Source organism: Amphiprion ocellaris, chromosome 2 (genome assembly GCF_022539595.1).
Source record: "Amphiprion ocellaris isolate individual 3 ecotype Okinawa chromosome 2, ASM2253959v1, whole genome shotgun sequence".
NCBI classification, from domain to species: domain Eukaryota; kingdom Metazoa; phylum Chordata; class Actinopteri; family Pomacentridae; genus Amphiprion; species Amphiprion ocellaris.
In genome coordinates, this window is record NC_072767.1 from 40,456,361 (window position 1) to 40,726,377 (window position 270,017).

Consider the following 270,017-nt stretch of genomic DNA (forward strand, 5'->3'; position numbering starts at 1 on the left):
AGCTGAGAAGGATGCTAATGTGCATCCTGTTTGGGCCCAACATTGCTTAAGAGTGCAGAACATTCGGGTTCCTCAAAGCTTGGAAAAGCTTTTTGGTATATATAACACAAATCCACTTTAATTCTAATGATAGAAGCATCTCAGATCCAACTCTGAGAGAACTGCTTGCAGTCGTGTTGCATTATGGGCAATGTAGTTGTCATGTTTTGACAAGGAAGAAGAATATGTGTGGGGAAAATACAAAAACTGATTGCGATCCTTCTTTTAACAATCCATTGTGAGTCTGACAGTTTCACAGCAGTGCAATAATGAATTTTGAATAATAATTCGTGTACGGTATGTAAATTATCCACAAGATGTTTGTCACACCGTGGAGCTCGGATGCGTGTTTTGAGTGTGGGAAGATCATCCTCCTCGCTGCTGCCTATCTGACATCCTGGCTGATGTGTCGCTCCATCCTACAGCACTGTTTCCGCCTATTGTTTGGACGGTTAAGGAGACTGGAGGTTAGATTGCAGACGCTCTCACTCAGGTTACAGCAGCTGCCAGGAGCTCATCCTTGTGACTGTTTTTTGTTACTGTGATTGCCCCCAGAGTTGGAAAAGAGGCCAATAAAGATTTTTATATACACAACCGAATACTTTCCATAAAGTTATGTAAGAGCCAACAAAACCATTAGTTTCATAATAACCACACATAAAGTGCTGATGCTCGAGTACCGTTTGCTCCCTCATGTTGTGACAAATCTAGCAATCTTGTGTTAAAAAAACTGAACAAAGTCTAAATTTGTTGTTTTATAAGTCCATCAGCCAGCATGTGCTGTGCTCAGAGGACATGAACTTTGCCTTCACTGTTCTTGGGTGTTTCTCACTCACCTTTCAGCCGATTTACATGAGGTTATGAAATTCTGCCAGCCATAAAGGTGGAGACCGGACTGATTATTTCTCTATTATCGGCCTGCTGTGCAGTCATTGACAGCTGCAAGGTCCACAGTTCAGGTCAAAGACGAGCAAGCAGCGCTGAGGTGTCAGTGATCATCAGCTCACACAGGAACATACATGATCATTCATACAAGTGAAGGGATGGACTGAAAATAATAATATTAAATGACAAAGAAATAGCTTTACAATGAAATGCATGTTTTAAATGCAAGAATTCAGACGGTGAAGGAGGTTTTGCATGAAGGATTAAAGGACATGACTTGGTATTTAGTCCTTGCTGCCCAGAACTGCATCTCAACGTCTCCACACATCCCAGTGAGTTGTCAAAGTACATTTTACTGCTTCAGCTTCATTTTAAAGTCTGCAGTTTTCCTCCTCTTCCTGTCTGCGATAGAGCACTGTCATTAAGCATCGGCTCCATGGATATAAGCTCCAGCTGAGGGAATATGACCACCTGCTGTCTTACAGTAACCAGCAGGGCAGTTCAATAACCTCAGCTGGTCGTTCACTGGAAAACACAGAAGTGACTCTATACAGGGGAAAACAGGGACAAAAGAGGAGGGGACGGAGAGTTTCGATGATGCCGTGTTTTCCATTGAAAAAACTAAGACAGCTGAGCCAGCACTCCTTCTTCCTCTTTCTTGTCTTTTTGAACAGAGAAGTGCACGTTTAGTGCTGATGCTCTGTGACGTCTCAGTATTTCCATCCCGAAAGCTTGGACTCAGGCTTGTCATGTGTTTTGATGACTTGACAACGATTTCGACAGTTTAGTTATTCATCCGGATGGGACCAGTTTTTGTAGCTTTTGACCTGTTTTCTCTCTGAATTTAAGCTGACACACAACTGGAGGAACACCAGCAAGGACTGATAGTACCAAAACACAAGTAGAGGAACATTAGGGAACTTGAGTCCATTATTATCTGTCCTTTTTTTCTCACATTGCTGCCAAAGCTGCTAGATTTCTATTTCCCCCGAAAATCCAGGCCTCTGTCGTCTTTTTTTTTTTTTTTTATTCAGACAACCACTCAAGATGGTGTTTACGTGCTCGGCTGACCTCCTGTGTGTGAAGTTGTCTGGCTGCCCGAGGCTCTGTTGAGGGTCATATTGTTATCTTGGGCTTAATTAGGTCACATAATAGGACTGGTGTGAAAAATCAATACTGCAGGCATTGTCCCTGTCACCCGAATGAGTATCCCAGGAGCAGGTCGCACAACTGGGGCAGAAACTCATCACAACATATGGTGGTGGGAGTGACTGTGGTTGATGTGTGTGTTTAGAAGTGGGCTGGTATGAAGGCCAGTATGTGTGGTTTTCATGGTTTTGCAGAAGTGTGTGTGTGTGTGTGTGTGTGTGTGTGTGTGTGTGTGTGTGTGTGTGTGTGTGTGTGTGTGTGTGTGTGTGTGTGTGTGTGTGTGTGTGTGTGTGTGTGTGTGTGTGTGTGTGGGAAGGTGCCTCCATCAAACACACTAAATACTTACTCTATTCCTTTTCCCGCTCAGGCAGCATTAGCCAGGACGCATGACTGGGATCAAGCTGGCATTGTGATGTGTGTGTGTGAGAGGAGGATTGTGAGTGTGTGTGGCATTAGAGTGTAAAGCTGGGGGGCTGCTGGTGTTCAGTTATTAATATGAGCAGTCAGCACTCACACAATCTTTAGGTCAGCAGATTACTAACAATAATAACTCCGCTGAGGTCACAAACTATGACAAACAAAGCGGTCCACTAACTTTAGAACAGGACATACATCCTGTATTTGTTTAAGTTAAACAGCAGGATATATTTTATGTGTATTCTAACTTGATGTGCCCTCAATATCGGTGTTATGGCAACAGTGTGGCTCATGCATGTTTTTGTGCCACAATAGCTACAGCAACTGTCTCTTTTGTTCCTGCAGTGTGTGTTGCTGCGTGCATCGCGTATGCAGTTTCATTTCCTACAGTGCTTCACACTTCAATTTGACACTAGCAGCGCTGCAGATGGCATCACTATATCACTTAAAAATAAACGCCAGAAATGCAGTGGAAGGAATGCATCTCTTTGCTACAGCGCAGTCACAACAGACAACCACATGAAGTAAAAAGCCAGCGCTGAAAGCAAGTGTGACTTTGCACATTCAGATGTGATGAATTTACGGGCTGTTGTGTAGTTTTATAGTCTTCTAGTTAGTTTCGGTGAGGCAGCAGTTGTCACCGGTGTGCTACTGCTTTGACTGCGTTGTTTTTGTTGCATATGTGACAACTTCAGGGCTGCTTGTATCTGCTGGGCAACAGATGGTCCTGCTCTCATTAGCAGGGAAGGGAGGCAGAGTGGGGGGGGAGACAGACAGACAACTAAACCAGTCCAGACCGATTGATTCAAGGCTTAGCACGGCTTAGATGGGGTGGGGGGTTCGAGTTTGGGGCCACGTCGGGGGAGGTCATGCAGGGATTTCTCTCATTTACTCTTCTAAATGCATGGACACCTGAAATCACCTTAACAAGCAGCATCTGAGTCATCGTCGAGTTGAGTGGATTATCCCTGCTTTAGTGCAACGGTCCAGCCGACCCCATATGGAGGCTGCAGCAGCTGTAAGAAAACAAGCTTGTCTTTAGAGTTCGTGCAGCCTAAATACCTATAAAAGATGGGTGATAATGAAGCACCTGGGTTGAAAAAAAACACTCTTTCCTGAGGGCTGCATTAGTTTGAGAGTGCAGTGCAGAGGAGGAGGAGGGGTCTCTCATCTGCAGCTCTGGACCTTTTACTGGAAACTAATGATGTCACCCATCCAGAGAAAGAGAAAGAGAGGGAGAAAGAGCTCAACAACAAGCCGGGACAATAGATCTGAGGGGAGCAGAGGCATGACATAAGAGAAGAAGAGGGAGAGTGGGGAGTGTCTGAACAAAGGGGGCAGTTGAGCGAAGACGAGACAGAAACAGAGAAAGGAGAATGCAGCTGTGTGTTTTTATGAGATGACCTGACATGTCCACTTTGATTGTGGTTACCAACAGAATCCCCTCATCTGCTGATCTGTCACCTCGGGAAACCATAGAAACCCTCGCTGTTAAGCTACACTGATTGTCGTATTTGTAGAGTTTTATTGAGTTATAACAGATTATCCTGCAACATAAATCCAAACCTCTTGTGTGTGTGTGTGTGTGTGTGTGTGTGTGTTTTTTGGGCCTGGTCTGACTAAAAGCTCTGCTGACTCTGGATAAACACAGCGGTTTATGAACTGTGCCCTCTACTGGGAAGCATGCTTTGGAAACACAAACCCACCAACTGCACACAAACACACAGCGAAAGGCAAGTGTGATAAGCTCATACATCCCTGTGCACACATGAGAAACATGCATAATACAAGAAGAATGTTCAAGCAAGAAAAAGAGAACGTCTTGACACGTTTTGGCCCAGATATGACACTGGGAAAGATCCTCTCAATTTTTAATTTCACCCAATCCCTCTCCGCTGAAGGGTTCGTCTGAGCTCACAGCTGGTACTCGTCGTCTGCTGGATGAAACGAAGAGTCTCCTCTTCTCTGTTTACTTGTTTCCAGCAGAGAGGAAGAGCAGGATGTCTATTTCCGGTATGAAATGACGAAACGGCTTTTTGCTTTGGACGCCAAGTGCAAGATGGTGCGGTTGCATCACGCTTGTCTTTCCGCCAGTGTGGATCTTCTCAGTTTCTGGCTGTGCTGTGAACTCTCCCCCGTCTGTCTCACAGCACAGATAATGTCCTTTCAAGTTAATCTTGACAGCACATTACACTTTCTCTGAGGCATGACCTTCTTATCTATTATGCAAACACAGGAGACATCGCACATGCAACCCAAGATCCTCCCAATTATTGTCGCCTGTGAGTCTGTGGTTTGGTTCTGTTGTTTTTGGTACTGTGAAACTGTGTTGGTTTGTCCTGCTCTATCTGTTTGTGTTAGATCTCCTCTCCTCATTGGTCTGTTTTTACGACCAGTGCTCCAGGCCAGAGAGGCTTCGCAGCCAGTCAGGTATGAGGACAGCAGCCTCGGTGGAGTCAGGAGGCTGGAGGCAGGAAGTGGGAGATTTCCTGGAATGTGCGTTTTTCCCCACTGTGGTGCAACAACAGAGCGAGCAGCGCTCCTCCTGCTTTTGTCCACTTTTTGTCGGTTGGTACTGTAGCTCAGTGTTCTGACCGAGGAACAGAGAGAAGAGAGCACTCAGGAAGCTCAATAATGAAAGGAATCCATTCTAAAAAAACTTGTCTGCCCTTGTCGAGGGCTTTCCTAAGTGTAATTACGTCATTAGTCCTCCATTAGAAAGGAAAATTTGAAATGAGGAATTGCCTGTGCTGCTGATGGGCTTTTCAAACACAGGAACCTTCTGAACTTTTACATTTAGATTACAGAACATCTCCTGCTCAGATAGAGACATACAGTTCAGTTACATTTACTAGAACTCCATACTTTGACTTAATTCACAAATATAAGGATGTTAATTTTGAGATCTTTGTGCTTTCCCTCATACTTTTGCTTCATTGCTTTTTTGATGGCTACTGTAGTTACTTTAAAGACCCCCTACACTGAATATCAACATTCTTTACCATGTGAACATATCTTTAAGTTGGTCTTTATATACTAGGCATCATATTTTGAGCAGAATAAACAGTCAACATTTCCATCTTGAAATTCCAGCATATCAATGACAGTCTCAAAAACATGGATTCAAACTTCCGGGGTTTTCTACAGAACAAACTTAAAGAACCAATCCTGCCAACTTGCAGGTGGGACTTTCTGTATCATTCTCCTTCTTCAGAATAACTTCATTACTCCAGTATTGCATTTTGTTGAGTTTTATGGTCATTGAACAGAGTTGGAGGTGAGCTGGTGTGCTTCAGTTGCAGTTAATTGGGAGCAGCGGGTGGAGCGAGATGCTTTTCACTTTTACCATATGGCCTTTTCTTAACTGCTGCTCTTATTTTTTACAATTTCTCTGTGTTTTTATGGGATCTTACTGGTTTTTAATTTGACTTGTTTTTATCTGATTTGTCTTTACTGGAATGCACTTTGTAACTATATGTTTTATGTAACCATTTTGAGGCAGGAAGAAATGATTTTATTGGAAAAGAATTTCCTACGATGTAACCTTAATACACAGAGATGACATTTTAACGGTTTAGTTAGTGACTGGAGTACAAGATTAAAGATTTTATATAGAAAACATCCTGAGAAAATGAAATGCATTGCATACAACCAGCAAGTAAAAATGGAACGGTATCTTCATCTCAACTAACTCTATTTTTTAAATGCTGATGTGTAAATTAATAGGTGATGACTTTCCATTATTATAATGTATAAAAATATAAGATTATGACAGTCAGACATGGTGAATTCTGCTTAAAGAGCAATAGTTTACACTTTGGACTCTCTGTCGGATTAAACAAAGAAGATTTTTGTGCTACTGAATGATAGTATGTACTGGTAGGTGGATTTTTTTTTTAATTTTTTACCTTTGGATTGAACCAGGATAGTGATTTCTCCCTGTTTCAGTCTTTATGCTAAGCTGACCTGCTAGCTTTAGCCTCATATTTACTATACAGATATGACAGTGCAATTAATCTTCTCTTGTAACTCTCGACAAGAAAGCAAATAAATGCATCTCCCAAAGTGTCAAACTGTTGCTTTAACTCGGATTTGCTTGAAAGGATTTGGATTGACTTGGACACTAAACAGCTCTGACATTTACAGATATCTGGCTTTTAAATTTTCTGATGAAGCTTAAACTACAGAACAGGCCGTTTATGATGCTAACAGTAGCATGCGGTACTTTAATGGGGCCCAATGGACCCAAGAATAAGAGCATGAAATTCTCATTTTGATCCCAGGTTGAAAGATGCTCATGTGCTCGTCCATCAGACCGGGCAGCAGATGTCACATTTGTCAGACGTCTTGTTTGCACTGAGGTATGACATCAGTCCCACTGTGAGACCAACACTCCGATCCCCTCGGGGCCGAGCTGGAGGTCGCTTGGGGTCGCAACCTTCCCACTGCCCCTCTGGGCTTCCCAAGGGTTCCGCAGACCCAAGTGGACACCGGGGCAGCTCGGCCTGGGAACTGGACACCGGCCAGATATGCAGCGTGATGGAGAGTCAGCAAGAAGACAAACTGATACTGTAGGGTTACCACACATGGAGAACCACGACTGAGACGTGCTTTAGGCTTCCCTGGCCTTTGGGTGCCCTTTAAGCTGAGCTGGGAGGGGCAGTGAGGCCAAAAAATGGGCATCTTGTGTAGTGTGTGATAGCCAGTGACGCTGAGTGTGACGTTTGGGATACGTGTTGGTGTTATGGGAGCCGGAGAAGTGGGCAAGAAGATCACGTCCTGTCACAACACTGAAAAGGGGGCCATAGTAGGTTTAACTCCCACTGAACCAGACGACGAGAAGCATCACAAGACTCGATCACTAGTTTGGCATTTCATCAGCGGAACGGATTGACTTGTAAATGTATGAACCGCTGCTTGCTCACATTCTGTATATGTTTACGGTACAAAAAGGCCCCCTTACAGAGCCGACGTTTGATTCATATCTTCCCGTTTATTCACACAAGTGGGCTGTTTGAGTACGTGTGCGGACACATTCACAGTGGAACAGTGTTGCCCATTCTCACACACAGCCTATTCTCCTCTGCTGTCACTGACAATACACAGTGCTGGTGACGGCATCTGCAGCCTTCCTTGTATTGTCCCACGCAGGCCTCAGCTGCTCTGCACACAAAGCTAGAGAAACCACAGTTCATCACTTTGTCCAGTTACACAACATCTGTACGTGAATGTATATCACTAAAATCTAGATGTCAACTGCCACTGATGTATACAAACTGGCTGGTAAACTATAGGCCTAAAACTAGGAGGTTATATTAATGAAAACCTATGCGATGGAGATTTAACCGGAATCTGCAGCCTCCTTTAACTTCACCTTTATAGTGAACTACCTGTGTGGCCATCAGCTTTAATTTTTTGGTTCATTTTCTCTGCTCTTATAGCAAACAGTTGTTTTGTTTGGTAAAAAAAATAAAACAAAACAAAAACAAAAACTCCACAAAACCTCACTTTGTTACTTCCTGAGGACAAAATGGTAAAGAGACACTGTTAATACTAGCTTGTCAACACAATGGCCACATCTGGAGTTGGTGATGACCAAAACAGAGCTAAAAGAAGAGTGAATATTGAACTTTAGCATTCATTACAACTCCAAATTAAGGATAATATGGAGTTTTTTTGTTTGCAACTTGTTTCCATTCCTCCCAAATGATCAAAAAATCTATTATTTTAAGATTACATAGTAATTAAACTAAGGAAAATAGAATAAAACAGCTATCGAAAGTATACAAAATTTCAATTTCAGGGAAACGAATAGCTATTTTATTCTATTTTTCTTAGTTAAATTACTATGTAAACTTGAAGTAATAGATTTTTTAAGTTTACATAGTAATTAAACTAAGGAAAATAGAACAAAACAGCTATATAAAGTATATAAATTGTCCATATTTGGGAAATGAATAGCTGTTTGTCTGTTTCACTGTGGCACAGTAAAATACAAAACATCCAAGACATTCATTGTTGCTTTCAAAAAGAGGCACATAATTTCATATTTTCCACCTAAATATCACTATTTATTAATAATTATGATTTGAAATGCATATTCTAAGTACAACTTTTATGATGGCATAAGGACAAAATCGATGAGAAAACAACAAAACAAAAACAGCAGCAACATCACAATGAAATAAAAGAGTAATAGTCCATTTATTATGACAAAAAGGCATATTTTTAAGTACAAATCATAAATACATCCCTATCAACAAATTTCAACCCCCCATGACCCAATTACAAAACCTGCATTTTGTGTGAATTAGGAAGGAAAGAGATTTATGCTTCCTCTGTATTAGAGAATTGCGCAAACAGAGATCACAGCCCTGCGTCTGAGTGCGCATGTTGTTGTCACTCTGATGAAAGTCGGACAAAAAAAAAACGGAGGAGGAGGAGTTTAAACGGGACTGTTGTGAGTGCAAGTAGGAGGAGTTGGGTCATTCAGTAGAAGAGAAGGGAGCCTGCTGACAGACTGAGGAGGCGGATTTGGAGTTTAGAAAGGAGCGAACCAAAGTGTGTGCAGTGAAGGAGAAGAAACATTTGTAGCAGCGAGGATCTGGGATTTTATTTTTATTCCAGTAAAGGAGCGCATATTCTTCTTTCCTTGTCGGATTATTCCCGAGCTCTGATGCTGTCCCCGGATCATGAAAGAAACGCTCACCATGAAGTTCGCCTGGAAAACTAAAATGGTAAAAACAAAACAAAAAACCACTCGTGGTTTACCCCCCCTCCTCTGTTTGTGGTTTTGAATAAGGGGGAAGAAGCGGGGGGAGGAAGGTTAAAGAGGGAAACGGGGGAGTGAGGGGAGGGAGGGGGGTGTTTGGAGGCTTGGGAAAGTAGCGGATAACGGGGGAAAGAGGAGGAGGAGGAGGAGGAGGAGAAGGAGGAGGAGGAGGAGGAGGAGGGGAGGAATAGCGGGTTGAACACTGATTTTCAATTGTTTTTTTAGGCTTTAAATCCAGTTTAACCCACATAGCCGGTGCGTAAAAATGACGCGTAAAGTTTGGAAACGTGTGGAACGGGGAGGAGAATATGAAACCTCACGCTAATCCAGACAGTGTATGAAGTTAATCCGTTCATGATCGTGATGGGTATGAAAACTTTTGTGTGTTAGTGTGGGCCAGAAACAGAAAAAAAGGGAACAATTGGGGGCCATCGCTGTTTCTCCAGGAGGCCCATCAAGCAACAGATCAGCGCCAAAGATTTACCTCAGTTGTTGTTGTCTTTGGGAGTGTTGTTTCACGTGCATCTGATAAGACTGATATGCAGATTAGTAGTATTTGAGCACCACTGTCCTCCTTGTGCGCTTTTTTTGGAGCATCTTTCGTAGAAGAATCCAAATTACTGGAGAGTAAACAGCTCACCTGTTTACACCTCACCCAGTGTCATTTGGTTTGCTGTGTCCTCTGTAAACTCATCCCATCCATATCCACTGGGACTGCTTTTGGTTTACATTTTCATACAAACTCATTGCACCCAATAAACCTCACACTTTAATGCACAAAGAACTTTTTCCCCCCTTTTAAAAAATCTGCTCTGACAAACATCTCCAGCTCACAAAAAGCAGGCTTGTGTGTGCAGACTGTGAACTCAGCAGCCCAGGCCGGCCAGCACAGAGACCTCCCGCTATTGTTTTGGGAGTGTGTGGACTGCATGACTCATGCACTGATGTATTTATCTGTCTCTGCGCCAGCCAGCCAGCAACAGCTGCAGCCAAAAGAGAGAAAAGGGAGTGAGAGACATGTTGTTGACCATAAGATGAGATGCAGCATGAGACGGGCATGTTGACATGTTTCAGGAACAGACATCTTGCTGGTTTGCCTGTTAAATTCCCCCTTTTACTCCTCCTCTCCGTCTCTTTCTGTCTCTGTCTTTGTTTTGGGGGCTTTTCTTTCTTTTCATTTCTGCATCACATGTTTCTGTTCAAACCCAAACACAACCCAGACATGGCCGAGTGCCACCGGCCCTCCAGGACCGACCATTGAGCCTGCTAACGGCGACTTTGACCCTTGATCTTGTTTTCTGGCAGCCCTTCTGTTTGGGGAGTAGCGTGGATTTTGCCATCACTGAGTTGTGTAAATGAAAGTGGGGACAAGTGAAAGTAATCTTGGCCGCCGTTGCCTTTTGTGTGCGTGAGGACTTGGCCATAATAATGCAGTCGTGGTGTTTATATTTGGCCGGTGTCTCTCCTTCACCGTCTCACTGCCTCTGTTTTTGTCTCCTTGTGTTGATGTCTCAGCAGATCTCAGCCTCTGTTTGCAGACTGTCTCTGAGCAGGAGTTTTGTATTTTCATTTCTCTCTGCTCCCTCAGTTTATGCGCTCTGCTGTTTGCAGGTGATTTACAACCAGACGCGGCACATATGAGTGCGTGGATCCATTTAGTCCTGTGAGCTGATTTAAATGTGGTTGTGCTCTTGTGGCACAGATTTGTAATCAAGCTTGTATGATTAGACAGACAGATATAATCAACAGAGAAGAAAAACGATGCAGATTCTATCCTGTAGGTGTTTGTTCAAGAGACTTGACCCACTGTGGTTCTTATCTGCAGCTTTTCGGAAAGCTGTCCAGCTCTGACTTCACCCTCAGAGAAACAGGGACACGGTGAATGAGATGGATAGGGAATAAAAGAGGGAGTAAAGACAGGGAGGGAGGAAGGGAGGCCTGGCTGGCTGGCTGCAGTGGTGGGGGTTGGGGAGTTGGTATTCTTGATGTTTTACTGCTCTTCAGTCCTCCTTTTCCTAGTTTGTTTGTGTTTTTTCCATATTCTTCCCTATGCTTTTCACATATAGGTTTGTAAAAGTCCAATCTGATTGTTAAACTGTTGAAATGACACTTGTGAAGCACTTGTTAGTTCTGCAGCCTGTTGCTTTTTACAGGAAGCTGTAATATATTTTTAATCTCTTCTTTTTTGCAGAGCTCGGTGCAGGACTGGGGGGAGGAAGTCGAGGAAGGAGCCATCTACAACGTGACACTGAAGAGGGTTCAGATTCAACAGGCAGCCAACAAGGGAGCAAGATGGCTGGGGGTGAGTCTGACATCAAAACACAGAATCACAGCTGATGGACCCACATGAAGCTCCAAACTCTCAGAAAAGCAGCAAATATATACAAAAACCCTGATGCTTTTCCCATTTTTGCTCTAAAAAATGTGAACCCCAGGATTTTACATGTGCAAATGGTTAATAAAGGCAGCCTAGTTTGCTGTGTTTGGAGCTTTAAAAGCCGAAAACCCTCATCTCTGTTGTCTGAAACAGCCATTTTTTTCACTCACAGCATTGTGCTCCACCGGGGCTGTTATTGTTTTAACATTTGAGCTGTAAATCTCCCAGCTTGGACAACACCTTTTTAGTCACCTGCTGAAAACCAACAGTTTTGCAAAGAACCTGGACTGTTTAGCCAAAGCATGTGATTTCCTGACTTTCCCAGCTGCCAACAAAACTGCTGGTTCTCCCTGTACAGTGTTTAATGAAATGCCAGTGTGACAAAAAAAAAAAAATAGAGGAGCATTAAAGGCTTTCCCTTGAGTTGTGCATTCTTTTTCACTGGATATGAGGCATTGCTGTTTCCTCCACTGGGCTGTTTATATCAACATAATAAGATGTTGTACAGTGTGTTATTATACCGCACAGAGGGGCCAATTAGGGGATTTATCCTTGTGAGTTTCTCAGGATTTTCCTTTGTTTATAAGAAAAGTGGGGATCTTGCTGCGTTGTTAGCCTCTTTGTGCCTTCGTTGTTGACATGGGCGATTGGATCTGGCACATAATGAAGAAACAGACAACAGCTCTGAGGCTAGAAGACTTGTATTGATGTATTGACAATGAATTAAGAGCTAATTAAAACAATCTGCGTACTTTATACAGAGCTGTCTATTGAGTGGAGCAGAATGGAGAGAATTCCCCCATTGAGATATCACTGTATTTACTGTAAACATGTCAATTGTGAGTGAACAAAAGCAGTTAGAATCGGTGCAGCTGTGCATTGTTCCAGTGTGTGCAGCAGGACTTGGCTGTGCATTTTCTTTCATTGTGAATGTGTGGATCACCTCACAGAGATAAATAACGTTGTGTTATTGGAGGGGAATGGTGGGAGAAGTCGGCCTTTGCTGCTGTCCTCCTCTCTGTCTGGAGGGACAGTGGAGGAGGGGCCTCGGCGTGATTAAAAGCAGATTGGAGCGTTTCCTGTTGTAGCGTGCTCACTTCACCAAAGCTCTCTCTCTGCTAAGTCTGTGCCACCTCTTCTGCTCTCTCCCTGCCTGTTTAATAACCACTTGCTTCTTTTTCCATGTGGACACAATAGTCGGACACATCTGGAGAAATCGGAATCAAATATAGGTCACGATTGTCTTTACGGTTTCCTCCTTCCCTCCGTCATTCTTACAAAGTTTTAAACCTACGTCTACTCAGCTGAAGTCTTAAAGTTCGTATTTTCTCACTGAATATCGAAGATGACAAGTTAAGCAATCTGAAGTGCCATAATTTAGATATGTAATGCTTGCTTTTGAAGCCAAAAAAAGCAAGCAAGACTGTAAAAACATGTTTGTGTTCAGGCGGAGGGCGATCGCCTGCCTCCCGGCCACACGGTGAGCCAGCTGGAAACCTGTAAAATCCGAAGCATCCGAGCCGGAACGTTGGAGCGTCTGGTGGAGACGTTACTGACGGCGTTCGGAGACAACGACCTCACCTACACCTCCATCTTTCTCTCCACCTACAGAGCCTTCGCCAGCACACAGACTGTGCTGCAGCTACTGCTAGACAGGTGGGCTGGAACAAGGTGTTTGGAGGTTAATTCTGATACGAATGAGCCGAAATAATGTCTTGACTGTAAGAAGTGGTGGTTTTAACTCCGTGTTCTGCTGATTTTCTGTGGCAGATATGGATGTGTGGAGGAAAACGAACATAATACTGAAAGATGCCGAAGCTCTGAAACCAGTGGAGCCATTAGAAAGTGAGTTTCATACGTGCATCACTATGGATCCAACGATTAATTCGTAGTATACATCCCTGTGGAGAACTTTTTAAAGATAACACTTGAATAAAGTCCATCTATTATTGCCAGCTCTCTTAAGCATCTCCCTGCTGTTTGTCTCCACAGTGCCTTGGCTTCTATCCTGCGTGCCTGGCTGGACCAGTGTCCCGAAGACTTCCAGGAGTCTCCAGACTACCCATGTCTCCACAGGCTGATGGACTACCTGCGCAAAGCTCTCCCAGGTTCAGAGGCTCTCAGACGGGCGGAGGGTCTCCTGGAGCAGCTGCAGGGTCAAGCCAGCGTGGACGACACCGACGGTACCTTTGTATTTGAAACTCTTTTTCATGCATCTTTCAAATTTGATGACTCTGATGGAGTTAAATCAGTTTTGTTCACGGGCCTGCAGCTGGTTTCCACGGCAACAGCTCTTTCTGCCTGGGGGAAGAGGAGGAAGTGGAGATTGAGGTGCAGGAGGACTTTTTGTCATTTGAAGCCGACCTTGTGGCTGAGCAGCTCACCTACATGGATGCGGTAAGTGAAGGAAAAGGAGCTAAAAACGCACCATTGTGACGTTTCTGCATCGTCCTAACACCATTTTTTCTATTCTTTGCTCCAGCTGCTGTTCAAAAAAGTCGTACCCCACCACTGCCTGGGCTCCATCTGGTCTCAGAGGGACAAGAAGCACAACAAGCACAGCGCTCCCACCATTCGCGCCACCATCACCCAGTTCAACGCCGTCGCCGCCTGCGTGGTCAGCACGGTGCTGAAACACCGACAGATCCGACCCCACGTCAGAGCGCGGGTCATCCAGCGCTGGATAGACATCGCTCAGGTTGGCGGAACATCCAGACTCGCACATAAATTCATAAGATCTTTAAAAAACTTGAGCCAACTCACGATTGCCCTGCATTTCCTTTCTCACAGGAGTGTCGAATACGCAAAAACTTCTCATCTCTGCGAGCCATTGTGTCGGCGCTGCAGTCCAATCCTCTGTACCGGCTGAAGAGAGTGTGGGCCTGCGTGCACAAGTAAGCCTCCAATCTCTCAGCTATGCACATAATCTCAGCTGGTTTCGATAGAAGAATCAGCCTTTTTTTTTTGGTGGAATTCAAGCAGATCTTGTTACTGTTTGTTTTGCACGTGTATTTTAGCTGCCATGTCCAATCCCATTAGCTGACGTGACTCTGTTGCCTGTTGCAGAGACAGTATGCAGACGTTTGAGGAACTCTCGGACATTTTCTCCGACCACAACAACTACCTGACCAGCAGAGAGCTACTCATGAGGGTGAGTCCAAACTCTGCTGTATGTGAGCAAATTTAGATTTACCGTCACAGTTGAAAGTGAGAAGCTGGTGGATATCCTGAAAACATTTGTTCATTGGCTGGTTAGAATCTCGAGGACCGAAGCTATTTTTTGCATTTGCCCTACAGGAAGGCACTTCAAAGTTTGCCAGTCTGGAGAGCTGTGCCAAGGAGCACCAGAAACGAACCCACAAGAGGCTACAGCTGCAGAAGGAAATGGTGAGCCAAACACTGAGAGCTTTAATGCCAAACAAATGGATTTCTTTCAAAATAAGGAGCTAAAGCAGAGCTTTATAATTTTAAACAACACATTCCTCCCATGCAATGTACTGTAAAGCAAATCCCAGCCTCTCCAGGATGATGAAGCCACATGCTTAGCTTTGTTTACTCAGTGTGCCGTGCACTGTATTTCACAAACCCGCCTTGCCATCTGCGAGGACCACAGTGTAAATAAATATCTGACTTTTACCATCACATCTCAGTGGATTCACTTAGTTGTTTCTACACAGGGAGCAATGCAAGGAACGATACCCTACTTGGGGACTTTCCTCACTGACCTGACCATGCTGGACACGGCGCTGCCCGACTTGATCGAGGTAAAGAAAAAAAAGCACCTGCTGGTTTGTGTGTTTGCACTTGTGTGTTTCGATATTGGAGGGCTGTGCATTTGCACAGCTCCAGAGATCAGAGTTTTGTGTGTGTTACCGCTGTCAGAAAAACCGGGGCGTAAGTTTCCATGAGTGCATGAGGAATTTTTGTCGGAGTGGTCCACCTAATGCTGTTTGTCTAAGCGGCCGCTGGTATGTGATGTCCTGAGTCTGACAGCCTGCTCTTTGTGTCCTACACAGGGTGGTCTGATCAACTTTGAGAAGAGACGCAGGGTGAGTGCAGCTTCAGTCCACCTCCTGTGACATGATTACACCATTACAATCACGGTGCTTGAAGGGTTAAACTCTGCTAACTTTTGTCTCTGCAGGAGTTTGAGGTGATCGCTCAGATCAAGCTGCTCCAGTCGGCCTGTAACAGCTACTGTCTGACTGCCGATCCGGCTTTCCTGCGCTGGTTTAAGAGTCAGACTCAGCTCAGTGAGGAGGAAAGGTACGTCACTCAGAATACCTTCTTTCTTGATTGCATCCGTTAGATAACGAGCAAATCAGAGCACGGTCTGCTGGATCTATTGTTCGCACACAAACACACAAGAGATGCTTCTTTGGCTGCTTTTCTCATCGCCTCTCCCTGCTGATCTTGTCATGTCTTTACTCCCTACTAATCCATTGTATTTGTTGTTTTTTCTCAGTTTCTCCCTCCTTCTCTTCACCTCGCTGACTTTCTCCCTCACCGAGCTCTTAAAACCACATGCACGTGATCCAGTGATGTTTTATGATGCTCAAGGTTTACCATTGATGCTTTTTCTGCAGCTACGCCTTGTCCTGTGAGATTGAAGGTCTCGGCGACGGCAGCCCAACTTTACAAAAACCAAGGAAAAGCATGGTGAAGAGGCTCAGCCTGTGAGTACATCCGGAAAACAGGCACCTAATAAAAGAGAGTTTCATTTGTAGGGTGCAGTTTCTTGCCTTTTTGCATCGATGATTCCAGGCACCAGAGTTGTGGAGCCTCTTTCTTTCACTATCTAATAACTCGCTTCCTCTACTTTCCAGGCTGTTTCTTGGAACAGACAGTAATTCAGCCAGTTCTCCAGTCAGAGAGACGCCACGTTCGCCTCCTACTGGCAGCTCAGGGGAGAGCATGGACTCGGTCAGCGTGTCCTCCAGCGACTCCAGCAGCCCTTCAGACAGCGAAGGACTCCCAACCCCGACTCACAACTCCGACTCCCAGCAAAACAAGGTGGGTTACAGCCCAAAAAAAAAAAAAAAAAAAAAAAATGTTTGTGTGGCAGCATGAGGTAAAAATCTAATCCTTTAAACTAAGCTATACCTTACTATAATAGCTATATAATGTATAATAAATGCGATGTTTGATATTAAAAAATAAGTCTACCATGAATTTAAGACGGTGCACAACTTAAATTTGTGTATGTGTTTATGTTTTAAGATTTTTGCACAATTACATTACAAATTAAATTCATTATTGTAATGATTTAATATTTTTTGAGTTTTAAAAATTTGTATTTTAAGATTTTAGTGTAAGGCAAGAAATTAAACGGGCTTCTGAAAAGTACAATTTTAACAAAAAGCTATTACAAAGACTTCAAATAAGCGCAGAAATATTGAGGGACAACTTGAATGAATAAAAGCACACCAATGGAAAATATAAACATTCTTAAATAGAAATCCCGACTTGAATGATCCAAAAGATTGGGGTGTTTCTTCCTGATGCTCATATCAGTTTACCGAATGAACAGAAAATTCACATTAAACAAATGATGGATGAATAGTAATGATTTATTACTGATGTTTTACTGTTGTTTTAGCTGTGCTTAATATAATCCACTTAGGTAGTCTATTTTTTTTAAGATTTCGTCATTGCAATCGCAAGTTAATCTCTCTCTCTCTCTCTCTCTCTCTCTCTCTCTCTCTCTCTCTCTCTATACATATATATATATATATATATATATATATATATATATATATATATATATATATATTTGGCCATTAATAGGCTTTAAGCCTCCAAAACCTATGGTTTTACCCGTGCTCTGTAAATCATTTCCATCAGATATGTTTATAGTTCTAAGAGTTTCCATTAAGTGCAGTGCTCTGTAATGGCATGTGGGGTATGTTGATTGGTTGCAGACTTACAGCCGCTCCCTATTTAAGTTGGCTTCTCTTTCTACAAAACCATTTGACTGAAGTTCTAAAATCACTACATTGCTTAGAAGTGTGTTTTTGCAGCTTACACAGTGTGAGGGAGTCTTTTTGAAACTTTTGGAAACACTCATCTCTCTCCTGCACACCTGCCTCATGAAATAGATGCGCGAAGAGTTCCTTTGTCATAAAATACAGTTAAATTACAACAGTGGAATTAGCAAGTGTCCAAATATATGAACAACATAACTAAATTGCACATATTTACTCTAGTCATCGATCCTGAAAATCTAATTTCATGTATTGCCTCTACCTAATTTAAACCTTGTAGCTGCAAAATAGATCAGATTATCAGAGATTCAGTGCATTTCTGCATGAAAATGATTACATAATAGTGTATTTTTCTGATTGTTTTTGTCTGTGTGTTTCCTCAGCTATCAGAATCCTCCTCCTGTACTTCACTGCACTCCATGGACACCAGCTCATCGACAGCCAGCGTCTCCATGACTCCCGCCTCACCCTCCCTCCCTGGACCTCTCTGCTCCCACAGACGCTCCGTCTCCCTCACTCCTCTGTCTCCCAGCTCGCCCAGTCAAACCCCGGCGTACAACATGCAGGCCCAGGACGCCTGCATCATAAGAGTGAGCCTGGAGCAGGGCAACGGGAACCTGTACAAGAGCATACTGGTGACTAAACACGTTGTATTCCTCAGTGAGGCGCTGCACATTTTAGCAGAATTCATGTTGAACTCTGTCTGACTTGATGTCTGTTTCCTTAAACAGCTGACCAATCAAGACAAGACGCCGGCTGTTATTTCTAGAGCCATGGCGAAGCATAACCTGGAGGTGGAGCCTGAGGAAGGCTACGAGTTGGTGCAGGTCATCTCGGAGGAAAGAGGTGAAAAATACTCTTTCAGACTGATTTTTTTTCTATGTAGACTTCATGAATCATCTGAGATGATCATTTTCTATGCATGCAGACCTTTCTTGTTATATTTCACACAGTGGCTTGTAGCTAAATGTAGACTCTGACTCCAGTTCTGATGTTTTATCACAGTAGAATTCCAGTCAGATTTACAGTAACAACAGTGAGCAGATGTTGGTGCAGCAGTTACTTTAAAAAAATCTATAAAACACAATGTATGTATGTATTTAACTAACCTTGACTAGACTTGTTTAGGCATAAAAGTACTATGGAAGTCTTGCCATAAAAGCCATAAAATCCCAAAAAACAAAGAGCCTGAAATAAATCAGCTCAAATACAAGAAGTGTTAAAAGCACTCATTTATGAAGGAAAAATATGGATAACTTTACAAATACACATTTTTAAAGTCCAAATTAGCTTTAAATGATCAAATTTATAACAAAAACAATCACAAATAAATATCCCACTGGACTGAGTTGGATAGTAGACCCAGTGTTAGAACCAACTTACAGCACCAGGACCAACATAACTAGCAACTAATGCACTAAAGCACGGCTCGTAAAAAGAATATACGTGAGAAAATACTGTTAGTAATGAAAAAATATATGTATAAAAGATAAAAAGCAAGCATTAAGATGTATAAATCCTTCATAAAAATGATATAAAACCTTCAACGGGGCTTTTTTCCCTTTAGGCTGAAAGAGAAATTGAGGAGGATGATACTAACGGATTCTGAGGAAAAAAATATACACACAAAAACTCAGAAATATACACTATTATTTAATCATTTTCATGCACAATTGCATTGAATCACTGATAATCTGATCTGTTTTGCAGCTACAAGGTGTGAATTAGGTAGAAGGGATGGAATTGTATTTTATAGAGAAATTTGTATCAAAAAACAGCAAATTTGCTCAAGTTAAATAGGTCCTAAATGGTAAATATGGTGTTTACAGTGACTCGGTTAAAAAATGGTCAATGGCTGGAATAAATATGCAAGAATCTTATTGAAGCTCTGAGAATCTACACAGACATGTATCTAATTCTGTTACTTTTACATCTTCTTTTCAGACTTAAACTACAGTGATCTTTGTATTTCTGTGTACAAGCACATCGCTGACAACCAGCTTTTTCTTCTTTTCTTTCAGAACTGGTGATTCCAGACAACGCTAACGTCTTCTACGCCATGAACACCTCGGCTAACTTCGACTTCCTGCTGCGGGTGCGAGGCTCGGCGGGTCGGCCGGTCCAGCTCCGTAGCCGGTGTAGCTCCACGCTCCCTCGAACCCAGCACCGCTCCAGCCTGTCGCTCAGACTCAGCAAAGTCACACTGTGACCCCAGACTGCAGTGAAGCAGCAGTCTGCCCTCACACCACTAACAGGTTCAACACAGGCCTGGATGGTGGACGGATGGATAGAAGAAAACAGCTCCAGATGATTCCAGACGGATCAGAACGAGCTCTCAGACTCTGTTTGACTCTGAACTGTGCCATCCCTTCGCCCAGCCTTAACATGGAACATTAATGTGTAGTGCGACTGCTGTGATTGACTCGTGATGCCTGTGACGGAGTGAAACAGCGACCCCAAGTGGCCTTCACTCTTTACAACAACAGATTTTATTTGCACATGTGGGAGCAGCCAAACTCCTGACCTCTGACAGTATTCTGAACTTTTTGTCCTGTGATGTCTGTGTAGCTGAAGCTTTACTTTTCGCGGCTAGTGGATTAGAAGGAGAAGTCGCCTTTATTTGCCTTTATTAACGAACGAATGGATCTCCTAACAGTATTCTAAATGATATTAACAGATTGACAGGAGCTGTGATGTCATTGTTTCCCCCCGTCAGACATCTTTTACCAGTTATGTCTGGCTTGTGCACAGTGTGCACAGTGTGTGTGTCCTCAGCCCCCTCTCATATTGTGAGCTGTGTGATGAATGCAGCGTTAACGTGCATTCTGATTGGTTCCAGCACTTGGTTTTATCAAGTCCTCGGCAAATATAGAAATGGCCTTACCTGCCCTGTCTTTAGGGTGTAGAGATGCAATGTGTTCTGCTTTCTGCTCCAGGAAGACGCTCCTTTAAACCTGGAAAAAAAAGAAAATAAAGTTGTACTAGAAAAGAGAAGATGAGTGTATCTTACTGGAATGGAAAGCATCGTGTTTCTCAGACTGATGCATATTTGTACCTCTTTACCCTTCATTATATGAACTATAGAGTTGCACTTGTCAGTTGGTAGCAGATGCCAATGGGATTTGAATATGGAAGAGGTTTCCCCCCTCTTCACTAAATGCTATTTTTGTTTGTAATTGTTGCTTTTTATGTTTTTTTTTTTTTGTAACACAATTCAGGCCAGAAATGACTGGATAGTGCAAGAGGAATTTTTAACATCAATGTTAATTAATTCACAGTGTCATAGAGAGAGAGAGAGAAAAGCCAGTGCCAGATTTTACTGTGATACATTTCATTATACGCTCAAAAGCCAAGACACCTCTTCACACTGTAAACTCCCATCTGTTTGTCTCATCCTGTTTCCAAAAACCATCATAGCTTCACAGCAACGAACGTTTTTACCAACAAACATTCCCATTTTCAATATTTTCTTTCCGTTTCAGGTCCTGCAGTTGTGCCATGTTAGTAAAACCAGTTGATGCTCCTTGTTAATATTGCAGGACTGGGAGCACTGGTTCACTTTAGCACTAATGCTAATGTCCCTCTGGGCCCAATCATGTTTCTCCATGCAGCACTTCACTTTAAACTGTTCTCATTAAATCACTTCCTGTTCTCCACTGCCAAAGACTCTTACTCTACCAGAATGAATAAATTATTATCATTATTATTATTGCATTTGCCTTCTGTGTTCTGATTTTCTGCAAACTTTTAGATTCTTAAAGAGTATCTATATGAACACGCTGAACAAAGGAAAGCAGTTTTACGTACGCTCGTCTTTTTACCCTTGATGGACAACAAGCTCGGCCCTGTTAGGACTGACATTGTCAATAAAAGGACTCAAGGCTGTTCTGGATGGAGCCCAAGTTATTTTGCTGAGTGGAAGACATTTGTGCTGACTTGAATAGTGCAGTCATGACCTTCCATTCCTGAAACTGGATTTGCTGTGCTGGTCAAACGTTTTTTTCCGTGAATTCAAAGGCAAAACATGTCTTTGACATTCAGAGGATTTAATTTAGAAACTCAAAAAAAAAAAAAAAAAAATTATTTTTACGAGCTTGTCGAACACAGGAGAATGCAAATGAGGTTCACTGTCACTTTGAGAGGCAAAAGACATTCTAAAGCCTGTTTTATGCTTTCCGCATCCGCGAGGTCCGTGGATTTCTTAGTTTCATGTGCTTCATTACTTCGAACACTCACACAACCAACAGGCAGAGAAACTAAACTAAATACAAGTAAAAGAAACTAAAGGCCTTGTAGTTTCAATAAGACTCAAACAAGAAATCAAAGAGCCTACTTGGGATTGTTTGAAGCAATTATTGTAAGAGAGGCAACACTAAATGAAACAAAAAGACCAATCAAATTACATTTGTGCTTAGCGTAGTTGTATGTCTACCTTAGTGCGGACTGATCTGACTCTTAGATTTTGGAAGTAAAGACATTTTGGTGAATTGTCACTTTGGGACGGAGATTCAAAAGGACTATTTAAGAGTTGAGGTTTGGTTTTAGGATTCAGATTAGATTTAGATTAGAGTAACGGCCGAGGTTAGGATGGCTAATCTTATGGTGCAGGGCAAAGGAAGGTATTATTTTACTGAAGTTGTTAGAGAGACTGTTGTTTGGGTTGGACATGTACTGATTCTAACTGAACGATATGATTCCTAGCTTGGTGGTCAGAACTCATTAAATGGCCTCAGGATAAATCCCGTAAGATTAAAAGGTTAAGGAGAGAAAATATTTTATAAAAGTTAGCTTCTCTCAAATTGTTGCTGTTTTCTTGTAAAATGCTAGAAAATTTTCACTTCTTTGTGCTCGCCATCAGTTTTACTTGGATCAGTTATTACAGTGACAACATTAGAGCATATCTCCAGTATGTGTTGGATTTTTTCTTCATTTGAATTCCGAGTATTTTAAAGGTTCTTAGTGCAACATTCAGGACCACTGGATGTCGCCAGAGCACCAACAACTCAAAACAAACGAGGCAGAAAGGTTGTGTACACGCCAGCCAACAAACAGTAATCCAGCCTCAACCATTAGCCCATGCTAGCATTGTAAAACATATTGAATGGTCATAACAAGTTCTTCTCAACTCAGGTAACATTACTTTCACTTCACCTGTCTCTCTCTGTCTGGTTTCCATTGACTGGAGTGGACCAATGTGTGGAAACAGACACACAAGCAAAGAAGCAGAACAGATTGAGGTGGAGACGGCAGTAGAGACTCACACTGACCTGAAATGGAAAAAAATGTATATAAATTAGGTAAATCACACAAATAAAAGACCTCCTTTTAATATTTCTTGATATTTTTGAGCACTGTCTGAACGTTGTAATGCACCTTTATTTTTCCAGTGCAGTGTTGGAAAAGCGAAGCCTTTCATCCGTTGATAAGCGAGTTCCAACAGTTTCAAAGGGAGGCATTCACATGCACATGACCGGCTGCCTAAACATAGAACAGAGAAGTTCAGATTGGACTGTCATTTTATGCTAAGGACACCATACATTCTGTAACACTTTTGGCTTGTTTTTTGCAGTTAACAAGTAAGTTCACACTTTTTTTCTGTGATTTTACTAGATATTGTCTGACATTTGATAAAACAGGGAAAATTTTTTGTTCAGTTGTTTGTTGATTTGTTTAAACAGGTGAAATACCAGTTTAAAAATAATTTACAATTTTTCAGTCCTTACTATTCATATTTTTTCCTTCAAATAATGTCAAATATCTGTAAAATGGGAATATTTTTGCTGATTTATACTGTAAATTTACAGTCAGATGTAAAAGAGCAAATTATCATTATAAAAATACAGATCTTTGATGTGGATATTATTTACAATTTAGGCATGGTTTTTGCAGTAAACATGTTAACTAATACTTTTTTTCTGTGGTTTTACTAGCAACCACTAGTAAATCTGTAAATTAACAGTAAACTATTTAAAATGTTACAGTTAAAAACATATTTTTCTTTTACAGTGCAGCTTGATATAGCAGATATTTGTTTGCCGCCATATAATGCCGTATTTTTATCCAAAATCTTGCATATTTCACCTTAAATAACTGGTGTTTTCCTCTGTAGGCTGATTTCTTGCTGCTCCTCTCAATCTGTACTCATCACAAAGCTCTTTCACAAGTTATAAACGTCACTTGTAACTTTTGTACTGATTTCTAATCTAAATGCTGCATTATTTATCTTCAACACTCATGAGTCTGCAGCTGCACCGACAGACCGCCAAGACGGCAATAATCAAAGAGCTCCAACCAGACAGAGCGACAGTGAAAACAGCGAAACAGGTGGCTGCTCTGCATGATGTGCTTCTTACGTCAACAGCCAAGAAAGGCTTTTACTCCTGAGTAAGTGTGAAAGCTTGTTCGTCAGACAGAGCAAGCTGCTTCTGCACAGCCTGAAGGCCACGTACAGACAAACGGCCTCCCACCTCAGGAGATGAACACACAAGCTCAACAAAAAGAAAACCAGTTCTCTATCGGATATAACAAAAAGTCAAATTAAAGCAGAAATAAACACATTTAAGTCGACCACAGAGTGCAACAAATACACCTTCAGTGAGGAAATAATGCACAGGACAAAGGATGATATAGCAAGAGTGGTAATGAGAAACTCAGCGGGGCAAAAATACAGCACAACAGCACAGAAAATCTCTGTTTGCCTTACAGACACGGTGAAGGTCTGTGCAGGCTAATGAAGCAGCAGGTTGTAAGGTATGAAATAAATGAGCTTGAAAGAAACTTTTGCACTCTGGTAAATGTCACATCAGTGCATGTTATTGCTTATCCCAAAGACTTATAAATTGTTTGCGAGTGCTATTATAGATATTGAATGTGCAGGCTTGTGTCACCGTCAGGTCATGGAAATATGGAGGTTGATCAGCAGCATTTTTCTTTTTTTCTTCCCTCATTGTGTGGTTGAACAAGGCCTCCTCCATATCTGATTTAAATGTACATGTCTGGTCTCTGAGCTGATAAACATACAGTAAATGTTCTTCATTCTACACTTTTTAAGTCGAGGAGATTCATGGGCAACTCTGATTCACAGGCCTTGTTTTGACTCCTCTGTTGTCGAGCACATACACAATCCTTTGATACACGTCGGCATGAAAGGCTTTTTTCTGTGCTCAGGGCTGTGTGAAAGTGTGGAGGGGCTGGCTCTGGCGTTTGATGCAGTAGGTCAGGCTGCACTAACTTCGCCTTACGCAGAGGGGGGATGTACCGCCGCAGCTGCTTTTAATCCGTAAGAGCATTTGAGTGAGACACCAGATTGTTTATGTAGTCCATTGAAAAAGAGCTGGCCCGAGTGTGTGTGTGTTCAGGGAGGAGGAGGAGGAGGAGGAGGAGGAGGGCGAATGCAGCTTACGATCCATCTGTCTCTGTTTCCCCGCAACTCGACATGGTGGCAGACAGTGAGGGGAGGCTGGGACAGACCTGAGTCCTTGTACTGGTTTAATTAAAACACATCACTTAAACTGTTGTTGGCACTGACGCTAACAAGCTCATTCAACACATAACTCTACAGATGAGGGGGAAAAAAATGGAGAAAACACCAGGCAATTAAACACTCATTTACTCATCAGCCAATTATTCACCAGAGCCATTCTTGGATCTTCCTGTTGCAGCCCTGCGAGGCCTTTTTACTACAGACAGGTCTTTATTCACCGAGTGCCAGGACTGCCATGAGTGGAAAATCAGGGACTGAAAGAGACACGCGTAAGTTAGATTCCTGCAGAAAATGCACTTCTGTTGCAATTTAATAGCTACTTTGAGGTAATACAATTAAAAACACAATAATTATCAACTTCTGATTATGTTTTATTAACTTATTCTTGGAAAAAAGACAATATCTTTTAAAAACTAAACATTTGTCAGTATAATAAACAATGGATAAGAATGTGTGATGCTGAAAATGATACCTCCTCAACAGAAACCCACACGCTTGAATAAGACAGTTATTTTAAAAACAAAGCTTTTCATGTCTTTGCTCGAAGCTCCTGTCAATATTCTTCTTTCATCACTTTTCCTCTGAGCGTATCTAAACACACATGACTTTGCTGCATTGCTTAGTTGAACTCCTGCACAAACCATAAATTATAAACAGCTCGAAAAACACACACACAGTTTGGTTAATTTCTAGTATTGGTATTCTGCTCCTGCGTATCGGAAAGTAGACGTGATATGATAAAATAGAATTATTTAGCAAGCTGAGAAATTTACAATGAATTTGTATCCAAACATGTGGTGGAAAAATATCAAGATAGATAAATAAAAAGTTGATAAAAGAATTTTCAATATTGCTTATGAAGATACAAAAAACAGCAGGTACACTGGGTAAAGCACTAAAAATTCTTGACTTTGGTTCATACATCGGCACAAAAGCCTAAAAATCCTGACTTCTCTTCAAAAATAATCAAACAAATAGAACAGGAGTCTAACAATGCGACGCTCAGTGCCTAAGATTCAAAAACAACAACTCAGTTTGATAGAAACACTTGTTTCTCTTACATTTTAGCTACAAATACATGAATTTTGGTTATGGTTTCAAACTTTGGTGGCAAACTGAATACAACATTAACAGAAACATTTCAGACTGCGCTTGTAATTATCAGGATTCTGTCATGGTGAGCAAAAGTGAGCCTGAAAATGATTTTCAGGAGTTAACCTACAATGATTTGCACTGATATTATCATGTACCAATTCTCTTCAATTGCAATACTTTACAGAAAAAAAAAGTTTGTGAAGCAGAGTGGGCCAATTAGCTGTGTAAGTGACATTTCTTCAAATAATCAGCGCAAAAAAAGATCAATTAGCCACAAGGGAAAAACAACACACTTAAGTTTTAAGCTGTTACACAAACCTCATTTTCAGCTACAGCATCACTTGTACTGTGAAACAAAATCAATAAGTTAAATATTTAAGTACTATGCTGGACCTGTATGCATAGACAAACAAATATAATAGGCAGTTGTTAGAAAGACTGTAAACCAGAGAGGACAGAGGTCTGAAGAGATGATCTAGTTACACAAAGCTTACTGAGTTTTTTGTGACACTACAGCACAGAATGGCAGTGGACAGTAACGTCACTGTGTTTGACAGAGAAGCAGTGCCAACACTGCTCACCTGCTGAATTTCTAAAGTGTCTCAGAAGAGCTTCTTAGTGACCTCTACTGCTGCCAAAGCTGTAAAATAACTAATGAACTATGTTACTGTTGTGATAATAACATGTCTGTGCTTATCTGAATAACGGAGGGAATGCTTGTTATTATCAGAATGTGAAAATCACCAATCATTAAAATTAGAAACCTGACCGGTAATTCACTACCTACACTGATAAAAACGTCCCTTTAGATGGAGTGCAAATAAGGGTGTCAAAAAGATTTGAGGATATAAACACAGAAGAGGATAAAAACAGGCTGGAGGGAAACGACCAAGGCCTGTTTAACTTTAGTGTTGCTTCTCTTGTTCCAGACACTGAGAGAAACAGTGTTGACAGCTGTGACCTACTGGTGTGAGACAAAAACTAGACTAAAACAAAACGGACAGGACTAACAGACTCTCAGACATTCCATTAAATGACAGACCGGGAGGTATTTTCCTTTTGAGGCTCTTGAACTTTTGTCCCCCTTTAACACAGCTGATCCCAGTCCAGTACTGGGATACAGATGTGTTGGGGTGTACCTCAGTTTTAGTGACAGAGTCTGGTTCTTTACTTAGTTAAAACTGAAAGCTATTAGAAATTTTTGCTCAAAAGATGCGAGGAGATTTAGCCGACCACATACAAAACAAAGAAGTGTGGAAGACACTGACCCTAATGTCTAAAAGAGGGTTACCTGAGCAAAAAGTTCAGTACAATAAAAACAAAATTGAAGACTCAAAATCCAAACTTATATCCATGGATGTATTATTTTTTCCCAGGAATATATACGAATCACCAGTTTTGTCCACCCTTAAAAGGACATATATGAGGGAGGCAGAATATTAGAAACACCTTCCAATATAATGCAGTCCAATGCTACACCAAACAGAAACTAAAAAACTGACAAGACAGCACCTTAAATCAACACTTCTGGATTGCGTTTGACTTTACAGGTGCAACTAATAGAAAGTGGTAATTCAATGTAAAGAGCATCTTTACAAACTTGTGTGCCATTTTAAGAATTATTAGAAAATATTCCCCAACCCATCTCAGAACACGGAGAGTCCTCTAATGAAGGTGCCTTCCATGCTTCTCTATTAATCTGCTAACTTGGGTTAACAGCAGAAATTAAAGCTAAACAAACTATAGGCTGGAAAATTGCAAGAGTCTGTCCATGTGGACCATGATGTAGTTGACCTCCGTGATTACTTCTCAGTTTGTTCTTTTAACTCTTTTTCATCTAATATCAACAAAAGCCTTTTTCTTTTGGACACCGTCCATGTTATTGCACAGTATAAGAATACATCTGCTACCACATAACACATAGCAGCTGTAGTGTTAAAGTCCTTGCTATAAAACAAGTCTTTCGCAGTCACACACTGCTCCATTCCTCTGCGGCTCACAGATCCACGGTCCTTTACAGGCAAACTACGCCCCGAAAACGAAGCACTAAAATACGTTGAACATGACACTCCTGGAAGCATCGGTAAGCTGAGGGACGGTTTAGATGACTCTTGGACAGATTTCCATCTTGGACACAGAGAGGTGAGGCTTTAAGTGGACCAGGAAAAAAAGATGACGAGGCTGATTGCAGTGGTGATGGTTAGGCGTGTTGTACCGCCAACTCCTGTCCTATGAAGCGGCGCAGGCGCTCCAGATACTGACTGTACAGTTCAATGTCGTTGTGTCCCGCTCCTTCCACCCAGAGAGGCTCCACAGCCTTGGGGCAGCGCTCGAACAGGGCCAAGCCGTGGGAGAAGTCGATCACCTCGTCCTCTGTCCCATGGATGATGAGCACTGGAGAAGTTATTTTGGACACTTTCTCAATGCTAAAATGGAAAATAAGGGCAGCAGAGATGTTAGAAATAGAAAAAAAGTCTACACGGGTCAGTTAAATAGCACTCGCCCACAAAGCACTGGCCTTGTGGATCGGGTTATAAAAAGAACACCCTAGTGGATCGTTGTGCTTGGTCGGAAAAAAGTCAATATAATATGTTGTTACGGTTACAAGGGTTTGTGGAAGCCTGATGCAATAGTAATTTGTTTTGGGTTATAAAACATATTTACTGCTTTGAAAGTAACCTAACAAGTTAGTGTTGTCATTTTTATTTAGAAAACAGAAACACCGTGAAGAAGAAGAACTGTGTCAAGCAGGTCAGTGACTAAGAAATTAGAGTTTCATAGCATGAGTGCAGAAAAATGATAATGCGTGCTTTGATTTGGTAAAATCAGAGCTGACCCACTCAAATCAGCAGCATACATTTTACACTTATGAATTCTCCGGAGAAAAAACAGGAGTTTTGGGATTTGTTTATAGTTTAAATGAACAGAATTTAACATATTTATTACCAAAGGAGCCTTGTGCAAAAAATAATCACATGCATACAAATGAAGCGCATCTTTCAAGTCATGCCATTGAATAGAGACACATTTTACATAGAAACTAGCAGAGAAAGGACAGACAGACACGCATGGAGGGAGGCCAGCTGCCCACTCTGAATGTGAACAATACTGGAGGCTTTCTCAGCTCACTACGCACACAGCGAGGCATTCCCTGGTTTCCTACCACCTCTGCTCCTCACCCACTGGTACCATCTGAGGCTAGAGTCGACGTAAAGGCTGGGATTGACCTTCACTACACACTCAGCCACTACAGCTAAACTGACAACAGGAACAGAAGGGATAGAGCCTCACTAATGATAGCAGTACTTTGCGTCCTTATTGTCTGGCCATGGGAATTGTTTTGTGGCCATGGTTTAAAAATAAAAACCCTGTAACAACACTTAACAATGAACACCCACACCACAATTGCACACAAATGTGTGGGAGGAGTAGGAGGTCTCTTCTAATGTTCAGTGAAGAAGCATGAGAACAATCTTTGATAAGTTCAGTACTAAAAAGTATGTGTATATCAAGGCAATAGATGATTAAGGCATTTTTAACTGAGTGGTATCGGTTCAAACATACATCTGATGCTTTGTTTGTGTCCGCTGTCACACAAGTATCATCAAGTGAGAGCACAATTTGTGGCAAGATGCAAATTTTTAAATGATTTTCTTTATATATACACCAAAACTGATGAAATGATAACACAAATTGAGCACAGTGGATGTTTGTCTCTGCTGGTGTTGTTTTAGTGAAAAGACACATGATTTGGGCAACAAAGGTAGCTTTGTTATATATTCCACTGGATGTACGAACGCTGCCCTCATGAATTTCAAACACGAGTTCTGTCCGGAGGGCATTACGCACCACAGAAGACTTTGTCATGCAGCCTGTTGCCAGTTAATACCACCTCTTTCAACTGCTTTACAATTGTTTTTTTTTTTTTTTTTTTTTTTTTACAAAGTACGCCAACTACTTTAAATTCAAACTCTTGGATAAAAACTATTTTGCCTCAGTGCAGTATTTATCCGACTGCATGAGTGACTGATTCAATGTTCTTCTGTGAAAGGTAAGCAAACTAGTTTGAAAATACAGTGATGTACTATTAGTACAAAACTCAATGTAACACTTCACATTTCATCCATTTTTTCCCTCTAACATTGGCACCATAAATGCAACAAATGATATAAAAAAAAACAAAACTGTTCTCAACTTGCCTAGATATATTTACTGTTTTATCATGAACCTATGACTTTTTATATGTCTGTGCAATCACTGAAGTCTGGCTGAAGTCCTTAAAGCCAGCTCACAGTGACCAAATGTAAGCTAGATTACTATTTAATGCTTCTGAGATAGGCAGTTTTCTAATAATCTAAAACTACATTTGTGATGATTGAACTCCAATAACCAATATTAGAAAGACTTAAACAGGAAGCTCTCATTAACATAGATGTTATATGATGCTGATTGTCACATCTAACATTACATGTGTGAATGACACTTTAAGACTCTGCAGAAAGAGACAAATGTGAGCTGCAGTGGAAAATCGTTTTTTAAAAGGTGCCAGATGAGAATGACAACTGCACAGCGACATTGCTCACTGAAGACAAGACTGCTCTGGGAGTTTTTCCTTTGAAATATGACAGTACTTAGGTGGTCTGCTCATATCTGAAAAAAAGAAGCTATCAACATGCTAAACAAGAGAAAGATACTGAAGCAGAAATCAGTCAAACTGCAACCCAAAAGAAGAGGAGCAGCTCTATCAGCGCAGATGTTCATGTTGGACAAAAAACACTTTCATAAGTGCAAGTATGCTTTTCTGTTAACAGATTTGTAATTATGTGAAAATGGCAACAGAAAGCCAAACAGTCTGTGAACACCGTCTGTGTAGTCTTTGTGGGAGTATCATGTTTAAAGGAACACCTTATTAAGGGATTTTATAAGACAGTGAAAGACGAGGAGCAGACAGAAGACAGCATAAGGATTTCATTGCTGTACACAGAACTAATTCTTTAAGGAAAATGTGGTTCTTGTAGCTAATGATGTATTTAAAGCAAAACAAACCAATTTCATCAAGCAATGCACTGAAACACAATTTCAATATGGAAACTGACAAACATTTTATATGCGAAACTTACAGTGAAGTGTATAAAGAAGCAGAGATAAAAAACTGAACAGTTTGCAGAGACTTACTTGGGAAAAGCGTCGAAGCAATAGGTCTTCTTTGTTTCAGGAAAGGCCACTCTCATACCAGATGTTAAAGGTGAGTGAAGAACCACGGCGGCACACTCATACCGCGACGCCAAGTCGACAGTGGGAACTGTACCAATGCTCTGTCCATACAGGATGATGTTCTCTGGGCTTATGCCATACCTGGTTAAAAAAATGAAAGTGTTGTCATTACTTATCCAATTTTAACTTCGTAAGTTTGTTTTGGAAATGTGGTACACAAAAAAAGTTATTATTCGAAAGCCAAGAGGAGGGGGAAAACCTTATCACACAGGCTAAACAGAATCCATACAACATCGAAATCTAAACATATATAACTTCAGCTAATGATTAATTTCATTACTGAAAAACAATTTGACTATTTTTATCAAGCCAGTCTTAAATTATCATGAGGTCCACACTAGGTAAAGTGGCCTGATATGATTTATGTTATGATTTGGCACAACATAACTGTGTAACAAAACCTGAATTGATCTGAAATAAAATTTCAAATCAGTTATCAAAACTGTAATATATTTTCTTTCATCTCAGTTAATCATTTCAGCATTACTTTTCTGTGTGTTTAATTGAAAACCTTTTTCATCTAACCTTGAAAATATCGAACTTGTTTGTTTTAAGTCACTTTAAGTGATGTATCTTGTGGATAGCTATCATATTTGAAACAGTTCACAGTAAATATACTGAAGTTATGGAGGTAAGGTAACCTCAACCAACCCTTAGTCAAGGCTCTGTATTGTAATGTCTCCCAGAGGCTACAGATGCATTAAGATAGTAATGCTTCCACTAATGAGACACTTTATCACACCACAATGTCCTTGAGATGCATCATCCCGCAGCCTCCCCTTGTCCATCCATCTCACTCTTTTTAATTCCCGCAGTATCTGTCCCCACTCTGTTCGACTCTCTTCATCGCAGCTCTGTCCTGATCACAACCTCTGCCAACGTGATTCATCCCTTCTTTGCTCTGAACCAAATCTAAACACAGCACGTCTCGCCAGAACAATCATCCTTTAAAAGACACATATGGGCCAGTTATATTATGACGTACCGTGTGCGCAGGGCATGCCAGGCAGCATCTATGTCTGCATAGAGATTCTTCTCAGAGGGCTTGCCAGTGCTGACGCCGTAGCCTGAGTAGTCGTAGGAGAAGATGTTGCAGTTGATGCGTGTTCCAAGGCCGATGTAGAAGCTGCTCATCTGGCCGAGGTCGACTGCATTGCCATGGGAGAACAGCACTGTAAATCTGGGATATAAGTTGAACAGAAAAGTGAGCGGTCGGGCCAACAGATAATAAGACAGGCAAAAATCCATTCTGTACTTAACGTATGAAATATAGTAGCCTGTAAGCAATAATCAACTACACCATTATTCTTGCTGTTGAATGAACAAATTATATATTTTATAGTGTAGCTAAACATCTTACATTTGTAAAAATTGTTTTACAGTCCCTAGAATGACCAGAAAACACAACTGATAAATGTAACATTGCAGCTGCTGAAATCTATTTTTACTTCCTGTGCACCTCAAACCTAAAATAACAAGCATAACAATCTTATTTCACATTTAGTTGTTCTTGTTTTAGTTAATTAATCTAGTCTTAAATCTTAACTTCTCTAATTATTCTTAATGGTTATCTTAGTTTACTTGCATTGGTAAGCCTATATATTCTGTTCTCTGAGTTTAAGTAAAGGCTGATTGAATGATTAAAATGTAACAAGTGAAAATGAACATCTTTAGCTAAGGCTCTGTCGCATGCGTACACACTAGAAATTCTACTAGCTTCATTTGAAGCAGAAAAACGTGTCGCATGCAGGAATAATACAACAACATTAAAACACACAAAAAAACAGTTTAGTACATTTTAACATCCATGAATCTGAACTTGTAACTCTAAACTAAAACAAGCCATAAGAAACGTGTTGTTCAGATAAACACACAGAGGTCACTCTGATTCTCATCCAGTATGTCTTTGTTCTAAAACAGCTGCTTGTTGAAGGATTGGTTTACCGCGATGGCTTCAAGTCAAATGACTCTTACTTCTAGACATTTTGCACAACCTGAGAAGCAGGGTGTCCTCTATAAACGCTGGGTAATCTAGCCCTTGCCTGTTATTCATGAATGCATGTTGTGCTCTCCAAAGAAATCTGATACTTTTTCTACTCACTGTCTATTTTGAAATTCTCCCTCAGCGGTTTTGTTTATGAGCTCCTACAGCCCACGGCCTTGCTCTTGGCTTTATGGCATAGAATGTGGCAAAACAATGATTCTGCCATATCAGGTCAAGACTGGATTTATTCTTTGTAATGCTAGACAGACATTAACACAAGGCCAATGGACTGTAACACAAGCTTGTCCATTTCTATTTAATTGATTTGGTAAGTCAATCAGCAGCAGCACAGTGCAGCCAGATGGGTGTCAAACTGAAGTTAAATACTTTTAAATCTTAAAAGATAGAGCTTTTTTTTTAGGTCTAATGATGGATCACCTCTCATAAAGCTATCTACTAATCACTGCCACTAAATTAACTGACACAAAGCTGTAGGAAAGAAAACCACATAGCTGTAAATGTTTTGCCTCTGACTCATTGGAAACTGGTATCTTGTCACTGAGCGTGACACATTTTTATTATGATCATTATCATGAATTACCAAACACAGGGGAAACTCAACTTTCATGTACTGGCAAATATGCAGGAAAAAAATTCTAAGAAAAAGAAAAAAACACCAAATTTTGAAGACTAAAAGCATGTTTTGGATGACAGTGATCCTTGGAAAAAGCAGGAGGAGAAAAATCTTTGAGTCAGCTGAGTAAACAGGGAGCCAAGTAAAGGAAGTAGAGCTGGATGTGCATAGAAGAAGATAGACAAGATAGAAGGGTGTTTTACCGCTTCTGAGGAAATGTGACACACTGTCGTAAAATTAACAAGACAGGTCAAGCAACCGAAGTTTGTATCACACAACAATGAGTCACTTAAAAGTTCTAATACAAAAGGAAATCTTTCAAGCTACTCACCTGGCATTAGGAGCGCAACGAATGTACATGCAGCCGACTCTGTTTCCTCGGGTGGATCGAGCGAGGAACACCTCTGTTGTGTCCAGCTCCCTCTGAGAATACTGGAACTCTGCTCGCTCTGTCAGGTGAAGCTTCCATCTTCCCTCCACAGCCCCTGCACCTCCGCTTCCAGCAACTGATGCTCCGCTCCGTGCCCGCAGGCTCGACGTCCCTGTTCCCCCTGGTGCCGCGAGGCCTGCCTCCGGGTCTGGCAGAAAGGCGTACGTGGGCTCCGGGGGCAGGAAGGCGAGCTTGGCTGCAATGCGGCTCGGGCAAGGCGGGCAGCAGAACAGGCAGCAGAGCTCACTGAGAGAGAGGCCATTCATCTTTCACTGTGCAGGAGGAGAGACAAGAGGATCACTGTGCTAATGAATCCACAACATCCCAATGTTGACACAATGAGACACTTATTAAAATGTAATGTACAAGGCACTTAGCCTGGGGGTGCCAACAGTGGTGATGGACATTTTCCTACAACACTAATCTTGTAGCAGAAACGGATTTTACATGATCAGATACATGTCATGAACACTGGCAATTCATTAGTGATGTTAGGGCTCAATCAGGTAAATATTAAATCAGAGATTAATCACTTTGTCAACAGAAAGTTAATTAACAACAACACTGGTTATTAATTCACATAATTGAGTGAATGCTTGAGTCGTTCCCAGCAAAAACTGTAAAAATGTCCGGCTTTCAGCCTCTTTTTTTCCCCTAGAAAGTGAGTATTATCTGGTTTACCAATTCTTCTACTACAGTAAGCTTAATGTCTCTGGGTTTTGGAATGGTAACCATACAAAATAAGACATTTAAAGATGACGACCTGCACTTCAGAAACTTTGAAAATCAAACAATTTATTATTATTATTATTATTATTATTATTATTATTATTATTGTTATAATTATTATAATGACAATAAGCCACTTAGATCCTCAGAACAATCTCCGTTTACAAAGAGCGATTGTGTCTTTGTGGTAGTAGCTTCAAAGCTTTGGAATAGCCTTCCTCTTTCAGTTCAAAATGTTCCTCCTTCACTTACACGTTTAAGAAAAATCTCCAAACAAATGCCTCAATGGCTTTCGGTTGCTCTTAACTCATTAATATTGTAGCATTTTATGTGCATTTAATAAAAAATAGTCATACAAGTTCCTGCTAGTTCCTGTCTTCCCTTTTTGTTAGTGCTCTACATTTATTTGGTTTTGTTTAACAAATAGATTTTATGAGTCTTGCCCTGTTTTGCTTGTTGCCCATTTTGTTGTTGACTGTCTAGAAACACAGCACTTTGCTTTAAAATCAAAATATACTTCATTTGATTTGACTTAACTTGATGTGACACTGTTTTTGAAATGAATCAACAGATTGATCAGAACTAAATACAGTCCTTGGCTAAAACTTTGTGATATTTTACACCAAATACCAGTTTTGCATTTCTCAAAATAAGGCAAGTAAAAAGTCACGCGTATTTCTAGTAAATCTTGGGTGATAAGCAAATTCTAAATATGTAGGTCAGAAATGCAAAAATACAAAACGAAAAACAAACACATCCCTACATGATACAACCCCAAACCCAATACAGACCTACCTGTTGAGCTGAAGATTTTAGTATAAGCAAAAAAATAAGTCGCACTGAAGCAAACAAAAATAAATAACACACTAAAAAGAAAAAAAGGAAGCTTTCCTTCACTTCAGCGAAATCCAAACACAGGATGCAGTTTATGCGCCCTGTCAGCAGAACGGGGGAAAAGTAGTGGAAGGAAGTGTTATTTACGGAGTGTCTGCTCTGTTGTCTTTGTGCTGACTGAAGTCCACATGACACCCATTTCGTTCCAGGCTACAAAAGCTGATTTCAGATTCCCGAAAGAGTCCTGGGCGATTCAAAACAACAAATGTTGTGATGTCGGTGAGAAGAACCAGCAACAGCGTCCGTACCCCAAAGAGACCAAAGCAAACTCTTCTTAGCTGTATTCAAACAGGCACCGCACTGTTTCCTGCTGTTATAGATCAAAAACCCGGCAGGTCACATTATCTCCTCAAGATAGACGCTGTTTGTCTGCTAAAGCTGCGCTGGCTTAAGCTAGCAGGTCGACATAAACACGGTGAAACTAGGCTCGTTAACGGACCGTCAGACGGTGAAACGCCGCTAACACGCAGCTTCCAGCGACAGCATTTGTCTCCGTGAAACCATGTTGTACGGTGCTGGTGTGTCCTCCGACTTTACGTGTCGCTTCTTGTCATTTTAATTAATCCATGTCCGCGCGGTGTTTTTCTGCTCCTCCGCTGTTTCACCGCATCCGGAAGCGACAGCTGACCGGATGTGACGTCTGAAGTTTCCATTGGACAATTAAGGAAACGTGTTATCGGAGTGGGTGACGTGTTGTAACAGATGACACTCGTAAACTTAATTGTTTTTTGCACCTTTGAAGGAAATAAAAAGTGAACCTCCCAGTATTCGTCATTAGATAAGTGCTCGTGAATCATTACAGTAACAGAATTAAGCTCAGCAAACCAGTGGCGTGCACAGACATTTTGGGGGGCAGGTGCTCAGTGAAAAAAAAAAGGTTACTAAAAGGTTACTGTTTGCTGACAAGACTGGAGAGATTAATTAAAGGTCCTATATGGTACAAATCCAGTTTTATCACGTTGTGCATGTCCGCATTGTGTTTTTCTGCTCCTCCACTGTTTCACCGCATCCGGAAATGACAGCTGACCAGATGTGACGTCTGAAGTTTCCATTGGACAATTAACGAAACGCGTTATCAGAGTGGCTGTTGTAACAGATGACGCTCATGAACTTCATTGTTTTTTTGCACCTTTAAGGGAAATGAAATATGAACTTCCCAGTATTCGTCTTGAGATATGTGCTGGTGAATCATTACAGTAACTTAGAATTAAGTGACCATCAAGAAACTTTCCCTAAAGGTCTCCTGAAGGTTACAGTTGGCCAAACCTTCAGCAACTTTCAGGAAACATTCAGGTAACGCTCCATGAAAATTCAGTAACCTGCAGGGAAAATTCCTTGGAAGTTACTCTGCTTGCTGGTTCCCTGCAGAAACAAACAGTAGCTTTTAGGAAACATTCACTGAAGGTTCTTTGAAGGTTCCTGTTTACTGAAGTGATTTATTAAATGTCACATATAGAGAAAGTTCAGTTTTATTGTGTTTTGTCACTGTTCAAGGAACCAGCAAACAGTAACTTTCAAGGAACATTATCTGAAGGTTCCCTAAAGTTTACAGTTTGCTGGGACAACTTGACTGATTAATTTAAGGTCAAATATAGTGAAAACTCATTTTTGTTGTATTTTGTGGTTGCTCAGGGAATCTGCAAAGTATAACCTTCAAGGAATGTTCCCTGAAGGTTCAGCAAACAGTAAGGTTCCTTAAAGGTTACTGTGTGCTGAAGTGATTTATTAAATGTCCTATATGGTGACAATGATTTTTTTTTTTTAAATTGTGTTTTGTGATTTGTGGAATGTTCTCTGAAAGTTTCCTGGAGGTTTCCTAAAGGTTACTGTTTGCTGGGTAGACTGGAGAGATTAATTTAAGGTCCCCTATCACAAAAATCCAGTTTTATTGTGTTGTGTGGTTGTTCAGGGAGCAAGTGAACAGGAACTTTTAAGGAACTTTCCTGAAGGTTGCTGTTTTCTAGGATGGCTGGAGTCACTAATTAAAGGGCCCACATGGTAAAAATATTTTTCAGCTTGTTTTGCGGTTATCCAGGTAAACAGCAAATTGTAACCTTCAAAGAACATTCCCTAAGGGTTTGGCAAACAGTAACCCTCACGGAACCTTCAGGGAACAATTCTTGAAGGTTACTATTACATTCAGGTAATGTTCCATGAAGGTTTGGCAAACAGTTACCTTTAGGGCATGTTGCTTGAAAGTCACTGTTTGCTGGTTTCCTGAACAAACAAGCAGTAACCTTTAGGGAATGATCCCCGAAGGTTCCTTAAGAATAACATTTGTTAGGAAGACTGATGGAATTAATTAAAGTTCCTATATGATAAAAACACTTTTTGTGTGTGTTTTGTGGTTGCTGAAGGAACCAGGAAACAGTAACTTTAAAGGTATGTTCTCAGAAGGTTCCCTGAAGATCACTGCATGTTGGGAAACTGGAGTGATTAATTAAAGATCCCTCATGGGAAAAGTCCATTTTTATTGTGTTTTGTGGTTGTTTAGGGGACCAACAAAGAGGAACCATCAAGGAATGCTCCTTCATGTTTACTGTTGGTCAGACTTTCAGGGAACAGTACCTAAATGCTCCCTGATTTTCTGTAAACGTAGCTTTTCTGCACAGATACTGGTTAATAAAGTCAAGTAATATGGCAGCACATCAGAGAGTGGATGGTAAATTCTTTGCCATGTCATCATAACAGTGTTACAGGAACTCTAGTTAATCAACAGCCCAGGTTTAGCCTGATGTCTCACCTGTTCTAGACTGGGTTAGTTTGCCAGGATAAGTAGCCCAGTTTAAGTAGCCAGAGTAACTTTGAACTCTGTTGAATTTGCTCTAAGGAACCAAAATAACCAGACCAACTAAAATAAGCCTGGTTTATTCATTGAACTGTTTTTTATGCAATGGGCCCTAATGTGTGTCACTCTGTACAACTTACTGGTCATTAATAAAGAACAAGATGTAAAATCATATAAAACACCTAAACTTAAAGTCAGTATTATTAAAAGTTAGTGATTTTTTACTTGTATCCTTTAAAGGAAGGCAGTAGGGCTGAGAAATATGTTTTTTAAAAATCCTGTTGCTATTATTTTGCAAGATATTGCAATCATGATATGAGTCAATATCATACCAGAAATTATTTTTTAATTTCTTTTCCACCAGAAACAAATAATGATGTGGTGTCTGTTCTGTGGTCCGCACCCAACAAGTATATTTCCTTACATCTAGATAACATGATTTATAGTCAAAGCTTCATTTATACCTATATTTTGGACATATTTTAACTGAAAATTATACTTGGCTATATCCCAGTTTCGCTGTATTTCAATTAATTACTCAGCCCTAGAAAGCAGGTCCCCACGATGTAACAGCGCGAACAGATTTATGTCCCCACAGCATGAGTAATACAGTGCACTCACATTCACACAAACACAAAGCCACACAGTTTGCTGAGGATGTGTCGGCTCAGGATCTTCCTTTACTGCTTATTGCAGAGAACTGCAAATGTCAGCCTTATTTTTTGCTTGTCATTGCAGCCCACCTACCACCTCGACAATAACTTGTTATAGGCACTACACTCCCACATCTTAAAACAAACAACAAAAAAAAAAACTTTATTTGTCGTCTATTACCTCTGCTAGCATCCAGGTAGGCATTTACTTTTGATCTTATTTGAACAGGTTTTTTTCTGTGATATATACCTACAGCTAAAATATAATTTGTGGGAGTTAAAGCATTTAAAGACCAGTGAAAATCAGATTTTTAAAAAAAATTTCTACCTTGTAAACATGTCCGCAGCGTGATTTCAATATGCTAGAAGATATATCATGAGCAAAATAAGCAGTCAGTGCCATGGCTGAGCTGTTCCACTGTGAAACTGCAGTCTACCTATGGCAGTCTAGAAAACACAAAATCAGACATCCAGGGTTTATTCATTCATAAGAACCAATCCTGTTTACTGCCAGAGTTAGGCTTTTTGTATAATTATTCATCTTTGTAGTTGGTTTTCTTGCTTGATCATGAGTGGCTGACTTACTCCAATATTACAACTTGTCGTCGTGTATCATAGTTTTACAGTATTTGAGAAGAGCTGAAGGTAACCAGTGAGTTTGAGTTCACACGAGTGGGCAGGTACTTCACAAATCTGCTCATTCTAAATAATGCAATAGTATAGAATTAGATCTAAGAAAGGCGGAAAAGGGATTCATTTTTCATGGAAAATACCTTTTGAATATGTGACTTTGATGCATAGAGACCTGTCTTTTAAAGGTTAAATAAAGAACCAGAGAGGGACTTTAAAAGTAAAATTTACATCAAATCATCAGCAATTTTCCTTGTCTGAAGCATTTGATTAACTCTCAGAAACATCAACAGTTTTCAAAGGACCTATTTCCTCAAAATAAAACACTTCAAATATAAATTGCATCCAGTGATGAATGGAGAGTTTTCTGAGGTCGGAAAAGTCAAAATATATACTCCAGGAAATTTCAAAAGATAGCAAAAGGTCTGGTCTTTTTCTTTCAAAGACGATTTGACTGCAATAACAGAAATGCTCGCACTGCTCTTCTGTACAAAAGAACAATTCTACACAGTCTGTCTTTCAGCTGTGTGCATTACCCATCATGCCATATCTGTACATATCCATATATAACTTCACCATGTCATATCTGTAGAAATGCTTATGTAAATTCATTATATCTCATCTGTACTTGTAAAAGATGTACATTGTCTTTCTTGTTAGCCTTATTGTACTTTTGTAATTCTGTCCAGCTTCTTCCATGTCTCATCTACGGATTCTAGCTGCTGTAACATGTAAGTTTCCCCAGTGGGGAATCAATAAAGTTTATCTTTATCACTGTAGTAACAGCAGTACAACTAAGGTATATTTAATCACATCAATGATAGCTGTATTCCATCTCTGTCCAGGTATTCTGCGTACCAGCCCACGGGAATCACTGATTGGGAAACTCAGCTGAACCACTGGTAATGTTATTCCTTTCATCTGCGCTTCTGCTGCTGTAGTAAGTCTAAATGTGTGCCCTGTAAAAAGGTCTATCAGGCACCATCTGCGCAGGCCCACGGGATCCTGAGAGGAGGTCTAATCAGGCCAGTTAAGTGAAAATGTGCGTGGGTAGACTCGAGATGTCTAAGGGCTAATTACTGTACTTTGTGTCAAGAAATGAATCACAGTCACAGCTGATGCTAGTGGAATAAGGGCTTTTAAAGATCATTAATGGACGCAGATTTGTATTTTTTTTTAATTCAAGATCCCTACTTTACTTAAATACCACTTTAAATGTTTTATAATCTTTCTCAATTAAATGAGACAAAAAAACTGCTATATTTTGGGATAGGACATGTTATTGGGAAGATTTTATTCTGATGCATGAACAATAAAGAATAGCTGTACAGGGTTCAGTGCAGTTAAGTGGCCCTCATGTTGGCCACTCTTGCAGCATACACTGAAGCACTGTATGTGCTATTGTCAAGTACCAATGGTGCCTAGTGTTTTGCTGAGTCCGACAAAAATATACAAACACAAAAGGAGTGGGGCCACAGAACACATGTGCTGGTCCAGAGCAGCAAAGAAGCCATCAGTGTATGAAATTACATGTATGACTTCAAGATATGCACAAAACTATGTATTAAAACAAATAAATACAAAAGACAAATGTAATTTAAAATAAACTTTGTGATTTTATTGTTTTATACTTACTCTTACACATCATACAATCCTAACTCTTTAAAGAAAAAAAAACAAAATAAAAAGATATCTGGTGGTGTTTCTGGGGGACTGGAGTGCCAAGGGACAAGAACTACATCTCTGTGAACATTGTAGATTTCATTTGATGCCCCTAAAGCTCATCTTGAAAGACAGAAAGAAGAAAGTCATGTCTCCGTTTGTCTTTACTTCTGCAGTGAAGCAAAACTTTTAACAAGATTTGTCGTAACTTGCAGATTTATCATTATCATCAATCAAAACCTTTGCACGATTAAGACGCTGGTTATGAAAGGCTGTGCTAGAGACAAGACTGAAGACATCAAAACATTATCAATGCCACAGAAGTCAGAAAAACGTGTATGTATTGATAATATCTAAATCATTTAGGTACGGTAGCCCTAATTGCTGGTGGCAAGTCTCAAACAGTCAAAACTATTTTAGTGATCCAATTGCTCCGAATCACATGTAAGACAACTGGTCTTCCATTTTCTGCTCAAAGACAGTCTGTATCAGGGCCAGTAGTTTGATAAATGACATTACAACTTATTGTGTGAATTATGGTGGTTTACATTCAAACTGCTCATGGTTATTAAAAAAAAAAACAAGGTTGAAAGGGTTGGAACACTGATATGAGCAGTCAATAGAAAACAAGTATAAACCATGAAATCCCCATGATTTACACAGTCGAACAATCATCCTACGAAAAGACTTCTATGAAAGAATCTGTAAAGGACAACTGTTCTATATGCAATAATATTTTGTAATGGTCATCAAGTCAGCAAGTCTGAGAATTCTGTATGTATATGACGTACACCAAACTGCAGAGCAGCACCGACCGTAAGTCCCCCTAAATAGAACAAATATACTTCTTGTCACCACTCAAGATAAACTCCTTCTGAATTTCAATTTTCCACTAGAGGTGAGGTGGAGGAAGAAATTACATCACAGTCGCTATAGATGACCAACTTATCCCAGTTTAATAGTCTTAATGTTGGTATGCCAGCCATCACCAACACAAAGACTTAAACAGGAATTCTGATGAAGGCCAATTTTTCAATCAAAGGAGCCAGAACTAGAGTCACTCAGGTCCAACGTGATATTCTGTGTATAGACGGAAAGAGTCTCATTCACATCCAGCACATTCTGCATTGGTCTTATTTTGAAAATGCTCACTGCGCGAATTCCTTGCAACTTTTCTACAGCTCTTTCATAAATATTTAATGATCAAGATCAAGCAACATTTACAGGGAAATCTTTTAATAATGAAAACGTGAAATCTCAATTGCCCCTATATATCTCACAAGGGGCCATTTTAACTCTCAGTAATATCGCAATGCTATGAAAAGACTTCAGTAACAGGATAAAAGCATCAAGTGGGATACTGCGTGATTCAGCAACATTAATAAAGCTTAAAGGGGCTTGTTAACAATCCGACTACTATTGTAAAATAGAAGCCACATGGCCTGTGGGAGATACTCGTGGTAGAGCCAGTAATTGAAAATACTTTATATGTAATAACTTGTAAATAAAGGGGGAAAACAAGATGGGGAAGATATCAGTGCCAGTTGTGGCATTCTCTTTTTTGGATAATTATGAAAAGCACTTTAATACACATAGCACTATTCTTCACCTTAATCCCCCGCCTTTATTATCTGGCAAAAATCTACATTAAGATTATACTATATGAATAGGAGCCATATGGTATTTACATTTGGAAAAAAAAAAACAACTGTAGAGTCCTGTTAACTTGAACCTTAAGGTTCCAGCCATGCATTGTGCTACTGCTGTGTGGCTTTTTAAACATTCCAGCTTCATTTCAAACTGCGCAGTCACTTACAAAACAGTAACTCATATGCTCGACTGCACACATGCATGTAAGGTTGATCTTCCTAGAAGAAGCTAGCTAGAAGCGGTCTTCGCATTATGGACTCGTCTGAATCTGAGCACATTGTAAAAGCACAGCACGCAACTCTGCAGCATCGCGACAATCTTACTTTAGCTGAGCAGAACGTGTGTCGTCATACGTAGAGTAACTGCGACCCAGGTCAGTTTTCATTCAGCATGTGTCAGTGGTCTGCTGGTGGTTAGAGAAACATGGAGCTCCAGTCTGACTCCAAAGAACATAAAAGGGCATTCAAGAAGAGCACATCACCTCCCTAAACCATCATCATCAACCAGCTCATCAATCGAACAAGGCAATTTCCTCAGTGAGCCTGCAACACAGCTCAAATATAAACTGCAAACGACCCGGATGCTGAACAAAACTGAGTAGGTGTGGCACGTTAGTTTGTGCTCTGCAGTTGACACACTTTGTTGTGCTTCGTTTCCAAAGCCAAAAGTAATGGACATCTTACTGTACAATCTTATTTGTAACGGTTTAACTGGACTCTACTCCACCATGTCAGAGCTTGTGTGTTTTTCTTTAATGGTTATATAATCAAGATGGAATTACTTAAATATAATTGAAAAGGTTAAGTGCAAATCTTAATGATTTGCTGACACATGCTGCCAATCCTCCAGCACAGACCAACCAAACGATAAAAAATAAATAGAATGCAATCACACAATTCAAGCTAACTACAATATATTAATATAGATCTTCTGATGTCATACGCTCATTAAAACAGAAAGGAAAAAAAAAACACAGAAGTCAATCACTCAGTTAAGTCAAGGTTCTCGGTTTCCCGTTCCCCTGCCCCTCCCCTGCCTTCCCCTTCCCATAACTGTTCATGCACCCACTATCCATATAAGTCAATATATCAAAGAGAGACATATCTGGAAAATGCAGAGACTTTGGAGTTCAATGTGAGGTGACCCATAGAGCAAGGGAGCTGGGAAGAAAATAAAATGCCAATTTGACAAGAAGTTGACATCATTTTTCAGTCTGGGAGAGAATTTTATATTCCAAAGCCCTTAATAAGGTCTTGCTGATACATGAAATCACCCAGTCAGATTTTTTAAAACTCACTAGACCCTCTAAATATTCCTCTGTGTCATTATGCAGGTTGTGACACATTCCTTAACAGCTTATCCCTGTTTTAATTTCAACAACCTACAGGGACTGTATAAAAATAAACTCACACGATCCCCTCAAGTTGAGAAACAAAAAGGGGTTTAAAAAAAAAAAAAAAAAAAAAAGCCTTCCCTCCCCACGGCAACACAAATGTCCCCTACGGCTGTCTCCCCGACTCTCAAGCAAATGCGCACACACACACACACACACTTTCATACAAACACACACTCGCATACACAAACACTCAGGTTCGGCTGCAGTCACTAGCGGAGAGAGAGGGAGATGCTAGTAAGGGAAGTGTCTGGACTGTGGCTGCGACCAAACCACCCCACCCCACCCGCCTTAGTCTACCATGAACAAATGAAGCCATGATATCAGGTGTTTTCATCCAAGTCGCCATTGTTCAAATTCACAAAGTCAGAGAGACTTTTTCTGTTTTGCACTCAGTCCTCATAACTTCTGAATTTTCTCCGCCACCACGATGGGGTTCTCCTTGCGTATGCGGGCAGCAGCTGCACTCCGGTAATCATAGGGGCAGTCGTGTTTGTCAGAGTAACGGTGAATGGCACAGAACAGGTTGCCGCAGCGACAGTCAAAACCTTTGTTGGAGAGAAGCAAATAGGTCAGTCGGGCATGGAAGCGTTAGTATAACCACCATTTAGCAATTGCACACTAATTATTGTAGAGCTGTACTGTTGCACTGACCTCTACAGGATGAAAGATTCCTGTTTGTGGCACGTCTGAGAACGCCAGGATCATAGTCTGGGTGTGTGTTTTATATTATGAACTACTTTCAAATTGTTACTCTTAATTACTATTGGAACACTATCCAACAAAATGCCTTTTAAATGTTAACAAGGACACGGATAAAAATCTGCAACTCTGGACCCAATTTAAGTAGTACACTCAGGATTTGGTCAAGATTAGGCTATAATTATTACTTTAACTACCAAAAAATGTTTCCCTGGCCTCCTTTTTCTGTTCTGTTTGGCCAAAAAGTGGAAGCCAAGCAGTACACTGTGAAATGCACCACTAGCCTGCAGTATGTTGCTCTCTGTGCAAAGTATTTGGTTGTGAAAAGAAGACATTACACAAACCATGAGCTGGTACTGATACTTTGGATATGTAGATGACAAGCATTTGATCTAGTTAAGCCTTTGAAAAACAGCAATAGATTATCACTGATTTCTAATTTAAGCAATAAATCAGGAAGCTTGAATTTAGCATGTCAATGTTTTGGTAAAATTGTGACCACAAGTTTTGGCATTAGCTGCAGAAGGCGAGAGAGTCAAATAAACATGGAGGCATTGTAAGAAATACATGTGTAATGAAAGAAATGTATTAATTATGTCTTTTAAAATAGCAAAGATTTGGCAAGAACACATACATTTTATAGATTTTTATGCAGAGAAAACATTACTAACCATGTCTACATGGGAGTCATGGAAGCTTAGTGTGCATCAAGTGTACAACTGTCTTTGACTGTTTTTGCAAATTTCACTTTCGGAAGAAATGCAGATGGAAAACGAAGACATTTTTGAGATTGTACCATCAAATAAACACTTGCTGACATCCTCACAAGATAAGGGATCTTTAGAAACCACATTCTTTGCGTGTTATACAAATTTCCAACTCTGTTATAAGTGTCAAGTGAGGTGCGGAGAATCCCAACAAACCAGATTCATGACTCGTGAGCTCTCAGCAGCTAAGAAGAGCTCACTGTTCAGCGTGCGGAATTCTTTGCTCACTCACCAGTAAGGCCCACTTTCTTCCGGCAAGAAAAGCAGCGGTTCTTTTTTTTGTTTTTATCAGGAGTTTGGTCGCCATCAGATGAAGCCTGTGCTGCTTCCCCCACTGGCTCTGGTTAGAGAAAAAAAGCACCAAAAACCACTCATTATGTACGCTTATATATGAGCACACGTTAAAAAATAACAGGTCAAATACTAAAGCTAATCATAAGAAAACAGTCCAATGATGTAAAATACAAAGTCTTCTGATCATTAATTTAGTCATGGGATAACATATATTATTGCTACAGGTCAGTCTAAAGAGAAATTTCATGAATCACATGATAATAAGGCTACAAAATAGCTTGAGTTGCTGTGTTTTTGTGCTTAGTTTTTTATAAAATCTCTTTTTCAGAGCCCATTTCAGTCACTACAACACCCTTTTCATTTATATATGGAATATAAAAGTGGAATATATTATTAAGACATATATGAAACCAGTTTGACGGGGAAGCAGACAAAAATTAAACCCCTCATGCTAGAGGGTGGAGAAAGATCTCATGAACTGAAGTTTTATCATTAAATATTTTAATCATGTACAATTCCTCAGGCTGTTATTGAACAAAATGGTAAGACAGATTACAAAATAGAGAGGATTGATAAAGTAAAAAGGGGGAAAAGAAACAACAGGAAAACATCACCACTGAGAACATTTTTATTGTTTTAAGACTCACACTCTGGACCTCATTAAATTTTGCCCTCCACACCTTTGAGTATGACTCACTAAATGTGAATAGTGGGAAGGGACACATTTGGAGAAAGCAGTGCTCTCTATGTTGTTTACCTGAGCTGTTGGAAGTGCCCTCCTCTTCTCCCTCCTCAACCTCTGCTCGATCAGAGTCTACAGCTCCCGAATCCTGGGAGATGCTCATAGCTGTCATCTGTTGAGTTACTGGGCTGGGAGAGCTGGGACTAACAATATAACAACAGCAAATTAATACATTTTTAGATCATACAAGAATTATTGTACATTCTAAATAAAAAAAAACTAAAAATAATTTCATTAATTTGTTAGTAAATCTATGGAAAAAAGGTTTTGTACATTTTGTTGAATTGCAAATTAATGGTATCCCTGGCATCTAGATTGACAATCTAGATGCTCTTGCTGCAATTCAGAATGACCTATTGAGTATGTTTGTGATGAAATCCATCAACAAAAGCACAAATAGCACAATACATTTTGTCATTTGGATTTTTTTTATTGTATTTTGCTGCATACAGTGTAAAATCTTTTTTGTTGAGTGCCTAGCCACTAATTCTTTGCAACCTCTTTCAGCATGTTCTTTACTCAACGCTACTCCTACAGATGTCCTTGATGAGACAGAAATAACTACATGCAAACAGGGCCTACAAAAACGAAAAAAAAGAATATGAAAACATACAGAGCACAACCGTATTTCTTCATTACGCCATGATAAGCTAGAAATAGCAACTACAAAATGTCACAATAATGTGAACAAATGACTGCTTAGACATGCGGGGAGAAATAAAGCCATTACTGGAAGTACTTTTCTGACAATTGGTTGCATTATAATGTGAGTAATTTGCGTTTTCCAGGAAACTCAAGATATACAGGCAAAGGTCATATATTTCACTACAGCACAGTTACTGCTTAAACTTTAAATCCTCTAGACTTGTATTTAATTTTGTAAAATTTCCTGGTTACTATTTCCATAGTACTCATTTGTATGGTTTCTTTCCAGCAACTGACAGTCAGATCGATGACAAAATCCAGTATAAACTGCACACATTGTAATACAAAAATTCTTTTTAACAATTTAACAGCCCCATGGGACTCGTGGGCTGTCGCCATGTTCAAATGCTTTCCTCGCCCATCACACTGGAACATTTATTCTAAATTGTACTACGGTTTTTAAAAGCAGGCCCTCAGGCAAATTTTTAAACTACAATACTCTTCCGCTCATTCTCTCAGTGTCAAATACAACAGAGCTAAATAATAATGACTTAATTTTACTTTGATTAACAAATAGGCACTTGTACATCACCGCCCTCCGAACATAAACTGGCCTTTAAATGTAAAGGTGCAGTAAAATGTATGAGTATTTCAAAATTTAAAGTACACAGCTGTTAACATTGGTTGATAATGTGTAATAGCTGGGAGGGTCTTCTCACCAGAGAGCTCAGATTTATCAGGTGAAGCTAAAAATGTTTCAGTTGTGAAACATTAGTACAATAATCCCAGATGGTTGTGTTTTGAAAAGTAAAATTTTAATGTAAATGTAAACTAAGTGGATTACTATCTCTGACCTCTGGAGAGACAAGCTATTGTACTAGTTTGAATTGATGGGACTAATTAAAGAACCAACATTTTAACCAACACTGAAGAGGCCCAGATTACTCTGACCTGCTTCTTGAAAACATTCCACACTTAACAGAATGTTGTTTTTAAAATTTTACTGGATGACTAACATCAAAATTAACAATTCACCTTAATTTAGTGTTTTTATTTACTTTGGAACAACATGTGGCTAAGAAAACTCCCAAGCTGTCAGTCAGCATACCTAGGTGTTTGTTCCTCAGGTGGGGTTCCTGCCACCTCTGTACTGGGCTCTGAGGTTGTGCTCTCCACAGTCACACCAGCTGACCCCGGTGATCCTGCTGGTGACGTAGCAGCTGTGTGGGGACAAGACAGTCTGATACCACAAACCACACACACAGAGCCTGCTCTCTGACTTTCCACTCCTTTACAAGTAACTCATTATAAACAACTTGCTGGATGTGTTTGTCTACCTTGATCAAGTGTAGTCTGAATTCATGTGAAACAACAGATGGTGATGTCACTCTCTTGCTTTCTGATGCCACAGCGTAGGCAGCTACTGCTACCTCTGTTCTCCAACCCCTTTTAGCAAATTCAGGTGCCCCCCTATACCTGTACAGTTTTTGAGTGACCCCCTATCACAAGCTCCTATCTTTTCCACCTAACAGACCCACAGCCAGCTTTTTTGTAGGTCATGTCTCTCCCATCTTCCTACCTTTCTCTCCTGGGGGGCTGGAGCGTCCCCCTCCCTGTTGTCTCTGCAGGTGTTCCTTGTAGCAGACCGAGCACATGCCGTTGGTGCGGGGGTTACCATAGAAACCGCATCCCATAGTGCAAAGCATTGGCACCTGCGTCTGATTGGTCTCCTGAGCCATACTCTGACAGAGGGGGTAAGGGGGATGGGAGAGGATATTCCTGAAAATGGGGTTGCAGAAGTTAGTCAAAAATGATTAGCAGACCCTACTTTGGTTACAACATTCTCAATTTCTTAGCTAAAAGAGCTTGGAGACTGGCATTGTAGCATGAGAGTAGAGGTGGAGCAAAAACGTGAGTTTCTTTGTGAGCTAAGAGGTATGAGCTTATTATTTTGTAGCAGGAATTCATCAACTAAAATTAAGTCCAACTCCAACAATCGAGTGACAAAGTCCAGTCCTGCCCTAAAAGCAGGAATGGACTTTGACACACTAGACTGAAAACACAATCTAAATTCTGTTTTCAAAAAACGTAAAAGGCCAGAAAAACGTGTGACATTAATTGCAAAATAGAGAAGCGAATGAACACCAAATAAAACTATTTAGTTAATAATAAACCGCACTTCCTGTAACGTTAGGGCGATGCGCCAGGAGTTTTGGAAGTAGTAAGCCGTGTTTGTGACAAAAACTAGGCGGAGAGCTGTGCATGGGAACGAAAACAAAAGACACAAAGAGTCGTACACAATTGGACCGTAAAAGGCAAGTTACGGTCTCCGAAAACACAAGCTAGCCCTGCTGGGTTGAGCTTTCTTCCGCCGCGCAACGAGATGTTTTGGTCAGGACAAAGTTAACAAAAAACGAACAAAAGCTTAAGACGTGTCTGCACAAAACCAGCTCGAAAACGTTACCGAAACCCTCACATTAACCGATGGCTTGGCAAAGCTACGCTGCTTACAATCTGCCTGAACAACTTCCAGCTGACTGTCCCTCAGTCCGAGTTTGTCCGCAGAAGACAACAATTGGCGTCCTGTGCTCGCAAAGCTCACAGCAAACACTAACATTAGCAAACAGCCCCGCTGGACGTTTTGTCTGTCTGACACCGCATACCAATGCAAAAACAACGACAAAACTCGCCCGGCTGCGTTCCATCGTGACAAAAATCGAGAGAATTAAAAAAACCATAGCGTCCCTGGCGACAAACTATAAACAAATCTTTGGTTTTCAATCGAATAAACGCTAGCATTAGCAGGCTAACGTTAGCTGACTTGCTAGCATAATCAGCCAACCCAAACCAGAGCGCTTCCCGACAGCGTCCTGGCAACTTTTAAAATCGGTAACAGGCAGCGGGAGTCGCCGGTGTCAGTGCACGGCGAAGACAATACCTGGGATTCACGGTACCGGGGGCTGTCGACGGCCTCGGGCTTCAGATTTCTACAAGTTGTGTCCCCAGCAGAGCGCGCGGCCTCCTACCCAGCGCGAGCTCCCGACATTCGAAACAACGACCATGACGTCACCATCAGCATCGATTCAGCCTTCAGCGAGACGAGGCAACACAGCGAAGTCCAGCAGCAGCCAGGAGCGTTCCCACGACGTTTAATATAGGTTCTGTAAAGCTTTTCATAGACAACATTCTAATCTAATGCTAAAAGAATGTTTCAGGGATATGTAGCGTTTCAAATAAAGAACCTGTTAGGATAAAAATGAACTGAGATGTAACATTCAGAGGATGTTTGGAAGATGTTTTGAGATTATAATACATGATAAAAGAAGGATGCTGTCAAGATTTCAGATTTTTAAAAATATACATATTTAAGGGATATTTAGCTTTGTGAATAATGATATTGCGGTGTTAAAAGTGAACTAAGTTTTAACATTCAGACGATGTTTACAGGATGATGACATAAGAAGGAAATTCTCAAACCAACATTCAATCAAAGTTTTACCAAAAACGTTTCAATCTAATGCCCAAAGAACGTTTTCAATATATTTAGTATTTCAAATAATGCTCCTATGGGATTAAAAGTGAATTAAGTTTTAACATTCAGAGGATGTTTTCAGATTATGTTACATGAAAAAAGAATGATGTTGTCAAGATTTCTGATTCCTCAAGAATGTTTAAAGGATATTTAGCAATTTAAATAATGATTCTGTGGTGTTAAAAGTAAACAAAATTGTAATATTCAGAAGTGGTTTGGAGGATGATGGTACATGATGGCATAAGAAGGAGATCCTCAAACCAACATTCAACAAATGTTTTACGGAAAACGTTTCAAACTAACGCAGAAAGAACGTTTTAAGCATATTTAGTATTTTAAATAATGTTTCTATAGGATTAAAAGGGAACTAAGTTTTAAAATTCAGAAGATGTTTTTAGGTTGACACTATATAATGACAAAAGAAGGTTGTCAAACTACAATTCAAAAAATGTTTTTATTTTATTATTGAAGCCTCGGAAGACAAAATGTGGTTTTATAAAATGATCCTATAATGTGACATAAAAAAGAACATTTTGGGATGTTGTTGAGGCAACTCATTATAGAATATTCCTCTATAAAATGTTCCCACAATGTTTCATGATAACAAAGGACGGTTGCTCTAAATGCAACATTTGGCAAATGTTTTACAAACACTTTTGGAATGTCTAAAGAGAACTTTACCCTGCCTTCAACAGGCACATTCTAGGAACCAAAAGAAAAAAACACTAAAACTTTGGAGAACGTTTATAGAACAATTAAATTCACACATCACAAACACAAGACAGACGCATAAAATTCACTGAAAATGTGCTTTGTCTGAGATGTATTTATCTGACTGACAGTTCTTTAGCTGCTTCCATAATTATTTAATTTATAGGTCAAGAATTAACATATTGGCGTTAGAATTTAGAATAGCATTAACTCCACCACATTGAAAACATTATGAAGACAACATGATTACATGAATGTTAAGGGGCCTTACATTGAAGCAAATACAGTATTTTTAAAATTTGGGTCCATACAGAAAGCAGAATGTGTTTTAAAATAAAATAAATAAAAAGTTCCTGTAATGTGACGTAAGGTGAAACATTACAAGAACATTCTGAGGATGTTTTGAGGATGTTGTTGAGGCAACAATGTATAAAACATCCCCATCCACTTACATGATAACAAAGGAAGGACACTCTCCATGCAACATCTGGCAAGTGTTAAAAGAAAATTTTAGGGCTCCTTACAGAAAGTAGAATGTGTTTTAAAATAAAATGAATAAAATATTACTGTAATGTGAAACATTTTGCCTGCAATGCTATGAGGATGTTTTGGGGATGTTATTGAGGTAACACAATGTACAAAACATCCCCACAATGTTGCATGATAACAAAGGCAGGATAAACTCCATGCAGCATTTGGCAAATGTTTTCAGAACATTTTTGAAATGTTGTTCGATCCTGCCTTTAAGAGGAACATTCTAGGAACTAAAAGAAAATATTACAAAAACTGAACTGTCAGATCTGTCTCAGCACATTTTTAGAACAAATAAATTCCAGCTGTACAACACCTTCCACTCTGTGCTCTGCTGGAAATTTATTCAGCTCTTTGACAGTTCTTCAGCTATTTCCATAAGCCATCTAAGTCCAAACACAAAACACTAAAACTACCATCTTAAAACAATTTAAATGCTTTATGAAAGCTCTACAGCTCATTTAACGTACTCTCCTACTGTGTGTTTTCTATTCAGCTTTTCACATTAAAAGCATCATGAATACATGATTACATGAATGATAAGGCAGCTTTCATTCAAGCAAATAGTGTTTTAGAACTGGTTCCATGCTCTAAATACAACAGAAACTGTGCTTCGTATAAAATTTTATTCACATATCAGGTCACTGACAGTTCTGTAGATACTTAAACTACAAAGGTTCTGACAGAAAAAAAAAACACTGAAACAAATGAAATGCTCTGTGAACCTTGTGCATCTTTTCTATTCTGGTTTATCTGTTAGACCTCTTACATGTGGCTTGATGCTGGGAATGCTTTGATGTTTCACTTTAATGTTTTCCTACATAAATAATAAAGGACTCCAATGTACAAACTCTCTAAAGGGATCAAGGTAGGGGTTGACCAATTTACTTTTTCTATTAGTAATTAAAAAGACCAGTGACTGATACTTGCAGGAAAAGTTAAAATGTAGGTGTAAATTTTAAAATAACACACCTTAAAAACACAGTTACATTAATGTTAAGAAAGCTTTCATCAATGCAAATAGATTCATATTTTTAAATGGCTCCATACTTTAAACAAAAAAGTCTCAGAGACAGCTTTGTCTGAAATATATTCGCTTTATTGACATTTCTTTGGCCACTTCCATGAACCCATCCAGGTTCAGACACAAAAACACTGAAATTTAAATCTTAAAGCAAATGAAATGTTCTATGAACTCTCTACATCCTTTATGCATCCTCGTATGTCTTCTGTGTTCTGGTTTATATGTTCATGGACATCAGAAATTTGGCTTAGTTTTGGGAATACTTTGACATATTTACTTAGAAAAGTCAACCATTACATGGGTTCATTTTCAAGAGATGTAAAAACCCCTTTATGTTTTCCAGCATAAATAATAAAGTGCTCAAATGTACATTTCCTCCAAGAGTACAGGTTGGGGCTCGACTGTTTTTCAGGGCCATACCCAATTATTAGTAGTGAAATAGACCGATAAACAATATCTGGGCTGCATTTAAACTTTGACCGGCACAGTCTGTCGTGCAAAATGAGCTGTCATCTGTTTGTGCGCTGTCAGCTGTTCAAACTTTATACTCACATGAGACACTGCGACGTTTCTGTGCAGAAGATTGCAGGTCAGAACGGCCAGAAAAGCATGCTGGCTTGCATTCTGCAAAATCTGGATGTAGTAGGACATCCTGGTCTTTTTGGCAAACTACATTTGACAAACTATCTAACTAGACATACTAAAGCTATCCTGAAATGAATTTATTTTATACTAATACTAACACATTTTGGATGCAGTATTCAACCAGGCTGATATTTGGTCAACCCTGAGCACAGATTTTCAGTTAGAATTGAATATCTATGACTTCTACGTGATAAATGCAGTGTCAGTAAGTAAAAAGCTCAAGTTTAAAGCAGCATGAAGAAAACATTAAAACATCAATGATAAGGCACCTTGTGATAAAGTAAATAGAGTATCTGTGAAAATGGTTGTACCGACAGTAAAATATCTCAGAGAAACACAGCAGGTCATCAGATCTAGTTGTCTGGACCAGAGTGCTCCAATGCCGTGTCTCCTTCCACCTTCTCAGTTTTCTGAGGAGCAAAAGGTCCCACAAGCCAGTTGAGAGGTGTGTTGTTCAGGAGATAATCCACGACACCATCCAGAGACTCTTGAACCTGGGATCGATAGATAACAGCATCACTTGCATTACAATTATTTAACCAGAATCAAGACAAATACCTTAAAATAGTCTCAAAAGTATGCTAAGCCTTAGGGTAGTAAATAATAATAATATAATGATCACTACTTATAGGACCTTTGAAAAACAAAGTTTACAAAGTGCTTTACAGAGAGGGAAAAAGAAAGAAACTCGGGAAAACCAGTGAGCAGAAGGCCAGTCAGGGATGCAAAAGTGAAGAAACAGAGTTAAACATAGTAAAAGATTTATGAAATAAATCAATACAACAACACCAGATAAAATAATGAAAGCCCCAGAAATGCCATATCCAACTAAGGAAAAAGAACAAGTGGAAAAAAAGGAAATAAAGAAAAAAAAAACATTAAAACAAGGGTAATAAAATAAAAATAGTAAATTAAAAAATAAGTTAATTAATAAAGAGTGAAAGTGAGTAAAACAAGTAAACAAAAGAGACATAAAATTAAAGCAAATCTATAAAAATTAGCTTTAAGAAGTGAACTAGTGAAGTTATGTATTGTATGTGAGTACAGCATGAACTTGACTGTCAAAAAAAAAAAAACAAAACGTGAATGAGCAAATAACCCTGAGAATAATTAGGAAAATGTGTGAGTTTTCCATTTGAATCATCTTCGGTGAGAATGTGAGTATTATTACAGCTCCAGTAAAAAGCTAATTGAAGGACAAATTGTGTTAAGTGATGACATTGAACAAGAGAAAACAAAACTTCAAGCTCCGAGCTATATTTAGCTAAGCTGACGGGGCGAATTAAAACTCTGCAGCAAAGACTGTGTGGTGCAATTAGTACTTGTTTCAGGTGCTGACGGCTTCGCTCCAGAAGGAGGGGTGTGATGGTGGTAGTGTTCCCCAGAGAGGAGTGTAGCTCTTCAGCGGATCGCCGTGCGCTGGTCAGCTGCTCCTGGATCGTACCTGGCAGACCTTGAGCACTTGAAACCACATTGGAGCACGCTGACCGCAGCTGGTCGCTCAGACCACGCACCATGGAGAGTGCCCGCCATTCCAGCTGCTGTAAATAAATGGTGGACATTTTCAATTACAATAGCTAAACATTAACATATGCCTTCACCGACAACCCCCTTTGAGTCTAGAGGTCTATCAATCAATTAAACTTTATTTGTGTCGCACCTCTTGTATAGATTAGTGCAATTCAAACTGCTTTATAGCTGGTTGACAGGCTGATAAGTCAGTTCATATGCAATCTGTACAACAGTGAGAGACATGAGATATAAAAAGGTGAAAAAGCAATAATGAAGTCAATAAAAACATGCTAGAAGATACTTAATAAGAAATACTAATAAAGCTGATGAGAGAGGTCAGAACATTTAAAAAATATTAGCATGATGCATGAATAAATCAAACAAATGACAGCCATCAAAGATTGTAATCAAAAGTGTACAGTTAGTGTAAGGATCAGGACATTATTTTCAAGCCCCATGTCGATTATGAATAAACTATGAGATATGACTTATATGCTGCCTGTACTGTTCTGTTCTCTCCTCAGATAAATGTTCTCATGATTTTTTTGGTTTAAGTGGCATTCCAAGTCACTTTAGAGTGCAGTATATGTGAAATCTACAATATAAACTCTGTAAAATGCCAGAATAATCTGATTAGGAAGCACTTTACACTTACATTTCCAAACACTTCCGTCCCAACCTCAGATTCATCTTTCGTCCCATCCGGCTCCGACTCGGTCTGTCTGGTTCTTTCCTGCGTCTGATTCCACTCTGCCCATCGCTGCTGCAGCTGCTCTGAGGCTCCTCCTATCTGGTTGGTTGCTGTGTCCAGACCAGTTCGAGTCTTTTCTAGCAGGTCCAGAGTGCTGGTAATCTGAGCCACTGCAGCATAGGTGGCATCCCTGGCATGCCGTGCACGGACCAGGGACTGCTGTAGGGCTCGCTCCTGTACCTTGGCAGAGAGTTTCCCCAAACGGACAAAGTAGCTGGGGCTGGCCGAAAGGGTAGTCACCTCAGAGTTGGCCGGTTCAGCCAGAGCAGCTGGAAGAGAAAGGCATTAATTTCACTTTTACTCAAATCAGATGATCTATGTAGTGGTTGATGTTGAATTTTCAGTGTTTTTATTTAGGTTAATTGCAGGTAAGACTTTACAAAAAGACAGATTTTTACAAAGTACTTAGTAGAAACACCTTTAGCCACAGCTTTCAGCCTGTATGAATAGATCTCAAGCCGCTTTGCACATCTAGACACTGTAATTTTACCCCATTCTTCTTTGCAAAAATGCTCAAGGTCTGTTAGGTTGCTCGGGGATTGTGAGTGAACAGCTGTTTTTAAGTGTGGCCACTCCAGAGCCACTTTCCATCTAGCTTTGGCTGTATGCTTCAGGTCATTTTCTCTTCCCCCAAGTCACAGTTCTCTTGCAGACTCCATCAGGTTGTTCTCCAGAATGTCCCTATACCTTGCTACATTCATCTTACCCTCTACCTCTACAAACTTTCCAGGGCCTGCTGCCAAAAAGCATCCTCATATGATGCTGTCACCACCGTGCTTCAAGGTGGAGATTTTTTGCATTTGTTGCGATATGCAGTGTTTGGTGTCTGCCAAATACAGCATCTAATCTGATGGCCAACAAAACCCATCTTTTAGATTAAGGAATGTTCTTTAGTCTCCCTTATGCCTTGTGGGGAACTCTAGGCGAGAGTTAATATGAGCTCTTTCTGACAGCGGCTTTCTTTCTGCCATTCTCCTATAAAGCTGTTGAAGAACCCACACACTGGTTGCTGTTTGCAGTATTTCCCATCTCAGCTGCTGAAGCTTGTAACTTGTCTTGGTGGCCTTCCTCATTAGTCTCTTTCTTTTTTGTCAGTTTTTGTGGACGGCCCGCTCTAGGTAAGATTTACACGTGCCATATTCCTTCGATTTCTTCATGATAAACTTACCTCCAAGGAACTTTTACTAACTAGAATTTTTCTTGTATTCATCACTTGGCTAATGCACTTCACTAACTTTTCACAGAGTTGCTTTAATTGTTCTTTGGGCCTCATAGTGTAATTATATCCAGGAGTACTGATTCATCAGTGACTGGACCTTCCAAATACAGGTTTCTTTCTACTACAATCACTTCAGACACATTCACTGAACTCAGACAGCCTCCATTTAAATAACCGTATGCCTTCTAGCACCAATTGGCTACACCTGTACTGAATTAGGAGAGCCACTTCAAAGAGGGTGAATACTTATGCAATCACTTATTTTACATTTTATATTTAAAAATGATTTGACATTACTTTGTAGAGATTTGTTTTAACTTTGACATTTGTCTTTTTTACTGAAAATTCTTGTCAAAAAAGCCTAATTGTATTGACCATGATTCAAAATTGAAAAGCAGTCAAAGGTGAAACTTCAAAGAGCAATGAATAGTTTTTATAAGCACTGCATCAGTCATACCTCTGAATTTCTGTTATCTGAAGAAATACACTGAAAAAAATCACTACATGTGGCATCTTTACTGCATGAGTTCATGTGTATGTTATGATTCCCTCCCACTGGGCTAACTGATGCATCTCTTCCATGTTTGACAACTTGACTCAAACACTCTTAGAGCACATCTGCTCAGGAGAAACAAAAGGTCTTGAGGGCTACTTCACTCCCTCTGGTCATTAGTCTGTGGAAGCTAAGGGATGTAACACTTTACCAATTTTCCTCTGTTAAAAGCCACTTTGGTGATTATCACAGAACAAATCCAGACTTTGCTAAGTACTGCCATTATGGGCACTTTCCTGCTGGTGTCACAGTTGCAATTGTATATTTTTCATATCTATAATCAGAGGGCGGCCTCTTGAGCATTACTGGTATACTGGAGTACAGCAGGTTGTCATGATAACATGACATCACAGTAGCAGGTGTCAAAGCTGTGAGTGTTGGAAATTGTAAGTGCTTTATGGGCCAAGTTAACAGAAGGGAAGTTCATTGGAATGTCCTGCCCCTCTCTCTATGAATAGCATCAACCATTCATGTGTTCAACTTCAGTCACTGTGAAGAACTGCACAATTTTACCATCACTACTATCTTCCCAGATCACCTTGTTTTAACTTTAACATAATATTTTGGATAGTGTCATCAAAACCTGTTTAACTTTCATTTGATCCTGTCAAAGCCCACCTGTCTACACCTCAGAGGCAGACATATGGGGTTTTAAAGACTGATTATGTTTTTCATATTTAGTACAGTCACTGACCCAGCTCTCTCTCAGTGAGGGGTAGGTTCTGGTCAACCCAGTCCTCGGATCGACTGAGCGCCAGGCCCATCCCACTGCTGACCATCTGGCCCATCCTGGTGCCCATGACGGTGCCGATACCTCCGCTGACTGCTGCCCGGGTCAGCTCGACGCCACCCCTCACGGCCTCCACCACGGCATCTTTGGCCCCCGCCACCGACTGGTACACCATACCTACTGTGTCTGACACCACCTGGGGGAGTAAAGAGGAGATGATGTGACGTACTTGGAGAGGAGTGATGGTGCGATTCCGTTATTTTCTTATTTTCTGTGCAGCTCTTAATCCACTGACAGAAATGACATTTTAGACAAAGTTAAACAGGGTGTTCCAGTATGAAAAAATAGGGACAAGGTGGAAGCTAGGGAGTAGTTTTGTCCATCAAATCCACTGTTTACCGACACCCCAGAATGTATTATCTGATACCATGACCATGTTCAATATATGAGAGGGAGAAAAAGGAGAAGCTAAGGCTAATTTATTCCTATTTTTAACATTTCTTTGCAGTCAGTTTGAGCGATTGCTGGATTATTTCTTAAACAAGGGCCAGTGGTAACTGTGCGCATATTATGAAGTGTTAACACTGTTGCTGTGGTTACCTGGAGTGTAGCACAACTTACAGACTGATTTAGGAGGTTAGTTAATGATCAGAACTATGCTTGAGGGCTCTTGATGGGTGAAGTTATCACATTATCAACAAGGGAAAGAACTAGTGTGACAAAGGTCAGGGATGTAATTAAATACTTCAAAGATGCAAGAAAAAGGTCAAGAGAAAATGAGTCTCACTACTGACAAAACAAGTAAAAGAAGGTTTCAAATGTATTTTTGCATCACTACATTACTGTGGCATGGTGTTCTGTCTCACCTTGTCTGCAGGTTGGTGAAGAATAGGCAGCTTTTCTTCCATCTTATCCAGTCCCTTCAAGGCATACTCATTTACTGTAGCAACTGCAACAATGACATAACAGAAACTGACTCATGATGTAAGAAAAATGAGATTAAACATAATGAAAATAATCCGGTTAATTCGATGCATTGTGATACCACCTGACAAAAACATTTCATGTCATCCAACCAAGAGGTAACAAATGCACTGGACATCGGTTTCACACCTTTAATGTGTAACAAGCTTGCAATATTCTTTCATAATATATTTCAATGTTGTGCATTTGTGTGTTGTCATTGCACATGTATTACATCATGTTTTGCAGAGAGAAGAACCTACGCTTTGGTTCTATAATGTCCAAAAGAGGCTTGGACCCCGTGGTGGCAGCTGCTCCCAGGGTTCGGACCCCACTCTCAGCTGCATCCATCACACCCTTCAGCAAGGGCACACTGTCTTTGGTGCTGCTGTAGGCGCTGGAAACCACCTCGCAAGCTGAGCTGACCAAGGTCAAGTTGCTCACTCGTGAAACGACGGTCTAGGACAAAACAACAATCATTAATGTTACTGAAAAGGCCATCAGTGATGACGCACAATACAGTCCCATCAGTACAGTTCTCAATACTACGTATAGTTCAAATATTCAATTAGGGATGATGATCATTTCCCATAATAGCTTATCAAATGGGGAATTTCCAAATGTCAAATGGGTTCATAATATGCTCCGGTTTTGTATTAGGTGTCATTTCAGAGTCACAGTGCTCCTCACCTGCTGGTCTTCATTAGCTGGTTCTGCTGCTGCAGCTCCAGTCTCATTAGTCTTCCCGCTGTCTGCCATTGTGACTGCTGGATTCAATCTCTGACATGGGAAATAGTGTCAGAAATAGAGATTTGCCTCACTTTGCTTGATATGCATGATGAAATACAGCTTCCTCTCTGATATTCTTTGTTTAAACGGCTGATTTACTTGATCTTGCAGGAATCGCTGTCCTGCCAGATGGTTTAATGCACACAGAAAGGCACCTCAGCCATGTTAAATTCATTTGTCAACTCTATGATGCAACAAGGATGAAACTGCACTTAAAAAAATAACACAGTGCAACCAAGCAAACAATTCAAGCAAGTCTCTGCAGTATGTGAGAGTTTAAAGTCAAAAACTGTGAATTGATTTATTTGAATATTTCCCCTGTGGACTTCCCACAGCTACATTTGTGCATTTTTTAAACTATGCTGCTTATGAATGAGAGACCAGTGAGACTAGTGTTTGGAAACTAAAGGTGTAGGATAAACATGTGTGAGTAACACATTTGAAACACATTTCTATTTTGATTTCAAGATCTTTCTACTGTCTATTTTATGATACTGTGGTTGTCAAGAAATTTTTTAAGCCAGAGTGTTATTCTAGAGTATGACAAGCTAACATTTTAATAGCTTTTCATAGTGCTGAAGGTAAGCTTTAACATCAGCCTTGGCAGGAACTTCATAGGAAAACTCACAAGGCTGACTTCTGCTTTAAAGTTTATAAAAAAAAAAATAAAATAAAAAAAATAGAACTTACAAGTGTCTTAGCGCCACAGTTCAACTTCTACATGTGGGCACAGCATCCAGAAACAACACTGAATCATCGCAGCAACACTTTTCTTGCTCTGATATTAAAAACGGAGTAAATATGACCCCAACATAAAATGAAAATAGAGATGATAAATCTTGTAAAATAATTCTGTGGCTACACAAGTTGGTCTAATTTCAAATTATATACTGAAGTCTGAATAAAACCATGAATAATGGTTGGAACTATGGACCCACAGGGCACTAATGCTGGAGACAGATTGTTAACGAGCTCTCCTGCAGACATGCAGTCCTCTGGTATTAGTCATCTAAGGTGAAACACTGAGCAATACTGCTCTGCGACTGACGTAAAAATATTGCTTTAAATGAAAATTAGGACAAAATAATCATTCACGTGAAATACAGCTCTAGATGTTCATCATCACAATGAAATATTGGCTTAAATGAATATAAAATATAACGTTAAATTGGGCCACAGAAAGCTGTGTAATTCTCTTGAAATTTACTCAGTCAATAGTCCAACAATACATACAGTTTCTCATTTTCTTGAAATGAGGAGTAAAAACTTTATGCCATTTTTATGTCACCATAGAGTCAACTTTGCGCAAGATGGAAGACATGAAGCTGATCTGACTGTTCACCTCCTGCTCGTCTGTCATGTCACTTATGGGAATTCGTGCTATGGATAAAAGCCCCAGTCACGACAAGCTGCGTGTAATGTAAGACAGGAGATGGCTATTTTTAATATTGATTAATGATCTGCTGAGCGGCATGACATGCAGTAAAGCTTTCCTTTGTTGGGATGCACCTCAACCACTGGGGCAAACCGTCATTGATCCAAAACACACTTGTACATGAAATAATCAGAAGGGAATGTTGCTGTTTTCAACTACCACAGTGAAATATGTACTGCACAAATAAAGAAACTTCATCATATTGCTGCAAAATATATTATAGATGAATACTATTGCAATATCACTTATACTGGTGAATACAGCCACATGTATTTAAGGGATAGCTTTCCACAGTATGGTAAAATGTAGCGTATTTTACAATGAGCCCCAGTGGGACCCAGTGTACTTCATCATCAATCCAAAATGTATTTGTAGCTAAAATAATCACATGGGAATGTCTGTTTGTGGCTACCACACTTAATTATGTACCACACAAATAAAGACACTTCATCAAATTGCAGCAACATATATTATAAAATGACACTACTGCAACATTATTTGTACTGGTTGAATACAATCACATATATTAAAAGTGATAGCGACCACAGAATGTTAAATTAATCATATTTTACAGTGTATTTTGCAATGAATCCCACAGTGGGACCCGGTAGCACTTGGTTATTAATCCAAAATGTACTTGTAGATAAAATAATCAGATGGGAATGCCTGTTTTCGACTACCACAGTGAATTTTGTACCACACAAATAAAGAAGCTTAATCAAATTGCTGCAATTTTATACATTAATACTATTGCAACATTATTGGTACTGGTCAAATACAGCTACATATATCAAAAGGGATAGCTACCACACAATGGTCAAATTCATCATATTTTACAGTGTATTTTGCAATGAACTCCACTGTGGGACCCAGAAGCACTTCATCATTAATCCAAAAGTACCTGTAGACAAAATAATCAGATGAGAAAGTCTGATTTTGACTGTCACAATAAATTACATACTACACAAATAAAGAAACTTCATCAAATTGCTGAAAAAAATAATTCATATTTTACAATGTATTCTGCACTGATCCCCACAGCAGGACTCTTCTAAATCCTATTTATGAGTGAGGTTATTGTGTTTGGTAGTTCAGGGTCGTTTCTCATCTCGTCTCTGTCTTGCATCTGCCTTTTTTTTGTGTCGTAAACATGGAGTTAAGACACGACAGAGATGAAAGTCAAGAGAAAGAAAGAAGCATATTAGCCAGTTGGAAAGAACCCTCTACAGCAAGATCTTTCCTTTCTCCCTCTGGTGCTCACAACATGTGGACGGCATCTGTTTGTGTTCCACCAGATGGCACATAGAGACATTAATGGACTCCACCTGTCTTAACGGCAGCGTTGTTAACAAGTGTTTGACATGCTTTCCCTGATGTATGTGACGGATGAGTCAAAGAGGGATACGACCCCCGTGATCATACTGCCTGACAAGCATCCAGCGCTAGCACGAGGACCAGCTGTAACCTGTTGCCGACTTGCAGTAAAATGCTCAGGTAGATTAGGCTACATCCACCTGATTGTTGATGGAGCCTCACATCCAACAAACAAGCAGCTGCAACCGCAGATGACATTTATATAGAGCTGCTGCTTAATTATTTCACACATTTAAAGATGTCAGAGGGAATAAAACACCTCCTCTGACGTTTTCATGGTGTTGCAGTCGATCTCTCTGGGCTCTGTGATTGCAAATTGCATTTTATTGCAACAGCTTGGCTGAGCAACATGTTTTTTTCTTCTCTGAGTGGCAGTTGATGAGATCTTCACTACTTTTGTTACAAAGCAAAGTCTGACACTCTGCACTCTGATATCTAGTGTGAGATGGGCCCAAGATAATTTTCTTAGACGCAGTGCATGTTGTGAAGAAGGCAGTTACACAACACAAACTGGACTAGTTTTAAACTTTCTGAAGTAATCATCTCCCTGACAACTGATTCCAGTAAAGTGCTCATAAAAATGCTATCCAGCCTTTTGCTATTGCATGGTAAGCACTATGTGTCACATCCTCACAGTGATGTGCCACATCGTGCCCTCTGAGGAAAGCTACTACACTTCCTGTACAACTCAGCATGACCTTTGATATTACTGCTGGAATCTCTTGAGGAAACTATTGAGACACTTGCCATAGCGAACGACGCTGGAGCTGAAACAAAAGAGAAATCATCGCTAGTCAGTGACTCAAAGAGGTTACAGCTGTCTGTGATATGACATACAGAAGATAGAACGAAAGACTGATGTGGAAAAAAGCACAAGACAGGAAGTTAACCACAGAAGGTTAAGGCTTGATTCTTATTTCATACAGTTTATTTCAAGTAACTGTATTAATCCCATTTGGGTTTATTCATTTAAAGCAGCTCGTTCTAGGGTATACACACCAATACACAACATAATAATTAAAATTCAACGTTGAATTGCTGCTTATGGAGTAAAAAATGAACAGGAGAAGGAATGAATGATTTGGAGTATCGGGTAGTTTTACATGCAAGTAAAGCAAAACGGCAGAGAAGCCAGACTACTTTATGCTTTCTTAAGGCAGAAATAATTCAGGTCTCTTTGCTTTACTCCAGTGATCTTGGAACAGATTTCAACATTGGCGTTTCTATATTTCACCATCAGGCTGTGAAACCCAACATTTAAAAGAAAAACTTGGGGACTCAGTAAAAGACTGGTTAAAAGGATGACAGTACTGAGAGAAGAAACTTAGTTTGCAAATATGTGGTATTTTATCCACCGAAAATAGCACATTTTATCCACATCAGTGCAATTTCATAGAATTCAGAGACCTAAAGTGATGCCAAGACAAATCTGAAGGGTCATGACAAGGAGAAACTAGAATACTTGTTGCTTTTTGAAGGATTCGTTGGTTGTTTTACTCCAGTAATTTTTGAACAAATGCTAATTATACCATCAGGCTCTCAGCAAAAGATTGGTTAAAAGGATGACAGGAGTGACAGAGAAGGAACTTAATTTGCAAATAGGTGGTATTTTATCAATGGAAAAATAGTATATTTTATCCACATCAGTGACATTTCAAAGAGTTCAGAAACCTAAAGTGGTGACAAGATAAATCTGAATGGTCATGATAAGGAGAAGCTAGAATATTTGCTGCTTTTGTTGGTTGCTTTACTCCAGTAATTACTGAAGATATGTTAAGAATGCCGTTTCTGTCTTTACCATCAGGCTGTGAAATCAACATTTACAAGAAAAAGTCGTGTGACTCCCAGTAAAGGATGATGGGAGTGACAGAAAAGGAACTTAGTTTGCAAATATGTAGTGCTTTATCTTTGAAAAAGTTGTATTTTATCCACATTAATGACATTGTAGAGACCTAAAGTGGCATAAAGATAAATCTAAAGGGGTCATGACAAGGAGAAGCTACTACATTTTTAGCATTTTTAAAGATTTGTTAGTTGCTTTATTCCAATAATCCTTGAACAGATTTTAACAATGCTCAAGACTCTCATTAAAAGATCTGTGAAAACAGCTGAGGATGACAAGACTGGCTATGAATATGTAGTATTTTATTCATTTCAGTTTGGAGACCTAAACCTGTGCCAAGACAAATCTAAAGGCGTCACAGGATGATTACAAGGATAGAAAAACATAGAAAATATGTTCTGCAAGCTTGTGTGTCTATATTATGTCTTGTGAAATACTGGATTCTTCTGTTCCTCTCCACTAAAATCCCCTAAATGAAATAATCTGAGGACAAAAATCACTGATCAGCTGAACTTCTGTGACCACAGCCTGTAATCAAAGGTCACACAAGATTTCATTTGTACAAGAATCACAAGCTTGGCACAGTAATGGAATAATGAGAATTTGCACAGAAATCCCCCTTTAGCTTCCTTTTAACATAAAACTCTGAGCAGTCATCTGCCTAACTCACATTCCTCCCAATTTATGGTTGGTGAACTTTACCCCAGATGAGGAACTATGACTAATAAGCAAACAATAGTTACCTTTCACCGATTTATCATAACTTCTGGACACATTTAGCTAATTTGAAGAGCACTAAGATAATTAAATCTGCTTGCTGAGCCTCCGGAGGGAAGCTAAACTTAGCCTGGTTAGCTGCTTAAAGCAGCTAGTTGAGTTAGCTTAGCAGCAGGAAGTTGTGCGTCTCGTTAAAAAACAAAAACAGAGCCGTGAGATGAGACACTGACCTCCCAGACTGCTTCCTCTGTCCTGCCGTGACCTGCCGGTGTTAGAGCTGGTCAGTGAACCGGTCCTGCCTCCAAAAACTCCTTCTAACGGACTGTTGAGCTGCTACTTTATTCTGGACAGGAAGGCGGAGAACGTTGGGTTTGTCTGATGAACTTTCAGCCAATTAAAACCCAGCAGGGAGGCGACAGCTGCTGCAAGGGTCAAACCTAGAGCATCTAAAAAATATTATTAGAAACTCTGGTATTCTCCATCAGTATGGAAGCCCGTTTCCGCCACTTGGAAAAAAAGTCAATGCTAAAAAAAGTCATAATTTTGACTTACTATCTCATAATTTTGAATTTCTATATCATAATTATGACTTTCTATCTCATAATTATGACTTTCTATCTCATAATTCTGAGATAGCGTGTGACTTTTTTTTTGGTAGTGGGGAAACGGGCTTCCATACATCAGTTATTTAAGAGAAAGAAACATTTTTATATTCCAGACTCATTGTATGTAAAGTGAAATATTTCAAATCTTGCTTTTGTTTTTATTTTGATGATTAAGGCTTAAAAATCAGAAACCCAGCTTCTTAAAAATCTTAGAATATATTCGTTTTAGTAATAATAATAACAACAATAAAATAATAAATATTATTATTATTACTAATATTATTATTGTTATTATTTTGTACTGTGAATACTAGTGCATCTAAAAATATTAAAACATCAAAAAAATGTTGAATATTTTCTATCAGCTATTTAAGAAAGTGAGAATTTAATATACTCTAGAGTCATTGCAGGTAAAGTGAAATATTTAAAGCATTTTTTTGAAATTACATTTTGATTATTATGGCTTATAGCTCATAAAAATCCTATATCCAGCTGCTTAAAAAATAATATTTTGAATCATTTATTATTATTATTATTATTATTATTATTATTATTATTATTATTATTATTATTATTATTATTAATAATAATAATAATAATAATAATAATAATAATAATAATAATAATAATAATAATAATAATAATAATAATAATAATGCTCATAAAAAATCTAGTATCTCAAAAGAGTAGAATTATTATTTTTTTAAATCTATTGTTCTACATAGTGAAAGTTTAATATAATATTGACTCATTGCATGTAAAGTGAAATATTTCAAACCGTTTAAAAAAAGATTATAACTTATCCAGTATCTTAGAGTATTAGAATATTTCATTTGGAGTTTGAGTAAATTATTATTTAAGCATTATATAGAGTACAGTACAGTACTAACAGATAAACAGCATACAGTTTATCTGTCAGTCTAGTTCAGTACAAATACAGTTATGGGGAAGACTGTCCTCACAAACCATATCTGCTCCCAATATGAGTGCATGTCAAAAAATTATATCATGAAAAAGTCTGATATTTTCCATCAGTTATTTTATGAAGTGCACAGTTAATACAATCTAGACCCATTCCATGTGAAGTCGAATATTAAATTATATTAAAGTTTATTTTTTGCTTCATTTTTGAGGATTATGATTTACAACTCATGAAAGTCAGAAATCCAACACCTCAAAATATTTTAATTTAGATTTTTAGTAAATTACTATTCAAACAGCATACACTCACTGGCCACCTTATGAAACACACCAGTGAAATCTAGCACAATACAACCGAACAGCTCCTCCATAAATTTGACTGTTGCAAAGCTTCTATAGTTTCAGTTTTCACTGACATTTTTATTTTCATTTTTAAATTTTTTTTTTAAAGGTGATTGTTCTGCTTAATGTTTATTACTCCAGGTCATAGTGGGTGGTGGTGTACTGGTCTGCATTATTTATAAAAGTGCTCCTAATATATTACTCCAAAAGATTCATAACACTTTAAAATATATGCACACCCACCATGTGCTCTGACCTCATTTATACATATAGAATAGAATTATCACCTAGGACAGCAAAATGTGAACGTTTTGAAGCATCATAAAAGCAGAATTTACGGCAGAGCTGTTGTATTAGATTGCATGAGACTGTATTTTATAATAAAGTGGCCAGTGTGTGTGAATACCATGTATCTATCGGTCTAGTTCAGTGCACGCAACCACAATCATGGGGAGGACTGCTGACCTGAAAGTTGCACAGAAGATGATCATCGAGTTCCTCCACATAGAGCCATAGAAGGTTGTAGCTGAAAAGGCTGGCTGTTGGCAGAGCGCTGTACTGACGCATGTTAATGGAAAGTTGACTGGAAGGGAAAAGTGTGGTTGGAAAAGATGCACCAGCAACACGGATAAGATCAGATAAAACTCTCTTAGTCCTGAAAGAAATTCTTGTGCCAGATACTGCTCAGGATAAAACAAAAAGGCATAATGTAAGGAACGCAGTGCCTAAAAAGCAGAAAAGCAACGAGAGATAAGTATGACACATTGTTAAAGCTAAATAAGTAAACTAAAATAAGGCTGGGAAAACTAAACATGAAAGGGAAATATTGCATCTGATAGTTGAAAATGTGAGATATTGCACATCACAGTGACACTGAAATGTTACACAAAAGTAGTATTACGTAGTAGTATTATGAGTAAGTAGTATTATGTTTCCTGCAGAAAGTGTAGGAGTTGTATAGTTTAATGGTTGATAAAACCTTCTGTGGCGTTCCGTTTTGTGCTGCAACTCGGTGGTCTCGGTCTACAACTAAAACTTCTCTGATGAGACAAAGTGATCACAGCCTTAAGGATTTTTTTCAGAAAAGTCTTGGTAGAACTTGGGAGAGCTTCATAAGGACTGAGGCTGGAGTCGGAGCATCCAGAGCCACCAGGCACAGACGCTTTCAAAGGCGTTGTTACTAACACACTCCTGACAACATCAGAAGATCTTAGCTGGACTGAGGAGATAAAGAACTGGACTGTTGCTCAGTGGTCCAAAATCCTTGTGAGGGATCGAGATGCAAAGCACAAGGATTTGCAGGGGAATTCAAAAACAGGTTTTTTCTATTTCACCTAAAAAATGATGAAAATCAATGTTAAGTTGGGCCCATAAAAAAGTTCAAAAGCACAGATCTAAGCCTTTAAGCAACAAATTCACCCCACAAACCAACTGCACTGATCAGACAAATGCATAACAGACCTTAAAAAAACAAACAAACAAACACCGAATTAAAGGGGATTTAAACACTGGCTGATCAGATAAGTTACACACAATAGGGGAAACATAAAATACCTACAATTAAACTAACAATAAAAAGCACAAAACAGTACAATTGGTCAAGTTCATCAAAAGAATCAAAACCAACAAACCCAAATCATATCTGATTACAGAACACAAAGCAAATGAATGAAGTAATATTTGAATCAAATAAACCCGGTCCACCCCTTTAAGTGGCAGCAGATGGTGTGGTCTGATTGGCAGCTCTGGTATAAAAGCCTGGAGCTCCCATGATGCCATTTTTTTTTTGTCTGAAACCAGTCAGATAACCATGACTGTTACACAGGGTACTACATACCCAGTGCCGGAAAACAAAGAAAAGGTTAGTACAACTTTAAAATAAAACAATGATAAACATACGAAAGTTAACTAAATGTGTGAGCTACAAATACAACAAAGGCTAAATAAATTCTCAGTATGTTGTTTGAAATGCTAATGTGCTGCTATTTCCGTTTTTGCATGTGCAATGTGAGTGTAAAGTGTTTCAGCTTAAACCAAAGTGGTTAGTGACATTCATGTTGGATGGCTGCGAGTGCGGCTGTGACAGTCCTCTTTTGCATTTCATTTAAGTCTGGGGGACAGTGGAGAGGCTCAGATGTTTGAAGTTCTGTGTGCAGTTTCCTCAGTCTGTAGTGATTTGATGTGTCATGATCTGGTGGTGTTGGTCCACTGTGTTTTAACTAGTCAGAAGTCAGTGCAGCATCTATCAGGAGATTTTAAAGCATTCATGTTTCCTTGTGCTGTCAACCTTTGTAGAGATGCAGATTTCCTTTTCCTGCAGGACTTAGCAGCTGCCCACAGAACAAAAACTACTACCAAATGGTTTGCTGACTGTGGTATTGCTGTGTTTGACTGGTGAGCCGAGTGACTTGACCCCCATAGAATACCATATAGGCTTTTATCAAGAGGTAGAAATGCTCAACCCTGAAATATGATGAGCTAAAGGCCACTATCAAAGCAACCTAAGCTTTGAAAACACCCAGAAAAACACCCAAACTACCACAAGTACCACAGCAAACTCAAACCATATCACTGCAAATCGACAGATGAACTCCCACTCCTGCAACACCAGCCAGCAGTACTAAAATAACTTGGTAAGTTGTAAAGAAACATGCCAACTACTAGCAGTAGGACAATATTAAGAATAGAATAATTACTGGCAACCAGTAGTCTGCCTGTGAACTTAACAAAACATTTATTAATTTCTTGTCATACTGCCGCTGCTTCTGTAGTTTATGACCCTAAAAGAAAAAAATAAATTATTGGTAGACCCACATTTGATCAAAAAATCCAACCAAATTCCACAGAAATGCATTACCTTACGATAAAATTTAGCCCCTGCATTACCCACCAACACTACTACTGAAAACACTGCTTGGCTTATCAAAGATACATGTGCACAGGAGTGATCACAAGAGCCAGAATGAAGCTGCGCAACATGCTCGTTCAAATAAATGTGGTGCTTTCACCTGGATTGGCCCAATGGCTCCTCTGCTGCTCGGTCTTTTCAGTTTCTTACTGCTGCACTCACTCAGCCTTACATGAACCTGCCCTGCTGATTTGTCCTCATCCCTCACTTTGTGTTGCCTGACTCTGATCTCATCCGTAATATGATGAATTCACACACTGCAGGTGGATGAGCTTAATTTGTCATCCATCATTTCAAGTTCTGAGGTATTTTTAGGCTGTCTTGGATTCGCCGTATGCACAAGATCTGCTCACAGATTTTCAATGAAGTCAGGGGAGTGTGAGGGCAACATCAAAAGCTTCAGGTTGTTTGTCTTGAGGTGGTTCGTACTGGATTTAGAGGGATGTTTTGAATCATCCAGTCTCTTTTCGGTTTCATTTTCCTGACTGACTGCATTAGGAATTTGCCGATGTTTAGTGGATTCAATCTTTCCTCTTCACAAAAACCCCAAAGCAGAATATTTCCACCCACACACAGGTGATTGTAGCCAAAGAGCTCAATTTTAACTTTGTTTGTTCACAGCAGTTGTTTCCAAAACTACTCGGGTTTATCCGGATATTGCTTTTTCAAACTTGAGACCTTTGTGATAAAGTCCTGGGTAATGTTTTCCTCTGACTATTCCATGAAGGCTGTTTGTGCATCAGAGCTGCACAGTGGAGTGATGCATCGCCTCTCCTGCGTCAGCTAAACTCTCCTGCAGCCATATGGGGGTTTGGCTTTGCTTTTCCCCTCAGCAGGTGTGGAGCTTTATCTCAAAGTTGTTGTTTTTTTAAACTCTTCCAGATCTTGTCCTGGCCTCCAGAGTTTCTTACAGTTAACTGACATTTCAGACAGTGAAAAGTGCCACTGGAAGCACTTTGATTTGATGTGTTTATGGCCTTTTTTCCTGCTTTGTCAGCGTCGGTTATCTTCAAGAGCTGAACCATGTCCCTGACAACTAAGCAGAACCCCTCCCCTGATGAAGGACAGAAAATGAGGCTAAAAACCTTGGCTGCTGTCCAAAAACTATTGTTTTCGTCATCATTTAACTTACCTGTGAAGCATCTGTTACTTTTTGTGTGGACCAACTACAGATAGTGACTCATGGTTTAATTTTAAGCTAAAAAATGTATTTATTGATGCTGTTTGCAAGTTGTATTCATTTATTCTAAGCATTTCCTCATTTGTAACTAGTTCCTGTGTACTCTCAGTGACAGCATTCAAACTCCATCCACTGATGAAGACCACAAGATGATTCAAAGAAGCTCCAGAGGAAATCCATGTTGGATTTTTCAAACACTAATTGGAATTCTGAAGACTTTTAAGCCCACCTGTGATAATTCTTACATGCATGTAAATGATAAATAAACATAAATAGATTTATCATGTTTAAAGCAACATATACAGCAATGTTAATAAAGACTTAGTGACTTTTTATACGTGTCATGTGAAATATGTCCTCATGGTTTTATTTTAAGATCAAAAAGGTATTTGTTGTTAAGTTATATTCATTTATTTTAAGTTTTAATGAAATATTTACTCGTTTGTGACTAGTTCCTCTGTACTCTCTGACAGCATGCAAATTCCATCCAATAAAGACCACAAGATGATCCAAGAGAGCTCCAGAACAAATCTAGTAAGTAGACTTTGATAGATTTTTTGACAGATTTTTCATACACAAACTGGAATTATGAAGACTTTAAAACCCACCGGTGGTGATTCTTACATGCATGTAAATGATTCATAAATGTGGATATACAGCAATGTTAATAAAGATTTAGTGACTTTGTATACATGTGTCATGTGAACGGCTTCATAGTTTTATTTTATGATCAAAAACGTATTTATTGACTCTATTTTCATGTTATATTCATTTATTTTAAATATTCATAACTAGTTCCTCTTCACTCTCTGACAGCATTCAAACTCCATCCACTGATGAAGACCACAAGGTGATACAAGAAAGCTCCAGAGGAAATGTAGTAAGTAGACTATGAGTCAAGACTTTTGGCAGACTCTTCGAACACTAACTGGAATTATGAAGACTTTTAAGCCAATCTGTGAGTGATTCTTACATGCATATACATTCATCATATTTAAAGCAACATATACTTTTGTGTTTAAACATGATTATTAAACATTTTGTAACTTTTTATACATCAGGTTTATCTAAAAAATTAACTTAAATGTACACATTTTCTTAAATTTGCCACCGTTTTGATGTTTTTTGATGGAATTCTGAATAATTAAATACACATTAAATCAGATGTCAGCCTCTCCCTGTGTCAGCTGACCAGGTTGTGCTCAAAGTCAAACCACTGCAGTTGATGCGGTAAACCCTGAGAGGGCAGTCTTTACCCACAAAGTCAACTTTTTTTCTGCAGCCTCACCCACACAGAGCTACACTCATTCGCATTAACATCCCTAAGATCTCTCTTTTTTATTAATAATATTTCTGCAGATGCACTACAACTCCAGAGCACAGAACAACGAGAAATTAAATATTTAAATATCTGCTTGTACAGTGGGGTTGGGGATGCTAAAAGAGGACGGACTGTAACAATACTTGCGTTCATTTTGTGAAATTACTGCTCCGTCTGAGATGTGATCTTCACATAACCTTTCGACAAAAGATGGAATTCACGTAACGCCGTGTTCTTTGTAATTGTAAACTAGTGCAGTGACTTCCTCGGCTGGATGCTGTGTATCATCATCACCAGAACTCTATTAGCTTGCCCTTTTCATTTAGAGAGGATTTTCATTATTCAAGCCATTATAGTTTTCATTATGTGCCTCTTTGTATTCTCCCAAATGCCTCCAACAAGCTCCAGAGAAAAGGAACTGATTACTGCTAATGTTCCCATCAGCCATTTCTGTTGTAACTTTGTTTTGGCCGAGTTCGTTATAACAGGTAACAGTTCAGGTTCTAGCATGAATTAAGACCAGTCAAAGTGACAGAAAACAGCAGGAAGTGGGAAACATGGGCGTGTTGTCCTGACCCCAGTCCTCAATCTGCTTTTCCTCTGTGAATAACCGAGCCTTTTCAGCCTGTGCATTGTGTCCCTTTAGATAAAATCCATCCACATCCATGCACACCAGAGCCACCACGCTCCCCCCTGCACGAGCAACATGTGCCCCGAAGGCTCTCATCTGTTCCTGCTTAACTCTTAACTCTGCTCCACTGGATCTGTTGATTGAGGGCAGAATTGTTCTGGATATGGAGTAATTGAAGATTAGTAGATAACAAGAAAATCACTCATCCCTTGGAGTAAAATGATCACTCCACTGTCCCCTAGCTCTCCCCGACCAGCTCCCACTACCCCTTTCCTTCTCTTTCTTTTTCCCAGAGACACACCTTTCATGATAACAGAGCAGCAAATTAGCAATTTGGCCAAATTTTCATGGACGTGAGAGAAGAATCTGAGAATCTCATATATAAGGGTTTATCTGCATGATCATTTTTTCCAGAGTAAATAGAAATTTTGATTTGGTAAAGAGCTACCATGGTGCAGAAATACAGAAATTACAACATACAATGAATGTATAGAAAACGGCAGATTTTCATATATCAAAAACCCTGTGACATGTTCATATCCTGCAATTACCTGAAAAAAGCATCAAAAATCACAGCAAATTGAACAAAATACGCAAAGGTGACGACGATAAAAGCTTTAAGATAGTAAAAACAGGTGGTTTTTTGAAGCATTCTGGATGGAAGATTGACTGTTTCAATAAGATATCCTTCACAAAAGGATGTGGTATGCGATGAAAAGAGCAAAACGGTTACACTGTAATGAAATCCATTCGCTCTGTTTCATGTTTACTATTAAACCACAAGTCTCAGGTGTACAGCGAATGCAACATTCCTTTTTTCTCAGCATTTGTTTTCCCTCCTGCTTCACCTTCTGTTCTTCATTGCTCGCAGCCTCGAAGCTGCAGAAATCGTCCTCCATCTGTTAAACGGCGGACCAGATCTGCTTGGTTTCATTTGCACCACACCATTGGCGGGAATCTTATTTCCAACATCCTGCAACAAATTTCCGGGGGCTTGAAACACAAAGTATCAGTAACATACAACACAGCGACAAATCATCTGCTGATTGAAAGCTGATACGGACCTCTGCCCTTACTACATTCTGACCAATAGCATATTAATAAGGCATAACCAGGGGTAATGCACCGGCTGTGTGAGAACTTCTCTGTGTTAAAATCATAAAGAGGCAGGAGGTTGACCTTGAGTTGCATTCTGATAAGTGTAGTATTTATTATTAACATTCTTTCATACAGAAGGTATTGATCGGAGTATCTTGACCTGAAAATGCATGGAGGTGAAGTGTTTATATAGCTGTTTATTTGTTTTTTTCCTGAGAATAAGATGAGAAAACCGTGACAAATTCTTATTTCAACACTAAAATTAAAACTTAAAGGAAAACTTAAACTCTTAGACCCTACACTGGGGAATCTGGTGGCTCTATGATGCTGTTGTGGGCATTTTGCTGTCCTAGTTTGTCCCTTTTAAGCAAAGCGTCAATGCAGATCAGTGCAAATAGTTCTGAGTGATCACCTTTGTCCTATGATGAAGCATTTCTGTCCTCATGGGAGTGGTCTCCTCCAGGAAGACAATGCATCTATTCATTGGACACATGAAGTCAATAAGTAGTTTGATGAAATTGTTGTGAATCATGTGTTGTGACCTTTACAGTCATCAGAACTCAACTCAGTTAGACACCTATGTGAGATTTTGGACCACTGTATAAGACAGTATCTTCTAACATCATCATCAAAACCCTTAATGTGCCAGAATCTTTGGGGGAAATGGTGTCCATCCCTCCAATAGAGTTCCAGAGACTTGGAGAATCAATGCAAAGGGGCATGGAAGCTTTTCTAGTAGTACATGGTAGCTGAGTTAGACTCCTAATAGTGTTTCCTTTAATTTGTCACCTATCTGTATGCAGCCGCATCAAGATGACAGCGATTAGCTTAGTTTAGCTTAGCATAAAGACAATAGCATAACAGCTAGTCTGGCTTTGTAGAACCATAACAAAACCCAGCCAGCAGAAAACATTCCCACATGATTAACTAACATAAAATAATGTAAATTTTTAAAGGTAACTGTTACATAAATGTTTAAAGAAAAAAGTCATTTCCACACAGATTATGCTCCGTGACAACAAAAGAACGTTCTCAAACCAACATTCAGAACATGCTTTCCAGATTCTCCCAAGGCCTCAAAAGGTTTTTATGAAACATTCCTGTACTATGATACATCAACAAAGGTGGAACATTCTTCCTGCAGTATTATGAGGACAATTTGGGCATGTTGTTGAGGGAACACATTATAGAGTGTTCTTCTGTAAAACTTTCCCACAATGTTCAATGGAAACTAAGGAAGAACGTTCTCAAACCAACATTCCAAAAAGTTCTCAATGATCTTGAGGCCTCAGATGACAAAACGGTTCTTTATATAGAATGTTTTATAATGTTTCTTTAATGTGATACAGTAAAGGTGGAACATTGCCTCTTTGCTGAGATAATAGACATTTAAGTTAAAAGGACATTCTCAATGCAACATTCAGAAATGTTTTCAAAATGTTATCGAGACCACAGAGGACAGAACGTTCCTTAAAAGACATTCCTGTAATCTGATATATTAACAAAAGTGAAACATTCTGCCTGTAATGTTCTTAGAATGTTTTAGGAATGTTGACAACGGAACACATTATAGAATCTACAAAACTTTCCCACAATGTTCTGTGATAAGAAAGGAAGAATGTTCTCAGTGTAACAAGTTTTGAGAACGTTAAAGCCTAACCATCCAACAACCTTATCACCAAACATTTTTAGAACATCTGTAGCTAACGTGCCTATAAAAACATCTTGCTGGCTGCTTAAAGAAAATTTCCTGCTGCAAACATTGGTAAAACTTTGCACGACTTTCTCAGAACATTTCACAAATTAACTTGTTATATATTACTTGTTTCATCTATGCAATAAAAAAAGCGTAAAATCAACAACTGTCTGTTTTCAGGTATCTTTTCGACAGATGCAGTTGCTAGGCAACCAGAGGAGGCTGCAGACAGTTAGACATGCTAGCCAAGAACTGCTAATATCCTGAGATATATATAACCACATGAAAAGCAAATTTAAATTTTCACATTACATATTTACTATAGCTGCATACATTACAGTCGTCTCAATCTTCTTATGGATGAAAACAAAAACTACTGCTAACATGAAAATGTTCTGCACCTATGACTTACTTAAATCACATAACATACAATAGGCTGTTTTTTAAATTGTAGAGTTATTCGCTTAATAAATACATATTGAGTTCCAAGAGTCTGATATTATTGGGCTGTATTATTATAACTATTTCTAACAAGCTTGAATTTCAATGAGTTTATCTGTCCATACTCAAAAAACCCTAAATGCTTTATACAAGTTTAACTAATTATACATCAGAGTGTACGAGGGCTGAAAATGTGTCCATCATAAAGTGGAAGCTCTAAATGAAAGCTCATAAAAGTCATCTACTTTGTACATTAAACTTTTTTTGCAAGACTAATGGTCTTTAATCTTTTGAGTAGAATTTGCCCTGTGAGGACAACTTAACTGGCTACAGACATTTATGACTGTTGTGCCTTCGGCTTAAAGGATATTGGAAAAGTGATTTGTGGGGACCTCTAGCAGACCTTAAAACACATAATCTCAAAGATTTGTGGCCACGCTGAGAGAACATGGGAAATGCCAGGTCACTGCATGCAACATACAAAATGAAAAGCAACAAAAAACACAAAGACAGCTGTGTGTCGCCGTGGCCAGCAGGTAATTTTAAACCTGAGAATGCACAATTTCTTCGCACTGGGTTTTATGACTTGCTTCTTGAACCCGTGTCTTTCTGTTACTCTGGGTCTCCACTGTTTATTTTGGAGAGCTTATTTCATCCCAGAGCCCTGACAACGGGTCAGCTGCCACGGTGGAGGTGCAGAAGAAACACTGAAGCAGCCCTGAAATATTTATGGCCCTTTAGTGTTGTGATTGTATGAGTCCTGACAGTGATGCTGCATTACTGTGACCCTTCCCCAAACAAAAGGCCTGATGTGTTGCTGGCTCAGCGAGGTGAGGCAGAGTGCAGGATTTCACCATACATCGATTCCCTCAGCTTGGCTTTTTTCTCATCTCCTAGCATAAAAGATATCTCAGTATGTTTTCCTATTGATCACATTCCCTCTGCTTCACTGTTGTTGTTTTTTTTTTGTTTCTTTGATCCTTTTTCCGCTATTTTCTCCAAAACGACTTTCCTCAGATATCTTCACAGCAGAATGGGCTTGCCCTCTTCTCCTCCCTCTGCCTTCATATCCACATCTCATTTCCTCTACCTTGTCATCTCTGCACTTCATTCATAATGACAAATTGATGGCTGCCTCAGCAGTGCCTCACAGTAATAATAAAGTCATCCAGATTGGTCCCATGTAATTTACAGCCAGGTGATCCAGTCTATTTACACACACTGAGTGTTAATTATTACTTATTTATTTGGATAGTAAAAACCCACCTGGAATCAACCCATGAATTTACTTTTAAGTTTTAGTGACAATTACCATTAGACTCGACGGAATGGAATAAGACGGAAAAAGACGGGTAAATATTAAACTGATATCGCTTGTTTTGCGTAAGTCGAGCAAACATCCGTCATTTATGAAAGGAGCCTTATTGTGGCTTTCATTCACAGCAGACAAAATGTTTGTTATCCAAATCTTTTGGCTTTATTGTTTACATGTCACGCTGAGAAGAGGAGCAATTCAGAAACTGGGCTAACTGCCTTGATGTTTTGTCTGAATATAGATGAAGCAGAGTTTCACATCACGACTGTCACTATCAAGGTCATCTTTGTTTTGTGGTGTTGTTCAGTACAAACACTCAAATGCAAATGTTTTTGTGAATCTGAGAAAAAGAAAGCGAAGTGTTTTAATCAGGTAATATTCCCTTTTCTGCTCTGCAGCACCGAGAAAATTGTGTAAAATTAGTATTTTTTTCATGTCACACAAAAAACCTCCATTTTTAAAATCTAATCAAAATGAAGGGAAACTCTGTTAGAACCTGTACAGTGAGTTAAATATATTAGCTACTCTGTAAAAAATGTATTTGTCCTGTAGTTAAAATAAAGTACCGTACAGTTCTAAAATGAATGTTAATTATCTTCCTGCTTTTGTGATGGCAGTGTCGCTTTGTGGACCATGTCAACTTGAAACTACATTTAGTGTCTTTTAACCTTTCAGAAAAGGTGCAAAAATTTGATTTACTGCTTTTTTAGCATTGTGCATTTACATTTCTTCTCATTTTTCTGTAGCAATTTCACCTTCATTTTTAAGGAATTATTGAGTAAAGAAAAGGAGAAAACAGTAACTACCTACAAAATCAGCATCTACACTTTGGGTATCATGTAATTTGATCCAACAATTCAGTACAGAGTTGTCGGCATCACACAAATTTGCCACTTATTGCATCAAGATTGCTTTTACAGCAGCCATTTACAAATCACTGTGCTGCTGATTAACAGCTTAAACTGCTCAAACACGTCTGGCATCCCAGTTGCATGACAAATACAGTCATTTCAAACTGATTTGTTTACCGCTTTGAATGTTTCATGAGCTTTCTTAATATTAATGAATTTGTCATAATCTTTGAATCTGGAAATGTGAATCCCGCTAATTTCGGCTCTTTTGACTGGAGTTGAGTCGTCGTTTTGACTGCTGAGCCACTGGGGTTACTGGGTCTGATTACATGAGCTCTGCATGCAGTGTGTGTGTGTGTGTGTGTGTGTGCGTGTGTGTGTGTGTGTGCGTGCGTGCGCGTGCTTTGTTCGCAGCCTGCTGAACCATGTGATTACTTTGGTGAGACAGGAAAATGGTCACACTGGAGACTGAGGCATCTTTATTTTGCATGTTTCTGCTGAAGTAGAAGTTTGCAGACAAAAAGCTGCTCTTGTCATGAAAAGTTCATCTAACTCTGGAATCAGCATATCCCTTATTGCTGCTGCTCCCCCATGGGGGAAGCTGGGAGGGACTGTGCTGCCCTTCCCCTTTTCCCCATGTTGTTGAAAGATTAGAAAGTGCATTCCCCATCAAAGGTTGTAGGGTTTTTTTTTTTTGGCTGCTAAGCTTCCTCCTCGCCTTTTTCGTGGCAGCTCTTCCCCCCACTTTTTATCACGCTCAGGTCTACTGCCTGCCTGCTCTGACACACTGAGTGGGATGAAAGGAAAGAGGATGAACAAAACGAATATTTCTTTATTTATTTATTGTCGGCACACAAACTTTGACAGGAGATGAAACGGTCTAAGTTCTTTTGTTGAACATGGCTCAAAGTTTCTGTGTCCTGAATCATTTCTATGCAAAGTAGCTGGAAACAGAATAATAAAGCTAATCTGGGGATTTAAAAGAGAAACTTCTGGAGAGCATTTTAATATTAGAACGCTAGAGCAGTGCTGTCAGCAGCAGCTGCAGTGTTTACACTGAGAATCAGCATGGAAGTCTTTCCTCATCGCATGATTTATTAGGGTTTTCCTATTTAATTGCTATTTTTGGGCAGTAGATGGGAGTTTCTGGCAAACACAAGTCCAATATTCATGGTTCTTTCTTATGGTCAACTCCTGAGGAACATGCCTGGTTTAAAAAACAAAAAAAGCCTGCTGTGAAAAGAAATAAGCACTGTCAAAACAGAACTAAAGCAACATGGATGTGACCAAAAAACAGACAACAAAAATGCAAAAGAGCTCAGTGGAGCCAAAGGAAATGTCAGGTAATGAATTTTTCTTGGGCTCCTTTTTATAGTGACCGCTAAAGTAGTCATGTATTTATCATAGATGGCTGAAATCAAAAATTCTGCAGAGTAATTTTACTGCATCGCTTCAGAAAATGTGGCCAAATAAAAGTATTCTCTCCCTAAATGTGGAGATACAAATGGAAATAGTCAAAGAAAGTGCAAATACTAAAGAAACTGTTCTTAAAGTGAAACTATATAGGTAGCCTGTTTAAAGACAAAGTAATGCCTATTCCATCTGATAAATGAGAAGTTTAATTCAGAGGCAAATACATGCATCCTTGTTCAGTTTCATACTCTGATGTGACCAGTAGCGATGACAGGCATGCATATTGCACATTAAATTTGCTGTATAAATTTATGTTACTATGTCTTATTCTTCATTTATTTTGCTACTCTTCACTAAACGTACCATTATGACATAACTAGCTCGTTAAAAGCACAGATCACAAACACACTGACCCCTCAGCAGTTTCTGGGTGTTTGTTGTCCCATTACATGTCTTAGTCATTGTGGGCTCATTTTTCACTGTAACATGAAGTCCTGCACCTCTATAGAAACAGCACAACCATGAGAAAGTATAATATGTCTCCTGTGCAGTACAACACAGGTGCAAGTGCCCAGAGGTATTACCAATACTGGTACCTGGTACCTGGTACCTAATATTTTTTTTAACAGAATCTTGTTAGAGCCAACCATGTATTTTGGGCAAAATTAAAAATGAGACCATGTACATTTGAAGAAATGTAATTTCTTACTCATTCCAGGCTCATTTTTCACAGCAAAATTAATTTCTATAGCACTATGGAAACAATATGCGCAACCATGAGAAAACTCAGAAAATATCTCCTGTGTAGTACAACACAGTTAGACTGCCTTAAGTCATTAAAAAGAAAAAAAGTTGCATATATTCAAATATTTATTTTCTAAAAATTGAAAAAGCCGGAATCAACATGTGTGGCTGTTTTTTCATGTGCCCAAAGGTGTTACCAATCCTGAATAAAAAGGTGGCTCCACATGCTATGGATATTTTATGTATTTACATGTTTAATTAATTTCTATGCTTGTTTCCTATCCTCACACAGCCTGCAGTTCAACTTAATTCAGCCTAAATATTTCTTTCTTTTGTCACATGACTGTTTTTTTAAGAGAATATTTTTAGAGACAGCTATTTATTTTTCAAATTTTAAAATGAGACCATGTACAATACAGCGATTTTGAGGAAATATAATTTCATACTCATTTATCATTGCAGCATTCAATTCTGCACCACTATGAAAACAGCACATCTGTGAGAAAACTTAAAAATGTCTTGCATGCAGTACAACACAGTTAGGATGCCATAAATTACGTCAAAGAAAAAGCAAAAGTTGTATTTCTTTGATAATTCATTTTATAAAAACTGAAAAACACTGGAATCAATATGTACAACATTTCTGAGAGCCCGCAGGTGTTACCAATACTGGGAAACAAAACGGTGGCTCCATATGCTATAGTTATTTATGTATTTACAGTTTTGATTTGTTTCTATGCTTGTTTCCTATCTGCTCTGTATGAACACATCCTGCAGTTCAACCTAGGTCAGCAAAAAAAAAGCAGAATTTTTGACACAAGACTGTTGTCAAATCAGTGGATCATAGATTTTTAGTTGTGATAAGGAGGGCAGAATTTTTTTTTTTTTTTTAACCGAATCTGGTTAAAGCCAACCATGTATTTTTTGTAAATTTAAGAATATAGTGATTGTGAGGGAATATCATGATTTTAAGCTTAGATTTGGTTAAGTTTCCCAACAGAACTGCATGTCACAAATGATATGTTCATGGACTGTCAATAAGTCAGTTCTTTCTGCTATTACAGTTTCTAGCTCTGATAAATGGTGTTGTATTGGTAATTTTCTTTTAAATAAAAAAGGTTCAGAGGATTAACTGCAATAGTCAAAATACTTTCCTGCTTGGATTTTTGGCAGAATCACAGTGCAGCTGCAGGGATAAAGGAATAAACATGCACTTCAACATGCGTACAACATCTACTCAGGAGTGTACACAACATTTTATCGAAATCCTTCTGAACAGGGGATTTTTTTTCCTCGCGTTTCACAGCGAGAACTGATTTGCTCACTCATTCCAAACACTCAAAGGTATTGTGTCCTTTGCAGCTGCATTGACTGAAAAGACAGAACACCTTGATTTAGCTTCTTATACACACACACATGCCGGTTTGAGAGCAACGGAAGCGACAAAATTCAAGCGAGTGAGAAGAACTCATCATTATTCCACTGTTGGTGAAACTGTGTCTGCCTGAATAATGATACTGCTGTCAGACAGGTGTCCTCTGTTGTAACCACAGTCAGCCAGTACAAAGACTTTCAGCAGGTCTCCTCTGGAAAAAGGAAAAGTTTTCTTTTTAAGTTTTAATTGTGGAAGCTACAAAGTTGCAGGCAGCATGGGATGATAAGGTAAGCAGGATGAATAATGTTAATAAGTATTACAATGGTGGAGAGCACATTTGGGCTGTGCAAATGATGATAAGGAAAAAACAAAACAGCAAACAACAAGCAAAGCAATGTCCTACAATAACATGAATGTCAGACAAGACTAGGCCACATTGTGAGCTGCACACAATCTCAGTGGATTTGTGTACAAAGCCTTTTAGTGCCTTCTGGCGTTTCTTTACAAATACCATCCGAGGCCCAAAATTACTGCTTATGTTTAAAAAAGAAGACCTTTACTCACTTAATGAACCTGAAGTAACAATATCTTACCCTGAGACGCTTGAATAAAATATCCTCGGGCTAAATTAGATTCAGTGATAGCTCTTTTTTTTTGCATATTTTCCCCAAAATCAGAGGTCGAGCCGTCTGATTTGCCACAGCTGATTAGCAGCTGGCATGAAGGCTGTCAGGCTGCTCGGAGAGGAAGATTTATTGAGACGGCATAGAGAGTGAGCTGCACACACGAGTCTTCAAGCCTGTAGAAGTCATTATTTCAGCATTAATTATTCATGAATCAAAGCTTAAAAGTGGCTTTGGCTCCCAGCAATTTCATGGCATCGTCCGGCAGGCTTTAACTCCTTTAACACTCACTGTGTAACGCTGCATTGTCCACTAGAATTTCTTTACATGCTTGTTTATGGAGGGCTGAATGACTTTTAACCCTCATCCTACTGATTCAGGTACCGAGACCCTGAAGGTATAAACTTTTTGCCATTTCTCATGTGCACTTTGCTCTTTCATTCCAATTTTTCATAACTTTTTCCATCTCTTTTGTTCCAAATGACCTCATATTGTTGTTTTCTGTTCCTGTTTTAATTTGTGCTTTTTAAAAATACCAATGCATTGGGACCTCCGGGCGAAATCAGCCAGATCTGTCTATGCAGTTTTTAATAGATGCAACTATTTACTGAGTGCATGTTTGGAATGAGACCTCATTTTAAAGTATCAGACAGCCTGTCAGTCATTTTGAAGGCGATAAATGCACATTTCCTCATCTGGTATAGGGGAGACCAGGTGTGGTTGTAACATGGGGAGAGTTGTAACACCACCAATTCCTCTAATCAGGGATAAGATAGGAGTCACATGATCATTTCAGTATTTACCCACTCCCCGCCCCCCATCACACACAGTGACTGTCAAGGCAGTAAACAGGTGCATGTAGATTCTATAGAGAAAAAAATGATTTTGAGGTAAGAAAGTGAATTTTTTTGACCAAGACTATGTTGTGTTTAGTACTTATACTATTGCAGATAAAACCATGTGACTTATCCATCCATCCATTATCTATACACTGCTTAATCCTCACTAGGGTCATGGGGGGGGGGGCTGGAGTCTATCCCAGCTGACTCAGGTGAAGGCAGGGGACACCCTGGACAGGTCACCAGTCTGTCACAGGGCTACATACAGAGACAAACAATCACTCTCACATTCACACCTACGGGCAATTTAGAATGATCAATTAACCTCAGCATATTTTTGGACTGTGGGAGGAAGCCGGAGTACCCGGAGAAAACCCACGCATGCACAGAGAGAACATGCAAACTCCATGCAGAAAGATCCCGGGAAAGCCGGGACGTGAACCAGGGATCTTCTTGCTGCAAGGTGAAAGTGCTAACCACTACACCACTGTGCAGCCCCATGTGACTTATGTTACAATAAATTGTAGTTTCTTAGGCAAAATGTGATGTATTTTCCCCTGCTATTTCAACCCACTATGCTAATACAGCTAGCTAAACAATGGCTGACAGGGGTAGGGTGGGTTGTAACACATCTTTAAAAAGTGTTACAACCATCCCCTTCCATACAACTACGAACACTTTCTTGATTTTAATCATGTTACAGAATGCCTAGGCAGTGGAAAAGAAAGACTGACAGAGGTGTTCCTGCAGACGTTTTTAAAAGAACATCTGATGAGGTCACAAAGAAGGGCAAATCAGTCAGTTCAGTCGCAAAGGCTCATGGGATCTGTCATGTAACACTGAGCAGATACTGCAGATCACTACAGAAGATGAGAGACCAGGGGTCCAGTGATCTTCCCAGTGTAGGTTACTGGAGCAGCAAGAAAGTTTTCTCTGAGGTGCAGGAGGAAATGTTAGCAGATTCGTTGACTCAGGCAGCAGACCTGTATTATGGACTGACTCCACGTGAGGTAAGCATATGACAGGTTAGTCACTGGAGACCAGAGTAGAATCGAATTTTATTTCAGTAAACCTCTTATTGAAGCATATCACAGGGTGTGGCCACTGTTTTTCTTTTTTTTTGCCTACTTGTTACAAATTACCCCAGCATGTGTTACAACTTACCCCGGTAGTGGGGTAGGTTGTAACAAAGGGTCACCATGTATTTAACATCACCTCATCAGGTCTGTGATATTCTTGCAGAGGTTTGACTTGGGGCCATTTTAGTAAACAAATGTGGGTATGTTGTATCAAAGTCTGAGAACTCCAACTCAAAAATTCAGTGAGTTGAAGGTGCTGAAAAAAAGTGTTACAACTATACCCGGTCTCCCTATCTGCACTGATATTCCTAAAATAAGATGACGTCAAAGGTCAGAAATACGACACATAATTTCATATTTATGTCATAATTGTAAAAGTCTATGTCCGATTATATGATCTAAGTTTAAAATTGTGTGTGTATGATGGTGTAACTGTGGGGAAAAAAAAGCACAAATGCAACCGTTTTGAAGCTGCAGAGGGAGTTAGCAAGAAGGAGGCATGTGGAAAGAGGAGGATTTGAGGAGGGCTTTTCTATTTCTTAGAGCTCCAAGGTGCATAAGGCTGCTATAAATCCAGAATATATCTCTATAAAACAGCCTTGGATGCAGTCAGTGATCTTTTTTATTTTTTTTTTAGGCAACAATTCCAAGCAGACCAAGATTAGCCAGATTTGGCACTGCGGGAATTTGGAGAAGTATCAGAGAAATAACTTGAAAATGCAGCATCAAAAGCTTTTAAATACTGATGCGGATGATGCTAGAGCTGCAAAAGTAGTTTCTTTTTCCACAATATGCAAATGAAATTTCCTCACAAATCCTAATTTCAGATGACATCATTAACACGACTAATTATGCTCTGAGGAGAAATAAGTTAATATTTTTCTATAATTGGTGTTTTCTTGTCAGTCTGCGGTCTTTGTATATGCAAACTATGTTGAACAAGGGTTAAATTCCTACTTGGGATCATAGCAGCGCTGTTAAAACACAACTGATTACACATTAATTTCAAACACAAACCCCAAATTGTGGTTATATAGAGCTACAATTAGGTTTGGCTGGAGGCTTATTGAGCTTTAATGAGACTAAATTATTCCTCTGTTGTGTTAATTTAGACTCAATGAGAAGATGCAAATGCAGAGAGTCCTTAAAACTCGTTCATGGAAACTGTGTTTTCAAGTTTTGTGAATTGTTTTATGGAAATACAAGAGAACGGGACTTTCAGGAACTGCAATTAAAAGTGTTTCCACTGAAGTGTGTTTTCTACTGAAATATTGATGCTGGATGAAGCTCAATGCAAGTTGACAGGTTTCCTGCCCTGTTGACTGAGTTACGGTTGAATTTTCAAGGGAATCAGTTCAGAATAATTCATTTAAAAATGTTTTAAACTGCCTTTATGTTTGTTAGCAGTAAAATAGTGAAGACATAAAAGGAGCACTGCTGCTGATTTGGATTCACAAAGCTTCTTTTATGCACTTTCCACGCTTCTTAGTCTTAAAAAGCAGGAATAAATGCTCACTATTATGGAGAAACTGCTTTGAATCAGCCTCGTGGTTTCATTTAAATGTCAGCAAACTTTTAAACTCTTTTGTTGCTTGTATTTAAGGCATAAAGCTTCGTTGTAATAGAATTAAACCCAGAACAGCGTCTCCTCTCAGGTGTGCGCCCCAGGTGGAATCTGACCTCAAACGTGCCTGTCAAGCTGAGTTATTCCACGTTATTATTGTACCATCAAATGCAGTTTGGACAATAGGAGGAGCCTGGCTTTGATATTCATGAGGTTGTGGCTGATTTGACGCCTCGCAATTAAACCCAATTAGTCGTTAATCAATTCCATTCCAGTCGCTGCGTAATTCTGCTTCACGTTTTGGCACTAACAGGCTTCCAGGAGTCTCCCGTGGATGACAGTAGTGCTGGAGATGCTGTAGCTCACACTACCGCTAGAAGACAAACGCCGCGGTCCTCCCACTTCACCCAAAAAGCTCCGGAGCTCAAGGAAGAGGAACTATTTTAGATTTTAAATTAAAAAACCGATGAATGGCACTTTGCCGTGCGCCGGATTCCAAGCCTGGGAGCGCATACGAAGAGAAAGGAACACAGTTTTATTTCATTTTTTTCTTTCACTGAGACCCGAGGTGGGGGAAAAGACGCAGCAATGACAGAGCAGCAGTCGTGCGCAGCGGCGAAATAGACCAATAGACCAACTATTGTGGGGAGATTGATAACGCAACTGGGGCGAGCGAGGAAAGAGGAAGCTGGCAGATGTGAATTTCGGTGCCAGTCGTGTGCTGGATGGGTTTTTTCCAGCCTGTTCATCACTCGCCACTCTCCAGATTACTTGGGGATCTCGGACGGCTGTCTTTGAGGAGCTCTTGGTGCTGCAGAGACTGAAACGGAGCAGAGAAGAGGGAAAAGCCATGTGTCGTTGCGCGACATAGAAGCTCTTTGTGGGTCTGTTTTGCACCGGGGACAGGTGGTGCCGCGTGTGTGTGCATGCGTGTGTGTGTGTGTGTACGAGCAGGGGGGTGGACACACAACCCCCTGAGACAGTTGTCTTAGGGATGTCAGGCCGGCGTACGGGATCAGTTTTTGCCAGAGACAGGTGCGACAGGGAGGAGTAGTTTTCCAAAAGCCCCTGCACAGGATTCTGGTAACGCACTAACGAGGCTGCTGCTCTCCACACTCTGATCACTCGGATTTTTTTTGGGGTGGGGGATCCACTGGGACACAGAATTGACTGATACTGCTGTTCTCTCGGCGGCACCTTTCCCCAGATAATCAGAGGTAAGTGACCCCAGTTGTGTTCGGTGGTAGTGGGTTTGTGCGCTCTGAGGCTCTGTCGCGCCTTGATGCTTTGGATAAATTGATCAAAAACGAAGGAATTCTGTCATAAAAAATAGATTAAAATGAACTGAGTCAATCATTAATACCAGGGCGATCTGTAATCTTTGGTATCTTGGGCGCTGCGATGGGTTTCACTGTGTAATTCTCAATATCATACTGCGTAGCTTGCAGCCACGCACAAAACGAGCAGGTTTTCAGCTGTCCGAAGGCTGGAGAGGCGCTTTAAAACACCATCTGCTGGATTCACACTCACTCCTCACCTTGACTTTTGTGCCTGAAATAGTCTCAAACAGAAAAATGTATCATTGCTTGCATTGTGATGTGTCAGAAAACGGTTTAAAATGTGAAATTCATGACTTTCCCTGCTGTGGTGAATGGGATTTTCCTCCCCTTTTTTTTGACATTGTTGCAAAGCAGAATCCAGTGAGTTGCAGAACTGTGGAGTCTCCCTCTCCTGCCTCCTTTCCCACTGTGTTTGTTTGTACATTCTGAGTTGTGTGATTGTATGTTATCTGCTGGCGGTTGTGTCTGTTCCACAGTCCTACCCGCTGGGCCTCTAATGCCCACTATTCCTGCCTGGAGGCTCTGCCATCCCTCCCTCTCTCCCTCTGCAGTAGCTGCTATCTTTACAGTACATTGAGCTAGTTTGCCTGGATGGTGTCAGAATCACATTTTTTATTTTCTTGGATAAGGACCGCAAACACTCACTAGCTGGCTCCAAGTTTCCCTAAAGTTTTCCCCCCGTTTGGGAGTGTTTTTTGTTGTGGCCCCTGTTTCAAATTCAAATTGCCATTCAGCTGGCTTTTTGTCCAGCGCCGAGGTTTGTGGACTGGAAGGAGAGAAGTAAGTAAAGTCCCCAAAGGGTCAGGGCATTCCTATAATGAGCCCTAGTGCATGTGAGAGGAGAGAAGAGTAGGAGGGGAGACATCTAAAAAGAGGAAAAAAACCTTGTCCAGAGCGAGCCAAAGGAATACCAGCACCTCCACGAAACCTTTGCTGTCGCTCAGTCAAACCCTCGGAGGACAAGAGCCTCTTTAATTCGTCTTCCTCGGGGCTGTCACCCGCTCTGACAGCCGGGGCTCAGGGGTGCTGCTGCAGGTTACAGCCGAGATCCTTCCTCCCCTGCTGCTCAGACGATACATCACAGAGGCTTGATGTTCTGCAGCAGAATCCTCACAGAGGGGAGATACACAGAGGTGGTGAGAGGGGGAAGAAGCCGGGATGAGAGGGGGAGATGATCATAAACTAGATACTGTCTGATCATCTGGGTGTTGCTGCTTCTTTGACTTGAAAGAGGAGGAGTGACGCCCTTTTCTCTCTCGCAGGCTGACATGCTTTTTGTAGGCCCGTCACACCAATGGTAATTACAAGACAAAGTGCTACAGGGAATGAATTAATAGACAACAGAGGAAATACCCGTCTGATATGATCTCTGATCTTCATGTGCCACTGGATGCAGTTGCAAGGATGAGACACTTTGAGAGTTCAGAATGGAGGCTTTCCAGGAGATTCTGGTCATCTTTAGACACAGCATGTTCATTTTCCTGCTTTTTTTCTTTTTTAGTCTCCCAAAATGTCTTTTCCTTCAATGATATTGAAGGGGTTTTATAATAAGCTACCTCTAAAGAGTTTCCTTTCCACGCAGGGGAGAGAGGATAAATGTTTTCTCAGTCAGTATATAAATAACCAGACTGTAGGAAGCATTACTCCTTCCAAAAGAAATGATTCAGTAGGGGGAAAGATTACACAGAGAATTATGTAAGGCAAACATAAGGAAAGCAATTGAAGAAACCGGTGTACCTGATGTTGGAGCTGATGTCCGGAACACTAAAACATGATCAGTGCAGATCAGAATCAAAAGCCAAAGTTCCAAAGGCCTAACTAACGTGGGATTTCTGTGTCAGTGGAGAACTCAGATAACAAGGCTAAATGTGTGCCCAGGAAACCAGGCGGGGGGGTTTACCATTCCAAGGTCCCAGTGCTGATTTCACTTTTTGGCTGTGTTTTTCCCTCCGTCCCCAGTGCTTCTCCTCGCAGCTTAACAAACGGCTTGCTGGAGCTTGGCTAATCCCTGGCTAGCAGTGCCCAGTGATTTATTATAAAGTTAGCTAATTTAGAGGAGATCTGCAGCATCCCACCGTACGCACACGGCCCTGACAGATCCCTGCTGTCTTTACTGCGAGGGTCTGAATCGCCAATTAGTTTGAAGAATTGTTCGTGTGCGGGTCAAAGAGAGAGAGTTTGTCCATCAGAGGGAAACATAAGGTCCAGTGTTCATCACGTTGCGTCTGTTTGCCTTCCTGTCTTGTATGGACCTTGTGTGTCTGTGCATGTGTGTGAGTCAGTGGGTCTGTGCCCGTACAAGTGTGATTCAGCAGCGTTCAGACTTGAATGGACGCCCTGTTTGCGTCTCGTTTCTGAGGCCAACAGCCGCTCTGCAGCCCCTTCGCCTCCGAGCAAGTGTCGCACCCGATGTGCTAAAATAACAGGTGTCTTTACGCAGTGACTTAATCCCTCAGCTTCACCCTGCCGAGGGGTTACATCACCTGTGGGGCTGGGGGCAGTTCCAGCATAGACATAAAAAACAGAGATCAGCCAGACAATGCTTCATTTTTCTGCAGTGCAATTTAAGGACGGGAAATCTTGCATCATCAATGTGACTTTTTTTTTTTCTCTCCTCAATTCCCAGAATCTGAGACTATGATTGCAGAGCATATTGTTAAAAACTTGTATGTAGTAACTCGAAATCTGAGGTTGGCAACAGGGGGCCAGTTGTCCTTTTATCCTTTACTTTAAACTTAAAGTAGGGGTCAACCAATGCGGTTCCTTTAGGGCTGATTATGAATAACTGATATACTCTTGCTTCTACCAGCACAACTTTGATGCTATTTTGAACATTAATTTATATATTTCCTTTTCCCCCCTCATTTTTCTTTAATGTGTGAACTACTGGATACCTTGAAATTCCTCAGTGGGATGAATGAATTATCTATCATCTGTCTAAAAATGAAAGCCTTGGTGTCATGATTTAGAATAATACAAACACCTTCAGTTATTGTTGTTTTACATGTTTAATTAAAAGAGAACTTTTCAACATTTATCCTTGGCGTTGATTGGTTGTAACTTGTAGTATCAGAGCTGTGAGAAAGAGGCAACAACATCAGACACGAAGTAGCACATTTTTACATACATTTACTTCTCTAGAACTTTATTAATTGAAGTAACAGTGCTGAGAATCATGAAAATGCTGAATACTGGATCCTATTATTGGTCATACCAGTATTCAGCCTATCCCAAGCTTGAGTCTGTGTAGATTCTCAGTCATCCAGTTTATGTTGATCCTAGGATCTTCAGTGAAAAGCAACTGGACTTCTCTTTTAGGTTGTTGAAGACGTTTCGCCTTCATCCAAGGGGCTTCTTCAGTTTAGAACTTCAGAACTTAGAACGTAAGATGACAAACATCCCACATGTGGATCCATAAGTCCACAAGCCATAAAATCCAAAACTATAAGACCCTATACCAAATCAGCTCATATAAAAGAAATGTTAAAATCTTAAATTTATCAACGAAATATACCCATTTTATATTCTAAATCAAATGCAACAGCTTTTACCCATCAAAAACATTGCAAAACAAATGTACACAAAACAATATCACCCTCGACTGAGTTGGATAATAGACCCAAAAATGTCAGGCCAACTTACAACACTGGGACCAACATAATAGCAGTTAGTATGCTGAAGAAGGGCTAATTCAGAACTGAAGAAGCCTCTTAGGTGAGAGTTTAACTGTCTTAAGGAATGTTTGCAGGAAGTACAGTTGCTTTCTACTGAAGCCACAGACTTTTTTACACCCAAGTTTCAGTTTACTCATCTTAAAGAGAACTGCTCAGCCAGACGATAATCTTACACAGCTTTTATGCTTCGGTTGTGTAACGTCCTTTGTCAGAAATTTGAATAAAACACCTGATTGTGTCATTAGATTTTTCCAGTCTGTCTTACATTTCCCTGAATTTGAGCCAAACTGGTGGATGTTTCAGAAGTTTCCCCTCGTGGGAGCGTAGCGTCGCCGCCTTCTTCGGTCCGCTCTGAGATTGACAGATGAGTTCGAAACACTATTGAGCTGTAGAATCTGGGGGCTCGTGTTAAACCTGGCACCCCCAGCCTCTTTTTTCTCTTTTCCCTGTCATTCTTTCTCTTCAGCATTTTCCCCACTCTATTTTATTTATTTTTTTTTACCTCTGCTCCCCTCATTACCTCTCTTCCTCCCCCCCTTCCTCCCTTAAAGTCTCCTCTGGACCTTGATGTCAAGGCCTCTCAGGCAGTGTGGTCTCTGTCTGCAGGCTGTCAGGGCAGGGACACTGCCCACTGGGACCCTGAATGGGACAAATTGACCGTAACAATGTTCCCACTTAGCATGTGGAGCTGGGAGAAAGAGAAGGTGAAAAGGAGGGACTGATGATTGAGGGGAAGGCAGCCGCAATGGGGGAGAGACGGGGAGAGAGAGGGAGGAGGAGGGAGGACAGAGCAGGACAGCTCTTTGAAATGTATGAATTGAAGACTTACATTAAATCACAGTGCTCATACTTTAAAATCCTCTCTTCACATCACAGTCTCTGGTGAACACACACATACATACAGCTCTGCTTGTTGTTATTTGCCCAAGGCTACTGCTGGGGTTGCCATAGCAGCAGGATAAACACATTTGCCTGTAAGCTCTCTCACACACACACATACAACACACCTCGTTGTCAATGCCCAGATGCCTTCCAGGGGAGGGGGTTTGTCAAGGCTGCTAGTTTTGATCTGCACTAAGGTGCTACCACTGCCTCACAAAGGGTCAAGGATCATCCGGCCCCCCTATTAAAATGTAATAAAGGCTGTAGCCCAGCGGGACCACCTCCGCCATTTAATCACACACTGCCGCTCCCTCATCATCCGCCCGCTGCCTTTTATCTTCTAATCATTTGTTTTTCCTGCCCCTGTCCTCCCCTCTTTCACTCTCATCTCTCCGTCTTCGTGGCTCTTATACATCCAGAACAGACGGAAAAGTTCAAAGACGGAAGCTTGATATAGTCAATAATGAGCGCGTTTTCATTTTTGCTTTGAAAAACTCTCCCTCTTCATATAGCTGCTGTCATCAGCAGCCACGGGCGAGTCTCTCCTCAGAGTTTGTAGTCTGTGATTTCAATATTTTACTTTTTTTTTTTAGTGTGTGTGTGTGTGTGTGTGTGTGTGTGTGTGTGTGTGTGTGTGTGTGTGTGTGTGTGTGTGTGTGTGTGTGTGTGTGTGTGTGTGTGTGTGTGTGTGTGTGTGTGTGTGTGTGTGTGTGTGTGTGTGTGTGTGTGCGCGTGTGCGCCCCTTTAACTGTGACAGAATGTCTTGGAGAAGTTGGAGCGGTATCATGTTGTGGAGGCCTGAGGTAGCGCAGTATGACAGGAACAAAGAATGCAGCTGCTCTCACCAAAGGCCAAGTGGCTGTTGAATAAAGATGCTTCCCGTTGGTAAAACTGGCATTCCGTGTAGGCTTATTGTACCTCCACAGGGGGAGTGTGTTCGTCTGCGCATATACAAGTGTGTCCTTCCTATATCTGAATACGCTGCTAACAGGGGATGCTGAGAATGAGACGTTTCCATGGTGGCTGAGTGATACAGGACGGGATGAAAAGACGTGACGGAGACGGACGTTTGCTTCCTGGACACAAATAAACAATTTGTGTTTGTGAGCTGAATGTTTTTCACGGCCTGTTTGCTTGTCACATAGCTTTACCCCCCTATTTTCACACATTTTGTGTCGCTCTCTTATGAAGCCTCGGCAGAACAGACTAACGAGGGGCTGCGGTCAGAAAACGGGGAGGACAGGCTGGTCCCATGTACCACCCGCAATACCTGCATGCACACTGGCACACTAAGGCTTGCATATTCCCACACACACACACACACACACACACATACACACACACATTCTGAGGCTAAGTAACAAGCCACCACAACCAAAGCTTAGAGCAGCACATTCAGTGCCAGCAGCCATACTGCAATTATATTATTTTTCTTCTGTGATGCGATATAAATAGGAACATTTATTTCTATTATAGCTTTCACAGGCACACTAGGCACACCTCCTTGGTTTTATATCTACGGCTACGTTGCTATGATCACTGAGTACATAACTAATAAGGCAAATTTTAACTACTGCATGGTGGGAGAGGATGCTGAGCTCTCACACACACACACATCCTGAATCATTTCCCGCATCAGCTCAGCATGAATCTGAAGAAACCATGCCCCGTGGGCCAGACTGGTATTATCGTGCTGCTGTTTTATAGCTGATTCATTTCTGAGGGGAACTTCCAGCCTAAATGGCCCTATCGTGTAGTTTTATAGTTGCAGAAAAATAAAATTAGAATGTTCTCATTGGTTTCTGCTGTTGACAGAGTTGTTTACTCCTGGTGTTGCAGCTTTTTGCTCACTTACTGGTTTAAGCTTGTGACTGTACTCTTTATAAAAAAAATAAATAAATGTCGATGTCTGCTTATTTTGCTGCCAAGCTGCCACTTGTTTTGTGCTTTGAGGTAATTAACAGCTTAATGCGTTCAGTGACCTGAGGGAATCAGTCATGCTGAAAAAACAAAAGGAAAACTCTGGCTTGCTGGCACTGGGAGCGGGGGCAGTTGGCGAAGTGGAGGGACTGAGCGGAGACTGTGACCTACTGTCTCCTCGCTCGACGATGGCGCAAGCGAAGAGAGAAACGGGAAAGAGCGGGTGAGGCAAGAAGGAGCAGTGACACGGTGATGGTTTATGGATGAAGCTGAACTGTACGGTAACTGGGGGAAAGCAGAGAGCAGAAAGAAGGCCACGAGTCGAGAGAGAAACGGGAGGAACACAGTGGAAGGGTGTTGAGTGGATGCTCGTTCAGCCTCTGTTTCTGTTGGAAAGTGGAGGGAAAGTGGGTCCTTGAACGTACTCCCCTAAATTAATGGCTCAGAAGCACCAATTAATGTACAGCCTCTCCGCGGGTCTCTGCTGTGCTGAATCAAAGAGATCTTGCTGTGCAGTGCGTCTGCTCATCTTCCTAAGCATCAAGCATGCACTCACGTACACACTCTCACACGCCTACACACAGCACACACAGTGGGGATTTTAGCCAAGAAACCGGAGCCAATGAGTGAGACATGAGATGAAAGCGTCGCATGGAGCTAAAAGCTGAATGTCAAGGTTAAAGAACAAAAAGGGTGATGATGTGGACTTTGTTACAAAGTGGCGAGAAGATGAAGGGAAGGTCAAGTCTGATGTGCTTATCGGTGAGATGAGTAGAGGAGGAGAGATGAAATCAGGAGTGGAGGAGGAGGACAGAGTGTGTTCTCTCTGAGGGCGGGAATCACAGAATCAGACCCGGGACCCATCTGGAGGCAACAGGTCCGATGACAGCAGGCGGCTTCTCCGTCCAAGTATCCCGGCCGTGTGTGACAGCCAGGAACAGAGCCAGGGTCTCCCCCTCCGTCCAAGACCCCTGGAGACCCAGCCAGTCCACCAGCCGTCTGTCCCCCGATGCTAAACCACTTCACTGGGACACAGAGCCACGTTTGTTATGACGGCTTGTGGATCATAATTGTTCAAATTGAAAGTGGCTGATTGATTACATGGCATTACACCGCCGCTTTCAGAGACGAGTGGATTCTGCTAGACGGTGTGTATTCTGCGGAGTTATGTGGAAACGATTGAATGGAATTAAGCTTCTTCACAGTCAAATCTGTTAATGCAGTAGCTTACGTCCCAGTCTGAATTCATTAACATTCATCTCACTTGATATGAGGAGCTGTAACAATGGCAAACCAATAAGCCACAAAAGCAAAAATAATTGATATCCTACACACATAACACTTCCTTCTAAAACCTGTGTGCTACAATGGAGCTGTTGATTGGCAAGTGCTCTGTGTCTCTGTGGTTGCCGTGCATTCGGAATACCATAGCTAGCGTGCTCACAGTAGCTAGCGGGTCATTTGTATTTGCATGTAAATGTTTTTCACCCCTTGGCTTGACTGGTGGGGCAATCAGAATGGGTCTCTGTCTGCATCACTTAGAGGGAGGCTGCAGTGACTGACTGTGACATTCAGAGCTCCGGCCCGGCTTCAGCATTTACTTTCATTCGCTTGTTCACTTATACATTCATTTCTGTGGGAAGGAGAAAGACAAGAAGGGGTGTTTCTCTTCCTTCTTTTGTCGTTGTGTTGATTTGATATCTTCCTTTAGATGCATGTTCATGCTCCCATACTTCATGGCTTGATTTTCTCTAAACATCCGAATCGAACCACATCATCCCACATCCTCCTACCTCATCATCAAGCTCCTGAGTTTGGTCTCTTGAGCTCGACACAGACGCACACACACACCTCCCACATGTCGATGATGGATACTCATGCAAACACATATCTGCACGACGGAGGAGTGTTTGTGTTTGACTCATGTAGCGCGTCTCGGGGTTTGGCAGTCTGTCAGGCCTCGATCGGCCTCTGTCGTCAGATGATACATGGTCCTTCGCCTCTCTGGTTGCTGAGCGAGGAAGGCACAGGGGACGAGACTCAGGAGAACGTTTGAGTGAATGAATTAGCCCCGAGGAGCTGAGCAGGAAGTGGAATGAATGAGTGAATGAGGACAGAAATAATCAAAACATTCATATCCCCAAACTGCTGGAATGTGATCTCGTGCCACGAATATGTCCATTAAACTGACATTATTTCAAACATGTCTGTTAAGACAACCACGACGTAGTTCAATATTTCTTGCCACACTTGGTGTTCATATTTTGCTGCAGCCCTGTTGTATGCTGCCGTATCGATCTTGTGTCTTCGTCTGAGAATGTGAGTCTGTCTCTGCCTCTGTGGGAAATTCTCTGTGTGTACATGCGTTCTAAATACACAAGAAAACTATGTAAAAAGTTTCCCAGTTTATGTTTGTGTGCTGTTTGATGTGACGCTTCAAACATTTCCATAATCCCTCTGCTTGATATTTGAACATGCATTTGTTGTATTCCAGTTATGGGATGTTGCTGTATGGTTTGTGTGCAGAAAACAGTGCTTTGTTGCTGCTATTATACGTACTTCTTTTGTTTTGGCTGCTCTTCTAAATATACTCTGTGGAAGGTTACAGGCTTATGAGTGAAATGTTCAAGTGTTGGTTCCAATTTGGTTATGTGGTTGCTGTCTGCTTGTTTTCAGCTCACAGCGTATTGATTTTGGCAGAGCTCCTCATCAGTAACCTTCCCAAAATAACTGCTCTTTTTTTTTCTTTTTTGACTTTGTCCTTACCTGGCGACATCATCACCACGCCGCCTCGACATCCTGTTGTGTGCATCAACACGCGGCTCACTTGTTACCTGCTGCGGCTGCTGTAACCTTTTCAACAATTATCCGCTTGCGTCTTATAAATAGCCTTGCTTGTTCTGTCTGTTTCATTTCAAAAACCAGCCCCGCTTTCCACCGGCTCTGCAGCAGCAGCAGCAGCAGTACAGGGAAACTCGATAGCAGAGTTTAAACTGAAGTAATAAACATGACAAGAAAATGCCCTAGCCCCAGCTCTTGCAAGCCTGAGATGTGTCATGTACCATGAAACATTAGGGGCGGCTGTAACAAGGGAGTGTTTTTTTTTTTCCCACTTGCATTCGTGCTGGTTTGGAGAACAGCCGTAAAAAGTCATGTTGTTGCTGTAAAAGCGAGAAAACATGAGTGAGAATAATCCAAATAATTGTGAAACACGCAACCAGTGAGTAACCTTTCAGGTCTGCCTCCTGCCTTCCCAGCATGCCTCTGACTTGTAATGGAATATTTTTTGTTTCCCCTCAGTTTTGACGTTATCGACGACTCTCAGTGAGTGTGTCTTTAATTGTGTTACCCCGAGGAGGCGAGCTTAGTTGCAGAAAACACTGGCGATTCTGCCAAATGTTGAACATGGCAGTTATTCTTGAGTGAGACTTTTTATTTGAGCAGTCTGTTTTTGATTGATTTATTTTTTTTAATCTCGACTGTCCTTTTCCCCTGTCTTTTGGCTCAGGCTGCTTCACCTGGCATCGGGATCCTCTCTGCTGTCATCAGCACCATTAACAGCCACAACAAAGTAGCTTTGAAGCTCTGCAGGGCTTTAGGCCATAATAGAAGGACAGCTCCAGGCTCATTCTATAATAGAGGGAAAACTCTTGGGCTCCACTGTTTGCTTTTTGGTTCAAATTTCTGTCCCTCTTTTCCTAAAATATAGCTCTAAAGACACCAATTACTGTCTGCATCTTAGTCTACTTTTCTGACTGCGTGACATTAAAGGTGACAAATGCAGCAATATGCATCGCAAGAGAACTGACGGCAAAGTGGTGAATGCATTGTTGGAATTGTCGCAGAAGGAACAACTGCTTGAAGCTCAGTATTTATTAGTCTCTTCTCTTAATTGGATGCATTATGTTCATTTCCTTCGCTGCTTTTGAAATCTTAATCAGATGGTTAATTTACTGTCTTGCAGGCTTCAACCAGCTGGCTCCAAATATAGACACTTTTCCTTCTTGCTTCATCTCCATATTTCCATTTTCTGTGTCTCCACGGTTTTCGCGAGTTGTGTAGTGGCAAAGAAAGCAGGTTGTGTGTGTTTGTGAGGGTAGGTGGGTAGGTTATGCCCCCTGCCTAGTCTGGCGATAATACAGCGAGGCAAGCAGAAAATGTGATGGGAGTTCTGTGGCAGGTCCACAGAAGAAAAGCCTGAGCCACCACAAGGAATCTTCATTAATGTAATAACGCTACTCGAACAGGTTTGTGCTTCTTATTTCACATGTGCACACACACACAAAACCGCACTAGACCCACCACTGCCGCCTCATTTCTTATTTATATATTTGTCACTACACAAAATTCAGAAGAAAAGCAAAGAGTGGAAGCTGATTATGCTCTCTGCAGTCACTTCTGCCTGTGTTTTACGAGCACATCAGCTCAGCATTTTCTCGCTATTGTCAAGTCTTCTCCCCAGCGCTGATAAGGAGTAATTGCAAGTGTGGCAGTTGACTTGCCTCTTCCACCGAGTGTTGCCATCCAGGGCTGAAGCAGGCTTTGAGACGCCTTTTTTGTTCCCATGAAAAGTCTACATCGGTATCTTTGTCTGGAGGTGGGGAGATTTTCGTTTGCATCTGATAATCCCTTTTCACTCCTGAAATTAGTTTTCTCTCTCTTGAGGCTAGCAAACGCAGAAGCAAAAATTACAAATGAGCGAGGATTACAAATGTAGAAGTGTGAAACAGAACAGATAGGGGAGGAAATGAGTGGAGCGTGTGGTTGTGTGCGTTTGCAGAGTGTGTGTGTGTGTTTATGGAGGAGGCCTCTTTGCCAGCAGTCAAGGCCTCTAGCTGGGCTACTCACCTGATTGAAATGAATAGATTCCTGGATAGTGGAATCAGGAGGCGGGGGAGTACAGAGGATGTGGAGTGGCGGCAGGAGGACTCGTCACACACACACATGCACAGAAAACACACACACAGAGGCACACACATACTGGCTCAATGGCTCATTAATGCACCTTAGCACCACCGACTCCACCAGGCAGCAAGCCAAACCCAAAAAAGAGAAGCTAAGAGGAGGCGAGACTCACCACGGGCCACCTTGAGCTGGGTGGAGGGATAAACCCGAGCCTCTGGCAAGTTGTAGGTATCACTCATTAGCGGCTGTGCACAAACTAATGAAGAGCCTGGAGACAAAGAATGAGAGGAAAATCTAGCTGAATAAGAAGACAAAAGCACCAAATCATGCATAGAAGCACGTGCAAGCGCACAATCGACCTTAAAGAAACAGCAGCTAACAAACCAGTGATGTTTCCGCTGAGGAGATGATGTTTAGTTAAGGCTTAGGAGTGTCTGTGGATGTAGTGATACATTTTAAAGCAGAACTCTCTTCCTGAGCCTGTATTTTTGTGAACTAGTTCTCTTTCATCTAATTACCAGGAGAATCAGACACACACAGGGGAGGCTAGTTATAGAAATAGCCTGAATTTTTCTTCTTTTTTTTTGTTCATAAACACAACTCCTGCCTTACGTAATCTGTGGGTGCGTCCCTGAGCTCTTTTCACCTCCCCACAACAGCTTGCCTCAGCACGATTAGCAGGAGAGCGGTATTGATTTTGTAAAAGCGTTCTTCAGAAGGTAAAATATTGTTTCATAGTCTGCATACACGACAGGACATTTTGTTATTGCTGTCAGGCATCTCGGTAGGACACCTCAGAGCTGGGATTTGCTTATTTTTTAAGGCTCAGTGAGTCTGTGGTTAAGGCAGCTAGTTTCTCTTTCCATAAACCTCCAGAGACTCAACCCTGCAGACCTGGACTAATTCTCGTGCATCACATTACCATTCTCATTAATGTGACTGATTATACACTTGGAGAGAGTGGGCCATAGTCGTGAGCCAAACCAGCCAAAGTGTTTGCTGGCACACAAGTGTGAAAAATCAGAATGCCCACTCGTGTTGAGTCATTTTGTGTCTTAGATCATTCTGATGGCTGCAAAGAGCCCTTTGACATCTCATTCTCTGTCAGAAATGGATTTCCATCTTATTTAGATGGTGATTGAGTGTGTGAGGCTGTGTTTGTGTGTGCGTTTTCCAGGCCGTGCTGTTGATATTTCTGTGCTTTGCGGTATTGTTTCTAGGAAAGTGACATTTGCTCATGTAAACCTCATGCTGTTGAAGGCTTTGATTAAACTCTCGATTTACCTTTTTAGATATCTTAGTTGAAAAGTGAAGGAGAGCAACATTATGCAACTGAAAGCAAACGCAGAGACCATTCAAAGGCGCTTCGATAAAATGTTTTCACTTCTGCTGAGAGACACCTAGATCCAATTTTGTGATTCTTTTTTTTTTTTTTGCAGGAAAAGCAGCGATGTTCCAGTAGCTAGCTGTATTTTTTTATAGTCAGTGTTTCCTCTTGCATTTACTGTTTGAAAGGTATCAAAACAAAGCACAGAATACCCACTAGAAAGTCCGGCGGTGGAGAGAAGACTAGAGAATATGTATAAGCTAGACCGTGAACGTCTTCTCAGTGCAGTAAGAGGTATCTGTGAATGGGCGAAAGAAAACATTTAACGTATAAGCCATTTCTGTGATAATTAGATGTTGCGCTGAGACTGTTAAAAATGCAGACAGACTTCAGAGGGAAGGAAAACACAACCCCCCAGAGTCATCACGCTGTCCTTTCTACAGCCATTATGTGTTTCATTACCACTGGAACACAATATAAATAGCCTGTTATTTTAGAAAAGTGTGCTTTTGTTAGCTGACCGCAGAAAAGCAAAATGGAAATTGTTCCGGAGCTTGACTACTGTGTTGTGGTGTGCCTTTTTTTTTTATTAGCGTCGTCCTTAATGTAAACCACTGCAACCTCCCACCATTAACTATGTACTGTAGTCTTAATATAGAACAGAGATCCCATCTGCTTAATTCGGTTCAAGTCGATCTTTATTTATAGTGCAGGGACATGTTTAGGAACAAGAGTCAAGAGACCCCCTCCCTACTTCCCACAAAATACCTCAGTAAAAGAAAGATGGAGAAATTCATTAGAACATAACCATAGTTATAATAGTATCAATAGTTTAATCATCCCCTCAGGCAGTTCTCTGAAACTAACCTGAGCATCAGGCTTCAAAAATCTGTTATTCCTGGAGAATTGAGCAAATGGGCCAAGATCACTCTCTAATGTAATGTGTGTCAGCCTGTGAAATTCAGCCCGGCACTTTAATTGGGCAATAATAGAGTTTCTGCTTTAAATGGCTGATGTCTTTTGTGTGTGTGTGTGTGTGTGAGAGAGAGAGACCTAGATTTTATCAGATCAGGCTTGACCACCGTGAGACACCTGCCCTCTCATGGGCAATCCATTGAAATCTGGGATTTGGCTGTAATTACATGGACTGTGCAGCTGATCTCTGCCTAGAACACAAGGTTGCAAAAACACTTGTGTTGGGATAAGTGGATGTGCTGAAGCTTAGGAGATTTAAATAGATAAAATAAATGGTCACGAGTTGTGTGAATGCTTTGAATAACATTGCTTCCAGCTTATTTTTTTTCTGTCACTAAACTTCTTGTTACGTCAGTCACACAAATTAATGATTGTACGTCTGAAAATTTAAAATAAAATTGCAGTTGAATTGTCAGAGTACCATTTAATGTGTCACTGTGATTCCTGGGCTCAAAAATACAACTAGAGAAATCTTTAAATGCAAAACGACAGAAAATCAAGATAGTTAATGACACAGCAGCTTCACATTCTGGCATTTTGGTTCATACTAACCAGAGTTCTTGTCTTTATGTTCTTGTATTACTGCCATGTCTCTCCATCGCTGCCTAATCTCCAGCCAGTCGAGCATTTTAGCTTAGTTTTAGAAATGACCTCCATGCATGCTGACATAATTGAAAAGACATATCACATATACATTCATGCGCACATGTGGGTGTAAACATGAAGCATGAGGTTGGACTCTTACTTGTAGAAAATACTGCAGAGGAAGAGCAGCAATGATGAAAACTAAACACAGATTTCCCTAATTGCACAACATATGGCTCGCTAGGCACAACATCAGCAATGTTTGCAGCCTGATTTACATCTACGAGGGCATTTCATAAAGTTCTCAGCAGATAACATCACAGGAGAAAGGTTGTTTTTGCATTATTTTTCAATAAAGTCTCCTTAAACTTCAATGGATTTGGCCCAACGATGTTCAGGCTTTGCCATCCATTCTCAACGGCACGCATGACGTCATCATCACTTTCAAAATGGCAACCATGCAAGTGGGATTTCAGTTTGGGAAACAGAAGTCAGACTTTGCATGTCGAGTACGTGAAGTTAATGAGACAGCAGTTCTAAGCCACATTTAGCTGCTTCTGCCACCTGATGCTGTGTGAACGGGTGCATTGTCCTGGAGCAACAACAACCAGGTTGAAAAGTTCGTCTCCGTTTTTTTAAATGGCTTCAAACATTTGATTTCTTGTTTACCGTGTTATAAGGCTTCAGTTGATACAATTTTGACCCAAAATGGGAGCTAAGGCCCTTGTTTCTAGGGGAAGCAGAGAACTTTTTGAAGTTAATTTGTCACAAATACATAACATCTACACCCATGGACAATTTAGAATAACCAATTTACCTCAGCGTGTTTCTGGATTGTGGGAGGAAGCTGGAGAACCCCGAGAAAACCCACACATACACAGGAAGAACATGCAAACTCGACAGAAAGATCCCAGGCCCAGGGGATCTCTGAGCACACTGACCAGCAGGTAGGGTTAAAGGACTTGCAAGGATTCATCAGTTAGCAGCTCTGGGACTTGAACCTCCAGCCCTCAGATTAGTAGAGAGTTAACTGTTGAGCCACTACTGGTAGTCATGGCATAGGTCTTCGATTTTCTTCTAAAAGGTGGTCAAGGAGTGACTGTAGTGGCAGTTAGGCCTGATCTTAAAGTGAACATGGACGTCCAAATGTCTCTATTTCTACCTGTCCAGTGTTCAATCCAGTTTTACTCAAGACCTAGCAAAGCTGAAGCAGACATGTATGAAAAACGCATTAATACTGTATGCAGACATGGATTTTGGTGTGTATTTCAAAGTGGAATCTTGTGGTATTTCTACACCAGTGAGTGAGATGTCATTGCATCCAGATTCAGCAGCATTCCCATGTCTCCATTATAGCGGTAAAACTTCAGAGTAATGTGGATGCTGATGGGAAATGTAGCAGAAGTTACACGTTTTAAAATGAAAACACATCACTGTGGATGTAGCCTGGGTCTGAAGTCAGTGGCAGCGCATGAGGGGAAGTGGCCTCGACTCACTATAGTGAGTGAGTTCAACTGGAAGAAGACCAGTTCAGCCAGAGGAGCTGTGTGCCTCTCCACAGGGACCTTTGTAGCAAGCTGTGCAGAGTGGTGCTTTCAGGGGAAACAAAGCGCTGTGTTTGTCTCTCTGTGTGGATACTGTACATGACTTTGAGTGTGTGTGTGTGTGTGTGTGTGTTTTTGTAGAGCTTTCTACCCCACAGCCTAGCTGACCCGGCCATACTACAAGAACTTCCACTCTCTGTTCTTGTTCCCTCTGTGGGCGTCAGCTGGGGCCCACAAAGAGGAGAAGAGCCTGGGTCACTTCCAAAATGATTTCCATTGCTGCATAAGTGCCTTTGGAAGAATGCAACTTGCTACATGCCAGGAAAGGAAAGAAATAAATGACCCTAGAGTGAGAGCTTGAAGTGGGCCAATCGAAGTTTGGTCGGAGGAAGGCTGTGGCTGCCTCTTGCCAAGGCCCAGCAGGGCAAATTGAAGAATTTGAAGCAGCGGAGAGAACAGCATGATGTAGAGAAGGAGAATAGGCTCCTAAATGAGAAAGATTGCTGGAGTTTGGAGGAAGGCTCTCGCCACTCTCTGTGGCCAAGCCGGGGATACAGCAGAGCAGGCCACAAAATTACAGGAGCGGGGAGGAGGAAGACGATAAAGGCAGACAAGGGGAAAAAGCATGAAAACCTCCATTAAATTAGAATATTCCGCTGAAGAATTGGAAAGAGGCAAAACAAGGGTGATGTAAAGGGATAGAGAAAACGAGGTAAGGGGAAAGCAATGCTCCCCTGTTGTATATCTGTAATTGTTTCAGCATGTGCGTGCTCTCTTTCCTCCCTGTTGCTTTTGCAATTATCATCCTGTGACCAGCGGCGGTCTCCCTGAAGTTACAGCGCTTGAGACACTTGGGTGGCTTGATGGAGTTTGGCACCAAACAGCGCTCAGACAGAGCCTGGAGACACCACTTAGTTAATTAACCAAAAAGACTAAACCAGATTCTGCGGGCTGATAAACAGGAATGATGTAAAACTCCCTCCCCACATGGGAGAAACTCTGGAGAGAAGAAATCTTCCAGGTAGTTTCAGGCTGTTTGCTTTTCTCCCAGCAACAAAGGCTGGGAATCTTATCGGCTGGGAGACGAAGGGAGGGGAGGTACCAATTTCAGTATCATTTGAGGGTGTTTTTTTTGTAGCAGAGGGATGAGAAATCTGCCTTATCATAAGCTGCTGCATTTGCTTTATGCCCACTTGCTCTTTGATATACGTTTATGGGCATTTTTCGCCATGCTGTGCATTTATGGGAGACTCCCTGAGGCCTTGGACTGTTGCATTTGCACCTTTAAATCCAGAGAGAAATCTGCTTCTGTGTACGTGTGCGCACACGTCGTCGTGCGCGACGTGGTTTTTCACGCTGCTGAATAAGAATGCTGATGAATACATGTAAATAAAGCGTTGGCAGACAAAGCGTGCTGAGTTCTCGTAAAGCAGCGTTGGAAATGATTAACATCCGCACCGTCCCCATTCGACCCCCTGCTGCTTCCCACCACCTCATTTGTTCACGCTGTCGGTCTGAGGGGCCTCATTTTTGCTCGGGAGAGGAAGTCTGTGTATAATTGTTTTATTGAAACACTTAGTCTCAGTCTTTTTGGCATTTTTCTATCTTAATTACTATCTTCATTTTTCATAGTAATTTCCTCAAATTCGTGTCCCCTTGTTGCCGGAGTGCTGGCAAATTAGGAGTATGATACGTCTACCTGCTGTGATCTATCCAGCTCCTCTGTCTGATTGTCTCCTCCTCTTCCCCGAACAGCATCCTGTGGTTTTTGGGAGACGGATAATGCTCTGCTCTGTCATTGCTGACTCCAGCAGCACAACCTGCAGACTGTGCAGACATTGTATGACCTCCCATGCCTTCATGGCTGTACACAATTTGCCTCCCTGGCCCTCTGTATCGCCTACTACTCTGTGCCCTGACATTTTAGCTTTGCCTTCCCGTTTGCGCTGTCCCTTCTCATTATGAAACCACATCCATTGCTGTCACAAATGCCGTTTCAGATGGTCTAGCTTTTGCCCTGCTGCTTCGCTCTATGTGCGCTCACCTTTTTCTAATCACGCCCTGTTAGATTTTTCCCCAGTTTTTCTTCCTCCTCCCCCTGTCCAGCCCCTTCCTTTCTCCACAGTCAGTTGCCACATTGACACACAGTTTCCTCACTTCACGCTGAGATGTTCAGCTCCTGCCTGGGCGACCGTGGTATGTGTCTGCCGATCTAAACATTTCCCTTCATTAGACCAGGCTGCTGCTGTGGCTCCTTTGCAAATTGGCCTTATAGAAAAGCAGGCTGTGTTGTTCATTGAGCTGCCATGTCAGTAATAGCTGGCTGGCACCGGCTTTTGTTCCCCTCGGAGGTAATTGCTACCAGGAGATTAAGTAATGATATGACAAGGGTGAGGGCATGGGCGTGCCATCCGTCATCCATCTCCGAGTATATCAATGCAGTAAAAGGATCTCCTGTGAAGTGCAAAGTGACATTTCTTAAGTTACAACCACGGGGCTTTGGTGTTAATCATTGGCAAAGAGACTCTGAATAAAAATTACATTCAGATCAGGTGCTGAGTTTTCTGATGGATTCCACTGTTACAGGTGCGACTACTGCCTTTCTTTTCCCTGCATCGGCACTATTTTTGTTTTGTCACGTCTCCCAGATTCTAAATGTCAGCCGGTTGGGCAGGAAAACTGTTTATTCCAGGCTTCACCAGGCTTGACAAAAAACAAAACAAAACACATTATTCTTGCTTTCACAATGAGGGCGACTTTGAAGGAGGAAAGGAAAAAAAACTGAGATTATATCGCAAATACAAATGCGCACAGAATCACAGAAACCTCCCGCAGACAGCTAGACCAGGCTTTCTCCTCTCACAAAGTTGTCTCCTTTTTTCTGTCTTTGGCTTTTCTCTCTTTCAGCTGTAGATTAAAGCAGCCTAAAACAGAGGACAAAGCAGGTCCTCAGTGTCTCGGCACTTGAATAGCTTGATTTTCATTCTGGTACAGACGTAGTGTCTCGGCCTGCCAAGTGGTGTGTAGACGGATCACGGCCTGGCCCCACCTTTTATAAAGAAATCTACTGTACAGTGCCTGCTGATAATGAGATATACTCGGCTTCCAACAGATCCGAGTCTTTTCACTTCTCCTCTGTCACTGTGGGCTGACTCACTTTAGAGACTGGCTCTTAAAAAACACATTTAAAAGGTTGCTGTGTCTCTCTGTCTGTGACGCACATAAACACACAAAATAGCATATATCTGCTTACCGCGGCGAGCCTTCTGTGAATTATCACCACACACTGAAGCCAAAGGAGAAAAAAAAAGCCTCAGAAAGATGCCGTTTGACTATTTGACTCTCCTCTGATCTCATTTAACTCCGTGTCCCCCTTACAAACACATCAGAGCATCTGCTGATGGCATCTTGCCCTCTCAGTGGGAGATAAGAGAGGCTTGTAGTGCTTCACTATAGGGCTCCTTTCTATTCGCCAGCCACATACACAAGCACACATGCACGGCGCCACTTAAGTCCCAGTGTAATTTACAGTGGAAATGAAAACACTCCAATGACAGCGGAGAGTTTGACAGGATGTGAGTGCTTTTAAATATGCTCCTTTTTTCTTCATTAAACACTGCTCAGGTGAGACAAAGACATAAACACCCCTTCAAAGCGGTGACATTAGTTGTGTTTATATTGTCTCAATTTCCACTTCTATTCTGGCATTTTTATGGCTCAACAACTCACACTTACAGTACCTTGGTTCCATTAGCCACCCAGTTATAGTATCGAGGAAACAATAGATGATCTGTTGTGTTTACAGTCATTAATTGATTTTTATGTAAGCAGTTCTTGACAGAGAGATGGCTTTAATAGCACATTTAACAATTGAGAAGTCGCATTTCAGAAAGCAGACTGACTTAATGCAGCAATGTGATGCCTCCAAATTAAAAGCTGCCACACCTCCTGATTTGATGCTACACTGGGGCTTTTCCTTCAGGCTTCAGCTGCTCCTCGGGTCCAAACCTGTCCACTTAACTTGGTGACGCCTTCTGTTCGGCCTCCCTGCAGTCCACCATATTTAGGTTGCTCTAATTTTCACTGTAAATCCAACCTTGATGCTACAGAAAATGTTCCTTTGCTTCATAAAAATGCAATATGGCTCATACTGTCCTGTCGACATCCTTCTGCTGCAACTATTTGTTCATCTATCAATCAATCAAACATCGTTATTTATATAGAACTATTCATACAAATGACATGTAACACAAGTGCTTCAATAGATGAAAGGAATACAAATGCAACAAAACAGGAAATACTAATAAAAAACATACAATGAGACAAAAGCAGGTAAAATACAGTTTTTATATATATATATATATATATATATATATATATATATATATATATATATATATATATATATATATATATATATATATATGCGCACAAAATGCTCTAAAACAGGAACCAAGAAAAGGCTAATATAAATAAGGCCTACAATGAGGAAACACCAGATGAAATGAAAAAAAAAATAAAAATATCTATAACATATCTATAAATAATATACAGATAGATAGATAAAAGACAAAATAGAAGTCAAAATAATAAAACAGACCAAGAATATAATAATAAACAAATGACACTGAATAGGCTAAAATGTGTAAATATTGGGGGAAATCAAATAACTTCTAAAAATAGTAATGAGTGAAATAAAATAAAATAAAAATAAAATCTATCAAATCAACCAATAGCCTGTGTGAAAAGGCAGGTCCTGATTAAAACATTGCCTTATTTATGAATAGAATTAGATCTACAAGTAGTTATAAATGAAATAAATAAAAAATACCAAGAAAATCAGTCCAATCAATCAATAGTCTAAGAAGTTTCAACATTCATTGATTTCATTGGTTCGTGAGGTGAGCTGCTTGTGTTAAAGCTGTCGATATAATAGAACGGGATCTCGGAGCTCAGGTCAGATTCAGTTCTGTGGGTTTTTAGGACGGTAGATGTGTTGTTTGGCTGCAGTACAGGGATTGGAGATACGGGGACAGATGCCAAAGAAATACCAGCGAACCTTTAGAGAAACTGCCAACGGACAAGGAGCCGTTGTTCAGCAAAGTTCCCCAACACGTGTTTTGTTTGGCCACACAGCTCAACAATAAATATGCCTCCCATTTGTCCTGTTAACTTAATGTCCCACCTTCTTTCTCTCTTTCTTCGCCTCCATTCCTCTCCCTCTCTCTCTTGCACAAAGTTAGTACGGCACCCGGAGGGCAGAGTAGTTTCTGATTAAGGAAACTGAATCAACCTCAATCTGCCAGGGGTGCAGCAGGGAGCAGTTGATATTAGCGGGCTACAGGATGGCCCACCTTTTCCTGGCCTTCCTCTACAACACCGGGGTTTTTTGGAGTAAAGTCGTGACTGAAATTTCTCAAAGCCTTTCCACTTACAGTCCCTGCTGCTGCTCCTGCAAAAAAAACCCAAACCCTCCTCCTGCCCGAACATTTGCAAGCTCATGAGCATCCAGCCGTCTCTTGAGGGAACCGTCCCCAGCAGATGCGTCTTCAGCCATCAGGAGCGTTTTATTTAGCTGTTTGTCACGCTGTGAGGCATTGGAGACCTCAATCTCCCCCGTCTCCATCCACCGTGACCCAGCTTGAGAAAAGGCCTAATGGAAACTCCGGTTAGTGCTGCAGGTTTGAGAGGAGGGAAGGAAAGGAGGAGGGACTGTCATTGTAATAGAATATTGGATAAACAGAGGCCAGAGGTCATGTTTACACAGCAAATCCTCCATTTCCCTCATGTCATGTCAAATAGGAGATATATGGCAGGTGGTTGTGGGGAGGAAAGGGGGAAGCTCCACTTGACATCACATCGACTTTCGCTCTTTTTCGGATGCTGTCAGTTATAAAACCACTGCCTCCTCCTCTGTTTGTCTGACTGCATTTCACCCCACAAATGGGCCGAACTTTCAGTGTGACACTGGCCCAGTTTGCCCTCTGCTGACTACTTGATCTGTCATGAAATTCCACAACTTTTAATATTAGCATTTAAATCACAAACTTTCTGAGCAAAACACTTCGGCATTCCCAAAGACTTTTCTAGGCTACGGGGAGAAGTACAATAAACCAATAATTTCTCTCCTCTGATATGATAAAGAGCTGTCATGATTGATTTCCATGCTGCCACAACTCTGAACCCTGAATTAATTTGGATCCATCTCTCTTTCTTTCTTTCTCCCTCCCTCCCTCCCTCCCCAACAGAATTCCTCTGTGCTGTTTCGCCATCGTCCGCGGTCTGCTGGTAGTCTTTTGGCATGAGCAGATGTTGGGATTTCGACTCTCGCCTCTGATATGAATGCTAAAAATGTACCGCCGGTGGTTTCAGGCAGATCCTGAGCAGCAGTCAAAGTCGAGGGGAGAAACTTTCTTCTGCAGAGAACTTTTTTTTACGCAGCAGTTTTCTCAACTGAGCTCAGCATTGAAGATTACAGAGAATATCTATGATTTTTTTCACTCTTTAATCCCCCTTTCAGGTTAAGAAGGTGGAAGAGCTTTATCTTTGTTCATGTGCGCAGGAGAGTAAAAGGAGGAGAGAAGTGGAGGTGATTGGCAAGTTTTTTTACGCACATCAAGGTCACATCTCTGGCTCCCGCTCCTCTTGGGGCTGCTTCAGGTGAGAACAGGTGACCTCTGCTTCATTAACTCCCTGATTTGCTCGCAGGCCTCCCTCAGTGTTGCAGAGTGTGTGCATTTATTTGTGCTTGATGGAAGGCTGCTGTTAATGAGGGAGACAGCATCAGGATGGATGTAAGCGAAGGGCGAAAAAAAAAAAGCGAGAAAAAGCGTTTTTTTTTTCCAGTCAGCTTCTTGATGCAGACCCCCTCACTATCCGATTCCCTTCTTCCAAACTGGAGAGGAGGGCTGCAGGCAGAACGAGCAGACAGGCCTTTGATCTCAGAGATGATGGTTGCCAATCCCACTCTTCCCCTCTCTCTCGCCGGCTTTCTCTCTTTACAGCCATACCACGTCCTCCACAGATATGTGCCTAATCATAGTCCAGCCAAGCAGAGATACACCCAGCACCTTTCTTTTCTCACCAGCATGTCTGTCTTTCTTGCTTTCTTTCTCCACGTCTGTCCATCTCGTCACCATTTACGCCGCCCGGCTCCGTCTCCTCTCCATCATGCGGTGAATGTGAGTGGAGTAAACATAAGTATTCACACACTTCATGCCCGGCTCATCTTAAGTGCAGCCGGAGAAACGATGTGTCGCTTCGAGTGCAGGTGGAATCTCAGGTAATAAACAACGTGGCTTCTGTGAAACACAAAAGAGCTTCAAACCGGCTTCACGCTGTAAATTGCCGTGTAATGTCACTTTTATTTGTTTAGTCACTCTGCATAATGTGCGATTGTCTCCCAAAGTCATGCACTGTTTTGTCCTTAATTTGGTGACAGATTAGAGGGAAAACCTGAGTAAATGAGTTGAGAAACACAATGAAATGTGATGCTTCCCCACAGGTGCACAAACACGCTCCGTGGATATGTATAAAAATGCTGAACAGACCCAGCTGTTGCTTATATTATGAGTCTACGACATCATTTCAACAAAAAATTTCTGTTCCATGTGAGATTATTACTCTTAGACTTAGGTTTGGTTTTCTCTCGTTGAAGGTGAACAATTTTCAACAGTTTATAACTGAAATGTTTTAACAATTTACTGCTATTTTAAAGATTTACCCTTTTTTTTTGTTAAATTAGAGCTAAAAACTAGTAAAATCACAGAAAAACAAGTAGAAATTTACATGCTAACTGCAAAAAACAGGCCAGAATCATTTTACAACATTGTTAGCAACATATAGGACAACATATTATACAATGTTTGACAGTAAAATTACACAGTTTCTACTGTATTTCATCAAAAAACATTACAGATTATTGCCATTCTTTGAAAGAAAAAATATTTAGATTTAATATTGAAAAATGGTTAAAAAAAAATCCTAAACTCTTAATTATTCATGTTTTGTTGATGTACAGATAACAACTAAGATTACAAAATAAAAAGTACTTTACATGATGTCCCCATCATGAATCTATATTTTTATAAATGGTAGTTTTTGATCATTTGACAGTAAAATTACATTGTATTATTTTTATAATATTTTTAGCAAACAGTAGTGTTAATTTACGGATACTAGTCATTACTTGAAGAATAATTATCTTTATTAAAAATTGAAAAATGTTAAATAATTTTTGTGAAGAATTATTTCCCAGATTTGACTGTTTAAAAAAGTTAAAATAAAAAGACACGGCCCAAACTGTACTTACTTTGCACATCAAAAATCTGTATTTTTACAAATATTTGTTCTTTCTCAATGTGTAACCATGAAATGTGTTTACATCGGCCAAAAATCGAATTATTTTACAGATATTTGCAGTTGTCACTCTTTTTTGTTCACTTTTTTTTTTTACCACTTTTGCATTAATTAATTATTTTATTATAATTATTATTTTTTAACAGTGTAGGAAACTATCATGCTTTCAGGTTAGATCGACCGTTAACTTCATATTAGAAGCTTCTAAGGAAAACGTCATGGTTTGCGACAAAATTTGACCCTTTCTCTGTATGTTTCTTCTCTATTTCCTGAGTTACTAAAGTGAGTCTAATATATGATTGTTTGATAGAAAAGAAGCAATAGTGAAGAGATGAAATAGATGTTACCTGAGACCACAGGTGACTATAAGTTTCCCACAAAACATCATGGAAAATGCAGTTTAGTTGTACAGGAAAGTAATTTTTTGGAAGCGGGGCTGTTTGGACGAAGAGTGTTTCACCCCTTCAGTAGAACTGACTTGTAGAATCAATGCCAAGGTGCATTAAAGTTGCTCTGGCAGCTTGCAGTTGCCCAACGCCTCACACAGACACTTTAGATAGGTTTTTCCTTCATTTTCAATCCAATCAACTGTCTGTACATTTCGGTGCTACTTTAATTGGATTAGACAGAGTTTGTTTTAGCTTTAAAGCTGCTCGTTAAAAGAGCGAAACCTTTGCTAACTGGCACAGAGTTAAACAGAAACTCCTAATTTGCCCCATTAATTTGAATTTAATTCATCTCTCCCCAAGTTTAGTCCAATCCTCAAAGGCCCACCAGCAGATAATATATTTACTGTAACAATCAGCTGTAAGTAAGCAGGCATTCGGGTGGCAATGAGCTCAACTTCATGTTTGTGTGTTTGACGGAGAGAAAAGCATTAAACAACAGAATAGAAATTGTCACTTGTCAAGATAACGGAGGGCTGGAGGCAGTTTCAAAAATAATGACTCCATAACAGGTCGCACTTTGACAAACTTTATTACAAAGACTATTGAAGTCAATGGAGACGCCTCACACCTCCGGTTACTTACACGAGGTGACTTTAATACGAAGAGAAAAGAGCAAATTCATATTGAACATCATGCTGTAACCTCTAATATTTTTGCTTTGTGCCAATTTAAATAGAGCAGCTCATTTCTCAGAAATGATACCTCTGGTTTCTTGTCTGGTTTTGGATTCCGGCTCATGAAAACCTCAGAAAACAGACGACAGCTAACTGAGTTTGTACTGACAAAGAGAATTAATTATTGATTCTGACACAGATTACCAGGCAGAATAATTGAATGACATTAGTAGCTGCCAAACTAAGAGAGCAGCCACCCAGAGCAGAGCTGAGAGCTGCTAAGTGCTGCACACTAGGTGCATTTCCATTGGTATTCCTCCCATTCGCAGCAATAAAAACAGGTTAGTGCTGTCAGGATTCAAGTGGGGTAGCGGAGGGATTATAGGGTGGGATGGTGTCTTTTCCTCTTAGACCTCTCTCTACCCCGACTTCTCCCTTCTGTATGCTGAGGGAGTGTTGTTTAGACCCTGCAAAGTGCCTGATTAGGGGATTGTACCGTGGAACAGCTGATAACTCTGTTTTTCTTATTTTTACCCGAATCGAGATGGATGGACAGACAAAACACTGACAAAAATGGAGGCGTGGACTGGAGCAGCAGGAAGTGGATGAGGTTTTTAACTCACCTGCCACGACACAATGGATTTATGAGTGACAAACTGTTGTGAAGCGTCCACAATATGTCACACATGTAGCTCAAATAATAAAAAAGCTTCAGTTTCCAATGTGACTTCATGTATAGAAGCTGCTATGTGTTAGGGATAGCCCGATTATCGGCACGATTGATTACTGTGGCAAATATTACGCATTTTTCTGATTGTCGTATTAAATGCGCTCCTTCAGGTCTTATGCCGCCTGCTCTCTGTCTGTCGTCACTCTGTGGTCTCAGAAATGTCTGTCAAACAGCAAAAACTGAACAGCAAACACAAACCAGGAAATTAGCTTCTCTCACAGTGGCTAAGTTAGAAAGCACCCACGGATTAACCAGAATCTGGAAAACAATAATCAATAATACTTTAAGATCTGGACCTTAGTGGGCAATAAAAGTGGTAAAACAGTGAAATATTAAGAAAACAAAGAACTGCAGACGGAACTGCAGGAGACAAACTGGTCAATATCAGTCGATCCCACATAAACAGACGAGATAATTTAATCATTCCTATTCCTGTTTTACATACTCCGTTGTAGTCATCCTTATTAATGAAGAAGTCTAGTTATGAATGACAGGTTATCTGCTGTCACATGCTGTGAAAATATTACATTTAATGTATATCAGTCACACATATTGGATATTGGTCTTTACCAATAATCAAGATCGGGATCGGCCCTAAAAGGTGTGCAGCTTAAGCTGAAAGCCCCGATGTTAAAGGAATCAATATGACACCTTATTGATGTATATCATATTTGTGATCACAAAGTGTAGCAGAAGACAAAATTTAATACTTCAGTTTCAGGTTCAATCTGCTAAAGTGGTCAGACATTGCATTTTAATCAGGTCTCCTCAAACCAAAGCTCAACTAATGCTATCTTTCAACCATCTCCCAATTATCTGCTACTTTGCTGTTTTCCTAAGGAGCTGCCATTTTTGTTTTGGGATTTAAACAGTTCAGATTGATTAAATCTTGACACTTGCTCAGCTGTCCCACTTGATCTTTATAGTTTTATTGAATTTTTGAGTCCTTTCTTCTGCTTTTTACTGCACTTATTGAATTTGAAATCATCAACATACCGAGTTCAGTAAACATGAAAATATAGATTTACAACTTTATTAATAAATAAGTCCTCCTCTCCATGTTTGTGTTTATTCTTTATTTTTAAAAAAGTTTTTAAATTGAAAGCACCAATGTTAAAGGGATTTATATGACCCCTTTTTATGTATATTTATTATATTTGTGATCAAAGAGGTGGCTGAAGACAAATTTTAATCAGCCTGTTTTTGCCAAAATGGTCAGACGTTTCATTAATTAGGCATCCTTGCACCAAAGCAGAACTAGTATTATCTTCCAAGCTTATTTTTATTCCTCCAATTATTTTCTACTTTCCTATTTTTCTAAGAAGCTGCCATTTGTGCTTTTGAATTTATACAGTTTGAATGATTAAATCTCCATTCTTGTCCAGATTTCCCTCTTGATCTATAGAGGTGGACACAAATTATATATGTTGAAATAATGTAAAATAATGTAAAGAAGGGCTTTTAAAGCAAAAGTAGAGTATTACAGTTAAAGCAGTTGAGCTTTCCAAGTAATTCTGTTGTCTGCTGACTTTATAGACTTCTTTTCTTGATTTTTTCATAGCAATTACTGAATTTTCCCTCATTAACCTGCCAAATTTAGTAAAAGTGAACATAAACTTTTACAGCTTTATTTATAAACTCCGTCATCTCAGTAATCACATTCATTCTTATTTTAAAAAGAAGCAATAATAACTGAATATTTGGATCGCCACATCCTGTTTTCTCTCTTAAACAAGTTAGTAATTTATGATAAAAATCACTAGTGCTCCTCAAAGCCTTCGCAAACACTCCACTGTTAAATGTTTCATGCTCCAATATTACCTCCCAGCTGTCTGTCGGCCTGTTAAAGAGATATTTAGCAGCGTCTGACATTTATCAATTACTTTTTAAGAGGAGAGACAGGATGAATAGTTAGACTGCAGAGTCTCTTTAATACAAGAACATTGATTTGCTGAGATGTCATTTGATCCCAGTCAGTTGGGAACAACAGCAGTCAGCAGGGATAAAAAAGACCAGCATATCTTAACGTTATTATCTCAGTTGGCCCTTATTGATTCACCACATCTGCCAAAGAAAAGAACTTTGGAAACTGGTAGATGAAGATTGTGGATGCAGGTGTCCAGTAAGTAAAGAAAGAAAAGAGAAGCTGGTTCAGTGGATTTAACACTGACAGCAGTGACGGATAGATAATGTGACACAGTGCAGTGTGAAGAGAGTCACAAGTGTAGCTGTGTGACATTTTAATTGGGAACTGTTCCATTACTACACTGTAGAAAAAAAATCAGTAAAATAAGTTGTGAAAATCTAGCAGCAAGGTTACCAGAAATGTATGTTAAAAAACAGGGGAAATGAATGCTTAAAAACCGTAAAAGCAGTGAAAATAATGGCAAATTTCTGTACATCTTCTGCGGCTGATTTGAATACAGTTCAACTGTGTAAATTTATGGTTCCACATTTTTCATTAAAAAATATTGATTTTTGATTCACATGATATGTACAGTTTGGGCCATTTTTTAAAACTGGGATCTGCAAAATAACTGTAAATTGTTCAAAACTATTTTCATACTATCAACAATGAATTAATACTTTTTCATGTGTGAGTTTACTAGGATATTATCTATAATATAACAATCTGTAAAACAACAGTTCAAAATTGATTTTCATTCCTTAATATACAGTAGATGATTTTACTGTTAAACAACAACAGAAATTTGTAACATGTGAATATTTCTTCTGATTTAAAAACTGAAAAAAATGTTTATTGTCAAATAAAAATAAAGAACACATTACCATTTGTAAAAATGCTGTTATTTAATCTGGACTTTATTCACGGCTTTTTTTTCTTTCTTTCTCTCTTTTTGAATTTAAAAAATGTTTTACTGTTTCAACATAACAGAAAATTAACACTTTTTTCTGTGATTTTTCTACATCTTATCTGTCACCATTTTTTAATCCTTGATATGGATCCATTTTCTTTCAAATCATGGAAAATATTTGTAAAAATAAATTTTTTTTCCCCTGAATTCAATAGAGTAGTTTTATGGTCAAACACTGGAAAATAAAACATATTACCATTTGTAAAGAAAAAAACTATGATATGAATGCTATTTACAGTTTTGACCTATTTTTACATATTAACATGTAAATGAATGCCTTTTTTCTATGATTTTACGAGTTGTTATCTGTATTTCAACAAAACAGGAAAATATGTCAAGTAAAAAGAAACTGATCAAAGAATATTATTATTTAGAATTTTTTTTACAGTTTAAAGGGATGTGTAGTTTCTTCAAACTTTCTCACCCTCCACACACACAGTCAATTTAAAGTTAAAGTAATGGAGGGAGGACAGAGAACAAACTCTCGAGGCGGTGGATCAGTGAAGGTGCTGATCTAGTTTCACCTTCTCACAGATTTAGCCCTTTCTGCCTCCTCTCTCTTCTCTTTGTTCCTACGACTCTCCCCTTTATGCAACTGTCTCTTATCTCCTCCCTCCTCCTTCTCTTTCTCTCTCTGGCTCGCTCCATCCTTCTGTGTTTTTTCTCTGAAATTTCCATCCTCTGTCAAACTTTGGCGGAAGGCTTTTCCATTCTCTCACAAACAGTTGATCAGGCCTCATCCCTCAGTCCATTTAGCTGGCAGCCCCCAAACATATCATTGTCCAAACAGCTGCTATTGTATTTGAGAGCAGGGTTTGGTTGTGGGACACTTTTAAATGCATCACAGCTGTGTTCATTTCCTTAAAGTAAAATGTCTTTTGTGATTGCAGATAGAGGAGAAGACACAGCAGAATACTTCTGCAGCAAACAGTAACACATGGTTTGTACCTTTGCAGAGCTGGCAGGTTATTTACAGAGAAAATCACTATAAATTGCTTCTTTTAACCTCTGTAGTTGACCCCAAACCTTCTGAGACCATGTGAGATGCTTTCATAGTGAGGTAATAAAGAAGCACAGGCAAACTGCGATGATTAAAAGCTGGCATAAAGAAAGTTACGCCAAATAAAGCATGGGACTATATACTAATTAATCAGGTTTGTTTCCTTCATTTTACATGCATTTCACATGACGTTTTCATGGATAAAGAACAGCCTAGTGATGTACTTTTTCTGCAGCTGGAATCATTCTTAACTGTCTAAGGAGCGCATTTTGTCCCCGCATGTTCCCTGCGACCGTTTTGCCCTGTGGTCCTGCAGATGAGGCGTTCAGGTGCTGCACAGCCGACGATTTCACACCGTGAGAAGTGCTGGTCATTTGGTCATCTCAGACAGTAGGAGAGGCCTCGGATGTGTCAGTATATTTTTACTTGGAGCAAGACAGTGTTTCTGACTGCTGCACACCTAAAAAAAACTTGCATGCTGGATAGTGTGGTATGTTACCATGACAACCAGCAACATGAGCTGTTGTCACGAGTCTTAGCTGCAGCATACTGCATATTTAACATCTTTTTTTTAATACAGCTATTGCAATACTTTTCTTCAGTGGGTGAACTATGGTATTGCTTTCAGTGTTAGCTCACTTTTTTCCACTTTTTCATGGCCAGAAATAAGAGCTACAACATTTAGAAAGCACTTGATTTAATTGTTACTGATCATTTTTCCTTTTAATAAGAATATGGATGCTCAGAATAAGAAAACAGGTGAGAAGTAATTGCTGCTGTCTGCTTTTTAGCACCACAGAAGGTTCAGTTTCATCAAGAAAGTCTTTTTTTTGTCTGTGAAGATAATGAAATTGTGCCGCTATGCTTTGATGGTGTTGCAGGTATCTTGAACACAATGAATTAATGATGAATCACCCTCAGACATCAATGATATTACACATGATCCATGGTGGTGAAAATACAGAAAAATAGAAAGGCATAGCAGAACTGGCATATTTGAAATATTTTCCTTCACAAATCATGTTTTCAGGGGAGTTTATGTGTTATTAAGAGGAGCTGAACTCATTCCCCTGCAGTTTGCATGCTGCTCTTCTCATTTTGATAAATTTTAATATGGATGTTATTTTCTTCACAGCTCATTTTTGGTGTAGATAGAGATGCTATAGGGTGCTGCATTCGCTTTGGGAACATTTGCTCTATACCATGAAAGTTAACTTCTGTTGAAGTGAATAAAAAAAAGGCATATACTGAGTTTGCAGCTCCAACTTACAGAACATTCTAAGTTCAAGTCAAGTTCTTAGTATCACAAACCATAAGCAATCTGTGCAGCATCCAACACTGCTCTGTAGAGTCTTCATTTGGACGAGGAAAATGTAATTCTGGAGAAAAAAAATGGAGGAAACCTCAGGAAAAGCAACTGAGGAGGGAATTCCTTTTACACAACCACAGCCATGCATGCAAACCAGCTGATTTACAGTCTGGACAACAGGAAAGTAAGCAAGTATGTACACTCAGTGACGTCCCAGTATTTTAGAGTAATTTTAGCACTGAGGCTGTTTGATAATCTGGTTGACAAACAAGAAGCTGGAATCAGATTTCTATGAAAAACCTCTTAAACAGTCACATTCCTTGGCAGGTTTCATGAGCCAGACAGTGGGTGTGTTTAAAGCCTCAGGACTGACTCACTTGTGTTTCCATTGTGCAACTTGCAGTTGATCACACAAAAGCGCTGACATGGATTTTGGAAGAGTAATTTGACCCGTGTCAGATGTTACAGCCCTGGGCTGCGGTGCTTTACCAGCTAGCGTAGTTCACCTCAGAACAAAGTCAGCCTGGCCTAAGCCGGCTCGTAACACAATCCACCCCGCTATGATTCCCAGGCATCTGGGGGTCACGCACACAAACAAGGCTCTGAGGCGACGTCGCATCGGAGGAGAACCTTTCCCTCACCATTGGCTGGAGAGCAGAAACCTGATCACTCTCACACTCACACACACATTTCACACCAACTCTGACAGGCACGAGAGTGTGAAGGGACAAGGCTGAGTTAAGTGTGAGGCCCCAGCGAGAGAGAGAGTGTGTCCAGTATTGATTAGTATTTGATCCCTGCCATTCACTCCTCTCTTGTGTCTCCCTGAAGGCTCCATGCTGACCTTCTCTGACTGTCTGCCTCCACACACACGCACACGCACACACACACACACACACACACACACACACACACACACACACACACACACCCATCTTGCCATGAGCGTGATACCTTGCCCTTGATGGAGATGGTGTTAGATGGTGTGGGGGCGTTGGGAAAAAAAAAGCTAAATAAAAGATAAAAGAAAGAAAGAATAAAGGATTTAGCTTTGGGCATGTGATGGAAGACAAATGGAGTGACTGAAAAGATCCATTATGAGCCGGGGAGGGGTGGAGGTTGAGAGATGGATGGCCAAGACGGCTCTTTGACGGGATGCGAATAGACGTAGGGAGGCATAGCTTCATCAGGCAATATGCTTAACCAGCTTACTGCTGCTGGCCCTGTTCCCCACTCTCCATCTTCTCACACTTTGTGTGTGTAATCAGATGCACTTCTATAGCAGTTATTATCATAACTCTGCCAAGTGTGCATTAGTGCTCTCCTCTATATTGTTATTAAGCAAATTCTTCAGTGTTCTTACATTTCCACGTACCTCTATCTGCGACTCGGGGGTCAGAGAATTGGAAGTAATCTTCAATATTCAGCGCTGGTCGATATTTCTGCACGTTGCCTCCACTTCTGAACTCACTTTTATCTCCTCCGACCCCGCTGTGCTCTTCTCCTTTTAATCTATGTTCATCTCTTGCTCTTGTTTCCCCCTGTGTCCCCTTTTCCTCTCATTCGTTCCCATACATTTTCTCAGGCCTCTTCATCTTTGCTTCCCTCTCGGTCTCTATAACTGTTAAGTCATGTTTTATAGTTCTATCCGCTGGCTGGCCTGGACGCTGTAATAGAATTGCTCCTTCCTACATGAACAACAGTTTCCAGGGTAACAGAGACGGGGGAGAAAAGGCCACGGAGTGCACTGTGGTGTAGTCAATTTTATCACCAGAATGTTTTGGCCCATTTCTGCATCGCGCCGCCTGCATCACCAGTAACCTGAGGTTTGGAAATGAAGATGTAGGACAGTAATGTTTCTATCAGTCAAAACATTATTGGAGCGTTCTACTTATGTGATTGCTGGAATGAGATAAGTGTTTGCTGCTGTAGAGGTTCAGCAGGTGATGCATCCTCCTTTGTCAGAAGTTACCCTGACTGGCATTTGTAAGGAGCCGGAGTGAGCTGGAACGCCTCGCAGCGATTCACTGGCATTTCCCTAATCACTCCATCTCATCTTTTATTACCTCAGAAAGTCATTCTCCTCTGGGGTGCTGGCACTGCAGATGTTTCTACTGCCTGCAGTATTGGGCATTTTGTCAGCGGCAGAATAGGAGGAGAGGAGACAGACCATAATATGACTGTCAGTAATATTCTCAATTTGCTCCTGGGAATTAATATTCGCACGTGGAATTGCAACAAACTCTCGCAGGTTCTGCAAAACTGCATGAAGAAAACATTCCTTTGTCAAATCTTTGTCACTTCTGGGAATCATGGAGCAGAGTTGATCTGTGTTTCCTGTAATTCACCTTATTTTGAACAATCTCATAGATATTTAGGGTTGCAAGCATCCATCACAGTAATAAACCATGAGACTGTGTATTTTTTTGACAGACTTAGGGGCAGCTAGAATGTTTTCCATAATCAGATTTATCAGCTGCTGCACCACAGAAGTTTGCATTCATTAAAGTCTGTTTAAACAACAATCACATGACTGCTTCTTACTCTTAAGCTAGCTGGTGAAAATTCCACCAGTGTACAGTCAGTGATGAGTGACTGGACATAAAATCATTCAGTCCAAAGTTATTATTAAGCTTCTGCTGTTAATCAAATCAAATGGATACCAATCTGGACGTCCCTTTAGTGCAAAGTTGCCCTTCTAGAGCTTCTGCAGATGGCTGTTTTTGCTGCAGTGAAGTGAAGGTAACACAAAGGAGGAATTTTAGGCAGAAAAAAACCCAGTAACTCTACAAGATATCCACTTGATTTGTCAAACTCTGAATACACTGCATTTTGCATAGACCAAGGAGTGGTCACCATTGAACGTGCACTGAGGCGACCGGCATGAATAGAAATAATAACAAATATTGTTGCAGTCCTTGTTCGACTTTTACGAGTCCCTCAAAAATCCAAAATTTATTTATATCTATTCAAATTGAAACCAAAACTTTGCAAAAAGCTTCTGCAGTTTTTGTGTTTTCAGCTGAAAGAAGCTGAAACAAGGTCTTCTAGTTGTGAGCACAGTTTGAATATAGTTCATATATATTAGAATTTTAGATTTATTTTATTGACCTTACAAGTTGTCATTCTGTTGTCTTGATTTTTTTAGTATTTCATATTGATGTTATGAATTTTTTTGCTTTATTTGCACAAATTTTTCTTGCTGCCTGTCTTGTAACAGGTATGTACAACACTTTGGTCAGCTCCAGTTGTGTTAAAACGTGCCCGATTTGATTTAATTAGATTCAAATTGCAGCAAAATCAAGAAAGCACAAACAATATATCGGTTGTGCAGCAGAATCCCTGAAGCTAATTTAGAACACAATTAATCTGCAGTGTTTGCACTCATGTCGTGTCCTGGTTTTGCTCGTATTTGATTCTTTTTTGGTTTAACACCAGCAAATGTCCAGATTTTTGAAAACCAAAGCTCAATGCTTAACATGAAAATCATTCCCTCGTAATGTCAGCTTTACAGTGACCCCCCAACCACCACCACTCGCTGTCCAAAGATAGACTCGTGCAAACAGACATCACCACTAAAATCCGAGTGGATAGTGTTAGATGGCCACCTCTCTGGTGCCAATAGATCCCCTGTTTGTTATTCCTGCCCTGCTGTAATGTCATCATGTTTCTATAAAAGGGGATGAGATGAGAGAGTGTGTAACTGTGTAGGCAGGGCCGGACACTGTGCCTAGTTTGCTCCGAATGAGAGCTTTAAAAGAGGGGCGGAGGGGTTTCTGTGCAGCGTGGGGCAACAGAGAGAGCCGGAGAGGGAGAGCTCGGCTATATTTAGTCTGACCTGAGTGCCTGTGTGTGGAGAAGGCCAGGCGGAGAGACAGGTGCAGCGGCTGGTCATTATGGAAGAACACAAGAGCCTCACAGTGAGCGGCTGATAATGGGGGCCTCATCTGACAACTACCTATAGCCCTACCTCACCGCCTATATTTAGCTCCGATTTGGGACCAGTGTTTGAAGCTCGGAGCTGTGTACGTCTTTGTGCGAGTGAGTGCAAGTGTCTCGGAGGATAAAAAAAATCAAATCACAGTGGGTGTGTGGGTGGGGATTGGACACTGGCAGAGCTGTCTCTAGGGAGACTGGCATGTGTTTGAAGACGACAAACTGTGTTACAGCAGTGTTTGCTCAGGCGACGCAGCCAATCACGGAGGTGTTTCTGACCTGTGGGGTAATGCGTCTCAGCGTTACACAAATATAAGCTGCCCTGCAGTTTGTCATATCTCGGCAACATTAGCTGGTCCACCCAAGGATGAGCTTACATTCTTTGTATTTGCAGCGACTCGTGTCACTGATACTGTCTGATACAGGAAAACAGTTTGCAGATGTGTTTGAGTTTGATTTCCTGAATTAAAGACAACTGTCTGAATAGAAATCATACAGTGACAGGGGACTGGAGAGGGGATCAGTGTGCGTATTCTTTGGTCTTTTCTTGTATTTTCTGACCCACTCAGCTTGTCTTTCCAAAACAAATACAAGCTGCCATGTATCAAGTGGAGTCCATCATATCTCTGTATCCTCTGCCTGGCTGTCTGTCTGAGAAGACTCAATACCCCGAGGGAGAGGCGGAAAAACAGGAACTAGTCAGAGTTGCAGGACTGTTCAACCTTGGACTGCTGTCTGGGACGAAAATGCTGTGTCACCATAGTGAACCTAATAAAAATGACATTGCTTTAACTTTACAAAGTAAAAGTAGTGCATCTGCAAACTTGATCCTGTGGCGACTAGAATGCGGACTTTTTTTTTTGCAGAGTCATATGAGGAAACCGACACCACTTATGCTTGCGCAGTTAATATGAAGCTAGCCAATTAGCTTAGTTTAGCATAAGGACTGGAAACAGCTACTCTGTCACTCTCTAAAGGTGCAAAATCTGCTCACTTTCCAACAAGCTGCATTTTGTTCTGAATCTGGGCTTTTTGTGCCAGGATAGCAGTTTCCATTTCCAAGGCCACGCTAACCTGCTGCAGGTTGTAGCTTCCTTTTCACCATAGAAACTTATCGATCCCTGCAGCAAAGCAAATAAACAGCATATTCCACAAATGTGGTTGAAGCTTTTCCTTTAATTTTGCAGCATATGGTGCCATGGTCTGTCCGATAAATGTTTTTACATGCTTGATATTATGCAACCCAGTGAAACTGAAACACACTATTACAAGCTGGCCACTCATTTGCACTTTACGGTGCTTAAAGTGAAACAGATTATTCCGTAAAATGGAACTGAAAGGTGCATTAACTTGTTCTTCTAAGGATCACTTCCTCAGTCGGGCTTTTAGGGAACAATATGAATGGTGGTTAGTCGGGTTACAGGTTGGCAGTAGAGTGTGAAAACAGAACGAGAGCCCTGCTCACTGTGGTAATCCAAGGCCAGAAAGCAGATAGCCCCTCATATAACTGTAACATATCGGCTGTGTCATAATGATATAATATCACCTGCTCCAATTACAAAGCAGGAGGAGAGAGGAAACTTTGTAGAAGAGCTTGGAGAGTTTAGAAATGGAGTTTTTCATGCACTCGGTGTGATGATTTGTGCATTTTATTTGCTGGGAATACAGCATGTCACAGGAGATACTGCAGATTGCAATGGATGAAAAATGCTTTGAAAACTCACATTTATGCTTTCAAGGGAGGAATTTTCTTGGAGTAGATTTTATGTAACTGCAGCACCAGTTGTGCTGTGTTTACCGTTGCTAAGTGAAGCTTCATAATTAAGGTGTTGGGTTTTACCACTGACCTTTACTTGACTCATAAATTGTCAGCTGGACCCTTCACCTTAGCCCCCAATCCGCCCTAGATCTCGAGGGGAATGCACCATTTAAACCATTAAAGTGTAATTTGAGAGGAAGGGGCAGGCGGCACGGCCGGTCAGGCCAGTGATTTTTTTTTCCTTTCTCTTTTTTATCTGTCTTCTATTTCAGCTGTGACAGCCAAGGTCACTGTCACTTCAGAGGTTTAAGCAAAGACGCTTTTAATTCTGGGTAAAGAGAAGCAGAGGCTGAAATGAGAGTGAGCGAGTGACCTCGGGAGGTGTGGGCACTGAAAGAGTGTGAAGTGGGAGGCCGAGGGGGGAGTTTGGGGGACGTAGGGGTGAGTAACCTGCTCGAGGCAAAGGCAGTAGATGGAGCAGAGCCAAGATAATAGAGGGAAGAAGAGGAGGGTTTGTAATTTAATCTCTGGTCACTGAATTGAAAGTGGGAGTGCTCTGCAAGTCAGGCCTGAGTGAGTAAAAAGAAAAGTCAATTAAAACTGCTCTTAAAAATGTATAAAAGTGAGTCTAGCTGGGGCCGATTCCTGTTTGTGCTACTTCCCGACAGCTTTTTTTTTGTTTTTAGTAACAGCTCGAGTGTGATTTGAGCTGAAGATGCATGAATATGTATGAGGGGAGTATTTTTGAGTGTGCTTGCTTCTCATTACATTAGCTCATTCTTCTCCTAACATTTTTTTTTCTATTTTGCTTGAAGAAAAAGAGTTAGAGGAAGCAATTCAGTAAAAGCTGCAGGCAAGTATGAGTGTTAAAGAAGGAGGGGGGAGGGAATATGACAAAAGTTGCTGCCGAAAGCTTGTGTGTAAATTCTCAAAGCATCTCACAATCTAATAATAATGTATTTTAGCTTGTTAAAATAATCCTTAAGTTGAGTTTTGCATTATAAAAGTGGTTTTACGGGGAGAGGGAGAAGCAGTAAATCCTATAATTTGTTTGTGGGCAGCCAAAGCACACTATTAGAATTGCCTAAAATTAGATAAATAGATACATCTGTTGGTTTAACAGGCATAAGAGACCAATTAATAGAGTGCAGAGCTGGAGTTTATTCAGCTCCGTGCTCGAGTGCATGTGTTCCTTCCTGTTTGCAGTATTGATTTAAAGGCCCTACAGTCCAGACAATCAAGACTTTAAGCTCGGCATAGATTTCTTTATGCAAATTCCTCCACACACATACAGGCTCCACACTTCCTCACATTTCTTTACAGATGCAGCCACTTTACAGTTCCGTATCTGAAACAATGATGTGCACGCCCCAGTTTCCTTTTCCTCTCCTCAGCTTCGCTGCTCATTTATCAATCGGTGTTGAGCTGTGGTAGGTAGGGAGGTAGAACAGGTCAGTCCACCTCCAGATGGGCCCATATTGAGACCCAGCCGTTGGAGTTTAAGAGCCCTCAACAGGGTTCTGAACATTTCAAGGAAGTTAATAGCGAAACAGAGGAAGTTTTGTGTGAAGATCCATGTGAGGATAAATAAATATATAAGCCTCTAATACATTATTCCTTCTCAAATCAATCATGTCTTCTTCTGTCCTGTCTTTCTGCCTCCACTCTCCTCCTCTCTCTCTCCCTTCTCTTGTTTTCCCTGAGCCCATAAAAGTTGGAGCACTTTAATAGGAAGATGAAACGGTGGGAAGAGGAAGTGTGTGATATGATGGAGATGAGAGAGAGATGATGAAATGGAGATAGATTGGATGAGAGCCACAGGTGACAGGTCTCCTCCTCTCCTCCCTCTCTCTCCCCAAAAAATAAAAAACCTTTTTCTCCTTTTCTTTTGCAAAAAAAAACTTCTCGCTTCTAATTCCAGCCCATATTTCCTCGTCTCTCTTCTCTATAGGGCATGCATGGTGTGGAGCAGCGCTTGGATAATTAGCAGTAGTTTATTAATTATGAATGAGAGCTGGTTCTGTGGGAGCCAGTGAGTGGGCCTCTCGCAGAGACTCATCAATTAAACAACAGAGTTTCCCAGCCTTTTGATTAAAGATAAAGAGGAAATAGGATGATCAATAGAGACCTGTTAGAGAATGGCAGAACAGATGAACCCCCCCCCCAAAAAAAATGCAAGGAGGGGTGAAGGGATAGATGGGAGAGACAGATGAGAGGATGGATGACGGCGATAGATTCCCCCCTCTTTTGGCTTTGAGGTTCATGTGACAGCATCAGAAAGTGGCTGGAAAATGTGTGTGTGTGTGTGTGTGTGTGTGTGTGTGTGTGTGTGTGTGTGTGTGTGTGTGTGTGTGTGTGTGTGTGTGTGTGTGTGTGTGTGTGTGTGTGTGTGTGTGTGTGTGTTTGGGATGCTGGAAATTTCACGTGACATCGTCAGCACGGTGGGAAAGCCTTGCGATCAGTCTGCATCAATCGTTACTCTGCCCACACAGACCCGAAGCCTGGACCTGTGCCAGAGCGCCTGAGTGCCAACCCTGCTGTCTGTTCTCGCCCTCCTTTTTCCCTTCCTCTTCCCTGGTCGCCGCTCCACTCTTCCTCCTCCTCCTCCTCCTCTTCCTCCTTGCTTTTGTTCCCTCCTCTTCCCCGTCTGTTACTCCTCATCTTTTCTCACCTCCCGCCTCCTCCGACTGCTGCCTCTCGCCGTTGTCACTCGTTTCGACACATCTCCTCCCATGTCTCTTTTTTTGTCTCCCAGAAGAGTTTTAACCTTGTTTCTAGTATGTTTTTGCTTTTTTACTAGAAACAAGGTTAATCTGACATTAAAAATGGTCAGATTGACAGCTTAAACATCAGACACTTAGATCTAAACAATATTACTGTAATGTAACTTCTCAGTTTGTGCAATAATAGTTTCTGCATCACGTGTAGTGTTTCGTTGCATATTTTTCATCTCTCAGGTGTAATATTTCACATTCATGTGTGGCACATGAATTTCATTCTTTTCCATTATCATATGTGATATTACCGATAACCTCAGTATAATTGCCAGCAGTACTTTTTACTGTTCTGTTCTAGCCTATTTAAGCTCACTTATTAGTCATTTCAGTCATGAATCATACTCGTATCTTAATGCTTTTTACTTTATTTCTGATTGCATTACTTGCACGTGTTGCACTGCTATTTACAGACCTTTAATTTCCTCATTCACGGTATATTGTTACTGTTAGCATTTGACACTTTGTGGTGCAGTTCTCAAATTAGTACACTTTTATCCATAGTAAATGTTTTTGTACATTTTGTATGCTAGTATATTTTTCTTTTATATTGATGCAATAATTTTTGTGTCTCTATTGTGGTGGTGGTCACTTTAGTCTTTCTGCTTGCTGCTGGAACAACAAAATTTCCCCTTAAAGATCAATTAAGTAGTTCTATTCTATTCTATTCTATTCTATTCTATTCTATTCTATTCTATATTTTATTGTAATTTCCTTTGGGATTAATAAATCTTATCTTATGTCAGCATGAATTGCTTTTTGAGCTCGATTCCTGCTGTTTCAGACAACGTCGCGCCTTCCCCAGCAGGATGACCCCCATGCTACCGAGCGATTACACACAGACAACCACACACACTCACACCTACTGTCTGAGTCTCTGAACATATGGGCCTCTCTCACGGCGTCCCCACATCTTCCCACCACTTCTCAGCAGCCTTGAAGTTCGGGCCAAGTGTGCGGTGAAAGATGGGCCTGCCTCTCCCTGTCCTGTTAATTGACACCATGTCTGATTAGACTTTTACACCGTGCACAGGAGGCCTTGTTGCTAGGCTCCTGTCCAATAAGTGGCTATAAAAAGTGGGTGGACGGCGCTGTCGTGCTCATCACAAACACGTCCGCATGCTCTCAGATAAAAACGCACAGCTTGTCTTTCCAGGTGGAGCATGAAAGGAAATTAGCTTTCGCCTATGTTTCCAGTCCAATTACTTTTACTTCTTTTTCTTCTTGACTTTGAAGCACACGTCAGCGGTGGGTGGTTGTAAAGATGAGTCCAGTCCTCAGTCTGAGGCCGGTCACTTTGCTTTATGATTTTCAGATTGTAAAAAATTTAAAAATTTCTCCTGTTTTTTTTGTTTTTTAATACAGATAATTAGTAAATTAACAGAAAACACTGAAATAAAAAATAATGTCCACATCAAAAATCTGTATTTCTAATTAATCCTGACTATATATATATATATATATATATATATATATATATATATATATATATATATATATATATATATATATATATATATATATATATATATATTTGTTTGTTTGTTTTGTTTTTTTTACTACATTTTAATCATAAAAATAATTTTTATTTTACAGACATTTGCTGTCATTTGAAATATAATTATGTATATTAAGGAATGAAAAATTGTGAATTTAAAAAAATCAGATTTAAAAAATATATTTCTGTGTTTAATTAAATTACAGGAAAAAATTGCAAAAGCACCAAAAAAAATATTAGTGTACACGTTGACTGGAAATAACAAAAACACACACAAAAACAGGCAAAAACTATAGATAATGTCCATATTGGGAAAAAAAATCTGTATTTCATGTAATTTATGGTTTTTACATTGAAAAACTTCCAAAAAAATGTGTTGCCTGTAAAACAAAAACAGGCCAAAACTGTACATAATGTCCACATCAAAATTCTGTATAATACCAAAAAGCACTTCATTCTTTTACCATGTGTGACCCTAAAAGTTGCACTGTTTGACTGTATTTTTAGCAGCATTTTTCCTGCTATTTTCATTGTTTTTACAGTTTCGAGCTTTCATCAGCAGTCACTGTTTTTTTCTGTGTAGTCTAATGTGAATTTTAGAATTCAGCAAGAGTTATAGAGCATTTCACACCTTAAATTGTATAAACTCCCAGACTTTCTCCCCTCTCCAAAAAGCCTGTGCTCTGTAATAGCTATGAATAACACCTGCTGACAACAGACAAGAAATGTTGTGGCAACGAGAGTGAAGAGAAAGCAGTAAACTTTCAAATATTCCAAAAAAGGTTTCTCTCTTCAGCATGCATTCATCACTGCATTTTCCAACGCATCTCTCTGATGTGTCCTTGTAACTGTGATAAGATTTCTGCTAGAAAGAAAGCACCTGAAGTGATTCTTTGTGAGTCGTGTTTTAATATAATTTATCAACACATCTGAATCTATATTTTGACCCTGACTTGGCTCTGAGAACTGTATTCTCGCTGCCGTTTAATATGCTTGTAGGTTCGGTGCCTATAGAGTCCGACATTTCTATTTTATTTGGTTGAATAATAAACTCTTTCACTTTTCTGCTCCCCATCGACCCTTCAGTGTCATTGCTAAGGCTTTGATATTGATTAAAATCAAGGAAAGTTAGAGCTGGAAAAGTAAATCTGCGCCTCCCTGTACGCCCAACCTGTCTCCTCATCTTTGATCACTGTAAACAGCATCTGGTGCTTTGGGACTAACCGCATCCCCGCCCACTTACAAGAAGACCAGCTAATAGAAAATGCAGCCCAACATCTGGTCCCCGACGCTTTTCAGCATCGACTGTATATTAACACCACTGCAGGCTAAAACCAAACATACTTTTGGTATCACATGAACAGATATTTTGAGGTTCCGAGTGCATCCTCTGCCTTTGCTCCCTCCGTAGGCAGAGGCTCCTTTCTCTTGGCATCCTCTGGTGCAGCAACGTGCCAGGTTACACAGCATTACCCTCATTACTCAAACCCCCTTCAAAGCAGTTCACTCATCATGGCTCGAGGATAAAGGAGGCAGCTTCTCCGGACTCACCGGGGAGCTGAAGCTTGGCTCGACGAGTCAACCAGCCACTGCAGCAAAGAGCAGCTTCAGTCGGAGCCTAACTTCCTACTTGTGATTGCTTATGGATTTTGGCCCATAGTGTTTTGCTGTCTTCACAGGCGCGCAGCCTTTGCTTACTTCACTGAACTCACCTGCTTTTTTGGGCTGCAAAAACCCGAAATCTAAAAAATCAAAGAACTCTGACTCTTGGCTTTTCTTTTTCTGTGCCTTCAGAGAAAGACTGTGTTTGTTTTCACTTCCTCTAAGATAAGTTTTAATGTATAATGAGAGCTCTCAACTTTTTGTGTGGGAAGTTTGCTATCATTAGCCGCTACGATGCTTCATGACTGGACGCATTCACACAGCAGCGTGGCCTGAGGCTGACTTCAGCACCGGCCGGACCAACGCTTTGTAGCCGAAAATAAATCTGACGAAAGCCGAATACACAAGAGTTTAAATTGTTCTGTTTCGTCTGTTTTTGTTTTTTGCTCCTTAATAAAATAAGTAAGGATATTTAAATTGGCTGTTTCCATTTTTCCATTTTTATTGAAGTCACTTTTTTTGATGTAGTAATAACAATAAAGACTGAAAGACTGTGTTAAGCAAAGCAAAAATGAAGTCATCAGTGTAACTAAGTTTAACTCATATGAACTCTGACATGCTAAATTATACTATTGACCAATGAAACTATAAGTTTACTTAGTAAGTCTTCTTGACAGTGTATGTGACAGTTTATTTAACCCCATTTCCTGGCTAGATTTTTGCCTTTCAAATACAGAACTTAATCATGAAAGTACACATTTTGCGATACTTTATTACCTCATTATGGACACAGTTTGCTAACTGTAGGCTAGTTAGCAACCACTTTGCACTGTCCGGGTTTAACTAACTGTGTTTTTTAGAATACAGACTGCTTCACAAAAGGTTACAGTTAGTCCAAATATATTCTAAAAATTTAATGAATGAAGCGGTCAGTGTTGTTTCTCTATTTCAGAACCATGAACTACATTTGCAAATGTCAAAATATGCCTATATTTGAAAATATTGTTGACACAGAAGGAATCATGGCAAGAAGTTAAGTCTGGTATCAAAAAATAGGTGAATATGAGACATTCTCGTGTGCTGTAACTTGTTTTTACCAACCAACCATCCCACATGCAGATGTGATCCTTCAAAGTTTAACTAAAAACACTTATTAAACTTAACAATTATTTCCATTAAATTATCATAAAATCTGTAAATTTGGCTTGAAATTGAGACTCCTGGAGTGGATGTTAAATGGATGTGATTGCAGTTTTTAACACAACTCCATTTTGTTTTCATGCTGTGAAAATTTCGTGTCAGTATCTGCTGTACTTATGAAGTTATGAGAGCTCAAAAATGCTGAAAAAAGTAAAAAGCATGACATTTTGACCCATCCCTATGTACTTTAAGGGCCTGTAACTCGAAAACTATTCATAGTTTGATGGTAAAATTTCACATGGCTTCATTACATGTAATAAAATAACAAAATCAGCTGATTCTGAGAAGTTCAGATGGGAACTTCTTTCTAATTTAGTTGATTTTATATGAAATGACTCATGAGCATTATGAATATTATTGTCCTGTTAGTAACCAAGATAGAAAAGTGACAGCTTGGATGGCATCAAACTGCAGTTTTCCCCCTCTTCAGTAGCTCTTAATGACTGAGCATCCAATCAAGTTTTAAGCATGTTAGCAGTTAGCTTAGCAGTTCCAGTAGTTGACCAAAAAGAAGAAAATACATCATCAAGACTAAAAAGTGGAAAATCCAATGTGTACGTACATTCAAACAGACGCACACATTGAGTCCCATATTCACCGAGACTCTGCGGGAGTCAACATCTTGTTGCCATAGCGCCCGCTGGCATTGAGGGAAGCAGGGAGCAAGAAGGAGACATAACGAGGAGGAAGTGCAACAGGATAGAAAGGAGCGAGAGAACAGCGAGGGGTGGATGTCGTGGTTAATGAACAGCCAAATAGCTGCATGTTTGGGTTCTTCAGGCCTCCGTTGTCGCTTCCTTTGTGCCTTTTTTCCTCCTGCCTGCCTTCACTCTTTTTATCTCTCCGACAGACTTCCCACAGCATGACTCATTTTGATTAGCGACCGAGCAGCCATTTCAAAAAACTCACAGAGGCTATGACATGTAGTGTAAAGCAGCAGTCGCCCTCCTCTCCTCTGTGGTCATATTAGAGGAGAGAGGAACCAGAGAGGAAAGGACGAGTCATTACAGCCGGAGACTCATAAAGCTCGTGGTGTAATTCAGGATCGCACAAATTGATGAACTGCGTCTGTCATTTTGCAATGGTCCTTAACTCCCATTTAAGGCCACTGTAAGAGCTAATTGCTTGTGTCTCTCGTGGTGTCTGTGTGTGATATCGAACAGCTGCTGATAGGAGAAGTTGGGGGTGAAAAAAGGAGTTTTGGGAGTGCTATTCAGGACACCTGCTTGGGATGAGTAAAAATGGATGCTCAGGTTGTGATGGCTGTCCTTATCTTGCCATGAGAAGACGGTGCTACGACACCACCTCTCCTCTATCTTTCCATTTGTCTCCAGCCATTCCAATCCAACCCTCTATTTTCGTTTTTATCTTCCTGTGTCATCTCACTCCACCTCTGAAATTCATTTATGCCCCTTTCTCTGAGCTCACCTCTCCTTCTTCTCTCCGTGTCTTTGCTCTCTCACTATTTCCACCACCATACTCACCTCTAGACGGACATCAGTTCTCTCTTTTTTCCTCTTTCTTTTCAATAAGGATTTCCAGGCTTGACAGCTGTCTTTCAGCTGCATGGTGCTTTCAAGGCCATGTTGGCTGCAGATGGCGATTGTTTGGCTAAACATTACTTGAGTCTTGTGTAAACTGAGCAACTGTATGTTTTTGTCACAGCTTCTTGGGCACTGATGAGTTTTGTTCGGCTGAAAATTGTGATGTGATAGCACAGATATGCATAATTCTGTTGTTGTTATAATAATAATTGCTAAACGTGGCTTCATCACCAAAAAGAAACTAATCATTCAAACCAAACTTATAAAACTCTTCTTGATTTTTGCCCTAGTTTCCTACATACACTGGTTTTCTGTGCAAAGAAGGATTATTACTGTCATTTTATCTGCTAGGAGTCTGTAGCCATGCGAGCTGCTCTCGAGGCTGTACTTAGCACAGTGGAGCTTTGAACTAAATACTAACGCTAGCATACTCACAGCGACAATACTGACAGGCTGACATTTAGCAGGTTAGTTTTTTCAACACCCCCTTTGGTTTAAAATCAAGTTTTGCACCTCGTTAACATGTTCAAATGGTGTCTTTTATATGCTAGAGGGCAATACAAGGGATGAAATAAGCAGTGGCTGCGGATTTGTGCCTTGAAACTACAGTTTACCGATGACAGTCTCAACACAACACGGATTCAGACTCCCAGGGTTTCATATGTAGCAAATCTAAAGAACCAATCCTATTAACTTGCAAGTTGTGACTTTCTGTATCAGTCTAAATTGTTTCATTTTGACTTGAACATGTACGGATGAATTAATCCTTTATTGCAACTTGTGGCATTAGAGTAGTTTTTTTCAGTCAAAGGTGAGCAGGTATGATGGAGCTGCAGGGAGTGACGGGTGAAAAGAAGAAGATGTGGGACTGATTTGCATATTCATAGATCAACCCAGTCTCCACAAAACACCATACCTGTACAACTAAACTGTATTTGCAATTATGTTTTTACAGGGATGTAATTTTGGTTCAAAGGAAAGATCATTTGTCACCTGTCAGCCACTTTAAAAGAGTGACAAAGTCTGCATTAGGAGGTAGGAGGGAAGGATGGAGGCATAAGCCAGCAACCAGACTTTCAGCCAGAAACCGGGTGTACATTATCTGATGAATGAGAGACCATCTGTCTCTGAATTAAGTTTCACTTTCATTGTCATTGTCATGGGTTACTTTCCGTTTTCAGCCATCAAAATGGTTAAGTTTAAGAAACTTTTACATGGTAGAAGCCTGGGTAAGTTTAGGCACCATAATTACTTGGTTAGGGTTCAAAAAAATGATTTGAGTTGAAATACGACCCTTTCATGACATATTTGAAGCTTTTCCTTCATTTTCTGGGTTACCAGGGTGATAAGTCGTGCCTTTGTAAATCTATGACTGGCTGGCTGAAGGAGTAACAGAAAAGCAGTAAAATAAATGGCAAAGATATTTGATTAGAGACATATTTGTGATACAAACAAACAATATGACAGAAAATATGTTCCTTTCAAAACATAATTGAGAATGCAGTCTAGCTGTATAGGAATGTAGTTCCTGATTGTAGAGACTGAGCTGCAGAGATCTAGGCCTAGTAGGGATCAATCAGTGTGTTTTGTTTTCAGGCTGATATAGATTATTGGTGCTGAAGAGAGGCCAATAATCGATATACATGCAACCAATATACATTATGTTATATATTACCAGCTTGTGATATCAGGGAATCTATCATTCATCTCTTCATTAATAAAGATTACCATAATTGAATATGAATAATAGCAATGGCAGTGATTGATGGAGATCGATCAGGTTGTCTTTTGCAGTTATTCTTGCTGTTTTTCTCTGTTTTCTCAATATTTCACAGTTCTATCACTTTTATTGCCCACAGAGGTCCATATTTTAGGGATTTTTTGTTGTTGTTTTCAAGACACTGTTTCAGTTTGATCTGTGGCTGCCTTCTGATATACCCACTAGCCGTTAGCGTAGCTTTAGTCACTGTGAAAGTAGCTAATTTTTTGGTTTGTGGAAATGGTTGTCCTTCTTGTTCAGTTTTTTTGCAGACTGTGTCTCTGCTGGAGAAACACGTCTGTTTGTTACACTGTTAAAGTTAATTGAGATTGTAAAAGTCATAAAAATGCCAAATGTCAGCCTTGATAATTGGCTGATCCCTAATAGTAAAGAGGGCAAATGCACAGAGTTACATCTAAGCCATTTTTAGTCATGAAGGGATTCTTTCATTAAGAAAGTATCTAATGGTGTACTTTTGATGATCAGAGATGAGTTTTTGGGGGTTTAATCAGTGGCAGGAGAGAGACTTTAAAGTTTGTGTTCTAAAACCAAAGTATTGGACCAATTTAAAAGGCAACCTGTTTGGGAGGAAATCTCTTGGGACCACAAAGCTTATTACATTTCATCCTGTCTTATTAAGATGCGTCACCTGGGAATCATGTCTAGAGAAAAAAAAATGAATGCCAAAGCATCTGGCTGATGTTAATATGTTACATTAAAATAAATGACACTTTTGATGTGCGAGAAGAAAATCAGGGATCACAAAAGTCAATATTCTCCTGAGATCATATCATCCATCCAATAGCTGCTCAGATATTTTAGTCAGGATGGAAGTGATGGACCATATGACCCTTTGTCATCACCATCCCCAGATCCGCACAGCTTTAATGGCTAAAAATAGTGCTAGAAAGCAAGTTCAGCATGTACTTTGATGATTAAGAATCTATTTATTGTCATTATTGATTATAATTTTGATCAAAACAACAAAAAAGCACACAGTTTGTGGTAAAACAGAATGATATTGAAGATCTCGTTCCAGATTTGGCACACACTGAATCTTGCAATATGTGTGTGTGTCAGAAATTATATTTGAGCCTCCTATTAAAGCAAGAAGTCATATTTTGACATTATATTGAATTAACATCAAGCGACTGGATTCAATATAGCTCCAGAAGCAAGGGAGATATTTATCGAACTTTCATGAGGTCAACTGAAGTCAAGCTTTTTATGGAGCACATTTCAAAACAGCAAACTTTAACCGAAGTGGATTCCAACATATTAGGAACAGAAACACTGAGCGGACAACAAAAAGTAGGAAACTAGACAATCAGACTCACTTAGATAAAACAAACACGGCAATGGTAGATTAAAACAATAACAGCCTCCGTTGCTCTGAGGCTGGATTTCTTTGTTGATTGGAAAGCCAAGCCTGACATTGGTGAGGCAGTATTGAATAGCGCTGCTTCTCACACAAAGAGAAACAGCGAGCATGGGAGGGAGAAAACTGGGGCCCGGCAAAGTGGCCTCTGGGCGTCTGTGCAGCACTGAAACCCCAAAGATCTGTCAATAACAGGCAGGTTGTTGTTGTTGTTGGATCAATCCAGGCCCCGAGCATTGCTTCACTTCTAATTGCCATGTGCACTGACAATGCAGCACATGCTCTCTACTTCCATGTGTGCCAAAATCTTTACTTCTCACTTGTGATCAGTGTTTCCTCTGCTGTACAGGACATGTTTATTTTCATTTCCAGGCTGCGCTTTGAGTAGTAGTTAAAACCCACATTCTACAATGCTGTTGTGCCGTTTTGTCAGGTTTCATTTTTCTATCCTACCCGTGCTGCGTTTTATTTTCACATTAATGTGCTCGACAAGTCACATTTAGAAAATATGGCAAAACATCAAGAAATCCTCAGTGCAGGGAAATGTTTTTCAGCAGTTAATCAGCAGATAAATTAAAAAACTTGCAGAATCACTAAATGTCACCTTATGGAGCTTCTGAAGCATCGAGTTCCGACGGAAACATAAACATGTGCAGATCAGCTGAACGTCAGCTGGTGCTGCCTGCTGTTCATTGATCAGCTGAAAACAAGCCCATACATGATGCAGTTTACATACAGTGGAAGGCTGTGCAATATTAGAAAAAAGGATAAATTATAATATGAAATAATGCAAGATTTTTTACCAGATGACTTGAATAGCTCTTTTTGGAGATAAATAATCCGTCTAGAGTGACTGAGGTGATTTTCTTTCATCTGCTGGATTTGCAGCTGCATCAAAATTTAAACCTAATTTTAAAAAGCAGACTTTTTACTGTCAAACTTTCTCATATGGTGTAACACTGGCAAAGGGTGCTGAAATAATTTCTCGCTTTGGATGGCATTAACATCTGGCTTCGCACCCATCATACGGAGCTTGTAGTGCCAATTGACTTAAATCGTCAACAAATTGTTGCCTCATGTCGTGGCTACAATTTCAGCAATTTGCAGAGTACTTGTTTTTGGTCAACATTGTCTTTCCTGAAGCCAAATATCTCCATACAGCTGACTAATGCTGAACAGTCATGGCCAAAATAATTGTCCAAAATTATTTGGACCAATATTGAGATCACAATTGGACTATTTGTCATAATTATTCATTGATTATAGAGACAAAAAATATGTTTATTGCTCTTTTACATGTAGATCAATAGACCTCTGCTAAGGTACAAATCTTTGTATCAAAACAAGACCAGAAAAATCTGAGTTCAGTGCATTTCCTAGAGGCAAAATCTAGACAAAATTGTACGCAAAATGCTTCATTTGCTGAACATCTGCTTATAGATAGACACTATTGACACTACTGATGTTCCCTAAATGCCTCACATGCAGGCATCTGTGCACAGAGAAGCTTCTAGTCTCCACTCAGTTACGCAGTGCAGCAGCTTAGATAGGTGTGCAGCCAAAACTTCGCTTAAGAAGAGTTTTAAAAAAGACATTCTAAAAGGCTGTTTCCTATGTTTTGAGCAGTTAACATGTCGATCATGTTTATTTCAGTGTAGGAGTCGTAAATCAAGATTAAGCCCTGCAACTGATTTTATGTTTCCTCTCTTTTTTCTTTTTTTTTTGAAAACACCCTGTATTGGTCAACATTTAGTCTTTTTTGAAGCCAAAATATTTCCACACACCTGACAAAGCCTGCACAGTTACAGCCAGTATGTTAATCATGGTTATTCTGATTAATACTGACTTCACAAGTAGCGCATTTATCATAATTATTCATTGATTTTAGAGGTAAAAATACATTGTTTTCTTACATGCAGGCTAAAGTAGAAGCTAACTGGGCAGCTGAGCGCAGAGAAGCCTCTTGTTTCCACCCAGTTACTGCAGTGCAGCAGCTTAAACAAGTGCACAACCAAAAGTTACTTTGAAAAGAGCGTTTTAATGTAAGATTTACCTAAAGCTGAAACTGAGTGATTGTATCTACATATGCTGTTTACAATGTGGGGAGCAATTTAAATGCTGATTATGTTCATATAATTGAGGAAAGCCAAAATTGAAATTGTGATTCAGTCGTACAACTTCCTTTGCATTTGTTTTTGTAACCAAATCTTCCTTTAAGTGTTCCTCTCCTGTTTCTCACTCATCTGCTGTGCACATGTGGAGCCAGTATGTGAACAAATTGAAATGTAAATAAACTTAAATAAAAACCTCTATGTATTCAAGAAAAATAAATTTTGCTCTGTCAGACAGACTTTTTTTGCAGATTAGTCATGGAAAATAAGAGCCACGTCAATGTTTTTTTTATGTGATAAGCAGCGGAAAATTTTGTAGCATGCGTTTGAGTATATTTGCCATGTGCACATTGTAATATCAGTGCTTAAACAATATGTTCTGCAGCCCTGATATTTGTTTCTTTTGGCATATATAACTTAGATACAGTATATGTTGCAGCAGGCTTTGCAACATCATATTGTGTGTTGTCATGTGCACAGCAAACACTGAACAACAGTGTGATGCCTTGGCTCCATTCATCCAGTTCCCACAGCGAGGTTTTGTTTTTTCCCAGCATGAGATGGCTGTCTGAGTGGGCACGGAAGCTGCTTAAATGGAGCTGTAAAAAAACTAATTTGGCAGACTTTTAAAAAAACCTCTGGCTCAATATGTGTCTATCAGAACCAAGCATCGCTGACTTTAGTTCCTATAGCAGCCTAACGTACAGACAGACGCTGTGAAAAGAGGCCGACGCTAGCCGCTATACTAAAGGAAGCAGCCGAGCCTGAGGCCAGGATGTAGTTTTTGAAGAGTTTCTTACTGTTCTACATCTCTCGTTATGTCCACCTACATTTTTCTCAGAGCTGAAAGTGTTGGAAACTTGAGCAAAAGTAGACCAAGTTGGTCTTAAGAAAATGAAAATTGGTTCAATGCAAAACAGCTCCTGGAACATCACAGATTGAGGATATAACTGAAGGAGTCTCCAACAAAGGCTTCCTTTCTCATGCATAATTGGACCACAATCCTTAAAGCATTCCTGTTTTTATCTTTTTTGGGTAAACCTCTTTGCTTGGATATTACAGCGGGATATTGTTTTGGAGGAAAAAAAAGTCTGTTGAAACCAATCTGGGCAATTTGCTTCAACGCCTTGTTGTTTGTGGTCCTCTCTGTGTTTTTAAATGGCAGCCTCTGTCAACAGCTGCAGCGGGGGGTTAGTCTCCTGTCTGTTCAGCTCTGCAGCGCTTATACCCTGTTGCTCAAAAGCCCGGAGAAAGACCAATCAATGAACAAGCCACTTACCCTGTTATTCAGAGAACAAAATAATGTCTGTAGCTACCAATCTGCCCGAGTGGAAGGAGCACAAAGAATCAGTGTAGCGGCAGACCAGTGCTTTAATGGGCAGATGAGAGAGACGGCTGATGGAGTTGTGTGCTGAATTCTTATTTTTGTTATGTGGGATTTCAAGAGCCCAGATGAGCTGCTTCATTCCTCTCCACTGACTTCATGACAGGTAACACAGAGAGAACAGCTCCACCTTACAGCCTTTCAGCCTCGTGTATCCTTAAGCATGTTCTGGACTCCGACCTTCACAATCAATACCATGAATGCTCCTCCGTACTTTACCTGAGCTGCTCCGATGTAAACGCTTTTAGTCCCATGTACAAGTGAGGCCTCATTATTGTATCTTTCTTGGCTTGTTTTTTTTCATGTCTGCTTTCGTTGAATTAACTCGACAACCAAAGCAAGGGCCATTGACTTCCAAAGGAAATGACTTTTATTGATTTTATCCGCTCCATAAGATGCCAGGTGGCAAATGAAATTGTCGAACATCCCCGCGATTGGGGGCCCGACGAGGAGGCTGCATCCTGTTTTATGCAAATAAAAATGGATGTTACTGGGTGACTGAGCAGAGAAAACCCCATTGAGATGTTTTCTGTGAAGTGTGTCATGTGAATGCATTTATTTTTAAGTGAGACACCACGAATGGAGGCCACGCTGGAGAGCCTTATGGGGGTAAAAACTAAAGAAAAGAGGCTGTCAACCATAACACACTCTCTCTTTGACTGTATTTCCTGGGTCATTCAGGTCAAGGAAGCAGCATCTCTTTTAATTTGTGTCTTGGCACTATTGTCTAATAAAGCTAAAGGGCTTCTTTATGTGGATCTGCTGAAAGGACACGCTCTTCTATTTAAACTGAGTGCACTTACAACACTTCTTCATGTTCCTCATCTTTTCTCATTTTTGTTCTCTGTCTCCCCATTGTTATCGCCATCAAGATGACCACCTCACTTTGCTTCTCGTGACTTATAGCTGAGGTTGAAATCTTCTCAGGAAACGTCCCTAAACCTCCTCCTGCCACCTTCCCTGTGTCTTTTCTTTCCCTTCGGCTTCCAAAGATTTAAAAACTCGTCCTGTGAAACCCATCCAGCATCCAGCCTGATCCAGTCAGCAAATCCACTTTACCACCAGCCCTGAAGAGATCCCAAACCCTCAGAGCAGGAGGAGCAGAGAGTGACACAAGAGGAGGAAGAAGGGGGGAAGAAGAGGGCAATGAAATGTCAGGCTGGTGGGTAAAAGTGAGCCATCTTCCCCGAGCCCTTCTAAATAAACCATCCAGTCTTTAGTGTCTTAAATCCCATCAGCTCCAACCCAGGGAGGAGATGCATTAAAATGTGGGAGCAAAGAGACAGACATGATTTGTTGTGATGGGATGAGAGCCGGGGCAAGACCAGGAGGAGAAAGGAGAGGAATGCGAGATAAATACAATGAGGTGGAGGTCTGACACGAGCGAAGACAGATTGGAGAGAGTAGATGCAGATAGAAGACAGAGAGATGCAGGGAGTGAAGAGCAAGAAAGATAGAGACATATATGGCTGAGCTGGCAGCCTCCTTCGCTGATTAACATGCTTCTCAGACACGGTGAGGAGGATCAAACTTGCACACAGCCAGGCCTGGAAGTTTTGCCTGCAATGCAACGAAAGCGCGTATGTGTGTTTGTTTGTTTCTGTTTGTTTGCTTTGGATCTATGGCTCAGCACACATACAGGATTCCTTTTTTTTTTTTTAAATCCACAGCTGCTTCATGTGTCAACTGGAGACGTGTGTTGATTGACGCCTCACTGTGTGCGTTTGACATCTAAAAGCAACAGATAAAGCAGAAAAGCGAACCCGGAGTCACAGTAGTGGATGAGCTCATATTGAAATTGATACAAGTAGAATTTATCTGACTGTACTGGATGAGCAGGTGGCTGATTTACTGGGTGAGAGAAGATGGGAGGGAGGAAAGAGAAGGTGAGAATGTAGAGAGATGCGTCCAGGAGGCTGATAATATACTGAGTTTTTTGAGCTTGCGTGCTCAAAGCTGCAGTGAGGATGCTCGTGTACGCGAGCGTCGGTGTGAAATCAAAGGCTGGGGGACTCGCAGGTACACTTTTCTATCTTTACCGGTGCCAGCCCTGCTCTGTCAGCCTTCTGCTGGGAGAAGATATAGCGCTATGCCTCCCTGTGTCTGTCGGGAAAGAGAAAATTGCTTTTAGATACTGTTTATGATGGGGGCGTTCACAGTGGAGCCCCTGACTAGATGATTTCCTGCAAAAATTTGCCATTATAAATCAGAAATCTGAACACAGCTGAGGGATCATTATTTCTGAACGTTATAGCTTGTGGCTTACATGTATTGCGATTCTGCACAGTGAATTATTTCATCATTAACTCTTCAATGAATATCTTGAAACCAGGCAGGGCCTTCATCTGGGAAAGCTTCATGCGCTGTGCAGGGAGGGAAGATAGAAACTAAACACCATTAGCATACAGAGACGCTGTTGTGAAGCTACAAATGTACACAGACCTTTGTGTTTCCTCGCTATCCTCCTTTTTCTGACAGCTCTTTTATGCACCAAAACAGAACTGCTTACATGGACAATTTCATGCTGTCCTTTCTCATGCATTGTATTATCCCAAAATATCTGTGTATTGCATAATCTGATTTGTTGATTTGTTATTTTCTTGTGGCAATTACAGATGTGTCTACAATGAAATTCATAGGCACAGTTTGACATTTTTGCGCTTACTTTCTCGCAGAGAGTTATATGAGTGAGATCGATCCCACTGTCATAGCTGTCTGTTAAATGCAGTGTAAAATGACAACCGGCAGCTGCTTGGTTTTATGGGAGGTTTGTGCTTTGTGTGACTTTCTGGAGTCTCCACTGGTTCCACCTGGCAACAGAAAACTAAGAGGTACTGCTTCCAGCCAAGAAATTGTCTTTTTTTTTCATAAAAATGATGAAAACTGGATAAAATCTATCAAATCTAACCAGTTATTGTTTTCATTCCAGAGGTGATTTGCATCCTCTGACTATTTTTCTCAATACTGTCTATTACCAAAAGAATAATAAACTCTAAGCAGTAAAATCTGTTTTCATTTTACCCTCCACTTTCTTCCAAATGTTCTATCTTTGCCTCCCTTGCCCCCCTCTCACAGTCAGTTGTTGCCATTACAATAAATCCACCTCTCCTCCTGATTCACAAGAAAAAAAAATGGCAGCCAGTCTCTGGATGGGAACATATTGCCCTATTGAGTTACCTCTCTGTATTTACGCAGGATAATACTGTCCTTTGGGGAATTTCAGCCGAATAATCACATCAAGACGGGTTCTGTCATGCTGCAGAACCTCTTACTGCCATTAGCAAGGTTTCTGTATTATTTATAACCATGTTGGAGATTATCGCCTTGTGTGTTTTCTTTTTACTGACTTTATGGAGCCTCCAGCAAGTGATGGATGGAGTTGCTTTTAGCCTCCCGTCAGTCTCGGAGTGTGTTTTCTTTTCATTTTTACTGCAGTGTAGCTGGGTTCCTCCTACGTGGATGGTTTGAGAGTGATTTATGACCTTGGCCCCTGATCCCTGCCCTGCTAATGATGGTAGTAAACTGGTGGGAAGCCAAAGGTCAGGCCTATCTCTGCTATGACATGATTTTCTCCTTGTTTCACGCGTTGCTGTTTTGATGACCAGTACAGTCAGAACTGCTTGAAGAAGAAAAGCTATACTGAAAGAAGAAAGGGTAACCAGCCAGAGGGTGGAAAAAGAATGAAATGATTCATCTCGCTGCTTCTCGTTGGAGAATCTTCCTGAAACACAGACCTATAATTAACCTGCATACTCTTGCAGACGTTGCTGCAAAATCTTTGTTCTGCTTCTTTTAGATTGTCACTACAGCTCTTCCGTCTCCTGATGTCTCTGCAGCAGTAATTTTGAGGACTGTGAAGGTTAATGACAGTGACATAACTCCAGGGAGAGCTCCAGTAATACTCAAAGATATCCATTCATCAACAATAAGCTAGTACACGTATTACATTACTGCTGCTCCGTCATCCCGCTCTTCCACTGGGCTGCTTCTCACCCATTAATGGGAACACATCCACATCTGAGAGAACGAGTCAAAGATTATCTTATTCCTGCACCAACCCTTAAATCCCCTGAAATTATATCTCCATTAGACACACGGTTCTGTGAAAAGAAGACGCTGTTCTAACCAAAGGAGTACTGATGTAGCAGCAGCAGAGCACAAGTTGTCACGATTTGATTCTGAGTGTTAAAGGAATGGTTTGTCCTGCTGCTCATGCTGCACATATTTCCCACCACATAAATCTGTGCCTTTTTTACAGTGCATGGGAAAATCAGTGTTCTGCTCAAAAAGGTCGCTCTTCATATTTCATTTACGATGCACTCGACCTCTTTTGTCTCCGTTCTTTTCCCTTTTTCGCTTCTTACCCCCTCTTCTTTCTCTTTTTAAATATGTGTGATATTATAGAGGCTGCAGGATTTCACGGCGGTGCAGAATTCTAGTAAACAGACCCCAGGTCACTCCAGTCCTGAGCAAAAGGAATGAAATCTTGTGTGTCCCTTTTGCTGTAGTTGAGGGAATTCCGACATCGTTTTTACATTAGGACGGAGAGAGATAGAGGTGGGGAGAAGGTTGCAGTTTGGCTTAAGTGAACTCACAATGCCCAGAGGAGATTTTGTTTCCTTGTGTGTATCTGTGTGTGAAGTATGTGCATGTGCGTATTTGCATCTGCTGTATGTTGGGGAGAGGTTAAGTGTTTGGACTCAGCGGAAGCAGCTTCCATATGAATCATTATGCACACAATTCACAGACAGACAGATGCTGTTTAAATGCATACAAGTATTCAAAAGTAAGTCATAGGGGAAACAAACATTTCCAGTCTGTGTTCCTACAGTGTTAATGCTGGAGCAAAACTAATGCAGTATGGGTTTTCTGTTGAGAATTGTATTTAATGATAATTATTATGAATTATGTTTTTCTTTTCACTTAAAATATCAACTGAAAGCGGCCTCCGCTTTTTGATTTAGAGAGCCTGTCATAAAAGAGCTTGCATTAGAATGCCTGAGAAGTCTGTAGGTTTGTATGAATTAAACAAGGCAGAGAGGTACTGTGTTTATAGACAAGAAGTAGAATTTTTAATGAAATCTGAGATTAACCAGAAGCCAAACACCAGATCTGAGAAAAATTGTGATATGTTCAAATTCTGTCTTGTTAGGAATCTTATAGTGGCATTTCAGAAAGTATTTGGATGACCAATGTCAATGTAGGAATTTGTAGTTGAAGTAAGGATATTGCTGTAGGAGTTTGCATCCTGTCATGAACCTACAATTAAGGTGTTTTAGTGAGTGTTTTCATTAAGTAAACTACAGTTCAGTTGCTATAGCCATGGCTATTCCTTAGCTTTAGCTAGTTATATTTGTGTGTCATGTACAGATGCTTCAAAAAACAACAATTTTAGAGTGTTACCAATGAAGAAATCAACATACTTGTCTGTCGATGGCATTGTTCCAACGCCAAACAAGTTCATCAAAGTTTTCTGCATCTGTTAACAAGCATCTTACTTATAAAAATGTGATATATTGTTGTATTTGATGATGTGGCTCTGGAACATGAGGTTCTAATCAACAAATGCACTCTTTATGACCTTTGTGGTACTGTACTTCCAGGGGCAACGATGCTAATGAGAACATGTTTCCCGCCACAGCGGCTTAGCGCTAATAACAAGAAGTTTGGTTTTGTCTTTGTTGCGTTGCACGAAGTTGTGGCTCATCCAGTTAACTATGTCTTTAATGCACTCAACGGCTGACTTTATAAGGTTGAGGTTTCCAGGGTACAGACACAGGTATATAACAACGTGTCACCAGTCTGGTGTGTCTGGATTCTGTTATTCAGAGGCAGTCTGAACAGAAATGGTTGCACTGTTGACCCATCTTCCCACTTTGTCACACATAAAGAGATACAGAAAAATAGCATCACTTTAGATAAGTTGCAAACCATGCGAGTCCAGAGCCAGACGATTCTTTCCCCTTGTCTCCTCTTGGCTCAGGGTGAAGATAAATCTGGAAATGCAAGAGTACTATTGGCTCGATGCTCTTCCTCTCTTCTGCGTCTTTGTCTTTCAGTCTCATTCCGGACATTCTTTGGCTTCACTTTCTGTACATCCGGTGTGACTCCCTTCCCTGTTTGAATGCCTCACTTGTCTCTCTTTCACCTCTGTTTCTCTTCATCCCTCCCCATGGTGCCTTATTTTCGTCATTTACTTTGTCCTGGCTCGTCCTCTCCCTGTTCTTGTACGTCTGTTTTTTTTTCATAGCCGCTGTGTTCTTTCCATCTTTGCCTTAAATCCCTCTTTCCCAGCTTTCATTCTCACACATGATTCTTCATTCCCTTCTCTCTTCACGTCCCTGCTGCATACAGCATCTTGTGTTATTGCTGACTGAAGGGGATCCAAGCAGCATGGGGGTTTCACCTTTCATTGATTCTACACACTCCATAAAGCAGCCTCTTCTCTCTCACTAATATTACAATTAGGCCACTCTCTGGGAAATCTATGAAGTGTCTTTAAGTCCACATAAAGAAAACAGAACAATCATATAATCCTCCACTGCTTACTTAATATCTTTTCCCAGCACGTTCTCATGTACTGAACCCTGAAGGTCATCTCGGTGGAGCTCACCCTTGTGCCTGCAGCAAAGTAGTGTTTCTCTGAGCATTAATTCCTCCTAAAACGTTGTTAAGCGTTTTACTGAATCAGACCCAAAGTCTTGTGCTAGCTAAGTGTGTCTGCTTTACAATAAACCATGAAAGCCTTCAGGTTGTTGTTGTCTCCTCTCTGGTATTTTCTGCAGATCTTTTTTTTCTTTTTTTGCAGAGCATTATTGAAAACTGTAAATTGAATTGAATCCAAACAAGGTTCTGGTAGTACTACATCATCCGCTGCTGCCAGTAGAGCTTCTACTACTGCTGGAGAGTTTCCCTGTTCATATGACAATTGTGTAAAAATATACTGATCTCAAAAAACAGAGAATTATTGCACTTCTGCAAACTTTTAACCTGCATTAACTGATAAAAACAGCCACCCAGGACCACAAGACGCCAAACCCAAGACGTGCATTCATTTAGTGCTGTGTTCCTGATGAATCTAAATAAACTCTCTCTTTATGTTCTGCAGCAACTTCAAAGTATCACATCAGACTTTTGTTCAGCTGCTACATGCTTCACTAGTTCACCAGTTGCTATGGCTGGCATATGGTACTGAGCAGGTACCAAGCTATACGAGGTGCGATCAAACGGTCTGTTCCTGTGGCGCTCACACTGAGCTTGGCTCAATCATGCAACAGTTGTGAGTCTGGATTCAACGTGATGTTATGTGATTAACACTGGGACCTGTGTTACTTGCATTTTTGCGACCACTTGCAGGTGTGCATTTGCGACTCCCCCACTGGTTCTGCAGAAGCAATGTCGAAGTCTGTAAAGATTTCTGTCAACTGCCTTCATGTTGACGAATATGAGCAGTGACAAGAGTTGAGTCTGCAGCTACAACCCAGAGACCAAACATCAGTGTTTTCAGCGGAAGAATCTACAGTTTCCAAGCTGAAGAAGATGAATCAGGCCTGGGGCGTGACTAAGAGGATGCTTGTGTTGGGGTTGTACATGAGGAATTCATCCTCCTAGTTCAGAATGTCGATCCTGAATTTGACTGGAATGTCCTGCGGTTTCTAAAGAAGAATATTTGGGTCAAATGGCCTAAACTGTGGTGTAATAGCAATGCAGTTGCTAGCTGTTGAAAACATGCAGCTTTTTTAGCCACACCAGCACAATCATTGCTCTTTACTCACCCTACTTGCCAGATTTGCCCCCCTTGCAACTTCTTCCTCTAAAATGAACTTGTCATTTTCACACAATGGATGTGATTCAGTGCAGATAGCGCTCGACTTGCTTACAGAACAGGACTTCCAGCAAAGATTTCAACTGTGGCAGGAGCATTGTGAGCAGAGTATTGTTGCACATAGTGACCAATTTAAATCAGGTACTATTTTTGCTCCCGAGAGGCACAACTTCAGAACTTTTTGATAGCACTTTGTATGTTAATCAGAGCTTTTTCTACTGAAATCAGCTGCCTGCTGCGGCCAGAAAAGAGGTTAACGAGAGCCGTGAAAACAGTGACATTGTGGTCTGTAAGACTAAAACCGTGTGTTCAAAGAGGCTAAATATTTCCACTGTGTGTAACTGCAGAGTTGGGTTATACTCTGAGGGTTCATTATTGAGATTGTCCCCTTTCACAAAGCACCACATGACGAAGTAGTGATGTGAGTCATTGTTAATATAAAAAGCACATTATTGTCAATGAGTGCGGCTTTAATACACGAAATACCTGCAGATTATATGGCAACCCTTTGACTTTTTTGGTGAGCAGAAAAATACAATTTGCCTTGTAAAATGGTGATAACAGGATTTCAGTTGGAATAGATCATGTTGAAATTCTTTCTTCCTCTGTGAAGGCTTTTTGAAGCTGGGCGACCAGTGTGAAAAGGGATTATTTTATAGGCTATTGCTGTACTGTGTTCTGATACATCTACATAATACTCGACAACCACCCTGTTAAATATTTTAATCACAAATACCCCAACTACCACTGTGTCCCCATTAATACTGCTCTATTTCATTACCATTTTCCCTATATCTAGGACATGCATAATCTCGGTTTTCTTTCAAGCCTTTGTCCAATTTTTAGTGCAAGTACCTCACGGCTGTGTAACGGACTCATGCTGAGAACATACACATCATCAAGACTGAGGCGAAGGCAGAGCAGGAGAGAAACAACTGCATAACGAGGTGGTGAAAGGAATAAAAGGTAGAAAGAATGAGGAGAGAAGGCGAGAGCCATGGCAGCTGTAATAAGTGACAAAAGCATTTCAGAGCATATTAGCGTCTTCATTTGATGGTGATGAGGTGTTTTAGTTGCATGTAATGTACCCAGACCCCTGAATGAAAGGGTCACTATCCATAACCAGCATCCAATTCAACATTAAGGCATTCCTCACATCATTTCCTCTTCTCTTTTAAGCCTCTGCTCTCTGACCTGACTTGTATCAGATAAGTATCGGTCTTCATTAGGGCTTTGCTTAAGACACTAGAGATCATTGATTGGCTGGTGATTTGTTATGTAAGTTGGCCACAGTGGGAGATGGCATTGATGAAGTCCAGCGAGATTTTGCAACCTCCAACCTGATCTGGGGTAGTGAGATGAGACAAATTAACAAGTCGGTGTTGGAGTTGAGTCAAGAGTGGTGTTGAGTTCAGGGGTCCCGTTTCAGCAGCTGAGCTAAATATTGTTGGTGTGGATGAGATGTTAAGGCTCAGATTATACTTGACCAGCTATCATTTGCCTTTTTCCCTCCTCTGTCACCACTTGACATCTGTATTAGCTTCCAAACAGGGCTGTTGGGATCATTCCTGAAGTCAGCCCTTGAATATCTTTGTCACAACACTGGAAGCAATAGTTCCCCACGGTGAAAGAACTGACTATTCACCTCTGACAGTATAGTTTTTAACATTTTTTAAAAAACCCACAGAGCAAGCACAGTGTGCCAACCTCGATATGACTTCAGTGACATCTATTGCCATTTCAATTTTGAACACGGAGCGCTATAGCACCCTGGGGTTGAATATTTCGGATTAGTGTCTCCTCCAAATGGGGAAATGTATATGTGCCTTGCAGTAGGCTTCGCTCAACGATAATGGCACACTACTGTACAGCTTGTAGCATGCAGCGATGCTTCTGAATGGACTCGGCTGTGGCCATTTGTCATAATTACAGAGATGCTTTGGCTCAGAACCATTTGCGAGTCCGCACACACACATGCATACACAACACACACAGCATGCACACACTTGGTTTAATACTTGTGTATCTACTTATTCTGCTGTCCCATGAAATTGTATAGCCCAGGGTGTCTAATTATACTAATCGAATGCGTACCGCCTGACATTTATTCATACATTATTAATAGCAGAAACAATAGAACCTCTGATTGGATAGACTGGCTTCTTGACTTCTCGTCTTCTTCCTCTGTTTCTCACTTATCTCTCACTCCATCTCTCTCTCTTTCCACCCCTGTGACCTCCTTTCTTCTCCTCCGTGACTCTTTACCCTTCACCTCGTGTAATTTGGCTTGTGGGTGTTGAGTAATTAGCATGCCTCCCACTTTTATTCTGATGTCAGAGTGGGGAATTTGAGAAATGTCCCATAAAGATTATGTGTCCTGATAAGGTTATGTCTGGGACTCCATTAAAGAGATGGGCTGCACAATGGCTGTTTGTATCCTTTGAGGGGAAGAGAGGGGAAGAGTAACATGGAGAAGGAAGTCTCATTCATACTACTATGAAGACTATGCAATAGTGTATGTCACCTTCCTCCATTGATGCCTTTTGTATTATGTTAATCTCAGCACTAACATGAACCAGTTGCCATTTCTTTTTGCTGAATTATTATGAAAAATTGTAGAAAATCTTCCCAAAACAAGGCGACATGCTCAACTTTTTACAGTTTGCATGTAATATTCAGATGTTCATATACCTTTGGACCTATAGGTTGTGTAATTTTATGTGTTTGCATTGAATTTTATTGTATTATACACACTTTTGAAGTTGTTGTGCTAGATTTTCTCACAATTCTTGTTGTAATTTCTAACTTAAATAGCAATACACAACAAAATGTAGTTGTTGCGAGTAACACATGCAAACCCCTGATGTTAACTTGAACTCGACAGAAGACGACTTTCCACTAAAAGGATATCCCAGATCCAGTGTTTGATTTCATCTCATGTTACACGCTGTGCATGTGTGACCACAGTAAAATGCTAACGCGCTTTGCATAGAGAAATCCTACCTTGAGTATTCAAATTTTTTCAATGTTACAGTCATGCATGGCTGTGAGAAATGTTTTGTGTTCATACTGGTGGAGGATGCAAGGCCTCTCCGCTAGATTTTCAAAGCAAATTACTCGACGAGACAAGATAAGTGTGGCGTTTTCAAATTACACTATGTACAATGTGGGCAATTTCTATGAAAATGCAATTTCATGCCAGGCAAGTATGGTGAGGGGAAAACTTGATGGGTAGTTACAGAAGAGTCAGAGCTTAAAACAATAATAAGTTCATAAAAGTGTCCGTTGGAAGCACATTAAATCACACATGCTGTGACGGAAAACTGAGGTCCAGCTCATGCTACTTCTGAAGTCAATGGCACTTTCTAATAGCTTTTCTCTTTCTCACTTCCTAGATGGATTGTGTAGGCTAACGTCATTCGGGTATCATTTGTATTTCCACATGAATTACATCCTAAATCTGCATGTGGCTCAGTCCTGCCCGATGAAAAATACCGTCAGTTTAGCTCTGCTTGCAGCGAGGTGATTTGCGTGGCTGGAAAGCATTTAATTTAGTAAACCACCACTTCTCTCCCTGCCTCAGTCTCTTTCATATCCTGGATAATGCTTGATGTCTAGACCATTTCACTAGCCTTTCACTCATTCTGTGGAGAATTACTGTATGTATAGGACATATCTTTCCCTCTATCTTGCCCACGATTTCACCCCTATGTCTCATTCTGGAAGGTTTTAGATGGATCATAGTGGTGTGATGTTTGATGTGGTGATGCCACAGCGATCCGGTTGCATTCGGATCTGACTGGACGCTTCTCCCGCAGTGCATGACTTAATCCCCTCTGTCCAAGCGACTATTTGTCTCGCCTCACATCGGGACGAAGAGACGCTGAGGGGAAAACAAAGATCGAGCTTCAGTCGAGAAAAACCCGCCTGCCAGTTAGTTAGTTGACTGATTGAATGTGTCTCTGTCTGTTTATGCACAGTGTCTTTACTCAGCTCTTTCTTTCTTTTATGTTTCCACAGACTCCACAGTTGTGTTGCTATGGCAGCCGTGGCCCGGCCCTCCTTCTTCTTGCTCTGTTGGCTGCTCCGAACGGCGAGCCCGGCGTTCCCAGAGGAACCGGGGCCCCTGAACTTCATCCCCACTGAAGGTAGTGACCCTCTGACTTTTCTTGCCCTGTAGCCTCATACTCCCATGCGTGCCTCTCAGCCGGGCCGTGATGTGTGAAGTGCTGGGTTGTGGCCAAACACGCATGGTGATGAATTGGAGAAGCGAGGAGGGGGGGGGAGCATATGGAGGAGGTCTCACACGAATGGTGTTGACTGGTGTCCAGGTCAGGAGGTGTGGGGTCAGGAATGGGACCGGAATGTAAAGGAAAAAAAGGGGCTCTCGCATTCATGACTTTCCCACACACAGGCTAAGATCCTCCAGAGACCAGCAGCTCCTCCAACACTCAGACTTTGCGTCTCCATATCAGCTTAGCCGTCTCCAGACCTTGATTGATTGCGGTTCGATAATATCGACTGACAGTTTCCCAGCTAAGTCCGGACCCTCCTTGGCGTATCAATACCAAATGGCAGAGTATAGAGGCTGTCAGGATGCTTCGAACTGTGTAGGATCGGCTGCATTAGACTATAAGTTACAGCAGAAGGTTCACCTGGACGGACGGACGAGACAAATAGAGGCGCAGGTGGACCAATAGAGATGAGTGGAGGACAAGGATAGAAAAGAATGAATCACGGCGGGTCTCAGGATGGAGTGATTCAGACACTATTGTAAGAAATTACAGCGTACAGGAAAGGAATAAAGAAGAAGCAGACACAATATAAAGTTGAAAAAGAAGAAGAAAGGTGGGATATAAAGAAGTCATGATGACAGAGCAGAGAGCAGATGAGAGGATATCAGATGAAAATAGTCCCAGCGAAGGTCAAAGACAGATAGCCATACTGCTTTCTAATAGTAATCCATCTTATTCATAGGTAGCTGTTATTTCTGCCTGTTTTTTTTTCCGCTTTTGTTTTTCTCTGTATTTCTGCACATCTGTGATACAACATGATCAAAAGTCAGAAAATATTTCACCACTTTTATCATAGATTTCTCTCCCTTAAGGTTCCTGCTCCTTGATGCACAGAAAACCTTGTCCTCAAAACCACTGAACGTTTTGTTTTTCTCTTTTTGATGTCGGCGTCTCTGCTTTTGAATTATCCGAATCACTCGGCAGAACATGTATTGCCAAACTTGTCAACGCAAAAAAAAGCAAGCGTGTAAATGAACGTTTCATCAAAAGTGAATCTCAATCAGTCAACAAATAAACAAGAAAAAAACTTGTGAATGTGAAGACACATGAGGTGTGGTGCTGACATCTTTCATTTTCAGGTGATTTGTTTGTGCTCTTCTCCCGTGTCGCAAAAAGCTTAATGTTGCGGATATGCTGCTCTTTCAAATGCAGATCTCAGACGCTGTCTTCGCTTCACCTTTAATACCTGTTACTGCTGCTGAACTGTCAAAACAAACTAACATGAAAACACTTCTATACCCGTGTCAAAGATGGGTGTCAGTCGGAGATCAGCCGCTGTTTATTTTCTGTGTCTCGTTCGCCGACAGTTGTGAGAAGATACCCGGTGTTTCTGGGCCGGCCGCACAGAACGTGGCTGAGACAAGAACCTCTACACATCCAGAGGATCCTCCAGGTCAACCGGACGCTCTACATCGGAGCCAGGTACAACATGCTCCAACACACGTACAAACAACAATGTACATATGGACTGTACACTTATTGAAGCTACAAGGAAAAATAAGCTTTGAGAAATGCATGACCTGTTCCATGTGTTTTTGATTACCTGCACTGTGTACACATACAAGTACAGATGTGGCTTTGTTGGAACAGGCTTTTTCTTTAATATCTGTTCCATTGTCTGTTATCTCTACATTTGTTGCCAAGCAACATTAATCACTTTCATTGGACTTTATTTTAGGAGTTGCAGCATCTGAGGCAATGCATTTATCATAAAAGATCTGTATACGAGGACAGCTAAAGAATGCATAGATGTAGCATTCAGATAACACAAAAACAAGGCCAAAGGCATCACAATGCTCAGGTTCTGCAGGTTCTTGTGGGACTTTAATGTACTGTGTGTCTTTATCAGACTCTTATGGACTTCTACCATCGACATAGTGAGTGTCATGACTGACTGAAACTGCCAAAGGCGTCATATATGTTAATGAGGTTGAGGAAGTATTAGGAACACTTTTATATGTAATGCAGTCAAGTACACGAGCACCACTGCTAACTATAACCTCAATGATAGGAGTAGCATTGTCAGGAAAAACTGTAAATGTAAAAGCTTTGTACTAGTGGAATTTATGGCAGATCGGTCGTACGTATAGTAATAACAACTTTATAAAGAACAGAGGCAAAGACAATGACAGTATTACAATAGAAAGCCTGTCGGGCCAAACAGAAAGAAAAACTACCAAAAAAGCAATAAAGGGGAGAAAGCGAGTTAAACGAGGTAAATAATAGAAAATGCAGTGAAGCTGAATTTCAGTAAAAATCAACTGAATCAATCAATCACACTTCATTTATATAGCACTTTTCGTACAAATTAAATGTAACACATAGTGCTTTATAGATGAAAGGAATGAAAATGCAATGAAACAATCTAAACAACCTCTCACCCCCAATGTGTCCTGTCATCATCTAACAACAATCCATCATGTATGGATGGAGGAAGTGAGGAATCCTAAAGATCACATATTCTAAATTCATAGTTGAATAGACTTTGGTTAATAGAAATTAATAGAACAAAAACCAAATGGTATAAATAAAAAATAAAGCACCAAAAATGCCATAGTGCAGAGTCAAAGTGAGTGAGAGATGATATCACATAAAAACAAGTCTATAAAAGTGCTCTTCAAGAAGTGATTTAAAGGAAGACACTGATTCTGCAGTCTTATCTCCTTGGACAGATCACATGAAAGCCGAGGGCCCTGATGACAAAAGACCTGTAAACTTAAGCCTCGACTCTGGAACAGTCAGAAAGGCCCCAACTGAGCATATAAGACCCTGGCTCACATGAGGTCAGCATTTCTGTTATATAGCTTAGGGCAAGATCCTGACCAGTTTTAGATGTGATCAGTAAAATCTTCAAATGAATTCTAAAATGAACAGAGAACAGAATGTCGTCTGTTAGAACTAGTAGAAAGCCGAACTGCTGCATTCTGAAGTAGGTGGAAGCAAAAGAGTGACTTACGGTCTATGTGTTGGATTGGATTAGATTATGAGTGTATGTGAGTGTAGGCAAGTATTTTGTTTTGAAGGTGCAGTTGCTCATGGTCCTAGCTCTGCCAGTCCTGTCCTGTGTTCCCTTGTCTTGCATTGTCAGACCATTCTGTGCTGCAGAATGGTCTGACTCCACTCGATAATTATTCTGCTATGGGGGAAAAACACTCATTTGTTGTTTGGATCGCTTTGATCCAATCACAACTGTGTTGGATGGAGCTAAATGAAAGATGAATTTATGGTGTCCCCTCAAATTTGTATCGAGGGAATTGTGTTGGTGGAACATTTGTCCATGGGGGGGCAAGTCATTAAAATTACTAAACTGCACAATCCAAAATCTTTGCAAACCTGAAATTTTCAGTGTGTTAGGTTTCTGCTTGGAGGGCATTTTTAAAACTTGTAAGTAGAGGGAAAAAAGGAGAAAACTGCCTAAATGTGCATCTAATAAGCTTATACCCCCAATCTGCTTCCGATGAGTCAGATTATGAGTTTCACTACCTGCAAGCTGGACAGGTTGGTGTTGTGGTCATCCTTGATGTCATTTGCTGCCTCTCCTGTGAGTCACTTGCCCAACAGACAGACTTCTACTCTTCCTATTCTAGTCTTGGACCGCAGCCGGCGGTTGTAGTCCTTGTTCTGCTCTTCAGGAGATCGGCTGCAAGCTGGAGGGCTGTTTCAACCAGAACCTGCAGCAAGTGGAGAAGTGACTCAAGTACCGCTATGCCAAGCTCACAGAATCTTCACAGTAGAACGAGGACACCACAAAGTCCACCTATTATGAGACAGCCAACAACTGTTAGTGTTGGAGTTGCAGTTTGTCTGTGCGAGAAGAGACTTGCTGGAGAGGCAGTTTCAAGCCATGACGAGCTGGTTAAGCTACACTTTTAAAATGAAATCTCCTACAAGTAGCACATTAAATGCTAAAACTTTGAAGTTAATTGCAAATTGCTCACTGCGGTGATATTTTTTTGTACCAGATCTGCTGCAGTAGCTCCATGAAGGCTGATATTTGGCCTGTCAAGTGTCAAGTCAAGCCAAGTATGTTCTAGTTCAGTCTCCATGTGAGGATGAGCCCCATATGTCTGTGCCTCTGGTGAATGTGCTGATCGTGGACAGACGGTAGCCCTGGTGGTCAGCAGGGCCAGACGAGCTACAAGCCTTCTCAGCTCCACCACGGTTTACATCTGCTGCTCCCCTGGAGCCATTCAGGAGCCGACCTGAAACAGACCGAGCTAACAGAAACCATGCACCTCAAGATTTACTGCTCATGTTGTCCAAAAATGAATTAAGCTTGAAACATGCTTAAAAAAACGAGACATGTTTAATTTCCACATATGGTGCTGGTTATTTGCTGTAGTGGTAGTATGAAAGAAGATTAAAGTGGTTTTCAATAAGAGACGCCACTGTGGTCCAGGAAATGACCCAGTCCCTGGCCTCCAGCTGGTCTAACCTCACTACCGAGACTTGGTAGTAAATATATCAAACTATGTAACATGGTTCCAGCCATGCTGTCTGCACTGAGAGGGTCTGGAAGCTCACACATGCACACAGACTGATAATAAAACTGCCCACAGACAACTGCAGCTACTGTTGTCTGCAGGTCTGCTTTAAAACATAGCCATGAAACACTTTAAAACAATGTCCATTTCAATTTACAGCTGCAGAAATTTTTCCTGAACACGAGAAGTAATGTGATATGAATGTCTCAGCCAACCGGATGATAATGAAACACTAGACTGACAGGCAGAACAGCAGGAGCATGAGGAGGGGGTTGAGATACAGAAAAAGAAATCTTCAGCGTTGTATTTCTTGTAAGTGGCTACCAGTGTTTGTGCTTTCTGACAGAAAACGATCAGCTTGAAGGGGAAAAAGATACATGTGCAAGTGCATGCGTGAGCCGCTCAGCAGGAAGACAGGGTTTGAAAATGTACAATGTATAAATAAGTACCTGTGGTGGCAGGTATGACTGCCAAAAGCTCCTGCGGAGTGCATGGCCTGATAAGACGCCTCACTCATCCCCAAATCCTGTCACCATTAGCATAGCTGCTCCTCAGACTGCAAGCGCTGCTAAATCCCTGCCCCAAGCACCTGCTGAGAGCAGCTACCTCTGCCTGTCGTCTTTTCGTCCCTGCTAAATGAAAGTAAACTATGTATTTGGCTGTTGCCAGGTGGAGTAAGTGCCTTGCTGCGTTAAGCCCCGTTTCACTGCTGTTGAGATGAGCAGCTGCAGTCAGATCCAAAGGACTAATCCACACAAATATAAACCAACTGGAGAGTGTTTACCAATTGAATATATGAATGAAGGAATGAAGCCAGCACTTGAATAACTGTTAGAATAACAGTTTCTGCTCTCAGCGACTGTCTGTATGTGTGCGTGTTTGTGTGTTTGGGTGTGTGTTTGCTCATATTTTGTATAAGCTGGAGAGGGAGGAAGGGGCTCTGACGTACTGCCAGGTTGGAGGAAATTCAGCTTTGCCCACAGACCCTCGACCTCAGAGGTCAGCGGGGGTCGTGCAGCGGTCGCAGTCAGGCCAAATGCCTCGTGGAAGACAGACAGACTGAAACTGAGTCTACTGAGGCCAGCGGTGAAAGTTTAGTATGCAGACGAAGGCAGGTGAGAGGAGACAAGTGAGGACACCCGCATGGACAAAAACACTGATACCGTCTCCTATGAAGTGCACGTTTTAAAATATCTTGCTTTTTGGAAACCTGTTCAAAACTTAAAAATACCAGTGCCACACCTACATTTGATGATCTCGTGAGCTTTTGCTATTTTCATCTTCAAAAATAACCTTTTTTAATTATAATAATCAAAATATTTACTGATTATTTTTGCCGTCAATCAACCTATCAACTGTCACCTCATTGTTTCAGCTCTATACTGACAAAAAAAACTCCTAAAACAAATAAATAAACTTGAGAAATTGCTCCTGGAGCATTTAATTTTTTTTGTATTAATTTTTTTTCCAGCTTTCAGCAGCTTGTCCATTTCTGTTGCGTTGAGGGACAGCAATGTCAGTCAGTTTTAATCACACTTAAATTTTTTAAAGTATTAAGTAAATTGAGTTGTGACTACCTGATAAAGACTTGCATACTAGTTTATCCGTGCAATTATAAGGGATTTTTATATTTAAGCCAGATTTTCTCAGACATTCTTTGGACTGCCAACCAATATTAAGGGATAGTCATTATTTTTTCATCTTTATGGACCATTTTCCTTGCAGAACAATTAATTTTGTATTTTAATCACTGTTGACCAGTAACAGTGATTGATCCTGTGCAGCACTCCATATTTTTTTCTTAATTTTTGTCATTAACAAATCCTATGTGGACGATGCAAGCAAATGTACCATTTCATAGCTCCAGGATACATTTTTTGTCATGTTATATATATATATATATATATATATATATTTTTTTTTTTTTTTTTTTTTTTTTTCACTTTTTGACGATGTCATTGTAGATTGTGTTTGTGTTTGACTGAATATTGAAACTAAGGCTCAAGCATAAAGGTATTATTTTGAACATACACACGTGGGCAAAATAGTTGGTACCCCTCGGTTAATGAAAGAAAAACCCACAATGGTCACAGAATAATTTGAATCTGCCAAAAGTAATAATAAATAAAAATTTACTGAAAATTAACCAATGAAAATCAGACATTGCTTTTGAACCGTGGTTTAACAGAATTATTTAAAAAAATAAACTCATGAAACAGGCCTGGACAAAAATGATGGTACCCTTAACTTAATATTTTGTTGCACAACGTTTTGAGGCAATCAAACCATTTGTGTAACTGTCAGTGAGACTTCTGCACCTCTCAGCAGGTATTCTGGTCCACTCCTCATCAGCAGACTGCTCCAGTTGTCTCAGGTTTGAAGGTTCCTTCTCCAGACGGCATGTTTCAGCTCCTTCCACAGATGTTCAATAGGATTTAGATCAGGGCTCATAGAGGCCACTTCAGAATAGTCCAATGTTTTCCTCTTAGCCATTCTTGGCTGTTTCTAGCTGTGTGTTTTGGATCATTATCCTGTTGCAAGACCCATGACCTGCAACTGAGACCAAGCTTTCTGACACTGGGCAGCACATTTCTCTCTAGAATACCTTGATAGTCATGAGATTTCATTGTACCTGCACAGATTCAAGACACCCTGTACCAGATGCAGCAAAGCAGCCCCAGAACATAACAGAACCTCCTCCATGTTCCACAGTAGGACAGTGTTCTTTTCTTCATATGCTTCATTTTTGCATCTGTGAACATAGAGCTGATGTGCCAGAAAGTTCCAGTTTTGTCTCGTCTGTCCATAGGACATTCTCCCAGAAGCTTTGTGGCTTGTCAACATGCAGTTTGGTAAATTCCAGTCTGGCTTTTTTATGATTTGTTTTCAACAATGGTGTCCTCCTTGGTCGTCTCCCATGAAGTCCACTTTGGCTCAAACAACGATGGATGGTGTGATCTGACACTGATGTACCTTGACCTTGGAGTTCACCTTTAATGTCTTTAGAGCTTGTTCTGGGCTCTTTTGTTACCATTCATATTATCCATCTCTTCCATTTGTCATCAATTTTCCTCCTGCAGCCACGTCCAGGGAGGTTGGCTACAGTCCCATGGATCTTAAATTTCTGAATAATATGTACAACTGTAGTCACAGGAACATCAAGCTGCTTGGAGATGATCTTATAGCCTTTACCTTTAACATGCTGGTCTATAATTTTCTTTCTAATCTCCTGAGACAACGCTCTCCTTGGCTTCCTCTGGTCCATGTTTAGTGTGGTTCACACCATGTCACCAAACAGCACAGTGACTACTTGTAACCCTATAAATAGGCCGACTGACTGATTACTAGTTTGTAGACACCTGTGATGCTAATTAGAGGACACACCTTGATTGAACATGTCCCTATGGTCACATTATTCTCAGTCTTTTCTAGGGGTACCATCATTTTTGTCCAGGCCTGTTTCATGAGTTTATTTTTTAAAATAATTCTGTTAAACCACGGTTCAAAAGCAATGTCTGATTTTCATTGGCTAATTTTCATAGAATTTTTTCTTTATTATTAGATTTGTCAGATTCAAGTTATTTCTGTGACCATTGTGGGTTTTTCTTTCATTAACCGAGGTACCAACAATTTTGTCCATGTGTGTAGTGTAATATTAATGTGTCAAGAGGATTTTTGATCAAAACGTTGCTCCTTCAATGAACTTACTGCTGATATTGAGCTGTTTTAGTTTAAAAAATTTTAGATTTAGAAATATTTACAGACACCGAAGAACATGCAAACCTCTCTCAAACACAGACCTCTCTCCCTCAGTCCGTGGAAGTTTCATAACTGTGTGCAGTTCAAGTCTTCCATTTCAGTTTCATTTAGTTGTCCAACTTTTGCTGCACACTGGATTTGCAGACTCAAAGAGGCTCAGCGCCGTGCACACTGAACCACAACTCTGTAGCCGGCAAGAAAAAGAGTAGGATGAATCAAAAAAGATATATAGGAAAACTTAGAGGCTTAAGAGGTCCCGACCTGGAGTCTGCTGTTGTTTGGCCGACCAGAGGGAAAAGGTTCATGAGCTGGTCAACTAGGAAATGTTGACAGTGTCTCTTTACCCTGTGTTGACTTTGTATTAACTGGGTCAGAAGGGTCGGAGGCATTTATGAAATAAGAACTTAGGCACGCGCACATTATGGACATAGACATTTTTAAACAACAAGCAAATTATGAGAGTTGAGTTTATAGTTTCAGGAGGAATTATGAGCCAGTGAGTTTCAAGCTTCCTTGCAACATAAACAATAATGAAATATTTACACAGTTTACATGCTAGGCCCTTTTCTCAATTATTAAAACGCCCTGAATCCTAAACTACTGCCACATCCACATTAAATTCATACATATAAACAAGCGAAAACATACAGTCCACAGGCTTTTCATCATTCAAACAACCCAGAGCAGGCGAAGAGAAGAGATGGAGGAAGAAAAGAGGAGCAGCAGCGTAAATAATTCCCCTTCCTCTGCTCTATCAGAGGCAACACTGCTGGCTGCCAGCCACACTGACTAGGAGGCCTGTTGCTATATTCATTATGTTAATGCTGAGACAACGCTGAAGCAGCCTGGATGAGATTATGGCTCACACTCTGGCCCACTCCACTGTTTTGAGAATGCTTAAACTTTGACCTATTAAGCAGGGGTGCACCAAAGCCGGTGTTTGGTGATTTTGCACTTCTCCGCCACTCAGCCGTCCTCCAGGTCCGCAAGGCCACGTAAGGGCAGGAATCTTCCAACACAGCAGCAGGAAGAACAGATAAATTATTCAGCAGAGGAGTAACCTGATGGCACTTGGCCTATGCTCTCATCACATTCTCACAGCTTTCAGGAAAATCTGATGCAAACGTGCTCATAGATACACACACATTCAGGTGATATGAACGCTCACGTAAGCAAACACTCGTACGGGGGTGAGCAACTCCTTGATCTGCCAAGGAAAAGGTGCAGGAAAAAAAAAACATGCGGCGCAAATAGGAGGCAGAGGTGGATCAGAGATGGGATCAATACTGCAGCACTAACATGGCTATGGCAGATTTACAGATTAGCCCATTCAGAGCATGGCCCTTTGCTCAGATGAAGCCCACGCCTCAGATCTATCCCAGCAGATACCAAAGGCCTTGATCAATATGCAAACGTCAGCTGTTAGCCACCGAGCCCATCTCTCATTTAGTAGGCATTTTTCACAGGAGCGTCCAAGGTTACTGCAGAATTATCAGCAGATTAAGGCTGTGAGAAAGCGCAGTTTGGAATACCATGAATACACGCATGGTGTTAGTTTTTTTGGACCACGTGTAGGTGGCATGTGGGGGCGTGCAAGCATCAGTGTAACAACCTGATTAAATCATCCATTAATTCAATTTCAAGCTTTTGAATAAGACTGATAAGCCGAATTTGGGGCCTAGCAGACAATCCAATGCGGCAAGTCAAGTTTAATGAGCGGAGGCAAAAGACGAAGGGGAAATATGAGACATCATTATTCAGTCGGGTGCCATTTCTCATACATGTATATATATTGGGAGAAATGGGAGACATTGTGAAGCTATTCCCTAATCTCTGCTAGCCTGATCAACTGTAAATGAATAAACACCTCTCATATGTTTGCGTAGGTGCATGTGCTGTGGGAAGATTATACACAAGGTAAAGAGTTATTTAGCAGTAGAGCCGCACAGATTCAATGGAAATATTCATGCTCGGAGTTTGGATTAGGTGTTTGGCCTGGATTTCACCAAAAAGCTTTGCATCAACGCACACCGTCCTGAGCCAGCAATAATATCCAAGTTGTAATCCTGCATATAGGAACTCTGGTATTCATAGCTTGCTTAGTGCACTGTCTTTCCTTAGCTCAAGATTTGTACAGTGCTGTGTTGGCTAACTGCAGCTCTCTCTTCGTCTCCTCCTCTCTCTCCAGGGATGACCTTTTCCGTGTGGAGTTGGACATCGTTGCAGGCGATGAGATGTTTTACAGCAAAGTAAGCACCTTCTGGACAGACACCCACAGCATTTACAACCTTTAGGCCGATGTATTACTTGCTATTAGGCTGGAAAAATGTCCTTTTACAGAGTTTGACCCTGAATTCGGCAAGTGCAGCAAAGCAACAGTGTTTATCTGTGTTTTTTTTTTTTTGTAAATTCTACAGAAAAGGACATGGGAGTCAAACAAGAATGACATCAGGATCTGCAGGATGAAGGGCAAACATGAGGTGAGACAGTGTAATTCTGTTTCTTTCAAGCATTATCTTCTCTATCTTCCTCCCTCTTAGATTTCTTTGCCACATCCAGCAGATGTGGAGCAACAATAGCGTTCAATTAACCCCCAGAAACCCACTGCTGGGTTTGAAAAGGCATGTTATCTTTAAAAAAATCACCAAAATTACACCATTTATCAGAGCCAGGAGCTGTAAAAAAAAGAAAGAAGTGCCAGATTTTCAACTTTAAGACAGTCCTTGAGCTAATTATGTAGGAGGAGCAGGAAAAATAATCAAATGTGAGCCTAAAATTGTGTTATTTCAGCAAAATCATTTTTATTCTGCGTGCCTCATTTAAAACGTCACCAAAAGTAAAGCATTTTCACTATAGAGATACTGTAAAAAGCGAAAAATTCTGCACTACTCACTGCAACCAGGAAGCAATTAGCGACTCAGCTGCAGCAAACATTCATGTGACAAAAATTCTAGGAGTTTTTTAATGACATTCTGGTTTCACACAAAGCAAAAACTGCGCATGAGTATAGAAACAAATGACAAATGCAAGTAGTAAAATATCCCTAGTATGTATGGTCACCTTGTGGACAGTTGTGGTCACTGGGAAAATGTTGCACACGTTGATTACAGTTTTTAACTTTTTTTAATAAAATAGGTAATCAAAATGTTCAACTTTATATATATATATGTATTTTAACTTGCCTTGCCTAATGATTATTATAATCATCATTATATCAATCATTATAATAGATTATTAAGTTACTGCAGAGAAGGCATGTTTGGATTCTGTCTACTTGTTTCTGCAGTTGTACTGTTTTCATAGAGGTGCAGGACTTACTATTGAAATAAAAAATGAGCCCACAGTGAGTAAAAATGTGACTGGAGCAAAGAACCCCCAGGAACTGCTTTGGTTCCAGATATTTGTCTCATTTTAGCTCCGATTTTGACTCCACGGATTCTTTTTTTTTCCTTGTTGCATTTATTATGTGTAGGACAGTGGAGAGAGAGACAGCAAAGTGAGTAGAAGAGTGGGGGAATGACATGCAGTAAATGGCCATGGTCTGGATTCAAACCCATAACTGCTGTGTCAGGAACTACAGCCTCTGTTTCTGGGTCGCCCGCTCAGCCAGCTCAGCTATCTGGTGCCCATCTCCACCGGTTCTTGGGAAAAATATCCAACTCTTGAGCTACTAAATGCTGACTACTACTTACTAAGTCAGTCCGTATAGTGTTAGATGCTGGGTACAGTAAGTTTTTAGAACCTTTTTTTTCCCAGAAAACATCTGTCGGAAGCGAGAGCAGTGACCCTGAACCAGAACATTGCAGAAAACCCAAACTATCCACTGAAAGACACAACGCTCAGTAAGAGTCAGGTGGTCAGAATCTGCAGGATTTCATTTGAGTTTGGGCTTTTTTGGACATTAAAGAAATCACTTGATCCATTGTTCATATGAAATAATCCGATTCCAGCAGCTTTAAAGAGCATCATCATAAATAATCACTTTTATTGAAGAAGAAAAGCTCCTACTTTGGATAAGTTTTATCATATAAAAGAGGATTTTATTGCACAGTATGAATATCAATGAAAAGTTCAAACGATAAATCATCCGAAACCGTGGCTGAAAGGGGGCTTTTTGAAATGCTATTTGCAGCATGCAAACACCGAGGCTAAACTATTTATCAATCAATTTGCGGCATATGTTTTACCTTCCAGCCCGGAGCCGCGGTTGCATTGTGCCGGTTATCTGACTGTCAGGGCTGCTGGCACAGACTCAGGAAGGAGGGCTGGGACCACATATTATTGTCCCTGTCCAACCCATCACTCTCACACACACACACACACACACACACACACACACACACACACACACACACAATCGATCAGCAGAGCGCAGCCACTCCTACCAATATAACACTTGTTCCACCATCATGAGTTAGGACTGTGGTCTGTGGCCTCAGAAAATGCAGGTGGGCGTCAGGAAGCCGAGGCGGCGAGGAAAGCGATGGGGTGAACTGTCCCAGCAGCCACTGGCCGCCCACGCCTCCACACCTCTTATATTTCCAGCACACACACAGTCAGTGCGTGTGTGTGGGTGTGTGCAGCAGTGATGGTTGACGGGGGGAAAACATGGGCTCCGTCCCCTCCAGGCACAGGGAAAAAAAAACGACTTATTTAACACAGTGAGAGAACACCTGACATTAAATCTGTGTGAGACGGTGCCAGACGGAAACACAATGGAGAATAGAGGGACAGAGACAGAAAAGCCAGGCGATAGAGGACGGGGGTGGCGGGGGGGGGGTCCCTGCTGGCCGGCCCTGAGGAGAGCTGTGGGGCTGACTGAGATATGAAAGGTCTTCTTGCCCCTAATGACTGTGCTGCCTGGTAATGCTGTGAGTCACACGGCAATGTGAGGAAGATAAGAACAGTGCCAGGTCCTCTCAGTCAGCTCTCTGGGCTCACACACATTTGAATGGATGTGTCTATGTGCACACGCATGCACACACCAGGCACAGATGCAGTCGCTCGCCATGTTTTTTGCTATTATTGGCTGTTAAAATGCGACAGAAAATGCGATTTTCATTCTGTATTACACCCGCTAAAAGGTATCACAAAGTTACACACATCTAACAGTGCAGCGTAATGCTTTATAAAAAGAACAACAAAAGTTTAATTACCATTTTTCTGAGCCATTGTGAAATTAATTAATCACTTCTGTGTCTACTGCTGCATGTGAATCCCTGGATGCACACGTAAGAGCACACTAGTTATCTGCTGTTAAAATGTGACAGAAAATGTGATTTTCGTTCTAAATTACACTCACTAAAAGGTATGACAAAGTTACACACATCTTACTTTAGCTTTATAACAAGAAAAACATGAAAACAAAAGTTTAATTTACATCTTTCTGACCCACTGTGAACAAAAAATAATATTCTAAAGCTATGCTGAGGAATTTTATTTACTATTTCACTCCAAAAAATAAGATTTCATACTTTTCTTTGTGCATAAAACACTCTCATTCAAGGATTATATATTCATAATTGTATTGTATATTAGGAAAGTTTGCATCTTTCTTTGTGAATCAGTGGAATATTGTGAAATTATTCCATCACTTATGTATCTGCTGCTGCAAATAATTCCTTGTGTTCACACGTATGTACATACCAGTCGCACATGAACTTACTCACCATGTTTTTTTTCTATTACTTGCTGTTAAAATGCGACAGAGAATGTGATTTTCATTCTAAATCACACTCAGTAAAAGGTGACACAAAGTTACACACATCTAACAGGACAGTGTAATGCTTTATAACAAGAATAACACAACAAACAGGCTTTAATTAACATCTTTCTGACCCGTTGTTAGCAAAAATCACATTCCAAAAGGATGCGGAGGAATTTATATTTAGTATTTCACACTAAAAAATAAGATTTTATACATTTCCTTATTCATAAAACACTTTTATTCAAGTATTAGATATTCATTGTGTTCTATAATTGTGTTGCATACTATAAAAGTTTGTAGCTTCCTTTGTGAATCAGTGGAATATTGTGAAATTATTCCATCACTTATGCGTCTGCTGCTGCATATAAATCCTTGTGTGCACACATATGTACATACCAGCTGCACTCACTCTCCATGTTTTTTGCTATTATTTGCTGTTAATGCGAGACAGAAAATGTGATTTTCATTGTAAATTACACTCATTAAAAGGTATGGCAAAGTTACGCGCATCTAACTTTAACTTTCTAACAAGAAAAACACGACACCAAAAGTTTAATTAACATCCTTCCGACCTATTGCTAACAAAAAAGCACATTCTAAAGCTATGCTGAGGAATTTTATTTACTATTTCACACCAAAAAAATTCAATTTCATACATTTTCTTGTTCAGAAAACACTCTAATTCAAGGATTATATATTCATAATTGTGTTGCATATTAGAAAAGTTTGCAGCTTTCTTTGTGAATCAGTGGAATAGTGTGAAATTATTCCATCACTTATTTATCTGCTGCTGCGTATAAATCCTTGTGTTCATGCAAGACACAAAAAAATCAATAGTAGTGTTCTCAAATAGGGTACATTTAAGCTTTATAAGATAATATCACACCAGCAAGCCTGTAGTTTCGCACATTTTATTGAAGCTCCATTGAGAGAGCATTGTAGAGTAAATAACATTAGAATGAGCAAACTCTGAAACTATTCTAAAACTAACTTCATATCAATCCTTTTGAAAAATGGGCTGTTCTCTATTGTTGATTTACCTTTAAATGGATGCACTTTGTCTCCAAATTCATTCCCCATTTTTCTCAGTTAATTTGCTCTCAAAGTATTTAAACATCAAACAAAACTGTGCAACTTGACTTTTCCAACAATGCTGGTTGGTTTTCTGTGCAGCAAAGTGTCAGCACGACAAATTATTTTGAATTCATGTCAAATTTAATCATAGTTACAACCTGCACACAGCTTTATGTTTCCATATCCATTACTCTTCACTGAATTACTCATGAACTCATTGCATAATTGCATGAAAGTGTTAATATGTAGGTATATTAATATTTATGCAATGCAGTCATTGCATACGTTGCAGCATTTGCCTGGTGTGCACATCTGCAAGCAGGCTACTGTTTATGGACATAATATGTCTGTAAGGCATGAAGTACACATCTTTTCCTATTTCTACAGCATACGCTATCTCACCATAATGGTTGTGCCGTTGCCATTTTCCACACAATCTCTTCTACACTGTTACATAAAGATATCTCTACTGCCAGCATTTCATGGTCAGATTCCGCTAAAAACAGATTTTCATAACAATATTTTTCCCCTTGATATAAAGGCTAATATAGAAATCTGCAAGTGCTAAAAGATCGACATAACCTTCACCGTTCTGATTTTTTAAAAAAAGATAGAGTAAATATTGCTAGTCTTTATAATTTCTAATTATTAAGAGTTTAAAAATAAAGGCAGAAAAATTACCCTGAGAATAGTGTGGAGGTTGTATGGTTAAGAAAAACCGTTCAAAAATATCTGTGATACGAACAAACGAGTGGAGTGATCCAGTTTTCATGTTACTGAATTATAACACTCTGATTAGGAGCTACAAATCCCAGGTGAACCTGCGTGTCAGAACACAGGTGGGCTCCATTTGATGTTATTATAAATGGTGTTTATGCTCATGAATCTGGGCTTTATCATGACACACTTGAATAAGGCCAACAGTAAACAAGTGGTGCCTTCTTTTTCTTCATTACTTGACCTTGTTGCGGTGCAGAATTGCATCATAAATTTGGCAGTTCTCAGATTGTGGTGTCACTCCTTTGTATCGCAGCCTTTAAGATCATTTAAAAATGATGCCATGATAAGCAAACGATATGAATTTAATATCATAGCATCAGTGTTATGTTGATATATTGCCTAACTAGCGTGTTTACTGAAGGGCTTTGCACTGCATTGCATCAGACTGCTGCAGGTGGTGTTTTTTTAAACCCCCTGCTGCTGTTTTGATCATCATGTCTGAGGTCAACGGAGAGGACTGAATATTTAACAAAAGAACATTTTCTGCATTAATGCAAACACATGTGGACGCCATGAAACATGGTGGTTCTTACACGTATGTAGGTGGGATCGCCAACCCGCACATGCATTATATATACTGTACAATCATACATATTCATCACTTCAAGAGCCTTTTTAAAAAAAAATCTTCTCTCGTTCTGTTTCTCTCCTACACATACATGAACACAATTAAGAAGAAAATCTCTTCCAGCATCAGTCATTTTCCATCTTCCCCTCTTTCTCTCCTCCACATCAGCCCCTGAAAATGTCCCGTTCTGCTTGGGGGATGGTTGTGTCAGATGTGATACATTCGCCACCTCATAATTGGTTTTGTAATTAAATGTTTCTGCTTGGTTGATCACAAAGGACATAGTATTCTCCCTAATTAGGCTGAAAATTCAATATCCTAGTTCTTTTGCCTTTTTTTCATCTCCCATGTTGACCAAGTGATTGTTGATGAATGCAGACCTTATTGTCACTCTGCATATTTTCTCTTTGTCCTTTGCTTCCCGCCGTCTCTTTATCTCCATCCTGTATTTGCCCTTTTGATTGTCAGCTGCTGTCATTTTCTCACCCTGTTTCACTTGTCGCTTTCTTTCCTCGTGAATGCCAGAGATAGCAGGTGAGACGTTTTCTCCGGAAGTGGCCCTTTGCCAACACACCAGCCTATGGCAGTGTGGCGTGTACATGCAAACAAAAGGCAATTCCATATAGAACACTTTTAAAGAGCGACTAGGCATCATTATAAGCAGCACTTAACGAGATTGTTTGATCAATATTGCGTTGATGGTGCTCTCCAAGGAGCTCTGGGTTTTCAATCGTCCAGCCCAAATGCCTTTTTCTGTGTTGGACCATCAGGAGATTCAGTTTCATTGCCTTTTTTGGCTGCTAAATGAATCCATTTAAAAAACCACATGTGGAGTCGCTTTCATTCCTTGTAGTCGTGATCATTTTTTAGCATTGCCTCATTGTTTAATGTGTGCACCCCATCTAACGTCTCAAATTCTTCATTCACGTTCAACCCTCATTGTATCATTTGTACCCCGGCTGCCAATTTTAATGTTGTGCTGTTTAGATTCACAACTCAGTTTTGTGGCATAATAACACAAAAACATCATTTTTGGAGAAAAGAAAGCTACAAAAAGGCTACAACTTGTGAAAATCTGGTAGCAAAGGTACCAAAGAAATACATGAAAAATGGTGGAATAATCTAACCTAACAAAACTGTGAAAAGTAATGAAAATATCTGTAAAATAAGGAAGTTTTTAGTGAATTTAAATACAGTAAAGCTGTGTGTGTTTATGGTTGCTTGTAATGAGAGTATTGCTAAGTTTTAAAGTATGATTGAAAATGCAATTTTTACTCTTAATTACACTCACTACAAGGCATGACAAAGTTGGAACTACACTCATGTAATGATCACTTTACTAGTTGTTATCTATAATTTAACAAAACGTGTAAAATCTGTGAAATAACATTAAATTGCTCCAAATATTGCAGCTAAAATCCTTCATTTTCAACAGTGTAGTTTCAGCAAATTACTGCTAGTAATTTTAGTAACTAGTTACTTGACAGCAAATGTTACGCAACATAAATAAACTCCAAGACAGCTGTTTGTTTAAGTATTCCCTTTCTGTGATTTATATGTTTATTTCCATTTTTTCTGTTTTTTCTCAGATTTCCTGTCCTGATTTACTCTCATTTTTGTGATATGCTGCAATCCACTATATAATAGGCTTCCCAGGGCCCAAGGGATACGCATTGCATTCCCTGCACGCAGCTGCATAACAAAACACGTATCTGATGTCTTTGTGCGCTTTGTTAAAAAAAATGCTCCATTTCTACATATATTTCCAAAAAAAGCCAGTTTCCTTACAGGCAAGCAAACAGCATGGCGTTTATAAATCACAGTTTGGTTTCTGTGACAGTTTGCCACAGTTTGCTCAGCAGGTTTGTCAGGTGGAGACGTGTCCGGGGGTGATTCAGGTTAAATGTTGTGGTCAAGGATGGCATTTGTGTGTGTTTGTGAATGTCTGCGGTGTTTATGTTTCCACCGGGGACTCAGCTGACCCCACGGTCTGTGGATCCTGCTGCAGGTCGGCTGCACCGCTGAGCCGGCCACATGTCACATGGATGACAGATTCCCTCTTTCTCTTTCCTGGTTTTATTCCTCTCTCTGTATCTCTCTCTCTCTCTCTTAATTCCTGCTATCTCTATTATCTCACCCCATCCTCGTGTGTCTGTTGTTTGTTTGTTTGTTTGTGGCCTGTGGTGTGTTCAGTCAGGATTACCATCAAACAGTGATGACGGGTTGCAGAGGGATACGGATTAGTTTTAACATGCTGAGTAAGACCGCAGCAGTCGGAACGGCACATTGCTGCTAATTTGGTACCGCTGTTAATTTATCCTCCGCCCACATGCACAAACACAGACACACAGACACACTCACACACACACTTGCTCCCAAGCATGGAGAGTCACTCTGTTTTCCAGTCAAAACTGTGCATCAGGGATTTTTCTTTCTGGGAATGACAGACCTGTTGTTAATGAGTGGAGACGAGGTTTCGCCAAGGCTTTGTGTGTGTGTGTGTGTGTGTGTGTGTGTGTGTGTGTGTGTGTGTGTGTGTGTGTGTGTGTGTGTGTTGTGTATACAGTACACAGTGCGAGTGTGTGTGGGAGAGTTCTGGCTCAATGGCGGCTCTTGGCAGATCTTAGCTCTCTTCTCCCTGGTTGCTAACATCAGGGGACCAGCCAGGCATGTAATGGAAACTTTGGAGATTTAGAGGAGCTGCTTGCTAAATACGACCCCCTGATGTAGCTTAGATGGCTCCAATTGTACAAGCATTACTAAATCAGGTCATCGGGATAACTTATTACATTTTACGAGATGACAACAAAAGAAATAAGAAGAAAAAAGGTTGCTCCCGAATAAGGAAAATGTGCAAAAGCTTTTACGATCTTAACCTGTTTGGTGATTCGGTTACACCAAACATGAGAATACTGATTGTAGCCGCAGGACAAACACCATGTTTGTGAGGTATTTTTCATCATTAAGCAAACAGACTGAGGCTTAGTCCCAATGAAAAAATAGTTGATCATCTCAGAGAAAAGGCTGAGTTTCGGACAGTAGATGAAAAGCAGATGCAGAAGGTGGAGGCTCTTCAGTTTTAATGGTGTCTGACTGCTGCAGGTTGTTTGCAGCAGATGTGTTGTAGCAACAGAGAACCTGTTGTTGGTCCCGTGTGTGTGATCACTTGCATTTATGTGCCTATGAATGCTTTTGGATGCTTTTGTGCGTCTCTGGAAAATGATGTCTGTGCCTGTGCTCAGAATTCCAAAAGGCGAGGAATGCACTTGCTCCATCAACATCTGCAGAGGAGACCTAGACTGGTGAACATCTGCCTCATGAGCGAGCGGCTGATTAAAGGCTGCTGCCTGCTTAGTGTCTGCTTTATATAAATACAGATTTGCATATGCAAACATGCTTACACTCGTGCACTGTCTCTCCTCTGTTTTTCTGCACTCGTCTTCTGTAAGTCTCCCCTCTTTCATTCACAACTACATCCATATTTGCGTGTGCTCCTGTGTAACTCATCTGTGCTGCAGATTAATTTTTCAGAGCCCAGGCAGCTCTGCCTCAGTCAGTAAGAGGAGCAGGAGCAGGAGGAGCAGGAGGAGGAGGAGCAGGAGGAGGAGGAGCAGGAGGAGCAGGAGGAGGAGGAGCAGGAGGAGGAGGAGCAGGAGGAGCAGGAGCAGCAGGAGCAGGAGGAGGAGGAGCAGGAGGAGGAGGAGCAGGAGGAGGAGGAGCAGGAGGAGCAGGAGGAGGAGGAGCAGGAGGAGGAGGAGCAGGAGGAGCAGGAGCAGGAGGAGGAGGAGCAGGAGGAGCAGGAGCAGGAGGAGCAGGAGCAGGAGGAGCAGGAGGAGGAGGAGCAGGAGGAGCAGGAGCAGGAGGAGCAGGAGCAGGAGGAGCAGGAGGAGGAGGAGCAGGAGGAGGAGGAGCAGGAGGAGGAAGGCTGCAGTCGTCTGGGTCTCAGGAAGGCTTGCCAGCCAGCACAGGTGGCGTTTTGTCTGGATTCTGCCCAGGGAGTGAGGGGTGCAGAGAGAGGAGGGGAGGCCTCAGGACATACAGCATTTGTATTTATATATATGATTTTTTTAATTCACCTATTCGCTGCTTGATCCTTTATAATTAGTTTGGAAATCACAGTAAAACCTTAATCCTGCTGACTGCACAAACAAACTTCTACCTGGAAGTGCCAGATTACTCCTCAGAATAGATGAATAAGGGTTAATAAAATGCAGCAAGGGATGAATTTGTGAAGCTCCACCTGGCAATCGGAACTCAATAATTGAAATGTTTAAGGCTGTAAACCTTGTTTTTATTCTGCACTCATGAAATGTTTCATTTTATGTGTACAAGCGCTGCCAAATGAACACATTTGTGCAGTGGTTTGGCTCCTCTAAGTATTTACGCCCATCTCTGAGATGCTGGCAGTGAGACTGGGTTGTTATTAAGAGTGCTTCATCTGGCTTTGTGATTACAGCTCTGACCAAGCTGACAGACTGCAACCCCACCGACAAACAGCATGCAAATGATTCCCACACATGAGCATGCATCTGTGCCGCGACACACACAGAGAGACGCACAAATACACAGAGTTATTGGCTCTGTGCATATGGTGACATGATGTACGTGGGTGTGTATGTGAGCGACACACATATATGTGCCGTCACAGCCGTGCCTCGATTTGTCACATGTGCTGTGCCGTTAGAAATTTACACCTCACACTTGACACACCCCATGCACCCCAACACACACACACACACACACACACACACACACCCCACACTGGCACATGAAAACACTTCCTCCTTTCCTGTTTCTTTTTTTCCTGCTGAAAAACGAGAACCCTGCAGAGAGCCAAGTGGGAAGGTGGGGGAGAACGGCGAAGGGTGGAGCATCTGGAATAACATTCACCCGTCTCTCATATCACCGCTTTGCCTCTGATCTCCTGCACACACATTCGCCTGCAGACACACACACACACACACACACACACACACACACACACGGATGCACACTGTCATTTGACATACCAGCTATCAGCACCACCATCGCTTCTGCTTCAGCCCTGCTTCTCTTTCTGATGACATCAGTGCGGGTGGTGGTCTTGAAGTAGACCCCATCTGGTGTGTGTGTGAGTGTGTGAGTGGCAGAGCTGGTGCCATCCTGGCTGGGATGGGAGCAGTTTGAGGAGGGGGTTTGCTGGCTGCTGTCGACCAGTAATCTACTGTACATCACCACTCACTGTGCACACACAGGTGGCTGACTGGGCTCCATAAATTTAAACCACAGTCGGTGTCTTGTGGCTTTTAAAGTCAAAGGTCACGGCTGAGATTTATGCTTAATACCCATGAAAAAAAAGAAAAGCTAATTCCTGCTCACAGAGATTTACTGCTATGTTATTAGGTTCTTTGTTCGTTTGTTGTCATTTACCTTTTGGTTACATACCAAAAGTCAGAAATGAAGACAAATCTGAGGAATGATAAAGAGTGTTTTATTTTTTCTGACTATTTTTCTTGTGACATACTGAAAGCATTTACCTCAAGATGTAAAATGTTCTATTAAGTTCGATTTGGTTTGATAAGGGAAAAAAGTCTTTATACTGGCTGTAGCTCATGTCCATTATGAGCCCTGAACATCTTTGGTGGTTAGAGGTGCAGTATATTGAGTCATTTTAAAAGCAAAAAGGTTGGGAATCACCACTTTAAAATATGTATATCACAAAGCTTTTGTTTAAACTGTCAATATTCTTCTTATTTTTAAAAGAATATTCCTGAATTGTATGCAATGTTTGCATCCATTCCTTAATCACCTATACAGACATACCTTTGTGTTCATGCCTGAAGAGAGCTCATGAAGGTTAGCCTATACTGTAAGTTAGCTATTGCTTTTCGCTAAGCGTACGTCTGGAGTTGCCAGTAGACCAATTTGATTAAATGGAAATTAAATGATTTTTTTTTTAAATGTACATGCTTACACAGTCTGCAACGCATAAACACTATGTAATGGAATTGAGAATGTGTGAAGACCAGTAGAGAGCAAACCGTGAAATCCAACCAGTTAGCTACTGGGAAAAGATAGCTAGCTAAAAGCAATAAAACAAATATTGAGCTAGTGAAAAGAACAGTAGTAGCTAAATGGTAAAAGTAATAAATAAGTTTAATATTTTGTTAAAAAAAAGGTACATTTGCAAATTATAGGTATCAATCATAGGTAAAAATGATGCGTAAATGGTAAGAAATGAGCTAAAAATTATTTCTAAGTGCACTGTAAAATAATGATTTGTAAAAGTGTTTAACTATAATATTTAGATTTGTTCAATTACAGATAATGACAGGTAAAATTATTCAGTAGTCATAGTTATTTGCATGTTAACTTTAAAAGAACAGACTGAAACTGTTAAAAAATAAATGAAAATTCACTTCAAAAATCTGTATTTTTACAATTCATAATTTGCTTTTTTACAACAGTTGAGTGCGAATATGAATATGAATAAGCATTGTTTTACCGGTATTTTCTATAATTTGAAAGAAAAAAAATATAATTAAATGTTTAAAAAAATAACAATTATTTTTCTTCCTCTGCTATACATTTGCACACACCATATATAAACAGAGACCACATCAAAAATCTGTGTTTTTACAAATACTGGTTCATTCCTTTACAATGTGTGACCTTAAAATTACAGTTTTACTGTATGTACATCAGTTAATTTTATTTATTTACAAATATTTGCTGTTATTTTCACAGTTTTTACACTTTTTGAATGTTACAGACTTATTTTAACAGTGCGGTTGAAATCATAAAATTGAAGGATTGGATTTGACATTTAAAATGGCTAAAAGTTACCGAATAAGTAAAACATTACAGGATAATGATGGAAATAGTAACTCGTGTTAATGTTGAAATTTATGATCAGCATGTGAGCACTCTGACACTGTACTTTTTGTCAAGGCAGGAGATTAACTTCAAAGCCATTTTTCTCACCTTCGCTACACCGACATTTATTACTATTTGGGACTGTGGGGCACAAGCGGCTATTATGCGGATCTTACACGAGTCACGACTTCCCATTTCAGAGAACGAACGCGGGAGAATGAAACTGAGACTCGGCTTTATTTAATAATTAAACTGGCCTCGTGTAGTCGGATGCCTCGTGGTGGAGACATTAGCCTTAAATCTGTTGCTTGCTTTAAAAAATCCTGAGGCTGGTGTTGGATTACACTCTGCCAGTCACCAGCAGCTGTGCACGTGTACGTATGCGTGTGCACATAGACACTTGGAGTCTCTGCAGGCTATGTTCAGACTGTATCAGTGTGATTGACAGCGTTAATGGTGTGATAATTCTACACATCAGGCAACTGAGAAGCTTCATTTCACAGAACGGTTTGGATAATCAGCCTCTGAAAAATAAATCCACTTTTTCTTCGATTTGCTTCATCATTTTGTCTTTCTCCTCTTCACTTTTACCCCTCCTGCATATTAAACTCTCTCTGTGTTTCATTCCCGCAGGATGAATGCCGTAACTTCATGAAGGTGCTGCTCAGCAGACAAGGAGGCCTGTTTTTGTGTGGCACCAACGCCTTCAACCCACTATGTGCCAACTACACTGTAAGGAAACGCTTGATCACACCTGTCAATACGCACCAGGGAGTGGCGCGAATCTGCATTAATTCATCTGACTGGATTGACATAATTGATAAATAGCTAATCTGCTTTTTCCAGAAGGGAGATCCTGCTTTTACAGCTCAATTAGTTGGTCTGTTCAGGTGAAAATTTGCAGCTTGATTAGAGTTGTTTGTTCAGCACTTGAGGCGGTGTTGACTTCCTCCCCTGGAGTTATTTATCTTTGTTGTCTGGCAGTTCCAGTGCCTTGTTTCACAGCGATACAACAGTTGTTATTTCTCGGTGGTTAAACTTTGTGGTCTGCCGAGCTTGTTATCATTGAGAGTCAGAGACGGAAAATCAAGAAGAACACAAAGAGGTTGAAAGAGGAAGCGGAGAGTATTCAGAGAGTAAAGGCTGCAGACGTGACTTGTTTACCTGGTTTGATTTTTTTTTTATCTGTGGTAAAAAGAAAAAACGCAATCCCACAGATGGAGGCAGAATTTAAGAGATACGAGAGCTACAAGTGTCGACTGGCCTGGTTAAGGCAATTAGCCGCGGCGTTTTCTGCATGTTTCCTCCACTTTGTCCCAAAATGCATTTGTCACTCGGAAGGTCTACCTCCATTAAGCAGCAACTCACCTGAATCCTCCGCCGTGCAGTCGAGTGTGCTCCACCTCCACAGCCAAACCCCGTCTTGCTCAATTACAGTAACAACTTCAAACTTGTGGAAGAAGAAACTACACATAAATATTCATCATCGGCTCGGCTGATTTCACATCATCCTGCAGTGATATTAAACGAGGAATGAAGGCAGTTGAGTCGGAGAGAGAGAGAAAAGATCCTTTTGCTATCAAAGGCTTTTTCAGATAAGTGTTATTTTCAGTCTCTCACATTTCAAACGCGGCGCAACAGTGGAACACTGAGACATACCTGGCCCATTATCTGTCAGCCACTAATGACATTCTACAACAGAGTATAACACATCTGTCTCTGCCTGATAGGCTGCCTGTTTCTCTGGGGACTAGTTAGTGATGCTAGCTACTGCTTTATTTATAGCAGGGTTTTAATGAAATGACATCTCTAAATTATTTCATTTTCAACTGTGGATTGGAATTAGAGAGCTGAAACTCTGTGGATCTCTTGAAATCGTTGCTGCTTGTGGCTCCCTTTTAAGTCTATGTGTTTTTTGTAATTGACAGGAAAACAGACAAAGCAATGCTTTCAATGAATATATACATGCAGTGGTGTAAATATGAATTATTGACATGACTCTGTGGGTGCATTGATCTGTATGTGTGTCTTATTTATGCATGTCACTCTCCTGTCGCTGGGCCTAATTGCCACCAGTGAATCATTAGTTTGCACTTGTGGTAACACGCCCTAATTGCCATTCTCTTGTGGCTTGTTTTTTGATGCATTTGCATTGTTTGCTGATTGATGCATGCTTTTGGGTGCATACGTTTGACAGGGGGACAATTTGGAGATGGTGGGAGACACAGTGAGCGGGATGGCGAGATGTCCGTATGACCCGAAACACGCCAATGTAGCTCTGTTCGCAGGTAAGACACACCTTTCATTTTAATCTTCGCTTTCCCACCTGTTGTTGCCCAGTGAACTGATACAGCAATGAATCAGGAAGTCAGAAATATCAGTCCCCTCATAAAAGGCTTTTTTATTACTAACTTTTTTTTAGATTTTTATCCCTTGAATACACCACAATGATGATAATAATAACTTTATCTGCATAGCACCTTAGCATATAGCAAGTTTTGAGGCACTTTACAATAAAACTAATGTAAAATTACACACAAGTCCTATCACAAGCTTGCAACATAAACAAGATAGTTAAAGTTAACAATAGTTGAGTCAAGCCAAGACATTTCTTTAATATACCACATCTAAGACAACAACTTCTGCTCCAAAGTACCTTTTCAGTAAAAAAGCATTATGGACCAATCAGCACCATCCAAGGCTGAAAAGTTAACCCAACATGGAAGTGACAAAAACTGCAGTTTTTTTGAATGATCACTTGAGGCTTGCTCCACAAGCGTGTCAATCCCGTAGAACCCCGTGTAAAAAATGTCCAAATTAACTTGTTTACAGCCTGGTACATAAACAGTTTTGGTCTCTACAGCTAATTTCCCTGTTCTTGGCAGCTGTATAAGGGGTGAGTTTTTAATATAACTCATGCGTTTAAATTGTATTGTCACTTAAAATTATGCATAGTTAAGGGCGTGGTCACTTTGAGTGACAGGTGGGGGAGGTTACAGGACAGTCAATGCAACAAATCACCACAAGCATTCTAACTTTAGAATGTCTTTTCAAAATGTACGTATTTTTTAAGGGTTAAAAAATGAAAGTGAGCAACTTTTTGGATTGGCAAAAAATTGCAGTTGAGAACCTGTAATGTTATCAAAGTTGAGATTAAACCTGAGTTATTTACAAATTAGGTATTATACCCTAAAAAATTATATAAAATACTCCTTTACTTGCCTATAACACATATAGCATTAATTCTGGAACTCTACAGAGTTTAAAACGTTGACATAACTAATGTAATAATATAACTACACTCTACGGTATTGTAAATTACAGAACTTAGCCTGACTAATGTAAATATTGTGGCTAAAACCCTCCAATTTAGGATTTAGTTGTTATATTATTATACGTTATTGAATTATACATAGAAGCCTGACAATACCAAGCTGTGTGATTCCTCAGTTTCATTCAACTCCTTTTAAACACTCCATTAATAATCAAATCATCATCGTTCTGTGGCTGAAGCTGTGGGGAGCCATTTACTGTTCAGCCATCAGCCTCTTATCTAATATTAGCCGGCAGTGAAAAATGCAGCTTTTTAAAATTTTTCCGTGCGTGGGAGCTCAAAGTTGAAAATTACGTTGCTGTAATTACATTACCGGCTGGTCAATCATATCACCTTAACAATGCGGGACTGTCAGGAAATGGTTGCATTAGCTGCAGGTTCAGCTTGTGGTTGTTGCTTTGACAGTTTGTCTAACTTACCATTCTGTGTGTGTGTTTCTGTGTGTGTTTGCGTGTGTGTTAGAGGGGAATCTGTTTACAGCCACAGTGACAGACTTCCTGGCCATTGATGCGGTGATCTATCGCAGCCTCGGGGACAGTCCCGCTCTGCGCACCGTCAAGCACGACTCCAAGTGGTTCAGAGGTACCTTCAGACACGTTTGTGCGTCCTTGTGTGTGCTTGTTAAGGTGTGTTTGTTTGGTGCGGCTGCGGTTTTCCCAAGCATATCTCTAAATTCAGCATCATCGGATGTTGTCATCGGAGTGTGGTGGTGTGAGCTTGTGTCCACATTATTCAGCAGGATCGATACGTGTGTCAGAAGCAGACGTCTGACATCTCCATGTTCTGCTCTCTGACCATCCACACCACAGTCCGACTTCCACTCAGGCAGGTTGCAGAAGGTCCTGGGTGTAATAGCGCCCCAATGCATAGCGTGAAACTCATCCCTCTGAAACGTTAGGGAGTCATAATGTGCTTATTGTTTGCTGTGAAATCCCCTTTCAGCATGTAATGAAATTAGGCATGGCTTGTGCCTCTTTCTCGCTGCCCCCATGTTACTTTGGTGTTGTGGGAATTAATGATGCATTGGCGAATGGGGATGCTGTTCTCTACATGCTTTCTCCTCATCCATCTTTATTTCATTAAACCTTTACCTCTCCTGTACACCTCCTTCTTCTTCTAACTTTTTCTCTCTCTCTCTGACAATACAGAGCCATATTTCGTCAGCGCCGTGGAGTGGGGACCTCACATCTACTTCTTCTTCAGAGAGATAGCCATGGAGTTCAATTACCTGGAGAAGGTATAGAAGTCATTCTGATGGAAATCCATCCTCCTCTCCTCCTGAACTCTCAGTATTCACACAGAAGAGCCGCAGGGTCCATTCAGAGCATCTTTTCAAAAGGGCTGTAAAGGAATGTGTGAATGTGTCGTTAAACTACAAGCATGAAAGGAGATGCTGGTCTAATATCTCTCAGTTGCTATTATTTGAATGTCAATATCAGCTTATTTTCCCACAGCTCCACTGACCTTTCATCCTTGTATTTGTTTGTGTGCATATCTAATCCAACAAATCACGGCCTGAGCAAACAGCTCATGTCTGAATTAACCTCAAAAAGGGTCTTTCATAGCCACTCTGCAGGTTTCCCATCCTTACTGGCACTGTGGATACATCTTTATTAAAAAATATCAGTATCGAGAAAGGTGCTTTGCTAATAAATTAGCAATTCATATTTTGGGAGAAGTGCTTGCACAAGGTCTCTGCCTCTGACATGTTTACAGAGAGCATAGTAAATGGATACTTCACCGTTGTGTGTTCAAAGAGGCAATTTTGAGATGCACTGACATTCTCATGAATAATTGATATTAAATTTACCATTATAAAACAATGATGTGTCAAAACAGGGTTTCCACACTGCAAATAGCATGCAAATGACTCTTTCGAGATCACCGTGGAGTTGAAAAGAGCTTTTAAATATTCCGTTTTTGAAGATGAAACTAGAACCTCAGAAAATATTACCTAACTCCCCCGCTTGTCATTGGAGTTATATACGAGCCGTGCTTATGCTTGAAGTATACAGTCGTTTTCTATGACTCCATCTGCTTCTCTGTCTGACTCCTCACAGGTGGTGGTGTCACGCGTTGCCCGAGTATGTAAACGCGATCAAGGCGGGTCGCAGCGAGTCCTGGAGAAACAGTGGACATCGTTCCTGAAGGCCCGTCTGAACTGTTCTGTACCCGGCGACTCCCACTTCTACTTTAACCTGCTGCACTCTACCAGCCCCATCATCAGGATGCACGGCAGGGACATCATCCTTGGGGTGTTCTCCACTCCGGCAAACAGGTAAACTCACAAGGAGGACTTTTTACCTCTTATATGTGAACATAAAGACACCCAGGATCAATAATTCCCAACCTTTGCATCTATTTCAACAATTTATCAGTTACCTTTAGCTAACTATTTCACTGTGAACTGCTTTATTTCACCATTTTGCCGTCACTTTTAGCTAACTGAATCAACTTCTTTGCACTTTTGCTAACGAGTTTGCATGCAATTTTAGTCAATTTCACTGTACTCCTCAAATTCCCACTAATATTCCCACATATCCCCAAGTAACTGCAGTTCCTAGCGAGGAATCACTTCTCCAGATTGCTTTTCTGTCAAATGCGTTTTTATTTGTGCACATCTGTGGATGGATTTAAATCTATCCTGTCTTGGAGAAAAAAACGAGTATTCATTCATGCTTAGGGTTTTTTTTTCTAAAACATACACCAACACATTTTGACATCCTTCCCATTGGGATTGAGATAGACGCCCATTGTGCAGCTGCACTCACACAGCTCACCTTGAAGATTTCCCGGACCACCGTCGTTTGTTCCTTCACTGATGTGGTCGGAAAGAGCAAGGCTTCCTACAGGTCAAGCGGAACTCTAGAAAAAAATAAGAAAGTGGCAGCGTGGAGGAGCAGAGGTCAGGATTGTGAGGTACAGAGTAATTTAAAACACATGGAACGCTTTCATTGAGCACAAAGGTTTTTTTTTTTTGAAAGACAAGATTAAATTGAAAAAAGGTGAGAGGAGAGAGGAGATGTGGCTGGTAAATTGGGGATTATTGGAGTCTGAGGGTATTTGCAGAGCCAAAGACAACACAAGCAGCAAACCAGAGAAACAGAACAACAGGGACAAGAGAGGAATGTGACAAAAATATGTATGTATTCCGTATACCTTCAGTATTAAGATATATTAAATATACATTAGAAGTAGTACTATTAAATAAGATAAGATAAGCTAGCATAGGATAACGAAACAGAACTTAACAGCATAGCACAACATGATAGCATAGCGTAGTATAATGTAGCATAGCAAAGCAAACCATAACGTAGCAGAGCATAACATAACATAGCAGGGCAAACCATAACATAGCCTAACATAGCATAACATTACATGAAAACCATACTATAGTATAGCACAACATGGCAGAACATAGCATAGCATAGCTTAGCATAGTAGCATAACATAGAGTAGCGTATTACACATATTACACATGTCAAATATTGCACGACATTCAAATATTACACCTAATATTACACATGCAAATTAAATATACACAACTTACCAATGACTCTTTTAAGAGTTTTCTCACTACTTGAGTTTTTCTGATTCCTTTCTCATTTTCCTCATACAGTTAGAATAACCTGCTTATCATGCTTTGTTCGAAATAATATGCACAAAGCACTTGAGATGCTGTTTTTCTTGGCATACTAAGCTGTCATCTTTAAACTAAGTGGGAGACTAAATTGCTTGTAAAGTTCTTTCTTTCTGGCCCCGTCCTCCGAAGTGGCACAGGGATAAACATACGCGGTATGTGCTTTAAAATAAAGTTTTACCACAGTATATTGCATTCTAAGTGGTTTAAATCACAGACAAGAATTCAATATAGTTTTTATGTGATAGCCCACTCATGTTCCACAACCCGAAGGCCTTGATACCACTTACAGCGTCTGGCAGTGCAAGCACATTATGGCAAACACTTACAAATGCTTGCAACTGCCTGCTGCTTGAGTCTGCTGCTGCATCAATACACCCTCTCACTTAAATGCAACCAGCAGGTTAATTGTCATCAGTCAGTGGCCCCAGGATCTATTTTTTAGAGTAGTAAAATAGTTGCAGGACAGCATCTCACAGCAGTAGGCTCCAGGTAACACACCGGAGAGGAAAAAGGGGGGAAAAGTAAATATAAGAGGAGAATTGGGGATATGGAGAAAAAAAGGGGAAGAGATAGATGAAAAGCTCAAGGACGAGGAAGTCAGTAATGGACAACACGTGCATCCCCCTGCTCTCTGAGATCTAAAATTGTTTCATCAGCTGCATCTTATCTGCGTGTTTGAGTTGCGAGAGGTGGGCCGCTGCCTGCAGAGACAGATGGAGGCATCGCACACACAAACACACATTCACAAACACTTACAATGGTTCCCAGATAGCAGCATTTACAGCTCACCGACAGAGGAGAACCAGCTGAACACACACAGACACACACGACGCCGCCTGGGTAACCTGCTACTCGGTCTTATTTTAAATAACCGCCAGCAAGACGAAGAGAAAGCGAGGTTTAGATGGACGGATGAGGAGATGTGTGATGCAGGAAAATGAACACAAAGCGATAGAGAGAATATGCGAGGTGAGCTGCAAAGCTCCCAGCGGTCCCCATGTGGCCCACTGCGCCACGCTGGCTAAGTGCTCGCCAGACAAATTGCTTTGGCAAGCGGCGTGCAGCGAGCACAGCGTGAAGCAAGACCTGCAAGTGGAGGAATAGCTATTCTCTGCTGCCATTTGGCCCCGTGCAGCATATATTGGACTATAGTATGGGAATGAGGGGACGGAGTCAAGCTTTTACCATCTTCTCCATCCTTGGCCACTGTGAAGTTACTCATCTCCTGCCCACATACTCCAGGGATAGCTTTACAGCCACATACCTCTGCTTCTCAGCTACTACAGAGCTGCATTTATGGGATCCTTTAGTCTGTATTTGCACAGTATAATATCGCCCCCGGTTATCATTTCCTTTGTTCATGCACCTCTGAATCCCAGGGTCAGTATTCTTGAAGAAGGGATGAAAGAAAAGCTCGGATTTCCCACTGAGCACCTCCTGCACTCCTGATGCTCAGGAGGTCAAGGAGACACAGGGAGCAACAACAAACTCAGAGAGACAATCTGAATATGAGACCTTTCGGGTGAAGAAGTATTTTTCTGGTTTGTTTAGCAACTCAGATAAGTGGATATGTGTCTACGGATGCAGCAAAATGTCAAATGGAAGCCTTACCGTGACTGGTGTCGAAAACAAATAAATCTCATTATTTTTTATAAGTTTTTGTTTTGGCAGCTGAAATGTCTTCTGGAATAAACTGACATGAGCTCATTAGGTTTAATGGAGTGACGTAGGAATGCAAGGGGAAATAACCCGTGCAAAGCAAAGTAAATCAAGTGCGTCCTGAGAGCAGGAGGCCATGTTTGTTTTGGTTGTAAAGAATCCACTGTGGCAGGGTCAGACAGCAGGATGTCCTTCTGGGAAAAAGCAGCTGAGGGGAAATGAGGAGGACAAGGAGCATGAGGAGAACAGGTTTTATGATGCCTGGGGAAGTGTGGCACTGAGGGAGGATGCACAGATGTGCAACCTGGACCCCCCTGGGCCTCCAACTAGAGGAGGCAAAGAAAAACACAACTAGGTAGCTCACTAGTGCTTGAGAAAAGGGTATAGGAGAGGGACACTGCTCGTACTTGACAGCAGAGGCATGTCACAAGACAAATAGAGTGTTGTTGCAGAGATGTTAGATAGTACACATGGGCCAGTCAAGGTACAGAGAGGAGAAAACCCATTTTTTGGAAAGGTCAAAAAAATAGCATGAGAAATTGGGCTGGTTATACAGAAAGGAGATGAAGGAAGATGTTGGCAGGAGAATAAATGAAAGTAAAAAGATGAAAAGGTTGCAGTTTTATATAGTTTTCATCACATAACTTTAAATACTAGTTTAAACGTGGATAAAAGCTCAACAAATTGCAGAAAATGTTCGAATTTTGGAACTTGACGTGAGCTGTCCATCATTCTACCAATGGGTTACCATATAACTGATTAGACATAGATTTATTTCTGACACATGACTGAGTCTTTCATGCATCTTTCTCTGTTTCATTTGAAAGAAATTCTTAAATTTGATTATGCACCCTGTGTCCCTTTAGATTTTCACCAAGAATGTGCTGTTAGTGAACTACAGAGGTGTTAGACGGTAGATTTGTTTTGCCTTTAGATGAAGCTCTACAAGCTGTTCCCTTCCATCCTTCATGCCAAGTTAAGCAACCCCTGCCCTAATTCCAGCTGCATATTTACCGTACTGATACGAGATCTTATATATAATCGCATTTCCTGAAATGTCAAACTTTCCCTTGAAAATGTCGCTTGGAGCTTTGTTCTGCCGAGCAAACAAAATAAATCTCGGCTTAATTGAACTAAGGGTCATTAGTTTAGCTGCATGCCACGGCTGCTGCAACATTTATTCCATCATGGTGGCCACATTGTTTGTATGGTTTTTTGCTGAAACAAACATCTCTGAAATCCCTCTCACTACATGCAAAGTTGGGTGGAAAATTTAGAATTAAGCCAACAAAGAAAACCTGTGAAAACCCCTGCAAGAAAATATACAATAACCTACTGTAGTTGTTCACTTGGAAAGTCAAACAAACAGAACAGAAATGATTTAGGCCTGATGTGGGAGCTCTTTATTTTTTTCACGTTTCTCATGAATATGCAAAAATTTCCCAAATTTATGAGTTAAACCCCCAATTAAAGGACTGACACTGAGGCCTCCTCCGACTCTCACCGTCTTCTCCCCTTCTTCGTCTTCTCCTGTGAGGCATCATGTGTTATTTCAAGCTGTCAGTGAGCTCGCTAACAGTGAGGAAGCACTTTAGACTCCACAGCAGCCCTCTCAAACAAACACCACATGTGTCTAGCTCGGGCAGCCTCTTACTCAACCGCAGTCAAAGAGAAAGAGTGATGGAAGGATGAATTCTGTTGGGCAGACGGAAAGAGAAGGAAGAACAAAAAAAATCAAACGAATGTAGTCTCGAGTGTGAAGGTTGACTTAGAACATTATTGGAAATGAAATTTGTGTAGACTGTGAAACCCAAGCAGGAGAGCAAACACCAGAGTGAAAATGAGAATAATTAAGAGAATTCTGAGAGGGGAAAACAGCCCGAGGCCTTTTTGGCTTTCTTCTGTTAGACACAGAGTTGTACATGGGGCAAACTCAGTGACCTGCAGCCAGAGAGAAAAGGCGAGGTAGAGAAAAGGAAGCAAACCTGGCAGCGGTGCAGAGCTGGCAGACGTGTCACACATAACATCTGGTGCCTGCAGTCCTGAGAGAGACGGCGTATCGTCCACAGATACGCCTGCAGCCTCGCCATGCTGGCCGGGGTTGACTCACATCCCTGCCTATGAATGATAAGTACTGAGGGAGACGTGTGACCTGATCAAATGGCACATCAGGAGAGCACGGCTCCCCGCTGCAACCCAAATCCAGCCTGCAGGCGCTGCCTCTCCAAACAAACATTTTTGTGGCTTTCAAAGGGGCACTCGACAGAGACACCTCTCAGCTCGAATCGTGGGTGCACAAGCGGCGCAAACCCTCAAACCACCAGCTGGGCATTTACTTTTTAAAGGACAAAAAAACGAAGGAAATAAGCAAGACGGGGTGTGTGTGGGCAGTGTGTAGCAGCAGGTTGCAGGTGACTCAGTCTCATGGGTTTGTGTATCTCAAAGGTATTAATACTTAGTCACTAGGTCTCACACCACGCACAACATTAGTCATTGATGAGGACACATTCGGAGCAGAGAGGGGAGTCTGGGAGCAGGAAGCATGGGATGTTTTTTTAAAACTCATTTCTTATCTCATCCTGACACTGCTCTCTTTATTTCTCTGTCTCTGTCGTTGCTTCCTTTCCGCAGCTAAGACACACAAATGTAGCATCAGCCTCAGAAAAGAAAGTCTGACTTTGTGTGGATGTATCTGTATTGTGTTTATTTGTGTGTTCTCAGAGCAGCTGCTCAGCTCCCCGATGTTGGGTTCATGAGTAGTTAAACAGGCTTCGAGGTGCACTGGGCTTTTTTACAAGAACATCTAGTTGGATTTGTTTCCTTTACGAGAACCGTCCCCTCCTCTTTTTTCGCAAAAACGACAGAATATTCAGTGACTCATTTCCTATTTCGTTTTATATTCCAGGAATTCCAGCCAAGATCTTTTCATGAGCCTAATCTAGCTATTGCATCCGCCTCATATCTATTCTTTGGCCGTGGAGTTGACAGCGTCTGTCTTACCCCCCGTTTTTCTTTCCATCTCAGTAACAATTTCCTTTGTGCTCCAGCATTGAATGTCAAAATATGAGCAGCCCATATCCAATTTGTCATATTCACTGGGTGTCTGTCCCTCTTTCACACTCACAATTGGCTTTCTATATTTTAACTTCTTTCCTATTTCCAGTTTCACAGTCTATTTTTCAGTCTAAGCTATAATCCACCTTATTTCCTCTTTTTCTGTCACTTATTCCGCCACACTTGTTGGAAAGTAAAACCTACAGGCAGTCATTCTGTATCAACTCCAAGTGTCTCAATCCACCTCTGTCTCACCATCTTCTCTCTCTGCAGCATCCCGGGTTCGGCGGTTTGTGCCTTTGACATGGAGCAGCTGGCTGCAGTGTTTGATGGGAGGTTTAAGGAGCAGAAATCACCGGAATCCATTTGGACTCCTGTTCCAGATGAAGTCATCCCAAAGCCAAGGTGCAGATGGCAGTAATTAATTTATGCACCTGTGTTCAGGTTGTTATCAAAGAACTATGAGAAGAAAGCAGTGTTTGGAACTTTATTGAAGTTTGCCAAAGTGCTGCTCGACACAAGTGGGCTTTGCAGGGCGCAGCTCATGTATAAGAATTCACACCAAAAAGATGAAATCAAGAGTACTTTTGTTGTTTCATTAACGAGGTGAAATGAGGCTGATTGTACACACGTCGTGGAGAATGCAGGAAGATACTGCAGATAGTATTCCAACATGTAGAAATTTGTCCAGTCAAGTAAAAGTCACATAGAGCTGGGAAATCCATTTCACAAGGATACATCTCGTTCTCCTCCAATCTAAAGTTATGCCTTGAACTCATACAACTATCCGTCACTTTGCCAAATACTCCAAAAGTAAGATTCTTCTCAGTAAATCAAATCAGTCTCCTGTTTAAAACATAATACAGGCATTCAGACAGTCTAGACTCCTGAATTATGTAATTATGTCTTAAGAGAGGCAGAAGTATTCAGCAATATTCTGAACTTTCGACTTACTTAACGTGCTGAATCTTGTTGTCCCTCAGACCTGGCGGCTGTGCTGTTCAAGGATCCAGGTTTAATTCCTCCAACTCTTTCCCCGATGAGATGCTGAACTTTGTCAAGACTCATCCTCTGATGGATGAAGCGGTCCCGTCGCTTGGACAAAGACCCTGGATTGTCAGAACGATGGTCAGGTGAGGCTAAGCACAGTTAAAACACTTAATTATGAATATATAGACGCATATACATTCTCATTTGAAGCAGCAAATAGATTCTGAAAGAATCGTAGCCCTGCAGTTATATTTCTTATCAACATAATGAGGAAGAATATTCTTAATTAACATATCTGACAGATTGCAAAATGGATCTATAGAATGTATTTGCATAACATCATCATTCATTTGTTTTCCTTACAATATAATATTCACTAGTGGCAAGTAGAGAAGAATAAAGGTTTTTCTACAGTTACGCTCAGGCACTGTCTTGTTGTTTGCTTATTTTGGAATCTTAATTTTAATTAACTCAATGCGTACATTAATTAAACTCATCATTTCAAGTCAGTGGTGTAAAAAGGTTGTATATTTGTGATGAAAGTTTAAGAGAGTCAACTGAATTCCAAGGAAGCTGCACGAAATGTCTTCTGAGGCTGCAGACCTGAAGTTATCCAGGTTTGGTGTTGAAGCCGGTGTTTGCAGTCAAGCAGCTGCAGCACATCAAATTCCACATAAATGCACGCATGCCTCTCCGTCTCTCTATCTACCGTATGGAGTCCCCCTGTCGACCAGCCACTGGGGGATTATAGGGACCGGATGTATAAGGAATATTAAACACCCGACACAACATGGCTTCTATTCTCGTCTGTTGACTCACAGACCCACGTGCAGCTCAGCAGCACTCTGCTATTGTTCCAGGACAAGCCCATTTACTTGACTGATATTATTAATGACTGAAACGTCTGCCGTAATTAGTTTATTATGCAAATTTGACGAGCGGTTTCTCCTCTGTGGAATTCATTTCATTTTGCAGCGACTCAAGAGAAAATGGCATGTTATGGTTTAAAAATCACAAGAGTCTGTATTTTGCACCCAAACCAATCAGTTGTAATGCACTTAAATCATAAACTGGCCTCCAGGAGCTACTTCACCGTGCTTTTAGCTTTCATGGGAAAAGAGAAGTTCCCAAATGAGGTGCAGAGCTTCATGACATTAATGCAGTTTTTTGTCCCTCCTGCGGTTCAGGTACCAGCTGAATAAGATGGTGGTGGATACGGAGGCCGGGCCCTATAGAAACCGCACAGTTCTGTTCCTGGGGTCAAGCAGAGGCACCATCCTCAAGTTTCTCATTATGCCCAACCCGGACAATACCGTCACCAACAGCAACATCTTCCTGGAGGAGCTGGAGGGATTCAACCCTGATAAGTAAGACAATAATCCAATGCATGGACTGTTGACCTCACAGAAAAGGCTGAGATTTAAATGACAATATTGTGTGTGTTGGTTTAAATTTCAGTCAGGAGATGGTTAGACGTGAAAAGGTTGAAAAATCCCCATTAGAGCATATTAATTTACACAAATTTGTGTGTTCCCTGCAAAAACCAGTGTAAAACTGACACAGTGTGGTTTCACATGTGGTTATGTGCCTGAATATTTTCTTCTCCTCCTACGTCTTGCCATTAATTATGAGGTTAGTATGTGACATGTTAATTAGCAACCTTTAGAGATGCAGTTTTTTCCATTTTGCCACAGCCAGACTGCTAATTTTCTCTTTTTTTCTAGTCTTTATGCACAGCTAACCTAACTAGCTGCAGGCTGTAGCTTCATATTTACATTTCTTTGCTGTTTTTTTTTTTTGTTTTTTTTTTTTAGCACAGTAGCTCAGATATAAGACAAACAGCAGTAACATCCATGCCAGGAAGGGGTTAAGTGACATCTGGGTTTGATGTATACACAGTGAGGGGAGCTGGTGGTGTGATGCGCCTGGAAAAGCAGCAGGAAAAAAAAGAGCATGATATGTCCTGGAAACATGACGTGTCCTGAATTATGCAGAAAACCTCACCTATTCTGTGTGAAACACATAATCGTGCTGGATACGAGACGACGCAAGCCTCGAGTGGCGAGCAGAAACAAGGCCAGCAGAAAGGAATGTCGACTAATATTCATTATCAAGAAATCTTAACATCTTCTAATGAGACTGAGACATACTGTAAAACAGCATTAGGGGGAAAAACATCAGAAAAAACAGATAAAGCCACATTATCATTACTCTTGACCAAAGTTACACTCTGTCAGGAAAATTGACCTCTTATCTTTAGTCTGAAGCTAAATCACATAGCTGAATCTGGATCTAGACAAAAGATTGGAATGGACTAATTAGCATTTTTTACACGAAGCGTGCAGCTTTGAGGCTTCGCTGGTGCCCGTCATTATGTAATGAAAACTGGGTACAATGCCTTTTCAGTTCTCGGTTTTTGCTTTTTGTCTTTTGTTGCGAGTCGCTCTTCCACATGGTGAAATGACTGCAGGGTGGGGGGAAAGGAAATTGTCACACAGATGCAGGCAGATTTGGCTGGTGATTATCTTTTACCATGGCTAATTAGAGGCATTTTAAAAAGAAAGTACATGTTTCGAAACACTAGCTCTCTGTTGTGGTAATTGCATTCACTGATATATAAGCCAATTTTTTCCCTGCAATAAGTAGAAACAAAGTGTTATTTCTTGAACCAACTGGCTGGAAACACACTTTGTCCCTATTGTAGACTCTCAGTCTGTCTGTCTTCTTCCATCTCCTCCAACCAATTTCTGTCTGGGATAAGACAAAGTGAGGTATAGTAATGGCAAAGGGGACAGTGTGATGAATAAGCTGGTGTGGACTGGAGCTAGTGTGCGAGGGTTAATTTGGTATGCATGGTGAGGCCCACCAGGAGGTCAACAGCTGCCCAGCTATCACAGCAGGCAGCCGGCTAATCAGGAGGCAGAGCTCAGCCACATCATTTGTAGCTCCAGGCCAGGCCACCCTCAGCCTCACATTTACATCCACAGACAAAGAAGTGTCTTGCACACCGTAATAAACCCCCCGTTACACACTCGCACATTTATCTTTGTAAAAAGTCAGCACAGATCAAAATCACTGATCTGTGATAGGCCGGTTGCCACAATGAACCAGGAAATGACCTGAAAGAGATGTAACACTGACACAGAGAATGTTTTTCCCTGTGCCTGATTCTGAAGTTTCCTTTCTCTCTCTGCCCTACATTTGTTAGTTGTTTATTTCTTCCCTTTCTCTCTCCTTCCTCCTGCCTTTCGTGATATTGGCTATGAAGAATGACTCACAGCTTGGCCTCAGCAGAATGATAGATTCTTCGTAATGACTGTGGGCCCACCGCAATGTTATTACCATAAACCATCCAGATACAACTGATGCATGAGTGCACATGTGCATAAAAAGGTATAAATCTGCTGCATGGAGGACGGTCGGTGCCAGCTATCGTAGCTCTAAGTGCCAATTAGAACCGATTCAGCTGCTGGCCGCTGTGTTTGATGGCCGCCCGACCCCTCAAACTTCGACAATCAGCACAATGCATATTTGGGTTGACACCGTAACATACGGCAACACGGACGGCCTCTCGCCGCTTTATTACGGCTCTTATTTATAAAGCTGTTTGTGTTTGGTTGTGTTTCACATCGAGTCGCGAGGAATGCTTTTTTCCTGCCGTAATGCTCAGAGTGAGGTCAGAGGTTTAATGTGCAGCGTCGCTCTGGTAATTGAAATTGCTTAATGCGTTTGTTGTTTTATGTGTGCCTGTTATGTGATGCAGGTGTGCTGAAGACTCTCCACAGGCCAGGCAGCTGCTGTCTCTGACTCTGGACAGGGCAAGCCACACTCTACTGCTCGCCTTCCCGTCCTGTGTGGTCAGAGTGCCGGTGGCTCGATGCCAGCTCTACTCCAGATGCATGAAGTAAGTGTGCTCCGAAATACTGCACATACATGAACATAAAAGGGCAACAGGAAAGGTTTGTAAGTGGTACAAGCTCTGCCATGTTTAGCTGTAGAAAACCTGACTTTTCCTGCAATAATAAGCCAGTACTACGTCTTAATAACATCTGTCAGTCTGCATTTTGAGCAGGATGATAATCGTTTAGCTGTTGCAAAATACTAAAATGCATCAATTTCAATATAGTGGGCTAGTAAATTGACAAAATATCTCATAAAGTCTGTTATTGCTAAATATCCCTTGAAGCTTCATGCATTTTAATTGAAAGTAAATTAGCTGCCATACAGTGTACGTGTGTGTTCGGGAATGTTCATATACACCATCGTTCAAAAGTTTGGGATCACATAGAAATGTCCTTGTTTTTGAAAGAAAAGCAGTTTCTTCAGTGGCTGATTTTTAATGGAATATCTCCATAGAGGTACAGAGGAACATTTCCAGCAACCATCACTCCTGTGTTCTAATGCTACATTGTGTTAGCTAATGGTATTGAAAGGCTCATTGATGATTAGAAAACCCTTGTGCAATTATGTTAGCACATGGAGAAAAGTGGGAGTTTTCATGGAAAACGTGGAATTGTCTGGCTGACCCCAAACTTTTTGAACAGTAGTGTATAAGTGTGGAAATGTGTGGCTGCATATATACACTCACCGGCCATTTTATTTGGTACACCTGTTCAATTGCTTGTTAACACAAATAGCTAATCAGCCAATCACATGGCCGCAACTCAGTACATTTAGGCAGTGGTCAAGACAAATTGCTGAAGTTCAAACCGATCATCAAATGGGGAAGAAAGGGGGTTAGGGATATAATTTCAGAAACTACTGATCTACTGGAATTTTCGCACACAACCATCTCTAGGGTTTACAGAGAATGGTCCGAAAAAGAGAACATATCCAGTGAGCTGCAGTTTTGTGGATAAAACAGAACTCAAATAACCACCCATTACAACCAAGGAATGCAGAGAACCACCTCTGAACACACAACACGTCCAACCTTGGAGAAGATGGACTACAGCAGCAGAAGACCACACCAGGTTCCTGTCAGCTAACAACAGGAAACTGAGGCTACAATTTGCACAAGCTCACCAAAATATGACAATAGAAGTTTGGAAAACGTTGCCTGGTCTGATGAGTCTCAATTTCAGTGGTAGAAATTCAGATGGTCAGAATTTGGCATAAACAGCATGAAAGCATGGATCCATCCTGCCTTGTATCAACGGTTCAGGCTGCTGGTGGTGGTGCTGGTGGTGGTGGTGGTGGTCTGATGGTGTGGGGGATATTTTCTTGGCACACTTTGGGCCCCTTAATAACAACTGAGCATCATTCAAACACCACAGCCTACCTGAGTATTGTTGCTAACTGTGTCCATCCCTTTAAGACCACAGTGAACCATCTTCTGATGGCTACTTCCAGTAGGATAACACACCATGTCACAAAGCTCAAATCATCTCAAACTGGTTTCTTGAACATGACAATGAATTCACTGTACTCCACTGACCTCCATAGCCACCAGATCTTAGTCCAGTAGAGCATCTTTGTTTGTGGCGTGGTGGGACGGGAGATTGACACCATGGATGTGGAGCCGACAAGTCTGCAGCAAATGTGTGATGCTATCATGTCAATCTGGACCAAAATCTGTGATGAATGTTTCCATCACCTAGTTGAAAGTATGACACCAAAAGGAGCTCCAAGCTTTTACTAGCAAGGCGTACCTAATAAAGTGGTCAGTGACTGTGTATATATATGTTTTTTTTCTTTCCTTCTTTTCTTAATTTTCATTCACCTACCTATATTATTTGTTTTAAACCTATTTTCATTCTTCTTCTTCTTATTTACTTACTTTTGCATGTGTGTATGTGTACATACATATTTATACTCTTTCTAAAATAATTTGCTTTAAATGTTAATGTAGACCCAACTCCTATGTTTTTTGGAATAAAAACAGTATAGAGAAAGAAAAGAAAAAGTAATACTGTCAGAGATGTGTTCTAATTTTAGCAGAGTGATATTAATTACTGACAGTCCAGTGTATAATATTCTACAAAAAAAAATGATTATGCAGCACCAAAAAATAGTCAGTATGTAAAAAACTCCTGCACTAGTTCAATAATTTTATTACACCATGAATCGCAATGAGTTTTAATAAGGTGTAATTAGCAGTGGATGTGCTATCGTGATATTATAAGTTATAAGTTCTCACTTAGTTTGTCAGAAGGCCCTGTGAAAAAGTTGCTCAGCTATTTTGGCAGCTTTCAGGTGTTAAATGAATGTGCAGCAGGGCATTTATAAAAAAAGGTGCAAGTTCACTCAACCCCCTGTAATTAAGCATAAAGACGCTCGTATTTGAAGTACTGATATTCCACCTGCATACAGCCATGCAACGCCGAGTCTCTCTGTTTCCTGGCTGGCACACTTTACTGAGCCTGGACGGCCTGTGGCTGTGGCCACGTTAGGGTCCGCTGACACACTAACGCAAACCGCTGCACGCACACGCCAGCAGCACGAGGCGTGCGGCGTGTTGCTGAACCAGGTGAATCATACAGCCGTGTAATCCAGAGCACATTAAGGAGATGCTCGCATGTTTTCTGACGTGTGCTTCAGTGTGTTTAGATCTGAATATGAGAGCTACTTTACTGTGTGTGGGTGCGTTCAAGATTTTCTTAGTCACGCGTCAGCAGCCTTCAGTGTTTGCAAGCGCTTTGAATTTTTGTTCAGCGCAGTTTCGGTTTGATGTACAGATTTCCTTTCAGTGGGCTTTAATCCTGTTTGGTTTTCTGTGATTTTTCAAGAAATTCTTCTTGATTTACCATTTTATAGTAGGAGCCTTGCTTTACAGTCTACACAGATGTGACCTTTTAACTTTTTTCAACCACACATCATTACATGTACATTTCGCCATCGAAAACACCCACAGTATATCAACCAAGGACCAATACAGAGGTGTAAGGTTAAATTTTTCCAAGCAGAACCTTCTTCTTTGAGTTGTTTCTGAAGAAAATGCAGTGTGCTGTATTTTTTTGTGCAGTCACTCCAAGTGCTGCCAGTTGAAAATCTTGGTGTCATTACTGGATAAGAATGGATGTTGATAAGAAGCTTGTTCTGGATGTTGTTGATGAAGCCCCAGTGCTTGTTTTTGTGAGAGGAAAACTGTATGGACACACTGCCTGAGGTTGGACTGACAGGATGATGTTACCTGAAAAATGGGACCATTATGAAATACATAGCATGTTGTGGTTACGCTTGATGTGCAGATTTCCTTTCCTTTCTTATCCACTTTGATTAATTTCAAGGTTATTTTTCAAAAAAATGTATATTTAACATTTTTACGGTGACAGTTTTGCTTTACAGTGTATACCAATATAACCTTTTGACCTCATTTAATCTCACATCATTACAAACTGTACAGCAAGCCCTCTGCATATCATTAAAGGACCATTTCAGAGGTGTGACGTTCAGATTTTCTAAGCAGAGGCTTCTCTTTTTAATTGTTTTTAATGAAAATGCAGCGTTTTTTTAAGAGTATATTGCCATTTGAGTGCTACCTCTCCAAGTGCTGCCAGTTGAAAATCTCGGTTACTGGATAAGAATGGATGTGAATTGGATGCTTTTTCTGGTTGACTGTCCATCACAAGCTGCATATGTCAGGAAGAAATGTTCAGAATAAGCAGCAATGCTAGCAGTCAGGGAGATGATATGTTGTCAAGATATTGTTGGACTGGGAGGATGATGTTAGCTGAAGAATGGGACCAATGTGAATTTTTGTTCAGTGTGGTTACAGTTAATGCACAGATTTCCTGCCACCTGGCTGTAATCCACTTTGATTATTTTAAAGGTTATTTTTCAACAAATTCATATTGATCTGACATTTTATACTAACAACATTGTTTTACAGTGTATGCAGATGTGACCTTTTGTCCTTGTTTAATCCCACATCATTACAAACTATACAGCAGGCCCAGAACATATCATTAAAAGACCATTTCAAAGGTGTAAGGCTGAGATTTTCTGAGAACCAACATCTTTTTTGAATTGATCCAGATGAAAAGAGCATGCAGACATGTCGCCTTTCTGGAGAGTGCAATGCTTTTTTTGTGCAACCGCTCAAGCACTCATAGTTGAAAATGTTGTTGCTGTTACAGGTTAAGAAGCTTGTTCTGGTTGTGTCTGTCTGTGTGATATGTCAGGCAGAAACGTTCACAACACAGAGAGATGCTAGTAGTTAGAGAGATGGCATGTTGTCAAGATATTATTGTCATAGAAACAAAACCCACATTTCTGATGAAGCTCTGGTGCTTTTCTGTTATAGGGAAATGCTGGTTGAACACGCTATGAATTTATGTTCAGTGTGTTGAAGGTTAATGCACAGATTTTCTTCCACCTGGCGTTAATCCAGTTTGATTATTTTAAAGGTTATTTCTCAACAAATTAATGTCGATCTGACATTTTATTGTAGCAACATTACTTTACAGTGTATGCAGATATGACCTTTCGACCTTGTTTAATCCCACATCATTACAAACTCATGTTGTTCAGTTAACTACAGCATATCGGCATCTTTTTTTAATAGTTTCAGAGGAAGGGACAATGTGTGCAGCTTCATACGGCCTTTGTTCAGAGTGCAGTGCCTTTTCTTGTGTTCTAGATCGAGTTGAAAACTTTTCAGAAAGGCCCTGCTGTCTTTACTGGATGAGAAACTTGCTCCGGCCGTGTCTGTCTATCCCAAGCTGTATGATATGTCAGGCAGAAAATGTCACAGCGAGGAGCGATGCTAGTCTGTGCGGTTGGAGTGATGATATGTTGTCAAGATCTTGTTGTCAAGGAAACAGAACCCGAGCACATTTCTGCGAGAGGAAAACACTACATGGAGACATTAGGATGATTAAAAAATGCTTAACCACCAGAGCTAATGGCCTATGTATGCTTAAACTATGTATAAGGTGATTATAAAGACGTAGTGTTAAAAGGTTTCACACATTATTTCATTGGGCAGCATCGTCTAATCCCTCGTAGGATGTTCTACATTGCTGGCAGAGGATTTCAGAATGATTCCCTTCTTTCCAAGTGTAATTTTTTATTCTCGACACAAGCCTTGTATGAAAATTAACTTACAAAGACTTGCAAGAGATTGGCAGTCTTTCACAGTGAACATTTCAGTGGCTTTGTGGTTTTGTCCGCATTCCATTATCATTGTGTGGCAGAGTCGCTGTGAGCAGGAAGATTTTTGGCTGCAGCCAAGGACATTAGGAGGTTGAGTTAAAATATGGAGTAAAAGATGGTGTTAAAGTATCTAATATGTGACGCATATTTTCTGAGAATCAAACTCAATAGATACTCCCCAGGCAACACTGACACTGAGAAACAGTTTCTGGGAGAAAAAAAAATTGTTGAAGATTGCTGCTGGACAACTATTTTCAAATCACAGAATGGAGGAATTTCCTATAACTAATCTCCACTTATGAAGTTTTCTACAGCTTCAGCTCTTAACTCCAAAAATGTGGTTGGAAATCCTGGAAAAATCCACTTAAGTCTGTTTTGTCCACATAACTACTGTCAAGATAATTCCTACATTACTTTAAGGAAATACTTCTTTAAAATGTTTCTCTTCCCACCTTGGCCAGTACTGCAATCATGACAAAGATGACAAAATATTCACTGTGATGAATAACATTAAGGAAGTTTTACATGGTGGAAAACGTGAACATTTGTAGCTTCTTCAAGGTGGAAAATCACACCATAACTGTTGATTGTCAGTATTTGTAGTTTAATGAGCTAAACCTATATTTCAACTAATAAGAAAAACAATTTTTAAATTAATTGCTGTTGGAAGTGAGTCAATTGTTGCCCTTATGTCATGTGTGAAATTTGTAGTTGTCATGCTCAAGCAAGTCAGACTGTGACTCTGAAACTTCATTAAAGGAACATAAGTAAAACTGAGAAGCTCAGGGGTTGAATCAATGAAATGAGTTTTTTTTTCTTCTCCCTTTGCAGGAACTGCATCGCCTCCAGGGATCCATACTGTGGCTGGACCAGAGGAAGCACCTGTTCTTTCCTCAGACCTGGGACCAGGTATGACACCTTTCCAGTCGCATTTCCATCATCACAACTCGCTCACTGCTTCACTTAAACCAGGCGTGTCAAACATACGTCTCCCCCTGTCAAAACCGGCCCGCCAGAGGGTCCAGTCCGGACTTTACAAAGTGTAAAAATTATGGAGAAGACATTGTGCAATGTGATGTCAGTCAGCAGTTTTAGTTTGGTGGGTTTTATATATACATACATATATATATACACATACATTTTATATATACCTCACCTTCTTACTTAATAGTTCCCACTTTAGTTTGTATGTGTCAGTTCAGGTGGTCAGGATTACGACACAGATGCGGAAATGAATGCAAATTAATTTCTACATTTGACAAGTTGTTGTGATCATAAAGTAAAATACTATATTGTTCAGTCCCAGACACCTGACTAAATGTTTTGTCTTTGCAGATACAACATGATCTGTAAGTTGTAATGCACAAATGATCAACTGAGGCATAATGTTGTTGAAATTGCACTTATTTTTCCATGAAATTTCAGGTTGTTCGTGTTTTGTGAAAAGATAGTTCAATAAATGTGAACATTTTCAGAATGTACTTGGACTTTTTTGCACTAAAACAAAGGGAAACATTCAGAGTTGTGGCTGTTTATAGGTTATTATGCTATGATTTTACCAGTCCAGCCCAGGTGGAACCTGAACTAAAATGACTTAAAGTGTTTACGTCCGTCTGAAGTTGCAGGTTTCCACCTTCCTCTCCTTTCCCATTTTTTTGATCCTATAGTTTTTGATTTGACTTGATTTATTTCTCCATTTATCATTCCTCTGAAGGTTATTTTTCTGGCAGCAGACCACCCGTAGAGATGCCCCATATATTATTTATCTGCTCTGGAAGTCCTTCCTTCTGGCTGCCACTATTTGAGCAACATCTATGCCCTCTAAGCTGCATGTCACACCGTCTCCTCTGTGTGTACTTATCGATTCAAGATGTCTGATCCTAAACAATGCTCCTTGGCTTCACATGCTGTCGAGTGTTGGCCATAAAACGCCGTGTCGGGGTGCAACTGAGTGGCTTTTTGTGTTCTCTCTTGTGTAACGCTGTCTGTGTTTTGCACATCCACCCAGACAGTGTGTTGTCTGAAACGCAGCGGTTTGTTTTGACAGCTCACCTCTAGTTGCGGCTGATTCCCTCCAGTGAAATCAAATTTCTCTTTAGTCAAGCCGCTTACTGAATTAGGCCTTCAAACACAGGTGTAGTGCCAGCTGAACGGACAACATGGGCCTTAAAGACCACCTCAGGCTGCCTGCTTATATTATTAAAGGCCTCTATGTTGGTCCTGATTAGATTTACCAAGGGCAGTCAACTCGGCAATCGATCCTGCATTGAGTTACTGTGAATTTCCTCTTTGTGGAATAATGCAACCTCTCTTTGCAAAGTGACGCCAGAGGAGAGAGCTCAGCAGCTGGCCTCATATAACTTTAGATTCTTTTTTAATTTGGGCCGTTTCCGAGGAAAATAAGTTTTGCAGCTTTTGTGATGGTGAATGTTGCTGCCAGGAAAGTTAGTTTTATGCTTGATTTGATTGTGTATGTTGTATTTTCCTGATTTCTGTCTGATTGTCTCTTCAGCTTCTGCCAGTGGGAATAATGTGACAATACACTGTTTTGGAGCAAACAAAGTCTAGATTCTGGTTTTAGCTTCTTTTGTCAGAAATGTGTCCACTGGAATGCATGCATACTGCTTATTGCTAGATTTTTTTATATTTAGGTTGCTTTAAATTTGCATTCGTATCACTTGGTTGCAGATGGTGGATATTTCAATCATTCATCCATTTCTTTTAGCTAACTTTCATCTACTCTCTGCTCTTGCTAGCTACTCATACATTCTTAATTGCCGCATGAAGTGTTCAGATGTCGTAGCAGGCAATATATCAATATATTTATTAAATTACTTCAGTTGCTCTGTAATCTTTCTCCATAATTCCTGTCAACTGCAGCAGTACTCCCCGGAGAACCAGCTGAAGGCTCTTACACTGTCTACAGCGTTCACCGTGCACGCACATGTGGTCTTTATCAGTTTCTGTTTCATTACAGCATCTTTAAATAATGATCCAATCTACCTGGGAGCCTGTGCAAGAAATAAAAATCACTGTAAAAGAAAGAAAAAAAATACATGCACACACGCAAACCCACAGGCAAAGCTAATGTATACAAAGTAAATGACCCACAGTGTGTGAGCAGCCAGCTGAACACAACGCATTATTCTTTATTAAGATGACAACCCCTGTACGTTCGTGGCGCACTCAGACTCATTTGTCACAGTGTTTTTCAGGCATTAAAAGCACGAATGTTGGCTGCGCTGCTGCTGGAGCCTTTAGCTAATTGCACGATACCAACTCGCTGAGGTAAATTCAGCATCCTGCTTCCACAGTTCATGTCCTGGTTCCTTAGATGTGGTTTGAAGGCCAAACACTGACTCAGTGCAGAAATATGAAAAAGAAAAACTCAATTACAGTCCAACATAACATCGACGTATATCTGCACACCTTTCTTTGGAAACATTCTCTCACTTCAATCAATATCGTCTCTGTAAAAGATGTTTGGCAGCATTCACAACATTCTTACTTATCTGAAGACTTTTTAAGTCATAAGCTTCTCAACTGCGGATCTTTACCAAGTTTTAACAGTTTGGTTGCAGCTGTTAGTCAAATCTGTTTGGACATCCCTGACAGTTTATGCCCAACAAATCACATCAATTCACACATCACCCCTCAAATCAGAAGCAGTTTTAAAACATGGAAAAGTTTAACAGTTTGAGGGATACGCTTATTTTCTTCACTTTATTTTACAAGGCAGGTCATTAAAAACTATTTCTTATTCACAATGACAGCCTGGTAAGTGCCAGAAGAAACTTGTAGGTTATTTGTTTTCTTGTTCTCAGTTAGTGTAGGTCTGGCCAGGAAATTGTTCCAGCATGCAAGTTTATAGTGAGTTTCAGAGGTAACTTTGACAGTCCCAAGCTGACTGTTTCTCCCTGAGTCCAGTCTGCATAGTAAGCTAAGTTAATGGTGTTCTGGTTGTAGCTTCATATTAAGTGTACAGATAAGAAAATGTAATAATAATAATAATAATAACTTTATTTATATTGCACCTTTTAAAGACAGAGTTCACAAAGGGCTTTAGAGACAGAGGAAAAGAGAAAAGAAGAACAGTCAGGAAGAACATTCAACAACAGAAGGCTGCTCAGTCCAAACCCAAAAAGTAAGACCAGGGAAGCAAAAGTGCAGAAATAGAGCTTTTCAAAATAAATCAATACAAGATCACCAGATAAAATAATGAAATGGCCCATCCTAGTAAGGGAAAGAACAAGTAAAGATAAAGATTTTTTTAGAAGATTTTTGCGAATTTTTTGAAAATATTTGCAAGACTTTTCTTGCCAAATTTGGGGGATTTTTTCAAAACAGGAGGGTTAAATGATTAAAAATAGACGATAGAAATAATGTCAATATTCTTATTAAACTCTGAGTAAGAAATACATACACTTATAATGTTAAAACATTCTCCTGTTACGTGCTTTGGTGTAAATGTTAATATAACGGTGGAAATTAATGTTTTCCAGTGTGAATGCGTTTTAATGCACAAAAAAATTAGCATTATTTTTGCAGGGCCTCTTCAGTATATGTGTGGTAACCAACACTCAAATCTTAATGGAAACCTTTTGTGTGTGTATGTTTTTATTACAGTGCCACTGCATTTACAAATGTATCATATTTTGTCATAATTATTCTAATTTATACATCAAGTACCTTCAATTCTAATGGATTTTTGTCCAGTCTGCATTAGAATGTGAACCCTGTGCATCTTCCATCGCTGTGCTATTGGAAAAAGACAGCAAAAGAGCACGTTCTCACACATTTTACTTAAATCACTTAACTTGGGGTCTTTCCATCCACCTGAACTTCATTAGCAGTGTTTTTCTGTACTGAGCGGAGCCTGCAGGCTTATGGATTTGTGCGTTCGCTCAGATTCTCTCAGTCTGTCCACTGCAACTTGGTGCCATTTCCCCAGACATGGACCATAACTAAAAGCAGTTGTGTTTGTCTTTGTGAGCACCTGGCCTGTAAGCTGTTCTCATTTCCTCTCCGTTTCCTCACTTCATCACATGTTATTGTCTGCTGAGTTGTTCCCCGCTCCCCTGTCGCCCGAATGGGAAATGAGTTGTAGAAATACAATATGTCATAATTTCTCAAGAATTACGGAAAACTAAGAACAGCTTGAGGATTTGTTGAATATAAAACTGATACGACAAATTATTTTTCCTTACATGTTTAATAGGTTTTCCATATAACTGATATAATAATAATCGTATATTACATATTTTTAAGCAGCTCCTTAAGGTGCATTTTAATGAGTAAACCAGATTTTCTTGAAAGCACTGTAACACCTCAAGATAAGGAGTTTGTATCCACAGCGAAGATATCCTAACATGAAGACACATGCTGACCTAGAAATATTTAGAATTCATTGCATTAATTAGCTTAATTATTGTCGCTGCAGGCATAAGTGCTTATCTTAAAATTATAATGGTGATTATTGTGGGATATTAGGCAGCTCAAGGGTCTCTCCAGTTCCTTTTCAGATTTAATGTTTTTTTTTTAATTTTTCTCTTTACCATAACAAAAACAAAAATTCCTTCAATTGGAAGTGGCTCGTGGAGATTTGCGCTCCATTGTGACTCGTCCTTAGCTGTAACATTGAGCTAGTTTTCCTCTATCAGAGTGGATCTGTGCTGTGTGTCACTGACCGAGTTGCTGTGCCTCTGTGTCTTCTGATTAATGACTGTGTCTCTTCTCCTCTACAGACTGCCATTCGAGCAAGATGTTGAACAGGGAAACGTGGCCCACTTGGGTGACTGTGACGGTAAGAGGAGTCAGCCAGAGTGTGTGTGTGTGTGTGTGTGTGTGTGTGTGTGTGTGTGTGTGTGTGTGTGTGTGTGTGTGTGTGTGTGTGTGTGTGTGTGTGTGTGTGTGTGTGTGTGTGTGTGTGTGTGTGTTTGCCTACAAGTGTTAAAGCAAACAGCTCTCTTGTCTTTGCCCCGATCCTTACATAACTTGTCAGGGTAAACAACAATACAGTAAGAGCGAGGAAGGAGCCTGGTAGTTTCAATTTATACAGAGGAAATCCACAAATAAACACCGAGACAAGTCCCAATCCACCTCAGTGCTCTGTAGTATCTCACTCCTCCCAAGAGTAACCACCAAGAACAAACACGAAGACGGTCTGCAAGACTCATTTTAGTCTCTGATGCCGGCGAGAAGATCTCTGTATGTTTTAGCTAACTTTGTTCTTCTTTCTGTTTACTCTCTCTTTACTCGTGTGCTGTCTTTGCTTTGGTCTGGGAGGGTTTTTTTGTTCCCTATACATGCGGTTAATTATATTCAACTCCGGCTTGAGTTCTCCCCCTTGATATCTCCCTTTTTTCTTTCTCCATATCATTATGAAAATTGAAGTGGTAACCAGCAAATCTCTATTCGAGATGTGCAGAGGTTCTGGATACTCCCATGACACCCCCCCCCCCCACACACACTTTCGCTTTGATCTAAGCGCTAATTCCGATGCGTGCAAATTAATCCTTTGCTTCTGAAAGTTCCCCGAGTTCATGTGCCGTGCTCCCTGAGAAAAGAACAGATAAATATTGCATAATCGGAACCCGCGTACAACTCTAATCCTTTTTCAGATGGGCGCTCTGTTTGATGCTGTTCTCTCACTTCAGGTCCTCTGACCACTGAAGGCACAGAGGACGGCCTCAGTAATTGATGGCTGATGCTCACTCTGTGCATGGCAAAGTTAAGCTAGCTATTTGTCTTCACTGGGCCCATTTGTGGCGCCTTATAGAACATGTGAGGAACCCAAATCAAACTCCTGCTCCTGAACAGAAACCCATGATCCTCCACGTTGTGTGTTATATTTAACACTGATTATGCATTCGTTCTGCTTTTGATTCCTAAAAGTTTGTGCAAAATATCATAAACTTCATGAAAAATGTGAGATTAATTTAATTCCTACAAATTCTACCAAGAGGGAACTTCACTTCTGCAAACACATACAGGAGGATTGTAATTAAAAGTGCAACTTCGATGATCATTACTCTACTTCTGTACTACACCAGTGGGTGAGAGATGAACATAATTACTCATGCTCAGTTAGCTAATGGAGTGTTTTACAAGCTCTGGTATTGGATCTTTTTCTGTATGCTGTAAGTGGAGGTCTGGTGCAGGGTCTCGAGGTCAAACACTGGTACTTAAAGTGGAGAACAAAGCTTTTCCAACAGCAAATCTCAAAGATTATTTCATATTTCACTTTCCCACAGCAGCAGTAGCGGAGATTGCCTGACTTTTGACTCTACTCATTCTCTCTGTCCCTTTCTGTCTCATTTTTTATCTCTTAATGCCTTAGTGCATGCACCTGAAACCTGGAACTTGGACACCTGTGTGAGGCGTAATATGAAACTGATGATTGCTGCACTTATTCTTACTTCTTGGCATCTTTGTGATCTTCTGCGGCTCAGATTGTACGTCATTTGTGTGCATCGCTTCAGGCAAAAGCCAAATCGATTAAACGAATGGGTGAAGCGAATTGTATTCTGTCATTCACGCATTCACAAAACAACAGTGTTTACAGTTAATCAAGAAACTATGCTGAGCACAAATGAGTTCGAGACGTCATGTGAAAACAAATCTCTACTAATACAAGATTTCCTTGTACAGCACGCATATATTCACTAAATACTCTACCAATCTAAAGGTCTCATATTCAAACAGCCTTCGCAATCATTTTCAGTTGTTCGTACCCATTAAGTAACTTGTATATCAACCAAAGATCAGCTTCTTCCACAGCAACAACATGTGAAGGTTGATCAAAAAGTTCTAGGACTGAATATGCAACACGTGCGAGCAGTTACTGTTATGAATCAGGATGTCACATGACACATTTTGATGTGTCTAACACCATCAGCAATAAGGTCTGAATCTTGAATATCTGTTTTGGGGAGGAGGAAGAAGTCATGGGGAGTCAAATCTGTTGAGTAGGGTGGATTGATTTCCGATGTTTGTGTTGTTGTGGTTAAAAAAACTTGCAGTTTTTGCATTGTGACTGGACAGACATAACATTGGAGCAACCACATAGCAGCTGTTTGTGCTGAATGTTCTTCCTTTAGGACGTTACAGTAGAACTCCGCCTTGACAGTCCAACCGTGGAGGACTAATTCTCAGCACACAGTCACGAGGATGTTGAAGAAAACAGTGAGCGTGCTTCTTTGGTATACAGTTGGAAACAAGTTTGAGATAGCCTGGCTTTATATGTGTAAGCTGGCTAAACAAAATCTAAAACTTCAGAGCTCATGAATGATAGTTATCAAATTTATTTGTTAAACCAGGTTTTCTTCACCTGGCTGCCATAAAAGGGACGCTTGAAGTGTCATTTGCACACAGTGAATGAATGGTGTGCTGTAGTCAACAGAAACCAGTCGTTGTAATGGAGAATGAAGACATTGTAGGAAAAAAGTGTGAAAACTGCAGTTTTCTCTCAGTGGCAGCTGCAGATCCACCTCTAATCACTAGTGATGATCCCGGATGTGAAGACTGGATAATTCTAAGCTGCTGACTGATACAGAACGTGATGTTTTCTCCAGTTCGTGTAGAAACAGTAAATGCGCACAACAGAAATATGTGCAGCACAGGTCCAGTTTAAACTCTCTGTTGCTCCATTCACACTCAAAGTCCTGGAACTTTTTGATAAACCGCTGTACATCTCACAAACTGTGTCATACTTCTCATGATTCATAAATTGAGATATTAAGTCCTTTAAGCCGAACACAGATAAGAAGGAGCGTATCGTCTCTTAGATTTACACCCGTCAGAGAGCTGAGGTACACTGAGATAAAAGCATGCAGTGCTCTGGTATCTGTCGGTCTCGGAGCAGTGTTACATAAAGATGGACTGTCCTGCTCTACGTCCCTGTCTTTGAGGAACTTCAGAGCTCTGAGGCATGTTTGCTCCAGCGTCTGATCCAGTCTCGAAATATGCCGGAGCTGAGCTCTGTTGACAGAGGTTAGCTCTGTTGTCACAAGACGAAGAGGAGCTGCTGGGCTGGCATGGCAGGAACTCGAGCCAGCATCCATCTGACAGCCGCCACCAACACTTAGACAGCACTTTGTCTCCGATACGGTGATGAACTTGGTGCCATGGCCAATCTTTTCATCGTATCTCGCTCCTTTTTTTCCCATTTGACACTCTCACTGTCTCTGTTATGGATGCTTTCCCTCAGTGTTTCCTGTCCCCAGTTCAAGCTGAATCCATCTTTCTTTGTCTTTCTGTAAGACAAAGATTCTTTCAGCCATCTGCAATTGCAATATTCAGTCGGAGGAAGACAGAGAGTCGCAGCTTCAATGGGCTTGTTATGACAAACTGTCACTGACACCGTTAAGACTTTGAAAACTGCCTGCACACACTCTATAAATGTGTCTATCAGCATTTTTCTCTGAGCCTCCCTTCATCTGCCATATTTTTCATGTATACAGGACACATATTTTACACCTGTGCACTTACAAACACAGATGCTGGCAACACAAACTCCTCAGGGACTCGGGTTGGTGGAACAGACAGAAGGCTTTCGGTTGCTGAATATTTCATACCTCTATATTGGACTCATTCCACCTGTCTGTATCTTGACCCAGCAGATGAGAGGTGAGATATGATCTGGCCTATCTATCGCACTGTGGGGAAATTCAGCAAACTCATTTTCACTTTCCCTTTGCTTACTTCTTTCCTAGTGGAGGAGCACTTTCTGGAGCTTTGTGTCAAACTGAAATTTCCCTCTCTGGCCTCCGAAGTTAACTTTAACCATCAATGATCATAAAAATCTGATTTAAAAAATCTTTTTTTCAATAAAAGTATGTGGTTGGGTATGTGGTAGCATAAAATTTAAAGGTCACCTAAATCAGTGGGTCCCAAAAGGAAGTCGGGAGCTCAAATGGAACATAAGATGAAATGATTCATCATATAGGGAGAAGAAAGAAGGAAGAAATACATTCTACATCGATTTTCTCCTGGCTGTACTAATCTCTAATCTTTGTCCTTTTCCTGAAACCACCAGACGGTTTATTTCCAAATCAAACGAAATGAAAAGTGTGCTATCAAAAACCTACTTTGGAAGAACTATTGACAACTGCCAATGGCATTAGATGAGCTTTTGTGAGGACACACAGTCTAATTTTAAGAAATCATGGACCAGAAATAACAACAACCAGTGGAAATTGATGTAAATACCGATCTGTTACAGGAAGTATATTGTTATTTAGCCACTAGACAATATTTAGTTGTACTACACTAACTGGATCACCTTTCATGTGACCCTTTTGTAGCAGCTGAGCCTCTTACTGTTTATCCCCAGATATGTTTTTCAATGCTCTGAGTATATGAAACTAAATTTCCTATAAAGCTACAACTGTCTGCATAAATAGACTGTGCCCCAGGTTCTGTCAGTGAATTTTTCAGTGCTTTAAATGTATGGAGTCAGGGAGCTAAAAAAGAAAATAAGGTGAAATGATTCATGGCATACTGATAGGAAAGAAGAAAAATACATTTACATTTGTTTTTTGCAGGCTGTACTAATCTCTAATCTTTGTCCTTTTCCTCAAACCACCAGATAGATTGTTTCTCTGGTAGCTAACACATTTTTGATTGTAACAAAACGAGAATTTTACTTTTAAAAATTCCCTTTTGGAAGAACTGTTGAGAACTGGCATTAGATGAGATTTTGCTTGTACACACTGTCAAATTTTAAAAAATCATGGTCCAGAAATAACGAGAACCAGCGGAATATCATGTAAATAGTGATTAGCTACAGCAAGTTAAGTGTTATTTAGCCACTAGACTGAATAGAACATTTAGTCATACAACACTGACTGGATCACCTTTAATGTGACCCTTTTCTAGCAGCTGAGCCTATTGCTGTTATATTTTTCAATGCTTTGAGCGTATGAAACATCATTTCCTAGAACAGTACAACTGTGTGCATAACTAGACCAAGCCTCAGGTTCTGTAAGAGAAAAAATATGTTTAAATTTGTAAATTGGCTGAACAACGCCTCAGTGTTGGGCTGTTATATTCAGGTTTTTGCTTTTTTTAAACCAGGAAATTATGCTTGTTTTGCTTTTGCAAGTCATTTATTGCAGCGCAGTGTCTGCTCCTCTGCTGCTTCGGGGCCTCTCCTCTAACTCATCTCTCCCCAGCCTCAGTCAGAGCTACACTGATTTCAGAGCAGCCTTGTCATCAGACCTCAAAGGGAGATGGATGTATGGCCTTACTTAGAGCCCAGCTAACTGCCTCCCCCTTTCTCCTTAACCAGAGAGGAGCAGTTGCTGGAAGGAGAATCGATTTTCATCTCTTCTCTGGCTGATGGCAGTCGAATAGATATCAAGGGTGATTCTGCAAGGGAGGGAGGGGGGGAGGAAGGAAGGAATGGGGCTGAGAGGAGTGAAGGGAACTGGGAGGGGAGGGGAGGCCGGCTAAATCAGATCAAGGAGTAGAGAGCGGAGCAAAAAGAATGAGTAAAGGATTGAGAGATCACAGGGAGGAGGCAAACTTTGGGGATGGAAAGGGGAGGAAACGGTTCAGGGGATCAGGAGAGTGGAGTCATGAGGGTGAGTATAGGAGAGAAGCAGGGGAAGGAAGGGAAACAAGGCGAGGAGGTGCAGAGGTAATCACACCAGCAAGGGTGAGAGTGGGTGAAAGCTTGGAGATTGGAGGAAAGGTGCAGGACGGGGGGAGATGGAGCCTCTGTTTTCATGGGTGCTTGGCCAGGCAGCTGTGACAAATGGACTGAGTGCCGCCGGCGTCTCCAGTGTCACCGTCCTGTCACCGGCCTCCTCAGCGGGCTTGTGGCCAGGCTGTAACTCTGTCGAGGTGATGTGAACCACCTGCCTCCTATCCTCTTAATCTTCTCTGTTCATATATCACACAGTTTCTGCCCTTCTTCTTACTTTGCACAGGTTTCCTCATCTTTAGCTTTGGTAGATTTTTTTCCCTCAAAAATGAAGGATGACGTCCTCTCAACACCGTCACTAAAGGAATGTCTTTCTGTGTCGCCGGGAGTCCACAGTGTGAGATCAGTTTCCTAATGGGAAACTGCACGGAAGTTGAGTGTAGCTAAATGTATTGACTTGCGGTTATACATGGCTTTCTGTGCATTTATTAGGAGCAAAATCACTACACACACACACACTCACACGCACACACTGAATATTAGTCTGAGTATGCAGAGACGTAGAGTTCCTCTAAACCGGCTTTGATCAAAGCTCAGTTTGGCGAACTCAACGTCTAATTGAGACGATGTGTTGTGGGAGGTACACTTTGATGAAAGAGATGAGGTCAGAGAAAATATCTGTATTCAATTAAATGTGTGTGTGTGTGTGCACGCATGTGTGTCTAATGTAAATCTTGTGGCTCGGCAGGTACTTCACTGTTGTCTCTTGGATGCAAACCAACACACTTGAGGGGTACACAATGTAGCAAGCTCTAGTCTTCAAACACGGCTCAAATTTGCTTCAAAAAACCCGATGTCAATTAAGCTCAAATGCATGCTCCTAATCTTTCATACTGAATTGGTTTGAATAGTTGCACCCGTCATACGGTAGTAATGATGATGTGTTTGTTCCGTCTGGTGTCTGTAATTTGAGCAATGTGCATATTTACACTTGGGTCAACAGTGTGAGTGGATTCATCAATTATTCAATCAATTCTTATACGGCAGCAGGATTTAATGATTTAAATATATTAACTTCTCTGATTTGCTGTACACTGTGCTAACAAACTATTCCAGGGAGACTTGTATGTTTATCCAATCTGCTTAAATTGCTATAACAAGAGTGCAAAAGCTGTGTTTTTTAGTTTTTTCAGGGTCAGTAGTAATAAAACTAAAAGCCAACAGTAGTCTTGTTATTTGAAAACTGTCTGCCTGTCTGGAGTGCTAAATGAAAAATACTCAGATGTAGTGTGGCCCATTAGGAAACTGACAATCTTGACATGATTGGCTAATTAGTAAAGCCTGCCCTGACTCCACCTGCTGATATTGTCGTCCTCCTCCTAATAAACTGGTAATTTCTCCTCTTTCCCAGTTAGATCCGTGCTGTGTCACTACTCCTCTTGTGCCTCCGGTGTCTACAATTGCACAAATTAGCTGGTCACACCCATCTGGGCCCAGGGTTTGCACTTACCATTTGTGCTTGCAGGAAAATAGATCCATTAATATCTGCCCTCTCTAACTTAGTCGACTCTTCACAGTGGACATGTCAACCAGCGTGACAAACTGCAGCCGGATTTCTGTTGGATTTAGTTTTAATGATGTTTGAGCAGAACACGCTCTGCTGACAGAAACCACCAAACTAACGCTGAGTGTTGTTTGTGTGTGTGTGAGAGATGAGCACGTGTGAAAGTGCATGTGACAGGTCGTATAAACCATTTCTGTAAACAGCATAATGAGCCAGGTTTGGTTCAGGCGTCCACAGCCAGTATAGGATGTCAGATCCACTTGCTGCAGGTTACGGCGACGTGTCGATCGGCCGGCTTCGGGCTTTTTTTTCCAGGTTGTGACCTTTGCTGACAGGCCAATCAGTTACAGCGTAAACACGAGCTAAATGGTCTGTCAAAGCACCGGCTTCACTCTTTTAATTCGCCATAAGCATCTCTCAGCTGCAATGGAAAGATTCTCGCATCCAAATTATGTCAGAAAGTCCCCGAATCCTCCGGCAGCTATGAGCTAAATGCTTCCCCTCGTTTTATTCTGCTGTTTACAGGCCTTTTGGCGGATCAAGTCGAATTGTATTTGCACAGACAGCTCATCAGCTAAAGTCAACTCTGCTAAACTAGCCATCAAGTGGGAGCAGGAGGCAGGCGTTTGGTGCTTTTTGCTGCAACACATTCCCTTGTTCCAACTTTCCTCGAATCTCCTCTGTGTTGACAAAAAAATAAAAAATAAATGGTTTTCCAATGAATGCACACACTCACAGTCAAACACACACACACACACATTCGCCACCCGTTTTTGCTGTGAACTCACTCAGCCGTAATGACATAGCTAGTGTTGCCACAGCATAGCTACAGATGGAAGCAATTATGGTGCTGTGAAAATATTTCCTGAAGAAAAGGCAGTGTTTTGACTGGTGGAACAGCGGGATGCAGTCACTCAGTAATTGAGGTCCACTAAAAACATCAATGAGGCGAAGGCAGATTGGAGATTCCTTGTTGTGGCGTCATGTTGGAGTGGATGACGATCGCCGCAGAGCCTCCGACCAACTCTAGCTTTTCTGTCTGGCTTCTCTGTGATGCTGCGAGGAGCTTTTGTGCAGCCGAGGGAAAATTTGTTGCCAAATTTACGGCCGCGGTCTCATCTAATTCCATTCTAATTGCTGCGGTTTTGGAGAATGGGGCCTGAGTTCGGGCTTAGAAGGGGGGAACCCATAAAGCAGACATAGTTCTTTGTATTTACATGGCAGCTAGTTAAAACACTGGGTCTTAAGACTGCTGATGATGAATGTGTTGCCCTGTAGCTTGAACCCCAACAGGGAGACGGAGACAGGCAGGAATGAGAGAGGGGGCATTCACCACAGTGGTTTTTGTTTGATGCATGCGGTCTCCTCTGTCAGACGGAGAGGGCTCTGCGACCTTGGTGCCACCTTCCTCCACTCCTAACTCCCTCTGCTGTCACTGCTGCAAGTCAGAAACCAAGGGCAGGGAAGAGGGAGAGGGAGGCAGGCGGAGATAGAGGAAGCATGGTGTGTAGCTGTGCATCCCCAGATGGCAGACTGAGCTCTAACTCACACATCTTTTCTACCCGGAGGAACTTCTGAGAGGCTTGAAGAACAGAGCTGATCCCCTCAGCGAATACTGCAGCTCGGCTGATGAAATGCGAGGACCTCCTGCCTCATAACAATTGACGTGTATGCGCGGGCATAGCGACAGGAAAAAGGGAAAGTGAAAGAGTGCATGCAGTTTTCAGTGCAGAGATAGGGATTTTTTTTTTTCTGAGGGAGCTCTAAGAAGATAAGAATAGTAGCTCCAGCCTCTGGGAAGCTTGGCAAGGTGCAAGGACTCCTGAAGGGCTTCAGCTCTTTCATCTGACTTCTTCCTCTGAGTCCTCCTCTCCACTCCTCACATCTCCTTCTCCACAGCGGGAGCTTCAGAGAAAAAGCCTTGGAAAACACAGGGGGCCTGCTGACCCTACAGCGAGCCACGGGTCTTTGTTGATAGATGTGTTTTTGTCTGCGTTTCTTGCGTGTTAGTGTGTTTGCAGGCTTCTCATTTTTCAAGGATTTGGTTGGAATGAGTTTGGCTGTTTTTGGGTTGTACTCTTAAGGCTTGTGACCCTCACATGCAATATGCAAATCATGCACATCATTTGTTGGTGGGGAAAAATCCTCAACATTTTGCAAAGTTCCACAAATTTGTTGTCCTTTTTAACTTTACTGAAAGTATTTAATATTATATCAAGACAGTTATGCAATATTTAACAGCTACAAAGCATGTTTTCTCCATGACCTTTCTTTCTTTATTTTTTGTTTTTCAGTTATTATTTTTGACATCTTGTGTTTGTGTTTCTTTCTGAGCTTTTCTGACTGATTAATATGATCAAGGCAGAATTGGAAAAACCAAAACACGTATTTTTCACGCTAAATGTTTCTTTTGCTGATTCTTCTAGATGGCTGTAAATCTAATATGATCAAAGACCTCATTCCCCATGAAGCAGAATAGTTGAGTTTTCAGCTGTGCAGTTCTCATGTCTTTTTTTTCCTGAACTTCAAATGGAATTTATAAGTCAATCAATATTCAGTCCCTCTCTGGCCATTGATTAAACCCCTAAAAACTCATCTATGTGTATAAAAGTTGCATATTTAGTGTTTTCCATGAAAATGCGGACGCAGATTCTGAAGACGATACAGAAATTTGGCTCTTCTGGTTTGTTACATGTTAAATTTGCATTTAAAGTCTAAATCTGTGTTTTATGGTATTTGGTACACTGCAAGGCAGATGCTCATCATATGTCTTCTAGCATATATAAAACACCAAATAGACATGTTAACAAGGTAAAAAGAAATCATCGCAAGGGGTCTTTAAAGATCCTTACAGATATGTTTTGACAAATCTTAAAATAGTTAACTTCGTCTTTTTTTTCCACAAAAAGAAATTTATTAATCTAAAGAAATGGACAGTGCCTCCTCTACCCTCAATTTACAATCTAGGATCTTTGAATAATCAAATCTTTTTAACTTGTATGTATATGTGTTTTTTTCCATCAAAATCCAGAAACAGATTCTAAAGCAGATACAGAAAGCTTGCTTTCCCAGGGTTGTTATGCATTAAATCCTGTTCTGTTAAAGTCTAAATCTGGGTTTTTCTGATGGTAATTGGTACACTGCAAGGCAGAAGCACATGATACTAGCTCGTGATTTGTCTTATAGCATATAAAAAAAACACCATATGGACATTAACAAGGTTAAAAAAAGTCACAGTGAGGGGTCTTTAAAGATCCCTACGAACACGTTTCGAGGAATCTTAAAATAGAATCCTTAAATTAGTGGATTTTTTTCCTCAAAAAATGTACCTAAAAAGTCCAAAGGGCCTCCTCTACCCTTAATTTACAATGTAGAATCTTTGAATAATCCGGTATTTTTAACTACTAGACAAAAATGTCCATTCTCTCATTATACATGCGTTGAAGGCCTCAAGTTTCCACATCACACTCTTGTGTTACGGCTAATGGTCCGGACCCAGATGCAGAACACAGACTCGGTTGCACAGTTTAACAGGTTTTATTGCAGACAGAGAGGGAAACCAGAGACGAGGAGGCTGCTGCCGGTGAGCGGCTTGCGTGGGAATGTGAAAGTGTGCCGCGCTTCATGGCTGGTAGCTGTGAGCGTGCCGGTTGGCTTGGTTTAGAGACGGAGGAGGTAAATGTGGCGTCTGACACGGTGAGCTGCAGGCTGGACGGTTGGTGGTGGAGGTGGGAGCGAACTGGCAAAGGGACGACCGGAGGAGATGAGGAACCTGTGTCACAGAGGAGTCGCAGATTAGACTGGAAAGACTGGGAGCAAAACACCAGAGGCTCCACTCGGTTTACTATTTTGAGCCTCCACGTCCCACCGTGACCTGGAAATCAGTGTTGCCGCGGCATCGTGGAGGATTTTTCAGTTCCTAAAATGCATCTGGAGGACAGAAGGTGTAAATCGAGGAAGCTGGTGGGAGGAGCTATGAGCAAGAATGCACAGGTGTATCCTTGATGTTTGTTTTTTTGTACTTGTGACATAAAAGCTGCAATGTTCAAATGATGTCAGAAGCAGGACTGACAAATGTGAATACATATTATATCACTCAGTCATAATATATGGTATGCTTTATTTTGTGTGTCTCTTTTATACGTAAAGGCACTTGTGTGTGTCTTAAATTTAAAAAAAGAACTAATTTTCCTTTAAAATGACAGTAAAATATAATATACTGCCTGTTCTGATCCCTAGTGCTTACTCTACTTTTTTTTACAGTGTTGGAATTTATTTAACAGTTCACAACTGTGTAATTGATGACTGCACTCAGTAAAATACGAGGCTTACTGTTTAATACTGGAACAAAATTTTCCAACAATATATTATATTTATATAGTGTGGCCACTGTAATCAACATTAGCCGTAGCTGCCTGTGAATTACAACATTTTCTACTTCTAAAATATATAAAAACTAGTGTGAATTGCATACACCCTACATAAAGTTGTGTCTTTAATCCCAATGATCTAGAACTGAGATCTACCAACTCCCTTTTTAACATTTACAAATGCATAGCACACTAAAACACCTAAAACAATGAAGGAAAAGGGATAACTTGCATTTTTGTGGATTGGGAATATTTATTTAAAGTGTGAAAATTGTATTCTATTATGTTTGTTCTAGGAAAAATAGAACTTAATGTAAAAAACAAGAAAACTGTTTTAAAATGGTATATCTCAGGACATGTAAAGTTACCAATAATATTTTTAGCTGCCTGAATCAAATCACAACTTTAAACAGTGCTTCATGATTTTGTGTCAGATGCTCCTTCTTTTGTATTTTTGGATCCAAAAAGCGTCTAATTTTACTTTTTTTATAACCATATTTTGCAAAAACCGCACACTACTGTTAGAATTTGGCTGTATATGTACAGTAATTTATTACAGTGTAAATATTCACCACATGTTGCCACACTGAATTCAGTTTTAACTAAATGTAAACTGTAGGTTGCTGTGGACACTGTTATGTTCACCAAAAATCAGCAGTGCTGTACCAAAACAATGGACAGATGATGCAGCTGTGCATCACATAATATTTAATTGATGTTACTCTAAAACGACAGCTCCAAGGTGCGAAAGTCTTATTTTTTTTAAGAGCTTGATGATTCCGCTTCTTTCTTCCTGTGTTCTTTCTCATTTCTGGTGGGAGGGAATAAGGTGAGAAATGAGAAGAGCAATAGGAAGCAAACGCTCTAAGCAGTGTTTGGAGACGATTCCACCAAGAATCAGGCAGAAATGAAGCTCTGCTCTGTGCACTTAAATACTGCAGCAGGTGATGCACAAGGCAACACATTTCAACAACAAGGCAGTTCAAGGTGCTTTACCTAACACATACTGTTAAAAGCATCAAGACAAACTGTAAATGAGATATAGATATTAAACATGATGTTTCGATGCAATTAAAAAAGTAAAATACAGAATAAAAGACAGTAGAGAAAAGTAAAGGTTACAGTGCAGTTTAAGATATTCAAAAGCCTCAGATTCAGTTCAGTGAATAGCAGAGGAAAGTAGAAAAGTCTTCAGCCTTGATTTAAAGGAACTGAAAGCTGCAGCAGACCTGCTCTTTCCTGGGAGTTCATTCCAGATATGCGGTGCATAAAAACTTAAAACGGCCTCTTTGTGTTTGGTTTTGACTTTGCGGACAGAAAGTAGTTTTGTCCCAGATGGCCTGAGAGGCCTGGATGCTTCTTATAATATGAACAAACACAGAGGACAAACAAGAGGCAAAAGGGAGAAAACAGTAGAAATAATGGCAACATGACAACTTGTATGAGAAAAACATTGGACCCAATCTGGCTTCCAAACTGGCTGTAACATTCCACAATGGTCTTGTACATGTTAAAGTCAGTTTTTAGATGAACTCGAAGAAACTGTCTTTCTTCAGCGGAAAAAAGTGGAAATATTTTTCTGGTGTCAACAAAATCCTTATTGAGTGGATTGAAGCTCTCACATCTGAGCCAAAGAATAAGAGGAAAAACACATTTTTAGTGGAGCAGGACTCGTTTTTCAGAGAAAAGTGTTGAAGGACGCTAATGTCTGATATTAGTGCTGCTGCTTTTCTGGATTAATCAACCAGCTGAGGCAGTAACCTTGACTTTAGCTGTGATTCTAGGGCTTCAATGAAACCGCTGCGTGTTTGTGAAGATTGAACATGTTGAATTTTAGTATATCTTTAAAAAACTGATTATAGTGCTCTAAATTAAGTTGCATTTTTGATTGCACTGCACTAAAACAAATAGAAAATTCAAATTTTTCTCTGAAAAATCAAGCAAAGTCAAAATCACTGTTGTTTTATTATAACAGCTTCTAAGTTTGGTCCCTTATAGACCCCATTTTGCATGAGGAGGATTGATACTTTTGAAAATTTAAGTACATTTTGATTATTTTATTTGTGTGTTGACACCTAGGCAAGCACTTTTACATTAAAAAAATATTGAAGGTAAGTGGCTCAGATATGTTAAAATTAGGGATGTCCAATAATATTGCTGGATCCATATTATTGGCCCGATATTGGCATAAAAGTGTAATATCAGTCAATATCGTTAGCGTTTTTTTTTTTGTATATCATGAAAACTGATGAAATAATGCCTGGATTTCGCCGGCATTTACCACACTCATAGAGGGAGGGAGAGAGGGAGAGTGTGAACTGTTGTTTGAGACAATTTACAAAAAAAAGCCATAAATACAGCATTTTTTCCATAACTTAAGTTGAAGTAGTTTTCTTATTTTGCACAGACAGTGTTTACATTTGAAAGCCTTGTTGGATTTGAGAATGCATCCAATGGGACATCACAATAGAATTAAGCATGATGTGTTAATTCTACGACAGGAGATATGTGATGTTAACTAAAATTAGTTAAATAGCCCATATATATCGGTATCGGTTGATATCGGAAATTCAGAGTTGGACGATATCGGCATATCTGTTATTGGCAAACAAGCCGATATCGGACATCCCTAAAAAAACAGGTGAACCAATACATGTGTATTACAAATGACCTGCAGCTGTTTTACACAACTACATGTTAAAAAAAGAGAATTTTTGAACCAACTAAAATGAATTGCTTCAATTGCTGACACAAAATTGAATTAAGGAATTCCAAATTAAGTTGTAAATAATGTCAGTGTTTCAACTTAGATCTACTTAAATCATTTGATTCCAGTCAAATAAACAGTTTCAACTTCATTTTAAGGAAAGTCAACTTGATTATTTATAATTATTTGTGTTCGTCAAAGAACATTCTGTCATCTGACGTCTCAATGACATCTAGAGAATATTTTTTTGAATGTTGTTTTGAGAACATCTTTCCTTTGTTATCACTTTGGAAATGTTTCAAAGAAAAGCATTCAGTCATTCAATAATGTGGTTCCTCAACAAAAAGGTTATATAAGACTCTTCTGAGGCCTTGATAACATTTGGAAAACATTTTTCCTTTGTTATCGCAAAACGCTGTGAGAATGCTTTATCGAGGAACATTCTATAGTATGTTCTCTCTACAACATCCCCAAAATGTCCTCAGAACATTGCAGGCAGAGTGTTCCTCCATTGTTAATATATCATATCACAAGAACGTTTCACAAAAATAGCTTCAGTAACACCTGAGTAATGTTTTTCAAATGTTAGTTTGAGGACGTTCCCCCTTTATAGGAACATTAATGGCTTCTTAAAACATTCTTTGAACATTAGATTAAAGCATTTTCTTTGAAAAATCATTAGAACTTGTAGGCTATGTTACCCAGTGTTGTGGGAATGTCCCTTGCCAGCTGGGAAGATAAATGAGGTTCATTTAAACCTACTTCTGCTGCAGCTCAAACACACTGTTTAGCAAACATACGTACAGTTTCGTCATCTCCGTCTCCTCAGAAACTAACACCAGGCAATGCATGACAATTAAGGAATCAGGCCGAACTTGCCTGTGGCTCTGTGGCTGTAGTGCTGAGTAATGGCTGTCCGGTTCAGTGTGGGCAGGACCAGGAGTCGCTGTGTAATGCCTCAACAGAGAGTCCTGCAGCGTGACATCCAGAGTACTGTAACAACTCTCTGCTCAGGCCACTGGGGATTGTTTCTGTGTCTATCATTCAGACAAAAATCGACCACGGTGAGTTCCCCTAACTCCCTGCATCAACCAGCACTTTTCCTCCTTTCTGCAACACATCAATAACACTGCTGTGCTTTCTTCACACTGCCTCCCTCTCAGTCTCACTCAGTCACACTCTCATTTGCTTTCACTTCATTTATGTTTCCTGTGACACTTCCTCGGTGCTCTTTTCTTCCTTGTCACTTCCCTCCCTCCCTTTTTTTCTCTCTACATAAAATCTCAGCCTCCTCCTGTCTCTTTAACCTGCGAGTTTGTTGCAGCACCTCGGTATTGATCACCTTAAACTCTGTAGTCCAGATCCTGACAGGCGCCGTGACTCGGAGCCATCATTCAGCCCTGGATGTGGCCCCGACGGCGTGTCCACTGGCAGGGCCTTGGCTCGTGTCAGCGCGGAGACATTTCATTAAAGGTGAACTGTAAATTAACGGAGCAGGCGGGTGGCTGAACGAATGGGGAGAGAGCAGTTTCAATCAGCCACCCAGATGGCGTGCCGACTCCGACAGGAGGCCTGATGGTTTAATCATTTCGTTAAACCTTCGGAAATTTGTATCGGGAACGAGTCCAACACTTCGGGGGGTGTTAACATAAAAACAAATTGGCATGTGTTTTCAGCTGGTGGGCATATAGTATAGCACCATACATAGCTCTGATGTGATATATGGATGTAGCATCTGAGAAAGATTGAGCTGAAATTGCCTGGTTCATGATTTGGGGAATGAGAGATATGAACCCTCTGGGCAGATCGTTAGACTAATTCTATGCAGACCTGCTCTCCAATTTATTGTCTGCGACATGTTAGTGAATATTTATTATTGCTCTCCACAGCGTACATTTGGCTTTGCACCTAAATCGAGAATATCAATTACGGAACGGAAAGCTCAGCCAAACACTGTAACTCTTAAGTGATGCTATATAGAGAGGAAAAGAATGAAAACTTTATCCCACTGAGAAACCCACACATGTGCACTCAAAAGTCTCTGCAAAACTATTTATTTCACCACAGTGTCTGCCACATCCCAGTTGCTTTGTTTGGATTGGATGCAGCTGAAACTGCTAACAGACTCGCCCTTGTTAAACTGCCTTTCACTAAAGGTTGATCAGATTTGGTAAAACAAGGTCTCCTGATATAATTGAATCCACAAATGCAATGAGGAACATTCCTGATAGCAACGTGTGCACATAGTCTGAAAAAAAAAAACATTTATGAGAAACCAGGGAGGCAGCCCCCCTCTGATGACTTTAACACACCCCCAAGCTACTCTAGATTTACCTCATTTACCCCTAGCAGAGATTTTTCCATTTAAAACAAGGAGAAAATGATGGTGAGAGTTAAGAATTAAGATACACTGGGTGGCTAAAATGTATGAGAGATGGGAAAGAGGAGTATATAGGCAGCAGGAGAGTCGTGAAGGTATGTAATTATGCAGTCATCATCTCAAACCTTGACTCTGAGCCAGCCAAAAGCCTGGTCCGGCCTCGCTAATAAACCCCGCGGAAGACTAGGATCTATTAACGGTGTGTGTGTGTGTGTGTGTGTGTGTGTGTGTGTGTGTGTGTGTGTGTGTGTGTGTGTGTGTGTGTGTGTGTGTGTGTGTGTGTGTGTGTGTGTGTGTGTGTGTGTGTGTGTGTGTGTGTGTGTGTGTGTGTGTGTGTGTGCGTGTGTGTGTGTGTTTTTTGGTGGAGATTTTATGGAATCTTAATTACAAACACATGGCTGGTGTGCATAAATGTTTTAACGTATTGATCAGCCGACTGCAACGCAGACACGTCTGACTGGACCTTGGGAGCTCAGGTTGGAGAGGAGGTTTTTATTTTTTCATTTCTCTGTCTTTTTTTTGTGTGTGCAGAACTCTCCAGCAGCTTCATAAAGCCGAGCTCTGCAAACGCTGTCAGGGAGGGACTGTAAATGGTTGTACGGGCATCCCGAGAGTAAACACGGTTTTTACGAGCAAGCAAGGTTTAGTCCAAGTAAGGAGCTGTGCTTCTTTTTAAAGCGCTTTAATTCTTTCTCAGTTTTTCTGCCATCCTTGAAAGCACATTGGTGTTAGTTTCACAGCTCACAACGTGAGGTGTACTGTATGTTTGTGTATGAAAGAGAGAGCGAGATGCGGAAAGGGAGAGTGAGAAATATAGTGGAGGTAAAGTAATGCAGATGGTAAAATTTTGAAAAAAGCAGGAAGACAGTAGGAAGGAGGAGGACGTGTTAAAAACAAGAGACAAAATAGTGCCTGCAGTCTTTCAACAGAGGGAAAGGAGAAGGAGGATAATGAGCAAAACCACTGAGCCATGGGTCTAGGCAGTGCATGCAGTTACTTATTAATACACACACATATTCATACATCTATGCACACTTATTCACACTACGACGCACATGCTTCACCACGTGCGTCCTATGCCGTCACCGCGCACATAAACACATTAACATTATGCAGAGAAATGTGGATTCTGGAGATGAAAGCCTCTGAAATCACTGGCTGTACACTGACACAGTCGTAACCCATCAAGCTCAGAGCGCTCGTGGCATCGACAGGTCCGCCGGGATGCTGTGAAGTCTCTTTGTTCTGTTTTGATGTGCCGTATTTCTAATGCATGTATTCCAGCCCTTAAACTGCATGAAAGTTCCCCCTGCCTGGCTTTTGATTAGGGAACTTATGAGGCAGCCTCAAATAGTGTCCAAATGAATTAATTAGCATCTGAGACGGCTAACGGCTCCACACAGCAATCTGAACCAAGTGTAGTGACCGAACAGGTGCCACATGCAGCTTGATTTGGTGGTTCCAGTGCTAAATATGTGTCTTTTTTCAGAGAATAACTTCAGTTTATTACAATCTGGGTAGTTTTGGTTATCATGCCGATCAGTAATCAGACTGCATATACCAAGTTCACTGCAGTTGTGCACACCATAATGACAGTTTAGATCTACTATATCTCAGAGTTGTGAGTTGGGACACATCCAGAGACTTTTCATAGATGTGGCAGAAAGAATCTCGATGCATTTAAGAAATCTCACACTGACATACTTTGGAATAAAATGCGCTTTCATTGTTGCTCTCGCCTACCTCACCTACCTGTTGCCATATTTTAGTAGTTTCTTCATTGATTAGAGAGGTCATATTACGTATCATATCCATAATCATAGTAATGTCATTGCTGCTAATATCCTGCCGTGGAACGGAAACATTTGTCCAATCGAAAAGATTTATATGGATCAAACTTTCACAGTAAACTAACATCAAGTTTGTGTAACAAACACAGTGTCGTTTACCATTAGATTCTGACCAATCTTGTTTCCATGTTGGGGAGAATTTATAATTTTAAATAAGTAATGAAGTTATTTCTGCATTGGGATGTTAAGATTCATCGTGCTGCAGTCTAATCCTGCAAGTACTTAAATTTCCTTCGTGTCCATCCATCCATCCATCCATCCATCCATCCATCCATCCAAAGGAACGACGCCTACAAACAGCTGAAGGCAACTAAATAAACTTTAGCTCTCGTTAGCATCACAGTTGCATTCACTGAAACTTGGATATTGTAGTTTCCTTGGAGGTACCTCTGTTAAAGAGTGATGTTTCCACCTCAGTGTTATATTTAAAACAGTTAAAAAGCCTGGGGAGATAAAAATGTCAAGCTGTGAGCAAGAAAAACAATACATGTTAGGAATAATAATTCTAATTTATAATGTCAAGTAGTAGAATTCTGCTTTTCTTTCTCCTTCAGCTTTATATTTGGACCATTTCAGCTGCTCCTTCAAATGTTCTGGCTGAACGATTTAGTCTAAACACTGTTTTCCATTGTCATTGCGGTGACGCTGCAGTGTTCCCAGACTCAGTAATTACTTTGATCATTTCAGTACCAATCACAACCGACAGAAACGAAATCCAAAACTATGAAAAAAACCACCCAAGTTGTAATAAACAGGGCTTATACTTTGGATGAGCGCCTCTAATCAAGATCATCATCTCTGACGGTGGGTTAAAAATTATCTACTTCCCTTCATCTGACTTCTCCGTCTTTATCTCATTCACACATGCTCACAAGGCTATTGTCGAAATCACAGCCAAGCTGCGAGCATGGACCAAGCAGATGCACCAAATCTTCTGCCAGAGCTCTAATCAAGGGAAATTTTCAGCAACTGGCACTGAGCTAGCAGGGCTTTTCAATAATTTCCCATACTCAACAGCAGGACGGAGGGAGTTCAGACAAGTGGAAACATTTAGGTAGCCGCAAGAACACGACCACATCTGTCACAACGGACGGAAACATGGCCTTGTCGCTTTCATATTACGTTTGATTTAGCAGGAACAATGCTGATTTGGAAGAGTGGAAGTTTCTTTACTTTCTCTTTTTGAATTTTTAAGCTATTACTCCCATCATGCCGCCACCACTGGTGATCAAAGGAGCGGTGGGTAAGAGACAGATATGGAGAGAGGATTAGCGGCTAACAAGAGGATTGGAGGGAGGGAAGGATGATGTGAGGGAGCAGGCGAGACAAAGGCAATCGAATACCAAAGGATAATTGAAACTATGTGCAAGGTCCTTTGTACTCTGGCAGTTAACTGCTGCAGACGTATAGATACACAAATCAGTGTTGCTTTTAACAACAGACCTCTGGTGTTTTAAGGTCTCCTCTCTCATCTATTCTCTCCTCTTCTGGCATTTTTCTCTCCCCCTCTTTTAGCTGCACGTCCTCGCTTCTCCTCCCATTTCCTTTCTTCATCATGCATCCTATAAAATCCCTCCTTTCCTCTCCTCTTCATCTTCCTCTCCTCTCCTTGTTACGCTGTAATTGGAGCTGGAAGCCTCAAGACAAGCGGCTCAGTGTTCGTCAGCCTGACAGGCAGGCCTGTTGGCTTCTATTAAGCTTTAATAAGTGAGCAGGGTTGGAGAAGAGAAGGAGTTGAAGGGAGGAGAGAGTGCACAAGCTGCTGCTGCTGCTGCCTCCACTGTCACCCTCGCTATAGGATGCAGTGGAAACCTGTCTGCTGTCACACAAACACCCACATCCACAACCGAAATCTCCATCCATCCCTTTCATTTTCATCATAATCCCTTTTCAGCTTATTCCCACTGGCGAAAGACTTTGTCTAGATGTTGTGCATCCAAGAAAGACATAAGTGGGGGATAAAAGAAACTGGCAAAATAATTAACATATCTGAGTGTCCACGTCAAAGAGAAACAGAGCCGAGGAGCCATATTTGGTGAAAGAAAGCTGGTCGGTCTCCGTTCTGCAGCTCCATACAACCACACAGAATGAATGCATGCACTTGTCAAGACCTCTTCTGCTGCATGGATGTGACAGCAGTATTATTGCACGGTGCAGAATTGAATCCCATACAGCAACCCTGGACCACAGTTAGTGCAAATGTTGGAGAACCATCTTCATGCTCTGCAGCTGCAAGAGCAATTCCAGATGTGATGCTGTGTGTGAAAGACGAGATTCGCAGTTACTACCATGTTCGGATTTTTCCTGTGGTTGAAGTAAATCATTTGTGTTTACAAAGTCATCAAGGCTGCGGTTTATAATATATATACTAGTATATATATTTCCAGCCGTAAATCAGTTCATATCCTGGCTTTCCTCCTGGTGGTGACCTCGAAATGCCTTTTCCAGCCCCAAGAATGTGCATTTCACCAAGCAGAGGAACAATATTGTAACTGAACCTGGCACACTCTAAAAACTGAGTATCGGCCAGAAACATGGAAACAAATACAGCAGGAATCAGGCCTATCTTTAGGCTGCAAAGATGCCAACAATATGTTCAAGAAGAGAAGAACTCCCAATGAACAAATGCCAAATTCTGTATGAACATAGAAGAACATTAAATGAGTACACAGGGGCTCAAAAGGACGTGTGCGCTGGTCGGCTTGTTCAACTACGAGCTGGCTGGGTGACAACATGAAGCAGTGAAGGGAAAGAAAAGATGTGCCACGAGATCTAAATTATGAGCTGCCATCTGTGTTCGGAGCAATTTTGATATATTGAGCGATCAAGTTTTTTTGTTTTTTTTTTTTCCAAACAGTGGGGCAAAACGACCCTCCAAGATAAACCTTGATACTCGGTTAAATCAACCACATGCGAGGACCTGTCGGGAGAAGCAACTCAGGTTTCCATTAGAATTATATTTTAATGTTCAGAAGCAGGAGTGATGAACTAATAGGAGGGAAAAGAGGAAATGAGGGAAGAAACAACAACACAGACAAATCTTTTTTTTACTTTTAAGTCTGATGCTGTTAAAATGTGATCTAAGGCTGTTTAAACAGTGAACTGGCCTGAACTGTGAATGCCACATAATGAACAGGCTCTAACTAAGGCCTGTGTCCGAGTGCAGCACTGAGCTTATTGGATTGGTGATAAAGGACTAATTACTGCTGAAAAAGACATTGATTGACCAACAAGGCCTGTTGATTAACGGCAGCTTTCAGTCAATGGAAACTGCAAACTTGTTCAGAGTATGGACTGGCATCGACAGTGCGGAGCATGTATTGTCCAAGTTAAAGATGTTTATTGTAAGTGACAAGAGACGACTGAGTGATTTAGTAAAATTCTGCTTTAGAGAGTAGTTATGCTTCAAGGCCACTACAATGAATTGTCTGAATGAGGAGAGGAAAAATGTTAGTACTCCTTTATATTAAAACTCTTAAGGCAACACTATAGCTCAGGTTGAAGCTTCTATTTGCTTTTTGCCTCTATAACGCTGCCATTTTTGGCTTTGAGTGAATATTTTTCAATAACTACTGAATGGATTGTCATGAAATACGGTGCAGCCATTAATATATCCCTCAAGATGACCTGTAAAATGTAATTATCTAATATTATATTTTCCCTTATTCCCTTTTTCTATATGTTCGTTTATCCAATTAATATCTAAAATTGTTTGCATTATTGCCTACTTTGTAAAGCAATTTTTACAATTTGAAAAGTGCTATGTAAGTATTATGTGGTATTATGATTGTGATTATTATAATCTGGAGTCAGAATTTGTTCAAGCCTTTATTTCTTGACCAAATATTGGCAAAACTAATGACATTCCCAGCTGCCTAAATTGTGCATTTTGTTTTTAACTGCTACTTAGCCAAAGTTTAGAACCAGAATCAGTTTTATTGCCAAGTAGGCTTTCATATACGAGGAATTTGATGAGTTTTTGGTGTTTTTTTGGTGCGCAAGAGTAAACACTAACATACTGAATCTTTTTAAAGAAGGATTAAAACATTTTGTTTGTTTGTTTTTTTCTTTTAAGTGCTCCTAGTCAGTAGGCAGTAAGTGTTAAAGGTCAAAATGAAAAGCAAATGTTGCAAAGCCAAGGAGTCATGAGATGAGATGAGACTTTATTAATCCCACGGTGGACAAATTTACAGTGTTACAGAAGTGAAGTACAAAAAAAATAGAAATAAACCAAAATATACATAAGCACTACTTATCGAAATAACAGTATTGCACATATCAGTAGTATTGCACAGATTCTCTCCTCTCATGAATAGAAATAATAAGAGAAGTCTTAATATTGTACAAAAGCAATTGAAAGTACTAGAAATATTAACAGTGCGCAGGAATGTGCGATTTATTCATTTGACAGTGGTCACATCTACACAGTATATGATGTAAATGTGCTGACAGGCTAAACATCCAGCTAAAAGTTACCTGCTAACTGCTTGCATTGTCATTACATGCTGTCGTTACCATTTAACTGGAAAAATGACCTCACAGATACCAGTTAAATGATTTTTTTTACTCTGGTTTTTCCTGCTCTGTGCGCTTGTGTCATGTTTTTTTGCATCGAGGCCACCTGGAGAAATATACGTTGTATTTATTTTTGTCACGGAGACCTACTTTCTACCAAAACACAGCTTCCAGCATTTTTCCTGACAGAGGGAAATGCCTTAAAGAGAGATAAAACTGGGGCCTGTGTTTTTTATTTAGCAGCTGTGTTTAGAAAATGGGCACTACTGTTGAGATAAATCTAAATGTAATTTAGGATTTTTGCCTTTTTTTGTGCTCAGTTATCATCGACGCTATTGTAAGATGAGCCCAAACCTCAGAAAAGTAAATGTATGTCAGTTTGAATATTTGATATTTGGGTTCACGATGCAGACAAATCAGAGAAAATTCCTTGTTTTGCAAGTCACAAGATGCATCAATTATTGACTATAAAGCCTCCAGTCAAGTAATCAAGTTCTAAACGAGTCACGGAATTTTTAAACAATAATTACAGTAAATTAGTTTAGTTCAGAAACACTGAAAGCTGTTTGACGAATGCATTCATTACTTTTAAATAACAATTAGAAATATAGCAATTAAATGTCAAATGTAGATGTCAGGACTGTGATTAAGGTTTGGATATTTTTGCTTTTTATCACAGAATAACTTTGGATTGATTTTGATTGAGAATGAGAAAGAATGTTTATTGACTGCATAATTACTAATCTTGGCTGATGAAATAAAACTAGAAAACAGAATAAACAGCAGGTATTACACAATGATGATTAAATTAAATTACACATACTAAAATAGCGGTTGTATTACACCTTATTTTTACTGGAGATCCTGATTCACAGATAGGAAGTGGTGAATTAGAACAACTGTAGAAATAACTCTATAAATACATGAATTCTAAAAATTACATTAAAATCAAATGGAGCACATGGCATTGAGTATATTTAGAGACACTACTAAGATAAAAAAGATAATACAAGTAGTTGAAAACATTTTCTGGTTTATTTTTTCCTTTGTTATGCATCCTGTCCCTAAACTGACCACGTTGACTCGCCAACAGGTGCAGAGACACCTGCAGACGGTGTTTTGGACAGTTTTTCTAAAGTTAAATACCTCAGGGTGGAGTTTTAACAGTCGCAGATTTTTCTGCCATCTGCTCAAGACTTGGAGATTCCCTTCTTTGTGCATATTGTTTGTGCAGTTTTTGAGGATTTGGGATTGGATGCTAATTCAGTTTTGGAGTGCTGTTGTGCTTCTTGTTATCTGTTCCTCTCACATCAAGACGAACTGGGGAGTCTGTTTTATTTTATTTCTTTCATCTATTTGTGTTTTTTATCATTCTTTGGCAGCAGTTTATCAGCAGGGAGAGGTTTAAGACTCAGGCTGCAGCTGTGTTTTTAATGGCAGGCCAGGCGACTAGCTGTATATATTTTCTTTGCTGTGGTATTTATAGTAAATCACTTGAGTAGAAAGTTCTTGTTTTGACTGTGGTTTCCAATTGAGGCTGTTATTACACCTGCAGCGTGTTTTACTTATCACAGAAATTAGTCCTCAGTCATCGGTCATTTTGTGCTCAGAAGATAAAACATTATTATTAGCGTTATTTTAGTTAAGTCGTAGTTTCCGGTCTGGAGAGGTCCACTCTGCAGAAACATCCCTGTTAATGCATATTTACAGCTGATGTTATTTGTCCTTGGAGAATCTTGACATTTAAACACAAAATGAAAAATTAAAATGAGAATTTGTGCTGACCTAAACGTTTTAAAGTTTAATGTGCAGCGTCATCGTCTGCTGTCAGGTTGATTAATTGTATCCTTTGTCAATTTAACACTTTGTTGATGGCATAAATTTTAATGTTTGGGCGTACAGAGGATGAATAGTCATCACAAGTTAAAAAAACCTAAGTCCAAGTGCAGTTACGAGTCACTGCTGTTAAAGTTCAAGTCAAGTTTTGTCAACTTTAATCATCAAATTCAAACTCAAATTCGACATGAGTCCAAATCATGGCACTTAATTTCACATTGTAAGTCGTATAAATGGCCATAAAGGGTCACACTTTCAGACATTCTCTCCTTGAAGGCATTCATGCTGTTGCATTTGGTTCTACACACTAAAAGAAGCTGTTGTGTGAAGAACGACGTTGAAAAGGCACTTATTTTTAAGTTGTTTTACAATGTTTTTTTGTGTGTGTTGCCCCTTTACATGTCCAGTATGCAAAATTTAGTTGTATCTAATGTCAAGGTCACCGATTACAAGAAAGTGAATACTCTTGCCTCATCTTCCCCCTCTATGAGTGGCTCTGAAAAAGGTGATCTTTGCAGTCAGTATTCATTTTTTGTTTTGTTTTTTAACCATGTCTTTACAGTGTTTTTTTGGCAAGCTAATAGAATTTAGTGGCCTCTAGTGGTGAGGTCACAGATTGTAACCAATCGAATACCAGTTGCCTCATTCTCACCTACCAAGAGTGGCTGTGAAAAATACAAAAGGTGATCTATAGAGTCAGGTATTAGTCTGCAACATGGTGGACTCCATGCAAGAGGAACCGCTCCCTTTGTAGATAAAGGGCTCATTCCTCACTAACGAAAACACACAAGTCCTATTTTCAGATGATAATACAGTAATGAAAACATAATTACGAATATTATATTCCATTTCTGCCAGTAGATCCCCCTAAATCCTACACCCTGCTGCTTTAATATGTACAAGAGCACCTCCGGCACAGCACAGCAGTTCAGCCGTCTCTCACAGGGTTTTAGCTGCCATTCCTCAGCTTAATGTCAATGTGTAGAGTAACATTTTACTATACAAAGCCACAGGCCACGTTAATTAACCACCAGGCTGTCTCATACTGGAGCATTTGCACCACAACCAGCTCCATTTGTCCCCATTAAAAATGAATTTGTCAGATAATAAAAGTGTTTGTTTAAAGAAAAAAAATCGCTGCTGTTCTCTGGATGTTCATTCTTTGTCTCATTCTTCGCCCGACTTCTTTGCTGCACAAGTGAGTAAGTGGCTCCCAATGTCTATTAATGACATCCATTCATTTTCTGTGAGAAAGGCTTTATTTTGCTGTCCTTGTGGAGACGGTCCTCCCTCTGCCACTATCGGTGCTGTAATTTAACAACTATTACTACTGTTTGTCTAAGGCCCCAAATGTTCCAGTTTGCTTTAGGCGTCCCGCTCCCTCTCTCCGTCTGTAACACCCTCCTCTTTTCTTCATCTGCTCTCCTCCAATCTGCTTCCCTTGGCATAATTTCAGTGTATTCGTTGTGTTGGTCCCAAGAGCTCACGCAGCAAAGAACAACTTCTTCTGGCATTTTTTTAATTGATCCATGGTAGCCCGTGCTGTGGTCTCGCTGTACTCATATCTTCAATAATTCATAAACCGTTGTCTCTCAGGGAGTTCATCTCATGTACTTATACAGGAGAAATACAGAAATTCCTGGTCTAGTCTACAGATATAGTAGCCTTCATCTATAAACACAGTGCCTTATGCTGGTATAGAGATGCAAAAAAGAAAAAATATCTGCATATTTATTTGAGCCAAAAGGAGTACAGGAGTCCCATATCTGATATTTATACACAAGACAAAAATCTGAAAACAGATGTATCCATTTTCTGAAGTATCCAGAGGGGTTTTATATTAGCATAACTGATAATTATGGTAATCAAAATAGTTTTAAGTCGCAAGTAGTGCAAGACACAAACATATACGAAGGTACTTCAAAAAGTTATCTGCATTACCCGACAATAAGAAGCGTAACACCCATTTTAGGGCATAACTGTATTGTATAAAGCCTTAAATAACAGTTTGTCATCATTTCTTCACAACTGAGGCCCTTTTAAAATCACTAGGTAAGAGAGAAACCAGAAAATGTACAATAAAGAAGCCAAAGCTGGACACTGATGTCCACGGCCATGGCCTCCTCTTGATAGTCCATGATCGCCGAATTTAGATTTCCCAGTTGTGGGTCGTCTTCGTTGCTCTCTCTGCCCCACTTTAAATCAACAACTGACTTCTTTATGCTTGAATAAGGACAGTCTTCACCAAGTGTGTTGATCATATCTTTGTGGATTTCCTGTGAGATCATTCCCATTTTTTATTTATTTTGTTGCATATTGTTGGCTCTAGTTATTTTCTTGTTCATTTTTACTTTCCTTTTCACATACTGATTTTCAAAGGGCACCCCTGCAAAGAAAAGACAACAAATAGTGATTCAAGGCCTTCTAGTATACAGTTGTGCCCCAAAATGGGAGTTATGCCCCTTGTTTCCAGATAAGGCAGAGGACTCTTTGAAGTACCCTTGTAGATGGAACATATAACAGATTTTCATTGTATGAAAACTGAAGCTTATTACTCACCATTAATGCCAGACTTGGCATCTTCCCCTATGAGGCTAATGTTGTGAAACATGTTAGGGTTGAGAGCTATTCTCAATCAGGAAGACAGTTATTACAGCTATTAAAATCACCATCCACTTTACGTAATGAAGGCAATTAGCCAGAGCTACCTTGGCTGGAAAGCATGTGACCATTCCCACCCACAAAGGAGAGAGAGAAAATAGGTCATTTTGTCTGACTGTTGAACTCCCACATGCTTAATACAGGAAATACTGATGCCATTTAGATGGTTGCATTGACTGATGGCCCTCTTTTTCTGTATGATTTTATCTCTCTCTGCAGGAATGCTACTCCAAGAGAGTTTCATTGAGGAGCCTGACGGCCTGGTGTCAGTAAACCTGCTGGTGGTGTCTGCTGTTTCAGCCTTCGCCACAGGAGCCATCCTCTCCGGCCTCACTGTCTGCTGGATCATGAGTCACCGCCACCGGCACTCCCGCAGCTCTGGAGCCAATGGCGCCCGCCGCAAACGGGACAAAGAGCAGAGCATGCTGGGACAGGGTCACAGCGGGTCGGTGATGAGTGTGACAAGAACCAGCGGTGGGGAGAGACGGCGTTCGCAGGCAGACAACCCCTTCGTCACGCCCAACGGTTGGCCTAAAGGAGAGATGGACCCCGGCCTGCTGCCCACCCCGGAGCAGACCCCGCTGCAGCAGAAACGGGCCATGCGACTCCCAGACCCAGACTGGGACCAGAGCCAGACCTTCCTCACTGCCGTAGGCACTCCCTGCCCCAACAACTCCGTCATCTACCTGAGCTCCAAGTTCCTGCACGGAGGTGGAGGGGGTATGGTCCGGATAGAGGACCCGGGGGAGGTGGTGCTGCCCCCACACACAGAACGCCAGCGCTACCTGATCCTCGCCACCCAGAGAGGGGAGCACGGTGGCAGTCGTCCCACCGGCAATCTGAGGAACTCAGCGGGCGAATACATCTACCCCGCCACGCCGCAGGATTCCCCCGACCGGCGGAGGGTGGTTTCCGCTCCCACTCCCCACATGGACTATGGGGAGCCTCGCTGGAGTCACGAGGCACTCAACTACAACAGCAACAATGGAGCACCCTATCACCCTCAGCGCCAGGGCCTCATCAGGCCAGACATGCATGGGCCTCGAGGGCTGGGAGAACTGGCTGACTTCAGTCATCTTCTAGGAAAGAACATGGGAGAGCGCACCCCCAGTGGCCAGTGAGGTGATGGACGTGAAGCCTGACACCGAGCTCTCTCTAAAAACCCATTCCCTCCAACAGTAAACTGGAATAAATCAACCCCTCAGACTCACTGTTCCGGTCAAACCTTACCCTGTCTGTCCTCTCTCACTGTCATTCAATGTTCTGACGTCATTCAGCTGACTGAAGAGAGAGACACAGAGAAAAAGAAACATAGAGTTGAAAAAGAGGAGAAAACTCTCCTTGCGTCCCCTGTTTCTGATCTGTCAGTGGTACCACCCACAGAGCGTGACTTTGACACCACAGGACAAACAGAAAGGTAAAAATAGAGGGATGCAAAAGGAAGGGGAATCTTCTTTAAAGGACACTGTGGAGATTTTTTAAAAATGACAATTTTGCTCGCAGCGCCAAATGTGAAAGGTCTCCCTCCACCAATTTGTTCACTGTTTTGACACCATGGATCTTCTTTGAGTGTGAAATTTAGTTTCTGCTTTTGTTTTTTTTTCTCGTGCCAGTGGCATCCAGCAGACAACAATGTGCTTTACTTTGAATTTCAGATGACACTAAAAACTGTTGTAGCTGTGCCAGAGGGCAGTGACTCTCGATGAATCATGCAGTGTGTTTGTGATCGTGTGTGTGTGTGTGTGTGTGTGTGTGTGTGTGTGTGTGTGTGTGTGTGTGTGTGTGAATGAAGGTGTGGCCACAACAACCCCAACCAGCGTCCTGGCTTAACTGTGAAGCATAACTATATAATGAAGTTGGTGATAACATTGTTTTTTGTTTTCTTTTATAAACAATCAGAGAGACAAAAGATTTTTATTATATGTCTACTTGAAGCTCTTATGTGTTTACCAATCAGAGGTTTGGATGGTGGCAACTGGTTTGAGCTGAGGAGAGCAATAATAAGCAAAAAAGGACAAAGATGAAGCCAATTTAATTAGATATTTTTGATAGTATGGCTGTCTTCTCGGCAAAGCAAACTGAAGCTTCGAGACGTCAGGACAAGCAAAGCTCTGGGAAAAAAGGAACCGTATCTCCCCCTCCACTCCTCTTCCTCCCCCGCTGCCTCTCAGTATGCCCGGGTCTGTGTGACCTGGCTGGAGGCCTCCCTGGGCTCCACGGCCCATTTTGAAGGAGGGAATGTGAGCTCTGGCTGTCTGGCTATCTGACTGAGGCTGTGAGGCCCCGGCCGCTTGGGAGCTCCATTCAGCCTCTTCTGCCCGACACTGAGCCTCTTTGTGCCCCCAGAAGCAGGAGGAGACTGCGGCAACAAATAGCCGTTAAGAGTCAGGGACCTAGCCCACCGCCACAGCCTCGCAGAATATCAATGAGGAGGACACCAGCTACGTCCGTCATGCGAGATACGCCAACCAGACCCGGGGCATCTCTCGAGGTTTCACCCACGCTAGCATTTGACTGTGGTTTGCCAGGGCAGGGAGGAGCTGAAGGGCAGAATCTGTGGGGCTGAGGCCGAGGTTGGGGGCACTGCTAACCGTCACAATCCCTTGTGGCTTTCTCTCTTTCTGTCTTTCAGTGTGTTTCCCAACGAAAGCGGGATAAAGAAAACAGATGGGCATGGGTATACTAGGGTGTGGAGTTACTCTTTCACTCTGTTGTCTGATCTTTTGGTGTTGTCTGATTTTTTGTGTGTCTGCGCTCATCCATTCTTGATTCAAATGTAGATCCACAGATAGCTTTAGTTCATCTGGGTCATGGTTTAGTAAAGACGGCGCTTTTGTGTGTGTGCGTGTGAGTCTCTTAGGGCTTGTATATATGAATGTGTTACTCATATTGAGTGCAAAACCAGCTTTGATCAAATTTACACTTGTTCTTATCTGTCTTCTTTTCTTCCCACCCTGTTCTTTGCTCTATTGAACCATTAATGGCTGTATAACACTTGAAAATGCATGCTTACAGAGTCAGATCCTTGCACAGGAGCAGAATACGCTATACAATACATTTCAACCATTATACTGCACACAAAGAAGTGCAGTTAGAAATGGAGAAGCTGCTCCTCCTCACTTGATAGATACTATCAATACACTCAAGACACAATTCTGATACTAAAAAACAGTGAGTTAAGAAAAATGTGGCTAACAAAAAACTATTTTCCATTTGAGACAGCTATATTGAATATTTTCGTATTAACAGTTGAATGCATGTGACAAACATTTTCAAATGAGCAGTTTTGGTTTTCCAGCTCAAAAAATGTATTGTTTTGCTTCTACCCCAGTCATTAGTTTCTGCAGCAGCCAGCTATCGTCTTACACATTAGACATATTTTATACCTTAATTTGAGAAGTATAATGATCTTTTTGCATTTAACACTATAACCCAAAGCCATGAAATCAGTAAAAGCTAAATGCGCTCTGTTTTATCAAGCTTTCCCCCTAATAAAACAGTGCAAGTTTGTCAAAATTTAGATGTGAATGAACTGTCTGATCAGAGGGAACGAGTAAACAAGAGCATAAATCTGAAAAACACTCGACACCGGCTGACAGTTTTCGATACAGTTCCACGAGCACATTTCTGTTGAGGTTTAATTCCCCGGCCCTAACAAATGTGCAGCCAGAGCTGAGGGTAATATATGAGACAAGCCAGTGAAAGAGATTTATAAAAGCAAGGACGGAGAGGGCAGGTCAGGCAGGCGAACGTGATGTTACTGCATTGCAGCCTCGCCACATTAGTACAGTGTATTCTTCACACATTCCAGCCTGAAACAGGTCATTAGTATTGAGGATACGGAGCTCTCCATCTCTGCCATGGCCTGAGTGCTGCGTGTCTGTTTTGTGTGTGAATGAGGCCTCTCTGTCTCGGCCGGCGTGCCCAGCCAGCCGTGTCCTCGCTCCGCATCTCCTCCGGTGTTTCACTAAACATGCTTGATTAGGCAAAGTACATTCCCGGCCCTTTAAATGGACTGATGAGCCCCTGAGAAGATTACTACAGACACATCAGCCCTGAGAGGGGAGGTTCAACCAGCTCTTTTTTTCCTTTTTACCACCAGCCAGCCATACACATACATGCACACACAAATAGGCCCCTTCAAACCAAATTTGGGATGCAATTGAATAAAGATCTGAAATGGAGCTCACGCCTGAACTAGCCCGACCGGTTCTAGGAAGGAAAGATACAGTACATGATGTTATCTTGCAGACTGCATAATTTGATTACCTTAGTTCAACATTACAAGGCAGCTAAAGAATTCAGGTGGAAGTCGGTGCGTTTATTAAAGCCATCATCCTCCCCGTTTTCTTTACATACTTCATGTCATTCCTGTTCCTCCTCAAACAGCTGCACTCTGTCTTCTCTCAAGCCCCTTTTGTTGCTAACAGAATATCTCATGTGGGTTTTCATTGTGTTTGTCACTATTAAAGGTGAGCTGGTTAATTTAATGAGTCAGAAACAGAAATCAAAGTAACCCCCACTTTATTTCACATCAAATCCTTAATGCGTAACAGCTTTTTTTTTTTATAGACATTTTCGAAGCCTCTCATGCGGTAAATTGCTTTCCTGTGCTTAGAAGTGATTTTGTTTGGAGTTTTTTGTGTGTGTTAATGTAGCATATATTGCCTCCAGTCCTGCACACACACAAACACACAACACACATTCTCCATCTTTATCTCTATTCTGCACGTAGCGACATGAAATTCCCACCCAGACTTTGTGACCCAGTCTGTCTCCCTTTGTTTTTATTTATCATGTTGTGTGCTTGCTGAAGAGACCATGCCTTTGTGTGTTGGGGTTGTTTGTGTCGTGTGGCCCAGTGATGCGATGCCCCCCCAGCCAATGACTGCCATTTTGCGCTACGGCGCTCCACCGTGCTGTTTGAGCTTTATGCCCCAGAAAAGAAAAAAAAGTCCAGATAAAGGGAGACTAACTTGCATTCAATCCAACAAGGAAGTAGAGAAACTGCTTCCTTCCAAGCCAACGTGTGAGAAGACTTTTTAAAAAAAAGCACAAAAATAAGGCGAAAACAAAGTCAACATTTGCATTTTTGTAAAGTTGTAGATGTATTTAGTCAGCACTGATCATTTTTTGTCATGTTTGTTTTTTCTATCGTTTGTTTCTGTGGTAGATATTTGGTTTTGGACTTTCTATGGAATATTATTGTGTATGATTTCAAGTTCAATTCTCTGGTGTGCCGGATTTGATGACGACAATGAACCTGATGACTATCATGATCAATATTACAATGGAGCAGTACTGTGAGCAGCACCGAGGTGTTATGGTTCCTGTTCGAATCAGACGGGAGTTTAAGAGGAGGAAGAGGAGGAGGTGGAGTGAATTAACCTATAAAGACTGAGGTTGAAAAGGAGGTTTTTCTCCTGCAGAGTGGAGTCTCCTGCTACTGTGAAGGACCCTCGCTGTCCAGAGGCCAGACCTCCCCCGACCCAGTCACTGCGGAGGCCTTGGAGGCTGTCGGGCTGTCATCAGATGACAACACATGTCCCTACTACGTGTACATAACCTTAATGCTTACATGTAATTTAAGTGCAGTAGCTGCATGACGACACAGCCTCTGTGTGTGTACAGAAGTAGCGACGTGTGAAATTTGTACAGTACATGCAAGTGTGTGTGCTCGTGTCCGCGAAGAAATCTGTCTGTCGTCACGCAAAAAAAGCAACACATGCATGCACCCTCCGACAACTGCACAGCACACAACACACACTGAACACACACATGCACACGTGCACACACACACTCCAGCAGTTGTTCACCATTCTTCACATTGTCCTGAGCTCTGCCTGTCACTCCTCATGGAGACTTTGCTCTGTGTCAACTTTCTTATTCTAATAAACCACTCAGACATTGACTACTGTGTCTCCATTCTTTTAGGTATTTCTAATCTCAAAGGACTTTTTGAGTAAACTCAAGTTCTAATACTTACTATGTCATTAAGTTCACAGTGGTGGAAGAAGACGCTATTAACTTATCTAACTTTCACCTGGTTGCAATTAAAAGTCCTTAATTAAAAATTCTGCTCTACTTGAGTGCTTAATGTATCATAAGCAAACACATTTATTATGCATGAATGACCGTTTCTGAGTTCGTAGGTGTGCACAGCCTTTAATCTATAAAAATACATCATGTTTTATTAGTACATTAAATGTTTTTGTGTTAAACTAAATAACTTCAAAAATACAGCAGTTAAAATAATCAAGTGGAGTTGGACCGTACACTGTGTGCACAATTATTAGGCAAATTATTCCTCAGGAACAATCTTATTGTTAAAAAATACAGTGCACTCAGTCAGTGCAAAATGTTTTAGAATCTAAAACCTTTAAAAAAAAAAAACACACACACAACTAACTTCTTTATCCATAGCAGCAATCTACCTTAGTTATAAAGAATTTCCTTTGGGATGAATAAAGTTGCATCTCATCCCATCTCTTCTTTTCAAACAGAATTGTACAAAGAAGTTACACAAAATTACATTTGAATAACGTTTTTTGTCCATTTAGACATGTTCAATGACCAATACAGCTAGCCTTATTTTCAAAACCTGCCATGAGCCTTCCATCCATGGAGTCTGCCAGTGTCTTGTTCTTTTCATGGTCAATTTTCACTGAAACAGCAACCACATCTTCCTAAATGCTGTTCAAAGAACTGTATCGTGTTTCCTTGTTGTAAATTTCACGTTTCAGAAGGATTTCAGTCTTTGCAGCACTATCCTGTGTAAAGGTCATGACCTTCTTGAATGCTGCAGACTTCTTCATGTACCACTGCTTACAGAAAATATCTTTTATGAGCTGGCAGTAAGTTTGGAAATCAGTTTTCTGTCCAACTTTAACCTGAAAAGGCCCAGCAAGCTCATCCTTGAAGAGATCAGTCAATACCTGTAGACATCTTTCACTTTGCTGGGGCCTGATCCATCCATCCGGTCCATAAAGCCTTTAAAATAATTGGTCTTCAGGTGTTTCTTGGTCCAGTCTTATATATGTCCAAGACTTTGAGCATTTTCTGGTTTCAGGTTCAGGAATATGGTGCCATCATGGCTTCTTGTTGCCTCTTGTTTAATTTTTTTTTCAAGTTTTTTCTTTAACTCTGTTGGCTATTTGTAACAAAAAGGTCTAATTGTCCAGTGGTCATGCCTCAGGAGCTTAGTTATTGCAAGAGAGTTTCTAGTGTCAGTTAAATCTCTTTTTTTGGCCCATTTTTACCAAAAGTAATGAAGCTGCCTCATAATTATGCAGACCCTGATATAATAGACTAAATCCCTCTCCAGTCATGATTAAACCTCTGAAAACTCATCTGTGTGTGTCAAAGTTATATTTTCAGAAGTAGTTACCATGAAAATAACTGTTTTCTGCCTTAAAATGCTTTAGATGTAACTCCACACTATGTAGTCCCTGAATCTCTTTATCCGCCTCTCCCATTTTCTCAAGCACACATGCTAACCTATGACTTTGCTCAAACACTATAAAAATACTCCACTATACATATTAGTGGCAAAAAAAAATATTCTGCATAACAAAAATGATACAGAAAGTCCCACCAGGCAAGTTGACAGGATTGGTTCTTTAGGTTTGTTACATATGAAACACTGGAAGTCTGAATCTGTGTTTTTGAGACTGCTGTCAGTTTTTTAGCCATGGTATTAGCTGCTTATTTAACTGATTACATGCCTTCCAGCATACAAAAATCACCATATGGACATTAACAAGGTAAAAAAAAAACTTCACCAAATTCACCAGAGGGGATCTTTAATCTCTTTAGGCATCCCTCTCTCATGACATAAATACATCTTAAAATGATTAAATCCAATTAGCATTGGAGTTCACATCATTGGTTGGAAAATGTGCAAAGAAATAATAAATCGCAGTCAAAAGTAGAAGACAAGAGTGAATGCACACATTCCTCAGAAGCCAAAGTTGAATTCCTTCACAGTATCAGCCTGGAGTCAAACAGTAACACAGCACTTTAACATGATGTGATACTGTAATAAAATCAGTGCTGACCAGGTGGACCTTAGACCGTATTTAGTTCATTTTAAACATACGAAACAAAGAGAAAAATAACTCTTTTTATTCATTTCTTTAACTTCACTCTACTCTTTACCACCTACACTTTCTTTCACAACCATTTCCAGAAAGACAGTTATTAAAACTCTTACTTGCAGTTGAAAGCAGTGGAATCCTTTTCATACCCACACAAAAACTTTTATCATGTTCACACTAAAAGCTTTCATGATCAAACAATGATGAACACTTCGGGCACATAAACGGCACAACTGCTTCACTCAGCACTGAATTTGGACAGTTATCCAACATCATCAGACAAAAGCTGTGCAAGGTTATAACATTTCACGATCACTTCATCTTGCAGTTCGGAAATATTATTATTACAGTTCAAGCTTAATCTCTTTCAATTTCATATTTCAGCTCAGTTTTATATGTTTTTTGGGGGGAGTGTATGTTGCCTTTAAATGAAAAGTTTTCTAATTTTCTTCAAGATTTAAATGCTGTTGATATGAGGTTTGATTATTTTCGAAAGGCTCTTCAGTTAAAAAACAAAAAGCAACATATTCAGTCAAAAATAAGAAAAAGAAGGGGGAAAATATAAATCACATTTAAAAATGAATTAAAATTCCAATTATTATAAATTTATAATTCTATAATTTTCCATATTTATAATTGATAAAAACAACAAATAAAGTGAACAATTCAGTGAAGTTTGATGATATGGTTATACATATTAAGATGCCAAATGAAGTGAAAACAATAGAAGAAAAAAGAAAATTCAATTAGAAAATATAATAAAATTGTATTTAAAATAAATAAATTATTCTTAAATAATTATTATTTGATTTTATATATTATAATTAATTTAAAAATATAAATAAAGTGAACAATTCATTAAAATTTGGTTATAAATATTAAGATGTCAACTGAGGTGAAAACAAGAGAAGAATAAAATATAAAATTAAATTAAATTTACATTTAAAAAATTATTTAAATTATATTAATTTAAAATGTACAAGAATTATTTTGTTTTATATATTTATAATTAATTTCTAATCAAAAATAAAGTGAACAATTAACTATATCTTAGGCAGAAAAAGCAAATATCTGGAAATTTATTTGACTCATTTATTTTGAATAAAGCTCAAAACTTTAAAATTTCATGAAAACTTGCAATATTTTTCTATTTTCGATGTTCCTGAGCTGCTCTACAGTTCAAAGCTGCACAGCAAGTCGCTGCAGTGTCATCAGTCTTCGTTAGAGGGTGCTGCTGCTCCATTACACTCACTGTTATTGTTTCATTAAATGTCCAAACCCAGAAGCGAGACTTCTTCGTGTTCACTACAACAACCATAAAGCAAACGTGTGACCCGCTCAGAGGAACTGTCATTTAACCCGTTGGTTCATATTGCTTGGTGCATCCAGACATTTCCATCACACCTTTCTTGATCTCCCTCCTCCTGTCTCCTCGCTGTTCTCTTCCTCCTCTCTTCTACCTTTTCCTCCCCTTCTTCCTCCCCGTCCAGCTCTTCATCTCTCTGGGGAGCCTATCAGGCTATTTCACATATGTTGAGTGGTGCAGGGCCGTGAGGAGCTGTCAGGGGCTCTCATTCGTTGATGTTTTATGGGACTGAAGCCCTCCAGTGCTGCAGCACTCGAATGATAGGAGTGGAGGTGAGGGGAGAGGAGGATGAGGGAGGAGGACGGTGACTGTGTCCCCCACACTGGGTGTACAGTTCCAACATTTGTGGCATCCTCATTCAGCCTCCTCTGCAGATTAAAACTGACTGCATGTGCCAGCTTTGGGATAATTTACAGCTTGTTTACACCTGGTCCATGTCCCATCAAATCTATGAAAAAGCACAAGGGGGAGTGAATCTATCTATCTATCTATCTATCTATCTATCTATCTATCTATCTATCTATCTATCTATCTATCTATCTATCTATCTATCTATCTATCTATCTATCTATAGTCTATCTATCTATCTATCTATCTATAGTCTATCTATCTATCTATCTATCTATCTATCTATCTATCTATCTACAGTCTATCTATCTATCTATGTATCTATAGTCTATCTATCTATCTATCTATCTATAGTCTATCTATCTATCTATCTATCTATCTATCTATCTATCTATCTATCTATCTATCTATCTATAGTCTATCTATCTATCTATCTATCTATAGTCTATCTATCTATCTATCTATCTATCTATAGTCTATCTCTCTATGTATCTATAGTCTATCTATCTATCTATCTATCTATCTATCTATCTATCTATCTATCTATCTATAGTCTATCTATCTATCTATCTATCTATCTATCTATCTATCTATCTATAGTCTATCTATCTATCTATCTATAGTCTATCTATCTATCTATCTATCTATCTATCTATCTATCTATCTATCTATCTTGTCCCTGTTTTTCCATCCTGCAGCGTCACAGACACACACACACACACACACACACACACACACACACACACACACACACACACACACACACACACACACACACACACACACACACACACACACACACACTCATTATGATGAATCTGATTAATGAAGAGGCTGAAACAGTGCCAGTGGGTACTCTCCTTGATTTGACTCCCTTCTCCACAGCTGAGCTCCACGCGCTGCCAGCTCTCATCCATCTCACCATCGCAACTTTTGGATTTCCAAATAACAAACTAGGAACATTTTCACACTTTCACAAAAGGAAAACATGACTTTGCATGCATGAGAAGCTGGCTGGTAGACATATTTTAATGTTATATTAGCCACAGAACCATGTGAATCAGTCAGAATAACACACTATGCAGCTCCTGAGCTGAAAGGCAGGCTGAAACATTTATACCTGCCTGGCTAGACAGCGGGCAGCTCTGGAGGGATGCAGTGCTTCGTAAATGAACACATACATGGCATCCAGACACCCTCCACCTAACCCAGTTAAGTGAACCCGTCTGACGTGCAGGCATTGTTCATTCCAGTATCTATAGCGTGACCATGAATCAGACAATGTCTAACACAAAAGCAGGCTTTACTCACAAAAGCCTCGCAGCTATAATTATTGCATCACAACAATGTTTTCTTTCACTGTTTTCAGATGTCGACTGTGAGTCAACGTCTTCACCCAGTCCAAACAGAAACTGGGAGGATTGTAGTGTATTCGGAGGAGTCAACATCTGTAACATATGTAGTACACAGAGGAGTGAGCTGCATTGATTGACTCCCAGAAAAAAGAAAATCCCAACTGCTTACAATAACAGTCCAGACCATCGGAGGGCGATGTAAACCTTTGTTTAAAAAAAAAGAACTGTTGATCCAAAAGAAAATGTAATTATTCCCCTTACATCCTTTTGTCTCCTCCCGCTTTAATACCTAGCTGGAGATGTTTCACATTATTCATAATTCATGCTGAAAGGTTTTAAATATTTTGCTGTTAATGCCCACAATGTAATAACCGATTGAGAATTATGTGATGAAGTGAGGAAAGTACAGCAGTGAGGAGGGAGATAATGAAATTAAAACCACGAGGAATAAAATGTATGATAAAGACAGAGAGGAAGGGGGTAAAACTCAGCAGAGTTAGGTGAGGTTGAGAGCCAGGGCCATAAAAGCTAATTTTGCTGGTTTGAGTGGGAGCAGAGAGCCCCCAGGTGGACTCCCAGAGAAGCACAAATAGAAGGAAAAAAGGTTTATGGTTCATTATAGCTTCGATTAAAAAGGAGTCACTGTTTCTATGTGGACTGGAAGACTTACAGAAATGAGCTCTAAGGATAAATTATACTACAGTAGAAGGGATTTTTGAATTTCTGAGGATGTATTTCAGTATATTAGCATGTTGTTTGTGCATAAGCTGAAGTCTGAGTCTTATTTATGTGGCAGTTACACAATGTCAGAGGCATTTTGGTGGTTTGGAGAGACCCCTCTTGTTATTTCATTCTGTATTGATCTTTGCCAACACCATTTTCTGTACAACAGTGTTGCAATTGAAGGTACAAGAGGGCCTGAGTAAATTTCAGTTCACTGCAGTAACATAAGCTGTGTAGTTACCCTCAGATGACCACACATTTAATTCACTTTACAGGAACTGCACAGCTGCGTTTGAACACAATAACGCCATCAAACTATTTGCATTCTTTCATTTTCCGTCCACACACGTCGCCTCACCTTCATTTCGACCAGATTTCTTGCAGGATTTTTCACATCCCAACATCACGAGCAGTAACCTCGGTGGCCGCACATTGAAACGAACATCTGTGAGTCGCACAGAGCGCGTAGGCCTAATTACAGTCAGTGGTGTGTGTGGCTGTGTAGGTGTAATTGGAAAATCAGCAGGGTGCCTAACAAAATGTGTAGGCCTAATTGGCAAGTCAGCAGGGTGTGCAGCTGTACCCTGAGCAAACAGTGTAGGCAGGACATAACAAACACACCGAACACAAACACCACTGAGAACTTGATGATTATTTGTTGTTTTTTTTGTTTCCGCAGTTTACCACGCCACTGCAAAGACATGCATGAAAGAATATGTTTTATCATTGCAGGGGGAGATACAGTGTGTGATCTGTAAACAAACTTCCAGACCATCATCATTGTGGTGATGTGTAATGCTGTGGGCATCATTTACCCTCATCGCACTAGGTTTAAATAAGAATTAAATCCCAAAGGGAATTAGAGCAGTTGCAGCAATGCACACACAAATATGATGTATTTATGCATCTAGAGGGCTCATAAAATCAGAACGTGAAGCTAAAGTTCTGCAAAGTGAAGAAGAAACTCATGGAATCAAAGTTCATCTATAAAGAGACAGTGGAAGAAAAAGCCAAAAGATTTGACATATTCAGTAGCTCAGCTTGCTGACCTGAGTAAACCCCACTGTCCTCCACCAGCCCGTCCATTCATTCACCTCATGCAGCAGAAGATAATGTGCAGAAGAAAAAGAAGGCCGAATTATCCCACACTGCTTCTCAGTTTGCTGCTCAAAGGAAAGATATAGAAAATGTACTTGTCCGGTTTCTGATCTGAGCTTTATATTTTTTGTGTTTGACCCAACACAATGGAAGGTTCCAGTATTACAGTACAAGTAAGAGCCAGCTGTGTGCTTCTTGTAGCATTTGAGCCAGTGTCAGACTGTCAGCCAGACTACCACTATGTTCCAGATTTCAATGTTTCAGTGATTTGACTGGGGTTGAACAATGAAAGCACTGCAGAAGTAAAGCTGCAGGTCCACCATTTCCACTAGAGGCAGCTCCGAAAACTGTACAGTAGAAATAAACCACTTAACAGCCTGGGACAAAAATCAAATCTGCCATATAAAACTAACTTGTACATTTTCCCATTGAGCCTAGTTAGCTGAGTCTTCCACTACGATGACAAAAAATGGTGAAGGTGACTTGGCTAAAAAACAAAAAATGGCAGCTTCAAGGACAGAAAATTTAAACCAGCAAGAAAAAATGCTAAAACTTGCAGTTCCTCAAATGTCCACTTGATGCTGGCTGCAAAGGTGAATTCAGTTCAATTCAATTTTATTTATATAGCGCCAATTACAGTCAAATTGTCTCGAGACGCTTTACAGAACCCATATGCCTGAACCCCCAGAGCAAGCCAAAAGGTGACAGTGGCAGGAAAACACCCTTTTAACAGGGAAAAAACCTCGAGCAGAACCCGGCTCTAATGTGGGGGGACCCATCTGCTGCTGGCCGGGCGGGTTGAGAGGGACAGAAGAAGTAGAGAGGTAGAGATAGAGGGGTAGAGGTAGAGGGATAGAGGTAGAGGGTTACAGTTGGTGGGAGAACCACCACAGATCTGAAGCATCCAGCTCTGGGACCAGGGACACTCAGAGAAAGGACACAGAAAGAAACAGAGTGAGTGTATTGCAATAATGGTATATATAGTAAATACATAGGTAGTTAGAGAAGGGCTCAGTGCATCCAGAGAGGTCCTCCAGCAGTCTAGGCCTGTAGCAGCAGAACGAGGGGCAGAACTAAGGGACGTCCAAGAGGAAGACTCCAGCTAACCCCCTCAGGGTCCCCCAGTCAGTCCTAACTATAAGATTTGTCAAAAAGGAAGGTTTTAAGCCTGGTTTTAAAATTAGAGCGGGTGTCTGCCTCCAGAACCCAAACTGGGAGCTGGTTCCACAAGAGAGGAGCTGATAACTGAAGGCTCTGCCTCACATTCTACTTTTAGAGAGAAGTTACAGGTCACTTCTCCAAGTAAGCCTGCAGTCTGAGAGCGAAGAGTTGTGCTAGGGTAATATGGTACTATCAGGTCTTTAAGATATGATGGAGATTGGTTGTTAAGAGCTTTATATGTCAGAAGAAGGATTTTGAATTCTATTCTACATTTCACAGGAAGCCAATGAAGAGAAACCAATATAGAAGAAATATGATCTCTTGCTAACTCCTGTCAGTACTCTGGCTGCAGCATTTTGGATCAGCTGTAGGTGTTTCAGAGAGCTATTGGGACAACCTGATAATAAGGAATTACAGTAGTCAAGCCTAGAAGTAACAAATGACTGTGACTTGTGACTTCCACTAAAAAACTGATAAAAATAATTTTGCCAGGGTTCTGACTGACAACAGATTATTAAATAATGAAAATAATCATTTAAATATTCCTTTAAACAATCCTTTTAGGTCTACATTTCCTTTCCACTGACTTCTTGGTATATGTACAAGTATTTTGGGTGGAATATACCATTAAGCCCAATGTTCATAATGACGTTTGAGATTTATGCTGCTGTTATTTGTTTAGTCCAGACTAAATGACAGAAATCCACAACTGTAATTTTATTTCAGGACTCGGTTATTAAATGTCAAAACAATCCATGTGACTCTAAAAACTCAACAGCTTTACAAACTCTAAGATTAAACTCTCCACAAGGATCCAAAATAAGTTGGACTTCTACATGAGAGCTTTAATTATTCTTCATCTACTTCCTGAAAAGTTTGGTCAATAAAAAAGACAAAAACTAATATTTTCAGCTGAACTAAAGACAGACTTTGTGATTTTTCTGCTCACATGTTGTGTTTTTGTAAACTTCCTCTTTCAAATAAATATCCTCCTAACCCCCTGGAAACCAGCGTTTGTCCTGTTTTTGTGTTGCTCCTCTGCAACCCTAGACAGCCGGGTCCTAATGTTTTTGGAGCAACACACCATACTATGACGTTTTTACAATGATGGTTCTACTATGGAACCAGTTTGACATGTTCAGGTGTTCTTTGTGTGAAAACTCAGAGATTTCAGGGATCAGAAGGTGGTTTTCAACTTTCTTTGTTAACTTTCTGCTTCAACTTTAAACTAAATTTCCTTCACTAACCCAGCCCTCTGGACTTCCAGTAAGCTGTGTTCCTATTGGCTGTCCAGGTTCCTGCTTGGTATTATCAGGAACACCTGAGCAGCTCAGTGTCTTCCTGCTTTATTTAGCTGCAGACAAACATTTCCTCTGTTTCTCTTCACCACTGAACCGGGTTTGGCTCCGTTGCTTCAGTTTCTTCTTTAGGCGTTGGCTTGCAGCTTCCAGCAGTAAAATCGTCTTTAATGTGTTTCTTGGTGTGTTTTAGGGCTTTGTACTGGATAGTTGTCTTGGTAAATGTGGTTCTTTAGCCACAGTTAGCACATGGTGCTAATGTGTGCAGTGATTAGTAGATTTGGTGCAGCTGAGTTGTGTCTTTATCTTGGCTGTAGTGAGTCTGTAGAGGTTTTTGGTCAGACACATTCTGTATTCTTCTTTGAGAACCAGCGTTGGTTGTCCAGAAGGTAAGAGTTCCTGTCCTGATTCTCTGTTCTCAGAGGTTCTCTGGTAGGCTGCAGGAGACTTTAGCGTTTGGGTTGTGCTAGTTTGGTTTTTGTACAGTTTCATTTGGACGACTATCTTGAGGCTCCTCCATGTGGTTTAGTGAGGTTTTCTGTAACGGTTCTACAAAGCAACCTGCAGCAGAAGAGACTTTGAGAGTTTTTAGGAAGTTCTGGAGAGCAGACTTTAGAGCAGCAGAAACATTTGTCAGCAGTTTGAGCAGGAGAAGGTGAGCTTCAGAGTAGAAATGAGACAGAAACCTTCTTGACCCGTGTGGTGAGGTCCTGTACCAAGAGTTTGAGCAGGCTGTGAAGAGTCTGTAGTTCTTTGGTCTGAAAGCACAAGAAGAGTCGACTCATTAAAGGAGAAAACAGGAGATATTGTTGCTTCTTCTGTCGCTCTGCAGTTTCCAGTTTCCTTAGACTGAAGATCAAGTTTATATTTTAAATGATTTCCCATGTGAGCCCAAGAAGACTTCAATAAACTCCCTCCATCCCCTGGACACAACAGATTTTATTACCATGTTAAATCTTTTTTTAAAAATATATTTTTGAGTTTTAATCATAGTTTTTTTTTTCTCTTGTTTAGTTTTGTCATCTGTGTGAAAGGTGCTAAACAAATAAAGTTGAATTGATAAACTGAATAATTGACTAACTCATGATTGTGACAACAGAAGAATTTTCAGTGTGATTTAAGGGTTTATTTCACTTTTAAGGTTGGGGTTAAAATCTTGACAGAAAAAAAGATTAAAGAAATGAACTACATTTAAAAAAGCAATTAAATCAAAGGAAAAAAGCATTTAATACAATAAAACTTTTTAAAAGAAAATTAAACATTAAATACAATTAAATTATATTAAACAGACAAAATATTTAATTAGATAATTAAACAGAAGCTACAAAACATGTAATTATGAAATTAAACGAAAAATTTTTAACAAAAATATTTAACATTAAAGATTAAATATTTTAGATAATTAAACATTTAAAAAATACAATTAAACAAGAAGAATATTGAACATTTAAAAAATACAAAACATTTAATTAGACTATTAAACCTTTAAGAAGACAAAACATTTAATTAAAAAATTAAATGTTTAATTAGAAAATTAAATCATAAAAACAATAAAATTTTAAATAGGAATTAAATTGAAAATACAATGAAGCATTTAAAAAGAAAATTAAACATTAAAAGGTGGTAAAACATTTAAAAAGAAAAACCTTTAAGATTTAATGGAAAAATTAAACATTGGGAAAGAAAAGGAAATTTTTCAAACAAGCCGATAAAACATTTGAATAAACAACAATTAAACATTAAAAAGACAAAACATTTGGAAATCAAATCAGACATTAGAAAAGAATAAAAGGTGAGAAAAAAACAAAACTAAACATTTAAGAAGAATCAAACTAAAGACAAAACATTTGAAAAGATACCAGTTAGACGACTAGGCTGTAGGCTCTCAGTAAATCGAATTTTCTCTATGCATCTTTTGTGCAAATTCTCTATGTCATCTGCCCCCTGGAAATGGAAAATATTCTGTACTAATACAAGAAGCTGTAACTGCAGATGCAAACATTAAATATAATGGTTCCTTTCCTGCCCATGAAGTCTCACAGAGTCCAGGAAAGACAGATCTTTATTGATTGGTGGCTTGTTTTCCGTTTATTGCAGCTGTAATAGATTCAAAATGTCATTGGATAGTGTTTCCAACCAGGAGACACTTCATACAGACACATGATGATGATAATGAAGATAATGATGAGATAATGAAGCCATTCTCCTTCCAGATACAGCTGCAGAATGTCTGCACCCTCTCCGTTTCCCACTGTGATACTTCTAGCAGCAGTTTGATCATTTTCTCATTCAGAACCCAGAACACAGAATAAAACTAACAGCTTTTGTCAGAACACACGGTTCTGCATATCAAAGTATCTGTGGCAATAACAAAGTCCCCGAGACTCCAATTGGACACACAATGTTCACCACGTAATTCAAAATTGCTCAATTATTCAGCCCTCTGATATTATATCATGAGTACACAGGAGTGTCTGGGGTATAAAAAAAAAAGGGGGGGGGGTATTATTACCAAAAAAATTGAGTTTTTTGTTAAGTCTTCTTACACAACAAAACAATAGTCCTTGTGTTGGATGATTTTGTTGGTGGTGAATCAGCTAATTCTGTTGATATTAAGGTAACAAAACTGTCCAAAATTGGCTTTTATATACTTTTGTTACCAAGAATAACACAGAAAATTGAGATGATGTCTTGGCTTTTCTTCACATTCAATGAAAACATTGTAACTACTATAATTCTTTCATCCATTCTCAGCATTTATCAAACTTCTGTATGTAGGGCAGAAATTGTAAGTAAATGCGTGGAGTTTTCTCTGTTATGTGACAAGGCTGCAGAAGGCTGGTCAACTAGTAGATGTCAGAGTTTATCGGGGCAGTAGAGCAGAATGCTGTTTAATCATCCTTCGGTCCTTTGTCCTTTTCCATTGCTCCTTCAGTGGCGCCTCCATTTTTTTTCTCACCTCAGTCTCTTTCTCTATTTTCCGGCAAACTGTCCTCATTTTTTCTTTGCTCCTGGACACAAAGGTGTTTATCTGCTTTGTGCGATGCCAAGATTACCTCTGCCTTTATCCAGCTGAGCGTGTTGATGAGGCAGCCAGGCGTTTCCATGGAAACCAGGTTCAGGGGTCAGTATGTTGCAGACGCACTTTGCCAAGATGTAAAGATCGTGACTAGACTTTGAGCGACTCCTCGGAGTTTGTGCCATCTTGTTTCCTCTTCAAGTTTAAACATTTATGTCAACATTACTGTCTGCACATCCAGGTCCATCAAATCCATTTTTCAAGAAGGAAAATCAAACGAGTGCAACAGTTTCCTTTCTGTAAGATCTGTGTGGAAATGTTTTTAGACAGCAATTGAATTAAATTCTGCCTAAATTGTTTCCATATTTATGCTTTTATTGCATTCATACTTTTAATTCAATGTGATAAAATGCTTTGTCATGTATTTCTTTGTAATATATCCCTTTTTGTCTAGTTTTTATATTGTGTCCATTTGCTTTTTTCTAAACTCTTGACAATGCCACTCTCACATGCAGGAAAAACCACAAAGGCGCATCACATGCATTGCTTTGTGTGTCCGGTCTGAGGTCTGTGGATGAGTCTGTGTGTGTGTGTGTGTGTGTGTGTGTGTGTGTGTGTGTGTGTGTGTGTGTGTGTGTGTGTGTGTGTGTGTGTGTGTGTGTGTGTGTGTGTGTGTGTGTGTGTGTGTGTGTGTGTGTGTGCCTGTTGTGGCTAAGAATTTGTGTGTCAGGCCTGGTCCTGGTGATTAGCCGCGGTACTGATGTGCTGTAACACAATGAGGGTTGGATTAATTGAAAACTGAGCCTCCTCTGAGCCATTATAGATCATTTGCTGCGATAAGTCTTATCTTGTGCCTTGTCTTACCACAGTCCAGCAGCCGCAGTGAGACTGAAAGTGAGACCGACAGGGCCGATACGAGGCACTCTCTGCCCTTGGCCCCATCCCCGTCTGTTTAATAGTTCCAGTCCAATCTGATGTGAGCCCTTGATTTAGCTCAGTCTCTAAAACGTAACATGTAATGTCGCTGCACGGCGTGGCTTTGAAAATGTCGGCAAAATCAATGCAATGCAGAATACTTTACGTTCCACTTTTTATCTGTACATAGCAGCTCATGCACAGAAATGATACAGCTGTTAAGGAATCAAAGGCTTAATGTCTTTGTTCTGTGTTACTGTAGAAGCATGGAGTTGCCTTATATATCATCATTAAGTGGGAATGCAGCCTCCTGTTTCAAACTCATGTTCACATGAGTGAGCAAGCACTGAACAGCCAGACGTTTGAATATGTGAGTACAGACACAGTAGCTCTGTAGCTTATCTGAATCGTACCCTGCACCAGTGTGTATGTGTGTTCTTATGCTTCCATGTGTGTGAGGATCAAATTGAGTTTTAGATCTTAAAGGCCCCCGCTGTTGAAAACAAAGATTTTTACCTTGCTAAAATGTCCACATGTTCTTTTTATATGCTACAAAACATATTGTGAGCAAAATGGAGGATCTTGAAACTGCAGTCGCAAGCACAAATCCAGGCATTCAAGGTTTCATATATAACAAACCTATGGAACCAATCCTGTCTACATTAAGACACAGGAGTATCCTGGGTAAAAAAAAAAAAATAAGGGGGGGGGGGTGTTAAGTTGTCTTCGAAAGCAAATTTTAAAAAATATAACAGAAAATTGAGATGATGTCTTGGCTTTTCATTGCATTCAATGAAAATTTTACAACTACTATAATTCTTTCATTTATTATCAGCATTTACCAAACTTCTGTATGAAACTATTGTCAGTAAATGTGTGGAGTTTGAGGAAATTGAGATTTAGACCTTAAAGGGCCCCACCAGTGAAAGCCTGTGTTAAAATGTCCACATTTGCTTTTTATATGCCACAAAACATGCTGTGAGGACCTCCAAACTACAGTCTCTGAGGTTTCATATATAACAAACCTAAGGAACCAATCCTGTCTACCAAAGGGGTGATGCTTTCTGGACCATTATTTTTCTTCAGAATCTGTTTCCAGTTCAACATAGGTGACTTAAATACTCCAGTATTACAAACTGCCATTGTATTGTATATAGTCAAGTGTCTGATCAGAGTCCATAGGTGAGCTGGTGTGCACAAGCTGCCATGAACTACAGAGTTACATGAGCCATTTTAAAGTAAGAGATTATTTTCAAGGGAAAACTTGTACTTTCTATACACAGGTGCATTTTTAAGAGTTAAATCAACAACTGGAGGTGCAGTCTGTGAGGAAAGCAATCATTCTAATAATTATCTTTAAAAAAGGCCACTTGTGTTAAGTTTGTTGCCGCAGCCTGTTAGCTTAGCTTAGCATAAAAACAGGAAACACTTGGAAGCAAATAGCCTTGCTGTTTTTAAATGTAACAAATCCCCGTGAATATAAATGTAAAACCATAAAAAGAACACATTGTGAGTTTACCTCTGATAGTACTTATGGATGAACCGTCTCTAATGTCACATGCAGGTTTCCTGAAGAGCTAATCTAGAGAGTTAATCCCAAAATGAAGAAATACATGGAGCTGAGGTTGTCCATGAACTGCCCTGTGACGTCACTTTAAATGGCCCTGTATCCCAACTATGCATAACTTTAAGCCAAAATACAACAAAACCAGGCAACCAGGCTTTTAACCAAGACATCAGTCCTGTTTTAGCTTCTTTCCATGAACTGAGAGTATGTTTAAGGATATATTTTAAGATTCTACTGATTACTTTTAAGACCGTTTATGGCATCTCTCCCAGTTATAATTTCAACCTTTTAGTACCATATTGTTCCAGGGATCTGGCTGAAGACTAAAAGGGGACAAAGCATTTACAGTCAGGCCCTCAAGGCTCTGAAATGATTTGCAGAAGAAAATCAGGTCGACTGAGTCAGTGATCTTCTTAAAACAAAATTGGAAAGCCTTTCCTGATTTTACTGAGTGTCAGTTTCCTTTGAACTGTCTTTTTTTTCTGTTCCACTCATTCTATTTTAACATCTCCTAAATTCTGATGATTTTGTTCCAGTCTGCTTTCTTTTGCTGCCTTTGAAAGCAATTTGCAACTTGGATTTTGAAAAGAACCGTAAATGAAGACTACTAGTATAATTATAAATGGGTAAATTATATATAAACTCATTCTCGTACAGTTGTCAGGAATCGGAAAATTAGCCATAGATACCAATGCTGTTTTTTGTACCAGGTTGTCAATATGTATATTTCTGCTGTAAAGTTTGGCATTTCAACATGGGGGTCCATGGGAATTTAATTTGCTTTTACTGTCAGCCTGAGGTGGCCATTCGAGGAACTGCAGTTCTTGGTATTTTTCTTGCTGGTTTAATTTTTCAGCCCTGCAGGTTGACAGTTGGCCTTTACATGTTTTGGGGCTTTTTTCAGTTACACCGACCATCTGTTTCCAGTTGTAGTGCAAGGCTCAGCTAACTGGTACATGTTTACCCTACAGACATGAGAGGTATCATTGTTCACATCTTACTCTTGGCAAGAACACCAATAAGGCAAATTAAAGTTCCTAAAAAATGTAACCATTTCTTTACAGCTGGGGTTACTGTAGGTTTAGGCTGACATAAGGTTTCAGGTTAAATGTGAGAGAAAGAAAAACACACTTGTGTCATCTAAAAGTAGGCATATTTTTCTGAAATTCAACAGTCAATCAAGAAGAAACCACTTGTTTCTCAAAGTGGGCCAGAAGCCAGAATGGCTGAGAACCTCTGAGCTCAAGAATGCTCCACGTCCTCACAAGCACAGCAATGAAAACAAGTGTATTCGTGTGTTTGTCGAGGGCCATTTTTCACACCCACAAAGTGTAGGTACAAACCATTGTGTAGCTATTATCACGTGTCATCATCATCCTTTTCATGCTCCTCCATTCATCACTGTGCTGTGTTTTACAAATAACAGGATGAAGAAGATCACGGCCTCACATTTCGTGCAAGATGTAGCAAATATACTCTTACCGCCGCATAGATACGAAACAGGTTTGTGCAAACTGCCCCTTTAGTTCTCCTCCTGTCACCCAGTGCCTGGTTCGAATATATTCTCCTCATCTCATGTTGTACATGTATGAGCGGTGATGTAAAACCAAAAATATTTGGCTGTAGCTCATCATTTTTGATGAGATGGTGATGACGGAGAAGCTAAACTGCAGCTCCAACACTTTTACAAACAAATTCAGCTCCCTGTTTCATGATTACAAATGAGTCTAAAAGCTCCATTGATGGACACAAAGATGAAATTACTTGATGACCAGCTACTAAGCAATTTGATTAACTCCAGGTGTAATTTGGCAATTTCCCTCCGATTGCGTCTCTTCGTGCACATAAAGCAGATGACTAAGTGGCACCATCTCCTAATTTTAGCAGCTTTTGTTCGAATACGCTGGAAAAAGACCCAGTTTTTCCTGTAGCCACACCCCTATCACACCACACACGGACAAATGGTCTCCATGACAATAGATTAGCAGCTATGTGTGTTTGTGTGCATGTACAGGGCCATATGTTTCTCCCATGTACTTTGTGTTCAGTGATATAAGACCCTTTGTTCTCTGGTAACACAACGAGAAATGAGACGTTTCATCCTCAATGTCATCAGGGATGGTGGAAGAAACAGAATATCACTGAACATGTTCTCTTGGAAAACACCAATAACTCTTCCACTCAGTTTTTAAAAAGCACTAATACTGCAGTATGATCATAAAATGAATATATGAATACAAATTTATCATGAATTAGAATGTTTGTGAGATTCTAGGCTTCAAAACCCCCCTTCACTCTATTTCTGTGACCGCCTATAATCCATTTATTGCTTTCATCTACAGATTGCACAACCGATCACAAGTTGCAATCACAAGATGTGGAACAATCGCAGTGTCTGTGGAGCAGGACGATAAACAGCAGTATCTTTGTTGTCTTGTTTGTGTCCTCATTCCCGACGCTGACATGCTGCGCTGTTTTTTTTTCCACACAAATTCAATTTGCTCTATTGACACTTGAATTCAGTGTTCCAGGTTTTTGGGGTTTTTTTTCCAGGGGGGTGTCGACTGTCTTTGACACTAAAAAAAGACGTGTTAAATTAATAAATGAAGAAAATCCTGATCTGGGTCAGCTGAAACTATCCTGGGACAAAGTTTGATCTATTATTCACAAGTCGTGGCACAATTTGCATCAGGTCACACTAATTAGGGATTGTTTACTGATACTTTGTTATATAATGAGAAATCCTACACACTAAGAAAGTAAATGCCTGTATAACACTGAGCATAGCAGCTAACAGGAAACACTGCAATTGCCCAGGTAAGACGTGCTGTACTGCTCACAGGCTCACTAATGTATATAATTCAATTACACCAAGAAGGACTTTAAAGTAATTCACTTTGATGAACTGTCTTAAACAGCAATATGTGTAGTTCTCAGAAACAGCCGTGATTGCATTTCTTTAGCTTTGTATGTATTTAACCATAACCCTGAGCTTTTTGTTATTTAGATGCATCATTAAAAGCTGCTGTTTTGCTCAGATCACAGTTAAACAAAGTGTTTTATGCATTCCGGTAACTTCGCCTGACAGCTTTGGGCCTGGCATTAAAAGACCTGTCCCTTTTCCCAGGAAGAAAAAAAAAGTGTGGTTCTGCTCTCATCTAATGTCTCTCTATATTGAATCTGGCCAGAGATTAGATTAAAGCTCCTGGGGATGCCTCTGAATATTACTGAGGGGTTATTGAACAGGAAATAATAAACCCATGGCTAAATTCCTTCAGAAAATCCAATTTAAGCAATTGAAAATCAACTGTGCTGTAATTTTCTTTTTTTTTTTGTTTTTGTATTCACGGCCTTATGGCAGGAAGTGGTGGCATTTATGTATGCAGCAATGAGTAAGACAAGCTCCAGATGCGGTTAATCATGTCGAGAAACATACAAGCTGAACAGTTGCTGTTACATACAAAAACATGTTGACACTGCAGGTAATTCTAGTACCCTGAATGCTTCGCTGGTGGACAATGACATGGCCTTGAGTGTGAATGTAAATACAATGTGAAGCTGTACAGGATGCAGAGTGTGTGTGTGTGTGTGTGTGTGTGTGTGTGTGTGTGTGTGCGTGCAGGCGTGCGTGCGTGCGTGTGTGTCATGTGTCAGAATCTGTGCAGTGTTGTTTTTTGTGGGTTTTTTTGTCTAAGTAGGTCTCACCTACTTCCTGTTCTTCACCTCTCCCCTCTCCTCACCTTTCACTTCCTGCCTCCTTTGTTCTCCCTGTTCTCACGCAGTTGATTTCTTAACCTGGTGTCTTAGATATCAGCAGCCGTGGTATCATGTTAAAGCATCCTTTTCACCCTATACATTCATATATGATGCACATATGCAAATTAAAGAGGAAATATGTGTTTTGATTGTAACTTAATTAGAATTCACTAAATAGACTTGTTGTACAGTAATTAGTAGTAGCGTTATTATTGTAAAACTCAATTTCTGTTGTCAGAAACATATTCATAACCTAGTTTTCATTGTTGTTATTTTCTGTATCAACCCATCAATCAATAGCAACATTTTATGTGGCATCCCGAGTGTTTCACAGGTGACCGATGAGCACAAATACAAATAGCAGACCAGTTCACATAAAAAATCTAAACGATAGGTCTGTGTTTTGTGTTGCTCTGCCATTATTTAGTGCATGAGTGTGTGCATGGGTTAAAAAATATTGTGTGATTTAGATAAAAGCACTATGGCGAATGCAATCCATTTATCTTGTTTATGCATAACTGTAGCAACCTTTTCTCTTTTCGTGTCCATCACATTACAGCAAAGGCACTATAAGTATTTTATAACTGTTATGTATGTTTTTCAAGCCTGTTTCACTGCATTTACAAAGTGAAATAGACATAAAATTCCGGTTTCATCAAATATTTAAAGATCAGCTCTAATTAGAATCAAGTTTTTTACTTTGTTAACATGTTGATATGGTGATTTTATATGCCAGAGGACATAGCATGAGTGGAATAAGCAGTAAGAGTAGCAGAAACTACAGTGTGTTGATTAGTTTCAAATATATGGATTCAGACTTCCAAGCTTTTGTACAGAACAGACTTTCTGTCAACTTGCTGAATCAGTTTCCATTTAAAACACATAAGGCTAAATTAGTAAAAGAGGCTCCTGGAGGATTCTTTAGTGGAGTAAGGCGGATGCCTAACTGACAATTTACACTTAGTTATGTTTATTTTATTTGAAAAACTTAGCTGTATTGTAATTTAAAAACTTATATTTAAAAAAACATACAAAGAAATATTGTAGGGTGTAGTTTTTTGGGATTAAATTATGGAGCTTCTTTGAACAACATTGAAACTGGTTTTGTATATTTGGGAAACTTAGGGTCTTGTCTGACTTTCTGTGCCTAGAAGAAGAATGAGTTCAAAATGGAACTGCAGACCCCATAAAATAATTCCTTAAAGAAACTTTCTGAGGGGTTCCTGAAGTAACCTTTGCTGCTCATCTCAAAATGTTCCTCCACAATGTCACTGGTACTTTTCTACTTCTAAGAATGTAGTTACTTTGCTTCTTACAGATATCTAAGCAGCATTTGAGTTGATGAAAAGTTGGTTTCAATTTTCATTTTAATGGTCTATTGAAAACACTGTGACTAAAACTGTGCTCTAAAAACCAATTTCAAATGCTTTCCATTAGAGGCTAAAAAGAAAGTTGTGTAATGCTCCTCTGTGTCTGTGCTTGTCTATGGTAATGTGATTTACATGCATGCAAATTCTCCCATTTTTTTTTTTTTTTTTAGAAAAAAGGATTCTGTTTATCCTGCTGCCTTACACTTTGTAAAAAATACACGCTCACCCACTTATTGCATTTTATATAGAAATATATTTAATTAAGAAGGTCTTCTGTTCCCCAGGGGAGGAACAAACACATGTTGCTATTTATTGCCAAGAGATTGTCAGGTAAACCACCTACTTCCCATCATACCAGTTATTATCAACTATTCAAATGAATTAAAAAGTCCCCAGGACGTCCTCAGAGCTCAGTAAAACAGTTCTTTCCTTTTATGCAACTGGTGCATGGAGTAAGCCGCAGGTATTATTGCCTTAGAACCACTCCCTTATTTGCATATCTTTTAAATCTGTCTTCCAAACTGCCCTGAAAGAAATATGTTGTTGTTTTACATAGGCCTTGAGGTGGTATGTGGTGTAAATATGATCATTTTGTGTTGTTTTTATGGATTATATGCTCTCTAACATGTTAGATTAATAACTCCCTGACAGAGATCTCAGGTGTCAATGGGAGATTCATGGTTAAATAAATTACCATACTTTTTCTATCACTGTAACATTCATCAGTTTGCAAGTAACAGCATGTTCTAATTTTGTTGTTTGTTGCTTATCTAATCCAAATTTGGACTTAAAACATTTAGAAAATGCTTGGAAGGTTTGTTCAAGTCCTTCCTTTTACTACTAATGAGATCGCTGCATACGTTACAGTTTAACTGGTTTTGCAGAAGATTAGACACTAAGATCAGTTTCAGTTACAAATTGTGTTTGCATATCTGTGCCTAGTTGGGACATCTATCAAAATCAGATAGCAATGCAGCTCAACAAAGACGCCAGTGGACACAAAAACAACCTGCAAAGCCCTCTGCAGAGCCCTCTCCACCAGAGCAGTTGCATAATAGGAGCTACTTTGTGTGTTCAGCTGATTAATCTGGCTTTGCGAGAATATTAATGCCTGAGTTCCCAAACACACATGAATGGAATTATAATGCTTTCATTAGAGTCATTGAGCACTATGAGCTCTCATTTACATCTGATGAGGAGTGCAGCTGTGCCAACCGGCCGGTATGATGAAGGTTATGCAAGGAGGCCGAGGAGCCTTCACACCTCTCATCACCAGGGGTCGTTGTTTTGCCACAGCAGGTTATTATTCAAAACAGTCCTCACCACTTGACTCTCATAAACCCAAAGAGGGAAGAAGGGGGGATGTACATAAACAAAGACATTTCTCTCCTGCTGAGAGAAAACGCTGCTTTAAAACTGGTCGGCGTAACAGAATAATCCAATCCTGCACAAGGAAACCCAGAGACGTTTGTTTGCTCTGGAGAAAAGGAAAGCAAGTAATGAAGATTTGAATTGTGCAGTTTATTCAAAACACACAACTTTACATACATGCCACTGAAAACACCAAAAAAATCTGGTTAATTCCTACACAAACTTTAAGGTTAATTAGCTGGCTCACTGAAATATCAGTGGAGGTTTCACTCAGAGGCCAACGAGGAGAAAGTGGAAAGAGGATTTCAGAATAAGCACCACAACAGAGAGTGATGTCTCCCTGTTGTCTGGCTAATAAAGGCAAGTGGAATGCGTGAGGATAATTGGATGACCAGAGTTGCACTGAAAGGACCCCTGAGTGCCTCAAGCCTCATGGACATAGAGGTGAAATGAGGAACTGATGGATGGAAATGGTGGAGTTAGAAGAAGTAGGCCACCGGGTCTGGAGAAGAAATGTGGGGAATCTATAAAAAAAAAAAAAAGGCTGAGAAAGAGAAGCTGGAGGATATAATTCAGGTAAAAATGCATATTTACACTAGATTTATTTATTTTTTCAAATCAGGCATTGGAGTTGTTTTCATTTTAATATGCTGTATGTTTGTGTAAAGGTAGAGAGACAGGAAGAGAAAGAAGAACAACAGCTGGACTGACATATTCGACCGTTGATGTAAGGCGCCAGTGAGGGTGTGACAGCGTTCTGGTGTGATGTGTTTAGTGTGCGTGCAGCTCATACCTGATCGTGGGTCCATGTATACAAGAGTCATGCTTTGGTAAGTAGGTCAGAAACACATGGCATATCATGCTGATTCATCAGGGATAAATAAATCCTCAACAGCACGGTGGACCATATGCAGCCCACCATCCTAAGTCACATTTCAATGATATTCAGTATCTGGGACACAATGTTAAGGCCTAAGCAACAATCGCGGCTTCACTAGAGGGTTCAAGACTGTTTTTTTTCGATATTTTTTTGTATGTATGTCATGAGCTTATCTGAGGTTACTCTAGCCTAGTCATGGTTGCTGCAATAGAGCTGTTCCTGGATTTACTGTAGCGGTGTGGATATTCAACAGGTGATCTTGCAGAGTTTTGAGAAAATGTTACATATATGTGCAATTTAAAAATGTTGCCATATAATTCTCATTTCTGGGGTTAGCCATTTAACATTTTTGGACACCGTCAAGGGTTTTTCTTACTTTTTTATACACTGTCCAAAAATAAGACATCAACACTATGACAAATGTCAATGAAATATGTAGTGTAAAAAAAAAGTGTAAATAAAGCCACTTTCATATCACTGATATCCTCACTAGCTTCATGAATTCACCCGTTACCATTGTAACAAATACACCTATTCAACTACTGTAGTATCCATATAATAGCAAGAGATGCTCATCTAAGTAAATACACAACACACCATCATTGCATTAAGACATGAAAGTCAGTTAGTCCAAGTTTTTTCTAAGTGCAGTCACAAAAGCCATCAAACGCTGTAATGAAACAAGAGTTCCCTCCGCTGCAGAGACACCAGCCTCAGAAATCACCAGTTAACTGCATGTCAAATCAAAGTGTACATCAACATTTCTTCAGAGTTCAAGTAGTAGACACATGTCAGCATCAGTTATTAGAGGGTCGGACTATGTGAATCGGGCCTTCTTGGTCTAATTGCAGTAAAGAAACCACAGCTAAGGGAAAACTGCTTCAAGAAAGAAAACCTGGTGAAGGACATTAAACCAGTGGAAACTTAACTTTAGTCTGATAGTGATAACATTGCATCCATGTGCCACGTCTAGTTGTTTGTGTGGTTTCCATTGTGAAGCAGGTGTGATGGTGTAGTTGTTGATTGCAAATATTTGACCAGCATGGCCACCACAGCATTCTGCAGCAACATCTGGTTTGAGCTTAGTGGGACCGTCCTTTATTTCTCAACAGGACAACAAGCTGGAACACACCCCCAGGCTCTTCAAGAACTGTGTTACCAAGAAACAGCATGATGGAGTGTTGCACCAGTTGACCTGACCTCAACAATCACTGAAACTAAACCCAGCTGAGACAGTTTGGGAAGGGGCCCCATGGATTCCAGGAACACCAAATCTACTGTCAAACACGGTGGTGGCAGTATTATGCTCCAGGGGTTGTTTTGCTGTCAGTGAAACTGGTGCTTTACACAAAGTAAATGGAATAATGAAGACCTAAGATAACCCCCACATTCTTCAACAAAACCTGAAATCATCAGCCAGAAGCTTCGGTCTTGAATGCAGTTGGGTGTTTGAAGGACACAATGTCCCCAAACGCACATCAAAAATAGTAAAGAAGTGGCTCGATCAGGCTAGAATCAAGGTTTTAGACTGGCCTTCTCAAAGTCCAGACTTAAACATCAGACAAAAATCTGTGGACTGTGATAATAATAGTAATAAGAAAGTGCTGACATTGCTGTATGTATATTTTTGACCCAGCAGATTCTGATATATCTGCAGAAGACCTATAATAAATCTATGAGAGAACCAGAATGCATGATTATTTTTTGTGACAGACACACGTGCTTCAGTCATATCATCATTTTAAAAAAACGAGTGTTATAGGAATCACTAGGAACTCAAGATTGCCATGATATACATGATCTTTACAAGTGAGTATACACCTTTGTTTAGAACTGTGTATATATATCTGTATCATACTGGACAAAGTACATTTTTATTTTGAAATTCAGTGCATTGAATTTTCAGCACTTATACGTGGATGAAGAGATGAAAAATGACTTCTTGAGCACAGATCTCTCTCTTAATCTCTCTGTATGCAGATGTAGAGATGTACATATATAAACCATATGCCTGGTTTGTCAAACACTCTGATTGCTTTGGGTCAAGAATGCACAGCAGACATGTTTATAATTTTTGATCTTCAAAGCATGTGTGAAATTTGACACTTTCCTCCATATGATCACTCAAAACAAAACACTTGCCAGTTCAATATAAATGCATAGGCCATGTTTTTGTTTTCCAGATATAATGCAAGCAGCAGGGCTTGAGGTGTTCCTGTTGCCTCCTGTTGACTGTCTCAGGCCCTTCATTTCTTTCTCCACAGCAGCTGTGGAGTGAAAATGGATCACATACTGTTTTCACGGACACATACAAGCACACCATTGTGTGTGTGTGTGTGTGTGTGAGTGTGTGTGTGTGTGTGTGTGTGTGTGTGTCAGTGTCACAGGGATATAGCTTGACGTCCTGAAGTACTGGCATAGATGCGCTTGCATACATAAACACAAATTCTGGGTGTGACTCATCAGAGGGTGTCACTGATGAGCAGTGATGTGCAAACTGCTCTTATGGTTGAAGCACAATCCACTTCTCTTTTTTATTAACACATTATAACTGAAAAACAGTCCTCTTGATGTAAACAAGTGGGCTTTTTTCGCTATTGGGAGTCCACTCCTGTTAGAGGTAAACGGCAATTTTCTGAAAGCCAATCTGACATGAGAGGAGAACATAGTTGTGCAAGCGTAGGTCTGTGTGTGTGCAACCATACAATATGTGTTGCATGTACAGTGTGTGTCTTGCCACATGACTATGTGTGAGTCTTTACATGCACAAATGTGTTTTGTGGGTGTTACCTCACCTTCAAGGGCAGATGATTCATTACAGACAAGCCATGGGGTCGGGGGCCCTGCAAGGCTGTTGCCATGGAAGCGAGCGGTGGACACAGCAGATCTCCTTTCAGTATCATCTTCAGATTGTTGGGACATCGACTTGGCTTTCTGTGTGTGTGTGTGTGTGTGTGTGAGTGTGTGTGTGTTTCTCCTTATTGTTTCTCTATTGCTAAGTCACATCTTTCTTTGTTCTCTCCACTGATAAAACCTACTTTTTGCAGCTGTAATCTATGTTCCGTCTATTTTGTAATGCAACAGAAATAATGAAACGCTACTTGTGCTAGAGGTATGCAGTGTAACAATGTCCATTTTTCATGCTCATGTTCACATGCACATACCTTCCTTTCTACTGAGAATCTGTAATGAATTTCCACACCGCATGCACACACACACTGTCACACAATATAAAATGAGACCCCATGACCCAGCTGTATGTGTAACTGACATGTTTTTCTAGATCTTGTTCATTGATCTGTGGTCAACTTAGCGTCAGTCTTTTCGTTGTTGCACAGAGAACCTGGTTTGTAGAGAAAATCTATAAGATATGAGTGCAAATATAATACATCCAGCAACACAGGTTTGGTTATTGAACAAATATTGTTGGAGCGCTAGCCTTTTCCATGAACGGTATGCGATGACCTCAGACACTAGACACACAAAGGCAAGTCGAGACCTGCAGACATTAAACGATGTTGACAAAGTTTTTCTTCATCCAGATGAGTGCAAGAATGAATGATGACATCTTTTCATCATGTGTTCAAACCGTAGAAATGTGGAGAGGTATAGCAGTTAATTAGCAATTAAGGGAAGGGTGGGAAAAATAGCAGCAGATGGTAGGAAAGAGATAAGAGGTAATGAACTTGCAGGCCTCAAATGCCTGCAGCAGACAGAGAGGCCTGCTTATTCATAGATTACTGCAGAAATGAAGGGAATTAGTCATAATCTTGGTTTGGAGTCACATTATGTACCACTAAATTTACATACATATACATATATATGACTCATGACGGAAGCATTGATTTAAATTTAGGACTCCTACTTGTGGTTTGCACTGAATTACATGACTCTTGATCAGCAATAACCTCCTGACAAGATAAATATGAGCCCCAGTAGACTGCAATCCCTGGTCTACATCCATCCTTATTTAATATTCCTCTAAGACTCCACTTTTATCTCACTGATATAATCTCGGCCATAATCTCATCTGGGCCCCGGTATTATCTATTAGGCTGTCTAAATTGATGTTTATTCCTCTGTCCTTCTATCAAATCCCTGTCAGCACGGTGAAAATGCCCGCGGTCGTTCCTTCCTGTCGTGACTGTTGGATGCAATATTATCTAGATGGAAGCAGAGCGATATCGACAGGCAGCAGGACAGACGGTGTGTGGCATGGATGCCGCGGTAAATGTCAGCTTTAATTGGATGCCCATCGTTTAAATATTGCCTGTCAAGACCAAATAAACAGCAAGACTTCCTATGACAGGATGTGAAGGTGACGCGCACCTAAGGTTAATAAATTCAGCCCGTCTCTGGCAACAACAGCTGCTGAAGGAGGACAAATACTGAGTTGAATGTGAGCTGAAGGGTACTGCAGCTTTGCCTTTTCTTTGTTTAGCTCATTAGCTCATGCTACCCATGTCACAGCTAGTTCACCTTGTCACAAGTACAACACCAGTTGGAGCTGGGGGTTGATGAGGTTTTAGGAAAACAGTTGAATACCAAAGCAGCAAAATTAGAATTTCTAATGAGAAAATTTGATTAAAAAAACACTAAAGCAAAAGAGCTTCTTTAACTCTGCAGCTCTTAGTCGAGAGCCGTGTGGCTCTATGGAAGGTATCAGTCCATCCATGCCTCTTTTCAGACTTAAATATCTCAAAAAATACTCAGTAGACTGCCACTAAATTTTGTACTAACACTAATTCCACCTAGAGGATAAATCCTGATAACTTAATGAAAGATTTTCTGTTATTCACTGGAGTATCACAACAACATCTACAAGAGCTATTAACAAAAAAAGAGAGTTGCAAAAAGCCTTCAATGTTACTGCTTTTGGCTTGCTTTTACCCATCAGGATGAATTACAATAACTTCTGTGATTCTCTGAATTTGGTGCCATCATCTTTTTTTTTAATGGTATTTTTTGGCCTTTTTGTTGACTTTATTTGACAGGTTTGTAGAGAGGTAGACAGGAGAGAAGGGAGAAGAATGGGGGAAAGACCTGCAGTAAAGCTAGAGAGTGAGCTAGAATGGAACCGAGGCCGCTGCATTGAGGACTATAGCTCCTGTTTTAGACCACATGTTACAGAATTATTCACCAGCTAGACTCAGATGCATATTAAATATATATGAGCAGTTGGCATTCAGATGGTAAACGTGATGAACGTTATCTTTCATTATAGCATCTCGTAGTGCGTCATCATTTTTCCAGAAGGCCGCACACTTTTATTCTGCATAAGTCCTGTGATTGGAGATCTCACAGACCTCCATTCAAACATTGCCAACAGTAATGAGGATGTAGAGATGCCTGTGTTAGAAAATTCTGTGTTCTAAAAACCTTCGTGTTAAATTTTTCAGTTTTTTCAGTGGGATTTTAAAAAAAATACTATTCCCAAACATTCCTCTTAAAGGTAGGATCACATTCTCTAAAAACATTCTAACAATGTTTGGTAACAACTTGCTTTAACATTGTTAAAACGTTTTCAATGGCAGTATTTTTTTTTAATGTAGACTTTTTGTTGTAGCATTGCTTAAATTGTTCAAACATTATGCTGTAACGTTCCTAAAGTGTGTTCACCTGAAAGTCATCTGAGTTCTTAACAACATCCTCAAAACATTTTTTATATTGTACTGAGAGTGTTCTTGGTTTATCATGTGACATAATCTGTGACAATGTCCTCATAACGTCTTGTAAAGTTGTAGCTGAAACATTATGTCTTGGTTAACATGTAACCTGACCAGAACATTATCTGAAATTAGAAACATGTTCAAAAATGTTCTTTAAACATTAGTTTACCACTTTTCCTTCAGAGCATTATTACACATTTTACTGAATGTTAGATAATGTTGAAGGAACATTCCCTGCTAGCTGTGGCTTTTGAAATCAAAATAAAACTACAAATTAGACATGTTTCATGAACATAAAAAGTGCAGTCTGGAGTTGTGGAGCTTTCTGCTGATAAGGTGACTGCTCAATTCAAACTTTTTTGTTTTTTTGTTATATAACTGGACCTTCAATTATTCACAAGTACCCCTTTAAGAGTGCAGCTCCAGAAGGGGTAATGACAGCTCCATGACAGCCTGACTTCTCTAGCTGCTGGGGATTGTGTCAGACAACAGCCCCCAGAAGAGCTGCTTCATGGGAAAAAGATCACCTGCTGCTTATTAAATCTATCCTGCACTTGCAAAAATATACTTGCGACTTGTATCTGAAGATATTATCACTTGTATTAGCTGTAAAGCATCAATCAAGCACCAGCAGGAACATCCTTGACATTGCAGCCACATGAAACGGGAAGAAAACGAAGAGGAACCTTGAAGTTTGGCACACTGACCTATTGATGTGAACCTGGTGCAGGTGATAGATAGGTACAAACCAGATTACAGCCACACACAGAGTCCAAGTGAGAGAGATTAGTGGGCATTTGAAAGAGGAGAAGGGAGAGGGTTTAGCGGAATGAAGGAGAGGAGAGGAGAGCGGATTATGGAAGCCAGAGCCTGGATCCTGAAATAATCCTCTCAGTATACTGGGCTTAATGCAGCATGGGGCAGCGGCCAGTTTGAGCTATTAAACTGTCATTGCATTCATGCATCACACTTTGAATGTGCACAAAACGCTTCCGGATGTGTCAATAACACAACCTGTGCTTGGGAGGTGAAGCTGTTTGATTTAAGATTTGGCTTCTGTTTCTCTGACACAACACTCACGCACACACATAGCGCACGAACACACACACACACACACACACACACACACACACACACACACACACACACACACACACACACACACACACACACACGCTCATTCCATCTGCCATAATCTGGAAAGCTGGTTTGAAAGCTACGTGCCCGTATGTGAAGCTCTAAGCGCCTCCTTGTTTCCATGCTCCCATGTTCTAATTTGGGTATTGCCATGGTTACATAAGATTCAGGGTCAGGAGGTCAGTGACGCTGCAGGCGAAACACCGGATGGATGTGTGGCTGCTTCGTGGCGACAGCGGGACATGCGGTGGGACAGAATATAACCCAAGACAGACGACAGATGAGGACTAGGAAGGAAACAATCGCACTGACAAAACCATAAAATGGGAGGAAGAGGAAGTTTACAGCTGACGATTATAATAAAGCAAACATTCAGACAGCACTTTCCCAGCATAGGCAGAACCTATAGAAAATACTAGATTGTATACTAGAAGGAGACACAATACAGAGAAGTATGAACACAAAGCGTGCAAGAAGGTGTTGCTGGGTGACTGTACAAACTGATATGATTCAGGACAAAAGTGTTCACAGTGGAAAAAGACGGGAAGACTCAGCACGCATGCACAGCAGAGAGGCAAGGAGGGAGGGGTGTCAACGCTCTGTGTTGCTCCACTAACCTACTTACCATAATCTCTCGCTTCTCCTCATTTCATAACTGTGCCTAAGTTACATGATACACTCGTCATCTTGCCCACGCTCGCGAATCAATTATTTTCATCAGCATTGTTGTTAATGGGTTTGGTTCGTGTCAGGATTTTTCTGTGTCAGGGTGTTTTCTTCTTCTTCTTCTGTCTCAAACACACCCACACTTCAAGAGGAAGAAATGACTGAGGAATTTGTAAAAAAAAAACAAAAAAAAAACCAATCTATAGATAGATAGATAGATAGATAGATAGATAGATAGATAGATAGATAGATAGATAGATAGATAGATAGATAGATAGATAGATAGATAGATAGATAGATAGATAGATAGACAGATAGATAGATAGACAGATAGATAGATAGACAGATAGATAGATAGATAGACAGATAGATAGACAGATAGATAGGAAACAAACAAACAAACGAAGCTCAGCAAAACAACAACCTGTGCTCACTTCATTCCTTTATGAGATTAGTGTCCGCTAATCCCGTGATACAATTAAGACTCCTTTCAAGGCCATGGCTCCTCATCTAACATGTAACCTCTGACTCTTTCATTTGCAGATTAAGTAACAGAAACATTTGCTGATGTTATTTCATAGAGAGAATCCCCATTTTAGCTAAAAGCAGTGTTCAAATGCAAACTTTTAAGTGTTACAGTACTTATATAGGTCATGTTTTAGCCCAGTTTAGTTTAATTTCCTTTTAACAATTTTAGAAATAATACACCAAATCTCTTCTTAAATTGTCAGATATGTTGTTATCCATCAGAGGGACACTTTTGAACAATCATTTTATGTAATATTGCAACAAATATCATGTTTATACGCCATTTCTGTGCTGCTTGAGTACTTTCAGGTGCATTATCAGGCCAAAACTATCATAAAACTGTCAAAACGTGATTTAAACAGTCTGGTCTCTGTTGTTTTTATGAGATTCCGTGTCTGACAACATGTACCAACCGAGTCTGTTAATAATTCTCCAATCTAGTGATTTACTGGCTTTATTGAAGGGTTTTATGAAGACCTAGTTTGTGAATTTCCATGTTACCGTTTTCAGGGGGGAAGTAAAACACATTAAAGTAAGTTGAAAACTTTAAAAACCCAGAACGGCTTTTAAAATACCATATCAGATAGCTTCTGAAATTGTCAAATACATTTTATGCTCCAGGTGGATACTTACATTCATTTTATGTAATATTACACCAAACACCATCTCACCATTTTTAACGTGTGACTGCTTGTGTGCCGACAGGTACATTATTATTACTTAGAGATTCTTTAACTAACATAAAATGAGTTTCATTTTGATTTGTTTTGTTTGTCCACATGTAACCATGCCAGACCCTGACATGATTCTTTAGGTCTGTTAATAATTCTTCAATCCAATACTTCAGTGCCTGCATCAAATGTTTTTTATGAAGACCTGGGCTGTGACATTTAACAACTAGCCTGTCTAGAATGTATCACAGTTCTTCACCTGGGAGGAAAGATGAAACATTAATGCCCCAATTTAACTTTATATAACCACATCATATAATTCTCCAGTCCAATAATTTATTGCCTGTACTGAATGTGTCTAGAAAGATGTTAGATATCAGAAGAAGAAGAAGTAGGAGAAGAAGAAAAAGAACAAAAAGAGTTCCTTTATTGTTATTGCACAGTGTACAGTGAAATTAAACCGCAATCTGTTATTATCTTTCAGGTACACATTGCAGGATATTCATTTTATTTACTATTACAGCAAGTGAGACTGCTTGTGCAGAGAAGCCACAACTTTTAAACTCTGAGCCACTGTTTTCTGAGATTCACTGTATGAAAACATGCATCCAGTCCGATAATCTGTTGCTTACATTTGAAGTTTTTATGAAGACTTTGTGATATATATTTTTTAAAATGTAAAATACATCTTGTTTTTTTTCATAGGGGAAGAATAATCAAACATCATCATGCTCATCTTGCCGTTTTTCTCAGAGTTGTTTGTGCACTTTCAGGTGCATTATTATTGCATTATTTGCAGATGCTACAACTATATCAATATAACATATAATTATCCAATCCAATAATTTGTTTGGTTTTTATACAGACCTCAGTTGTGATATTCAAAGTTACTCTGAAATGCTCCAACTAACAGAAATTACAATTCTCCAATCTGATTTTTTAAAATAACGTTGTAATATTTTTATCTAAAATACATCATTTCATGGGGGAGGAGTGGTGATGACTTAGAGATGCTTAAATCAAGTTTAAACCTGTTTTATGTTTCCTCTTACATAGGGTAGATTTGAACTTGATTTTAACTCTGTATGGAAACAGAAAAAACACTGATATGACCCTTGAAGTCAGTAACTTATTGCCCATGTTAAAGGTTTTTAAAGACCTGGGCTGTGATGTTTGTATATGGAACATCCAACATAGTTCCTTTTCATGGAGAAAGACTGGGGATTACTTAGAGATGATTAAATTAAGTTTAAACCTATTTTCATGTTAGTTATGTCATCTAACAGACATATAGGTTTAAACTTGATTTAAGCTGTGGATGTAAACATAAAAAAACACTGATATGAGCCTTTAGGTCTTTTTATAAGTGTCTGGTATAATAATTTATTGCCTGTACTGAAGGCTTTTATGCAGCCCTGGGCTGTGATACTCATATCTAAAAATGTATTATTTATTTTTATGGGGGAAGAAAAAAAACATTTTTGTTCATCTCACCATTTTTACACTTTAATTTTTGACTGCTTGTTCATTTTCAGGTGCTTTATTATTACTTGGAGAAGCAACAACTAACAAATAATACAATATAATGCT

General features: G+C 40.4%; 5 protein-coding genes across 8 annotated transcripts in view; 2 read left to right on the forward strand and 3 right to left on the reverse strand.

Annotated features, from left to right (window-relative positions):
- rgl1 (ral guanine nucleotide dissociation stimulator-like 1) overlaps positions 1-21,337 on the forward strand; it is a 24,488-nt gene extending 3,151 nt beyond the window's left edge. Inside the window, exons 1-18 of one of the 2 annotated variants that reach the window (XM_023299844.3) lie at positions 8,979-9,227; positions 11,454-11,564; positions 13,087-13,295; positions 13,410-13,484; positions 13,632-13,822; positions 13,912-14,036; positions 14,122-14,337; positions 14,430-14,533; positions 14,706-14,790; positions 14,937-15,026; positions 15,317-15,403; positions 15,656-15,688; positions 15,784-15,905; positions 16,226-16,315; positions 16,466-16,652; positions 18,007-18,258; positions 18,355-18,469; positions 19,645-21,337. In XM_023299844.3, coding sequence (XP_023155612.2) covers positions 9,183-9,227; positions 11,454-11,564; positions 13,087-13,295; positions 13,410-13,484; positions 13,632-13,822; positions 13,912-14,036; positions 14,122-14,337; positions 14,430-14,533; positions 14,706-14,790; positions 14,937-15,026; positions 15,317-15,403; positions 15,656-15,688; positions 15,784-15,905; positions 16,226-16,315; positions 16,466-16,652; positions 18,007-18,258; positions 18,355-18,469; positions 19,645-19,832 — 2,325 coding nt within the window. In that variant the 5' untranslated portion in view covers positions 8,979-9,182 and the 3' untranslated portion in view covers positions 19,833-21,337. Of the gene's footprint in view, positions 1-8,978; positions 9,228-11,453; positions 11,565-13,086; positions 13,296-13,409; positions 13,485-13,631; positions 13,823-13,911; positions 14,037-14,121; positions 14,338-14,429; positions 14,534-14,705; positions 14,791-14,936; positions 15,027-15,316; positions 15,404-15,655; positions 15,689-15,783; positions 15,906-16,225; positions 16,316-16,465; positions 16,653-18,006; positions 18,259-18,354; positions 18,470-19,644 lie in introns of those variants that run through there. The other variant, XM_023299843.3, reaches the window with a different exon arrangement.
- A 4,119-nt stretch (positions 21,338-25,456) lies between these two features.
- Positions 25,457-36,764, reverse strand: abhd17ab (abhydrolase domain containing 17A, depalmitoylase b). The gene is made up of 5 exons (XM_023299862.3): positions 36,048-36,764; positions 34,425-34,795; positions 32,461-32,655; positions 31,377-31,556; positions 25,457-28,627 (listed from the first exon to the last, which is right to left on the reverse strand). The coding sequence occupies exons 2-5, from the start codon at positions 34,787-34,789 to the stop codon at positions 28,402-28,404; spliced, it is 966 nt and encodes a 321-aa protein (XP_023155630.1). The 5' UTR covers positions 34,790-34,795; positions 36,048-36,764; the 3' UTR covers positions 25,457-28,401.
- A 5,049-nt stretch (positions 36,765-41,813) lies between these two features.
- zgc:77486 (uncharacterized protein LOC405808 homolog) lies at positions 41,814-51,166 on the reverse strand. Of its 2 annotated transcripts, none has more exons than XM_023299859.3 (6): positions 51,011-51,166; positions 49,652-49,851; positions 49,181-49,292; positions 47,443-47,570; positions 46,624-46,731; positions 41,814-45,470 (listed from the first exon to the last, which is right to left on the reverse strand). In XM_023299859.3, the coding sequence occupies exons 2-6, from the start codon at positions 49,809-49,811 to the stop codon at positions 45,322-45,324; spliced, it is 657 nt and encodes a 218-aa protein (XP_023155627.2). In that variant the 5' UTR covers positions 49,812-49,851; positions 51,011-51,166; the 3' UTR covers positions 41,814-45,321. The 2 variants fall into 2 exon arrangements, with proteins under 2 accessions (XP_023155627.2, XP_023155629.2); XM_023299861.3 differs by having other exon boundaries at positions 49,652-49,814; positions 51,011-51,140.
- A 2,757-nt stretch (positions 51,167-53,923) lies between these two features.
- Positions 53,924-66,789, reverse strand: plin3 (perilipin 3). Its single transcript, XM_023299845.3, has 8 exons — positions 66,632-66,789; positions 60,934-61,023; positions 60,507-60,702; positions 60,147-60,229; positions 59,245-59,476; positions 56,683-57,047; positions 55,838-56,056; positions 53,924-55,009 (listed from the first exon to the last, which is right to left on the reverse strand). The coding sequence occupies exons 2-8, from the start codon at positions 61,000-61,002 to the stop codon at positions 54,869-54,871; spliced, it is 1,305 nt and encodes a 434-aa protein (XP_023155613.2). The 5' UTR covers positions 61,003-61,023; positions 66,632-66,789; the 3' UTR covers positions 53,924-54,868.
- A 20,909-nt stretch (positions 66,790-87,698) lies between these two features.
- Positions 87,699-237,344, forward strand: sema6bb (sema domain, transmembrane domain (TM), and cytoplasmic domain, (semaphorin) 6Bb). 2 transcript variants are annotated; one of them, XM_055017381.1, is made up of 18 exons: positions 87,699-88,564; positions 110,748-111,159; positions 152,626-152,753; positions 154,208-154,322; positions 163,332-163,392; positions 163,561-163,623; positions 176,761-176,859; positions 178,325-178,415; positions 179,924-180,043; positions 180,610-180,698; positions 181,522-181,739; positions 188,091-188,222; positions 188,801-188,950; positions 189,995-190,174; positions 192,571-192,711; positions 198,735-198,812; positions 203,648-203,706; positions 231,653-237,344. In XM_055017381.1, the coding sequence occupies exons 3-18, from the start codon at positions 152,645-152,647 to the stop codon at positions 232,552-232,554; spliced, it is 2,607 nt and encodes an 868-aa protein (XP_054873356.1). In that variant the 5' UTR covers positions 87,699-88,564; positions 110,748-111,159; positions 152,626-152,644; the 3' UTR covers positions 232,555-237,344. The 2 variants fall into 2 exon arrangements, with proteins under 2 accessions (XP_054873356.1, XP_023155610.2); XM_023299842.3 differs by lacking the exon at positions 110,748-111,159.
- The last annotated feature ends 32,673 nt before the right edge of the window (positions 237,345-270,017 follow it).

Bases quoted from the DNA above. Each gene is read 5' to 3' on its own strand.
- abhd17ab (XM_023299862.3), bottom strand. From the start codon at position 34,789: ATGAATGGCCTCTCTCTCAGTGAGCTCTGCTGCCTGTTCTGCTGCCCG. The intron at 31,557-32,460 runs GTACGTCATAAT...TTTTTTAACCAG, and splicing joins TGGCATGCCCTGCGCACACG to GTATGGCATAAGCCCAGAGA. The intron at 28,628-31,376 runs GTAAGTCTCTGC...TTTCCATTTTAG, and splicing joins TGCTTCGACGCTTTTCCCAA to CATTGAGAAAGTGTCCAAAA.
- zgc:77486 (XM_023299859.3), bottom strand. From the start codon at position 49,811: ATGGCTCAGGAGACCAATCAGACGCAGGTGCCAATGCTTTGCACTATG. The intron at 49,293-49,651 runs GTAGGAAGATGG...GTCCCCACACAG, and splicing joins CAGCCCCCCAGGAGAGAAAG to CTGCTACGTCACCAGCAGGA. The intron at 46,732-47,442 runs GTAAACAACATA...TTCTCTAACCAG, and splicing joins GGGCACTTCCAACAGCTCAG to AGCCAGTGGGGGAAGCAGCA.
- plin3 (XM_023299845.3), bottom strand. From the start codon at position 61,002: ATGGCAGACAGCGGGAAGACTAATGAGACTGGAGCTGCAGCAGCAGAA. The intron at 56,057-56,682 runs GTAAGTGTAAAG...ATTTATTTACAG, and splicing joins GGACGGAAGTGTTTGGAAAT to CAGCTGGAATGGCGGGCACT. The intron at 55,010-55,837 runs GTACTAATTGCA...TATCGATCCCAG, and splicing joins GCCGTCAGCACCTGAAACAA to GTTCAAGAGTCTCTGGATGG.
- sema6bb (XM_055017381.1), top strand. From the start codon at position 152,645: ATGGCAGCCGTGGCCCGGCCCTCCTTCTTCTTGCTCTGTTGGCTGCTC. The intron at 163,624-176,760 runs GTGAGACAGTGT...TCATTCCCGCAG, and splicing joins GGATGAAGGGCAAACATGAG to GATGAATGCCGTAACTTCAT. The intron at 180,044-180,609 runs GTACCTTCAGAC...CTGACAATACAG, and splicing joins CGACTCCAAGTGGTTCAGAG to AGCCATATTTCGTCAGCGCC.